We start from the raw sequence: 257,816 nt of genomic DNA, 5'->3' as shown, positions 1-257,816 counted from the left end.
ATTTGCAATGACGTGGATGGAACTGGAGGGTGTTATGCTGAGTGAAAGAAGTCAATCAGAGAAAGACATGTATCATATGACCTCACTGATATGAGGAATTCTTAATCTCAGGAAACAAACTGAGGGTTGCTGGAGTGGTGGGGGGTGGGAGGGATGGGGTGGCTGGGTGATAGACATTGGGGAGGGTATATGCTATAGTGAGTGCTGTGAATTGTGCAAGACTGTTGAATCACAGATCTGTACCTCTGAAACAAATAATGCAACATATGTTAAGAAAAAGAAAAAGAAGAAGATAGCAGGAGGGGAAGAATGAAGGGGATTAAGTGAGAGGGGGAGACGAACCATGAGAGATGATGGACTCTGAAAAACAAACTGAGGGTTCTAGAGGGGAGGAGGGTAGGGGGATGGGTTAGCCTGGTGATGGGTGTTAAAGAGGGCACGTTCTGCGTGGAGCACTGGGTGTTATGCACAAACAATGAATCATGGAACACTACATCAAAAACTAATGATGTAATATATGGTGATTAACATAACAATAAAAAAATTAAAAAAAAGTCTATATAGAGGCCTTAACTATGATCTCAACTCCACCTCACTATCTCAAGTCTAGGTGTTTGGAGCTGCTTCTAGGAGTGGGAAAAGCACGTGTGAGCCTTCCAGGCAAAAGGAGCACCAAGTCTCAAGGTGAGAAACAACCAGGAGTATCTGGTCAGCTTGGCTAAAGTGTAGGGTTGGAGGAAAATCTCAGGAAAAGCCAAGTTTGGAGAGTAAGAGAGGGATGGTCTGATGTGTTTTGGAAATGTCCAGAGTGGTGTGGAAGGCCAATTGGAAGGGGATGAGACTAGAGGTGAGGAGCCTCATTTATCTGGCTCAGAGATGGGGAGGCTTGGATCGTAGCAGTTAGCAGTGGGGGTCTGAGGAGAGGGGTTCTTGTCACTTATCACTTCTGCAGCCTGCCCACCATCCCAGAGGACACTGAGCACTGTCCATCTCTTGGAGCTCTGCCCTGAGGCCTGGGAGGACTTGGTTCTGGTCCGAGCTTGGTCTTCACACAGCCGTGTACCACTGGACACATCACTGAAACTCTGGACCTCAACAGCCTCATTTGCAAAATGTCGAACACGCTAGATGATCTCTGAAGCTTCTTTCAGGTCCTATCTTTGGTCTTCCCAGAGAATGGCATGGTTTCTTTATATCCATTTCAAACTGGATACGGTGATATATCCGGAATAAATTAATACCTCTGGGGTGGAATAGATAATTGAGTAGAAAAGAAACTTAAAAATCATGTAATCTGCAAGTTTTCATATTTCTTATTAGCTGTAGAATATTTCATTCAAATGAAATATTATGCAAAAACTCAATAAACAAAACAGATGGCAGCTGACAACCTCAGGCTGATGTGAAAGTAAGAGAAGGGAAGCCCACCTTGCTAGGTTGACGGCTCCGGGGGCAGGAGGGGTGCGCCCAGGGATTAGGCTGGATTGTTCAGACCCCGGGCAGAGTCAGGCTCAGAGTGGAGCATTGAGTTGTCCAGCTCCAGTCAAGGAATGAGCCAGATCATGACCCCCATGATCACAGAGTTAGTGACAAAGATAGGATCTAAGTCTCTTGGCTTTTTTTTTTTTTTTTTAACTGTTGCATGATGAGGTAAGATCCTCAAACAGACACTTTCTTGAAAAGTGCAATGTCAAACATCTTGTAAAACTTTTTGGAATGTAAGATTTGGCAACAGCACTTTAACGCTTTTCTCACACTAAAGTTATGATAATGTTAGAAAGGCATAAGACATTGGGGCCTCAATTATGCATATATCCTGTTTAGGAGTGAATTATGACTTGTTTTCTGAAGAAAACTTTGACCTTGCCTGGATGGAGGTGGCAGAGATGGTATGTTATTTTTTTTTTTTTTAAGATTTTATTTATTTATTTGGCAGAGAGAGACATAGTGAGAGAGGGAACACAAGCAGGGGGAGTAGGAGAGGGAGAGCAGGCTTCTCCGCGGAGCAGGGAGCCCGGTGTGGGGCTCGATCCCAGGACCCTGGGATCACGACCTGAGCCGAAGGCAGACGCTTAACGACTGAGCCACCCAGGTGCCCCGAGATGGTATGTTCTTTAATGTAGGCACGTGTGCTGTTAATATTCATTACACATCCTCAAAAATATCTTTAAATTTGTTGCTTTTTTTTTTAAAGATTTTATTTACTTACCTGAGAAAGAGTGAGAGAGAGCACAGAGGGAAAGGGAGAAGCAGACTCCCTGCTGGGTGCAGGGCTCCAAAGGGGCTCCACACAGGGCTTGATCCCCTGAAATCATGACCTGAGCTGAGGGCAGATGCTTTAACTGACTGAGCCACCCAGGTGCTCCTAAACTTGTTGCTTCTTAAAGAAGGTAAATGGATCTTTCTTTAAGTAGTAACAGAGAATAATTGGCTCCAAGGTCTTGCCTGTGATAATCAAATTAATCAATCAATCAACTGACTATGCGAACATTAGTGAAACAGCTAGTCGCACTTGACACTGTGCTAGGCGTTGGGAATGTAACAGTGAGCAAAGACAGAGCCAGGAGCTGCCCTTGTGGACTTCCAGTCCAGTGAGTGAGCTAGGCAGGTAAAGACGGCTTTCTGGAAGGTGCATCTTCTAGCTTGAGACATGGAGGAGAAGCCCCAGACTTGGAGGAGAAGCCCCAGACATGGAGGAGAAGCCCCAGACATGGAGGAGAAGCCTCAGACATGGAGGAGAAGCCCCAGACATGGAGGAGAAGCCCCAGACAAAGGCAAGGAGCAAAGGGTGGCAGGCGAGAGCTTACCAGATAGAGGGAAGAGCACAGATCCAGAGGCGAGAGAGAGCCTGACCTTTTCAGCAATGTCAAAGAGCTGGGACAAAGGGAACAGTCAGAGAGTTGAGGCTGGAGATGTGGAGGCGGAACTCTATATTCAGTGATGAGGGGTGTGGAATTCATGTGGAGTCCTTTGGGAGCCTTTGAGGTGTTTGAAAACAGAGCCTTGTTTCAGGGAAAGCAGCCTGGCTGTGGTTTGGAGAATGGATTAGAAGAGGATAGACTATCTACGGGATTTGGTGATATTAACCAGTTTCTCATTCGAGAGATTCAGGATTTACAGACACCTCCTGGAAGGACAGAGAGCCTGTGAGTCTCTCAACTTTAGTTTGGGGTTAGTTAAGAGTTATAAGAGGGTGCAGTGTTTGACGTGTATTATCAATTCGATTTTACTCCATAGTGCTTTCACACTGTGCCATCAGGCTGCATGTTCTTACATCTTCCTGTGGATGTTCTTTAGGCTCTTGTTTAGAACATTACACAGGATCCTTCTTAGGAACATCCTGGAGAACTTACTCTTAGGGTGCACACCAGTAATGATTTCCACTTTTCCTGGCTTTGTTTTGAGCTCTGACCATGAGAAGTAGTTTTAGGGACCACAGGTTCCACTTAGGTTGGTGTCTAGGAAGCTCCAAGCCAAATTACCACTGCTTCTATCAAAATGCATTAGCCCTGGTGGCATTTATTAACCTCATTCTGGCTTCATTTTCTGGTTTCTATTTTTAATTTTACTTTCTTCCCAGTTCCTTACTTGCTTGTTATTATTGTATTAAATCTCAAAATGTAGTATCTTTACAAGCCACTTCAATTCCTTTTTGGAACGAGACTGACTATAATTATAATAACATGAAGAAAACTTCTTACATCTTTGCGCCACAGAACAGTTAGAAAGTTAATATTGCAGGGGCTCCTGGTGGCTCAGTAGGTTAAGTGTCCGCCTCTTGATTTTGGCTCAGTCCATGATCTCTGGGTCATGAGATGAAGCCCCACCCGAGGCTCCTTGGTCAGTGGGGAGTCTGCTTGAGATTCTCCCTCCCCTCTCTGTGTGTGCGTGCATGCTCTCTCTCTCTCTCTCTCTCTCCAAAAAAAAAATAAATAATAAATATATTATTTTTTTTTTTAAAAAAGGAGGCTCCATGCCCAGTGTGGAGCCCAACTTGAGGCTCAAACTCATGACCCTGAGCTCAAGACCTGAACTGAGACCAAGAGTTGGATGCTCAACTGACTGAGCCACCCAGGTGCCCCCGCATATATACTTTTAAATGTTTAATTGTGAATTGAAAATTTAGATTCACGTTTTTGAAAGTCTAAGTGTTTGTCTTGACTTATAAAGCAAAAACATGCATTTCTCCATCTTCTTTCCTCTGGATTATAATTTGAATATCACCAACTTCTTCCTTCTAATTTAAGCTGAATAGTAGCATTTCTGTTTTTGTAAGGAGTCACTTATCTTCACCAGTACTTCTATAATTTTTCGTATGGGAGAATTTCTGAGTATTTGCAAAGATTCATTTAAAAATATAAATGTGGTTATATCGGGTTAGTCTTTTTCTGAGTCACAGAAATAACTCTCTCCTTTCCTTCAACAGTCAGGCTCTGTATTACATACAGAAATATGGATTTAAAAGATTTATTCATGTCCCAAAGAAACTAGGAAACTAGTGGGGGAGAGAAGTTAATCCAATCTTTGCTATACAGTGGGATAAAGGCCTCTACCGGGGGTAAGCACAGTGAATGCTTTAACTTTTCAGGTCCCCACTTTTTGCCTTGGTTGTAGGAAGAGCCCTGCTGTGTCAAACTCCCTGTGCTTCTTTGTTCTGTGTCTGACTGTACCACCGTTATGTTATGCTGACCCAGACTATGGGGGTGTCTGACTTCTGGCTCCCCGTTTTTAAGTCAGAAGGCTTGGCGTTACATGCCATGCAAAAGGCTGCAGTTCCTATTCAGACAAAATCTTATCATCGCAGGTAAACTTTAATTCCAGATTTTGCTTAATGAAGTCAATTCCACATTGCTTTGTTAACGATGAGTGGAAGAATGCTTTGCTGATCTGATCTGGAATCAAGGAATTCTATTAAAGGACACATTCTGCAGAAAGGACATTCTCATCAAGTCTCTAATCAATATGCTTTGCAACACCGGCATTGATTTACATTGGTGGATGTAGTAGAATCCAAAAATGGCCACAGTTGTTTTTTGCAGCAATCCCATCCAGAGGCAAAATCGGTTTCTCCCCCTCTTGAATCTGGGCTAGCCTTATAACTTGCTTTGGCCCACAGAATATGGCAGAAACAATATTGTGCAAGTTCTCAGTTGGGGCCTCTAGAGGCCTTGCAAACTTAACTCTCGCTCTTGGGACTTTACTGCTGTCTTGAGCAAGCCTGGATTAGCCTGTTGGATGATGAGATATGTAGCCCACTCATTCCTGTCTCCCCATTGACCAGACACGTGCGAGAGGCCATCCTAGGCTATTCATTCCTCAGCTGACCCGCCTGCTGACCACAGATGCATAAGTGAGCCCAGCTGAGGTCAGAGAAGCCTGGACAGCTCAGTAGAAATACCCAGCTGACCAATGGGTGGTGAGAAGTAATAAGTTGTTATTTTAAGCCACTAAGGTTTGGGGTTATCTGGTGGGCAGTAAAAGCTAAACAGTAGGAGTGCAATTTTGACATTACTGCAGTGGCATGCATGTGCTAGTGGACTGTAGAGCCAGAGTAGAAGGAAGGAAGGGTGTTAAAGGTAGACGAGTAACATGCACTCAGCACCTTCTGTATGCTCAGCTGATGACTTTTTTTTAACCAAAATCAATGAAGGAACAAGTAAACAAGCCTTCTGAACATTGTAGTAGATTACACATAAAGGAGATTCAAACCTCCTAATTAATTATGATTCCCAAAAGCTTTGTCAAAATGAACCCATGTTATTTATGGCAGTGAATTTTAAAAATATCAACTCCCTAATAAGATAATATATAATCCTATTCATGTCTAAAGACAACACAAACCATTTATCTAACCCCACCCCCAGGACCCCAAAAATGAGGGGTAATATTCTAATTTGACTGGATGGCAAATTGTGTAAGAAACCAGGTACTGATCATACCAGAGATATAATTCACAGAAGACTCTGGAAAATAGACATCTTAGGTTTCAGTTTCATTTAATAGCCCTTGATGGGCATCCCTCTGTCTGCTGAGTCCAGGGTTTAACTAGGGGAGAGAGGCGGAACAAGAGGACGAGTGTATGATCTGACTGGAAGGGTGAGGGGAGGGCGGGGATGGCGGGCGCTGTCATAAAGCCATGAAGGAGAAGGAGGCATTGTGCCGTGTCAAGGAAAGATGATGCACTGAGAACGAGGGCTGTCGCCAACTCACTGGGAGGCTTTGGACCATTGGCTTAGGCTCTCTAGCTTTAGTTTCCTCATTTATAAACTTGGCACTGGTTAAGTTGTTCCATTTCTGGTCTTGAAACAAGTCAACCTTTCCTGAGTGAATGTGTGGGCCTCGCCCTTTCTTCCAGAAAGGTCCTAACGAAAGATTTTCTTGATTACAAATAGATTTTTCAGTCCTGAACATGTTTTGATTGTCTGGTGTGTGCCAGGCACTCTGAGAAGGTCTGGCCACACTGTGATGAACAAAATGGCATCCCTGCCTTTGAGGAACTGAAGTATACAGTGTGGGAAAGACCACACAGTGTGGGAAAAGCTCTGGTGGGGCAAATGCCTGGGCCCTCCAGGAAGGGAAGTGCTCAGAGCAGGCTTTCCAGAGGAGATATATCTGTGGAAACAGCTGAAGGAGCAGCACTGGTCAGATGAGGAAGCATTTGTAAGTACCATCCAAGCATAGATGGTCTTACTCCATGGAACCAAGTGATTGTAAGGCATCACTTAAGCCCAGATAACTGTGTGCCCACAGTACTTTGTTAGCTTAAAAATCTGAAGAGTTTAGGACTGCTTTGAGGTGGTACAAACTTTTCATGTACTCGTTGTCATGGAGCCCTGTTTTATTATTTATGAGAACATGAAGAGCCAGGAGAATTAGAGACCTTTAGTCAGACTTCATCACATTCACCAGAAAGAAGATAATTGTGATTACTGAGGAGATTAATGTGGAGGCAGGTGGCACTCTCCTGCACAGTGCATGTAAAAGCCCAGCAAACACCGCAGAATAGAGCTAGAGAGGGTTTTAGGGTTGGGTGTGTGTGTGTGTGTGTGTGTGTGTATTTAAGAGCAGGAAAGCCATCTATTAGAAAGTTGGGAAAATGAGAAAGTACTCCTTTAAAAAAAAAAAGATTTTATTTATTCATTTGACAGAGAGAGAGAGCGCGCACAAGCAGGGGGAACAGCAGGCAGAGGGAAGAAGCAGACTCCCTGCTCAGCAGAGAGCCCGACGCAGGACTCCATCCCAGGACCCTGGGATCATGACTTAAGCCAAAGGCAGACACTTAACTGACTGAGCCACCCAGGCGTCTTGACAAAATACTCTTAGTTCTATTACTCTAACAATCACTTTTTGAATTTTAAATATCTTAATATTTTTCCTAACGGTATATAAGCATGTTACTGAGCTGACTATCCTTTGGCATCAAGACTGACTGAACTGACTGCTCTATCTTGTGGGCGCGAGGCTGCGGAAGTCCCCACCTCTCTGTGCAGCCCATATGGAGCCGAATGGAGAATTCCGTCACCCAGCTCCTAGCTCCCACTATCACACATCTGCCCCGCGTTGCTTGTGTTCCCTGAACTTGCAGGAGGCACGCAGATTTGCTCCAGGTGGATGCACTTTCATGTCTCAGCATCAACAGGGAAGCCCTGGGGCAGGAGGCGGGAGGTGCTTGGCATCGGCAGGAGGTGGGGAGCTGCCGGGTTGTGTCCATGTGAAGTTGATGGGAATCCACAGAGAGATGGCCACTGCAAAGATGAAGCAAGAGCAAATGAATTGAAGCATGAAAGGTATTTGCTACAACCTTTTAGCTTTTCTCTTGAGAGGTGTACTCTTTCTGGTAATCGAGGGGCTCCTCTGACATCAGCCAGGTAGCCGGAAAAAAAAAAGGCAAATGTCCACTTCAGGACTGATGGTCTGCGTTATCTTGGTGTATTGGAGGAGCAAGCTTTATTGATGGCTATCACTGACACTGAAAATATGGATGAAATAAAACCTTGTGAACATATTGCTTGCAAATGAATAGTTTTGAAGCCAAAGGCAAAGTCATTCCTGAGATTGCTTTTGACAATAGTTACTCAAGATGTGGATGTATTGAATATATAGATATTCTGGACTCTCTTTGCCTTGTTGATAACATTCTAATGAGTTTTAAATGTTCTGGTCTCTGATTTCCCATACCATTCATACTGCTTCTTTCCTACTCTTTTGTCTTCACTATTGTTTATTGGTAATTGTTTCAGAAACTGGTGAACATATAAACATGCACACTATGCTCTTGGAAAACAAAGGATGAAGATTTGAAAATTAAATAGTGTTTTGAGAAGGAATTCAAACTTTTTTTTATTTTAATTTTTTAGTAACTTGACTTTTATGGGTCAAAGTCATCTTGAATGTTTATGGTCACCATGCCAGAGGGAAGAGAGAACTCAGTGATTTGTACTAGCTTGCTGTGGCGGGGTAGGATCACGGTCGTTTCCCTTCACTAGAATCAGTCACGGGGCCCCGTCCAACCACAAGGGGGCAGAAAGCGCAATGCTGTGGTAAGCCTAAAATAAAGGAGAACCAGGGATATTTGACAAACGGTACCAACGACTACCACGGCAGGTCTGACATTTTTAGCAGGTAATGTTACAGAAAAGCCTTGTGAGATAAATAATATGCAGTAGGTTTGAGGCAGTGGCATACCTGGCATTTTTTAGATGTTGGAATTAAAGTCTTATTTATAAAATGAATGTGTAGCAGGTTTGAACGTATAACCATCAACGCATCTGTTTAAAAAGGTTAAGTAAATCTTTGGGTGCCTGGGTGGCTCAGTCAGTTAAACGTCTGCTTTCGGCTCAGGTCATGATCCCGGAGTCCTAGGATCGAGTCCCGCGTAGAGCCTGCTTCTCCATCTGACCCTGTCCCCTCTCATGCTCTCTCTCAAATAAATAAATTTTTTTTTTAAAAAAGGTTAAGTAAATCTTTATTAGCCAATAAGAATAGTGGAAGATGCAGTGTCCGTGTTATTGGGGCTTCCCTGCTGCAGGGTTATGCAGTTGGGGAGATCTTTGGCTAAGTCCAAGCATCGGGGAGACATGCTTGTCTTCAGTCCTCTCGTCTCTGCTGAGATGTACACTAGCCAAGCCCACATTTCATAGCTCTGGGGCTGGCAGCTCTGCTGCCCTTGGTCTAAGCTTGGAGGCACCAGAATCTCTCCTGAGGCTGGGAAGCCCAGGGCTAAAGGCCCAGCCTTCCCTCAGGGAACCACCCTGTGATCTCTCTGAGGCCATTCTGCTTCCTGGGACACGCCATCAAGCAGGACCAGAGTCCCTCCCATACCTGGGACCACCAACCTTTGTGCCATTATCAGCCCTAAGCATATATTCTCTGGGTCCTCCTGCCTTCTCAAAGGACAGGAAGAACTGCTGACCCAGAGCATCTACTTTTTCTGCAAAGCATTTAAATTATGCAGCCCACCTATTCCATTGGTCTGCCAATATGATGCCAAGATCTGCCTCACGTGATTGTTGTCATGGTTGAAGGGATTCAAGGAGACTCCTAACAGCAACTGATATAGATACTCCTAATAATGTGAATGAAATGTTCAATTAACTTTAGTAATAGATAATGGACAGGGCAGGGTAGGGTTAGGAGAAGGACATTGATACTTATTTTGCACCTACTATGTACCATGCCTTTTTTTTTTTTTTTAAGATTTTCTTTCTTTCTTCTCTCTCCCTTTCTTTCTTTCTTTCTTTCTTTCTTTCTTTCTTTCTTTCTTTCTTTCTTTCTTTCTTTTTTCCTTCCTTCCTTCCTTCCTTCCTTCCTTCCTTCCTTCCTTCCTTCCTTCCTTCCTTCCTTCCTTCTCTTCCTTTCTTTCTCTCTCTCTCTTTCCTTATTCATTTATTTAGAGAGAGTGTGAGCAGGGAGGAGCAGAGGGAGAGGGAGAGAATCTGAAGCAGTTTCCACACCAGTGGGGAGCTGGACTTGGGGCTCAAGCCAATGATCCTGAGATCATGACTTGAGCTGAAATCAAGAGTCGGAAGCTTAACTGACTGAGTCACCTGGGCGCCCCCTTGGTAAGATATTTTCATATGTTATCTCACTTACCCTTTACAGCAACGCTATTAAGTAGAGAGTTTGAGCCCATTTTACGGATGAGAAAACTGAAGCTCAGAGTGTTCTACGTGTCCATAAAACAAAATAAAAACAGTAGCTATCATTTATGATGCTTTTATATGCCAACCACTGTTATAAGGTCTTTATGAATATAAAATCATTTAATCTTCACAATAAGTCCACGAGGTAGATATGATTAAAAAACAAAATTCAACTGAGTAAATTTTAAAGACCTAATTGGTTCTATTAAGCAGTGTCTAGCATGTAGAAGGGAGCACCCAAGAGTTCTACAAAATGGGAAGGTTTTTATAGGAAGGAGAGTCAGGCAAGAAGTTATTAGCAAAGGAAAAGAAAGGATTGTTTCAGGCAAGGTTACCTTCCCTTAAGGGGAAGGGCAGGGAGTCTCATTAGGTGGATTACCTCATCTTCCTTTGGGGATGGAGAGGACCCATGTGACAGAATCCTCATTGATGTTGATCAGAAAATTCCTGACTGAAGAAGAGTTACGACTACATTGCTGGGGGAAGTTGAAACTGCAGTTAGATTAGGTATTAAGTCCAGATTTGGTGACTTAGCTTAAGTGACACCATTTTGGCCTGTCGTTTTCTTTTTAACAGCACGATAGTCTTATTTTGCAGATGAGAAAATTGAGTCATAAAGTTTAAGAGACTCACTCAAAGTCACACAGCTAGGAAATGGTGAGACCAGATTTGACCCCTGGCAGTCTGGATTCAAAATCCATGCTCTACACCACTGTACTATACGGCTGAGGGATGAGGTAAGGAAAAAGAGGGAATGAGGAAGGGAGGGAGGGAGGGAGGGAAGGGTGGAGGTAAAGAGAGAGACACACACAAATACACACACGTCATAAACTCTAAAATTTGAATGTATTTGTTGAAATTACTTCAGACCATCTGCAAAGGATTTCAGTGCATTTCCAAGGAATTGAGCTTCAGAAATAGTCCTGTGATGGAGCCTAGTACCAGAGGTCAATGAAGAGTGGACTCTGCCCTGATTTCTTAGACAGATACTGAGTGGTTAAATGCTCAAAACAGCTTTCCTGAAAATGGAATATGAAGACTACATTTTTTTCTTTCCAGATGCTAGTGCTTATCACCTGGTTGGCTAGATGCCAGATGCTTTTAAACATAAACACTGCAAACTACCTGGGGTCAAATCTGTAAATAGTGCTGATGATTATACAAGGCAACATTGGCCCTTGGGTATTAAACACTTAAACATTCTTGGGTCTCCAAACAGCTAAGTTACTCTTAGCTCAAGGAGGTGGGTACACAATAGTGGATTCCCTTCTTTCAGCATCCTTTATTGGTAATTCTGAATAGGTGGTCAGAAAGATGAAGTGACTTGTTCCTGCCACAGGAAGAGGACTAAAATCCAGATTTTCTGGCCTCCAGCTTCAAATCATAGTAAAGAAGACTAGATTCCATGGATTTTATTTTACTAACTCTTCCAAAGTTTAAAGGATGATGTAGGTATTTTAAAATGATTTTATGACAGAATATATCTTTGAATAATTTATGCTCAGTGATCAAACTTAGTTTTTAATGTTATTACTTGGTATACTTATTTTAGCTTTAGACACAAAGTTATAAGTGACTATCACATAAACTATTTTACAAATGATATGGCATTTTTTTTTTTACAACACAAATGGTCAAGTTTTGTATACTCAATCAGTATAAATACCTAATCTGACTTGGTCAGATGATCAAAATAAATATGGTCCAGATATTAAAACTCACTTGGAATCACAGATGCCCTGTGCTAATGCATTAAAAATATTCCTGCACACAAAACAAATTTTTCTAAATTGAGTTATGATCTACCCGGAAAATCAATTTACCATTTAACTTAATAGGGAAATTGGCTATGTAAACTGGCTACTATGAGGAACCATTTTTTGAATCAAACAATTACCTTTAGTCTTCTTATGTTTAATTGTACCTTTCCCCATTTTTTTTCAGAATAGATTTGAGGCACACTGATATTTCACATTTTGTAAATTTGAATTTTTGTATTGGGGTTTATGAAAACTGGTCGGCTGAGCAGGCAAACATATAAAAATGTTTTTAAAAATTCTCTTCCCTTCAAAATAATTTCTATAAAGTTTTAATGATCTGCAAAGTGGCATTTGAAAGGTTAAAAAACTGTTATCATGTGCAACAAAGAGTGCTTATCATTAGCAGAAATTTACTTTTCATTGTTGATCAATTTATAATTGTAAAATTTCAGTTCCATTAAAAAAAGTGTGTCCAAGATGGTGGCATGTGTTTGCATTTACTGTTTTAGTTACCCTATTACAGATGATTACAGAGGCATTTGTAAATGCTCTGCTATTTTAAAAATTAATTTCCAGGTCAGTCTGAGATTTTAAAAATAATGTCTTTTAGGAAACAGACTCTTGTGGGTATAATATTTACATTATTTAAATTTATGCTGAATTTGCTGTTTGTACGAATGATGAGATTCAGTTAAGTACATTTCTAACCACTACTCTGGAAATTTCTGAAAACAAAGCAAAACTAGGAAGAAGGCACCAACTTACACAATAAGTGTAATTTAGAACTTAAATACATTACGGTAAAATAAGTTATAAGCATTAATAGGACAAAACCACTTTTTCTTAAAGTCTGTGCATATTCATATTACATTAGAAGGCTTTTGCTTGAGTAGTTTCTCTTTGAATCATTTATATATTAATATGCTATGCATTATGATGTTATTAAACACATGATGTAATACAGGCAAATTCATTTTATAGAAACTTTAAACAAAGGAATGTCTTAATGTGATCAACCCATTTTACCATGTACAATGCATGCATTTTAATGTTTGCCACAGAAAGAAAAAGAAAAAGAATAAAAGTAACAAAAGTGTGCTGAAGATCACTTTCCAGGTGGGGGTGGGCTGCAGAGTGTAAAGGCATAATCCTTCCATTTTTGCTTTAAATGTTTGGCTCCTCACCACTGCACCAGAGTTGCTTTCTCCTTTAAGTTCATTTTGACCTTTTAGTTCCTTCCATCCTTCCATCTTTCCATGCCCAGAAAGCAGGTGTGGGAGGAAATTGGTTTCTTTATGAACCCTCCTCCCAGCCATAATCACTTCAGATCCACTCCACTCGCAGGATTCTGTGCTAGGCTTTGTGTCTGGATGAAAACCCTTAACACATTGTGAAATTTAATACTGCATTTTCATATGCTTAAATCTCATTCATCTTTTAAAAAGTTTGCAACATTTCTTCCCTCTTAAGGACACAAGTACAATGTGGAAAATGCTTGAAGGTAGAATGCTGTGTGATAGGTTCTTTGGAGTTTCGGGGGCGGGGGCTCTGAAGTCAATTTGCCCCCCCATCTAAGTTTTAGAAATGTGAAATCTGGCAGGGACATCTTCAACTGGGTCTGGGGGGAAGGTGGACCTAATGACCTCTAAGCTGATGAACTGACCCCCGACCCCCATCCTCCCATCCCCCCCCACTCTAGTTTCTGAGATGAAATTTTGAAAATTATTTTTCCGGAGGCTGTGACTACAAACTACGAATGGAAGAGTCATCCCCGAGGCTCACTGATTGTAACCCGGTGAGTATCTTGCCAAAACAGAAGAGTCACACCTGAGGGGAGGGTGTTCACTCTGAACACAGAGCTTCAGGGACGTTCTAGACTCAGGTGGAAAGTCTCTAGACTGTAGCTAAAACTTTTCATCCGTCCAGATATTTACAGTTTGAAGGGCTTCCCCCCTGATGTTTTTGGCAGTAAAGGAGAAAATCATTTCTCCTAAGGGCATTTGAAATTGGCAAAACAAACATGCTGTGCCGCAGCTGAGTCTCCCATACCTTTGATGTTTTCGCTGGGGGCTCAGGGTCGGGACACGGGCCCGTCAGAATCCAGGGCTTCATCTTTTAAAGTCTTTGTGTCCACAATACCTGGACAATCACTTCACATACCACCTGCTGAGGCCTCATTTTTTTTTTCTTTTCATTTTTTAAGAAAAGACTCCCTGTCGTCTAGGCAAGTTTCGGGAACTGATTAACTCCTAGGAACGCTTGCATGTCTGCTGGCCCCAGGTGGTGTAGACGCCAAGCGTGGACCAAGACCCCGCGGCGCCCCCGATGTGTCATCTCCCCAAGCGACAGTGTGCACCTCTCACATTAACACTTGGTTCCGCTTGGGTCTCTTCCATCTCCACCCCTCCTCCCGGAGCCCCTGCCACCATCTCACCTTCTCGTCTCCTCCCACGCCCCTGGACCGAGCATCCCTTCTGGCAGGTGGGGCTGGGGGGGAATGTCAAGTCCTCTGGGAAGGGGTGCAGAAGGGTTAACCAGGAGAGTCTGAGGCCAGGTGGGGCGCCCACACCCGCCCCGGTCGCGGTGGGCGTCGGAGGTGAGGGGGCGCTGTTCGGGCAGCAGTGCGCCGGGCGGCGGGCGGGAGAGCTGCCAGGCTAACGGAGAGGCCGGCCAGAGTGGGGGCCGCTCCACCGCCGCCGCCGCCGCCGCCGCTGTGATGCGGAGCCGGTGCTGCGCCGGGCGGTGGAGTCAGAGCCCGGGCGCGGGAGCACGAGTTGCAGCATCAGCACCGGCGGCGGCTGCACCTGCACCAGCTCCCGGGCCCCGCGCTGCGCTCTCCGCCCCGCCGCGCCCGGGGCCGCTGCCCCGCGCTCTCTATGGATGTCAAGGCGGCCCCCAACGGGGTGGCTACCATCGAGGACCGGATCCTGCGGATCACCGGCTACTATGGCTATTACCCGGGTTACTCCAGCCAGAAAAGTAAGACGCCGCGGGGCTGCCTTGCTCCTGGGCGCCGGAGCGGGTGGGATGCGGGAGGGCGCGCCGTCCGGACACCTGCAGCCCTGCCTGTGCAGCTAACGCTACCCTGCTGGCGGTGGGGCCGCTGGGGCGAAAACTATGTCCGTTGTCCTCGGTGCTGAACCGCGAGACAAAACGGGGGCCCGGGCCATTTGCGCCCAGGAGTTTGTTAACAGGCGCAGCCTCGGGGTCGGTAGCGCAGGGCGGGGGGGGGGGGGGGCCGGGGGGGGTGGGGGCCGGCCGCCGGCGGGCCGCCCGCGGGGTGGGGGGGGGGGTGCCCGGTGAGCGTTCCTGACAGCCGTCGGCCGGCTCACCTCTGGCTTATCTACGACCGGGGAAGGCTGCCATGGCTGTTTACTTAGCGCAAAGTCAGCCCTAGGTGCTGCACTCCACCCCCCAACCCCACCCCAAGCCCCTGCTAGGTGCCCGGCCGCGGGCCGGGGGCGCGGGGCACGCAGGCTGGGTGGGCTCGGAGGTGGGGCCGGCCCGGGGCCGGCGGAGCCAGATGTGGGTCCCGGCGCAGGCCGCCTGGGCTTGTTCACTCGGGCTGTCGAGACGTTGCCAGCGCGGGAATTACTCCTGCTAAAAATGTCTTTGCGAGGTCCTCCACCCTGGGCCGAGAGAGAACCTGCTCAGGTCCTCAGAGACCCGTGCCTACGACTGGGGGTGGGGCGGGTGGAAGGGGGAGGCGCGACAGGGCCAGGCGCCCGCGCTGCCCGCCGCACGTCGCGGCTACTTCTGAGCCCGAGGAGGCTTCTCCGTTCCGCACCGGTTTTCTCCCGGCCAAGCGAGGTCGTGCGGCGCAGATGCTTTCACGTTTCTGGAGCAGTTTTGGGGGGAGGGCGGTGAGGCGCGCTCTATTCTGTCCCCTTCCCCCAACACACAAACCTACTGGCTATCTTTGCTGGAATTAGTTCAGCCAGCGAGCGGAGCGAAGCTCGTTTTTCTCCGAATTGGGGGACGAGTTGCGGCTTAATTCCCATGCAGGTGGGATTTCGCTTTTCCTATATCAATGCATTTCTGTCGCAATAGATGGAGCTTAATTGATATTTTTTGCTGTTATTTTTAACCGGAAACCTTGCAAGAGCCTAGATGCGTTTCTTGATTGGTATTTTTCGATGACATTTTGGGGTCCGAGCAATGTTACAATTTCTCAGAAGCAGACAAACCCTGACACGTAGACGAGAAAACACTTTTTTTCCCCCATGGAACTTTCTCCCCCACTATGCTCCATCTCTATTTAATAATAATCCAAGAGCTTTGTTCTTATAGAGATATTTTCTCATTTAATATTTCATTTGGTTTCAGGAAAGGCCTATCTGATTTGGATGGTTTCTGTCTGTTTTTAGAAGCTTACATTATTCATTTTCCATACAAAAGTAATTATATAGTGTTAGAATTTTCTGGAAAGAAAATAACACACTGTGGAATGCAGTTTGAAGTCTTTGTACTATAGACTCAGAAACTTCTTTTTTTCCCCTATTGGCAAAGGGTTTCTTTTTTAACCCTAGAAACCTCTGTGGAAGCACTAGTATTCCATGTGGAGATTACTTGGATTTCACCTTTGAATATTTTAATTAGGAACGATGGGATTTTTGGTTACTTAGAGAATGGAGAAGCTGTGCAATTACAAGACTCAGGGTAGTTTATTATTGTAATTTTTATAACAATGGAACTTCAGTTAATAAAGAACAAACCAAATGGAATCCTGGAAAAGTGACATTTTAGATAAAATCGTGTTCATATTATCTTTTCGGACTCGGTCAAATAACTGGTCATGTATCATTTGCAGAATAATAGGACAAAAAGAGGGAAGAGTGTTGGCTGAGACAGTAACTGAAGCTAAAAGGGATGGAGATACAGTTGGCATAGTTATTTGTGATGGGCACTTACCTAACTTCAGGTCACAGAGCTCAGTGAAGACAGCATCTCACAAGCACAGAGAATTACATGATCGTCAAAGAACTTTCAGGATGTTCGTGCTTTCAGAGTTGGAAAGAGCTTGCCATTTTGCACAAAGAGAGACTAGGAGAGGAGAGGGCTGGAAGAGAGCCAGGCAGCCGAGCACCATGAAATAATCCTGCCCTTAATGCAGGCTTCAACTAGTAAACAAACACATTGAAGCAAACCAGTACAATATGGTCAATTGATTTAGCTGTTACCAAGAATGAGCAACAGCTTGGGGAAAATCTGGAGGGACATGTTTAGGAAAAGGCTATGGGGAAGAACGTATAATATGTGAAGACAAGGTGACTTTCCCATTTTCTGACTGGTTATGTATGAGGCCTGAAGGATGACCTCTGTGTATCTATGCCATTTACCTTTTTAGAGGTAAGTGGGGACTCACCTCTGAGAAAATGCATCAATGATCAGCCTCCTGTTAATGTATAGTGCTGCCATCCCTGGCAGTCTGGAAGAGGAGTACCTTGCCCAGAAGAAATTCTATTAGCCTGATACAAAAAAAGAAATGTGTGTGTATATATATATTACACATATAATATATAATTTATAATATAGATGATATTATCAGGATAATAATCAAGGTACAGAAATGATTGAAGCATTTGTCTAGCTTCGAGTTACTTACAGCCTGGTAGGGGAAATAGATTCATCCATTCAACAAGTGTTAAGTGAGCACCTCCTGTGTGCCAGGAATACATCCGTGAACAAAACAGACAAAAATGCTTTCCTTTTTAGAGCTGAAGTTTCAGTGGGTGAAGACAGGCAATAATGTGAACAAACAAACAAACAAATAAGTAATGTAGTCTATTTCAAGGTGATCGGTGCTTTTAAAAAATACCACAACAGGGTAAAAAGAATGACAGATTCTGAGGTGGGGGGGTAGAGATTGTGGCAATTTTTACGTCAGCTGAGACTTCATTGAGGAGGTCACAAGCAGGCAAAACCTTTGAGGTATGTGAAGAAGTTAGACATGTGGACATCTGGAAGATGTTCCAGGCAGAAGAAACAGCCAATACAAGGCTCTGAGGTGGTACGTGTCTGGCATGCTAGAGAAAAAGCACAGAGGTCTGCGTGGCTGAAGCGGGGGTGAACAGCTGGGAGAGTGGTTGGAGGCAAGGTCACTGTGGGTGCAGGGCTCAGGTAAAGTAGGGCCTTATAGGCCATCATCAGTCCTTTGGCTGGGGAGCCTTTGTGGGGGTGTTGACAAAGGAGTGATGTGACTTGACTTTCAAAAGGATCAGTTTGGCTGCTCTATTCAGGCGGGGGTGCAAGCAGAGAGACTAGTTAGTATGTTACTGCTCTAACCTGGGTGAGAGAGCATGGTGCCGGGGAACCAGAGCGGTAACACAGGTGGGAAGAGGTGGTCAGATTCTACAGATACCTGAAATTAGAGCTAAGTGGGATTCCTGATGGATTGGATATGGCATCTACGAGAGAGAGGGAGAGAGAGAGGGAGAGAGGAGCAAAAAATGATCCCGTCCTTTCTGGTTTGACCGACTTTGAGTTGCCAACAGCTGAAGTGTGGAAGGCTTCAAGGTAGAGAGGCTTTGGGAGGGCGGGGGGTAAGGATAATATTTTGGAAATGTTACCTGTAATTGGAGATGAAGGGTAAGCCTGGAATTCAGAGGAAATATCTGATTGGAGATATAAATTAGGGATTTTTCAGCATTTGGATGGTATCTGAAGCCCAGGACTGATGAAATCTCCAAGGAATGAATTTATGTAGAGAAGAAAAGAGGAACAAGGACTGAACTGAACCCTGGGGCTCTCAGACATTAAGAGGCTGGGGAGAAGAGAAACCACCATGGAAGACCAAGAAGGGGGGGGGTCAGGGAGGTGTGAGGAAAACCAGGAGCATGTGATACCCTGGAAGCCAGTGAAGAGTTTCAAGGGGAAGGGATCAGCTGAGTCCCATGCTGCTGAAAAGTTAAGTAAAATAAAGACTGGTAACTGACCACTGAATTTGGCAACTGGGGATCTTTGGTGACCTTGACTAGAACCTTGGCAAGAGCAGGTAAGGTAGGATAAAAGTACTCAAATGTGTGTAAGAGAAAATTAGAGAGAGGACTTGGAACTGTGAGTATAGGTAGTTCTTCAAGGGTTTTTTTTGTGTGTGTGTGCAAAGGGGAGCAGAGGAAATGGGCATAGTAGGGTTAAGAAGTTGTTTGTTTTTTTTTAATTGGAAGAGATAACAGCATGTTTGCGTGCACTTGAGAGTGATTCAATAGAGAAAGAACAATGAGTGATGTTGGAGAGATAAGGTGTGGAATCTACTGCACAACACAAAGGACATTTCATGGATGTAGGGCAGAAGATGTGGGTGCAGGTTCTGGAAGGTGGGTAACCAAGATGGTGGGGGTCAGTTGAGGTTCTCTTTTGTAGCTTTAGTTTTCTCCAAAGAGGAAGCGAGGAATCAACTGAGAGTGAGGGTGGGGGAGGGGTGGTAGTGGTTGGAGGAGAGAGAAGGTGTGAATAGTTAAGCAGGGAGAGTGAACAGACTGGGGAAGTGCAGTAAGGTTGTCTGGCTGCCTTACCGGGCCCACTTCAAGCTTCTGGCCACAAATATAAAGTGAGACCAGTCAGTAGGTTGTTGTATTCACTGACACAATGACGACATGGAGCAAGTGAAGAGAAGGTTTTAACCGGAGTTGCACATTGTCCAATGGGTATAGTACAATAATAGGGACAAGAGAGTAGTGAATGCATGCAAGGGAGGCATTACTGTAATGACTGACCATAGCATTTAAAACTGGTAAGGAGAGGAGAGGAAATCAAGGTAAAGGCAGAGAAAAAAGAGGCGGTAAGGATCAGTGGATTGCAATCTCGGTGAGAGCAAAGGGTAGCAGAAGTTAGCTGGAAGACAAGATGTGGTGGTCAGAGAGAGAGAGCTATATGCTGTAAGATGTTATTTCCATTAAGTGAAGTCAATTTATGTTTTACTGTATTCCATAATTGATATTTTTGGGGTGAGCCTTCTCTTTTGTGTTTGCATAAGGAGGCAGTATGTTAATATGTAGTGAATTAAGCCCTAGAGGTTTGGAGATTGATTCTAGTCTTAAACCTGCCAGGAACTGGCTCCACGACCTTCCCTGTGTACATCAGTTTCCTTGTTTGTAAAAAAGAGTATAGAAGTTGCTGCCTCGGGACAGCCATGCAGTAGGTCAGCTTTGACAGCTTTCAAAAAAGTTCCGTCCTCTGTGGAACCGTCTCGCTTGGTAATCGCTACTGTGCTTACTTTGCCTCTCTCTACCTCACCTTCCACCTCAGATGGTGACCAGCTGCCTCTCTTTATTCTATGTCTTTGGCACCTGTTGGCCTTTTGCTTTCCTATGCCCCATTAGTGACCAGGTTCTGTGGTTGGTTACTGTTGGTAGCCGTGATGGTGCAGTCTCTTCCTCTTGCTCTGATCCCAGCCCTGACCACCCCATCCCCAGAGAGAACTCCACCAACCTCTGGGTCTGGCTTTCTGACGTCCCCGACAGCGGCCATAGACTTAGCATGTCTCAGCTGTCTCTTCTCACCCGACTTTCGCTGCGCAAACTCATTCAATCCCACGGCTTCACCATCTCCTATGAGTCCGTATATCTAGGACTTCTTTTCCTCTTTTCTGAGTCCATTTCAGATTTCCTCCTAGAATTCCTACCTGAATGTCCTGTTGGCATGTCACACATAAAACTAAATTCATCAGCCTGTCCTTAAAATATGCCTTTTCCTTCTTATTGTGCTTTTTAGCTTCCAATATCTATCTGACCAATTGCCTGGAAACCTGGAGTTATCCTCAAACCTCTACCTTTTTTTTTTTTTTTAACCCTGTATTCAGTTAAGAAGTCCTACCTGTTCTTCCCCAAATATGTGTTTTCCATCCCTACTGGCACTGCTTTAGTTTTATTCATCACATCTTTCCTCCAGCCTCAAACCCTTCTAATCCAGTATGCACACCTTAACAGCGTTTAATTCCCTAAAATGCAAATCGGTTCATCTCCCATCCTTGATCAAATGCCTGGAATAAATCTTCCTTTTCTGTGGCATAAAGTCCAAACTCCTTAGCATGCCACAATCTGAGCCCAGCTTACATTGTTCTATTTTAGCACACATTTCCCCCACTAATTGCCAAAGTAAAGCATGCTTAATGCAGAAAACCTGGAAGGCAGAGAAGCAAAGAGAGATTAGAACAAAATTACTCATAATTCTATCACCCAGAGGTGATTAGTATTAACATTTTGGTTAACACTATCCTTTCAGGCTTTTTTATATCCATAGACATGTGCAAATTCTTTTTATTTCATACTGAACATTTCTCTCATTGGTCTCTATATTTTTAATAAATGTAATGTATTCACAGTCTTCCATGTATTCAAGCACCTTAATCTACTTAAGTTGTTGGATTTTTAGCCCAGTTTTGTTGTTTGTTTGTTTTTTAATTTCATAGCCGACATGGACTTCACAAACCCTGGGCATAGTCTCATCAAGGAGCTCATTGTTTTGATAACATCATTGTCTCCATGCTCTTCTCCTCAGTGCCTTTTTACACTCTGGCCAGATGGTTCCTCTCCCTGTGTCTCCTTCGTCACTCTTTGGAAAGCTCCTATTTATCTTTAAAGGCTGAGTTTAAACGTCCTGTCTTCTGTAAAGCTTCCTGATTGCTCCAGGCTGGATTAATCCTCCCTCTGTGCACCCCTAATACTGTGTACTCACCTCTGCTCCAGCATTTAGCACACTATTTTCGGCTGTTTACTTTACACCAGGCTGTCTCACCCACAGAGCTTGGGGAGGGCACGGACTGACTTTATTTATTTATTTTCCTCTTAGGTAAAGTGTCTAGTACATTCTGGGTGCTCAATAAAGTTTATTGTACTAGTGAATGAATGATTATAGTATAATTATAGTTTCCTTTGAAGAAATGGGAGAGTTAATTATTTTCACACAGAAAAAGAAAGTGCATGATGGTAGCAATTGGAGGCACAGAAAAAATACACCAGCTATGAATAGATGTGCCTATTCAGAGAATGAAAATACCCCAAATGGTATTTTGTGATCACTTTACCTTTGTGGTTATAACTTCTGCATTTTCATCCTTCTTATTTTCTTCATCTCGTTTTCTGTGCTTGAATGGAGGGAAAGGCTTTTTTTTCTTTTTTAATACACGAGTTACTAGAATTATAAGAGATACAATGTGGTCCTTCCCCCACCCTCTTTTGAAGTGGTTGCCATTGGTCTTCATGGTATAATATATAACATTTCCGCACTCTAACTGATGTAATGTTATAAAATTGTAATGTTACTCCACTCTAATGGAGTAAGTTATAAAATTGTCTCTTATTAGTGAAAGGAACGCAATAAATATTTCTCCCAGTTCGTATTTTGTTTTAGCCTGATAATAAGCTTTATGCTTCTTTGTATGTGATAGGTAGTGTTTTGTAAACAGTTAAAAATAATTACCATTGATATGTAGTATTGAGAAGTCTTTGTAACACAGTTTTTAACTGTAATGTATAAGGGCTATGTTGATACTGAATATCACTGTGTATGTTTACTAATGTTGGATAACATCCAACGTGGTCATTTCTGCAGTGCTTCTTTTGGCATGTATTTTTCATTCAAACTATAAATTTACATGTAAATTGGGTATTTGTATTATAAAATACTACTACTAATAGCTAACACGTGGGTTTAACATCATAAAGTATAAAGTAATTCACAGATATACTTTCTCTGGAAAGTCTATCTAAGGCCTGTTTGGGGCCTTCAGGTCTAATGCAAAGACCAGAGGATCCTGCTCTGCTACTTCTTAGCCTTTAAACTTGTGCAAATAATGGGGCGCATGGGTGTGTCAGTAGGTTGAGGGTTGGACCTTTGGTTTTGGCTTGGTTCATGATCTCGGGGTCTTGGGATGGGGCTCCACACTCCGTGGGGAGTCTGTTTGAAAATTCTCTCCCTCTGCTCCTCCCCCTGCTCTCTGTCTCTTTCTAATAAATAAATAAATAAATATTAAAAAAAATAAACTTGCACAAGTAACTTAACTCTTCAGGTCAACAATTTTGTTCTTGTAAAATGGGAATAATAATAGTTGTTTCACAGGTCATTGGAGAATTATGTAAGATAATGTATCCCGAATGTCTGGCACAATGCCCAGTTCAATATATGGAAGCTGTTAATGATTATGGAGGAAACCGGTAGAATTGGTTTCGTCATCAGAGAGCCTTGCTCAGTTTTTCCTGGGTGAATAAGTGACTTACCACTTTTTTTTTCTTCCATATCAAGTGTTGTATTTTGAATTGTTATTGGAAGTTGCATTCTAGCAATGTTAAAGATAATTTATAGATTATCCGAGTTCATAGTGTATTTTTATTATTGGACATTGCCTTCCATTCCTTATCCATTTCTGGCTTGTTTGATGCTATGATCAAAAGGGGCAGTATGTAACGCTTACCTGGATTGCCCCTAAAAATAGTTTAAAATGGGTTGGAGGTCATTTGTGATAAGGTTATTCCCAGTGGGTTGATCTAAAAGAGAGGAGACAAATCTAGGGCCTATGAGTGACAGGATGGGTCTGCATGTCTGGAGATACAGATATGCAGACCTCAAAGTAGAAGGGAGTACAGAGGGGTGCCAGGGGTGTGGGAGAATAGGGACCAGGGAATGGGGGAGGGGAAGCGTGGAATCCCATTTGAAGATGGGTAGCATGGGATGGGGCTGAGTAGGGTTACAGGATTGGGAGGGCCACCAGGTGAAGAGGAAGTGAAGGCTGAGGATTAATTTGGAACTAGTCTGTTGGAAGTTGCACTGTTTCTTTAATTTGCGGAGTCTTAAAGGGACACTTCCTTTTTGGGCTATTTATGTAGCAGTAAACATAACAGAGTATTTTATGTTCTACTCTAAAAAATGCATCATTATGTTATAAACACATTACATATTTCTACATAATCTTTGGAGTTAATTTTTTTAAGTTATAAAGTGTTTAATTATTTACAGACCCAGAAGGATATAGAGAAAACAGAAAATAACCTCATCACCCTAACCCAACTGCTGTTATTTTGGCTAATTTCCTTTCCTCCTAATGTGTATAGGGCTTCACTTCTTGAATTTTGACAAATATAAACTAGAGTGTAGTCATAATTCTGATATACACACAATTTTGTGCCCTGTTTCTCTTCTGCTTAACATTTTAGGATAAGCATTTTGTAATTTTGTTGCATTTTATCTGCTCTGAGAGGCTGGAATTAGATTCTCCTTTCAGAGAGCTTGCCTTAAAAATTTTGTGCAAGCTGGCTCTCAGTTGTTTGAGACTAAATAAAATGGAGAGACCTGGAGTGTTCATGAGGGCTTGTTTGGTTTCTAGTTACAGGATTCCATTTGAGCTGGCTCTAGAAAAACGGTGATTGAAAGGAGGCCAGGAGTGTCCCCCAGATTTGGGGGGGCAGGGATAAGGTGGGATAAGCTAGCAGCAGGTCCTGGCGTGTGATAGGGAAAACAGGAAGCCCTCTTTCTCTGACTTTCATCTCTTTTTCTGGCACACGTTCTCCATTCTTGTCTCTTCCTGCAGGCTGGCTTTCTCAATTTCCTTGTCCAAATGGTTGAAAATAGCCTCTACCAGCAGTCCCGGTGTTTATGTGTCCTCTATTCAAGAGAGCAGACAGACTGAGCAGAATCTCTTACTTCTAAATCCAGATTCCCGGAGAGAGGGATGCGTTGGCCCAATCTGTGTCAAGTGCACACTCTTGATTCTATTGACTGTGATGGTTTGGGGCAGGGTCAAGTGACGCAATCATGCTGCCAGAAACTCTCTCGTGTAAGTAACCTTTTTGACCGCAGGGGAAAATGTTGTTTCCAGAGAAGAGGGGCAATTGACTGGACAGTCAACTTAATATTATTTGGTTCACAGAGTTTTGCATAAGAAAGGTTTTTTTAATATATCAAATCGTAGGCTTCAATCAAGAGCCAATCTTTTCTTTCTTCTGGTTCTGATTGTTTTTAGAGTATATCTTGATAATATTTATTTATTTATTTATTAAGATTTTATTTATTTATTTGACAGGGAGAGACACAGAGGGAACACAGGCAGGGGGAGGGAGAGAGGGAGAAGCAGGCTCCCCGTGGAGCAGGGAGCCCGATGCAGGGCTCGATCCCAGGATCCTGGGATCATGACCTGAGCCGAAGGCAGACACTTAATGACTGAGCCACCCAGGCGCCCCATCTCGATAATATTTAGTGAGGTCATAGATACTATATTCCTACAAACTAAGGAAATCCAAGTGTCTGTTGAGAGTATAAGTCCCTAGGGACTTCTCTTTTAAAGTACCCAGCCAGTACTGCAGACTACTTATTAAGTTTTATTGAAGTGCAACTGCTTACATCAAGTTTGGAAAACATATTTGATTTTCTAGGTCAGATAGGGCAACACACCAGTTCCTTCAGGCTCAAGGTATAGTAACTGAAGATGATGTTTAACACTGTATATTTTAAACAGGCATTGAAAATTACACTTTTCTGCAGTCTGGAATTTTCTATATTTAGTCCTGGGCTAATGCCAAGATGGCACTAGTGAGGTATCAATAGTGGTTTTGTGGTCTTAAAAACCAGACAGACTAAGAATTCTTTATCTCTTGTGAAAGCTAAGATTCCTAAGGAGGTAAGAGCTGCAGATTTTTGCTGCTGATACCTTGCTAAGCTCTAAGTCATATGACTTTGGTATCTATCTTGTGTTTTTGTTCATATCTATGTTGAATCATAGTCCTTCTGAAGACCCAGATCGAGTGATTTGGGAGCCCTTTGGAACACCATCTTCCCTGCAAGACTTATGGTGGCAGGTTCTAAAGAAGCAATATATACATCTAAGATGACATTATTATTTACCAGGGACTTTTTAGAACAAATATATTTGAAGCTGAGAACTTTTTATTTCTCCTTAATTTTTTTTTTTTAATGTGAGTACTCAAACAGGAGCTTCTTGTCATGGCTCCTTTTTAGTCCACAGCCATCATGATCTTTCAAAAGCATTAATTGGATCATTCCTCTGGTTAAAGTTTTTAGTGGCTTTCCATATCTCTTTGGAAAACCATAAAAACTTAAACCCAGCCTACAAGGAAGTTCCTATGGGGTCCACTTCTTCAGATAGCAACACTCTTCCCTGATAGAATGACCCGATCATGCTTTGTGCACAGTTGCAAGTGCTCCTGGCCCTTCCTTTCCTCCTGGCTGATGAACATGCTCTTCCCCCCTCCTGGTGCTCCTACCTGACTGGCTCCTAGCCATCCCTCCTGTCTCACCTTAACTGCCACTGCATCAGAGAGACCTTTCTAGCTTTGCACCTCTCTCCTCTGTACTTTTCCTTTACAGCACTTACTACAAACTGCAGTTACAATTTATGTTGATTGCTGTGACTGTTTAATGGTCTTCCTGTCCACTAGTCTCTTAGCTCCCTAAGGAAAGGGATGGATCCATTTTGTTCACCATGTACCCAGCACACAGAACAGTGCCTGTGCACTCCATAAATATTTTTTGAATGTGTGATCGAGGCTTGTTAACAATTTCAAGTAGAGTTTTTGCAAAAAAAAAAATCAACTTTTTATTTGATACATTGTTCAATTTACAGAAAAGTTGCTAAGATAATACAAAGAATTCCTGTATGTCCCTCACCCACTTTTGCCATTGTTATCACTTTATATGACCAGTGTAAATTTGTCCAAACTAAGAAACCAATATTGGTACATTATTGTTAATTAAACTCCAGGCTTTATTTGGATTTCACCAGTTTTTCCATTAAGGTTCTCTTTCTGGTCCAGGATCTGGTCTGGCCCATTGCATTCAGTTGTCATGTTTCTTAAGTAGGCTTCTAATGCATCAAACTTGGAAAGATAGTTTCAATTTTATAGGAATTTCCTGGTCAATTTTTTAGGGCTTGGGTCAGATCACATTTGAAAACTTAACAACTAGTTTACAAGGTGATATTGGATTAAATTCATGTTAGAAATGACCTCTAACTTGACATGGTAATTACATAGTATCTTAAAGGACTACTCCATAGCCTAGAATGGTAGTTGTTAGTGTTTCTACTTTTGAACATTTTGGGGGTCGCAGAAATCTTTGAAAATCTAGATAAAGCTATAAATTACCGCCTCTCCCTCCAAATATACGTATGCACAAAACATTTTCATGCAGCTTATTTGATTACACTGGAAATTTATTACTTCACCGGAATAGGCTTTAAGATGATAATTCTGATGAGTTGTATCTGTTTTTCTATTTTATGAGAATGTGTACAAAATTTAATGGTAATGTCTGGAATAATTGAAATAGTTCAAATTTGTTAACTAAAGTAAGAATGGACTTCAGTTTTATTCCAAAAGTGAATTTTAGTGAGAAAGCTCTTGTCACCTGGATTGAATAAGAAGTGGATATTTTGGAGTGGTTTTAGGCATGGGAATCATCATTTAATTTGCACTCAAGTCAATGAGGTCATTTTTGAGGCGAGATCTGTATCATCCATGCTGTCTTTGATAGCAAAGAAAGGATGATGAATTTGTGTTTCAATTTTAAGGTTGTCTAAGCATAATTAGCTTTCAAATACATCCTGCAGTGGATCTAGATACTCCCAGATCCTTTCTCTGCACTGAAATTTTATGACATGTTGTCACTCTGGATCCTTTACTTTCCCGAAGAGCTGTGTTTCCAAAAGAACTTGTGGTTTTCAGCTGCATTCTAATAGTGACTTTAAAGCTTTCAATGAAAAAGTATATCATGTTTATATCTATAAAGTAAGCAAGTGAAAAATGGACTTCTCCTTACTAAAGTGACTATTCTAAGGATGGGCTTTCCTTTTCTCTCAAAGGGGATACAAATGTCTTGCCAAATGTCATTCAAAGATTTCAAGTCACGGTTTCTGGAAAGTCATTAGCTTCCAGGTAGTCAAGAAGAATTCCACATTCTCTTTACTGGTTTTGATGCAGTTGCCTTTTAAGGCACTAGACAAGGTTTCCTGTGGGATCCTTGACAGTATTTTGGATACTACTATATGCTGATATGTAAGACAGCAAGTTATACTAGTAAGCAAACTTCTTTTATCACCAAAGCAGCACAACCTCCTTTTCTCCCCAGGTATAGTTTGTTTGACATTGCAACCTTTCGTGTTTCCTAAAAAGCTTGCAGGATGGGCATTGTCCTTAGATGATATTCATATTCATATAACAGAAAAATCAGGAGTGGGAAGCATTGTGAGACAAATAGTTATTTGCTAGAGGGAAATAGCATAGCTGCTGGTATCTCCAACGTTTGCAGCAAAATTGTGGCAAATAAACAGCTTGGGGAGAAGACTTTATTTGATAAGGGCACTGCTTCCATTTTTATCCCCTGCTACAGACCACAAACCGGTTTATCCTTTTCCAAAGCACACTGGTTCCCAAGGTCTTCCCAGGATGCATTTGGTTGCAAGAAAATTCAACTTATATTGGCTTAAGCAGTAAGGAAATTTATTTTCTTTGAGAGCAGGAAGTTGGGAGGTGGGGCGGCTGACTTAATGGCTTATGTGGTAATGCAGTACCGAGATTCTACTGTATTCCATCTGTTGGTGTGTTGTACTTTGCAGGACATTTTCTTGACTTCATTTTAAAACTCTTTTATTAACTTTTGTTTTTACTTAAAGTTTCATTTAAAGTTGTAATAACTTTATTTTGTTTTCCTAATATTTCTTTTAAAAATATGGCATCTTGTTATTTTATAAATATGATAGCTTCTCTTATTGCCTGAGGATATTACTAATGTGTTTTTTGTTTGTTTTCTTCTTTTCAATGGGCTGCTTTTTCCAGGTTACTTCTTAATAAGTTTTTATTATTGTTAGCCAATACACTTGAAATTTTGTGATTTTTGTTTATCTGCTTATGTTCTGCAATGGAGGGCTCCAAAGCTATTTGGAATCTGTGGGGGTGGTTGAGGAGGGCAAGAACCATGAAGGGTCTTATGCCACTTGCAAGCTAACAAGTCAGTCTGTTGCAATTTTGTGGATGCTAGCAGAAGACCGGAAATTCCTGGGTCAGAGACAAAGGACTTTATTACCCATAGTCCAGCAAGCAGCGGGAGCTTCATGCTTGCCATGGTTCCCCTTGCTCCCCAAGTTCCACAGGGATGAGATGGAGCAAAGCAAGATGGATCCTCACTATTGCAGTAGGTTTGTGTGACAGCTGAAGACTCCTCAGCTTAGGAAATCCCAATGATTTATAATGGCCTGTAAGCGAACCTACCCAAGCTTTGCTTCAGAGGGAGATGTTTGCAAACAAGCCTGCGTTCCGTTCTAGAGGGAGACATTATCTCTACCTTCCAAACTCTTCACTATACAGGGGCTTGAAAAAGTAGTCCAGAAAAAAAAGCTGTCAGGTTCTGCACAAGATCTTCAGAAATGAAAGAAAGACCTGTGGAGACTTGTCTCGGACTGGGGCTTGTCTTTTATGATTTTATTTCAAATAGCTGTGCTGTTTCCTTGGGAACATTCAAAATCATTTTCTTAAAATCTGTTCCTTTGGATCATAGAAGGCTTTTCTAATTTCTTGACTGGCTGCTAATATTTTGGGAATCAAGTAGGAAAGAAGCTTGGGCATCTCAGTGAGGAGTGTGCATACAGTCACTTAATTCCTCCATGATTTTGGTGTGGTAGCCCATTATTCAGCCATGCTTGGTGTCCTCTTAGACTCCTATTTGGGCCTCTCCAGAGAATAAAGCTCTGGCCTTTGGTAGAGTTAAGGGAGGCAGAGTCAAATGCTGTACAGAGTGAGGGGTGGGAATTAAGAAGCCATCAGGCTTAAACAGATTTAACCAAGGCTATTGATTTTAGCCTCACTAGTATCCCTCTAATAGGGGTAGCTCGTAACTTAGGACAGTTCTGTGTTGTAAATGGACTAATATCCACTTTCCTCTACCCTCAGTTTAGGTTTTAGTTTCCTCAGGCCTGTAAAGTCATTTACTACTTTCTAGCTTCTAAAACATTGTTCTTACCTTTGCTCTTGATTCTGCAGATTTATGCCTTTAAGAAATTCACTTATTGTCATTTCAGTGGAATTTCCTGAGTGAACAAAGAAAGACGTGTGTGTTCAACCTGCCATCCTTACGAGGAGTACCATTGTCCTTTCTATTTCTATTCTTTGAAATCTACAAACTTAAACTAGATCTACTGTAAACTAAGATAAATGTCATATTCATAGCAGAGTATATTATCTTGATTTCCCCCCAGTGGGAAGCTATTTTAGATGTCATAACATGGGGGCAAACATCATTGTGCACGATCTGCTTCTTGATCTGAATTTTGGTTTCACAGACGTGTTTACCTTAGGAAAATACCATCAAGCAGCACACTTCAAGCCTGTGTAATTTTCTGTATGGCTGTTATAGTACAATAAAAAGTTTACATTAAAAATTGTGTATAACATGACTAGATACCATAGCATTCCAGTCCGTTTTACTCTTATTTTTAATAAACATTGAATTATAACTTAAAAATATTTTCTAAATTCTCAAAATAACATAAATAAGGTAAATAATTACTTTTGTGTGTCCCTAGCTCATTAACCCCTAAGCATATCCCCTAATCCCTTACCAGTATGAGGAAAGTGGTTCCCAAATACTTTGCAACTGGGAGTTCTAAAGACTATCCCAATGTCAAGGCTGCATTACATTCCAATTAAAGCAGATTCTCTGGGATTAAGACCCAGGCATCAATACTTTTTAATGCTCACCAGGAGAGTCCAGTGGACAAGGCTATGAACATAGGTTTAGAACATGACTTCTCAAATTATCTGCGGTAAAGAACCAGTTTGTATTTTTAAATTTCCAACTCACTATAGATTGAAACTCTTGCAAAATCAATAAAAATGAACTAATAGAAAAAATAATCATGCTGAAAGATCATAGCAATGTCAACTTGCTATAAGGTTTTCTCAATGTTTACTCTCAGTTTCCATATTTACCTGGCCCCAGACTGGTAACAGTTCCCGGCCAATACCAGTCTGCAGAGCGAACACACATGAGGTAGCAGTGACTACTCAGACACTGGAATTCTCTCTCTCTCTCTCTCTCTCTTTTTCTTTCTCTCAGCACAGGCTGAGTATCCATAGCCTCTCCTCTCTGTGGAGTCATTTTGGCGACTGAAGAGGATATGGATTGAGGCCTGTAGTGTGTGCTCCCCCTCACTCTCTATAGCCCCCTGCTACATTGCATCTACTCTGATGCATTTCTGGGCTCTGAAAGCATGGGGTGAAAACCATTGTTAAGAACTCATGGTTTGGTTTGAGGTTTTTCAAATATTCCTTTCCTTTAGCTATGTAAATTCAGGAAAAACTCTTGACTACTAAAATCTTAGCACGTGATCTCGTGTATATTTGTAGTGGGTCTAATCTGTAAGTTGTACGGACAAATGAATTTCAGGGAAAAATCCGCCAAAGACTCTCAGGAACTTTGTTCTCAGTGACTTTGCACCTTAGGCTAGAATGCAGTGAAAACTCTCCTGTTACTTGGGCTGGAATCTTCGAAGGACAGGTGCGGTTTCACTCGGAGGCCTGTGGGGGCTGCCTATAGTGTTTGTAGGACTGAATGAGAGGAAGTGGGCGCTGTAACTTGATACAGCTCCATACAGAATTCGGAAATTTACTCATGTGGAAGGAAGCCCATTAGGTTTATGAAGCATGGGATGGAGAGCAAGGTTTGGAATCTGTGGGACCTTCATCCTGGGGAGGAGTTCAGAATGAGTCAGATGAATCTTCTTATGATGACATCTAATTCCCTTCCCTTTGGGAGATTATTCTGATGGCGATGCAGCTGAATTCGAATTGAAGCAGATCTTCTGATTAACATGCTCCCAGACATGTTTTTTTCCTTTCTAAATACTGGCTCACCTGTTTCAGAGAAGATGACACAATTACGCTTATTAGACAACCAAAGGCCACACCAGATGTTGTTAATTGCATTCTCAGTCCCTTGTGTGGCTTTTAATAAAGCTGTCTTCAATGGCCTTATTACTCATCTTGACTTGTGTTACATTCTTATTATACTTGCTGAGAGTGTAGAATTTCATGGTAGGTCCCCTGGACTTAAGTCTGACTCTCAGAAAGGAAGCAGAAAGGAGGGAGAGGATATGCTTGACTTTGGACTTGGGTACCCTTTCCAATTCAGGTTTGGTAATTTGATAAGGGATGGAAAATGGAGGCAGTGTGTCTAACGTACTTGCTTATGGATTCTATCTTGTTTAAAGCTCGTGCACATAAAACACCAAGCACACCTAACCTCTGACCCATGAAAGCTTGTTAGGGACAAAAAGCAGGAATGGGAATCTCAGCATATGCTATAACTTAAAAGTTATCTTGTGACTTTTAATGGAAAATTATACCCACATATGTACTCTGCACAGCCCTGGTGAATTGTAACAGATGTAAGGCTGCACTTTGTGCAGAGTAATCTTTGAAGACGGAGTAAAGATGAAATGTTTATGAGACTTAAAATGAGCACTTTGGAAGAAATAGCAGGGGCTTTAACTTATCCTAGCACACAAAGGATTCAGGCTATGAATTCTGAATAGTGCTACTACCACTATCTGACAGTCGTGTGGCATTTTAACACTTTACAAGGCAACAGAATATAAGATTTCATGAAAACTCACAGCCTTTCTGTGAAGGGGATGTTATTATCACTATGTTACAGATGCGGAAATGGAGGCTGAGGGGTTACCTCGCTCCAGGGTACAGCTACCAGAAATCAGGGCTAGAGTTTGAGCCCAGACCCCCAGACCTGTCTGCTTCCCAAAGCCATACTCTCTACTAGAGAGAGTAACAAGAAGTCAAAATTGTAAAATTCTTAGCTTCCTATGACTCAGCTCTTCCATCTCCTCCTGAAGTCATGGAAGAAGATAATACACTTCTACTTCATTTTTAGCAGTGCTTGTAACTTGCAATGCACAGCCTTGGTCAAGGGCTTGCTCTTAGGACTGAATCAGGGCCTCTCCCTCTCCTCCAAGTTTGAATTTTACCTCAGATGGATGCGGCACCTGAAGGCTCTTTTTGAAAAGAGGAGGATCTATCAAGATGGCCTTAAGAATCAGGCCGTGTGTGTGTGTGTGTGTGTGTGTGTGTGTGTGTGTGTGTGTGTGTGTGTGTGAGAGAGAGAGAGAGAGAGAGAGAGAGAGGGAGGGAGGGAGGGAGGGAGAGAGGAAGAGAAAGGGAGACCGAGATACTTCTACCAAGGCTCAACTGGTATCTGGAATCTCCTTTTCTAGAGAAAGAGAGAAGAAAGGCAGCGGAGAGACAAGAAGAGTCTGACACCCCCCACCCCCACCTTGAGCCCCACCTGACTTCCTCAAGATTTTACCTGGATATTTGAAAGCCTATGTTTATGGTCACACTGAGGAAAACTTGCTCTCAGAAAGCAGATTTTCCTCTTGAAGATTCTTTATTTCTTGCATCCACAAGTTAAAAAAAAAAAAGAAGCCTTATTAAGGGGATGGAAGGAGAAGACCTTGTCTATTCCTGTGGCGAAGTATAGATGTCTGTATTTTGGGTCATTTGTGCATGGCAGGGTACCTGAGAACAGTATTTGTGGAATTTTGACCATACATCTTAGTTGTCAACGCTTGTTCTAATATCTAATGAGATTTCTCTAGTTATAGCTTAAATCACTGGAACGTTGATACTGGTGTTGCTGTTGTCCTTTTCAGAAAAAAAGTCCAATACTACTTTGATATTGACTCTATTGGTCTATAGTCTCACCCTTTGTTATTTACATTACTGAGTCTTCTGCCAAGATTTGATGCAGATCTCTATCAACGGCCTTGGAAATTCAAGAGTGGTGGGATTTAAGCATCATTAGATTCAGCTCCATTGTAGATAAACCATACTTGGTTTCCAACATTTCTAGATGAATATCTTTAGACAGGCCTTGCTGAGGTTCTCAGCTGTGCATTAATAAGGTCAGTGGGTTTTTAAAAATGTTAAATCAGTGCTATTTATGCTTAATGGGTAACCTATTCTTATCTTCAATAAGAGTTGAACATAAAGTTTCTGACTACTTGATGGAAACCAAAACGAAAAACTGAATTTATGAGAAGCTACCAGGAAGTTTTAATATCCTGCAGAGCTATTGAAATTGTTTTGTAGTTTGGAGTATGTTGTAAGAATATCATATTCTAAGTCTTTTGAGAATCTGGCAAGTGAAGAATACGAATTCAGTTTTTAACTTTTTTTAAACAATTGAGAAAAAACTGAACTTCAAACCCTTTCTACTCCAACCTTTTAGGTCTTTCTCTTGGTAGCTCTATTTTGGGGAATTACTGCTGGCTTAGGTGAGTTGATTATTTGTTCTTCATGATACCCAGAAACCAAAATCTCTCAACTCATTGACCTGATTCAGGGGGAAGGTGAAATTTGGCTCTGCCCTCAGGATGCTTGGTGAAGTAGAAATAACAGACCTCTTTCCCTTGCACCCAGGACTGGAACTTTTTAACACGAACTCAAATAGTATTGCCAGCAGAAGCCACATAACCCCAGCCCCCACTGCCGCCCCCCAGCCCCTGCCGCCAACCCCAGGTCCACTGGAGGGGTGGCTGTGGAATGATGATATTCAGTCTGGGTCCTGGCAGGAAACTGATACACACTCATTTTGGACAATCAGAGGAGGAATGGGTAAGGTGTAGGGAAACTGAAAGCATTAGGAGCCTCAGGGCTGGGGGAGTGGGTTGTGACAGTGCAAGGGCAGGGAGCAGGTCCTGGAACATGGGGAGAGGGGGGTGGCTATGTGAAGAATGCCACGTGACAGCACCAGTGTTGAATGGAAGGGCTCTACGACCTGTAATGACCTTAAGGGAGGGAGCTGGGGTGCACAAATCTTGAAGTCATTCTCCTCCCTCCCATCTCCTGCTGATGGGTGCTCTCCACTGTCTGAACATCACTGGAGCCAAGGAGCACCGGATCCCGCAGTGGTAGAGCACATAGCTCAGTGTCCAGGCCATATAACAGGGTGAAGAGCCAATAGAATATGTCCAGCACTCAGCAAGGAGTGCTCTTTTCAGGTCCTTTCATCTTGCCCCTTTCAGGTTTAGCTGGCTTGACTCTCTGCCCTGTTTCAGAATGCCCTGCTGTGAACCCATATATGTAAAAAGTGAAGGAAACAGATGTTTTGTAATTTTTATTAATGGTCTGGACAAGCCATCAGCCATGTTAGTTGCTCATCATTTTTAGCTTGGCTATTTTTCTACCTTTCCCCACACTCTCCGAATAAGCAGTATATAGCCCAGCATTGCAGAGAGAGGAATGAGAGAACTACTACAGTACATAGAATTACCTATTGTGAAGAATTTGCATTAACCAGAAAATAGAACACTATTATTGCCAAAATCTGATTAGAGCACAACAATAACTTGGTATTCCAAATATCTGCCTTATGTAATTTCTAAATACCAAGATGCTTGACATTCAGTAGACAGACATTTCCAAGTATTTAACCGAATTCATATTCTAGTTTCCAACATTGTTTTTTTCCGTAGAATCACATCTAAGAATTCCAAGATAATGGGAGCTATCTTGTGAGACACAGTTACTACTTGTAATGATGTTTTGGCTTCCAGTCCCTATAGATTTATAATATCCACAGCTGGATTTAGCTATTTGACCCTCACCTATAGATTTGCCCTTTGCCATGGGCCCTGGCACCAGTCCTCTGGCTTTGGGAGACTGGGGACTAGATGGAACTGACAAGCAGTAGGCTGGTGGCTCCCAGGTTCAGTGCCCTGTGAGTCTCATTCTGATCATGGGCCTATTCTAAGTATGGAGTCTTGACTGTTTCCTTTTGACCAAGTCCCTTCCATATCCCAGTGTCAGTGAATGGGTCTGGGTTTCTAAGACTCCACTGCCTCAATCCTTGTTTTGTTTTCTGCCTTGTACTCTAGAGACTGATGCTTTGCCTTAAAACTTGACCCATGTCTTCTTTAGGACTGGAGATCTGCCAGTGAACCTAGTACACTCCTATTCTGTTCTCCACTACCTAGTGCCAGATTTTCCAGACTACACAAACTTCTCACTTTCTTGGGTTGTTTCCCATCAGCTGGGGGTTAAGCTTCCCTTGATCTCCTGCTTTGCCCTGCATTCCAGCTGTTGTCCAGGTATTAGCCATACTTGTACAACTAGTCATTCATGGTTTATGCACTTCTGTTAATTGATAATATGGTTTATTATATATTTTCTTTTTCAAAACTTAGTAATAAGTAAGACTGCTAGATTGTAGATGAGCTCCATTGGGACGAGGAGCATTTCTCTCTTGCTTATCAAACACCCCCAGTGCCAGAAATAGCATTTAATTTTTGAAAAATTGAATAGAAAAAGAACAAATGGAAGAGTTGCTTAGATGAGAGATTCTTAATTTAAAGATATGTGCAGGGACTATGTCTGGTTCTGAAAGTCTTCATAAGGTTCTTTAGATTCTCAGTGGCACTCATGGTCCTCAAAAGATTAACATACCTGCGGGAAAGAATGGGAGGTACAGGAAGGAAAGGAATACATGACTTGCATTTTTGCAAACATTCATTCTTTGAGGGTGTTTGGATATTCCATAGCAGCATATTGAAAAATAATATCAAGTGATGCTCAGGTGGTCTTAATGTGAATAGGGTTTCTCTCTGGGGATTCCTAATGAGGTGATCAGATGGTTAACCTTTAGTTCCTGGGAATGAATGAGGATGAGCAGGACTCAGATTTTGAAAGCCTAAACCTGTGGGAATCAGAGTCAAAGTCCATTAAAGCCTCATTTGTGCTAACCACAGCTTATACTTTATTTTTTCTTCCCCAGGAAAACCCAATTTCCTGGAGAAAGATTGCCTGATAGTGAAATCTTTATCTTGTTAAGTTACTGGGTAACAAAGCTTGTTGTTCATTCTATTTTCAGCTTATTTTGTATAGTCCCAATGACAAATTTTATCCATTGGAGCTTTGAGTAAATATACTGTTACCTAGGAGTGAGGGAGTATTGATTTATGCTGTATGCAATTAAGGACACAATACCTGGCATATAGATGGCGCTTGATCAGATATTCAGTGGATAGATAAATACCATTAGTTTTGGAAAGCAGTGTAGTGAAGTGGCTAAAAGAGCATTTATTTTGGATCAATACATTCTTGGGTGTGAATTCCAGCTCTTCTGTCTAACTTTATGATTTTGGAAATAAGAATATTAAAAGTTTTTTCCCCTTGGGATTTTGTGAGAATTAAGTCAGATAACATGTGTAAAAAAATAACAGTGCCTAGAGGCAGAGTAGGCACTCAGTAAAAGGTAGCTAGTAATGTTATTATCATTAGCACCATTATTAGATCATTCATCTGGATTGTTTGTAAGAGAGTGGAATAAAGTGGGCATGTGTGGATTTCATGTATTTATTATTTATTTTTAGTGTAAATTCAAGTTAGTTAACAGGTAGTGTATTATTAATTTCAGGGGTAGAGTTTAGTGATTCATCAGTTGCATATAATACCCAGTGCTCATTATACCAAGTGCCCTCCTTAATGCCCGTCACCCAATTACCCCATCCCCCCACCCACCTCCCCTCCAGCAACCCTGTTTGGTCCTTAAAGTCAAGAGTCTCTTATGCTTTGCCTCTCTCTCTGTTTTTATCTTATTTTATTTTTCCTTACCCTTCCTCTATGTTCATCAGTTTTGTTTCTTAAATTCCACATCTGAGTGAAATCATATGGTATTTGTCTTTCTCTGACCGACTTATTTGTTTAGCATAATACACTCTAGTTCCATTCATGTCGTATTTATCCAAAGGATACAAAATAGTGATTCAAAGGGGCACATGCACCCCAATGTTAATAGCAGCCATGTTCACAATAGCCAAAATATGGAAGGATCCCAAATGTCCATCGATGGATAAATGGATAAAGAAGATGTGGTATATATTTATACAATGGGTTATTACTCAGCCACCAAAAAGAATAAAACCTTCCCATTTGCAACAATGGGGATTTCATTTAGATCTTAGGTAATAAGTTTTGAGGCATATTTTGAACTATTCAGTATCTATGAACTTCTTAACTCTGGTTGTGATGAGGATCCCCAGTTCAGGTCTTTGGGACTGGGTCCAGGGCATGTGTGTTTTTAAAAAGCCCAACAGGTGATTGTGATGTGCAGGCTGGGTCAAGAATCCCCGCCATCTATCCTACACAAAAACTGAAGCTGAGGTTTTCTAATATTTAACCTAGTTGGGAGATGGACAGGAACAGAGAAGTACTCGAAAGTGATGAATCTGGTCTTGGGAGTTGGGATATAAATTCAGCCCGTCCAATTATGAGCTCTGAAGATGCTAGACTGTAAGCCCTGGAGGTAAGGAGCCACATCTGTCTTTTGCATCTGGATATTTCTGGACTGACCTTGAACAAAATAATTAAGCTAAGCCCCCTGTGTTCTTATCTGGGTATTAATTTAGAGAACTTATGGGTAGCTGTATAATTTATGGGTGATAGGTGCTCAACAAGTAGTTACTGTTCTTTGTGCATGAGCATGTGTGTGTGTGTATTATGCATCCTCAAATGACCCCTTGTAGGAGGAGGTCATTGAGAGGATGTGATCGCTGGTTGACCCTTGAGCTCAATCTAGGCTCTTGGAGGGTCCTCACCCCCTCTCCTGTCTCTGGAATGTAAGTTTTGCCCACCATTCCCAAATGTGGAATTTAAGAAACAAAACAAAAGGGCACAGCCTTGAGATAATAATGTGTTGTGGAGACCCTCTGTACAGTATAAGTGACTGAACCCAGTTAAGACCTCTCTAAGACCACTCTGGCAGGCAGGTGCAGACATCTATTCACCTTTCGCCACCCATGACAAGACTTGGAAGTAAGTTCACTTCCAACTGTTAATCAGTTTTTTTAGTTTTCTTTTTCTAGTTCTTTTACTCATGCTCTTCTCCCACTCAAATTCTCTATTTCAGCCAAACTGATTTATTTACTAATCCCTGAACTCATCCTGTGTGTTTCCACCTCTTACTTAGCACTTCTCTATATACATCTATATCTCTATATAAAGTTTCCCCTGACTCACGCAGTGTGAAGTGATCACTCTTTAAAAAAAATTCTCATGGTTGCATTAATTTTGGCACCTGATCATGTGCTACTTATGTCTTTTTTTTTTTCTATTATTAGACTGAACTGTCAAGGCTTTTATTGTTGTATAAATCTCCTTGCTTTTATAAATATAGTTCCTCAGCTAGACTGCATTTAAACAAGCAGTGGACCTTGAAGGCAGGGGCAGTATTAAATTATATCTCATACAGCAAGTGTTCAATGAAGATGAGTTGAGTTGAAAAATTTTGTTTGACTCCATTTTCTCTGATTCCTTCATTTTCTTTTACTGGTTTTTGATCAAGGCTTCTTGTTGAAACGCTTAGACATAATGCATTGCTGGCCTCAGACTAGAAGAGAATTTGAGCACATAGAATGTTTAGGGAACAAATTAAGTTTGGGGGATCCCAGGAGTCTAAAAGGTAGGAGACATTCCCCTCTTCTTTGTTTGCCTATCTGGTGAATTCCCACTTGCTCATGAAGCCTCACTTCCGTCCTCCCAACCTTCCTGGAACCTACCCAAGGATAGTGAGTTTTTCCTCCCCCCGAACTCACAGAACTTCTTTTATGGAACATTGCTTTGTATTCTTTTGTTTCTTAACCTACTTCTCCCACCGGCCTGTGAGTTGCCAAGGACTTAAATTTTGGCTTAGTCCTCTTGGTATCATTGGCAGTAAGCACAACACTTTACCCATAGAAAGAACTATTGAATCTGTAATAACACAGGGATTCATATTCAAGTTGTAGAAATAGGATATGGCAAAAGACTATAGCTATAAAATAGAAAGGCATGTATTAACTTTCCAATGAGTGATATAAACAATGAGCTGCCTGGATTTGGAAAGAATGTTTGAGGAAACTTGAGGAAGATACCTTGGACAAGATAGAATGTGAAAGAGGGGTTAGTCTTGGCTCTGTGTAGAAGACTGAGGAGCTCATCTTCAGCACAGGAAATGGGCTAAGCTAAGGAACATGGACAGTGCATCAGTAAGGGTCTTGGGGTGCACACAGCAGAACCAACTCTAGCTGATTTCAGTCAAAAGAGAATTTACAAAAGGATTCTGAGAGCTCACATAATCTCTGCACCAGAGAGCAATACTGAAGTATATTGCTGAAATGCATACCCCAATATTAAAGAGTCTGGAAATGTGACTTTTCTGGCCTTTACCTTGGAAAGGTGGGACAAAATAGTGAAGTGATCAGGACGTTGGGTGGTATTAAACTGTGTTGGGTTGACATAAATGATTTTTGTGCCTGGGCGTGTTTGGGTGACAGAGACTAAATCAGGCAACCTAAAGCAGAGGCCTCTGAAAGAATAAAGTTGGAAAGATGAGTGAGAGCCAGATCTGGGAGATCCTTGAATAGTGCAGCAAAGATGTGAACTTTTCTGTGTGAAAGGGGAACCACGGAAGATATTTGAGTGTATGTGTATGGGGGCGGGGGGTGAGAAAAATTCTGGAAAATGTCACATTTTGGCATTTCTTGAAGGCTTGGTGATTTAGTCACAGGAGAGCAGGCTCATGAAGAAAGAGGATCTGGGGCCTGGCACTGAAGCCCCTTCTGGGGAAGATTGGCTTTGGAGAGATAGGGGTTAGCTTGGATGACAGTGAAGGTTCAGGACATGATGGGGTGGGATGTGAGGGCCATCTAGCTGTGACATCCGTCACCTCACTGACTGCCGTGTTTGATCTGGCTGATCTGGTTGGCTAGATAGTGTTTCTTTCCTCCCCCTTCCTGCACATTCATGTACATCCCCTTCCCCTGAAGCTGTGAGATCAGTCAGAGAAAACCTTCCCGATACAGAAGGTTTATTCTTTGGTCAAGGGCATGTGAGTGAGTTTGTGTGTTCCCCTACTAGGGCACTAAGAGACTCCTCTACTCTCCAGCTCTCAAGAAGTATTGGGGTGACTCAGTGAGTTGTAGGACACAGTAAGAGGCTGTCCCTTCCTCCTTTGTAACCCCCTCCTGTTCTTGGTGCTGCTAGAACAGTTTCCCCAAATCATAAATTCCATCAAGCCCAGAATTCTTAGGTGGTTCCTTATTCTCTGTAGCAATGTCTCCCAAAGTATGGGGGCAAAAATTCCTGGTGAAATGCAAGACGATTTAGGTGGTAGGTAAGCATGACATTGAATAATCTTACGTTACATAGTGAGAAATACGTTCCTTTTTTTTTTTTTAAGATTTTTTTATTTATTTGACAGAGACAGGGAGAGAGGGAACACATGCAGGGGGAGTGGGAGAGGGAGAAGCAGACTTCCCGCCGAGCAGGGAGCCTGATGCGGGGCTCGATCCCAGGACCCTGGGATCATGACCTGAGCCGAAGGCAGACGCTTAACGACTGAGCCACGCAGGTGCCCCAAATGTATTCCTTTTGAAATTCCCTTTCTGTCCTCCTACTTTTGACAATGAGAAAGTATAAAACTGGTGTATCTAACACTCCCTAATCTCCATTTTTAATAAGGAGAACAGGCCTCAAGCCAAGGTTCCAAATGCAAGCATATGATGCCGCAATTTTAATATTATTTTCTTCTAAAAATTGATGGCAAATGATTTCAGTTTTTTCTATGGGGCAGTGGTGTCAAATTTTAATGTCCTAGACATTAGATGATAGTGAGGATATTTAACTTTCTTGGATGTGATGATGTTATTGGAGTTATGTTTTACAAAGTCGTATATACATGAAATGATATAATACCTGTGATCTGCTTATCACAGACGAGGTAATTCAGCTATGTGTGACTGGTGGAGGTGGTGTGGTAGGGGGCATATAGAAGAAACAAAATTAGACATTGCTTGATATTTGTTGGGCTAGGTACAAGTAGGTTTATTTTACTATTGTCTCCACTTTTGTGTACATTTGAAAATTTCCATGATAAAATTGTGAAAGTGAAAAGAAAATTTTAATGTTAAATAAGTGGATTAATACAGAAAAATCAATTTACAGAAAAAGCAAATAATATAGGTGGTATGTAGATAAGGCATTAGTCAAATTACTGAAGTCTACAAAATGCTGGCCTCCTGGGAAAAGTTCAGGCCTCTCCTTGGGGGATGGAAGGTTCTTCCTGTCAGAGCCCTTTCTTACCTCCTGTTTTTGCCAATTAGGATGCAGCCATGTCAGATCACCAGGAGTTTCCCCTGCTGGGCTGTGCTCTCACACACCTATGTCTTGGTGCAGACTGTTCGGTCTCTCAGAACGCCTTCCAAACAGGTTTGCTTGGATAATTCCTGCTCATTATTTAACTCTCAGCCCAAACAATGGAAATGAAAAGAAAGGATCGTTCCCAAGAGGCCCTGGAGGGAGAGTTGAAGTCACTTGGGGAGAGCTGTGACCTGATACCGGGATAAGAAGGAGCCACAGCTAACTCCAAGGTTTCAATGGTAGAATGATTCAATGGTGGAATGACTCAGTCGTGGCGGCAGTGGCTAGGGAGGCTGTAAGGGTGACAGGGTAGTTCTCGGATGGTCATTGGGAAACGAGGTGTTAGGCATGTTGAATTTAGGAGGGTCCTCCTTGACTCCAGGATGTCAAGAGAAACAGAAACTGGGCAGGGGCCATTTCTCTTCAACCAGCTCTTGGGTATTCCAGAGATAATTACATGGCCAAAATATTGTAGAGTCTTTGTGCTCCCCTCCTGCTTTCCTGTCAGTCATAGTTTGAGTATTATTCTGTAAGAAGGGAGAGGGTGTGAAATGCAAATCAGTCATTTGCTGTTTTTTAGGGGTGTTGAGAAAAACGTGGAAGAAACTATTGGTTTATGTAAACATTTCCATTATTACTGAATTTTAATGCTATTCCCCATCCATTTCTTTATCTGCCTTTAGATTTTTGAGAGGTAGCTGCAGCTAACATGGCTTCTCCATGGCTTGTGAACTGCAGGGGCTGACTGGAGACAGCCCATGAGACTTACCTGGACTTTGTGGCTGTTTAAGTAACTTGATCTTTAATGAGGAACAGCAGTCTGATGGCAGGATCTGAGGGAGATGGGGTGGGTCACCCCACGGGGGTGGTGAACAACACTGGTTCTGTTTTCAAGTTGCTGCAGCAAAGAGCAGCTTTTGTATTGGTCTGTGAATGCTTCGGCCGTTCTGTTTTGGTTCTTTGAGAGGCAGCTCACTGTACTGACATGCTGGACAAGAAGGATTTGATCTAATTTTAGTCGGAGTAAATATGATGTTGCTTTTCCATTGTACTTGGACTTTCCATTAACAGCACGATGGCTTAATTATGCCACTCTCTGTTCCAGCACCCCTCCCCGGCCCCCCCTTCATCGGTAGCAGAGACCAGGGATCAGCCCTCCTGAGATGTTTTTGCAATTGTCATCATTTTACTTTGTAGGCAAGAAGCATGTTTTTCTGTCTATTTAAACTGAGAAATACATGACTACCACTTCGGGCCTCCTTGTGAGCACAGGGTTTGACACTATTTGCACTCTGTAATTTCTGACGTTTTTGTGGCTCACTGGTAGGGCTGACACAAAGCAGAGGGAATGAGTCTGTAGAGGAAAAGAAAGAGAAAACGTGGGTACACCAATATACTGCCGTTACTCAGTGAAGTGCACAGTTCTTGCACTAGTTCGTTTTGTTTGAAACAGGATTTTACTTTTCAGGAGCCGCTTATTCTTAATTTTTACCCCCTCAGTCCTTTTGGTGTTGTCCTTCTGTACTCTGAAGTTGGAAGATATCATGTTGGTGACTTGTACTCTGGTAAAATGTTTCCTACGATGCCTGCTTGCTCTTGTCTCAGATGAATTTTGGAGTCTGCTTCTGATGTTATTTTAACGTATAAACTTTTAACGATGTGTGTTGTTTCTTGTATGTTTCATTTAATTCATCACATGATTTTGTAAATGGATTCAGGTGTAACATATGAAAATAACAAAAAGATTTTTAGAGTAAAATTAAACACGTTTTCAAATTGATGCTGCTGCTTCGTCTGTGTTCTTGTTTAATGTGCATTTTTATTGTTCAATGTGAAGCCAGTGTTCATAAAAGTGATTTGTGAATATATGAAAAAATAAGAGATGCCTCAGAGTTCTGCCTACAATCTCCATGGGTATACTTAAATACACTCAACAGCCACCCCAAGGAGCAAATTTAGCATTTATCCAAGTTGGAAAGCCAACGAGAGGTTAGCTGTGGGCATGGCTGGAGTCTGTTTGTATTTAAATATTCATTTAACATAGGTTGTTGCTCCATTATATCCCCCTGGTGGTGTGGCCAGATTTGTGCCTGTCAGTTGAAGAGAGCATTTCTCATTTTTCGGTGTGTATGAGAATTGACTTAGGGGAGCTTTTTCACAGTATAGATCTCCCAGGTCTTAAATCCCAGAGCTACCGAGTCCGTTGTTCTGGGACACAGTGAAGGCATCTGTGTTTTGATTCATCAGAGTCACCTGGGGAGGTTTCACCACACACACACATGCCTGGGCTCCATCCCAGAACACTGACTCAGCTCCTCCGGAGGCGCAAGGCCTGGGAAATCTGGACTAATGTGCACAAAAGAATAAGAAAACCAGGCTTGCTTAGCGGGGATGGTAGCTGACAAACACCATTTAATATCCCAGAACATGCAGAGCTAGGGGTAGGGTTGAGGTCATGAAAGATCATGAGAGAGGATGAGAAATCTGTGTCCCCAGCTGTGTGGCCCTGAGATTGACTGCTGCCGCCGCTGGGGACCAGGTGGCTCTGAGTTTTTATGGCTATTATTTCTTCCATGAGCTCTAAGTAAGGAAATGTCCTGTTTATACTTCTTTACGCATCTGTGTTTTTTTCCTGCATAATTAAAATAGTTCAATGGATACCTGTTCTCATGTTCTCAAAATATTTATCATTAACTAAATGAACAAATCCTCCAACAATGATGAGGACTTACAATCAAAATACACTAGGTGTGTCTTGGCACTGCTGACAGAAACCAGCATCTGATATATTTCATGATATTTTCTGAAGGGCAAATTTGCTATGAAATGTGAAATTTCTTTATTAGTGCAATTTTATGGATTAATTTCAGTTTCAGTATGCTACTTTCAATGGCCATAACAGTTTGTTTATTGCTCTCGGAGATGCAGGTAGAATTCGAGTTCCCTTTTCCCTCATTCCATGTAAAGAACTGGACCATGTAGAAATTAGAGTTGGTAAAAGCTTTGGGATAGAATCAGGACTTGAGGTCTAGTATCTTTTCTTTCCGTGTATTAGTTTTGTGACCTTGGACAAGCCACTCGAAGTCTCTGGGTCTCCTTTTCCTCACGTATAAAATGATAACAATTTGTCAGCAAGCAGAAGACAAGACCAGTTAAACTCCTAAGCCCATTCCAGCTACAAGTTCTTGTACCAGGTCTGCAGGGGAGGGAGGAGTGATAAAGGCAAGGTCAAGTCAAGCAGGGTGGGCTGGGAGGGAGTGGGCTTCAGAGCTCAGGAAGGCTGCACGTCCCTCCTAGTGCTGTCCTTCAAACACTGGCCACCTCTCCAGTCTTGTCCCTGGTTGCTATGGTTTTCTACATCTCCTGGTTTGTAGGTTCATGGATTTACTAAATAATGTGTGATAAAGCCTCAGTGGGACTCCAGAGTCATTTGTGAGGGATTAAAGACAATTTTACCGTGTTGTTTGCTGGCTTGGAGAGTTGCAGTGCTAAAAACAACTACTTGTTAGGACACGGATATACATCTATGATGAGGAAGAGTTTTAATGAAACATTCATGACTATTTCCTGCATTTCTCTGGAAAAATAAATTCAATCACAGTAGGGTTCCCCCCCCCACTCGATTGCTTATCAGAATGCATTCCTTTGCCTGGTTGATATAAAGATAAAGGTAATGTTTCTTCTATTTTGCAAAGATGCTTTTGGACCCACAAATATACTCTGGTCTCTTGAGAAGAAAAAAGCTTCCAAATTTTCACTCTGTAAATTACTGAAGTAAAGGGAAATGATTACATTGTAATAGACCCACTTGCTGCTTGAGAATTCCACAGAAAACAGTCATGTTAGATGAACTATTTACCGTGGTGGTTTGTGAAGCAGAGGCTGCGTGTCTCCTACTAGCTGTCTGCACTAGATGGTTTCAGTTTGCCGGCCACCCCCGCCCCCCGGCCACCCCAGCTCCAAGGTCTGACCACGGTCAGGCCTTCCTCTGTGACCTGGGAGGCTGAGCTCTATGACTGTATCTGCCAGTATCTTCGCCTGCTCGGGCTGCTATCACACGATACCATAGATCTTTATTTCTCCCAGTTCTGGAGGGTGGGAAGCCCAAGCTCAGGGTGCTAGCTGATCCTGATTCTGGCGAGGGTCCTTCCTGGCCTGCAGAAGACTGCTTTCTTGCTATCTCTTCACATGATAGAGAGAGACAGTGTGGGTTCTGGTCTCTTCCTCTTCCTATGAGGACACGGATATCAGCATGGGGGCTCCACCCTCATGACCTCATATAAACCTAAGTACCTCCTAATACCAGCTTACTGAAGTTAGGGCTTCAACATGTAGATTTGGGGGGAAGGGGCACGTTCAGTCCATAGTAACCCGGGTCCCTTGTCCTGCCCTCTGGAAGTGAGCTGTGCTCATGTAATGGAAGATACTGGTAGGAAGGCTGGAGAGCCTTGGCTCCCACCTGTGAGCCTGCATCTACCCTTGGGCATCCCCTGCTCTCTCTAGCAATTGGTCCTGTTCCCTCCCCCTCTCCTGTAGGCCTCAGGTGGTGGCAGCTCCTTTAGGCTGTCCTCCTGCCCTCCAGCCAGCCTGGACTCCATCCCACTCTTTTTACACAACTACATGTTAAATGCTGGTCAACTCCTCATTCTGGAGCACAGTCCAGTTCCTGCTGGGATTCTGAGTGATCCACTGTCTGAAGAGTTCATTACAGAAGGTCCCTTAAGAACCTCCTTGCAACATCAGGACTCTGTTCATCGCACTCGGTGCTATTATAATATTCATTTCTGGATTTACTCAGGGGAAATGGCTACTGGAGTGATTTGGCAGAGAGGCCACAAATTTCCTTGACTCCAAAATACATATTCCTTTATGTTCTCGTTTTAAAAATAATAGTCATTGCATGGGGGGGGCGGTGACAAGATGCACATTTTGTATTTTCTGGTGGGATGATAAATTGCTATAAGCTTGATGGAAAGAAATTTGGCAGTTTCTAGTAGGAGCCTTCAAAATATTTAACTTGTTGACCCAGTAATTCTACTGCTAGCAATCCGTCCAAAGGAAATAATTGAAACTGGAATGATATGTGCGCAAATAACCCCCTGGTATTTTTATTTATATTAATTCATGAAAATACAAATAACTAAGTGTTGAACAGTCTGGAAATGATTTCACAAATTAAAGTACCTTTATATAGAATACCACACAGTCATTAAGTTTATAAAGAATGTTATATAATGTGATAAAAAAAATCACATTACAGAATTTTATACACAAGATGAACTCAACTGTTTCATTCTGTTTATATGTATGTGTATATATACATATATATGTCTATATCTGTGTATGTCTATCTGTAGAGAAGAAGTCAGAAAGAAATACCGCACACTGAAAAACTTCTTCAGTAATTATCCTTTGGCAGAGAGATTATGGATGACTTTGAATTCTCTTCTTGTTATTTTCTATATTCTACAAATATACATTCCTTTAAATTAAATATTAGTTTTCTATATTAGTTTTCTACATTACTATAAATGAGAAAGTATTTTTTTTTAGCCTGACACCATCAGAAAAACAATGGATATTTTTAAAGAGTGGCACGATCATGATGCTATTGGGTACCCTTCTTTGGTAACAAAACTAAGGAGCTGAGAGAGTACCATCTCAGGAGCAGGGGCAGGGCTCTAAGCCTGCTGATGTTGTATTCACATCCTATGTACCAAGGGTACATCTTGGGTGGCTGCCTTTCCTAACCTTCTTTCTCTTCTTGCCAGATGGACCTGGTTATATATTGCATTTTCCTGCTTATTTTTAAAGAGGGAAATTTGGTCTGTCCTCACATCTACCTAATGTGTTGGTTTTATTTCTGCAACTCTTTTAGAAATCTTTTTTTTCTCAATCTTTTTTTTTCTTGCAAGCATGAGTTTTTAAAATATTCTTTGAGACCAGGCTATGGGAAATTGATTTCACTGCTCATTTTTCCTCCAACTTAGGCAAAACCTGATCCAATCTTTTAGTTGTCTGTGTCCTTTAGGCTTTCAAACATGGAGTTACAGAGATGGATTTATAGGAGGCAGGGCCGTCCGTAGAGTTTACACACAGCTTGTGTGTCTAGGGGTCTCCTGGTAGGATGAAGCTATCTCAGGTGGGGTGGGGAGGGTAATGCACTGGACAATTTTAGCAGTCAGTCCCTTAGTAGATTAGTCTGTCAGGTAATTAGCTGTTACTCTGGAAAGCAGAGCACAGGGTCCAGAAGGAATGAGACACAGTTGAAGCTGAGATGGAAAAGGACAGGATGCTTGGGATCATACCCCAAGCCTTACTTGAACATGAGGTTCCAGCCCAGGAAGGGAGATCTGGAGAAGAAGCACTTGGAAAGGGGAGTGGTAAGATGTTGAAGACAGATTCTGTCTATTTTTGGTACTGCTTGGAACCAGAAATCATGACCAGTGAGCTACTAGAATTGAGTGCTGACTGGTTCAGTGAAAATGGTACGAAATGGTAACAATCATCGCCATAACTTCCATTTATTGAGTGTTTACTATGTACCAAGCTGTGTCTGAGCATTTACACACATTATATCTTTGAATCCTCTCAAACAATGCTGTGAAGTACATTTTATAACTCCTATTTTATGGATGAGGAAACTGAGGCTCAGAGAAATTAAGGAACTTGTCCAAGCTATAGTTAGTAAGTGATCAAGCTGAACTTTGAACCTGGACCCTGTGTTCTGGCTAACTATGAAATGGGCGTCTCTAGTGGTAGGGGTCCTGACTTGGAGCCCCAGCTCTGATAGGCACAGTGTGACCTTTCACAAGCACTGAACATCTCCAATTATCAGCTTCCTGTACTAGAATTTGTAATTTTCATATAATTTACATTGTATTAGGTGTATTAGAGTTTGCCAAGCGTTTTCTAATAAATCCTCTAATTTTATCCTTACAGCAATTCTGAGCACTAGCAAACATAATACCTGTTCTACAAGCCTGCTTTATTATTAGACCCATAAAATCATCTGAGAGGAGAAACCTCAGTAATCTCTCTACACACAGAGAAATTGATTAGATGACAAGGCCTATAGCTTGCCCTGTTCAGCCTTCTCACAAACCTGGACCCAGAGGAAAAAATACGAGAGACTCTCTCGACTGTTACCAGAGACAGACACCCCATGAAGCTGGAGCTTCAGGCCCCTTCACTTGCATGGACCCCCTCCAAGGCCCCAGGAGTAGCCCTAGAAATGAGTTTGTCCCCTCTCTCACACTTTCTCTCATTCAAGTGGTGTTAGAGTGATTGTTGGAAGTTTGGGGATCCAGTTAAGGAAAAGTTGAGTCGGGGATAAATTTGGTTTGAATTTCAGTACTTCTTTTCTCTCTATATGTTCTGGCTTCCTTGCTTTGCTTAAATTGCTTTTCCCCTGATCATGCCCTTCCCCAAACCCTTTATGTCAAAATTGTCCCTGATAAGCAAGGGTTTGTGTCAATTGCACTTCTGTCAAGAAGCCTTCCCTTACTATCCTGCATGGGTCGTCCTTCCTCCTCTTCATTCCCACAGGGCTTTATCGACATCTGTCCTTTGACTTACTCCACTCATTTGCTACCTACTCATGTGTTTTTTTCTCATGGCCCCAATAGACTGCAAATACCCTCAGCATCCTCTCACTTCTCCTTTTTTAAAATAATTTTTTAAAAGATTTTATTTATTTGAGAGAGATAGTGTGTGTGTGTGTGTGTGTGTGTGTGTGTGTGTGTGTGTGTGAAAGAGAGAAAGAGAGCATGAGAGCAGGGTGAGGGGCAGAGGGAGAAGCAGACTCCCCACTGAGCAGGGAGCCCGATGCGGGGCTCGATCCCAGGACCCTGGGATCATGACCTGAGCCGAAAGCAGACGCTTAACCGACTGAGCCACCCAGGCGCCCCTCACTTCCCCTTTTTAAATCTCTTTACTCAGTGGTTACACATTCTAATATCCCTTCTCTACTCACACTATAAATGCATTGAGAACAGGCATCCAGTCTTTTTCAGCTTTTTATCTTCCTCTAGTACCTTGTTGAATGCCCTGCACATAGGACTCTTTCAGCAAATCTTTGTCATATGCATGAATATTCTTTTTAGCTTTAGCTTTCAAAGAGAAATTAGAAATGGGTAGAAATGTTATTTATGATAACATCAATTTTTTTTCAAAAAAATTATGTGCTCGGCACAGGTGGCCATATTATTTATATATGGCTATGTAATAAATTATCCCCAAACTTAGGATCTTAAGAAAACAACATTTATTATCTCACAGTTTCTGTGGGTCAGAAACACAGATGAGACTTAGCTGGATTTTCTTGCCGTGGGTCTCTTGTAAGGCTACAGTCACCTCAAGACTTACCTGACAAAGATTTCCTTCCTAGGTCATCCATATGGTTGTTGGCAGGATCATTTCCTAGCTGGCTATTGGACTGAGGCTTTGGGTCCTCACGAGTTGTTGGCCAGAGGCTTCCTTTGGTCCCTTGCCGCTTGGGCTTCTTCATAGAGCATCTTGCAACATGGCTGCTTGCTTCATCAGACCAAGCAAGAGAGAAGGCCAAAGAAAGAAAAAGTTGAGAGTCACAGTCTTTTATAACCCAATATTGAAAGTGAATTCCATAGGTTTTCTGTGTTCTCTTTATTAGAGGCAAGTTACTAGGTCCAGCCCTACTCAGAGGGGAGGGGACAACACAAGGGTGTGACTACCGGAGGCTGGGATCATTGGGGCCATTTTGGAAGGCTGCATATTGAGTAAATAATTGTATTTTGTATGTTGCAACACTTTTAGATATATAATTAGGTTATTGTTAGCTGTCCCATCAGGAATGGCTCCCAGAAGTGGGAATACAGCCAAACAATGGAAGAAAGGGTAGACAGAATAGTTTGAGGATGGATCATCTGGATTTTGAATGTCAAGCTAAGGAATTCATATTTTACTATAAAGGTAATAGGTGTCACAAAGATATTTGAGCACAGGGATGGTCCAGTTAGAGATGTGCTTGTAAAAGTTCAAATGGATGGGAGGGAAGGGAGACTGGGAATAGGAAGACTCGTTTTCCTGCAATTGCAGTCATTTGGATGAGAGGAAATGAACAGGGTTGTTAACAGAGTAGATGAAAGGAGGAAAAGATATTAGAGATACTGTGGAAGAAGAGTAGCAGAACTTGGTATCTATAAGTACAGAGATCAGAATTGGTATTTTGAAAAAATAAATACAATCAATCAATAAACTCTTAACTAGACTAAGAAAAAAAGAGAAGACTCAACTAAACTCAGAAATGAAAGAGGAGCCATTACAACGGATGTCTCAGAAACAAAAAGATTCCTAAGGGACTGTTACGAACAGTTACATGTGAACAAACTGGATAATCTAGCAGAAATGGATAAATTCTTGAAACATACGATCTACTAAGACTGAATCAAGAAGAGATAGAAAGCCTGAACACACCAATAACAAATAAGGAGATAGATGTAGTAAAAAACCTTCCCCTACCAACAAAGAAAAGCTCAGGACCAAATGGCTTCATGACTGAATTCCACCAAATATTCAAAAAAGAACTGATAGCAATTCTTCTTAATCACTTCCAAAAAATAGAAGTAGAAGGAATACTTTCAAATTCATTTTATGGGGCCAGTATCACCCTCATACCAAAGCCAGACAAAGACACCACAAGAAAACTACAGGCTAATATCTCTGATGAACATAGATGCAGAAATACTCAACAAAAGACTAGCAGACCAAATCCAACAATGCATAAAAAAGATTATATATCATGATTAAGTGGGATCTATCCCTGGAATACAAGTTTAATTTAATATACATAAATCAATCAATGTGATACACCACATTAAGAGGATAAAAGATGAACAGCACATGATCATCTCAATAGATGCACAAATACCTTTGACAAAGTTCAATATCCATTCAAGATAAAAACTCTCAACAAAATAGGTATAAAAAGAAATTTTCTCAACACAATAAAGGCCATTTATGAAAACCCCACAGATAACATCATAATCAATGGGAAAAACTAAAAACACTTTCTCTAAGTTCTGGTGTGGAAAAAATGCCCACTCTTACCACTTCCATTCAACAAAGTGATGAAAGTACTAGCAAGATCAATTAGACAAGAAGAAACAAATAAAAGGAATCTAAATTGGAACGGAAGAACTAAACTTATTTCTGTTTGCATAGGACATGATTCTATATGTAGAAACCCTGAAGACTCCACAAAAAAATTGTTGGAATTAATAAATTCAGTAAAGGATATAAAATAATCATACCAAAATTGGGGCACCTGGGTGGCTCAGTTGGTCAAGGGTCTGCCTTCAGCTCAGGTCATGGTCCCAGTGCCCTGGGATTGAGCCCCCCCATCGAGCCCCATGTTGAGACCCAGGTCAGGCTCTCTACTCAGCGGGGAGTCTCCTTCTCCCTCCCCACCACCGACTCGTGTTCTCTTTCTCAAATAAATAAATAAAATCTTCAAAAATCAGTTGCATTTCTTTTACACCAACCATGATCTATCTGAAAAGGAAATCAAGAGAGTAATTCCATTTATGATAGCATCGAAAAGAATGAAATATTTAGAAATAAATTTAACCAAGGAGGAGAGAGATCTATACACTGAAAACTGTAAAACACTGATGAAAGAAGTGAAGATGACACAAATAAATGGAAAGATATCTTGTGTTTGTGGATCAGAATTGGTATTGTTAAAATGTCCATACTACCCCAGGTGATACACAGATTCAACACAATCCCTATCAAAGTTCCAATGGCATTTTTTACAGAAATAGAAAAAGCAATTCCAAAATTTGTATGGAGCCACAAAAGACTGCAAATAGCCAAAGCAATCTTGAAAAAGTAGAACAGAGTTGGAGGCATCACACTTCCTGATTCTGAATCACATAGCTTTGTAGCTATATTAATCAAAATAATATGGTACTGGCATAAAAGCAGACACATAGAGCAATGGAACAGAATAGAGAGCCCAGAAATAAACCAAAACATATACAGTCAATTATTTTCAAGAAGAATGCCAAAAATACGCAATGGGGGAAGGATAGTCCCTTCAATAAATGATGTCAGGGAAACTAGATAACCCCATGCAAAAGAATGAAATTGAATCCTTACTTACATCGTACAAAAAAATCAATTTAAAAATGGATTAAAGAGTTAAACATAAGATTTGAAACATTAAAACTCCTAGAAGAAAATGTAGAGAAACATTTCTTTTACATTGGCCTTGGCAGTGACTTTTTGGATATGACATCAGAAGCTCAGGCAACAAAAGCAAAAAGTAAACAAGTGGGACTACATCAAATTAAGAAGCTTCTGCTAAGCAAAGGAAACAGTCAACAGAATGAAATTGCCACCTATGGACTGGAAGAAAATATTTGCAAATTATACTTCTACTAAGGGCTTACTATCCAAAATATACAAGGAATTCGTATAGCTCAATAGCAAAAAACAATCTGATAAAACAGAGAAGGACCCAATTAGATATTTTTCCAAAGAAGACTTTCAAATGGCCAACAGGTATATGAAAAGGTGTTCAACATCAGTAATTATCAGGAAAATGCGAACCAAAACCAAAATGAGATCACCTCATATCTGTTAGGATGGTTATTATCAAAAAATAGGTTGCCGAGGATGTGAAGAAAAAGCATCCCTGTACGCTGTTGGTGGGAACATAAATTGGTACACCCATTATGGAAAACAGTTTGCAGGTTCCTCAAAAAATTAAAAATAAAACTACCATCAGGTCCAGCAATCCCTCTTCTGGGTAAATAACCCAAAGGAAATGAAATCAGTACCTTGAAGAGATAGCTGCACTTTCACATTCATTGCAGCATTACTCACAGTAGACAAGACATGAAAACAACCTGAGTGTCTGTTGATGGATGAATGGATTAAGAAATTGTGGTGTATATATATATATATACAACAGAATATTACTTAGCCTTAAAAAGAAAGAGATCCCGCCATTTGCTACAACATGGATGAACATGGAGGACATTATGCTAAGTGAAATAAGCCAATCACAGAAAGAAAACAACTTCACAATCTCACTAATACATGGAATCTGAGAAAAAGTTAAAAACAGAAAATCAGAGAGTAGAATGGGGGTGTCCAGGGGCAGGGAAGTTGGGGGAATGTGGAGATGTTGGTCAAAGGGTACAAAGTTGCAGTTCTATTGGATGACTATGTCTAGAGACTTAATGTACAACATGATGACTACAGTTATAATATTGTATCGAATACTGGAAATTTGCTGAGAGTACAGTTCAGGTGCTCTCATCACACACAGAAAAGGTAAGTATGTGAGGAGATGATATGTCAAATACCTGACTGAGGTAATCGTTTCTACTATGTGTATATATATTAAATCATTACATTGTACCTCTTAAACACATACAATTTTTAATTAAAAAAAAAAGTAAGGACAGGAATGGGAGAAATTGAAACTGTCCCAGCTATAGCCTGAGTGACTGGTTTGTGGTAATGGTGTGCTAACTGAAACTGGAATCCAGTGAGGGGAAGAGAAATTCGGACGGAACGAGTGTGCCATTTCCCAGCAGCAGTGAGAGAGCAGGGATGTGTTTTGTGCCCCCGGCGCCTAGAATAAGTGGCTAATGCTCTCTACACCAACGCCACTGCACTTACCTCCCGGGTAGTTTGTGCACAAATGAGCACCGTCTTCAGTGTGGGGTGAATCTCTGACAAAGCAGCCCTGGGTTTTCAGTTTCGGAGTTACACGGGAGGGCTAGAAGGAGTGTGTGATTCTCTGTCCTGCAACACCACGGGCCACTGTCTGCTTCAGGAACCTGTGTTCTGATGGCCCCTCTCCTCATGGGTACTGTTGCTGTTTTACAAAGTGTGGCTGGCAGGTGCCATTTTCCCGTTGAAGAAGGTGGTGAGTGAGGTCTGGGCAGAGCCAACAAGCGCTCCTTCCATATGAGGTTTGAATTTGTTGGCTTCTTAAATGAGTTTTGAGTCACTCAACTCAAGCTTTCAATCTTTCTCACGCTAGACTGCAGGTTTTCCTAGAGATATCTTTTAGGATTTCCATGGCATACTAACATAAAACTGGATTGTAACCCTCATATTTGGGGCATGCTGGAAGTCCTGTAGAAGGCCCGTAAGAAATGTGTTTCTTGCCCAGAGTTAAGAGGTCCAAACAAAAAGCTGCTGTATATATAAGGAAGAGGAGGTTTGCATACCTTCTTTCATGCAATCCTCACAAAGACCCCATGGGGTGGCAGAGAGCCATATTGTCTCCATTTCCCAGATCAGGAAACCAAGGTTTACAGAGATTGAGCGATGTGACCAAAACCACATGGCTGAAATGTGATGAGGTTGGAATAAATGGAAAATATGTAAAGGGGAAATATGACTCTGTTAGCACTTTCTTTGGGGGCAATATTTACTGTTTTTCCTTCTATCACTTTTTTTTTTCCTAGGTAGAAGACAAGAAATTTTGTTGAGAAGTAGAAAGTTACATATTCTTTTCCTACTTTTGAAAATTAATAAGTTAGGGGAATTGAAATCACTTTGCCTGTGCTTGTATACTCTCTCCACCTTCCATTCTAATTTGCATTGAATGGCAAGATGATTCTTCCCGCCATGTCCTTTCCATAAAGTCACTCTCCTGGGACCAACCATCAGTGATTCCCCAGTGCATACAGGACATGGTCCAACTTGCTTAGTCTGGAGATCCTCGACTTTTTCTTCTTGTTTTATATTCACAGTATTCTCTGAAATATTTGAATCATTTACTGCATGCTTGAAGGGATGAAAAGACTCAAAATCACAGAAAACTTGTCAGCAATCACTGCAACACCAGCCCCATCACAGTAGCAAGTTGTCTCGTGGCACCCACAAAGGCAGCGACAGGAAGCATGGCGTCCCGTTCTCTTGGCCACTCTTTGGTGCTGCGTTGTAGGTTGAGCCCAGTGCCAGGGCCACGCTTTCCTACCTTAGAAGAAATATTCCCTCGGCTTCCAGAGTCACGCCATCTTCCTTGCTTGAGCACTCGGTCTGCCCTCTTCGTGGCAGCAAGCTTTAGAGCTGCTCTCCACTGCTTTGCACAACTCTCCCGGCTTGTAACCTCTCATAAAGACACGTGGCTTTAACCGTGGCGGTCCTCAGTGGTTGCACAAATATATTATTTGCATGAACAAAACATCGTGGCTGGTGACGGCAACACACTTGCTGAGAGTCACCTGTGTGTTTGTGTCTGCCTCCCATAGGTGCTCTGTGCTTCCGCCGCAGTGCTTTGCTCGGGATCATCCCCCCCTTGTTCTCCTCCCCTTCTCCATCTCCTTCTCCTCCTCCTTTTTAGAGATTTTATCTGTTTATTTGAGAGAGAGGGCACACAAGCAAGGAGAGAGGCAGAGAGAGAGGGGACCCACGCAGGGGGAGTGGGAGAGGGAGAAGCAGGCTTCCCGCAAAACAGGGAGCCCGATGCGCGGCTCGATCCCAGAACCCTGGGACCGTGACCTGAGCTGCTGAAGGCTGACACTTACTGACTGAGCCACCCAGGCGCCCCTCTTCTCCTTCTTCTGAAAGCTAACTACACTTCATGCTCTGGTCTAATTTTCATTTCCACCCTGGCGCTTTCCTAATGACTCCAGCCCCTGGTGGTCTCGTCCTCTGAACTCCGCTGCCATCTTTTCTCTGCGCAGCTCATTCGGGGCTGCCCATCAGCTCCTGTGTGTGTGCGTCCCTGCTTCAACAACACTGCGATTGCCTTGAGGGCCGGGCCCATGTATCACCCCCTGCAACTGACATACTGATTTTGTGCATACTAGGTGCCCAGAAGTCTAAGTCCGAGGGCAGTTTAAACCCATTTAAGGGGGTGTCTGGGTGGCTCAGTTGGTTGAGTGTCTGCCTTCAGCTCAGGCTCATGATCCCGGGGTCCTGGGACCGATCCCATAGTCAGGCTCTTCCTGCCCAGTGGGGAGTCTGATTCTCCCTCTCCCTCTGCCCTCTCCCCCTGCTTGTGCTCTCTCTCTCTCAAATAAATAAATAAATAAAATCTTTAAAAAAAATAAACCCATTTGAGTGTTTCCCTATATGAGGCATTACCAGGATGGCTGTTTAAAAACAACCAGCTATGTTATCCAGCTAAAAACTATCCTGTGGGTGTGCTTGGGCTGTGGGGAAATTGTTACTGTTGCTGTTGCATAACCTTATATTCTTTTCAAGATGCTCTTGTGGAGCTCTGTTCACCTTTTCCTAAGATGGAGTTGCTGAATTCCCATCCTGTGGCACACTTCATGCTACCTTGAGAACTTCTGCTGTTTTATGGAAGAATCATTCCTTCCAACTCGTCCCCAGTTTTCTGGATTTGCTAGCGACATGGGGACGAAGCGGGCTGCCCAGTCGAGGAGTGGATCTGGGCAACATTCTGTGACACGATGGATTCCTTGTACATATTTAAGAATTTGGCAGGGAGCACAGTCTCCTTGTATGGGCTTTAAAAGAAAATTGGGTTGAAAGGATGGTGGGGGGATGTGTGGGAAGTGTCTTGATGACTGCTATGGAAAGGTAATCTTTTTAGATTTTAAGCATGCCCATTACCTGCATTTTCTAACCACCCCCCACTCCACCCCTGCCACCCGAATTTTCTTATCACATGAGAATTTGGCCCTGTGTGTCTATTGGATTACCAAGTATTATTATTTAGAATATACTCTTTCTGTTGGTGTTGAAATTCCTTACAGAACAGGCTGTGCTCACAGCTTTTTCTAGTGTGGTGGTTTCAGTCCTGGGTGTGCATTATAATCATGGAGGAACTTTAAAAAAAATCCTCACCCCTTCCGAGACCAATTAAATCAAAATCTCCAGCATTGGGGCTGGGGCTGGGTACTTTTTCAAAAGGCTCTCACAAGATTCAAATGCACCTCTCAGGCTGAGAACCTCTGATGTAGCGGGCTCCCTGTGATCTCAGCTGCGGCTGGTTGGGAAGGCCTGCTTGGTGGTGAGCGGCAGTATTGACTTTTGCCTGGCTCAGTAATTACTTCTGTATTTCCTTTTTATAGAAATTATATGAGAAGAAACTTGGGAGAAGAGATAATCAGAGGGGCTTGAGATTCATCATAGAGCTCCTTCCTGACCAAAGCAAATGTAGATGCAGTTTATTAGTCAAAAGTCTTCTAATGTCTTACACTGAGGTTCATGCTTTGTAAAAAATTGTCCATGCATTTAAGAATGATAGTTAGTAGGTCCAGATGTCTGTTAAGCAAGTTGTTTATTTGCTATTTTCTCAAAAAAGTAAGGAGTGGGCACAGGGACTAACTTATAGTTTTATATTAGACAAGATAGTTAACAAAAAAAATTGCTAGGGTGGCTCAGTCAGTTGGTTAAGCATCTGCCTTCAGCTTAGGTCATGATCCCAGGGTCCTGGGATGGAGTCCCATCAGGCTCCCGGCTCAGTGGGGAATCTGCCTCTCCCTCTGCCCCTTCTCCACTTGTTTTCTCTCTCTCTCTCAAATAAATAAATAAAATCTTAAAAAAATTGTCAACCTATGGGCTTCTGCTGAGCTTCATTTAGGGGATCTCACATAAGACTGTGAACTTTTCCCTCAACCATTGGCAGAGGACAACTGGACACCACTTGCTGCAGAATTCTGTGTCCTGCCTTTCATTTTTATAGACATCTGGAGAAACATTTGATGAACATAGAAAATAACTCCCTTGGGAGAAAAATCAGTAATTACTTTCTTGTTATTGAACATGCTGTTGAGCTTGTAGAATTTTATTTTATTGCTTGGTGAATTGATCCTTTCTAAGAAGCGATTCTACGGGGGTAAATGGGGAATGTCAGATTCCTCTGACACCTGCTGAGAGACCTTTTTTTTTGACTCTTAATTAAAAGAACCACATCTAATATCAGAACAGACCCAAATTTACCTATTTATTAATTGTACCAGCACTTAACCTCCCCACTTATTTTCATTTATTATTCACTCTGCTCCCTGCTTTCTCCTTTTAAATATAGCCAATTATTTCATACACTTTGTTAATTTTTTTTTTTTTTTTGGCTTGGGTGGTCCTAATATTCTCCTGAAACCTTCTATTCCAATGGTCTTAAACTTCTTTGTAAATGGCAACTCCCTCCCTCCGATTGCTCCGGCCTAAGACTTTGGGGATAACCTTGATCATCTCACCTGCAAGTTCTCCTCAAGGATTGTCAGCTCTACCTTCAGAGTCTATCTTGAATTTTGCCACCTGCCCTGCTGCACCCCGGTCCAGGTCATCCTTCTCTGTCTTGATATTGCTCACCCTCCTGACTATTCCTCCCTCTGCCCTTCACCCGCAATCTGTTCCTAGCATAGCAGACAGGGATCCTTTTACGTATTAAGTAAGGTGGCATCGTTCTTAACCCAAGTCCTCCAATAGCTTTCTGCTCCACTTAGTGTAAAAGCCATAATCCTTACAGGGCCTGAGGCTCTGAATAATCTGGCACTGCTGTGGCCATATCTTCTACGGCTTTCTCCCTTGGCCACTCAACTCCCGCCACACTGACTTTGTACTCTTTCTAGAACCAGCCAGACTCTCTCCTACCTCTGGACATGCACAATGGGTGTTTCCTCCACCTGGAACACTCCTCCTCCAGATATCCCCATGCCTGGCTCCTTCACCTCCTTCAAGTCTCAGTGAGGCCTTTTCTTTCTTTCTTTTATTTCCTTGTAATTTTTATTTAAATTTTAGTTAGTTAACATACAGTACAATATTGGTTTCAGGAGTAGAATTCAGGGATTCAGCACTTAAATACAACAGCTAGCGTTCATCAGAACAAGTGCCCTCTGTACTCCCCGTCACCCACCCCCATCCACCTCCCTCCATCAAACCTTAGTTTGTTCTCTTTCGTTAAGAGACTCTTATGATTTATTTCCCTCTCTCCTTTTTCCCCCTTCCCGTATGTAAAGATGTTTTGTTTCTTAAATTCTACATCTGAGTGAAATCATACAGAATTTGTCTTTCTCTGACTGATTTATTTCGCTTAGCACAATACACTCTAGCTCCAACCATGTCATTGCAAATGGCAAGATTATATTTTTTTGATGGCTGAGTAATATTCCACTGTATGTATATACCCCATCTTCTTTATGCATTCATCAGTCAATGGACGTTTGGGCTCTCTCCGTAGTTTGGCTATTGTTGACAATGTGCTATAAACCTCAGAGTGCATGTACCCCTTCGAATCTGTATTTTTGTTTCTTTTGGGTAAATACCTAATAGTGGAAGGGCTGGATTATAGGGTAGTTCGATTTTTAACTTTTTGAGGAAACTCCATACTGTTTTTCAGAGTGGCTGCACCAGTTTGCATTCCCACCGACAATGCAAGAAGGTTCCCCTTTCTCAGTGAGGCCTTTTCTGGTAACCCTAATAACAAATGAAAATTGCAACCCTTGTATCATCCTTCCCTGCCATGTTTTTCTCCAAAACACTTCCCATCATTAAATATATTACATATGTTATCTATCTATCTACCATCTCTCTATTGTCCTTCAGCTAGACCAAGCTCTTGAGAAATAGGGATTTTGGTCACTGCTTTGTTGCTGGAGTCTAAAACATTGCCCAACACTGTAGATGTTTAGTAAACATTTGATGATTAAACATTAAATGAATGAGTAATGTATGCTAATTTTTACCTTTAATGATTCAGGCTTCTGACCTAGTTAACAAATTTTTATGATACATGCAAACAGCATTCTAGATTTTAAGGGTAATGTTTTGTTGATTAACTGCTTACAGATCTTTCAGGTGATATAATTTATTCTAGTAGGCTAGTAAGGATCATCTGAAAGCATCAAAATGGTCCTCCAGGCTTCCTCAAATTATTGCCAGTTGTTAGAATATTGTTCTTATTTTCCCTGATCCTGGGAAATGTAATATAAAATCAGCTGAAATTCCAGGGGTATCAGTCAGTTAAGTGTCTGACTCTTGTTTTTGGCTCAGATCTCAAAGTTGTAGAGATTGAGACCTGCGTTGGGCTCCACGCTGGGCATGGAGCTCGCTTAAGATTCTCTCTCTCTGGGGCACCTGGGTGGCTCCGTCGGTTAAGCGTCTGCCTTCGGCTCAGGTCGTGATCCCGGGGTCCTGCGATCGAGCCCCGCATCGGGCTCCCTGCTCCGCGGGGAACCTGCTTCTCCTGCTGCCTGCCACTCTCCCTGCTTGTGCGTGCTCTCTGTCTCTCTCTGACAAATAAATAAATAAAATCTTAAAAAAAAAAAAGATTCCCTCCCTATCCTTCTCTCTGTCCCCACTGTCTCTAAAAAGATTTTTTTTCAAAAATTAAATAAAATCAGCTGAAATTCCATACTGAAAGATGTCTACAGGGTAGAGAAAATTTTCAAAAAGTACAGGGAAACAAAATAGCAAAGGATGCAACATTTAGGACGTTATCCCTCTGAAAGGTGAGATTATGAGTGACTTTTATTTTCTTATTTTTTTATGTTTGTGAGTTACAATTTTTGTACAAGGAATCTAAATAATATTTGAAATGATTAAAAAACAATTTTTAAAAATAAAATAGGAAAAGATGTTACCTACCACGCTTTTAACAATATGTTTTTGGTTTCTGTGTATAAATATATGCAAGGAGGGCAGAATAGATGTAGTTGCCAGACTGCATGCTGCCCAAAGCTCCCAAGCCTTTGTAAATGATAGGCTCAGAGTCATTAGTTCATTCATTCATTCACTGAAAAATATTAGTTCACACCTCCTCGGTACCGGGTACTATGTCAAGTCCTGGGGCTATAGCAACAACAAGATGGCAGGGTCCTCCAGAGCCTTTGCATTGCTTAAAGTTCTTCCGCTCCCCTGGAGCATGGTGCAAATATGCTGTGCAATAATACTAACCCTGAATGCATGGGATGGATTTTTGAGAAGGAAATACTGACAATGACGAATAATAGATGAGCTAATTACAGATTTTGCTAAGAGTTATTTGAGTGGGTGAAGGTGGTCACAAGACTGACAAGTTGTCTTTTAAGCTGGGGCCAGAGCGTGAGGTCAAGGCAACTCAACAAGAGTGTTCCAGGCAGAGGGAAAGGAAAGGAGACCGGGAAGTTTGGACCATAGTGAGCAAGGGGCAGAATCCAACAAAATGACGCCAGAAAGGTAGTGGGAGGTGGGAGCCCAATCATGCAGGGCTTGGGGCTGTGGTAAGGAGCATGGATGGCGTTCTAAGCGCAGCAAGGCTATGAGTGGTTTTAGAAAGGGGGGTGGAGTGGGTGGGTCACAATCTAATTCTGTTTTAAGGTCTCTCTGGCCACTGAATGGAGATGATGTAAAGGGATAAAAGTTGAAAGAAAATAACCTGTTGGAAGGTTTTTGCTGCAGACTAGGCAGGAGGTGGTCTAAATCCTAAATAGCTGGATTTAGGACACATTTTGGAGGTAATGCTACGACAGCTTGCTGATAGATTAGATGTGGTGGGTGACAGAGGTTTGGAGGTCGAGAGGGTGAGGGGGGCTGGAGACTGAAGGAAAAGGGTTAGCCTAAGGATGACTCCTAAATCTTTGATTGAGCAACTGGGTGCATATGAAAGCCTGGGGAGAAATAGTATTTGAGGGGATGAAAAGAATTTTGTTTTGGTCTTAAGTTGGAAATGCCTATTTCCATCCAAGTGGAAGTGCCGAATAGCAAGAAACATGAACGTGGAGTTCACAAACAAAGTCTAGATTGGAGATTCAAACTTGGAAAACATCCATATATGGACTTTCTGATGCATGGGAACACTTAGGAGATGAACCTGTAGATACAAAAGAGACTAAGCCCTGGACAAAGCCCTGAAGTGCCCTGGTCTTTAGAGATTTTAGAAGGAGGAGGTAGCAAAAGTGATGGAGAAGAAAAATGGACCTTGAAGTAGGAGGAAAATCAGGGTAGGTTATCATGGGAACCAAGAGACAATAATGTTTAAAGAATGAGGGACTGCTGAACTGTGTCCAGTCCTACTCAAAAGTCAAGGAAGATAACAACAGAAATGTGACCATTGGACGTGGTACCTTGGTCAGGGGTCTCAGTGAAGTGGTGGACAAAGCACTCTGAGCAGCCTTAATGTTCTTAGCTCTGACCCACAGAGCCCAGGGCTTAGCTGAGTTCTAGGTGTTTTGCTGATGCCACTCAGGTAGTCCAGGTGTGTACCTTCTCTGATTCTCCTAGCAACTGGTCTGGCCTTCCCTCTCTGCTTTCATGGAGCTGAGAGGTCATTATGGTTACGCTCGATCCAAAAAGAGAACATAAAATGTGCTCTGTGGAGGCTGGACATCTCTGGCACTGCTCGAGTGTGCTATAACTTCCTAAATGGCAAATACGTAGGCGTGATGGAATGAAGAGGGCCAAAAGCCTGTTGACATTCCTCCCATCAAGAGGTGGGGTCTGTTATCCTTCCCTTGAAACTACATGGGCTCCATGGCTACATTGACAGAATATAATAGAAGTGTAAGAAAGATGTTGGGCCAGTGTCCAGTCCTGGCCTTAAGAGATTGGCACCTTCTACTTCCTGTCTCTTGGAATGCTAGCTAACATCTGGAGCTCTGAGACACCAGGTAAGCACCCGGCTAACCTGCTGGAGAAATGACACGGAGAGATCCTGAGACTGCTTGGAGGACAGGGGAGCCCCGCTGAGCCAAGCCTTCTAGGCATGTGAATGAGACTGTCTTACAGCCTTCAGACCAGCCCAACTGTGTATCATCAGATGGCCCTGTTTGATGTTTGGGGGACAGAATTGCTAACCTAAGATATAGTAACATGTTTACTGTTTTGAGCCACAGGATTGTAGGGTAGGTCATTGTAATATATAATTAGTACTAGATAATTAGAACCCTGGGAGTCCCTTGGACATTCAAGCCAGCTCTCCTTAGGTAGAAAGCCCACTGCCCTTCGCACAGAAACAAGTATGTTTCTTTGGTAATTTGAATTACCAATTTTTATTTGAAGCCAATAACATGTTGACTTTTTTTAGCTTGTAAGAGTCAAAAAAAAAGAAAAGAAAAAACTTAAGGAACTGCCAAATAGCTACTAAACCGAAATTTTCAGTGAACGTAGAGAATAACCTAGTTTGCCTAGCTTTCTTCCCATAGGGCTGCTATTATCTGCTCCTCAACACCTGCAGTACGATTGCTGATGTTCATAATGCTGACCCTGATTTTCTCTACTTTGATTTTGAATCTTATTTTAGTGTTAAGTGTTGCATAGGTGATACCACGGGACAGTGATGTAATTGATGGAAAAGTGCCAAGAGACACAGTTAAAGGATGTAAAAATTATTTAATTGCAAAGGAAACAGAAATTTACCTCGAGGCAGGTAACCATGCAAATCAGACAATGCAGCATGCTCCCAGACAGTGGTTCAAGCTTTCCAGATCCCCAAGTTTCCCATGAGGACCTTGGCGGTTAGAGAAGGATCAGCATAGCCTGAGGACATCTCTGGTCTACACTCGGGCTAGGACTAGGGTGAAGGAAATGAAGTGACCGGGGCACAAAATTTAAGGAGGTGCTTGCTCTCAGGGGTGTACAAAAGCCCAGTCAGTGCTTAAGTGTGAACACCTTATATTTGCAATGGGTGGGGGAGGGGGCAGTCACTTCCCTCACCCTCGTCCAGGCCCTGGTCCCAGTCTCTCCCAACTGTTCTGGATTTCCTGTATGCCGGCCTCCTCACCAGGTCCACATCGTAACTGCTGTAGAACAACTCTTATGGAGTCTGGCCAATCTGCTTACCAGGTGACCGGATATTATCCCTGGGTCCTCAGCACAGCTGTGACCCCAAATCACCAGGCCCCTTGCCAGGCCCACCTGTAGGGTGCATCTTCTTGGCGGTGTGTAAAGACCCAGTGTAGGAGGGCTGGGCTGAGGATGTGGACCTCTCGATGAACTTGGCCATGAACGTTGGCAAGGCCTGGGGCTTCTTCAAGAGGGGAGTTGTGGTCATTGTGCTGAGCTAGGGGTGCCCTGGCTCTGGTTTCACCCACACCATGCATGTAATCACTCCAGGGCTCCTCCTTCAGCTCCTATGCTGTGCCCCGGGCCATCTGTTAGGCCAGCAACACTTGCAGTGTTCACTCTGGGCTGTCTTGTGGCATCGGTGGGCGGAATATCAGGGAAGAAGATGAACACCTCTGTGAAATGTGGCTGTTTTTACGATCCCACCTGGCCCCAACCCTGCAAGCCTGCTTTGTCTTCGTCCAGTGCCCACCCTGCATACCCCACACGGTTGCCTCTAGCTTGTCCCCTTAGAAACAAGCAGTGGCCTGTCTCTTTCATCCAAGATGCCCTTCTCCATCCACATCCCCCACTGGTGGTCACTGTACAGTTTTGTATTCACGACTTTGGGTTCCTCCCCACTCCAGTCTTCAAGTTGGGATTAGGAATTTACTTGTCTGGTTTCTTGGAGGTAGCTCTGCATGTTTGTCCACAGGTGGTCTTTTGGTTGTCTTTCAGAAAATGGTTCTTTTATATGATTTGCCATGGAATGTGTTCTAAGAAATCGTTCTTCTATCACATGGCAACAACAACATTTTTTTTTTTTTTTTTTGCTAAGAATAAGCTATTGCTGAGTGATAATTTCAGCACCTGGTAAAATGGAGGTCAGTTTCCCAGGCCTCTCTGGATATTGAACCGGGCTTTAGGCTTGCTGGAAATCTATTTCTGCAAATTTATTTTTTTAATATTGTAGTTGACCAGAATATTTGATTTAACCAGTCTTCCCCAACCATGGGGGAAGACAAAGAATTGATAATATTTGAGATGCTGGTGGTTGTCCATAGATCAACTTTACTCAAATGGAAAAGTTAATAAGTGAACTTCCCTGCTGAGTTTGTTTCTCCAGGCCCCTTAATGTTTTGCTTTAGTTTTGCCCTTCTAGTAATGCCCTTATTACCTGCTGGTGCAGTTAATGTGGTGCATGAACACACCTTTCATCTTGCCATAAAAACCTATTGGTTACTTAAAATTTACTTTTGTCTGATGGAAGACTGAGCTGTGAAGTGAATTTTTACACTAAATTGTAATTGTTATTTGCTAAAAGAGCCAACCTTAGAGTCTGGATTCTAGCATAATTTGGTGTGCTATCCCAAAAATCTGAAGTCTAGGAAGACGTTGCCTGTGCGACTTTGAAATTGTGGCTGAAATGACATTTTTTTTTTTTTTAAGATTTTATTCATTTGACAGAGAGAGAGCGAGAGAAGGAACACATGCAGGGGGAGTGGGAGAGGGAGAAGCAGGCTTCCCGCCGAGCAGGGAGCCCGATGTGGGGCTCGATCTCAGGACCCTGGGATCATGACCTGAGCCGAAGGCAGATGCTTAATGACTGAACCACCCTGGCACCCCGAAATGACATTGTTTTAGCTTTTGACTTGTTTTTATAAGGAACAAACCAGATATATAACAGATGGGGCAACAATGGCAATCATGAGTGAATTGAATCTTAAAAATATGAAATGGGAACTATACAAAAAATGGAATAGGCCTAATAACTCATATAGTAAATTAAGCTGAAAAAATTACATCACATTAAAGCACAGGTGTTTTATAAAATTTATGGGATAGCAAGCTTTCTCTTTTTGTTAACACACATTTTTAAGGTGTTGGCTATATGATTAGAAATCTCAGTCCTTTCTCTACTTTAGATTTACATTTTTGCCAAGTATTTTTTATTACTTCAATCAATTTAAATTTGTGAGATTGATGATCCTTGTAGAAGCCAGTGCCTTGTCATGAGATCAGACACTAAAAATACCATTCTCAGAGGCTTACTCATTTCATAATCTAAAACTCAGGAAGTTTTATGTTACCAAAAAGGAAGTTTTCTCTCCTTTCTAGTCACACTCACTTGACAAATACTTTCAAAAGGGAAAACATATGGAGTCATTTAGGCTGCTGTGTTAGAGATACTCTGAAGAGAACAATTAATTGAATAAAACATTAATTACTGAGCTATTTGTAGCTATTGTCACCTCTAATTATTGGTGACAGACATACCTTGCACTGGCTTATTATTTGTCTCTCTTATGGTTTGCTTTCTGTGCTATGAAGAATTCCAGATCCTACATAAAGTATACCATTTTCCTCTTACTTACTCAGTGTCACATTTTGCCCTCAACCACTGCCCTAAAAACTCTTCAGCCTGCTCTTGATTTTCCTAATTTCCTTAGAACAAAGTGGCACAGATGATGTGAAGATGCATGTAGTCAATTAATAATAATAAGCACATACTGAAAGATGTCTACATTATAGGCGGAACACTGTGCTAGTCTCTTTTCCTGTTATGATTTGTGTGAGTGTGTGTGTGTGTGTGTGTGTGTGTGTGATCTTTTTCTAGAAATCTTTTCCTAGGGAAAAGGTCATAAAAATTCCGTATTTTCTTCTAAAAATTTTAGATTTTGTTTTATCATCTGTGTCTTTAATATACCTGGAATTAATTTTGTTTATGATATCATATAGACATTCCAATGTACTATTTTCCCCATGTGGGTGGGGAACCAGTTGTCCCAGCATTGCTGAAGTATTCATCCATGTATTCTACCAATATTTTGCAGTTTTGCGCATCCTGGGTGTCAGGTTTTCACATAGGCCGGGGTCTATTTCTAAGGTCTCTATTCTGTTTGACAATTTGCTAATCCCCTTACCAATACCACATAGTCTTAATTTCTATTTGTTTGTAAGAAGCAATATTATTTGGTAGGATTGGTCCCTCCTATCGCATTGTTCAGAATCATCTATGCTATTGTTAGCTTTTTGCTTTTCCATGTAAATTATGTAATCAACTTATCAAATTTCATGAATAACTTTCTTGACATTTCCATTGGAATTACATTTGATTTATGGATTAGTTGGGAGATTCTCCTCATCCTCGAATGTTATCTTTTTACTTATTCATGTATTTTAAATTTTCTCATAACCGTTTCTGTGATTTTCTCCGCATCACATATCTTCACATCCTTCACTGTGAATGAAATCTTCTTTAAATTATGTCTTCTAATTCAATATTATGGGTTTAAAGAAATGTTATTAATTGTAGAATGTAGATCAGATCTTGTATTTCACAAGTTGGCCAATCTTTTTATCAGTTCTAGTAATTTATTTTCTATATTATATATGAAATTTCTAATTTCACAGATTTTCTATATTGACAGTCTTATCACACACAATAAAGGGCAATTTTATCTCTTTCTTTCCAGCTTTTCTACCTCTCAATTTTTTTTCTTGATTTAATGTATTGGCTAGGATGTCTGCAGGATATTAACTAGCAGTCTTAGCCTGAATCCTTATCTCGACACTGAATTGAAGAGAAATATTTCTAAAGTTTTACCATTACATGTGATGCTTGCCATTGATTTTTGGTAAAAATGGTATCAGGTTATCAACAAAATTGCTGCAATCCTAGGGTTATGGCAACAAGCTATAGTCTTCAATTGTTCTTGAAGCTATAATTAATATTCATCATCATACTTTTTTATAACCATTCTGGAATTCATTCGTGCTTAGACAATATTTAAGCAGGTCTAAGTTGCTTGCCTGGTCAGTGATCTAGATCTTCATCCCTCTGAGGTCTGAGCCTTTGCCTATTATTATTTTTATTTTTATTTTTAACACCTGTTGGATCATGGTTGCTGAGATTTCCAATTAATATGATTGCAGGGTACATGAAATACCACGGTGCATTCTCTAGTTCCCAGACACTCTCTTTTCTGCTTCTATTATATAGCAGCAATCCTAAGTCTTCATTTACTGTAATCAGGGTCAATAACTCCACTGTGACAAAGTGATCCTTTCTTTGGCTACTAGTCTACTGGAATGAGAAGCCCACATGATAACCTGGACTCATAGCTTCAGGTTCACCCTGTGTTCTCTGGTAGAAGTTTCCGCTTCTCTGGCAATTCTCTCCAGGCAAATCTGGTTCTTAAACAAATGCTAAGGTTGTAGAGAGAAGAAGCACACATTCAGCAAGGGGGCCACACACCTGAGAGCAGTGGTGACAGGGCCTAATCCTACTTCCATCTGTTGGTTCCACACTCATCTAGTTATTAGGGATGAAGCCTCCTGACTGCCACTCCAGGCTTGATGCCATGAAGGTAATTATTTCCACTCTGTCTCTGATGATTAAGTGCCACTCTTTGGCCTCTGCCATCTCCACATACCATCAACACCACAACATATTGATGTTGAAGTCAGGAGCCCAGTTCTACAACAGTATCTCCCATGGTCAGGTTTAACTTGCAGAGGACAGCCACTGCCTAGCTTCTCAGCGAGTCTCCCCTGTTCTTCCTGCCTCTGGGCCTTTCTGGAATGTAAATTCAAGGGCTGAGTTCTCTAACCTTAAATTCATTCCAATATTCTCACCTCTTGGAGTCTTCTGACTCCTACCTCAGTATTGTTCTAGGACAAGTCCATGATCTCTACCTCATTTACTGTGGGCCATTGTCATGCTCAGTCTTCAAAGGGCCACTCTAGGCATCTTTTTGGATCAGTCTCAGGTGATCCTGCCAGAATATCAACTTCTCAAATCATGGGAGAAATTCTTCCCTATCCCACCTATATTTTGTCTTCTAGTCCAAAACCTCAAAGATCTATTCTCATATGTATTCTCCGTTCCTCAGGTTCCTATATGCACACGCTATCAGGTCCTGAACTTCTCTGAGCGTGTATCCTCCTTCCTACCAGGGCAGGGACTGTGTTCCTTCCCTGGGCTGTGGTGCATCCTCGTATGGAGGCAGGAACAGGAAGTGGAGTAGCTCCTGAGGTAGACGTGCCTTATCACACGCAGCACCTCCCTCAGATGAGGTCTTTGCACATCCCCATGTAAGAGGCGGCTGTTCTCTAGAAAGAGAGAGGGTGCTGCTTAATCTAGGGCGGTGGAATTCAAAGGATTCTAGGGGCATAAGATTCTCAGGGCTTTCTACATCCAGGTCTCAGGGGCACACTCTTACCAAGGCTGCTGCTATACTTTAGACATAGGAGACACACCAAAGACCTCTTGTAGCTCTACATCTTTGCTAATAAATCCTGAACCTAATTTTCAACACAATGTGCCCCGTGGTTGCAGTTAACTAAACCCCTAATCCTTATAATTCCCATTCCCTCTATCCTGTTCAAGTGCAGAAACCAGTTGTTCACTTTTCACCAAAACCTCACTTCCATTTGCTATAGGTAAGTGTGATGATAGTGATCCCGGTCCCTGGTGAGTCACTAGTTCCAGAATCCCATTCTGAGCACCTGCTTCCTACGGCAAATCCTACACCAGTTCTCGTGGGTTGGGTTTTCTCAGAAAGCGGAGCCTCTGATATAGTCTTGCATTTAGGAAATGATAGTTGGGAGGTGATTCCATGGAGTTGGGGTGAGAATTTCAAAAGAATGAAATAGAAGAGGAGGGAAATGCAAATGTAAATATTTATTATCAAGTGGTCACTGCTTGGGCAACTGAACACAATCATAATATCCTCCTGCATGGCCTATAGAATGCAACTCAAGTCGTATACTTGAGGGACGGAAAGGTGAAGCATTTATCCATAACCTCCCATCCCCCACTGCTCAGAGATTGCTGACTCTGTACTTACATGACCTGAAAGTGAGTGCCTCCTTAAATTTGTGCCCTAGACATCTTACTGAAGGCTTTATCCTTATTCCAGCTCTGCCTCCCAGCCTATGAATATATAGGGTTCAATGTCTATAGGGCAGACCCTACTGTATTTTTTATTATTAATAAAATCAGAGCAAGAAATGAACATCACCTAAATGTTAGATGCTATTACATGTTTTCTGCTTTTGAGGTAGTAAACAGATGCTTTGTTCAGGTGTCGGAATGATGGATCCCAAATCAGGCGGGGCCCTGAGCTAGGTTTCTGACGAGTAGAAATGTGAGTCAGGGAGACTGATTTTCTGCATGGCTAGTTGGGGTGGACCCTGAGCTGGTGTCTTGAGTTTGGGGACTTGATTTGGTTTTGCTCAATAACTATCAGTAGATAATAGCCTCTTCTGCGGTGTAGCCATTTGGTTCCATTTAATGAGAGGTAAAACAAAGACATTACAATGCACTCTGAAGTTTGTGAAAATGGGATTCTACATGCATGGGGCTTAATAACTATTAAGAGAGAGAGATCCACCACTGTCATCGGGATTCTCCCTGGAGTGCAAGGACGTGAAGCGCAAGCTCAGGCACATCCTTTCTGAGAATATAAGATGTACCTTGAAAGAACAAGGTCAGTGGGCAAAACTAAAATGTCCTGCATTCCCGGTACTGTCAAATTTTTACTTCTCTTTTGACAGCCTGGCTTGTTATCGTTTCTTTATGGATAAGGTTTTACCTTTGGGGTAGTCCTGCATGTGTCTTTCTTCTTTTCCTACTACCTGGGCCTTTACCACATGTTAACGTCTCACCACGCTTTTTTTTTTTTTTAACTTCTTAAATTTTCCTCTTTCATTATTTGTGCTCATGAGGAGGAGTGTAAGAAAAATAAGTAATTATGGGAAAGAATGAGAACACTGCTGTTCTCTGCTAGCTAGTCAAGCATCCCGGGAGACGTAGTCATACTTAGGGGGAATTCGAGGTGAGGGAAGAAAAAGGTGTACTAAGTGGGGTCTAGGGGCTTCTACTTCTTCACACATCATTAGGCAAATGCTGCCCGACCAGAGAGCTGTTAGGGGGTGGCCAAGCTAACAAGGCAAGACAAGTGAAACACTCACATATGGAAGGAAATGCAATAAGAACCATGTATTTGACTTTGTGCACATGAGTGAGATGCCAACTGTCAATATAAAGGGCAGGACCTATATCTTCTACTCCCTTGTTATCACCTTATGGCAAAGCTTATGCCTTTTTGAGAGGCATCGTGTTGATGATTCAAGGAGTAAGCTATATAGATGCTTAAAAAAACTTAGTGACCCTAATTACATTCAGATGTCTTAGGAGGCTGGGCTCTGGATTGGTGAAATGAATTCTGGTATCATTCCGAATTGTCATGAGATATTGGTGTCTGTGACCATAGGTGTTATTCTAAATCAGGGGTTGGCACACTTTTTCTGTAGGGGACAGAGAGTAAATATTTTTGGCTTTGCAGGCCATTCAGCCTCTTTTGAGAGTAGTCCATTCTACACTTACAGTGTGACAAAGCAGTGATAGACAATACAGAAATGAATGAGTGTGGCTGTGTTCAATGAAATTTTACTTATGCAAACAGGAGATGGGCTAGATTTGGCTCATGAGCTCTAGTTTGTTGACCCGTGTTCTAAACTGTCACTGAGAAATTGGTATCTGGCAAAGCACTGCTAAACTGCATTTATTTTGTAGAACAGGGATTTTCAATTTCCATGACACCATCTCTGGGGGTTCCATGAGAGAAAGTGCAGTCTCATTTAATTTATGTTCACTCCATCACATTTTGGCCCTAGTCTAGCCCTGCACCAGGAGTCCAGACCTTGGGACATGGCAACCAGTCCTCCAAGCTGACCTAAAGCCCCCTTTATACATTTGAAAACAACTGACTTAAAGAGTTATGACGCCAACTGCAGCGACTTTTCTTCCCTGAGTCATAGCAACAAATAACATTGGATTTCATTTAGAATTGGTAAAGTGTTAGCAAAAATCCTAGTAATAATAATAAGGATGAAAACTGCTGTTTGCCATGAATTTTTTTACTTAGGGAAAACAACAAGATTGAGTTTGCCAAGAGCATATAGACAGACAGACAGACAGACAGATAGATAGATAGATAGATAGATAGATAGATAGATAGATAGATATGCTGTTCTCTGCAGAGGAAGGACCTGCCTTAGTGTTTAAAGAGAATCTTGTATAGAGTTGGTGTGTGATAAACATGCTCAGAGTTTGGTCTGGGTCTTCAGTTTTGCCTTTAGGAGTTTTCTTGTTCTTAAACTTAGAGCAGAGAAGTTGGTTTATGCCATTGCCTCTGCCAAGAAAATTGTGAAGTTGAAAGTCATTGTTTTAAGGGCTAGCTCTAGGTAGTAAATCTTTATTAAATATATTTAATTAACTTCATTACACATTTATTGATGGCCTACTATGTGAAAAAAGGCCTCTGGCCACTGGTGGGGACTATCAAAATGCAAGAGACACAGTGTCTGCCTTTCAGGAACTTACAATTTATAATCAGCAAGATGAACATTTAAAGTTCAAGAGCTGCTTCCAGCTGTGCCCTGGGCTTCCTCAGGCAGGCCGACTGGGGGGTAACTGCAACAGTAATGCCGACATGCTCCAATTCCCCACACCAATGCTTGGCCTCCAGCCCCCACCAGCGTGTCCCACAAGGATTGACCAGAGAGTACCACAACCCCAGCAGCCGGGGGATCTGGAATTACAACGCAAGCAGCAGCTTCTCCTCCTGATCCCTTGAGTTGGGTAACTCTCCCTACTTCCCACCAGAAGTGGGCACTGCAGTCTGGAAAGGGGAGGGAGAGTGGGGTGGCCCGGGCAAAGATTTCAGGGTGGGTTCACTTTCAATTCACCACCATGGGGAATTCACTGGTTCCGTCCTCCCTTTCCCTTCCTGGTGGGGCAGGTGGCCCCTGCTGGGCCAGCTGTGACTGTCTCTCTGTGATTCCTGCCATAGCCGGCTGCACCACGGCCCTCATCCTGGACTGTCCTGCTCTGTCAAACCACTGGTGCTGCGGATCTCACTGGGCATCTGCACACTTGACTGAGCTGCTCCGTAAATAACTAATGTTTAGCAGACGCCTGATGCCAGGTCTGGTGAAAAGGGCTGTACTTCAGTGCTGCCACGTCTGGCTTGGAGCTGGGCCACGGTAGCAGGAGGTGTGTTGCCTCGTGGTGGAAGGCAAGATTCTGGATCTAACTGCCTGGGTTGGACCCGGTCCCGTCACTCACAGGCCCTGTAATCTCAGGCACATTACTTAGCTTCTCCATGCCTCATTTGTGAAGTCAGGATTCTAATAATATTTTCATTTCATAAGATTGTTGTGAGAACCAAATGAATGACTCAGTGGAGAACACTTAGCACAACACATGGTTCATAGGAAGCACCATGCGGGTGCTATCACCTTTGTTATTGCTATCCCTTCAGTCCTCAGGAGATGGGTCTGCAAGGGCCTGTGGTCTGAGGACCTCAAATGCTGTTACTTTCTGGGACGAAGCAGTTTCATTATGTCACAAGATTATAACACATGTGTTATTTTCTGTAATGACCTTGTAGACACTGTTTTTACATGGGTCTTGTTGAAGCCTCAGAAGGACTCTTAAGAGATGCTTGCGTTTTTGTGTCCATTTTACAGATGATGAAACTGAGGTTACCGAACTTGCCCTACCTCATACACTTGGAAAATGGCAGACCCTGGATTCAAACCCAAGTCCATTGGGCTAGCACACTTGACCACTGGGTGAAATGCCACACTAGTGACATGGGGACAGCTCCTTTTCTCCACTCTTTGCTTCACTTTGTCATATGCCCCCAAAGTTCTGCTGCCCACTGTGGTCAGTGTCTCTCAGATATTTGTGAGTATAGTTTGTGGCTATTTCTCCAAGCTAAGTCCCTTCCCAAGGACTTAGTCAAAGGCTCGAGGGGCCAAGTTGATGCGCCAGGCTGGTGGGGCACTGATGCTTTCTTCCTAACCCATCTCTATCTAACTCGCCTCCATCTTGGAAAATGCCCAGTGGCTCCATGTAGGTAGACCCCTAAAGGGAGAAGGAGGGAGGAAGGGCACAGTTTGGGCTCCAGCTGGGCCCCAACTCTATCTGTACTGCAGATCTGTACTTGCTTTGGATCTTGACGTGTGAAAGGGTCCACAAACACCACAGAGGCTATATTTAGGAGGTTTTAATAGGGTAGCATGGTTCAGTCCTATCCTTTAGGGTCCTATCAGGGAATACACATCGGTGATTAGTACAGCCAAGGCCACTATGACTCCGCTTGCAGGCGATTGGAATAGCAAGACTTCTTTCTTCTCAGAAATTAATTTCTGGGTCAAATTCACAACAAACTCAGATGCTTGACTTAGTATTATTTTAATTGGAGCATTTACTGCAGACTTAACTCGCTGTCAGTTGACCTTCATCTGCCTTGTGAGAGCCTCTGACAGTCACATGGGCACACGTCTCTATGTCCCATGGAGCTGTAGGCTTTCGTTTCTGTTTTGCAATGTCCCCTGCTTCTTCCATTGTTCCTTCTTTGTGTATTTCTCTTCTTCACATCTTCCTTTTCTCTTTTTTTTCTAGAAAAGCGAAGTAAGTAAACAGCTGTGAAGATGCTTTAAAAGTTAAGGCACTTTAGGGGCGCCTGGGTGGCTCAGTAGGTTAAGTGGCTGGCTTTGGCTCAGGTCACGATCTCAGGGTCCTGAGATCGAGCCCCACGTAGGGCTCCCTGCTCAGTGGGAATCTGCTTCTCCCTCTCCCTTTGCTTCTCCCCCTGCTTGTGCTCTGTTGCTTGCGCTCACTCTCTCTCAAATAAATAAATAAAATATTCAAAAAAATAAAGGCATCAGAAACTAAAGAGTATCTTAAAAAAAAAAAGTTAAGGTGCTTTACAAGCGTGAAGGGTCTGCGGAATATCATGTGTCACCCATGCCTGTGGTCGTCCTGAAGGGGGAGGGGTGATTTGTTCAGTACCTGTTAAATGCTGGCATCACTTTAAGCCTCCTGCTATATATTTTATTTAATTCTCATAAGGACTTCACAAGACTGTTATTCTTGTCCTAACTCTAAAGATGAGACAGTTCAGGCTCAGAGATTATGTAACTTGCCCCGAGTCACAAAGCTTGTAGTAAGTAGAGAATCTGAAAGTGAACCCACCCTGAAATCTTTCCCCGGGCCACCCTACTCTCCCTCCCCTTTCCAGACTGCAGTGCCCACTTCTGGTGGGAAGTAGGGAGAATTACCCAACTCAAGGGATCAGGAGGAGAAGCTGCTGCTTGCGTTGTAATTCCAGATCCCCCGGGCGCCTGCACTGAGTCCTCTCTCCAGCTCAGCTCCCCCAGGGCCTCTGCTCCCCACCTTGCCCTCTGCTTCCCACTCAGGAGGTTTCTGGGAAATAGGTCTGTTTTGTTTATTGCCTCCCAAACTGGGATTTGGGACAGAAGTGTCTCTTAATAAGTCAGTTTTTCACCTGACAGTATTAGAATCGCCCAATACTATGCAAATTTATGCAAAACACCCATCTGCTTTAGAGAAGTTAAAAAGCAAGATGGGGCCACACCTTCCAGGTGTGTAGTCTGAACAGTCGCTTTCACTGCTGTATGGGCCGAGTCTTTTCCTTTGAGCCTTGCTGAAACTTGTGCCATTTAGAGTCCTCCACCCCAAGCTAAGGTCTGGCCCTTTTGCACCGTGTCCTCTGAAATCCTTCCTAGACCATGAGCAGACTCTGACAAAGGACACTTAGAGCTGTCAGTACTTGGAGACTTTGTTGCAGGAAGGATGGGCTCATGTGAAGCCGAGTGAAAGACATCAGATGTTGATGCCAAGAAAGATGAGAGCAGAGGCTAAAATTGGGGACAGTCAGTGGCGGTGGCAAGGGACAATTCTGAAGGGCTCCTTGCCCCATGATCTCCATCAGTCTCCCTAAAATACCGTAAATAACAAATGGCCATGTAAAAAGTAAAATTCATCCAATAAATATTTTTCTACCTGGCTACTCAGTGTGTGGTTGTCTGCAGACCATCATTCTCACGTGGGAGTGTGTTAGAAAAGCAGCCTCCTCGGCCTACCCCAGGCCGGCTGATTAAAGTTAACTATTATTTCATCAAAGAACATTTGATTTAGTATCATGCCCAGGTGATTTGGGGGCCCTGAAGTTTGGGAGGCACTAGTTTAGGGCAGCTTCTCTGTCAAAGTCATTGGCACTGGGGAGAGTCTGGCCGATGGGGAAATTCTGCTATCATGGGATGGGCGTGTTAGTGGGGTGGGGTGCGGTGAGGAGTGGTGGGAAGAGGAACAGACAATAAGCAAGTAAACAGAGAACTGAGCAAGATAACTTAGAGGTGGGCAGTGAAACATCCTCATCTGTGTTGAGTGTGAAGAAAAGCATCCTTAGAACATTTTGATGTTTTCATCAATCTCCAACATATAATCTGAGTAAAAATGAAGCAACCACTTCAAGAATTGGTCTTTAGCCTTCACTTCCAACTGGAATGCTACCCTATGAATATGGAAAAAATAGAAACTTAGACTGACGAAGTCCCCAGCAGAGGTGGTGGGAAGAAAATGAAATTGTATGCTTAAAGAAATGGCAGCAGAATAGCTGTTGACCCACCAAATCGAGCAATTGCTACATGCAGGGAATACTAGGTAAGCAGCACGAAGGTGTAGACGTGTTACACAGGACACCTAGAGCCCGGAAGTATGCATTAACTGGAATGTGTTATCACAAGGAAGACCTCGATTTAACTAGGAGAACAGGATTGTGAAGTTCTGGCGGAGGCACCAAGAAAAATAGAAGGTCCACTCCAAAAAGAAATGTTAAACCATAAGCAGAATTTAGAGAGGGCAGACTGAGAACCACTTATATGATTCATGAAGCCCCTCACCTATGCCAAAGATAAGTGAATTTATATTCAAAATTAAAACAGAGTTGTGAGGAGGGTTTCTCAGGGGAAAGCTGTACTGTGATTCTGCCTAAACTAAGCAAGAGAAGTAGGGATGTGCTTAGCCCCTCACCAAAAATCTGAGGAGGGGACTCTCACCTGGCTACCCAGAGAGCTTCACATGGGACCCTTGTGGGTAGAATGGCTTGGCCAGCTGGTGTCTCATTTCCCCCAGCCTCACTGGGAAATCAAAGGAGCCAGAGAGATGGGGACAGTGAGTGCTCTGGCCAGGGGAAGAGACCCGTGTCTAACTCCTCTGCCCTGTGATAGGATGTGAATCCTAGGGACCAGCTATTGAACCAATGGCCTGGAATAATTCTAACAGGATTGCCCCAGGGTAAGGAGACCACAGCTGTAAAAGGCTGTGAGGTGTACATTGGTCATAGAGCTGACAGGTTAGTGACGTGGGGGTGGAGAGTGGAACAGACAATAAGCAAGTAAAGAAATTAGCAAGATAAATATGGGGGTGAGGGGATAGGAGACAGAGTGATTAACATAACATAATAAAAATAAAAAAAAGAATCACTCCTGGTAAGTACATTGAAGAATGTGGTGGGGAAAAATGCCATTAGATAAACTAAAAGTGATTCAGGTCTATTCAACCTCTATGGATTTCTGCTCAAGACATAGCAAAAGAGGAGGAAAAACGAATTAAAACACTCTTTTCCCTTCAAGGCATCTTACTCTAATCTTAAAATGAAGCTACTCAAAATGAAGTTTTTATTATTGACTTATCAACAGTTATTTCTTGCATGAGAAAAATAGAATTTTCCAGAGTGGAATTTCCAAACAAATCGATTGTTTGTTATTCTTTGTATTTCATTTTTATTTTTAAATTTAAAATTTTATTATCAAATGATCATTAACAGTTATCTCTTGTGCAAGAAAAATAAGATTTACAGGTGTGAATTTTTGTTACCAATTGTTATTAGTTGCATTCCATTTTTATTTTTATACAGTGAGAACATCGATTTTCTTTTCGCTGCCTTTGTCTTTAGGGTGACTTTCTATATTTGGGGTCTGTCAGAGCTGACTTTAGAGCCAGGACACCTGATACGGGACACGTGGGGGGAGATCACAGTCTGCCCCTCATTAGCTGCTTGGCTTTGAGCAGATGTCCTGATCTGTCCATCCCTCAGTTTTCTCATCTCTAAATGACAGCATTGATAGTACCTACCTCATAGGATTGTTGTGAGAAGTCAAAGAGTTAATGTTTGTAAAGCACTTCTAATGGTGCCTGGCATATGGTAAGTGCTATGTACATTTTTGGTGTTAATCCTTGACAAGTGATACTCATTTTCCTTTCATAGTGGTAACGTAGTTTCCCTTTGGCATAATAATTTACAGTAAAAAAAAAAGAGCCTTTAAAAAGAGCAATATTAATAAATAATAGCGCAAGTCCATAATGTGCTGTGGCCAGAATTGTGATGTTGGTAAACAGATTATTCAAGTGTGGGCTCACTGTCTCTGGTGATGATTGATGGCTTCCTTATAAATCAGGCAGTGGATTTGACTTGGAGTTTTTGCAAATCATTCGGCAGTGAGTGAAAGTCCTTTCCTGAGAACAAGTGTAGTGATTTGCTATGGCATCATCAGAACAAGACCACCCTAAAACTGATACCCAGAGAGGCTTAGTTTCTGAAAAAGTTCAGCTATACAACAGCAGAAAGACAAGGACCAGCTATCTCCTGTTTACCGCCAGAAGCCAGAAGGAAGGCGATGACTTTGGCTGTGCTGGCCACATGGGTCACTAACAGCTGAAGTCCTGAGTTAGGTAGAACTGCCCTACCGACCCAGGGGCCACCTGGCTGGGGCAGAATTCCCAAGAAGGAGGACCCCTGCCCAGGAGAGACTCTGGCACAGAGGAGCAGAGAGAACTCGTATTTCGTGTGAACAGGTGCACTCTCAGGAGGAAGAAAAGTACAGCAGATCAGAGCATTTGCCCCAAATTTACCAACCCCATTTGTCACTCCTCTTCCTCAAGGGCAGAGGGCATGTTTAGGAAAACTTCCTTTTCATGGAGGCAAATTGTTTCTAATTACCCCCCCCCCCCGTTAGGGTGCTCTATTGTTTGGTCTCCTTTGTAATCTTATGACTTAAAAGTGTCTGCACTGCTCTTTCTAGTATCAATTAACCACACGTGACATCATTCACTGGAATCTCCTCCACAAGTTGGTCATTCTTCCATTAATCCTGGCGAGGCTTCTGTTTCTCCACCACAGCCACCTGGGAGCAAGCGGAAGTATTTTCTCTTTATGAGGACAAAAAAAAAAATCAATTAGCAGATGATCTTAGTTGCTTTGACATAACTAGTGTGTGTGTGTGCGTGTGTTGGGATAGGAGGTAATTTTTGCTGTTTCTTGGCCCTTACAAATCATAAGAGAATTTGCACAGTAAGCAAACTCCCACAATTGTTCCTGAGCCTTCCTAAAAACTTAGGTAAATCTTTGAAGTGTGACATAGTAGTCTTTCCTTGTTGATTTTTCCAAGTGCCAATACTCTGCCTTCCATATCTTTTAAAGATATGCTTATATTATTTATGATACAAGACTATTAATTTTTAATGAGTGTTTCTAGATTTTAAGTCCACAAAATCATCAACTAGTAAAAGCATGTGTAATTTTCTGAAGCTGAAAAACAATGGCATAGAGCTATTTATTTATGCTTTGTTCTGCTGAGCTTATTATCAGGCAATGAAATAGCATGTCATATTTTTGCAAACTGTTTAACAATAGTTATTAGTAGCAATTTCCCACAAAGCCAAGTGGGAGGTAGTTTTATTTTTTTTTTTATGTTTGCTTTGGAAATGAAAACACTAAATATTGTCTTATATGAAATTACTTTTGCAACATGGGAATTTTGATTTAGAAAAACATTTCTTATGTATAGCTCAGTGGTAACATATATTTTCAAGATTCTAATGACACACTCAGGAAAGATTCATAAGTCAGGAAGTATTGCATGGTCATATTTTACTCTGTGTGGCCTTATGAAAATTACTTCACATTTCTATTTTTTACTTGTCTTTGAAGAAATAGAGATCATGATATTCTATTAAATAAAATCTTTGAAACTCTCTGGGATGAAGAATAAGCTAATTATTTATTCTTTTGAGATTAAAGTATTTATAACTTATTTAAATATAACTTTTGAGTCAGGCCAGTCCATTCTGTTGAAATAACTACAAATTTGAAGACATGATTGCTGTGTTTTGGGGACATGATATATTCATGTCCTGTGTAATGTCAAAATTTCCCTGGCCTTGCAGTAATGAGATGGCATCTTCATTTTTAATGACCATGCTGTAAGGCACTGTCAACTCTTCTGTAGAGATCATATTATTTCATTGTTCTGGTTAACATTTGGCTTAAAAAAAATGCACCTGAAATTTTAGCTGTGGGACCAAACATTTGTGCTGTTGGTAATCAACAAAACTTTTGAGGATCAGATATAAATACATAAACTCTATTTCAAGGTTAATTTGCATTTCCCCTTTTTTGGTAAGGATGTGGAAGAAGACTGAACAGAGTATACCAAAAAGGAAGACTACATTTTGAAAGAGTAAAGTTGTAATTTAGGAAAAGTAATTTCAAAAGATATTTTGAATAATGCATATTCAATTTGGAAAATACAGATAATGCAGAAAAATAGAAAAAAATATAATCACTCAAATGCTCTATCACTCAAAGACAATGCATTAACAATTTTGAGAACATTACAAATCTGATTTTCTGGTGCACTTTTTTTACATTGTTGTGATCCTACTTTTGATACTATTATGTATGCTGCTTTTTTTCATTTAAAATTACACCACAATTAATTTATAGATTATCACAATTTTTTCACAAACCTTGTTTTCAACGGCTGCATAATCTACTACCAAGTGGTTAAAATAACATTTACTTCATTCTTATTACTGTGACTGGTGCTCTGAAATTGAGTTTTGGAAGTTTATCCTCTCTGACTAGTTTATTCTCTGGTCCTCTCTGCTGAGGCTATTAAACAAAACGAAGACTTTGGTGCGTTTACTATAGAAACCATAAGATTGCTTGAGCAGGATTTCTGGCTCCAATAGACAGAACAGCATAAAAATCAGATGCAACATAGTAATTATATTATTTAATTATGAGACAGATATGTACACATTTCTCTAGAAAGTTGATTTGTCCAAATTCAGTAGCTTCTAGATCCTAGGAAAAATTCAAACATTGTCTCTTAAGAAAGTATGTGCTTCATGCAACAAAAACTAAAATAAACAAGTGGGACTCCATTAAACTAAAAAGCTTCTGCCCAGCAAAGGAAACAACCAATAAATTGAAAAGGCAACCTATTGAATGGGAGAAAATATTTGCAAACCATATATCTGATAAAAGGTTAATATGTAAAGAACTCATACAACTCGATAGAAAAAAGCAAATAATCTGATTTGTTTTTAAAGGTTTTTATTATTAAAAAAAATTTAATTCCAGTATAGTTAACATACAGTGTTATGTTACTTTAAGGTGTACAATATAGTGATTCAACAACTGCATACATTAGTCAGTGCTAATCGTGGTAAGTGTACTATTATTCCCCTTCACCTATTTCACCCATCCCCCCACTCACCTCTCCTCTGGTATCCATCAGATATTTATTGTTCTCCATAGTTAAGAGTCTGTTTTTTGATTTGTCTCTTTTTTTTCCTTGTTTTTTTTTGTTTTGTTTCTTAAATTTCACATATGAATGAAACCATATGGTATTTGTCTATCTCTGATTGACTTATTTCTCTTAGCATTATGCCTCCTTGCTCCATCCATGTTGTTGTAAATGTCAAGATTTCATTCTTTTTAATGGCTGAGTAATATTCCAGTGTGTGTGTGTGTGTGTGTGTGTGTGTGTGTGTGTGTGTGTGTGTACATCTTCTTTATTCATCTATCAATGGACTCTTGGGTTGCTTTTATAATTTGGCTATTGTAAATAATGCTGCCATAAACATAGGGGTGCATATATCTTTTTGAATTAGTGTTTTCATATTCTTTGGATAAATACCCAGTAGTGGAATTCCTGGATTATATGGTAATTCTATTAAAATTTTTGAGGAACCTCCATACCTTTTTTCACAGTGGCTGCAGAAGTTTGCATTCCCGCCACCAGTGCATAGTGTTCCTTTTTCTCCACATCCTCACCAACACTTGTTATTTCTTGTGTTTTTTATTTTAGCCATGTGTGGTGTGAGGTGATATCTCATTGTGGTTTTGATTTTCATTTCCCTCATGATTAGCAATGTTGAGCATCTTTTCATGTGTCTGTTGGTCATCTGTATGTTTTCTTCGGAGAAATGTCTGTTCATGTCTTCTGCCCATTTTAATTAGATTATTATTATTATTATTATTTTGGTGATGAGTTGTGTAAGTTCTTTATATATCTTGGATACTAACCCTTTATTGGATATGTCATTTGCAAATATCTTCTCCCATTCAGTAGGTTGTCTTTTAGTTTTATTGTTTCTTTTGCTGCACAGAAGCTTTTTATTTTGATGTAGTCCCGATAGTTTATTTTTGCTTTTTTCCCCTTGCCTCAGGAGACATATCTAGGAAAATGTTGCTACAAGCCAATGTCAGAGAAATTACTACATATGCTCTCTTCTAGGATTTTTATGGTTTCAGGTCTCACATTTAAGTCTTTAATCTGTTTTGTGTTTATTTTTGTGTATGGCGTGAGAAAGTGGTCCAGTTTCATTCTTTTGCCTGTAGCTGTCCAGTTTTCCCAACACCATTTGTTGAAGAGACTGTCTTTTCCATTGGATATTCCTGCTTTCTTTGTTGAAGATTAATTGACCACATAATTATGGGCTTATTTCTGGGATCCCTAGTCTGTTCTGTTGATCTATGTGTCTATTTTTGTGCCAGTACCATACTGTTTTGATTACTATAGATTTGTAGTGTATCTTTTTTATTTATTTTTACTTATTTATTTTTTATTATGTTCAATTAGCCAGCATATAGTACACCATTAGTTTTTGATGTAGTGTTCAGTGATTCGTTAGTTGCTCTCCTTAATAATATGTAGGATTACGATACCTCCAGTTTTGTTCTTCCTTTTCAAGATTGCTTTGGCTATTTGAGGTCTTTTGTGGTTCCATACACATTTTAGGATTGTTTATTCTAGTTCTGTGAAAAGTGCTGTTGTTATTTTGAAAGAGATTGCATTAAATCTCATAGATTGCTTTGGGTGGTATGACATTTTAGCAATATTTCTTCTTCCAATCCATGACCACAGAGTATCTTTTCATTTGCTTGTGTCATCTTCAATTTCTTTCATTAATGTTATATAGTTTTCAGAGTAGGTCTTTCACCTCCTTGGTTAGGTTTATTCCTATATATTTTACTATTTTTGATTAAATGAAATTGTAAATGGCATTGTTTTCTTAATTTCTTTTTCTTTTTTGCTACATCATTATTAGTGTATAAAAATGAAACACAATTCTGTACATTGATTTTGTATCCTATGACATTGCTGAATTCATCTATCAGTTCTAGTAGTATTTTGGTGGATTCTTTAGGGTTTTCTACATAGAATATCATGTCATCTACAAGTTGTGAAAGTTTTACTTCTTTCATACCAATTTGGATACCTTTTATGTCTTTTCCTTGTCTGATTGCTGTGGCTAGGACTTCCAATATTATGTTGCATGAAAGTGGTGAGAGTGAACATCCTTGTCTTGTTCCTGATCTTAGAGGAAAAGCTCTCAGTTTTTTCACCACAGATAAATCCAATTTAAAATTGGGAAAATGACCTGCATAGACATTTTCCCAAAGAAGAACAAATGGCCAACATGTTCATGGAAAGATTCCCAATAGAGCCAATCATCAGGGAAATGCAAATCAAAACCACAATGAGATACCATCTCACATCTGTTAGAACAGGCATTATCAAAAAGTCAAGAAATAATTAATGCTGGTAAGGACGTGGAAAAAGGGAACTCTTGTGAATTGTTGGTGGAAACGTAAAATGGAAATAGGAAAGGAAGATAGAAAGTAACCCTTATAGAAAACAGTATGGGGGCTTCTTAAAAATTAAAAATAGAACTATCATATGATCCAGCAATCCTACTCTAGACATATTTCTGAGGGAATTAAAACTAGTATCTTGAAGAGATATCTCCACAATCATATTCATTACAGAATTATTTACAATAGCTAAGATGTGGAAACAACCTAAGTGTCTGTCAATGGATGAGTGGGTAAAGAAGGTGTGAGATATATATATATATATATATGAATGAATATAATTTAACCATGAGAAAGAAGGAATCCTACCATTTGTACCAACATAGATGGATCTTGAGGGCATTATGCTAAGTGAGATAAGTCAGAGAAAGACAAATAGTGTGAGATATCACTTATATGTGGAATCCAAAATAAGCCATAGTTCTGAAAACAGAGTAGGATGGTGGTTATCAGAGGCTGGAGGTGGTGGTGGTGGTGGTGAGGAAACTGGGGATGTGTCAGTCAAAGGGTACAAACTTGCAACTAGAAGATGAGTAAGGTCTGGACACCTAAATGCACAGCATAGTGACTATAGTCAACAATACTATATTATAAACTTCCAAGTTGCTCAGAGACTAGATCTTAATTGTTCTCACCACAAAAAAGAAATGATAATTATGTAACATGATAGAAATGTTAGCTAATGCTTAGGTGGTAATTATATTGCAATATATAAATGTGCCAATCCAAAATGTATACTTTGAACTTACAGGATGTTATATGTCAGTTATATCTGAATTTTTAAAAATTAAAAAATGAAAGTCTGTTTGCAAAGGAAAAAAAAAAGGTGTGTGGCTTAGGGTGGCCAACATCTGCAGCATCCCCAGGCTGCATGCAATGTAAAAAGAGTATGTGGTAGTTTGTGAAAGCCAATATTCAAATGAAGTTTCAGGAAGTTTCAGATTTTTCCATAATTTTACCACTTTCCCAATAAAGATCTAATTCTGTTTTCAAGCGAAACATTTGTGGCTATTATGTTTTTTTTAAATCGAGCATAGAAGAATTAGTGTTTTCATATTCTTTGGATAATTTCTGTGCGGTTTTCAAGTTGACATCACTGTCATCTTGACACACTTGTGACCATGTTGGGTACACGTCATTGTAGGTTCTGTGATATAGAATTTTGACAGATATTTATATAGAACCCCTATAGGTAGGTGTTTATCTTCTCATGTTCTCTAGGCATTTTCTTCATACTCCCTATTGTTATTTCCTTGCAGGGCTTATCAGTCAGCTTTTTTTGGAATTATGCTATGTAATGACCTCAAAATCTCAGTGGTTTACAACAAAAGTACTTTTTTCCTTGGCTATGGGTCTGTGAAATTCACTTGGACTCCGCTGGCTCCAGGCTGTAGGCCTGATTTAGGATTGTTGCCATGAGTCTGTTCTGGGGTTCAGACTGAATGGACAGTGACTCTCATGATATGTTTTCCCTGTGGCAATGGTAGATGCTCAGGAGGGCAACCCCAATGCACAGGCACATTTTAAGTCTCTGTATTACTTTCACTAATATCCCATTGAAAAAAGTGAGTCACATGGCCAAGTCCAAGGTCAAGGGGTAGAGAAGTACATTCCATACACTATCAGGATATTGCAAGGAGGTATGCTAGACTATAGGAGAGTGGCCAATAATTCTATCTACCACACAGTTGTCTAATAAGTTATATTTGGGGCTCAGATTTTTTTCCTCTATTGGTTTCCATTTTTAGAAGGCAATTGGTCTTTTCTGTGAATTTTAAATGCCTTTTCATCATAGACTCTTCTTCCCAGATAGCTTTACATAAATTTTATGGGCTTGGAATGCTTCACAGCTACTTGTCATGGAGTATTTGAATTGGAAGGTGCCTGAAAGTTGCAGTTCTATCATCTTGCAGAATAGAAAACTAAGTCCAAAGAGGTTAAGTGAGTTGCATGAGAACACACAGCTAGTCAGCAACAATATATTTTAATGTGTGAGGTGAGGAGCAGAACATTCCAAAATTCCTTTTTCCTCTTGACACATGCCATTCTCAATGCCATTTCCTGGGAGGAGTTCAGCTGACCTGCCTACATTAGAAATACTAAAAACAGTACGTTTCCTGGGGCAGAGGGAGCAAGAAGGAGTCCCACCAGCAAGTTGCCCAGCAGGGAGTGAGGGTCTGTCCTCCCCTAGCAGGCATGACAATGCATGGGACTTCTGGGCTCCGCACAAGAGTCACAGATCTGTATGCCAGGTTGACAACCTCTCAGGACACCTTTTAAAAGTGGTTTCATGAATCCTGGCATTCTGTGGGAGTTATAGCAAAGCATGTGGTGTGGAAATTTGGGTGTAGTTCTGAAAGCTGTCTGTGCAAGAAGAAGTCATGAAATTAGGAAGTTTGAGATGATTTGTGTGTGCCAGTGCCCATTAATGTACTTCATATTTTAATTGAGCAGCAAGAACACATCCACCCTGTCAGTGTTTATACAGTTCATAATTTCATTTGTGCCACCTATCATCTGGGCTTCCCAGTGGAACTGAGTACTTCATCAACATTAGATGATATTTATTAAGAGTCTGTGTGTGTGCGCGCGCACGCGCGCTCACGCACACACATACAAGTCCTTCAGCTTGATGCTTAACTGCTTTATTGGTTTCCTTCCATCTGCTATGGCCAGAAGCCAGCTGTGTCTACTTGTTTCATTCTGCACATATGGTGCTTTAGAATGACACTATTTACATGAAAATTAAAAAAAAAATATTTTGGAGGAAGAACCAAAATTCAGTTGGTTGTTTCATGCTCCCTGAGAAGTTCTATCCGTTACGTATTCTGTTCTTAGTGCTTTTGTTGATATGATTTTGATGTTTCATGGATGTCAATATGAAATAAGTTGCCTAGATAGAAATGCATTATCTTCATCTTAATAATACTTCTAATCATTTCTAATTTTGACTGAAAAAAGTTACATAAAAAGTAAAATTCACAGATGAGAATTAGCAACAGTTTATTCTGCAGGTGAGGTGAGCAAAAAAGGTTCGTGAACCATGTGAAAATAACAAAAGATGGCCGTTTACCAGAAATGAAGACCTGCATTATAAAGGTGGAGAATCCCTACTCTGTAGAAATTAAAAGTTAAAGATTTTTATTATTAATTTTATAGTTATTTCATATGTCCACAGCAGAGATATTTTTATACTATAATTGATGTATCACTTTCATTCATTAATTCTGTTTAGAAATCAACCTCATATTTCCGTGTGTTCCTTTTTCAAAGGGATGAGATTTGGTCTTTTTCATCTAGTGGCTTCTAGTCCACTGGATTTCTGAGTGACTTTCCTGTAGCTGATACTTCTGATGGAATCTATAATGCTGTATCATGGCCGATTTAAGGTTTTTTATTATATTGAATTGCCACATGGTCACATTTGTTAAATGACTCGAATGTGCAAAGTTAGTCAGAAATTCTGATGCCTTTGCTGTGGTCAGTTTGGTCATTGGCAGTAAACATGGAGGCAAGCTCTTGAATCTTTTTTTTCTTTCTTTATGTACCACTGGGGACTCAGTGAATGCTTCCTAAATGAATCAGGTCTTTGGGGTTTCTTTTAGATTATCTAAGAGAAACATGAGGGCTGAACAGACACATGAAAACCATAGACAAAACATCAAAGTTTGTTTGCTGAGATTTTTCCATTGATCTGAATCTGGCAAATATTCTTTTCTTTTTTGGGGGGGCAAATATTCTCAGTTGTATCTACATGTACAAACTGCCTGGGGAAGGATATGATTACATTTAATGAAAATATTAGCAACTAACGTTTATTGAGCACTTATAAAATGCCAAGATCTGTGATAAGCATACATCATCTCATTTAAATTCTCATAACGACCCTATGAGGCAAGGAGCCCATTTTATCTCTAATTTACAGGTGAGAAGAGTTTGGTTTCCAAAAATAATGTATCTTGTTCAAGGTTATCCAGCTAATAAGTGGTGAAACAGGAATTCAAAACCTAGTCCTCTGAATTCTACCAACATCTGCAAGATTCCTAGTCTTTTCATTAGTCTTTGATGCCAATATGTATGATAGTTAAGTCCTTAAAAGGTCATTTTTTTTTCAGAAGTGTGTTTTCCCTGTGCGACTGAAGCACATAATCTTGAGTAGTTTTATTTATGTATTGTTTGAAGGGTACTACAGTCATAACCTAGCCAGAACCTACCCAAAGAGGCTTTTTGTCCCAGGTCCAGTGGCCAGAATGCTGAAGGACATTGGAAATCTAAATGAATCCAGGCCCAAAGGGTGAGTTAAAATGAACCAGTGGGCCCACAGATGTGCTGATGTAGTCATTAAGAAATGAGCATAGAAAAAGAAGAGCAGATGTGATTTTTCTCAGGTACACCCCTCTCACCATTATTAATTGATTTATATTCTGTTAATCAGAGGTCCCTGAGCATGGTCACAGGATTTAGGAAGTTATACAGTAAGGTGAGGTCAGGCCTTTTCTCTCTGGGGAGTTCCCTTTCCTGCTTTCCAGACACCAGGGTTTTTGGTTGTTTTGGTTTTCTTGGGTGCTTTAAAAAACAGCAATTTTTCGACTATGGCCTCATTTCATTGTCAGGGCAAGCAGGCCGCGGAGCTGTGTGTTCAAGCTGCCGGATCCTCTGGTGTCAGGGGAGGAGCGCGGTGCCCTTGGCCAGGAGTCAGTGTGGCCTTGGCTATCATCTAGGTTAAATTGTGGTGTCTGGCGTCATCACAGAGATATTTGATGTAGCTTAATACTTCAGGTAACTGAGGTCTACTGGTTTTTTTTAAAGGTTTGTTTGTTTGTTTGTTTGTTTATTTATTTATTTATTTATTTATTTATTTATTTGAGGAGGGGAGGGTCAGTGGGAGAGGGAGAAAGAGTCCCCAACATGGGGCTCAATCTCACGACTGTGAGATCACGACCTGAGCTGAAACCAAGAGTCAGATGCTTAACCGACTGCGCCACCCAGGCGCCCCTTTAATCATCAAAATATTTAAACTGCTTGCAATCATTTGGGTAAATGTGATCGATCGCATAAATTAATCATTGATTATATTTTTTGAAAATGTTTTAATAGTTACTCTGCTGGTGATGGGTATACTGAAACTGTCCTTGGTAACTGAGGGTAGTTATAGTTATGGTGAACGTGTGTCACTTGTATTACTCTCTGATACGTGGGTGGCCTCTCACAGGTTACCAAGGTATATCGGTCTTCCTTGGATTGCTTTGCCTTTTGAACTCTGTTGTACTTTTTATGATTTTCCTCCTTTAAACCTTAGAAAGATGAATTCTGGGAGATGTATTTACTGGTGGTATGAAATCTAACACATGGCTTCTATGATTAATGCATACCACCTTCTCAGGGCCTGGAGTTAGTACCGGCCTCTGAGAAAGTCCATTAGACATCCTGGGGACAGCAGAGCAGTGATTATATGAAATCGGCTTACATGTTATCCTGAATTAAGTGGCAATGGTCACAACCAATTAAGAAATTGTTCATTAGTTTCATGTTTTGGGTCATGTTAGAGGGATTGGTTCCCTAGAACTACTGTTGTTATAATTTCTATTAAAAAAAGAAAGACTACTCTTTACACAGGGTGTTTTTTTAAAGTTGAATAATCAGCATCTGTGGTGGAAAAGTTATAGCCAAATACACTAGGCTGGCTTTCCTTGTAGAAGATGCCCCTTAACTGCAGCAGAGAGGAAAAGCACAAACCTTGATGGCAGACAGACCCGGGTCTGAACTCTGGCTTTGTTTCATACAAACTGTGATTTTATAGCTTACTGGCTTTGTCTGGTACTAACTGTAGGCTTCAGCAGGATGATGCCTGTTGCCTCATCCATCAAATGGGTCCAATAATAACTTCCTCGTAGGGTTGGTGAGCTATTAATGGTGTATGTGGATAATGCATATGCCCAGCACATAGTAAGTGCTCAATAAAACCTAGTTGATATTATTTAACATGTATAATTGTCTTCAAGGAAGACAGTTTTCTTTTCTTTTTTTTTTAAAGATTTTATTTATTTATTTTTGACAGAGAGAGACACAGCGAGAGAGGGAACACAAGCAGGGGGAGTGGGAGAGGGAGAAGCAGTCTTCCCGCTGAACAGGGAGCCTAATGAGGGGCTCGATCTCAGGACACTGGGATCCCAATCCGAGCCAAGGCAGACGCTCAACGACTGAACCACCCAGGCACCCCAGAAAGACAGTTTTCTTGAGGGAAGCAGCAAAGAGTCTGGTTTCACAGATTTCACTGTTTGTTTGTTTTTTTTTTTATTCAGGGAAGTATTCCCTGGGTTTGACTTTGAATATTACCTTTATTTCCATGATCTGCAAGAGCTAAGTTGAGAAAAATGTCGCCCCTCCTGCAAAATTCACTGTTGATGGCATTTTGCTTGCTGATGGTGAAAAAGTGGCTAAGAGCATCTGTAGTAGAGCATATTACATGAACCTCAAGTGCATTTTTTGAGTGTTGCTTCACAGATAGGTTTTCCTATTTCTATGTGTAATTGTTCAGGGAGACACAGGGATAGATAGGGATTAGAAAGGAAATATAAAGCAAAAGATAACACATGCTATGCAAAGTGAAATTATGAGAACATACTATGAAGCACAGATACATCTAGAAAAACATAATTACACAATTTAAAAAATATTGGACTGTTTTATAAAGTGACAACTGTAACTTCAGAAAAACAATGGGTAGCAGATTTTACGTATACAGAATTCATGTTTTACCTTCCATCCTGTGTTGACAGGAAATCCTGCCCTACTAGCTTCCTCACACATGTTCCTGCAGCATTTGAGATTCCACTACAGCTTCATAGCACCTCTGGTCTGAAATGACTCCTAAGCTAGGGAGCATATTTTCAGCCCCACTTATGGAAGGGATTTGAACCTCCTCCACATTAGAAATTAATGTGGGGGCCCCTGGGTGGCTCAGTTGGTTAAGCATCTGCCTTTGGCTCAGGTCATGATCCCAGGGCTCTGGGATCAAGCCCCGCGTTGGGGGGTCCCTGCTCAGAGGGGAGTCTGCTTCTCCCTCTCCCTCTGCCCCTCCCCTGCACTTGTGCGAGAGCACGCTCTCTCTCTCTCTCTCTCTTGCTCAAATAAATAAATAAAATCTTAAAAAAAAAGAAATTAGTTTGCAGAGTTATTAAATGGACCTACAGGGTCTGAAGATGATCTATAGGAGATGAAGCAGGTGTGCTGAGATTTGTAGTCAGGTAAGTTTACAGGTACTAAGTGCAGAGCGAGGGGAGAAATTTGACTTAGACTTAAGGGAACTAACCTAGGAGAAAAGCTGATAGAAGAATATGAGGTGGGATTCCACTCTCCAGAAAACTCCATCTATGCCAGGAAAGCAGTCAGGGGCCCTGAAATAACACTGGAATTTTTTATGAGATGTGGCATGACTTGTGGGGAACCCATGTGGGAAAAAGCCTGATTGGAAATTTAGAATTAACCAGTGACATTTTGAGCTTGTGAAGTATTAGTGCCTCTGTTTTCCACAGTAAGAAATTTGAAGAAACCCCATGCCCTGAGCATGCAGGACAAATCGAAGAGTTTTGGGTCTCAGTCCTTACCATGGTTTTCAACACACCAAGAGAGATGCAGCAACCAGATTTTACTATCCTATACTGCGGCGTACAGGGTAATAAGTTGCCCTGAAAGTTCCTAGCATTTACTGGATTAAAAAATGTACCAGGACCCATATTCATTTGCTGACCGTGGAGAAAGGCATCTATGGGATTTGACATGGCCATGCTTGCAAGTTGCATATATGCACACCCTCTTCTCACTAACCCCACCTGGTGCCAGAGATTCCCTCATTTAACATCTTGGGGTGCTTGCAGAGCTCACAAGGAAGACGCTGGCCAGGAACGTAGAAAAATAACCCAAGAGCTTAAGCCCTGCCTTGGTCTTTTCCCCCACCCCTCAGAATGTTTGATTTTTATGCTTCGTTTTTCTGGGAATTTTGATTGCCAGTTATGAGATGACCCTGACCTCACTGATATTTCTGGCTTCTTCATTGTAAGAGCAAAGCAAGGCATGCTCAACACCACCCACCTTTACCTCCACTGCCCCCAAACAACCCCTGAATGCTGTAAGTTGGCCAACGACCACACTGCATGGTAATCAGACAGACCGATGTCCTGTCATTTAGCACTTGGCACTGCCACCACTTGTCAGACAGGAAGAGCCTCGTGACCCTGGTGCCCTTCCCTTTGAATTGCCCTCTGAAGTGCACTTCTGTGCCACTGATGAGAGGCATTTTAATAGACGGTGCACTCCGTAGTGCTGGCTTTCATTTCATTGTTCTCAATGGATCACCTGGGACCCCATTCCACTGTCTGTAGAACTTATTGCTGGGTTAGAGTTTTTTTGAGATTAATTTTTGTTTCTGTGGGTTCTTTGGTTGTACTTTCTCTTCTAAATTGAGAACTGGGGCCCTCCACAAAGGAGGCAGATGGTGTTTCTAAATGATTAATGCAACACATCAGTAAAATATTGAAAATATGGCTGCTCTTTTTCAAAAAAGACTTGCCCTTCGGCTATGGGAAATTGTAGTCAAAATCCACTTAAAACTTATATTACATCAGGTCTTATAAAGAAAGGGGCAGAAAATTCATTTTCATTTCTTTCAAAACGTGACTTGAAGCACTGTTACAGAATCTGTAAGCATCCAGGCCACATTATATTGAGGATCCTTTGTCCACTTTTCCATACTTTTCATAGGGGCCATGTAGTGGGTGATGACATGACCCTTCCATCACTGGTTTCATTTTTCTGGTTGAATGCCTGCCTTTGTGGTTCTGTGTGGCCTTTGTTCAGAAATGATGTTTCTTACTAGAAGCCATGAAGTCACCATCCAACATGAAAAAGGCAGGTTTCCATACACTAAATGTTAAAAGAAATAGGTAACATGATGGATGTGGGACACTGAAGTGATGCACTTATTTTATGAAGTTTGGGCTGATTGCATCGGCACAGATTCAGAACCCAATCTTGTATTTCTGTGAAAGTATGTTTAGTGTTCCAGTATGGATTTTTCAAGAGAATAAATGCACCTGGCTTGCATGGAGATAGTTTCAAGGAAAACATGCCCATTAGGTCCAATGGCTGAGCTTAAAGAGATTATGTTATGAAAAGGATGGCCCCTGGCCCCATGGGTGAGTTGGGCCCATGGCTGTTCTTGCTAATGGAAGCTCAGCAGGAGTGCTAGAGTCTGTCAACAAGGTACTGATGCAGAGCAGCAAAATGGCTTTATCAGGAAAGGCTGTGGGTTGTTCTTACCAAGGTTGCTCTTAAGTATTGGGGCTGATGCCAATATTCTTGGGATAGTTTAGTTGCTCTGCTCTCTGAACTCAGAAGCAATGCTTTCTGGAAATTCCTCACAAACAGGATTCTTTAGAGTAACTGAAAAAATGAGAACCAAAGTTGACGCTTCTATAAGTGTACTCCAAAGTTGAGGTATTTGTTTCTTTTTTTCCTCTGTCACTTTATGTAGAATTTATGGTAATTACAAGTCCAAGGAAATGGAGAAAATTTGTGATTTGCCATTGATCTTGAGGGTTTCCTTTAGGAAGATTTTTTTTTTTTTTTGAGAATTTAGACTTGAAGGAGGGACTCATGGGGATTGGTTAGTGAATCCATGAACAGTGCTGACCAAAAATAAGAAATTAATTTTGTGAATTTCCTTCCCCAGTATATTTTACTGCTTACTGTGCTGTGGACCTTGCTGTTCACAGGACAGGTTTGGAGAACATCATTGCATCCTTTTAAACCAAAAATTGAATCCCCACTTTCTCTTAGAAATAGTTTCCTTTGAAGAGTAGGACTCGGAGTCTAAGGTGGGAAGACAAATTTGATTTTTAAAATATATCCCTATCTCTTATTGGATAAGCTGAAAAAAGCATTTTGGTGTAGTAAAGCCAACAGAAAGTCCTAATTTTGGTAGTTTGTAGTTTTAAAGAAGCTGCTAAGTTGTTGAACCCGTGTGTATAAAGCTTTTTGTAGTATTCCCTGTTTATCCTTTTAATGGTGGTAGGATCTGTAGTGGTATTCTCTGTTGTATACCTGATATTGTTGACTTGTGTCCCTTCTATTTTTATTTTTGCAAGTCTTCCTAGAGACTTATCAATTTTGTTAATTTTTTTGTCAAAGAATCAGCTTTTGTTTCATTGATTTTCCCTACTGTTTACCTATTTTCAGTTTCATTTACTTATTTCTTTTATTATTTCTGTCCTGTTTGCTCTGGATTTATTTTGCTTTTCTTTTTCTAGTTTGTTGATCCATTTGAGACCTTTCTGCATTTCTAATGTAAACAATTTAGTACAATAAATTATCCTCTCTGTAATGCTTTAGCTGCATCCTACATATTTTCATATGTTGTATTATCATTTCAATTCTAAGTATTTTTAAAATTTCCTTTGAAACTTCCTCTTTGACCCATGCATTATGTAAAAATGTGTTGTTTAGGGAGCCTGGGTGGCTCAGTTGGTTAGTGACTGCCTTCGGCTCGGGTCATGATCCTGGAGTCCCAGGATCGAGTCCCACGTCGGGCTCCCTGCTCAGCAGGGGGTCTGCTTCTCCCTCTGACCCTCTTCCCTCTCATGCTCTCTCTCAAATAAATAACTAAAATCTTAAAAAAAAAAGTGTGTTGTTTAATGTTCACATGTTTAGAGATTGTCTTGTTTTCTTTCTGTTATTGATTTCTAGTTTGATTCCCTTATAGTCAGAAAATGCACATTATGGTCAGATTTCAACTCTTTTAAGTTTGTTAGGTTTGCCTTATGGCCATGGATATGGACTATCTTCATGAACTTTCCATGGATGATTTTTAAAAATGTATTTTGCTGTTGTTGACTGTCATGTTCTTTAATGTCAATTAGATCACGTCAGTTGATTGAGTTTTTCAGATCTTCTATGTCTTTGCTGATTGTCTGTCTAGTAGTTCTATCAGTTGGTTAGAGGGAGATGTCCCCAACTAGAACTGCAGATTTGCCTATTTCTCCTTTCAGCTCTGTCAGTTTTTGTTTTGTGTCTTTAAGGCTCTGTTGTTCAAAGAGCACAGAATGATCTGTCTTCCTGGTGCATGGATCCTTCGATCATTATGTAATGTCTTTCTTTGCCTCTCATAATTTTCTTTTCTCGGGAGTCTACTTCATTGGATATTAATATAGTAACTCCTCTTCAAAATTAACATTTGCATGGTATATCTTTTCTCTCATCCATTTATGACATCTGACCTACATGTTACTGACTTTGAAATGAATTTCTCATAAATAGCATATAAATGAGCTGTGTTTTATTACCCACCGCTAATCTGTGCCTTTTGATTGGTGTAGTTAGGCTATTTACATACAAATTAATTATTAATATGCTAGAGATGAAGTTAGGAAAGCAACTTCTATTTTTTTTTACCAAACCCTCTCTTACTCTGCTTGAATTTTTTGTTAGAATAGAGCCTCTGTGAAGGAAAGAAGCCGAGTACCTTAGCTTCACTCACCTGTGACTACAAAATAAACTTGGACTTAATTTTAAGTACCCAATCACTTGATTATCCACCAGTTATTTCTAAGGGCTCTGTGGCATGCTGTCTCATGCTCGGGATAGGCTTCTGTGCTCCCAGGCTCTGGTTCAACCTGCCTTGGCTGCCAGTGACTCTCACCCCATCCCCACTCTGCTGTACACAACTATCTTCAGTTACACCATTCTGACCTAAGGCAAGAGACTCTTGCTTTTCTTTTTGTTACAAGAGTGGGGCATGTCCTTCCCCTCGGTTTCCTACAGCAAAGCAGTAATGAGGCCAAAACTTTCCATGAACACATGACTAAGATTTCAATACTATGGGAGGGAAGGAGAGCCACAGAGTAGGCAACAATTACTCTACTGAGTCTAACATTTGCACAGAGTATTATCATGGCTACTCCAAATGCCTGTGTATGTCATGTCCTGAATAAGGGCATCTAGCCCAGGAGATACATAGGTGCTGAAATCTAATCCACTCCTAGCTCATCAAGTTCTGTGCTCTGGCTGGGACTATATCTACTTGGAAGGGTCACCTTTTTTTTTTTTTAAATTACATGAAGGTACTGTATGGGTTTATTGTGGCCCTTTTGGCCCCTTGCTAATAACCATCCCTACTTAACTGGCCTGCTTCAGTATAGTTAGGAAAGCACTTATCCCTCACTGTCCAGAGGGCTCTGGGCAACCAGCCTTCATTCAGCATTTAAGACCTTGTTGTCTATAAGTTGTCTATAATGTTGTGTCAAACATTTAGAGACGGTACTCCACTTCCTATCAAACACATTGATACAAGCCCACATCTCACATTAGTTCCATATTAACTGTATGAAAGAAATTTTATGAGCTTCCTTTGGAAATTATTTGGCAACTCATTTAATTTATGATTGGCAATGATTTCTTGGCAATCGTACATGTCTGAGAATTCTTACAAAATGACATCATCTGGCCAATTAACTATTTCCAAATGTAATGACATTTTAATGAATACTAATTTTAACAATTAGTGCTATTGACACAAAGTTACATTTTGTAGCCATCTAAACATATATTAATAGTGATTTAAAAGTTTTATTATTTTGGAGTCAGTAGTTTTCCCCCCAATTTTCAAACATTTTTCTAGGTTCTTAAAATGCTTGTCTGTAGTTCCCAATGCAGAATGGGAATTTGTGGACAACTGCCTCACAGTCCAGATCTGACTGACAGGAACCTGGAGAGAGGTTCTCTTTAACTCAGCTGTAGGGCCTGCTTTCTGAATCCCCATTTCCTGACACCTGGTTTAACTTTTTTCCAGGACAATTGGCAATATGAAAATTGACTTCTTTACAGAGCGTATCCATCCCTTATCCACCCCTTATCCAAGACACGGGTCTTGCCAGTTAACCTTCCAAAGACATCAGATTACAATAGTGCAGCATTAGCACATTTCCCTATATCTGGATTTTTCTGTCTTGAACCATACCATGTATTTCTGTCTTGAATAATACCATGTTATTTTCTAATAGGTGGCCTGGTCCACTTATAATCATAGTTCCATCAGATTATAAATTCGCTGAGGTCAGGGATATAGTCTGTTGCCAATGTTAGAACAATATCTGGCATACAGTAGCATTCGATCCATATTTGTTTTATGTTTGTACATATTTAAGTAATTTTATAATAAAAATAATTTAAAACAGGGCTGAGGATTTCCACTACTTTTTTATTTTAAAAGTGGTTTTAAGAATCACTGCTTCAAAGGTAGTATTATCTACAAAGCTGTAATTCTGCTCACTCGTGAGACCAATCTTTACACTACTGTGCAGAACACCAAGTTCCTTTGAGCAGCAACCTCACACCTCCCTGGTTTTTAGAAAGAGGTCTTTGCAATACTTTTGCATAATGGAAGGCCCATTGGCTTTCCTCGCTCTAAACCATGGGTTCATCTGGCACAAAGAAAAATCAAAGGTTTACACTTTCCTGAAGTGGCTTAAAACTATTTGCAGTTGTTAAATGGTATATTTTCCAGTTTTTACCCATGAAGGGTTTTTAAAAATCTTGGAACTCAGGAGCATACAGGGTCACTTTGACAAAAAGGAAATTTAGAATTCCTGAAGAGAGGGGAGAGCTTAAGAAGCACCTGAAAGACTTCCCATGAGTGTCAAATATTTATGCTGAAAATGACTATTCCCTAAATGACCTCTGAACGGGTAGCCTCCCTGGAGCCTGTTCTAGGGGACTAATGGTTTGAAGCAGCTAGAATTTTGTTTTTACTTTTGCTTGGAGCATAATGCTTCAGATGTATAAACTAATAGGTGAAGTAACCAAGATGTCTTGTTCTCAGAACCACATGGCAGGGAGATCAAGAGGGTGTGTGTTTTAATTGTCCATGGTTGCTTGGCAAACCATCCCTAAGCCTAGTGGCTGAAAATAAGGATTTATTATTATCTCTTATGGTTCTGTGGGTTGACTGGGTTCAGCTGGGAGATTCTTGCTTGGGATCTGATCTGCAGTTTCGGTCAAATAGGAGCTGGGTGGAGCCAGAGTCCCTTGAAGGCTCACTTGGAGTAGACATCCAAAATGACTCAATTATATGGCTGACAGTTGATGTTGGCAATTGGCTGGGAACTCAACCAATGAAATCCACTAGAATACCCACATGTAACCCCTCTGTGTGGCTTGGGCTTCTCAGAGCATGGTGGGTGGGTTCCAAAAGGGAACATTCCAATAGCAAGTGTTCCAAGGTTTGTTATGACCTAACTCCAGAAATCACAGAATGTCACTTTTGCCATATTCTATTGGTCAAGCAAGTCACTAAGCCCAGTCTGGGTTCAATGGTACAGTAATTAGGTACTAACTCTTGATAAAAGTCTGCTGAGATTACATTCTACAGTAGTAAATGAGATAAGAAATAGCATTGTGTCTACTGGGGTGTTCCTTTTGGAAAATACAAGCTACCACATGTAGAATGGCAAATTTGATGTGTGTTTGGAAAGTGGTATCATTGACCATTAAAGGCTTATACACCTGTATTTTGTAAGCCTATAATACAAACATTAGTAGTATTCACATACTTGTTAACTATACTTGTTAATAATATAATAACAATAATGTAGCTATACTTGTATAGCACTTTCCATGTTTCAGGCACTAATCTAAGCTTTTTGTAGGTACCAAGTCATTTAATTCTCCTAACAACCCAGTAGATATTATCATAGATTGATAGAAGATGAAGCTGTGCAAAGAAACATTGCCCAGAGGGGCAAGTGGGTGGCGCAGTGGGTTAAGCGTCCAGCTCTTGGTTTCGGCTCAGGTTGTGATCTCAGGGTCATGAGATTGAGCCCCATGTCGAGCCCTATGTTGGGCTCTGTGCTCAGCACAGAGTCTGCTTGGGACTCTCCCTCTCTGTCCCTCTCCTGTGTGTGCTTTCTCTCTCTCTCTCTCAAATAAACAAATAAATCTTTAAAAAAGAAAGAAAGAAAGAAAGAAACATTGCCCAGAGTTACAGAGCCAGTAAAACAGCTATTCAGGCTCTAGAGTTCACCCTCTTAATCACAATACTATCCTGCCTCTGAACATTTGATATTCTTTCTATCTTTGATTTTTTTTTAAGTTAAAAAATATTCTCTAGTAGGCCTTAGTTGTATTAAGGAGAACAGATACTTTTCTCTGCATATTTGTTTTCCACAAATGAGTGAGAGAAAGTAGGGGCAGGATATTTCTTGAAACTGGATATTTTGATATTGGCAGAAAGCATTATCAAAGTCTGTATTCTAAAGTTAAAAACGGGACTTCAGTATAAAATGAACACATTTCAAAAGCTTATTAATGATGGGACTAGCAAGATGGGAAAGTTGGTTCAAAGAGAACTGGAAAAACTGAAGTGTTTATATTCACTGAAAGAAAGGATATTTGAATGAGATTGATCATTTAGATTTTTTTTAAACTCCTGGGCTGTTGGAGGCACCCTTGGTCAGGGCCTGGCTGGCTCAGCCTCCGATAGAAGCCGTGTGTGGGCCGCTGCCACATCAGACACTGCTGGGGACTCTGGCAGTACAAGGAACCCCAGGGCAGATGCAGGGTGGGTTCGAGGGTTGCTGAACTGAGGTCCTTCCAGTTGGCCCCTGGAGGCCAAGGTTCTAATCCACAGGGCCCGGGAGCCAAATTGACCAGGAGAGTTAAGTAAGCATCAAGGCTCCCCCTGCCTTGCCACACTATACCACCAAGTTTATCCTGCTGGGTCAGCCTACTTTGGTGAGGGGCAGATTGGGTCTCTCACCAGATTTGTCTGGCTCCTCTATGCTGCTTACCCCTCCTTCCCTCCTCTCAGAGAAGGGGAGTCAAGGGGGAAATCAAGACACAGGGCTCACCACTTTGTTTCCCTACATCCCCCACCTGCTGCTTTCCTCCTACAAGTCTTACCAGAAACTGTTGACTTTTCTCCTTTTTTCTTCCACTGCTTCTTATCTTCCTTTCACCTGGAGTCCCTGAGGCCTGCGAGGGGGGGATATGCTAATGGAAGCAGGATGGCTGCGTAATTCACACAGCCCAGTGCAAGATGAAAATGCAGGGCCCCTTCTCCAAAGCTCATTAGGAATTTCAGGATGGCAACCGCAGAACACTGAGCAACAAGAATGGGACTCCGTGCTACTACGTTGGTCATACGCCTGGGAAGCTGGCCCTGGATATGAGAGAGGCATTCCATGAATCTGATTCCTTAGCAAAGCCTGGAGTCTTGTTAAAGAAGTCCGAAGTGTGAGCCTTCTTCCCTCGGGTGGTTAACCCAGGAAGAAAGATGCAAATTAGGGACAATGGAAATGCGCTGGTTTAATAAGTGCAAAGGATCTTCTCTCTATGTTAATGATGTTTAGAGAGACTTTTCCTGTTGTCCTGGTAATTTCACCAAACCTGAAAGGGAAGGGAAATCTTCACTGTACATGTTCTAAATCCATTGAGCTGCCCTAGAGCTGACCCCATTTGGGACAGACAGCTTCCTGCCAAGACCCTCCAGACACACTGGTTACCCTGGAACTGTCACGGGCACCTCCCACTCCAGATAATATAAGGGCCTCATGGAGGGAGTCTAACCTGGGGGAAGGGAGGGAGGCCTGTGTTCATAGAAAATGAAAGCTGTCCTCTGGCCTCCACCTAAGTGAGAGGGATAGCAGAAAAATCACCAGAGGTTGGGTAGCCTGGGAGCAGGACCGCTGGCTGGGTGTTCACTGAATTGAACATCTCAGCCCCTTTCTGGTATTGTCCTCATGGTGATATATGTGAGAGAATTCTTTGGGAGGAAGTTTAACATAGTTTCCCTAAAATTCGAGGGCCTATGGAGAACAGAGCAGTGGGTACCTGCCTCTGGTCTAGAGCTGTCTGAAGGCCCAGTGGAGCACCCCACGCCAACAGGGTTTGAAAAGACCATGGCATGAAATATCTGGGAAAAAGAAGGAAGCAATCTCAATCCCATATTTATCTTCTCAGCCCTCAGAGGATAGAAGAATACCTCTGGAGCACCTATGGTTCCTTGTAAAGGTTCATGGAAGTTGGAAGAGAGTCAAGAAGCATGGGGATGCCCAGGTGCTATTGGGCCAAGTGTTGGAGAAACCCAACCCGAAGGAGCATACGGCCGCTCCAGTAGGGGTGTCCTCGGTGATAGCAGGAGCTTGTGTGCAGTTGAACGCTGCCCCAAGAAGATTGCATGTACCACCTTGCAGAGACCACCTCTTTGTTAGAGGCTGCCACTATTCATCAGAAACAGTCCAGATCCTGAGACCACAGGCACCGCCACACCACGAACATGTGGCTCTGTCACATGAGCAAAATCTCTTTTCTCTCCTGTCCTGTCGTCAGTGCTAATGCAGAGCCCTGAGGGCCCCAAAGTCTGAAGGGAGAAGTGAGGACATTGATCGTCGCAGTGTACAAGTACTCTTTCTAGAGTTATTTTCTAGGGATTGCATTGAGTACCTTGGTTGATCAGAGAAATGGAAATGATGGGAGGGGAGAAATGAACTGTTGTAGGGGCATGGAATAGGAAGGCCTAGTTAGCAATCTTTCTTTCCCTACCCAAGTATCTGGGAAAAAATAATGGATTGCCTGGTTGTGAGGAAAACAAAATACACACACACGCACACACACACACACACGCGCACACACACACGCACACACAATGCTTTTTAAGGGCTTATTTTTAGAATCTCAGTGTTTGGATTCAGTGTTCCATATTGAGTTATTAAAAATTTAATGAAGGCCAGATTATGTGCCTCAAAAAACTGCCAATGTCCACATAAATGCTATGTGATACTTTCATTGTAAGCCTAGAATTTTTAATATATCTACCATCATATTTGAGAACTAACATCGTTCTATTTTTATCCTATTCCTTGTAATGTAGTTCAGTTTCTTTCTTTGTATACAACCTCATTTTGCCTTCATCTACAAGGAGGCTAAATTAAATATTAAACCAAAATAATAACATAGTCCAGAAGCTCTGGGCATTTATAACTTTAAGTGAAATGATTTTTTGCTGTTGCCTTTTCTGAGATATTCAGCTCAGGTAAATCTCCATATATACAGTATAAGTAACGACTTTAAAACAGCAGAGTGGGACATTTGTGGATAGCAGTAGCAAAAGGAAAAACACAATCTCTAAGAAAGCAGAAGTCTGAAGTCATCATTCTGAGTCACGAGAACTTAATTGTCTTGTTGCCAGGCATCTGACTCTTTCTGCACCTCAGTTTTCTCATCTGTAAAATGGAGATATTTACTACTAACTGCGTGCAATATTAATAATGTTGAATATTTATTTATCTAAAGTGGTTAAGGACAGAGGATTTGAAATTAGATCTTTGCCCTGCCTCTTATTAGCCATGTTACTCAGAGAGATAACTTAACCTTCTTAAGCTTTGGTTCCTTCTTATGAAAAATAGAGATCATTCGGTGTGTTTAGGTAGTTTTTATGAGTTGGATGAGATAACTTATATAAAGCCCTTCTGCCATGTTTGACCCATGATTTTAGTCTATTATGGCTGTTTTAATGATGCTACTGATGCCCTAAATCATGTATGTTAGGTAAAAGGAGTCTGAAGAGTGCTGGCGGGTAACATGAGGGTTGCCAAATTCCAAATCAAAATGTCCCTGGACTGATCCCGAAAGTGGTGAATAGACGGAGCGATAATAGCAACAGAAGAAACTGCCCATAAATTATCATCGTTGCTCCACTCCAGGTGCCACTGCAAGTCTTGTGTGAGGGACCAGGGAGGGACTTCTGTGCCTCGATTCCTCCTCTCCTGGTTCCCAACTAAACATGCTGGGCATGGACACTGTGTGAGAAATATGTTGGGGGCAGTAGTTGGGGTTACAGGGATGGCGGACCAAGGAGGCATTGGTGGTTCACCAGAGGAGAGAGGTGTGGGTCCGATGAGGCTCAGGCCACCTCGGAGAAGCTGGTCAGCTTATGGCCACCCTGCGAGATGGGCAAACAGGAAGCAAAGTGCATCTCTTACATCTTTAATGTTTTCAAATGCAAAACCCAGTACTTTTCAAACGATCTGTAGGGAAGGACCACTTCTTTGTTCTCTGTCACAAAGAAGTACATGGTCCTCCATATAGGACCAGCCTGGGGCTTGAGCCATACAGGATGCATCATGTGAGTTTGGCATTCTGGCCTATATTGTCTGCGAGAAGGTAAATCCACTGATGATTCAGTTGATGTCACAGCCATGTCAAATCGCTATGAACATTTCTAAATGCTTACTCTCAGTTTCTGTACTTTGTCACAATCTGGTAACAGATATTTTGCGTGGTGCTGCTCAGTCCTATCATAATCCTACTTCCAAACAAAAATGGTAACAACAGCAGCAGAAAATTTAGTGAAGATACAACGTCAATCAAAAAATAGGAAATTTAGAGATTGTTCATATAAACCTAACTCGATGGCCTCTTTTTTTTTTTGAGATTTTATTTATTTATTTGGTAGAGAGAGAGAGACAGCAGGAGAGGGAACACAAGCAGGGGGAGTGGAAGCGGGAGAAGCAGGCTCCCCGCTGAGCAGGGAGCCCGATGCAGGGCTAGATCCCAGGACCCTGGGATCATGACCTGAGCTGAAGGCAGCCGCTTAACAACTGAGCCACCCAGGCGCCCTGGCCTCTGTTTTGTATCTAAATCCTTCTGACATTGTAGAAAGGGTGTGAATATTGATTCCAGACATACCTGTATTTTAATCCCTGCTTAGCTGCTTATTAGCTGTGTATCGGATGGACAGGTTATTTCTCTGAGCCTCTGCTTGTTCATCTGTAAAATGTGGACCTTTAGACCCACAGCACAGAACTACAGTGAGCACTGAATATCTTGTATTGGTAAAGTACCAGACACAGTACCCAGGAACTAGCAAGGAGGATTGTTTTATATTGTATATTTGGGGATTTACAGTCTACACTTTGCAATTTTCGTTGACTCTAGATGCAACCACGTAAACTATACACATTGCATTTCTCTCCAAAATCCAAAATAGCCTTTCCATTTGAGCTTGGACTAGATTCATTATATTTAGATGCAACAATTCTGATTGCACCTTAATTTAAAAGTTCTAAATTTCTTCAGTCCTAGTTTTTGGTGAAATAAATACTAAAGCCAGAATACTGAAATATAACAAAGGTTCTCAAAACCTAGTATAAATAAAAATTCCTTGGGCAGCTTGTAAAGATGCAAATTCCTAGACCCAGGCTGCAGCACCTCTGACTCAGCTGTTCCTAGTGAGGCCCTGGAATTTATTAGCAACACCTACCTCCTTCCCTCCCCTCACCCCCCAGCCCCCATTGATTTTATGCAGGTGGTTTGTGAATCATACTTTTTTTAAAAAAGGGTAGTATGAGGGATCATTGTAGTGGAATTGTACTGTATCTTGACTGTGATGGTGGTCACACAAATCTGTACATGGGATAAAATTGCATAAAACTCTCTCTCCTCCCCTCCGCACACACAAACACACACATGATCTTGACTGCTCATATACTATAGAAGCAACCTCAGCATTCAGATGTATTTTGTATTTTGGGCTTTCAGAGTTTATAGTCCTGTTTTTTTTTTTAACATAGCAGTGAAAAACCTTAGATAGTTTTTCCTTAATAAACCAACAAATTAGCCAACTGCTGGCTTGGTCAAGCTGGCTTCATTAGCTTTCTATGATGTTTTCTTGGTCAGATATAGAATTCTACAACTTGAGCCTAAAAATAACATGCTTTCAATTTTCCATGTGCAGACACTCCATCACTTTGAGTTAAGTGGATGGGTTAAATGTACTGTTGAAGTTCACTGGGAAAAGCAAATGCTCCTAAAAGTGGATCATTTTCTTTGCCAAAACAGACTTTTGTTCTTGAAGTTTATGCTAGACACTCTTCATTATCAATAATTTAATTCTAACGAAGCCTGTTCAGAGATGTTGTGTCTCTCCCTACGGCCACTGTCATTTTCATGTGACTACATCGACTTGTGGGTGATTATGCAAAAGGTAGTTGGACATTTCATGTCATCAAAGAATCACTGTAAATGTTTTTCAGTAGTACAATAGTATTGTGGTTGGGTATAAAAATAGAATTCTACTCTCTTAAAGACATATGCTGAAATATTTATGGACGGAATGATATAATGAAGTGAGATTTGTTTGGAAATATCCAGGGCCAGGGGAAGTAGCTAGGGGTATACATGGTGCAAGGTCAGCCATGGGTTGCTAATTGTTGAAGCTGAGTGATGGTACCTAAGGGTTCATTATACCATTTTCTTGCTTTTGTATCCTATTTGAAATATTTCTTATGAAAATGTTGAAGAAGAAGATAGTCAAAATAAAAGCAGCCTCAGTGTTGTATGCAAGACAAAGCCCAATCTTTTGGGTTGTTTATATTGTAAATGTGGGCTAAATGAGTAGGACCCTCACATTTTCCTCCATGGGTGTAAAAACACTCCTGTGTGTCTCACTGAGGATGAATGCCCCAACTAACTCTCTGTGGGATATCTCTGATGCCATGGTGTCCCACACTGCCCAGTGCGGTAAGCATTTGCTCTCTAATATTCTTGGCTTGATGTCTAAAGACTTTGTATTTTAGTGTATCCTAACAGCAAACCTTTGTTCTGAGATAACCTTCAAAAGAGCAAGGTAAATATTTTAGGGCATGTTCCTGCTCACGTGTTTATTTCCTTTTTGTTATATTTTACTCCCCAGGACTCTGAATATCCTGATAGAATGGATAATATCTTTTTTAAAAACTCAGTTATTTAGTAAAATGGATTAGCTCAAAAGCTTCCACACTTAGGATTTCTTTCAGGTTCCTTTCCCCATGTGGGGCAGGAGATCAGGAGATGGCAAGTGGGTGGCCACACCACCCCATCCTGAGGTGTTACAGAGCCCTTAGAAACCAGCTTCAACTCAGACATGGCCCACACACTCCAGACTGTACTCTTCACCCCTTCGTAATAACCCTCCTGTATTTTTAAAAAGCACATTTTCTCTATCCTTGCATTTCCGGATAATAAATGGTGCTTGCATAATATCTATCCCTTGAGTCATTTTGGAATGCCACAAAGCTTTAGGAGACAAACCCCCCTCCACATACGCACATACAACCCACAAAACAAACAAAACACTAGAATCACTAAACCTTATCATTCTTCCAGCAAGCATTCCTCGCGGACCTCCTGTGGATAGAGTTTAGGCAGCTTAAGGGTATCAGCATATTTGGAGACAAAATATGCGTGCTATTGGAAAACTAGAAAAACAACAATTAAGTAACTCATCCACAGTCCTGAAATAAATGGCCCAAATTCTGTCAGTAAATACTTGGAAAATGCAATATATGACTAGTAATCGTAGTTTTTCTTAATCTCTTAAAAATAGAGTTCTGTGGCTTTTAATAAATTGTCCCAAATAGCTATGGTATCTCACAGGAGTTGGGTTATCATTATCTTACATTTTAAATGAAAAAATAACAATAGCTCCTGTTTACTGGGAGTGTACTCTGTGCTAGGTGCCCTGCATCGATTATTTTCTTCTCACACCGAACCTGTCAGGTAGGAATTATTACCTCTGATTTATAGATGAGGAAATTCAGTGAAGTTGAGGAATGTATAATAAATGGCATAGGCAGCTTCCAGCCCAGGTCTAGCCTGAGACCCCACACTGCTCTCACTAAATCTCATTCCTCAACCATCCCCTGTGGGACCCATTCTGCAGCACAACCCACAGGGGGCAGTGTGAGCCAGGAAGGGTCACAGGATCTTTGGATTCTGGCTTTTCGCTTGGGGCATTTGATATTACCCATTCTGGGGTGCAGAGCCCAAAGCTGCTTGCAGAAACCATGGGCTTCCTAGTTAGACCTAGGAATCGTGTGGTTAAGAACAAATAATTCCCCAAACCAAAGCTGAAGCTGCATTGTTTTACTCTCACTACACAAAGAAACCTTCCAACCTTCCAAACCTTCCAAGAAAGTCCAAAGAAGGGAGAGGAAGTCATTAGCATAGTGCTAGATCTTGTTGTGCTGGGGGGTCCTTCTGCTCCTGGGTCCCTTAGAGCCCTGTTATGGAGATTTTCAAACGTGGGCTCCTCTGGTGGATGGTGGTGGGGTATCTCATGGAGATTTAGAACTCTAAGTGATTGTATCACACCTGGAGGCAGGCACCCTGAGAGCCCTCTGTCCCAAGAAGTCTGTTCCCCGATCCTATTCTCAGAAGCTTCACCTCCCAGCCGAGTGCATAAGCCAGGAGCGTTCCCAGGACAGTTTTTGTAGGAAGAGATAGGCTGTCACGTAACAAAGCCTGGCCACCATCAGTGACGTGATGACAAAGAAACTTGAACTGTTTGATTTTTACAAGTTGCGAAGTCAGAAGTTGTTTCTTTGTTTCTGGTCTGGAGGAAAGCAGTCCAGAACCCAACTAGGAGGTCTGTCCCCAATTACAGCGTTGACGGCAGCTTAAAAAAAATACGAAAATTCAAACATTTATGAAACAAAGCCTGTAATGAATTTGGAATGGTAAATCTAGTGGAATTAGGCAGACTTCCAATGATTTTGAGAAATAAACAAAACAAAAGTTAATTTGGTTGAAAAGCAGGTTAATTAAATCTGCCTGTTCATTTCCCCACCCCTTCAACATCTTTGCATGCAATAATCGACACCAGAACATGGGCAGCTGTGAGAATTACATGGCAGGGCCCAGCTAGGGAGGCAGCAAGCCCTGGGACTGACCAGAGCCCACATACGACAGGGAGGTAGAATCAAAGGGAGGAAGAAGTGGATGGAGGCCGAGGTCGAGGTAGTCAGGGTACAGGAAATCCGTGAAAATAGAGGTGGATGGAGATCCAGGTGGACTTGTTTGGAGGAAAGTCTGTCTTAGCAGTGGTAGAATTGACAACTTCTCTTCCTAGGACAGAGGCCATTTTGCTCCCTGAGATACTGAAATGGATGTGGACCATATAAATAGGAAGTCAACCAAATTTTGTGAAATCAGTAAGTGAGTGCAGGTGAGGTGGTACCTAGCCCTCAGGAGTCAAATAGACCCTCATATACTCCAAGGTAGGGATGTACCAGCATTGCTGGAGTGGGAAATTAACTTCATAGATTACTGAGCCTTCATCTGTAGACATAATTAGGGCACTTCTCAGAATGTTTTAAGCGGAAATTACTTACATATTATTTTCTCCATCAAAGTTTCAGCATGTATAAATCTTTGCCCTAATATAATTTCGTTTTTTCCAGCTACGCCTAGTACTTGCTGATCCCTCCTCACTTATGAATACTGTAATCTAATAAGCCTTATCTCTATTTACTTTGGAGTTGAAGATCCAATTAGTTGCATTTGGAAAAGATTAATTCAACTGCTCTGGCCTTAGAGGCACTGGGTGCCAAGCTTCTGCTCCTCTGTGTTTTTTTTTTCCTCATTGTTCTGCTACATTCTGTTGGCTGTTAGTATTTCATCATTCTTTGAGAAAGCCCAATGTAGCATGGCTTACAGTCATAAAATGTGCATTATGGGACTAGAGGAGAGTCTAGAGGGAGGATGATATATGTCAGAATCTGAGGTTTAAACCTGAGTATTTTAAAACTAGAAGTCTTCGGCAAGGACTGCTGTCCACAGCTGATGCATTTAACCTCTGGCAGCTACTTGGGTCATTTTACCCTTTGCCGCAACCTTGCCATTAACTCCTTTCCAGTTACGTGTTCACTGTTTGGGACATTGGTACATTCTTTAAGTGCTATAATTCACAGTCTAGAGTCAAAAGATGATGACAGAGCTTGTATTCTTTCAAAGTAATAAAATATCTATCATCAGTTAACTTTAGAAAGGGAGGAAGGAAATAAACTGAGGAATCTGAGCAGGTGCAGAATAGGGAGTAAGTTGAAGGAAACAAGATCTATAGCTGTGATATATCATTCCAGGTATTCTTATCACGGACACTAACCAATCTGGAAGATCGGCAAACAGTTAAGAGAAGCACATATTGCTTTGGACATTAGGTGGAATTGTCCCTTTAGGGGCACCTGATGTAGCAGAAATGAATGAGATCTCTGTGTGTGTTCCTTTCTGTGTTTGCCTGTCTGTCCGTCTCGCTCTCTCTCTTTCTCTCTCTCTCTCTCTCACACACACACAGATGTCATTTTCCTGTATCTTCTACTAGAGCAAACTCTGCATCTAATTCACAAACTAGCAAAAACACAAAGTAATATATTCCATAAAATGACTAAAAATATATTCCATAAAATCTTTTAAGAAGGAGGACACTAATCATTGATTTATAGGAAAAAAAGTGCTCACTCTAGTTTACTCTGATGACTGTGGAACTAAATTTTGGCTCTCAAAGCTCTGTAATAACTTGATGATTATATTTTTTTTCAAATGAAATATTTTAAAATTTAGAGCAAGTTCCTGTTTGCACTCCAGTCTCTTTAAATGTCCCACTGATTAGCAGTAGCCAGAATTTGGGGGAAAATTGTACTCAGATATTTTTCCATTTTTATCTCCTCAGAGATATCTAAACTGCTTTCTGCATATCCCGTGGGCAATTGCAGTGATACCATGCAGAGAGAGAGAGAGAGAGACAGAGAGGAGAGAGAGAGAGAGACAAGAGTCAGGTTCAGGGTCAGACAAAAACTAGCAATTAGAGGGATTAGAGCTCCGGGTTTCTGAGTACTAGTCCAGGCATGATCCACACCCACTTGTTGCCAAGAACAAAGCTTCTTGGCTTTTGTTGGGGCACATTGAACGTGGAGAAGCTGCTCTGTCCTCGCAGCCAAATCATGGGGGTGTGCTCATGGCCACTGTTCCATCTCCATTAAGTTCTCCACCTGAGGATCTCAAAAATTTTGCTGCATGTTCTCTCCAAGCATGGCATTTGCTTGTGTTGTAAGTAGCTGAACTTTTTTTTTTTTTTCTACCTTGTTCTTCCCATTGGGAACAAAACATTGTGACTGTGAAAACACAAAAAACCAAAAAACCTTTTTCTTCCTCAGCCTTCTCCTTGCAGGTGGGGACAAAAGGATTATGAATGCAGCCAGAACCCCAAGAGATGTGTTGCAATTCTAAGCCAAGGCTTAGATTCTGACTCCTAGGAAATCACAGCCAGAGGCATTGTGCTATGCTTGAGTGTTAGAGAGGACAAGCTTCGTTCTGAGAAAGGCAATACACTTAATTTGATACCACTGCTTAGAACCCTCTGTAGCTGATTGTTTTCAAAGATGACATTTCCTCCCCAACTTTTCTGCAGTGTGACTTTGCCACATCTGCCATTAGGAGGTGAGGTGTATTCCTTCCTCCCTTTCTATTGATCTGATCAATAAAATGCAATGACAATAGTGTCATATTGCACTTTCTGCTTTAGACAATTTAGGACAAAGACACTGCCCTGAGATAGTCATGTAGGAAAGGCAGTCTGGCCTCCTGGAGGATGAGAGGCTAAGTGGAGGAGAACTGAGGCCCCCTGGACTGCAGCCAGCATCAACTGCTAGACATAAGTGAGCCCATCTTGAACCTTCTGGCCCTGCCAACTCTCCAGCTGAATGCAGCTGCATGGAATGAGCTCAGGCGAAACCAACAGAGGGACCGCTCGGCTAAACTGCAGTATCATGAGACAAAATAAAGCATCGTTGTTGTAAGCTGACAAGTTTTGTGTTGATTTGTTATGCATCATAGGCTAACTGAAACACTCTCAATAAATAATTTTAATATTTAGCTTTAAAAATAGAGTCATCTTTACTTTGATGGCTGTAGGATACCTGTGAAAAGGACAGCAGAGCACAATATTCAAGAAGAAAAATGTCTGCAATGATGTCACCAAAGCCCTGTGCACCATATAAGAGAAATCAAATCCAGAGAGATTCTCGGATGCTCCTGCATGTTGTAGTGCCTATGTCAAAAATGTCAGTCCTTGTCACATGGCAGGTATTTCTAGGAAAGAGTCTTAAAAACAAATTGGTTCCATATGGAATAATAATGATATCTTATTGTAGCTGGTTAGAAATTTTCCACATTGGGAGTGAGTACTGGAAGTCACTCCTCAGAGAGATGCTGATTCTGGGCACAAGGCTACATGGGGACTTATTTTAGACTGAAGGTTCATAGGCAATGAAACCACCTAGGAGTCAGTAATTTGAAATACTATACCATTGGAGCTGGGTATTAAGATAGTGAGAAAAACGGTAATTAAGAATTTATCTGCTTTGAGATTTTTTTTTTCATTCCCTCTTAATACGGTTCTCTTCCTTTCTATTAAAGCTTTTCTTTTTCCAAATCAGATATTTTCTCTATAGCATAAGAATGTGACTGAAGAAAAAAAAAACTAATTTAGCTTTTATTGCTATAAATCTCTGGAGTGATTTGCCCTGTGTTTTTCCAGGTTAATAAAGCACTCTGTTCTCCATATACTTTTTACATGTGGATTTTCTCAGGAAAAGTCCAGCCCTGAGAGAAACTCTATCAATTTAATATTTCAGTTACTGTTACCCCATAATAAAACAGTATGTTTACATACATGTATGTGACTTCATTTAGTAAAATGCTTTTATATGTTTGCATGTTTTCTCTGTCGTTAGGTGTAACTGATTTGGGGAGTAAAGGGAGATGAAAGAAAGAGATGTCTATTGAGTATCTCCTGTGTGCTAGGCATGTTTATTTCTGTTACCTCATTGGATTCTCATAGCAACCCTGTGATGGAGGGATTCAAGCTCAGATGGGGAGCCACAACTGCCAACTGGCCAAGTTAAGATTCAAACTCAGATTTGTTTCCCAAGCACACACGCTTACTGTATACCACGATATTAGGTCTTGGCTTAAGGCTGTATCTCAACCTTTCCAGGGATGGGATATCCATGGCCTCACAAGGCAGCTTTCCTGGATTAAATGATTCTCTTTGTTTCTAGAAAGACTTTCCTTACACTGTATGAGGATCTTGGGTCCGGGGGTCTTGAATTGAGTGGGAATATGGTTGATTAGATAATGATCTCTAAGTTTCCTTCAGCTTGGTTTTTGATTTTGCAAAAAACTATCTAGTTTTAAAAATATAGACGATAGGCAGACAGTCTCTCCTTTGCTGTCCTACCTGACCTCCCTTGTGGTGTATTCAGTAAACTTCTATCTCCTTTGTTCTGTGTTGGGTGAATCCTTTCACTGCCCAGCCCACTGGCTTCCACCCAGTTGGTGCCCCACATTTGCAGGCCCCCATCCAGTTGGGAGAGGCCCCACATTTGGTGGCCCTGCACGGGGAGACTTTGTGGCCTTCCCACAAAGGGAGAACACCACATGAGGAGTCCTTGCCTGTCCGGGCTCTCCTCAGATTCTTTGGGAATTTCTCAGGACTTTCCCTCGATAGACCAGCTCTAGTACTCCATGGGGAACTGATGATCTCCGGTAGGTGGCGGTTACTCCTCAGTGAGGATCTGAAGCCCCAGGAGGAACCAGCTGGATCACTGTTGCCCAGAAAGACTCAGCTGGGTTGGGACCTTTTCCTGACACTGGTTGACTCTCAGCCTCCTCCCCTCTTTTGGCCTCCACCCTTTTCCTTTGTTCCTGTGGATCCAGCTGCCATCTTGATCTGCAGGCAAACATGCTCCTACCCATCTGAGTGAATCCAACAATTCTCTGTAGGAATGATGGTTCAACGGGGATTCCAGCCCATACCATTGGAGGGTCCACTGCCCCAAATCCCATGGACCTGGCCACCAAGGAATTTTACTCAAATCGCCTGTCAGCACTTTAATATAATACCGTGCTCTGGTCTACCATGGACTGAGAAATTTAGGTAGGGACATCTCTACACCCCTCATTCAGGAAGAAGAAGCTATTGAAGATAAGACTTCCTGCCCAAATGTCAAAGATTTGTCATTGCTGATCCGTCGGGTGGAGAGGGGGAACAAAGAGGCCACTTTTGGGCAGTAGGCTTGCACAATGGAATGTAGAAAGGGCCCCCAGTGATCCCCTGGCTGAACACAGACAGGCCCATCAGGTGACCCACCTGGAAATATCCGTAGGCTCTAACTAATCAATGGGCTACTTACAACTAGACATAGTTACCAAAAAAGGGAAAATTCCGTAGGTCCCCATGGATGGGGACCTCCTCGCCTTCCTGATTTAAATACAGTCCCCACCCACTGCCTCGTTGCAGTCTTTCCTTTGCTGTCCTGCCTGTCACTCCCTTGTGGTGTATTCAGTAAATTTCTATCTCCTTTAAAAAAAAAATAAATAAAAGTATACTAAAAAAGAAAATACAGATGATAGCCATGGAAAAGAGTGAAGCAAATAGTTCTTTCAGAAAATAAATTAAAAGTATGTCTTTTGTAACATATTGAGATTGTTTTCCATAGCCTGGGCGATATCATGCCTAGGCCATGAATTGATAATCACTGAAGCTGGCTGAAAGGTACTTGAAAGTCCATTATATGATCCTCTCTACTTTTGTATACATTTGAAATTTTCCATAATTATAAAGCTAAAAATGTTTCAAATTCAGTGTTTGTATTATAATGTGAAAATTTCCCCCTTAATGTTATTATACATCAATGGAAAAAGTGTTCCAGGATTTTATACACATCACTCTGGAAAGTGTAAGATGTTTGTTTTTTCAACATATTATCTCTTAGTTCAGTCTCATTTTCTTTGTATCTGCTGGACTGCTAAAAAAAAAAAAGTTTTCCTGGATATTTCTAAATTTATTTATTGGTTGACTTTATCTCTACTTATCTTTGGATAGATGAGCAGATATTAGTGGTGATGACCATTTTTTTTTTAAAGTGACACTCTCTTGTAGCAGAAATGTATTTTAAAAATCCATAGTCAGATTTCTGTCTTGACTTATGAATATTTTCAAAGTGTATACATTCCAAATCTGTAGACTGAAGAGCAAGGCTTTCTGACATCATCCCCACAAACCTATAATATGGCCGTTGGACCAAGGCCCAAGCTAAACAGTAGCAAAGCCAAAGCAGTGCAGCTCTTGATGTTAGCAATTTCTGGTGATAAATTATCTATGTTCTAGGAATCTGGAAGCTGGGTTTTTTTTTTTTTCGTATTTTCATATTTATACATGAATCAGTGCCCTTCCTGTCACCTTTGGTTCTGAAACTAACATCATATCCTTTTCTTCAAAAATTTAGCACCTTTCCTACAAACAACAGATGGCTTGTTTTCAAAAGGCAATGTGAATTTTGAAATAAGTTTTTTTATTTTCCATGCAGTCTGTGAAAATGGTTTTTATGTGTTAGAAATTCATGTTGGCTTTTCTCTGCTTGCATGAATGTTCTGATGTATGATATTCTGGGTGATTCTTTTTGTGGATAGATTTCCCTTACAACTAAGATAAAAGGATTCCTTATTGCATTCCCATAACCCAATTTAGCTCAGTTTGGGTTTTCTTTATTCCAACTTGTAAAACCTGTTTCTCTGACAGAAGCTCTTTAACTCTATTTGTAGTGCCATCTGCCTGGTTACTACAACTGGAGGGCTCAACTTCTAGTTTCCCAAGAGCTGTTGGCTCAACATATTGATTTATAAGTCTTAGGATGAAGAACATGACACACAGAGCAATATGATTGAACGTTTAGCTTATCTTAATTACCATCAACCAGAATTTTTCACTCCCACACCACTTTGACACTGAAAAGCTTTCCTATCATATGAAATAAGATGTTTCTAATTTACATATAAATCATGACTCTACTGCCTTTGTTTTTTATGTTAGGTTATAAGGCCAGTCTTTCATGGGACTATCATCAGAGAAATGGAGCCTGCAATTAAAGTATACCACCACAAGGAGGCGATCATGCTTCAATCATGGCCATAGTAAGGTCCAAGCATAAAGGTGATCTTTTTTTTTGCCTAAGGTAGATTTTTTTTCTTCCTCACTTTACCATTTTGTCCACTCTAGGTTATTTTTCAAAAACTAAAGCTCAACACAGGAAAATTTAATATTACAAAACTTCTAAAATCTGAGTTTAAATAAATATAGAGAAAGATTTAAAAATAAACATCTAGCTATAGATAAAGTTTTCCACACTGATCTTACTCTTATCTCTTAAATTTTATTTTATTTTTTTTAAGATTTTATTTATTTATTTGACAGAGAGAGAGAGAGAGAGAGCACAAGTAGGCAGAGTGGCAGGCAGAGGGAGAGGGAGAAGGAGAAGCAGGCTCTACGCTGAGCAGGGAGCCGGATGCGGGGCTCGATCCCAGGACCCCAGGATCATGACCTAAGCCGAAGGCAGACGCTTAACTGACTGAGCCACCCAGGCGCCCCTGTTATCTCTTAAATTTTAATCTAATTCTTGTCTCAGTCTCAGACTTGTGTGTGTTGCTTCTTTAGAACTCATCTTAAGTTTTACCTTGGAGGGACGCCAGGGTGGCTCAGTCGGTTAAGCGTCTGCCTTTGGCTCAGGTCATGGTCCCAGGGTCCTGGGATTGAGTCCCGCATCAGACTCCTTGCTCAGCAGAGAGTCTGCTTCTCCCTCTGCCTACCACTCCCCCTGCCTGTGCTCTCTCTCTCTCTGACAAATAAGTAAAATCTTTAAAAAAATTTTTTTCCTTGGAATCAAAACTTTCTCTATTCTTCTAAAAGGCTCTAGGTTCAATGAGTTTAACTCCAAGATAATGCCAGCATGACATCAAAACTTCATCAGCTATTAATACCGAAATCTCAGCAGACTTGTAGCTTTTCTCTGTTTTGCCACAAGTAGGAATGTTTAACTAAAGAAATGCCTTCTATGTATGTATCTAGTCTCAGAATTAGTTAGGATCTCTCTACCCCTCAGACTTTTGCATTCTTTTCCTCTGAGAAGCTTTGGGTTGTAAGTAATAGAAGTCAACTCTGACTCTAAAAATAATGAGATTTTGTTGCAGAAATATAGGAAAAACCCTGGACTGAAGGAAATGCTCAAAACACAGACTTAGGAAATGTAGGTATTAAGTCTCAGGAGCAGGAACTGACTGCCTGACAGTCTTGGCTGGGTCAGCTGCTAGAGTCATTGGACCCAGCTCTATGTCTGCCCCTGGCTGCTGTAGGGTGGGAGAAAGATGCTCCGGCAAAAGAGATTCCAGAGTCGGTTTTAGCTTGCACAACGGAGGGGCAGGTGCTGGGTTGGACCCTCCCTTCAGGACCTCTCCCAGTAGGAGGCAGGTAATTCCACAAAAGGAATTCTAAAGTACAGTACTTTAGGAAATGGTGCTTGGTGGTCAAAACTGACAGCTGTTCATGATAGCCATAGGGTGTTTAGTGGAAATCCCTGCTGTGTTTTCTGCAAACATGAAGGCGTGGCTTGGTCCCCATGGATTGAAGAAGACCACTGTGCTAGGTAGAGCACTGACCCCTCCCCTGGCGATTCCGGTTTCTGGTGCTCACCTGGGCCCCTTTGAACAGATCTAACCCTCTGGTTGTCATTCTTTCCTCAGTAAAATGAAGAGGTGACACTAAATGACCCCTTCCCTTCTTTGCATTTGCTCCTTTACTTTCAATATGATACTTTCCCTTAGCAACTCCACTTGTAACTGTTGCCGCTGGCCATACCACAAGCTGCCTCCTGAAAAGCTTTGTATCTGTCTCCATGTGATATGACACTTTGATCTGAAGTTCAAAGTCCTTTTAAAAGGGGGTTGCTCTCTTATTTGTACCTGTTGGATAAACTCACAGGTGCAGCTGCAGTGTTTTCTGACAGACTTAGGAGATAAATATAGATGCCTACCATTGCAGAAGCGTGTGGATCTAACTAATGAAACAGGGAGAAATAAAATAATGCATACCTGTATTGCTACCATTTTTCAGAGGTGTCCCTAGCTAAGACAGTGATATTTTTATTAAGTTTATTCACACACAGGAGTTCCTCGTAAGAACAAGCCAAAATAAAAGTCACCTCTCATATTTCTATACAATTGGTGACCTCAGTTACAATCTTCCCATAATCTTGTTTGCTATTTAAGCTGGGCTTGACCCAAAGAAAAATCGTGAAAGCATAGTAGACAGCTAATGAGATGAGCCTCTGGACTCCTCGGCCTGAGAACCACTATCCTAATTGGCACTTGAAAAGATGGAAATACTTAGGTTACTACTGGATGCGCAGGACATTTTTAGTCAAGAGACTTTCGCCATGTGCTCAAGGACATGTGTCTCAGGACTCCCGGTAGCTGGGACAGCGGTAGTATGCAGGGAGGCCAGGACCTGTTTCACTGGACTAAGTTTTGGGATGAACCTTTCTCCAATTCCTTTGACGGGCTCCCCCTCCCCCATGCATCAGTAGGTCAAGAACTCTCTTATTATTCACTCTCCACCCTGCCCCAAACTATGATTTAAGGACAGCAGAACCCAGACATTTTCCAACTGTTCTGAAAATGTTGAATTTGATGAAATTCTTCTGGTTGAATTAAAACATTTTGAGTTTTAGCTTCTCTGGTGATAATAATTTAATTTAAAGTTTTGAAAGATAGATCTTTAGGGAGTATTTAGTATGTCGTACATTTTCAGGGACTCCAGAACGACTTGTACACAGTTGTTTATTGAGATCTGCCTCTCTGTGCCACAGAGACAGGAAGAGACACGTTGGGACAAGCTACAGTTCTCTCTCCAAAGTCTGAAGAAAAGATACATATATGGCAAGTGGAAATGATTTATTTATAAGTATCAGTCATTTTTTTCTAGTAATTATTAAGTAGTAACAGAAGGTAACATAACTAAGTAACGCTTTAGCCCGTGAAAGGTTAAGCAGTGAATTATCTTTGTTCCATTGTACCAGCCCTCCAAGGTATAGGTTAGGATTATACAAGGTGAGAGAAATAATACCTGAGAAATTAGCTGCTACCCTTAAACTTCCTGTGCAGGTTGGAATTTGGTTTCTGTACCTTTTTTTGACCCGATAGGATTCACTTACACTGAGACAGGACCCATGGCCTCTCCCCTAACGGGACCTTTGCTGCACCTGCAGGCTGCGTGGGAGCTGCACAGTGGTGCCCACATTCCCCTCTCCTGGGGACAGCACTTCTTCTGTAGCTCACACTGTAGAGTCCCCTTATTCTCCCATACCCCACAAACTACTGGCTTGCCCCCTGACGGCTCTCCGATCATTATTTTTCCTCCCTCTCTTAAGGATTTATTATTTATTTATTTGAGAGAGAGAGCGCATGCATGAGCTGGTAGGGGGAGGGGCAGAGGGAGAGAATCTTCAAGCAGACTCCCTGCTGAGCAAGAAGCCCAGTGCGGGGCTGGATCCCCCAACCGACGAGATCACGACCTGAGCCAAAATCAAGCGTAGGACGTTCAACTGACTGAGCCACTCGGGTGCCCCTCTTTCCTTCCTCTTTTAAAGGTACATTTTTATATTGCATCCCGGACACGTATCTATGCCCTCTTGCACCCTCCTTCACTTCTGTCCCCCCTCTCCTGGCCAGCCCCCTACTGTCTGTCGCACTGGGGCCTGATTCATCGTCTCCCTTCCCACTCCACCTCTTGCCATATCCCCAAACATGTACTGAATATCTCCTAAGTGCCCAAAGCTGATCTCTGTGGCCTTGAGAATAACCCATCCAACCATTTAATGTCATATTTCTGGGTCTACCTTAACCCTAAAGACTGTCATCTCTGTGTCATCTCAGCCACTCCCTCCCAGGATCACACAGTTTATCTTCTAACTATCAGGAAGCCCTCCCTTCTGAAATCATAACCCCTTCATTCCACTCTTTGGCCACCCTATCCCTTTGACCTCCCAGAAACCCATTCTCTTATTATTTCTCCATATAATATAAGGGACTGTATAATATATTGCCCAACAGAGATTCTTTGGCAGGCTGGTCCTGGGCAAACAGGAACATATGATCACACACCAGTCATCATACACTGCTGAGCCATCTTTTTTATCCTATGCCATCTGTGGGTTGGCCATCTGAACCAGTTGCTTTCCAACCCCCCCCCCACCAATTCTTGCATTCTTCTGCCGTATGGGTCTACAGAACCCCAACCTGACCAGTGCTGCCCTTTGCCCTTTCTGGTTTATCTACAGATTCAGCCCCCTCACTGAGCCTTCAGAGCCACCCTTCAATTGCTTTCTTATCTGTAGTACCTGTTTGCCTATTCCTCTCAGAAATTCCACACTTCCTCTTAGAAGAGATGCCCCTACTCAATGCTCGACTACACTTCCCTAGGAAATGAGCTAGACTCCTCCACTATTGAAGGACTGAGGTTAGTAGCTATAAACTCCCTCATCTGCCCATTCCTCACATCTCTGTGGACTTTCTTCTAACATGCCTATTCTGGGTCCCTGAAGTCTCAAAGGTACGTGTCTGTTCTGTTCAGCCACTTGTGGCTTAGATACTCCTCTTCTGGGCTTACACCAAAACTTGTGCATGTCTCTGTCACTAACCTTCCACATGGTTTTACAATTACCTGATTAGGTATCATATCCCCACTAAGCTGGGAGCCTCTTGAAGGAGAGGACTGTGGATTATTCATCTCAGTAGCCCCAGGGCCGAGCAAGGGCTTCTCATAGATGTTTGCTGAATGAGTGAATGCATTCAGGCAGGCAATATCTTTTGTATTTTTTCTTGGTCATCTAATTTATAAAGAGCAAGAAAAACAAACACTTCAGGGTAATTTATATCCTTGGTTAATTGAACTAAACAGAGGCTGTATACTTTCTCTTGTAGGCAAAGCGAACACGTAAAATGGCTTCATTCTGGAAAGAGACTGGATTCAGAGTTCCTAAGTTTAAAGTTTATTTTTAAGACTCTCAATGGGGAAACACATTTTAGCTACTCTGGCTGAACATCTTAAAAGAGTGAATAATGAAATTAAAACATTACTCAGCCCCTGGGATTTTTATTTTTTTATTGTGTTTTGATGCAAAACCTTTTAAATTTCTTTAACTTGCAGATACATTATGGTCAGGTCTATGACATGAACAATTTGGGGCAAACCCCTTCTTTTGGGATGAGTCAAAGGATAATAATATTTTTAAAAATAATGTATTTTTAGTATAAAGAAAGATAGTTAAATTGCTTCTAGACTCTGAGTAGGCATTTCTCTTCTTGAAGGCTAAGTTAATATGCATAAATGTCATGTCTTATATATAAAGATGCTGCTATCATCGCTCCGTTAAATGTGTTGTGTGAAATTTTTTCTCTCCAGGTGGTATGTTGTGACTAGTCATCATTTGTAGAAATATGGGTATGATTGGGAGTCAGAGATTATCTGTGGCTCTTGAGCAGAGAGAAGCAGATCCCCTGGGGTAGGAGAAGTGGGGCTATAAAAATTCAATGAAGACTGGACAACGTTTTACAATTTACGTATTTGAAGGGATTTTCTATAAAATCTTATAGCAAAATAATGTTCATTAATTTAATTTTTAAGACATTAAGCAGATGCCACTTAACACCTCCTCCATCCATTCATAGTGCACATGACACAGGTCAGACACCATGCTAGGCAGAATGAATAAGAAAACTCCTTGACCTTCTTGTGTTCTACAGAGGAAGGCAGACACAGAAACAGAATTACTGTATAGTGCAATAAATGCAAAAATAGAGATATCTATCCAGTTTGGTTCTGGCACAAAAGAGGAAAATCTTAATTTGGCAGGGGAGATTCCTATTTAAAGAGAATAAATGTATGATGGTATAAAGGTGTGAACCTATAATGCATATTCAAGAGCCTTCAAGTAGTTGATCATGTCTGGTGCCTAGAGGGGGTACGAGATGGGGAAAAGGGCATAAAGCTGGAAAGGGAGGAAAGAGCCATGAGACAGATGGCCTTGCGTGTCATGCTAAGGGCATTGAACTTCATTCTGTAGGCAAGGGAGAGCCAGTGAAGGGTTGTCATGGGAAGGAAGTGACCAGATCTGTGGGTTTAGAAAGGTCCTGCTGTATATGCTGTGGATTGCTTGAACGGCAGAAATGGTTGAAAGCAGGGAACAGAGTGGGGAGCTCTGGCAGTTGTCCAAGTGATTGATTATGAGGCTTAACCCAAAGTCGCAGCTTTGAAGATGGAGCAAAGCAGAGAGAGACTTTCCAGGGAGAATGAACAGAATTTGGTGACTTGATTGAATCTGGGAAGAGGATTGGATGAAGGAAAAGAAGGAAGTCAGGATATTTTTTGGGGGTTCTGGCTTAATTTATACGAGGATGTATCTGTGCCATCCCTGAGAAGGTGGAGGTGGTAGGAAACATAAAATCAAACACAAAACAGCACAGTATTGAAAATCCCCAGAGGTGGGGAAGTACTGCTCTAACCAACTGCAACCAACTAGCTGCAGATATGTCTGTAAAGGTTTTTAAAATCACCCAATAGGTGGATTAAAATAGCATCCTCTCTTTGACAGGCATTTAGAAGCTCTTTAAAAATTATGACATAAATATGTAATTGTTTCCTTAAGAAATGAATACGTGTCCTAGAAATTAAAAATATTCCTTTTCTACTTAAAAAATATCCATGTATTTGTTAGAGCAGTTCAGAAATAAAATAAGCAAAGAAGGTAATTAAATATGGGGCATTCCCCTCCTTTCTCCCAGGGCTGGGGGGAGTGAGGAAAACAGCCAGGTACCTTTACAAGCCTGGTAATGAGACGTCACAGGGAAAATACGGTGTGTGAGAAATCAACATGTTAATATCAATACCTCGAAAAACTCTAGGCTATTATTAACTTAAGCTAGCAGCTAATGTATTAGATTTGAGTCTTTTAATTGTGCAGTTTTACCTCTAACTAGCAGCATATTTCTCTGGACCTTATTTAATGACGAGTAATATACTAACACTAGACGGAAGCAAAGGGATGTGAATCCCTAGTTTGAAGTGACCTTCAGGATACAGCTGTGCTCAGTGAAAGCAATCTCCTATCGTGCGGACAACTGATGCTGTCCCCTGTTATATTGGTGATTTCTCTTCAAGATCAATAGGCTCAGAACCTTGGAACTCAGTGGCAGAGGACACAGCCTGAGAAGGAGGCAGATTCCTCTTAGAAAGTGCAGTGAGAAATGGTAGACCCTGGTTGCTTTACGGGACTTTTGCGCTCGAGATTGGAAAGAAGAGCTGCAGCCTTCTACTCTGCAATGGGAGCCAATTGGCAGGATCCAAGATCTAGGATGGAACCCTCCATATGCTGTGCTGTTACCTGTTTCTCTAAGTGAATGCCAGAGTGGGAAACCTGGATTCTTGTTTAAAATTAGAAACAAACATGGTACATGTCTGGCCTGTTTTCCCTGGTATTATGGTGAATAAATGCAAACCAGTTTTTAAACTCTGACTTCTCTACAGGCTGTAAGTTAATTGGATAAGTGTTTTCCAATAGTCCCAGAATAGCTCTGGGGTACATTGGATTTATTTGATCTTATAGTAGTGCTGCATACAGCTTAATTTTCTTCACTTGTGTTTGATGAATCTGTGCCTCTTCATACCCTGATTCAGGCCTCCTGGTGTATGTGTGTGCGTGTACCTCCGTGTCCTCTCTCTGTGGCTTCTTCTTGATTATGGTTATAATCATAGTTCATAGCCCTGACCTAGTCTGGCAGGGAAACTCATAGTGCACCATAATTAAACAGTGCTTCCTTAAACATTGTGTTAGTCCCAGAAGAGAGGCTTTTGTACCAGTGTCAAATTAAATTTCCATTTTTGTGCATCAAAACCATCCAGTATTGACAATTTCATATGATTCAGCCCTGAGTTTAACTCAGTAGTTCTTATCCATTTTTTCTTTGTCTCACCCAATAGCTGATGTTCTCATGGCCCAGGCCTGTCTTAATCTTGCGCTCCCCTGTCTCAGGAAGTGGCACCATCATCCATCCAACTGGGAGTTTTCAGAACTCTGCTTTCTCCTTCATTCTCCACATTCCACCAATTTCCAAGCCTTATGATTCTTTTTCTCAGTACCTTTGAATCCAACTACTTCTCCCCATCATCACCAATTTCTTTCTCCAAACAGTTGTCATCCTTGGCCTGGACAAAATGCACCAACCTCCAAACCAGTCTCCCCATATCTGTTCCTACCCTCATTGATCCAGATAGATCTTTTCAAACTCTGGTAGTGACTCTCCCCTTCTTAGAGCCCTTCAATAACTTTCCATTGGCCCTAACATAAAATCCACTAGAAAAGACTAGAAGTTAAGCTAGGATAGTGATATTTTTGACAAAGCTTGAATCCTTCCTTAATTTTTTATGTAGATAGCCATAGAGGAGTGCCTGGGTGGCTCAGTCAGCTAAGCATCTGATTCTTGATCTCAGCTCAGGTCCCAGTCTCACAGTCATGAGTTCAAGCCCCGCATTGGGCTTCATGCTGGGTATGGAGACTACTTAAAAAATATCTATAGCTATATCCTGATATAGATAGATAAATAGCCATAGATATACTATCTATAACATGTACATATAGTTTTTATCAGTAACCAGTTATTGTGGTAGAACTCACAGTAGATTTAGCACTGTGTTGAGGATGACTTTGCAGTTGAAAACAGTTGGTGTAATCTATCTAGAACAGCTCGGCTATGAAGCATAAAGACTCATTGCAACGGGCACATCAAGTTTTAGAGATGATTTCCTTAGTTAAAGGTGACTTCACTGGGGGAAATGTGGAATTGAATGGAGTACTAGGCATGTCAGCCATATTTGTGTGGCCCCAGCACATTGCTCTTTGTGTTTGAGGTAGGAGATGCGGAGTGAGGTGGAAGAGATGAAGCATGAAGAAGTTGAAGGCAACTCTGCTAACTTGTAGTTGGGGAGAAAAGACTGACTCCAAGGAAACATCTAGATAAGAACATAAGACAGTGTTTTAGTTAGTGTTAGCGTAGGAAACAGATACCACAGTCAAAAGGATTTAACTAAAGTTAAAGGATTTAAGTAAAGTTAAGTGTAATAGACTATTTTCAAAGGTGTTGGACAGTGTAAGGGGGACAAGCGAGGGATAATGAAATATCCAGAGTCTGGTCTGTTGGCTTGATGAGGCAAGAGGAGGGAATGGCGTTATCCAAACCCTGAGAGAGCTGGGGCCGCGGGAGTGGCCCACGCAAGCAGGACTGGTGGCCGTGGAGGAGCACGACCGTTTCCATCTCTTGCTGGCGCCTCTCATTGTCCAGACCAGTCAGGTTGCAGGGAAGGACGGGTCCCAGGTGATAGAGGTCAGCTCTCTAGGATCTTCAGTAGAGTGGAGAAAGGCAGAGAATGGGTCTGGGTGGGGTGGGGGTCAAACAGAAACAGCACAGGTAGTATATAAGGGGTGCTGGATTTTATAATGACTGTGTATGCATTACAATTAGTATTTCCTTTGGGGCTGAATAAATGATTTAAGGATTTACCGTATCTTCTAGTTCCTGGTCTCTTTATCCAATGATTGAGTAAAAGAAAAATTTTTTTATCCCATATGTATTCCCTATGTACTATTGGGTTGAATTCCAGTAGTTTTTTTTTTTTCTTTGTAAATTAGTTTTTGGTACTAATAGCTAACATTTATCCACCCTATCTCACTGCCAGGCACGGTTCAAAGTCCTTCATGTACATCAGTTCATTTAATTGTCAGAACAATTTTATGAGCTAGCTATAATATTGCCTAATTATTAGTAGGCAATGGAGAACTATATCTTATTCTTTATTCTTATTCCTGTTGCTGCTGAGGTACTGCTAGGACCTTCTATTGTTGCTACAGAGGCCACTGCTGCCGCCCACCCTTACTGGGAGGAGGCATTGGCTGGCTTCTCCCTTCTACTCCGCTGCAAGAAGTCCTGCTGAGCAATTTGTATGCATAGTGAGCTTCTGCTGGAGTATTCCTGGGTAGGGAGTGACTGCAGGGCAGGCTCTCCCTCTCACGCATATAGCATCAATAGTAAAGGACATTTTGGCAAACTTCCTATGTACATGCACACAAAGTCGCAGAGTGAGCCTTTGCCCTGCACAGAGGCTGAAGTTCATATGTAACGGGAGTCTATCTAGCTACTGATCTAGTCATCACATCTCACCTTGGCCTTCCCAAGCTTCTTTCTCCTTCATCCATTCTTCCTCGTCCCCTGCAACTAGAGCAACAAGAGCCAGTGGAGATACCCCTTCTTGTCTGGGGAGCGAATCGTATTGTATCTTGTTAGGGTATGAGGACAATAGCCATAGGGTCCTCGAGGAGGGAGGCCCATCCAGCCCTGCAGGCCAGGGCACCTCCTGATTTTCTTGCCAATCTTTGTGACTTTGATCATTTTTCTGGGGTGATAATCCCCAGCTTTCAGCAGAATCACTGATCTTGCCATTGACTCTTATTGTATAAATGGGAGAGGCTGAAGCCACAGAAGTCAAGGTCACACATAAATGTTATCAGAACTAAAACTATAACCAGGCTTTCGGAGGTGTGCTTACACTGGCCTGTCTTTCCACATAGGAAGCCACGGAGTGCTGGTTGAGATGCCAAACTCGCTGCCAACGTCACTGTAGTTAGAATACATGTTAAGGACGTGCAATGAAATTTTGGATCTCTGTATTTCTTCCCATCAAAAAAGAAGAATTGTTTTGAACTCTGCAGTTCTAAGTCCTATGTGCTAGAGAAAAGGTGAGGAGAAATGTTTCAGGATCGGGGTCCTATTGTTTAGACCTTGGATGGCGGCAATGGAAAGTTCCAGCAGGGAACCCCAAGAATCTTTGGGAGTCTGGGGTTCACTGCATCACACTCATGGTCCATTTTCCAGAGAACAAGACACAGCCTGTCCTTTGGAAGAAAGAAGTGAGCCCTTTGAGGCACTTGTTTAAAAAAAAAAAAAGAATATGAAAGTGATTTGAAAAGGTATCTTGATATTTTCAGCTTCTTAGAGCAATTCTCTTTAAAATAGATGGCAAAGAGTTTCCTGAGTAGTTTTTGATTCTAATGCTTGTAAGTAAAGGAATACAAGAGTGGCTCGCCTATGCTAAGTTTAACATCCATGGGAAAGGGAAATGTTTAAAGAAGGCATCATGCACTGATTCAATCCCTAATAGTATGGGGAGTAATTATCTGGCATTGGGTTCATCCTGTCCGTGATGGCTTACCTCTCCCACTGCGCACCTGTTGGCAACTGCCACCACCATTAGCCTTTGGGACAGAGTAAGTAATGAGAGGGACAAAGGAATTACCCCCACCTGCCTGGCCACTTGTGAGCAGTTTATCTGAGGATTGCTGTCCTCTGACTTAGTTGTACCCTGTGCTGCTTGCTGTTTGTGCTTGCCACCTTGCAAATTGTCCCTTGTTCAGGGTTAAGTAGTCAAGGACACTGATTTAACTTAATTTGCCACCTACAGTATTTCTGAATGAGATGGGGAAGGAGGAAGGGAACAGATAGTCCAGCATTTACTTCGTACCAATGACTAGGCTTGCATTTGCTGTTATTACTTCTCTGTGAAGATGATGCCATCAGCCCCATTTTACAGATGAGGAGAATGACACTCAGAGAGGGTTATGTAGCTAGTTGGTGGCAAAGCCAAGGTTAAAATTGGTCTACTTCATTACAAAGTTCTAGTTTCCTTTTCCTCTGCTGTGCCATCTGCCTCAACAGAGCAGCTGATGGTTCATTTTAGATCTGTGTGTGCAAGGTCAATACAAACTGCAGCTTGATATAGAGAATGTGCGTGTATGTGTGAATGTATTTTTAAAAAAATAAAGGCAATGTATCCTAACAATCTACAGAAAAGCTAGGACTAGAACTCAGAAAATCACCATCCTCGTGGGTTGTAGGCACTGTCCTCGGCCTTCGTTTTATAGCCCACAGCAGCTTACTGTTGTCTCAGGCCTGATGTACTCATCCATAAAATGGGGATTAGACCGAACCAGCTCCTGGAACATCGTGCAGATAAAGTGATTAATAATAAAAAAGCATTTTGAAAAGAGAGTGTTCTGGTGCTGTATTTTGCTGGTCTAGAACAAATTAGTTTTGAAATCTCTTTTAGTCTTAAGATGTTTAAGTTGGGTGAAGTGTTGACATTACGGTTTTTACTGTTTCTGCTAATGCACACTCTTAGGAAAGAGGAACAGAGCAAACATTTTGATAAACTGTCATAACTAACTTGTAGAATGAGATCTTTTATTCAACTAAATTAAAGATGGCCAAAAGTTATATGAATTTTTCACAAAGACCTGTCATATGGGAGGATACACCCAGTCATAACTGCTAACAGAATATTATTTAAAGTAGAAGGAAGTAAAGTGAATAGAACAGTCTCTGGTTGGATACCAGTTATCTTTTAAGCATCCTGTTTTCCAGGATAAAAACTGAATTATCTTCTAATTAATCCCACGAACACAGATTTGTCTCTCTTGAGGTCGCTGTTGCCTATTTGGTGTCCTTCACATTCCTGGAATATTGAAGATATAGTAAATTATTCTGTGTAATGGAAACCTTAATTTTATATAAAAATCCCACATTACCTGGACTCAAAGAAAGGTTAAGCTTGGGGTATAGATTATATTTTAGAAGAATTTGTAATTCTTTTTAAAAAGAGCTTTCTTAGTGAATAAAACTCAGTGAACCTGTTTTCTGGTTCGCTGGGTCTATTTGTCCTTAAAGTTGATCAGCTTGTTCTCCATCAGTCGGTTGGAGAAAAGAGAATTTTTTTCAATTCTTTCCCCCAAATGGGGCTGCCTTTTTGTTCTGCTATAGTTTTCTTGAGGGAAGGTGGCTTCCCTGGAGTGATCTCTCTCTTAGTACAATGAAGTTTATCCTATGGCAAGTCTTGATTTGTGAGAAGAATGGCTCACGCTGTTTACCTTTAAGGCTTGGTAAAATATGTGAGAATGCCTACACTGGGTTCCATGAGTCACACTTTTCTAGCTGAGATTAAGAGATCCTTGGGTTTGGTTTTATATTTATTTGTGGACCAGAATTTTCTTGAACATTTGCTATTCATGTTGGGAAATGGGGTTTAATGTGGAAAAGTGTTTGGATAAAATTTTGAGGACTTCTTCCTGCCACTTTCTGTACCTCCCTAAACACTGCCATTTAGGATTTCAGTGCTAAAAAAAAGAAAGAAATTCTCCCTAAATCCTCCATTTTTTGTTCTTTGAATCAATGGAACTTTTTCATCAGAAAGCTAAGCATTCATGGCTAGAAACAACATCCCTATTTTTTTTAATTTTTATTGTTATGTTAATCACCATACATTACATCATTAGTGTTTGATGTAGTGTTCCATGATTCATTGTTTGTGCATAACACCCAGTGCTCCACGCAGAACGTGCCCTCTTTAATACCCATCACCGGGCTAACCCATCCCCCTACCCTCCTCCCCTCTAGAACCCTCAGTTTGTTTTTCAGAGTCCATCATCTCTCATGGTTCGTCTCCCCATCCCACTTACTCCCCTTCATTCTTCCCCTCCTGCTATCTTCTTCTTTTTCTTTTTTCTTAACATATGTTGCATTATTTGTTTCAGAAGTACAGATCTGTGATTCAACAGTCTTGCATAATTCACAGCGCTCACCGTAGCACATACCCTTCCCAATGTCTATCGCCCAGCCACCCCATCCCTCCCACCCCCCACCACTCCAGCAACACTCAGTTTGTTTCCTGAGATTAAGAATTCCTCATATCAGTGAGGTCATATGATACATGTCTTTCTCTGATTGACTTCTTTCACTCAGCATAACACCCTTCAGTTCCATCCACGTCGTTGCAAATGGCAAGATCTCATTCCTTTTGATGGCTGCATAATATTCCATTGTGTATATATACCACATCTTCTTTATCCATTCATCTGTCGATGGACATCTTGGCTCTTTCCACAGTTTGGCTATTGTGGACAATGTCCCTATTTTTACACATTTATATATGTACAGAAAAGAAGGGAGCACTTTCCAATTCATTATAGATATAAAATAGAGAGGGGAAACAGAGAAATTTATATTTCTAGGCACTCTATATGCCATTAAACATTTTCCTTAAAAAAAGGTCTTTGTGATCTATATCCTCAGAAGATGGAGTTATATCTTAAGAGCAATAAATGTCTGAAGGACAACTTTCCTTAATCAATTCATTGATTTTCCAGCTTTAATTAATACAGTTTTAAAAACTGTTCAGTGCACAGTCTCCTTTGTATTTTTGGTCGGCATCTGTTGTCATCCTTCTGGGATTCATTTGTAGAAGTAACATGGTCATGCGCTGAGGTCCTGGAACGAAATCCTTTCTCTGAGTAGCTCTCTGAAACTCAATCCATGAAGGTGTCTTCTAATACTATTATCTCCTCAAACCTCAAAAAAATTCTCTTGGAAGATTTTGGAATAATTTCTGACCCATTTGTGTGCTTTGTTACATAATGTTGGGTTGTTAAATGAGTTGAACAAAACCCCAAACTTCTCTGGGACTTGTGCAAAAGCATCAGAAACTTTTTAAAGATATGCCCATTCTTCAAAATGCAATTGCACTTCTGTAAATTCATCCTAAGAAAGGAAATAATCATCCAAATGCCTGTTACCAGGGTATGAGCTAAATAAACTGTGGTGCATCCTTCCACCGGAACCATGGCAGGGGAAAACAATGAGAGAAAATAGCAAGCACTTATGTAATGCTAACAAGGTGCCAGGTGCTGTTCTAAGTAGTTTGTTTATATTAATGCAAATAATTCTTTTCATTCCTATGAGGTAAATGCTATTATCATTACCCCCATTTTACATGTAAAGAACTGAGGCACAGAGAATTTAAGGACCTTGCCAAAGGTCACATAGCAAGTAAATGGTGAAACCTGGATTTGGACCCAACCAGTGTGGCTTAAGAGCTCACATCTCAACCACTGATTATGCTGCTTTACATAGATAAAGTAGATTACCAAGTATCTGTATGGCATGATTATACATTTGTAAATGTGTGTGTTTATATATACACACATACACACGTGTATATATACATATATGTGTGTATATACATATAAGAGTATAATGAAAGAAATTGAAAAATACATATTGAACTGTTAACTTTCTCTGGGCAATAGTTTTTTTTTTTTTTCAATGTTGCTTTTGCTTAGAGGAATTTTCTAAATGTTCTATATTGGCCATATTCAGGACATTAAAGAAACCTTAACAAATTTTTAAAAAATTGAAATCATGCTAAATATATTCTTTGAACATAAATGAATTAAACTTGAAATTAACAGAAATGTATTTGAAAATTCCTAAATATTTGGAATTAAACAACACACTTCTAAATGTTAGATGGGTCAAGGAAAAAGTCACGGGGGAAATTAGAAATATTGAATTAAATGAAAATAAAAATAATGTATAAAAATTTGTGGGATGGGGCGCCTGGGGGTGCCAGGGTCCTGGAATTGGATCAGAGCCCCATGTGGGCCTCCTTGCTCAGTGGAGAGTCTGGTTCTCCCTCTGCCCCTCCCCCCATGCTCTCTCTCTCTCTCACGTGTGCACATGCTCTCTCTCTCTCAAATAAATAGTCTTTAAAAAATTGTGGGATGAGACGAACCATGAGAGACGATGGACTCTGAAAAACAAACTGAGGGTTCTAGAGGGGAGGAGGGTAGGGGGATGGGTTAACCTGGTGATGGGTATTAAAGAGGGCACATTCTGCATGGAGCACTGGGTGTTATGCACAAACAATGAATCATGGAACACTACATCAAAAACTAATGATGTAATATATGGTGATTAACGTAACAATAAAAAAATTTAAAAAAATTGTGGGATGAATCTATAACTACACTTAGAGGGGAATTTATGTTATTACTTATATTAGAAAATAATAAAGGTCTCAAATCAATTATCTAAATTTCCACCTTAAGAAACCTAAAAAAAAAAAAAGAGAGAGCAAATTAAACCCAAAGCAACTATTAAAAGGTAATAATAAAAATAAGAAATGAAATTGAAAACAGTAAAACAGTAGAGGAAATCAATGAAACCAAAGATTGGTTCTCTGAAAGCATCAATAAAACTGATAAACCTCTGGCCAGACTGACCAAGAAAAGAGAAGACACAAATTTTCAATATCAGGAATGGAAAAGGAGACATTGCTTTAGATCCTTGAGACATTAAACAGATAATAAGAGAATATCACAAACTGGTTTATGCCCATAAATTTGATTAGATGAAATGGACAAATTCCTGGAAAGACATAAACTATCAGAGCTCACAGAGGAAAAATAGAAAATGTGAATTGTTTTTTTATATATATTAAAGGAATTCATAGTTGAAAACTTTCTAGGCCCAGATGGCTTCACTGGTGAAATCTACCAGTTATTTAATGAATAAATAATACCAATTCTACACACTTTTTTGCCAGAAAATAAAAGAGGAAGGAACACTTTCCAATTCATTCTGTAAAGCCAGCATTATTCTGACATTAAAAGAAAACTACAAACCAACATCATTAGCCATTAGGGAAATATAAATTAAAATGACATTGAGATGCCACTATGTACCTATTTACAATAGCTAAAATAAGAAAAAAAAAAACCCACACACAACTGATAATACCAAATGCTGATGAGGATGTGGAGCAACTGGAATTCTCATATGTTGCTGATAAGAACACAAAATGATGCAGTCAAGTTTGAAAATAGTTTGGCAGCTATCTCACCCCTCTAAATTTACCCCCAAAATGTGAAAACTTACGTTCATTCCAAATCTTGTACATGAATGTTTATGGCAGCTTTATTCAGAATTGCAAAAAACTGGAAACATCCCATGTCTTTTAACTGGTAAATGGAAAAACAAATGGTAGTAATTATACAGTGAAATGCTACTTAGCAATAAAAATAAAAATAAATAGTAACTCATGCAACAACATGCATGAGTTTCATATACTTTATGCTAAGTGAAAGAAGCCAGATTCAAATGGCTAAATATTATATGAGTTCATTTTTATGACTTTTGAGAAAGATAAAAAATTATAGGGACAGAAAGCAAATCAGTGGTTTCCAGGAACTAAGGGTCAGAGGTGGGAGTTTACTACAAAATGGGCACAAAAAATTTTAGAAGGTCATGAAATTGTTCTATATTTAAAAATATGTGTCAGATTGGTATAGAGTTTTATACTTTAACCTTGTAACCAGAAACTTTGCTGAATTCTCATTAATTTTAATTGTTTGTGGATTCTTAGGGATATTCTGTGACACTCACAAATAAGGACATTTTGTTTCTTCCTTTCCAATTCTTATTCTTCTCATTAATTTTCCTTATTTCTTTGAATAGGACCAACCGTATAGTGTTAAAGAGTAAGAGTGATAGACACTATCCTTCATTCCTGACTTTAATGGAAATGTTTTGAAAGTTTCACGATTAAGCTGGTAATTGGTAGTTTTCCATATATACCCTTATAGAGTTAAGGAAGTTCCTTTTGTTCTTTGTTGGCTAAGAACTTTTAAAAATTATTACAAATGAGTAATTAATTTTAATAATTTTGTGTCTATTGAGATCATTGTATTTTACATATATATAATCTTATATATTATATGTAAGTATATATTAACTTCTTTGATTAAATTTTCTAGATAAATTTAAAAATTTTACATGCACCTTTTAAAATAATAATTGGATGGGGAAAAAAATAAAGTGATAATTGGGTGAGATAAAGAGGAAAGAACCAAAGCAAATCAGTACAAGAACTCATAAAATGAGAAAGGAAGACAGCAAGAGAGGAAGAGAGGAACAAAATACCTGCAAAACAGAAAATAATAAAGTAGCAATAGGTAAGTCTTCACCTATCAATAATTACTTTAAGTGTAAATGGGTTAAACTCCCCAATCAAAAGGCATAGAGTGGCTGAATGGAGAAGTAAACAAGATTCAGTGATATATTGTCTATAAATGATTTATTTTAAATTTAAGGACACAGGCTGAAAGTGAAGGGATGGAAAAAGATATTCCATGAAAATGATAACCCAAAAAAACCAGGGGTGTCTATACTTATATCAGACAAAATAGACTTTATGTAAGAAAAAATGTCATTATGTAATGATAAAAGAGTCAATTCAACAGGGAGATATAAGAATTATAAATAGATACACACCAAATATCAGAATTACCTAAATACATAAAACAAATATTGAAAGATCTAAGGGAAGAAATAGAGAGCAGTACAATAATGGCAGGAGACTTCAGTACTCCACTTTTAATAATGGGTAGACCATCTGCACAGAAAATCAATGAAGAAACATCAGACCTGAACAACCCTATAGAATAAATGAACCTAACAGACATATACAGAACTTTGAACCCAACAGGAGGAGAATACACATTCTTCTCAAGTGTACATGAGACATTCTCTGAGATACGCCACATATTAGTTCATAAAACAAATCTTAACAAATTTAATAAGATAGAAATAATTCCAAGTATCTTTTTTGACCACAGTGAAATCAAACTAGAAATCAATAGCAGTGAGAAAATGAGAAAATTCACAAATATGTGGGAACTAAACAACACACTCTTGAACAATCATTGAATGAAAGAGGAAATCAAAAGGGAATTTAAAAACTATTTCAAGACAAATGAAAACAAGAACACATCATTACCAAAACTTATGGGATGCAGCAAAAGAGGGAAGTTTATAGCAATAAATGTCTACATTAAAAAATAAATATCTTTAAAAAATAAAAAAGACCTGAAATCTATTTTATACCTCAAGGAATGAGAAAAATAAAACAAACTAAGTGCAAAGTTAGCAGAAGGAGGGAAATAATAAAAATTAGAGCAGAAATAAATTAAATCAAGAAAACTTGGGGTGGCTGGGTGGCTCAGTCAGTTAAGCATCCAACTCCTGATTTTGGCTCAGTCTGCTTGGGATTCCGCCCCCCACCCCTCCCACCATAAGAAAAAAAGGAGAGAAAACTAAGAGTTGGATGTTCTACAAAGATAAACAAAATCAACAAATTCTTTACCAGACTAAGAATAAAATTGAGAATACTAAAATAAATAAAATCAGAAATGAAAGAGGAGACATTATAATGAATGCCTTAAAAATTAAAAAATATACGAGACTATTATGGACAACTATGTGTCAACAAATTATGTGTCAACAATTTGGATAACCTAGAAGAAATGGACAAATTCCTAGAAAAACACAACTTAACACAATGGAATAAGAAGAACTAGAAAGCCTGAATAGACCAATAATAAATAAGGAGATAGACCAGTAATCAAAAACCTGTCAACAAAGAAAGCCCAGGACCAGAAGGCTTCATGGGGGAATTCTACCAAACATTTAAAGAATAATACAAATTCTTAGACTCTTTCAAAAAATATAAGAAGGAACACTTCCAAACTTATTTCATGAAGCCAGCATCACCCTTGATACCAAAGCCAAAGACACCACAAGAAAACTATAGGCCAATATCCCTAATATACTAGCAAACTACATTCAATAGCACTATCGTTAACAATACCATACTGTATACTGAAAGCTGCTAAGAAGCTGTTTAAAATATTCTCACCACACACAAAAAAGGTAACTCTGTGAAGTGATGGATATGTTAATTAGCTTGATTTTGGTGATCATTTCACAATGTATACATATATCAAAATATCAAGTTGTATGCTTTAAATATATACAATTTTGATTCATCAGTTATACTTCAATAAAGCTGGAAAAAGCAAATAGAAGTGCTATTGGGATATACTTTTCTCACATTGTTGATTAGTTTACACAAATTATCCTTGATTGGGGCACCTGGGTGGCTCAGTTGGTTAAGCATCTGCCTAGGGCTCAGGTCAACAGGAGAGGATGATGGGATATCAAAAATAAGTTATTCTTGATTAGCTGCACAATTCTCATAAAATGTTAGGTTATCCATTTTAGAGATTCATTTATTTATTTGAGAGAGAGAGAGAGCTCATAAGCAGGGGGAGCGCAGAGGGAGAGGGAGAGAAATCCTCAAATAGACTCCCCACTGAGCACAGAGCCGGGTGGTTGCGGGCTTGATCCTAGGACTAAAGGATCCTTTTTTATTTTTTTAGAGAGAGCGAGCTCGCACACTTGCCCATGAGGGGGTGGGGCAGAAGGAGAGGGAGAGAGAGAATCCTAAGCAGGCTCCACACTCAGTGTAGAACCTGATGCTGGGCTTGATTTCACGACCGTGAGATCATGACCTGAATGGAAATCAGGAGCCAGATGCTTAATTTTAAAGGTTTGGTAAAGCTCATCAATAAAACTTTCAAGGTTTTACATTTTTTGCAAATACAGAAGTAGTTAGAGAAGTCTTTTGACTATCAATTTAGTTTATTTGATAAAATTCAATATCCATTCATGATTTTATTTTTAAAAAATATTTTGTTTATTTATTTGGCAGAGAGAAAGCACAAGCAGGGGGAGCAGCAGGTAGTGGGAAAGAGCCCGATGCGGGGCTTGATCCCAGGACCCTGGGATCACAACCTGAGCCGAAGGCAGATGCTTACCTGACTGAACCACTCAGGCACCCTACCATTCATGATTTTAAAAAAACCAACTACTTCTGAAAATAGGAAAATAAAGTTTTATAATCTGCTAAATATTGTACACAAAATACCTACAACAGATATCATAGAAATAATAAAATGCTTGAAGTTTTCTCTCTACCCTGATAATTGAGAACCAGAAAGGATGTCTCTATTACCACTTCTATTCAGCTTCTTACTGGAGATCCTAGCCAGTACAATGAGAAAAGAAAAAGCAATAAAGATATAAAGATTGGAAAGGAAGAAATAAAATCTTTATCATTATTTCCACGTGATAAATTAATATGAGGGTTTATCAGTGCCACCATATTACAAATATACAATTAATTGCAATTCTACTTGTTAGCAATAAGCAGAAAATAAAAAAAATACCTCACAATAGTTTAAAAAATCAAATATCTAAGAATAAATGTATCTTCTCCATAGAAAACTGTAAAATATGATTGAATAAAATATAGAAATTAAATGAAACTTTAATAAAAAATATACTATGTTTATAGATTGGAAGACTCCTAGTGTAAAGATGTCAACTTTTGCCAAAATGACTGATAGATTCTATGCGATTCCTATCAAACTCCCAACATTATTTGTAATAGTTCCAAATGAGAAAAAAAACTAAATGTTTATTAACACTAAAATGGATAATTGCTGTGGTAAACTCATACAATGGACTACTGTGGTGAAAATGAATGCACTGCAGCTTCACGAAATACATGAATCCCACAAACATCACACAGAATGAAAGAAGAAAGGAACATAAAAATGCTATATTATGTTTATATAAAGTTCAAAAAACAATGAGGCAAAACTAAACAATAGAATTTAGAGATGCACACTTAGGCAGCCAAACTATGAAGAAAACCAAGAATGTGGTTCTCTCTGGAGGGAGAACATAGTGCTGGGATAGGATGTGAAGGGGCTTCTCGGATGTTCCCAGTGTTCTATCTCTTGACCTCGGAAGTGATTATATGGTGTTTACTTTGTTATATGTTATTGAGTTTTGCATCTTTAGTTTGTTGTGCTTTTCTAAATCTATGTTATGGTCTACAATTTTTTTTTAAAAAGTTTAAAAAAAAGAAGCAATTGTGCTGGATAAAATTCTTTTATTTCTGAAGTTTAACTCTGGATCAAAGTGTTATAAATACATCAGGTTTAAAGATCTTAGGAAAAGGCATTTATCTGGTCCATGCTCAGATCCTGACTGGGATTCTAACCAACTCTATAGAGCGGGCACAGAGCCTTCTCATATTGAGAAAAAAAATGTTGCAGAACAAACAATACTGTATTGTTGAAAAACACTTCCCTTACATAGATCTGGTCTAAATGCCCAACTCATTGGGTAATTTTAGCTCTTTGCAGAGAAGTATACATATTTTTAAATAGAATTGAATACAAAAAGAAAGCACTGTGGAACTGCCTCCCTTTATTATTTTCTCTGATTGGTCTGCTCTTTAAGAATTAAAACCAGCTCCCACATTGATTGCTAAAAAAATTTAAATTAATAAAATAGCCTTTGGCATAATGACACATGTAGTATTTTCTTATTTTTGTCATGTTTGGAGTACTCCAACAGGTAGTTACCAAAAACTGTGTGATACAGTTGCACAGATGATGGGTCTTTCTGGAAGCATTTATCTCAGTGGAGATGTGTCTGCATTTCCCAGGACTTCCTAGAACACTGGCTCCACCTGGAGGTGGAGATATGCACCCAGACAATAAGGAAAAAGCAACTGCTGTCTACTACAGGCCAGTTACTCGGCCTTTTGTTTTATAAGCGAAGGTTTTACAGTTAGATTGTGTCTCCTTGCAGGTGTTCAAGTATGAACAAAGAGAAACTCTGATCCCTCTCTACAGGAAGAGTCCAGGGAATCTCTTGAATAGGAAGTGAATGTACTTTAACAGCTCAGAACAGGGAAATTGGTCAGAGTAAGTGGAAAACCAAAATGGATTATTGACAGACAAACCTTATTTTCCAAACATAAGTGAGAAGCTGTCTCAAAATCTTTTTTGGAAGGTAAAGTGGTTATAAATTAAAAATTGATAAGCAACCAAATATAAGCAATTAATATATGAGAATTTTAAAGTGGTTCTACCATCCCGTATGTAGCACAAATCTACAATTTGATATTGAGTCTAAATGGCTAGATGGCAGTTATTTAGTGAAAAATAAATGGATTTACTATATATGAGCTTCCCCTTAAGAATCCTTCCATGTTGGAACTTTCTTGTACCAGGGGCTTTCATTGGGAATAAGAAAACCTATTGGACACAATATAGAGAATTCCAGTTGGACCTTTTCTGGAAATTGATAAGGAAGTGGACAAAATATAAACATTCACTTGGCCATCATGACCTCATCTCAGTCCACTCTTCCAGTCTTTCCTCCAAATTTACATCTTTCCGTATTTTACTTTTCTGTCAGACTGTACTCTTGTTTTCCTGGACATACACCATAGTGTCCCACATCTGAACTTTTTCGCTCTAGAATATCCTTTTTTCCAACCATCTTCTTTTTTATTTAAAATTTATTTTTATTTTTCCAGCTTTATTGAGATATAATTGACATGTAACATGTAATTGTTTGAGGTGTACACATGGTGATTTGATACTGGTATATGTTGCAATATGATTATCACAATAAGGTTCATTAACACATCCATCACCTCACATAGTTACCATTTGTGTTTGATGAGAACATTTAAGATCACCTCTTTTAGCATCTTCTAAGTATACAATACAGTATTGTTAACTATAGTCACCGTACTGTAGGTTAGATCTGCAGAACTTACTCATCTTGCATAAATGAAATTTTATACCTTTTGACCAACGTCTGCTCACTTCTCCCACCCTCCCAATCCCTGGAAATTATGATTTTACTCTGTGCCTCTATAGTTCAACTATTTTAGATTCTACATATAAGTGAGATCATGTAGGATTTGTGTTTCTGTGTTTGCCTCAGGGAAATTTAAAAATTCACACAAATGACTACAATTGATATTACATTTACATAGCCAACATAAGCTTCAGTTTCTTTGTTGATTATTCATACCCCAGTATTATAGCATGTCACTAGCATGTCGTAGTCAGTTCTGGATCTGACTCCGCAACATCTATAAGATCTTTTACTATCCTTGAACTCCCATCCTGGCTGTGGACTGCAGTTCCCTTTGACCTTCAACAAATGAAAAAAAGTCAGGTTATCAGTCCATCATATTTAAAGTATATGATCTGCTACCTTTAGCATTTTGTCTTTCTGCTTTCTGTCTGGTATGATACCCAAAAGCTGTTGTGTCAGAAATTGAATATGAGGTTTCATCTTTTTATTCTCTTCCTTCTTTGCTTTCTTCATTTGTTCTTTCTTTTTTAAATCCAGCATTTATTGATTGCTTACTACAAGCCAGACATTGTGCTGTGCCCTCATTTACATCAATAAATAAGATGTCATTGCTCTTTTGTGGGTCACTGTGTAGAGGACAAGAAGACATGGAAACAAATAAAAACCCCAAAGTGTGTTAACTCCACTTTCTCATTCCTATTCTCTCCTCAGTCTGTCCCAGTTGGATTTCTGTCCCTTCATCACTCTAGATACTGCTCTTTTTGTTTATTTATGATCTGTCTTTCCCCACTAGAATATTAGTTACATGAGAACATGGACCTTACCTTTCTTATTTGCTACTGTGGTCCAAGCATCTAGCACAGTAGGTGCTCAATAGTTATTACCCAATGACCAACTTACAATGAGGATGACAGAAAGGAGCAACCAACTCATTCCAAAAGATGCTGGCTTGGCCAGGTTTTAACATTTGATTTTCGGCTTCAAAGTTGAGGTAGAAAGGAAATTTAGGACTATAGAGAGGGAGGGCTAAAGGATATTCTAGAGAGAGGGAGTATACAAAGATCTAGAAGTGAAAGAGAGCTTGGCTTCTTTGAGAAGTAAATGGAATCACCCAGTGTGGGCAGGGTTGAGTGGTTAGAATGCTAAGAAATCTGAGCCATACCTTTAAAAGCATCAAAAGGTCTTATGTGATGGAATAATATATACAACTTTTATTTTCAAAAGGTACCTCTGGAAACGTTATGGAAATGGCTTAGGGAATGGGGGCAGGGAAGTGAGACCAGGCACAGCGAGTTTTGTTGTTGTTGTTATTATTGTATTTGTTGTTGTTTTAATAATGGCCTCATTCCTAAAAGTATTTGATGTGGCTTAGCATTCCATTAGGAGATACACGCAGTTCTCCAGGGCAGTCATGATCTAGACCTGAAGTAAGCTAGTGGCCTGAAGAATGATGGGGATGGACTCCAGAAAAATTAGGAAGTAGAACTGGCTGGATGGAGAAGTGAATTGGGGATGAGAGAGAAAGAGAGTGATAGTGAGCTGTTGATCATGATATGGAGGCTTCTAATTGGATTGGAGGATGATGTTAATTGGGGTCAAGGATTTGGAAGTGTGAAGATACTAGAGAGAGGGGAAATTAGTTCATCTTGAAGCATGGTGAATTTGAAACACTTATAAGCTATTCAGATGAAGAAGGAGGAGACACAAAAAAACAATGGTTATCTTATGCTGTGTTTTCATTTAATATCTTTATGAAGATATTCTTTATTGCAGTTGACTAACAGATAATGTCTACAGTAACTTTGGTATTATCTCAGCTGACTTCCCTATGTTTGGTTATTTTCCCTGGCACTAAACATCATATTCCCACAGCACTATTTTAATCAGGGTTTTCTGGTTTTCTCTTAGATTCAAAAATGAATAAAATTAAATTAGTGTACAATGGTGAATAGTGAGGAGTCCTTTGTAATAACTCATCATCCTGCTTGAATTTTCAAGTATTTGTTACTTGAGGACCTCAACAAGATCAACAAATGAATATTACCCAGGAGGAAGAACAGCAGGGATAACAAGGTTGCAGGTAGATAGCAGACCATTGGTTACAACTAGATGGGATCTTGCTCACCTTCACAACTAAATATGGTTGCTCAGATTAAGGGGTGTTGCTAAACTCATTATAAAGAAGACACACCTCGGAGATGCAATCATCGTTAATTCCATCCCGGTCGTCTTTACGGGCTTTTCAAATAGAAACTACAAACACACATGGTTGTATTCTGTTATTATCCCTGTCTGAGTAAGCAATATAAAGAACCCATAATCTCATCAAAATAACCCAATGTACCCTGTAATTTATAAAGCTGTCTCAGGGTGATGCCACAGTTAAAGTAACATCCATTCTGCCCTGCAACAATTTGAGTTGTTTTTCTAAGGTCTTAATATGATGCTCTTAGCTGCAATCAAACCTAATTTATTCCACATTTTGCTTGCAAAGGAAACACTGGGTCCTGCATAGTAGTTAGGAACAAAAAATAAACCAATGCCTGTTTTCCCCTCCATCTTTCAGTCTCTTATATCTCTGTCTCTCAGTTTTTCTCTCTCTCTCTTTCCCTCATTAATAACCTCTCCTTCAAATTCCTGATATATTTTTGAAATACCAATCAATAGGCCCAGTTCACTCAGGATCTCTGTCAATGAGATCTATCAAAAATTTTTAAACATTCCTCAGGAAACTCATCTGAAGTTGAGAACCACCCCTATGTAGGAGCAGGTTCATATGGATGATTCCACAGACTTGCAGTGTGACAATTAATCTTCTGTCTCTACAATTTTAATAATGCACAGCTGCTTCAGTCTAAATAAATTGCTGGAAATTTTTTTTTTCTCAAACTGGTGTTCTCTTGTTTACGTTCTTCAGAAATTACATTTTAGCATGTTGATGAATTTTTTTCTTTTTACAAGTAAAGAAGGACTCTATCACTAATAGCTGATTAACTCCTGGTGACTAAGTGAAGGCCAGGAAAGGAGATAACACACAAGGTATTGAAAAGTAGCACCTGCCTATGTGTGTGTCTTACAGGACAGTCTCCCATCTTGGCTGGAGAAGAAAGGGATCCGAGGCAATGGTGAGAGAGAGAGGCTAGTTAGCTGATACTGCGGAGGGAGAGGGTTAGCTTAGCTGACACACAGACCCTAGAGGAGGAGTGAAGGACATGGAACCTGGAATTCAGAAGAGCTATTTGGAAGATGGGAAAAGTGTTCAGAGTGAGGAAGATGTTTCATGTTGGGAATAGGACAAAGAACAGATGTTCTTGTTCAAAGAGTTTTGTGGGAATAGATCACGAGTGGTTCCAAATTCTACATATAACTGATATCTAAAAAGGGCCAGTTATAATAGCAAAACAACAACAACAACAACAACAAAAAAACAATCCAATTAAAAAATGGGCAGAAGAACAGAATAGATATTTTTCCAAAGAAGACATGCAGATGACCAATAATGAAATGCTCAAATGAAAAAATGCCCAGCATCACTAATAGTCAGGGAAAGGCAAATGAAAACCACAATGAGATATCACCTCACACCTGTTAGAATGGTTATTATTAAAAAGAGACAAGAAAAAAACAAACAAACAAAAAAAAAGAGACAAGAAATGACAAGTGTTGTTGAGAATGTAGAGAAAAGGGAACCCTTGTGCACTACTGGTGGAAATGTAAATTGGTGCAGTCACTATGGAAAACAGTATGGAGGTTCCTCAAAAAATTAAAGATAGAACTCCCATATGATCGAGCAGTTCTACTTCTGGGTGTTTATTGGAAGAAAACAAAAACATTAATTCAAAGAGATATCTGCACCTCCATGTTCATTGCACCATTATTTACAAAAGCCAAAATATGGAACAAAGTATGGAAACAGTCTAGGTTGGGGAGATAGGTGAAATGAGTGAAGGTAGTCAAAAAGCACAAACTTCCAGCTATAAAATAAAGTCCTGGGGCTGTAATATACAGTAGGTGACTACAGTTAATAATACTGTATTGCATATTTGAAAATTACTAAGAAAGTAGATTTTAAAAAGTTCTCATCACAGATGAGAACTGGGTGTTGTATATAAGTGATGAATCATTGACTTCTCCAGAAACCAATATTACACTGCATGTTAACCAACTAAAATTAAAACAAAGAAAAAAGATGGACTGTAACAAGTTTGGTGAGGATGTGGAGAAATTGGAACCCTCATACACTATTGGTAGAAATGTCACATGATACAGCTGCTTTCAAAAACAGCCCAGAAGCCCAGAAAACAGCCTCAAAAGGTTAAACATAGTCACCTTACAACCTAGCAACTCCAGTCCTAGGTATATACCTAAGAGAAATGAAAAGGTATATTCACAAAAAATCATGTAGCTTGTAGCAGCACTGTCCCTAACAGTAAAACAAACAGACAAACAAAAACAATACAAATGTCCATCAACTCATGGATAATCAAAATATGATCGATCTACACGAGGAAATATTCAGCTATGAAAAGGAATGAAGTAATGATATATGCTACAATATGGATAAAAAAATGTTCTCATCATAGAAACAAAATATTTTTGTAACTATGTGTGGTGATGATGTTAACTAGACTTACTGTGATGATCATTTCACTATATTTACTAAAATATATATATATACACACACACAAATATAGAATAACTGTCTTGTACACCTGAAGGTAATGTTATATCAATTATATCTAAAAAAAAAAAATAAACAGGTCCAGTTCAAACAAAAGTTACTCTTAAATTATAACTCAAATACTGTCCTTAGTACTATAGCTGCCATGTGTGATTATGAATTTTCTTATACCTCTTTTGTTTATGATGTGGAGTTTTAGCCACTGAAACCTTGGATTAGTTTGTTAGGACTACCCTAACAAACAGTGGGTGGCTTAAACAACAGAAATTTACTTTCTCAAAGTTCTGAAGGCTGAAAATCCAAGATCGGCATGTCGACAGGGCTGGTTCCTTCTGAGGTGTCTGTCCTTGACTTGTAAATGGAAGTCTTCTCCTTGTGTCTTCACATAGTCCTCCTTCTGTGTCTGTTTGTCCTCATCTCTTCTTATAATAACACCGGTCATATTGGATTAAGGCCCACCCTAATAAGCTCATTTTAACTTCATTACCCTTTTGAAGACCCTACCTTTAAATAGTCACATTCTGTGGTATTGGGGGTTAGGACTTCAACATATGAATTTTGGGGAGGACATAATTCAATCCATAACAAAGCTGGACAGAAAGCAAGTCTTTTTTTTTTTTTTAAGATTTTATTTATTTATTTGACAGAGAGAGAGATAGCGAGAGAGGGAACACAAGCAGGGGGAGTGGGAGAGGGAGAAGCAGGCTTCCCTCGGAGCAGGGAGCCTGATGCGGGGCTCGATCCCAGGACCCTGGGATCATAACCTGAGCCGAAGGCAGATGCTTAACGACAGAGCCACCCAGGTGCCCCAGAAAACAATTCTTAATAAACCTGAAAATATAGCTGATAAAAACTTTAGTGATCATTTTTTTTTATTATCTTGGGAACCACATTTTAACATTGATATGAGGTTATCAAAAGCCTTGAAAAATAAGTGAATATCCTTGACATGGGTCAGAGTAGAGGGACTTGTGCCAAGATGGAACTCTCCTTTTGACTTTTGGAGCTGAGATCAGCATTGTCATGTAACTTTGATTCTGGATGAGCTTCTGACTGCATGTTTGCCTGCCTGCAGCCTGTGCCAAAAGCAATTCAGAAAAAAGGCTCACACACTGAACATCCCTGGTTCTGAGGCAGGAAGAGTGCAGGAGGGTAGGGAGCTGTTAAAAAGGCAACTGGAGTCTTCTAATGGCTTTTGGTAATCGACCCAGCTGTACTAATTTGATTTTTTGAACTGAAAACCCCAGGATACTGCCCTGAACAACTGAGCTCATGCTGGAAATAGCATCCTTTAAAGTGTGGCTCCAGGAACAGCCTGCATAGTATAAATAGCTTTAGGAATTAATTTCAAGATATGGGCCAAGTTAGTAAGTAACTGACTCCTTGGTAACATTAAAGCATTTTCAAAAATGCAGTGACTATTTTCATTTCTTGATAGATTTTTTAATTGACATAATGACCCAGTGATATGAGAATTAATGCCTCCTGATAATGCCTCATTTAGAAATGATGATTCAACATTACTTATTTGGAACTCAAATAAGCTATCTGGTAACCTCACCCATCTGAACATAAAAGAACAAAGAACTAACCACAAATGGTTCCTGAGCAGCAAACCTTGATGTCACATGCAGTGAAGATAATGCTCTTTGTTTTCTTGAGACCTGCTCAGAACCATTCTTGAACCTAATTTACTCTTGATTTTCATGCGGTTCAAATGAACTTGGTTATCTAGTTTCCAAACCCAAAGACCAGGAGCATCAGATTATAAGAACTTCGAATGGACTGTATGTGGCAGGGAGAAGGGCCATTTGAGTGATTGTAAGGAAAATTTCAGAAAAGTCTCTAACAAACCAATAATTTAAAAAGCAGTGAATTTGGGGATTGTTCAGTATATGGGGCAGAGAGTCAGCTCACATCATTGGCTTTTGAGTATGTTATTGTATTATATCCTAGAACACCAACTGGGATTTGTAACAATGACTTTGAATAGTTAAGGAGAGTGTGATCAATATACTGTGTTTAGGAACATAAAGAAGTATATGAATGCTTTGGACGGATATAGTCCAAGTAAAATAAAAAATCAGGGGCACCTGGCTGGCTCAGTCAGTAGAACATGTGACTTTTGATCTTGGAGTCATGAGTTTGAGTCTAAGTTGGGGATAGAGTTTACTTAAAAAAAATTTTTTTTAAATCCAATGGTCTTTAGTACTGAAAAAAGTAATACTTGAGAAAAATCACCCATTTCCCAATGATGCCCCAAGCCAAAGATTTCTATAATTTCTATAATTGTTTCTATAATTTTATAATTTCTATAATTGTTTCTAACTAAAGGGCATTTTCTGCTCTCTTCTTCCAATCCCATTAGTCACCAAAATCAATTTGGATGTAATCTCTGGTGGTCAGGTCAAGTGAAGGCCCTAACCTTTCTCTAAGGCCATACACACCTGTACTTGATTTCCCATACGACTCTGGCTTTCTAATCAGCTGGATAGGACAAATCCAGCAATGGATGCCACCAGAGACCCCCGAGGGGCCTAAAGATCTGTCCAATGTCTTTATCTTTGCTCAGAGTTAATAATAATATTACTTACCCTTACATGCAATAAAGATAGAATTAACCCACCTCTTTCATAGCATTTTGAAAATCTGCTTCTTCTTACATAGATAATGCATGTTGATTCATTTATAATTTTTAATCCACATTTCTGGGAGAAATACACATGCACATGTATGGTGTAAGAAAGTGGTCCAGAGAAAGACAAATACCATATAATTTCACTCATATGTGGAATTTAAGAAACAAAAGAGATGAGCACAGGGGAAAAAAGAGAGAAAGAGAGAGCAAGGCTAACCAAGAAATAGACTCTTGACTATAGAGAACTGATGGTGACCAGAGGGAAGGAGGATGGGGTGGATGGGTAAAATAGGTGATGGGGATTAAGGAGGGCACTTGTGATGAGCCTTGACAACGCACGTAAGCGTTGAATCACTAAATTGTATGCCTGAAACTAATATTACACTGTATGTTACCTAACTGGAATTTAAATAAAACTTAAAGAGGAAATATACATGTACATGTAATATCAAGTGGGAATTTTTGCATTGTCCTGATTTACAGTTGAGTCTTAAAGCTCACAATAAAAGTTGTTAAGTATCCCATGAGCCACCCGCCACTGGGGCCGGACATCTTCCCCTTCTCTAACCCTCTCCTCCACAGCTAACTAAGGAGCTGCGGAATCTGTCCACAAACCCTCTAACCCTGAAGAGACTCCTGTGAGAGAGGACAGAGGGAATGTTCTCTTTTCCATGTGGTTTCATACTCAACCCACATCCATCTTAGTGTCTCCACAGGACAGAGGCTGGGAAGAGCTGTCCAGGTGCCACTGAGGACCAGGAGGGCTGGGGGTGCGAGCGTGAGCCCAGCGGCCCGCACCGCTCTAGAGAGGCCCACAGAACAGCCTGCCCACACAGCAGTGTGGGGTGTAGGAAGGAGACAGGGCCAACCACCCCCATCCCTGCAGCTCTCCAAGGCTCTGGGAGCTGTGGAAGGGAGATGCTATGATTCCCATGGCTCCCGCAGGAGTACCAGAAATAATGGAGAGAAAGAGCTATAGGGAGACGCGGGTGCCTCTCTGATGCAGCGACCTAGAGGGAAAATGAACACCCTCTCCCCAAGGAAATCGCCCCCATCCAAACCCAGCTCCAGCTGGGGTTGGGGTAGGCGGTGAACAGATGGGGTAAAAATCTCACAGAGAGGGGGTGCCTGGGGGTGCTCAGTCAGTTGAACCTCCAACTCTTGATTTTGACTCAGGTCATGATCTCAGGTCTGTGAGATCAAGCCCCACCTTAGGCTCCGTGCTGGGCATGGATCTGCTTGGGATTCTCTCTCCCTCTCTCTGAGGGAAAAAAAAAAAAAATCTCAGAGGGGTGACTGGTTGATGGTGGGAATTGGCTCTCGTCTCTGTTCTGGTTCACGTGGGTACCATCAGATGCTGGTGGGTGGGAGAGGAGGAATCTTTGAGGCAGGCATGGCCCTCTAGCCTCTGCATGAAGGCCTGTCTCGTCCAGTCCATGACAGGGGAGGGGGCTGAAGGTATTAGACTGATATTTTTAAACTGAAGTGGACTAGTTTTAAAAGTCAAGTGACAGAAAATTAGGTCACTAAGGTGTAGAAAAAAGGGCAAGTGTAGTTGAATGCAGCCCAGACATTTGTCAGGGAAGAGAGATGTCTGTGTGTCTAACTGGGAGCTGCTGCTTGGGTTCCCCAGGCAGGTCTGTGTCCAGCCCTGAGACAGGGAGGCAGAAATGGCCTCCCAGACCCAGGCACTGACAATGCTCAGAGTCTCTGTGGTGACAGGGCAGGAGGTGATCCTGGCAATGGCCCCAGGTCTGAGATGTTACTAACATTTAAAAAATCCAGGTTTTATAAGTGTCTTTTCCTTCTATTTTACTGTATTTTCTTAACTTGCCACCATGATGGAAAAGTCTGCGGAAATAATTTTGATGATTTTTGTTCTGTCTTGTTTGTGAAAGGAAAAAATTCAAATGTGACTTTGTGAAGGTTTCTTTAAGATGCGCATGACCTTCTGCTGGCTTAAGTATATGTTTTACCCCAGGGAAAAATATTAATGCAACAGTTTTACATTTAAGCTCCTCAAAAAATGAGGTAGCCATATATTTATTTGAAATATACTTGAGGTTTTTTTTTTTTTTCGTCATAGAACAGAGTCTCTCTCATGGTGATTGAGTTCATGATTTGGATCCTGTGAGTTCTGTGCTCTGACCGTCCCCAAAATCTACATACTGAGTTTTGTTTGTTTTGTTTTGGGTTGGTTTTTCTTTTGGACTATTGCCATATTCTTATGCCCAGATACACTGTTGAAATGTAGTATATTAACTTAATAGATAATACTATTTTCCCCTTATTATAGATGAGGACACGGAGACACAGAAAGCTTAGGTACCCAGCCCAGGGTCATTCAGCTTGTTAAGCGGAGGAGTTGAGAGTCAAGCTGGCCAGTTAATCAGCCTCCATATCCACACCAACATAGGGTATGGTCATTTAAAAATTCTTTGCCAATCAAATAGGCAAAAAACGGCATCTTATTGATGTTTTAGTTTGCATCTCTGATTACTAATAATGCTGCACACTTTGTTTAACTTTTGCATTCAGTTTTTCTGAGTTGCCTGTTCATGACCCTTGCTTATTTTCCTATTGGTATTAGTCTTTTTTTTTCTTTTTGACATGTGAGAACTCTTCGTTTTCACCACTTAACTATGTATGTGTGTGGGGGGGTGGGGTGCATTTAGCCTATGTGTGAATTTAAGAAATTATAGTGTAGTCATCTCTATTAATTTCAATTTTTCCTGTTATGGTTTTTCTTTGTTGTTTAATTTAGAAAGGCCATCTCCTCATGGTTATCCATGTTTTCTTTTTATTTTATTAGACTTTCATTTTTTCTTCAACATTTTAATTTTAAATGTTTTCAAACAAACAGTACAGTTGAAAGCATTTTACAGCAAACATCTGTAAGAGCACCAGCTGGGTTCCCCATTAACATTGTACTGTACTTTATGCATAGCTTTCCATCTATTCATCTCTTTATTGATCTGTTCACCTAGCTTATTTTTAGGGTTTTACAGAGTAAATTGCAGATAGTATGTATCCCCTGCAAGCACCTTGGTACGCATATCATGAATTGAAGTTCAGTATTTGTTTGCAGTTTTTTTCTTTTGATATAAAATTTATCTCCAGTGAAACACACAAATCTTAAGAGTGTTTTCACTGAGTTTTGACAAATGCATACACCTACAGAACCAAAAGCCCTGTCAAGATATAGAGCATAACCACTACCCAGAAAGTTCTCTGCGTGACCCACACCCACCTCCAAACCACCAGAGAAAAACAGTTTTAATTTTTTTCTGCCATAAATGACTTGCCTCCTATAGAATTTCCTGTAAGTTGTATTATACAGTGTTGGGATACAGCTCTATTCATAGATGGCTCACATGTCTGCACACCTTGCTACCAGAAGCACTGACGGTCTTTGTCCTGGACTCTTTTCAAGGATATTTGTTTAGCAGGTGGCTTTGGAATGCAAAGATCATGTCTGCCTCATGAGCAAAGAGCAGTCATACTCATTGCCCACTATAAAGGATGCAGCTTCACCAAGCTCAGGGTCTCCACTGTGTGTGCAGCTCTCCCCTGGCTCCTCATGTCACCCCATAGGAACTGGGTTTGGGAACCTTTGCAGGAAAATGCTGATGCTCTGGCTGTTGCTATAGATTTGTCACTGACCCAGGAGCCCTGTGTCTTCTACTGGCATCCGTGAAAAGGTGGCAGGCTAACGGGTTGGCTCCCTAATAGGGTAAAGTCTCTAACCCTTCACAGTTCTTAACATACAGTGTGTGGTCAAGCTTCTTTGTCTCGGCATGTTTTTGAACTTTGCCTACATTGTTGCATTTATCAGTAATTCTTTTCCTTTTATTTCTGAGTAGTATTCCATTGTTCCATGGTTTATTTCTCCATTCTCCTGGACTATGCCCAGGTTCTTCAGCTATAATGAATAAAAGTGATATGAAAATTCTTGAACAAGTCTTTTTATGAATATATGTTTTCATTTTGGTATATACCATAGAGTAAAATTGTTAGGCCATAAGAGAGGCATATATTTAGTTTTATTTTGAAAACTGCCAAACCTTTTTCCAAAAGGACTGTGCCATTTTATATCATCCCAATATGTATGAGGTTCAGTTTCTGTATTACTGTTAACATTCGGGGTTGTCAATCTTTTTCATTTTAGTTATTCTGGTGGCTGTTTTGGTGGTATCTTACTGTGGTTTTAATTTGCGTTTCTCTGATTACTAATGATGGTGACTACATGTGTGTGGGTTAGTTGGCCATGTATTGATCTTCTTTTATAAAGTGTCCCAATTTTTTGCCCATTTTAGGGGGTGGTTTACTGAGCCATTTACTACTTCACTGATGTCAATCATTTGTGGGATATGTTTCTCCTAGCCTATGGTTTGCCTACTAATGTTCTTGATGGTATCCTTTAACGAGCAGAAGTTCTTAATTTTGATGAAGTTTAATATCTAATTTTTTATTTATGGTTATTGTTTTCTGTGACCTCTTTAAGAACTCTTTGACTACTCTAAGCCATGGAGATATTCTCCTATGTTTTCCTCAAAAAGTGTTTCTAACGCTCCCCCCAACCCTGCCCAGCCTTCCTTCCTTACTTTGGACCCTCTTCATAGTAGACATTTCTTTGAGAAGTACCTAGCCCTTCAACTATTCCTCTTGAAAAATGAGGGTGGAGTAGGGAGGGCAGACTTACCAGACCAGTCTGCCTTCCTCAGATATCCTGGAATCCTGGTCAATAATATTTCTCCATCTTGTTACATACACATATCACCTTTAATCCACAGCCTGACCCCATGAAAGGTATTATTAGCCCCAGGTTACAGATCCAGAAAATGAGGCTCACTGAGGTGAGGTAACTCACTCGAAGTCACTCAGCTCCACAGCTGGACATAAAACTTGCAACTTCCCGATTCCATAAACCGTGCTCATCACCACTCCTAACGCTGGGAGTACACTGTTCGCTATGTATGCTCTGCATCATTACAGACACACTGAGCCTCACTCCTGTTTTATTTGGCTGTCACTGTAATCCTCTGAAACTTCCCAGTTCTGTTGTTCACGTTTCTTAAGTGGTTTGTCTTACAAAACAAAGTGATATATTGAAAGTAATATATGAAGATTAAACAGCGTTCAGGGAATAAATTGCTGACTCAAATTTGAAATACTTTGTTGCCTTTCCCTTTTTTTTTTTTTTTGAAAGATTTTATTTATTTATTTGACAGAGAGAGACAGCGAGAGAGGCAACACAAGCAGGGGGAGTGGGAGAGGGAGAAGCAGGCTTCCCGCGGAGCAGGGAGCCCGATGCGGGGCTCGATCCCAGGACCCCGGGATCATGACCTGAGCGGAAGGCGGACACTTAATGACTGAGCCACCCAAGAGCCCTCTTTGTTGCCTTTCCTTAAAGGATTGTTTTAGGGAAATTTTAATTTCTGTTTTCCTTAAAGAAAATTTTAAAATAGCTCTGTGAAATTGTGAAAACGACTTCGTGGGAGGGGACGGTGTGGTTAAAAGACTCTGTTTCGTATGAAGGGATCCAGCTTTTGTCGGTGGCCTACTTTTCTGTCCTAACACAACTATGTTGTTTCAAATCTAAGTGAAAAGAGTAAAACTTACCTTCTAGATACTCTTTACCATGCTGTATAAGGATCCAAGTAAGGACATATGTTATTCATTTATTTTTTTCTCTTTGGTTTCCAACTCTAAAAAGCCATATGGCAAGTTCTCTTAAGTATTTTAAGCATAAATGAAAGCAATATATGATATAGGGAAGGGTTTCACTTTTTAGGAGAGGTATTTTACAATTATATATTCATAGGGTTAATATTGTCTTGATTTTACATGTTTCACAGGGGCCAATAGCATATCTTTGTGTACTTAGTAGGGAAAAATTCCAGGGACCTGAATTTTTCTTCCATAATAAACCCTTAGAGAGAGTATAGGTCATAGTGTATGTTGTCATGGCACAAGTTTTGGGTTAGAGAGCTAAGGTCACTGTTCCTATTATAGTTCTTCTTGAGATCACTTATAATTCTTGATTTTTCACCTTTTTAAAAAAATATTTTCGCTTTTAAATGTGGGTTTTAGACTCGGCCACATTGTCCCTTGTCCAGGTCAAGTAGATCGTTTGCAGCATCTTTGTCCATAGTGGCTTGGCTGAGCTTGGCAGCAGCTGCAAGGTGGTAACAAAAAGTGTTGGATCTTAGGATTGGGCATCAGATAATGGAGCACTTAGGAAGAAGTGTGTTACCTTGGTGGATGGGCATGATGCTGTGACTTACCCCTTTCCAGAGAATGTTCTAGATATATTCTCTGGGCAAATTAGATCAATGAGCTACAAAATGCAGCCAAACACCACATGTCTAGAGCCATGGGATGTTTCTATTTCTCTTAATTTGTGTTCTCCTTGAGGCAGGTCCTGAGCTAAGGATTTGAGTGTAAGAGATTTATTAGGGAAATGCTCTGAGGAGGAGCATCCCAGCAAGGGGAGCAGGCTAGGGAATGGAGAAGAAACCAAGAAAGGATGTGTTTTTTTGTTTGTTTGTTTGTTTGTTTGTTTGTTTAGAGCCGAAAAGTCTCACATTTATTACTGAACCAACCTACTGGTGCAGAGACATAGTCACAGAGAAAAATCATTTCCATGATAAGACAAGTCTATGGCCAGGTAGGAAGGATGTTTACAGAATGATAGAACACATGATCTTCATGCAGCTTAATTAAATATGTGTGCCAATTAAGTGTGTCATCTCATGATGTGTGTATGCCTTACAGACCCAGCTTGGTTCCTCTCCAGTGCCTCCTCTTGGAGTTGTACCTGATCTTATTACCAGTTTTCACCCGAATCCACTGGGGAATGGGACAATTCTGCTTTTGTTTCTTGGCCAGGAATCACTTGATTCTGAAAGTCTTGTGATAAAGACATGGCGAGAAGCAGTCAGCCACGCAGAGCAGGATGGCGGCGAAAAAGAGAGAAAGGATGTGGTTTTAAGTGATGTCTGATTCTCTTGGGAGCTCTGGAGTATTAACTATTCTAGGGTTTGTCCTGCTTCATGGGAAAGAAACTGGGCTGTTGTACTTCCACACTGGTCTATCATATTATTGGCTGCCAGCTGGGAGCACTGGGGTAGAAGTGACCGTAGGCCTCCCAGGTACTCCTAGCTCTCTGCATGGATGAGGTGGTTCCAGTGCTCAAGGGCAAACCTCAGAAGTCACAGGTGCTGCAGGCTGGAAGCACAGAGTCAATAAGAGGAATGAGTGGGTTACCAGCAGTAGCCAGTGTCCACTACACCTTCTGTAGCTTTTTGATCTTTCTGGGATTAGAAAATATTGAATATAAATCAGTAGACGTTAAAGAAGGCTTCATAGAGTATCCCTACATCTGCTTGTTCTTCTTTACCAAGGAAAAGCAGAACTAGGCCTGTTTACTTCCCCAGCTTCACAATAAACTGCTTTGTAAGGTGCTCTCAATCCTCTTCCTGGAAGGTCTAAATCCGAAGTTACCACTACCTGATGCTCTTGCCCAGCCTTCCTCCTATAGCTAAGGTTCTAGCCCCAGAGCTCTCCAAGCACCCTGCTCTTCTAGAATTTTATGTACCACAATTCCTTGTTTGGAGTCTCTGACAGTGTTGGGCACATCTTTGAATCCTCTAGGAAGCCCCACCTCCACTAAGCTGAGTGCTACACACATACTAGATCCTCCAGAATGAAGCACTTAAAAACTGCTTTGATAGCTTTCTTTTTTTCTGCTTCTGGTTTCTCTAAGTGACTGCTATCAGTTGAAAAAAAGTTAGACATGCATTTTTGGGGGGACCATCATCCCTGTTTTATTGTTTGTCAGGTATTTTTATTGCTGTGTAACAAATTACTACAAATTCAATGGCTACTATAAGATACATTTACCATCTCACAGTTTTTGCGGGTCAGGAGTGTGGGCATGGCTTAACTGGGTCCTCTGCTCAGTGCCTACCAACACTGCAATCAAGGTGTCGACCAAATGGCATTCCCAGCTCATTCAGGTTGCTGTCAGAATTCCTTCCCTTGTTGGTTGTGGGACTGAGGCCCCCAACTCTTTGTTGTCGAGAGTCTGGAGGCTGCCCTCATGCCCTGGAAGCCCAAACATCATTGATTTATAATCTTACCTAGAGTGAAGCTTGCATGATATTGTGCTGAATGAGGAAAACAAAACTGAGGCAGAATTTGCTTATTTAGAACCCTGGGAATACCCCAGTTCAAGTTCTGGGTCTCTCTTCATATCTACTCATGCAGAGACTATGATGTTGAGGAAATTGTTAACATCTTTGTGCCTCCCTTTTGGTCTGTACAGCAATAAAGGACGTTTCCATGACAATATCTGAGGAAACCAGTTTAGTATATTCAGTGTAATATATCTGCTCAGATTCTGGGATCAGAGAAATCAATTTTGAATCCTGGCTGTGCCACTTACTATTGGGATGACCTTGAACATTCCCGAGCTTCAGTTTCCTCAGCCTTAAAATTGAGATAGAATGGTGCTTGCCTTATAGGTTTGTCAAGAGAATGAAAAGAAGAGGTCTAACAGACACATGTAAAGATGCTCAACATCACTCATCTTCAGGGAAATACAGATCAAAACTACAATGAGATATCACACTTGTCAGAATGGCTAAAATTAACAATAGAGGAAATAGCAGGTGTTGGCGAGGATGCAGAGAAAGGGGAACCCTCCTACACTGTTGGTGGGAATGCAAACTTGTGCAGCCACTCTGGAAAACAGTATGGAGGTTCCTCACAAAGCTAAAAATTGAACTACCCTATGATCTAGCCCTTGCACTACGAGGTATTTACACAAAGGATTCAAAAACACTGATTCGAAGGGGCACCTGCACCCTGATGTTTATATCAGCATTATCTACAATAGCCAAATTATGGAAAGAGCCCAAATGTCCACTGACTGATGAATGGATAAAGAAGATGTGGTATATATACACAATGGAATATTGCTCAGCCATCAAAAGAATGAAATCTTGCCATTTGCAAGGACATGGATGGAGCTAGAGAAGTACTATGCTAAGCAAAATAAGTCAATCTGAGAAAGACAAATACCATATGATTTCACTCATATGTGGAATTTAAGAAACAAAACAGATGAACATAGGGGAAAAAGAGAGAGAGAGGCAAACTAAGAAACAGACTCTTAACTATACGGAACAAACAGGGTTGCTGGAGGGGAGGTGGGCAGGGGGATGGTTAAAGAGGTGATGGAGATTAAAGAGGGCACTTGTTGGGATGAGCACTGGGTATCACGTATAAGTGATGAATCACTACGGTGTACACCTGAAACTAATATTACACTGTTAACTAACTAGAATTTAAATGAAAACTTGAAACTAAAAGAAAAAGAAGGAGGAGGAGGAGGAAGAGGAAGAAGAAGAGTTCTAAATAAAGTGATATATACCTACCCGGCCCATAATTACATGCTTGGTGCAGTAAATGTTAGCTATTATTATTATTTAAAATTTGAATTGTGGTGCATGTTAACCAGAGTTCAGGAAGAGTCTGGGTGGGCTGATTGGAAGACCTGAGTTGAGGAATAGAATGTTTTCCATTCTGGCAAGTATCTTTTTCTCTGTAAACCTCTTTTGTTCTCCATCTGTATGGTGGTGATGGAGGTGGTGTGTGGTGTGTGTGTGTGTGTGTGTGTGTGTGTGTGTGTGTGTGTGTGTGTGTTTGAAAGTGTGAGGATGATGAAGGGGAGAGAAGGAGAAGATGAAAGAAAGTCTCTAGAATGGTTTGGCCCCACAATGAAGTGGAAACATGTCATTAAGTTAGTCCATGGCGGAAAGCGGGGCACATTGTCCCTGCCTGCTCACCTTCTCGGCAAGCCCAGGGAAGCCAATGTCACTTCTTACTCTCACTACTGCTTGGCTCTGTTTTCAAACCCAGAGCCTTATCTGTCACTGTGGCCTAGTGTCTTCTAGTCAATGAGACAGGCGTGAGAGTCAAAAAGCCTGGTTTTCACAGAAGAACCTTCCCAGTAGCTGATACATTTATTGCCACACATCGGGGGGTGGGCGGAGCATGGTTTTCATTCTGAGTTTGGTGTGACCAAACTGTGACCTGAGCTGGACTGGCCAGCTTCCCACCCCGTGCTACCTGTTAAATGGATGTCTCCCACCATTCCAGTGACAAAAGAGAAGATAATGCCCTTGGACACAGTCGTTCCTTAGCAATCATGAAGTCACGAGCAATGTGTTCGCCGAGACTTAGGCTGATCTAAATGTGTGTTCTCTCTACATCTTTATCTAGTGGCTGTTTTGCCATCAACAGAAACTTGATTATTAGTGTCTCTTTAGGTGTTGGGCCCCATAGAAACTTTCTCATTCTCTTATTGGTTTATGGCCATTAATATTTCAAGGTTTATCAAGTATTTTCTATGTACAGCGTCAGACTGCTACAAGAAAATTTTTTTCAGTAAAAGCTGAAAGCCATTTATATGAAATCCTCCAAATATTACCTGGTGGCAACCAAATGTACAAAAGGAAAACACTGTCTGGGCTGGGTAACATGCCTGCGGATTGTGCCGTGTCTGCAAGCCGCCTATCTGCCATCTCTTGCTTATGGCTTTTCCTCATGGCCCAGGCTGGTTTGTGTCGTCATGTCACGGACTAAGAAGTGATCCTGATCTGTCACTCCTAACAAGGCCCTGGCAGCCTGATTTCACCGGCTGACCAATAGACGGAGATCATCAAGTTCGGTTTTTAGTTACTTGTGGTATTTTCCATTGCCAGAACCCCGCAGACCTAAAGGGTTGATGCTTGTCCCAAATGTGTCACAGAGTGGAGAAATGTGAACAGTCGTGTTGCGATGTTAGGTGTGTGCAACCGTGTCCTGGCTCTGGGGTCCCTGCGTGGCAACAGACAGTCTCTTTGTCAGGGGCTCCCACCACTGCTTTCAGAGGCTGTCGAGCCTCAAGGCCCATGATAACGATAAAAACCCTGAAGTTTCGGCAGCAGGATCCCTCTGTGTAAAGCTGATTTTGTGCTTATCTGGTCTTCCCCTGAACAACCTGAACCTGGGCTCCAGAAGTAGAATCCTGATTGGTACTTGAAAAAAAAAAATGAATTCCATAATTGGGCAGCATTTAGTGCTTGATTTTACCAAAGGACAAATGATCACTGTTCTGCTGTTTGCTTTGTGGCTGCTAGATTGTCTTACGTAATTTTGATACTAATGAGGAATATTCCACATCTTGTCCAGTAAAACTGAATCAGGCAGGGTCTAGGTGGGGAATACATGACACTCACAAGGGGTGAGCGATTGGAATACAGTGAAGGGACTAGTTACAAAGGTTTGGTCAGGGCTGAGGGAGACCAGCAAGGACTGGGGAAGCAGGGAGCTATTTGCATCCTTAGACATGATGCAACCAGGGAAAGGAGAGCGTTCCCAGAAATAGCTGTAATTCTAGGAGAGGGCCACCTAATAAGAGTTGTGGTCTTAGAAGAGCAGCACCACTGACAATCATGGCCCAGGGTGGGTGACTTCTCCCTCTTCCTGCCTCCAGTCTTTCTCTTGTGAGTGCTTCGCATTGGCCATTCCAGCCAGGAACTGGAAGGCAAGGAAGCCCCGTTCCGTCAGTCCCCAGCGGTAAGCCTCTGGGAGCACAGCAAGGTGGGAGAGGATGGAGAGTGAGTCTGGAGGGGAAGATGCACAGTATGCAGCACACCTTGCTGATTCTTAGAAGATGCTCTAATCACAACATGTCCCAGGTGACAACGTCAGCTCATTGCCAGTGGGCATGACTTAGTATGGTGCCATGACTATGAATGATCTATAACTTCTCTGACAAAGGACTAGGGAAAAAAGAAGCTCAATCCAAGTTATAGAACTCTGATCATGGTATGAATTTCTATGGTTTTTGAAAAGCATACGTTTCGAGGTGTTGGAGTGAACAGTGGCAAGTAAACAGCTGAGCCAGGGTCCCAGATGTCAGCCTTCCTGCACTGTGATTACGGTAATGCTTTTGGTTTGAGTGGCTGTTATTTCATGAAATCTTTGCAGCCCACCACAGGCCTCGCCATTCCCTGATGTTACACCCAGTTCTTTATGTTCCTGTCTGGCTGTTGAACAGCCCTGAGTTTGTAACCCTCACTCTAAACTTCAGGGGAGTGGTTCTCAAAGTGTGGCCAGTATTCCCTGGGAATTTGTTAAAATGCAGATTAACAGACTCTATTCCAGACATACTAAGTCGGGAGCTTTGAGAACAGGGCCAAGCGAATTGTTTTAACAAGGCTTCCTGGACATTCTGATGCTCACTGAAGTCGGAGACCCCCTGTCTTAGAGGATAGGGCCCTTATTATCTTCCACCGAGAGCACATTCACCTCTGGATCCAGAGCCCTCATTTTCCTTCACACAGTAGCTACTAGTGTGATGTCCTAATTCAAGTCCTTTAGGAAACTGACCTCCACTATCAATAGTATTGGATTGTTCTTCCTGATTTATTATCACTCTAGTTATTTACTGGCTTAAAAATCATTGCATTGACAAGATCATATTAAAAAGTCCATAAAAGGTGGGAGTAGAACCAAAAAGTCGGTCATGTTGGGTCATATGTCTGTCTCCTCTAGGTTGGGCTGGTAAAATAACGTAATAAAATAGATCAGGAAAACTCTAAAGCTTGACAGCATGACCCAGTAGGCAGGAGGAATACACAGGAATGGTGCCTGGTGAACCTCTGAAGGTGCGAGTGTACTGTTTCCTCATGTGCCTGGGAGATCACTCTCCGCTTTCTTGCTCATGAGCACAAGCCCTAGAAGTGTAGAAGTGAGCTGATTTATTAATTAGAAAAATATAGCGAGTGTTTCCTGTGTGCTGGGCACCCTTCTAGGGTTTGTTTGCCTGTCTGCTTCGCGTTTGGGGCTGGGGTAGCAGGGCAGTCCGTATTTATGAGCCTTGCCTATTCATGACCCTTAGCATTTCTCCAAACAACCTTGGCCACCAGAGCTGTATCTGACTTTAAACTGGATCTCGGTTTGGGGAGTGGCATTCAGATTAAGAATCAGTGATTTGCCCTTAAACTAAAAAAGAAATAAAAAGAACAAAAATATCAGGAAGTCCCTTGGAACCTGACGGGTAATGGTTCCTCTTTCCCTATCTGCTGTTTTATTTTTACTAAAGGAACTTCTTCCCTCTCTAATTAATTGTTGAGCATCTCAAATAGATGCAAACATGCAAAGAAATGTATTGTAGCCCTGACGAATACCACTGTCAGTCTGATAAGCGCTGAATCAAAGTTGTTTCAACACAGATGTTTCCATTTGATAAAGAGGCACTTAAAGTAATGAATGGGAACATTTAGAAAGCTTACATAAGTGGTGTCAGTTTTATTAATAAAGTATTAGGAGAACAAGTTTCATATTAAATCACAACTAACTGCTTCTCTGAAAAATAGTATAAATTTCTCCCTTCATAGAGAGGCTTTCATCCGAGACTCTCAGTGCATTTTTAATGGGTATTAAGTTATAAAACACTCTTATCAGATGACACTAAAAGATAACTATGATCTCTGTTTGATCAGAGAGAGGAATAGAGTCACCAAGGAGAAAAGCAACTTGCCTGAGTTTTCATAATCATAATGGCTACTTCTCCTTGAGCACTTACCATGTGTCAGGCACACTACTAACATGTTTTATATATACTCTTGTTTGATTCTCAAAAAAGCTTTGTGAATAGATACAGTGATTGAGACCCACAGAGGTTGAGTAACATCCTCAGTGACATGGTAATTTACCGGAGTTCATACTTAATGTGCTGTATATAGGAATATTAGTGGCAAACACACTTGAAACCTTTCTTTTTTTGGTACTGCTCTCACTTAAGGTTTCTTTATTGACTTAGGATGCTTAAAAACCTCAAATTCCCCAGAATAATGAATTATCCACCAGTATTATTATGCTGACTAAATCATAGTCAGGGCCTGATTTCTGAGTCGGGGTGACAGGTGTAGAGAAGAACTATCCAGCCCCCATTGGTCATGGGAAATTTCTGCAGCTGCACAGACTCTCACATGAAATGCTCTTTGTGGTACAGTGGAGAAAAGCAAGGACCAGCACAAAACTTGTAGTTTTGGGGAAATGATGCATGCATGACATTGGGATAGCCTTTCTAGCAACCATTAACCCGAGGTGGTAAGGTAAAATATCACACCAAACCCCCCCGCCAAAATCACAAATGGCAATGTGTTGTTAATATAGAAAGCTCATGAAAGGACAAACAGACCCATAGCATGAGAGCACCTCGGTTCCTACTTAAAGCCTACACTGATGTATCGGAAGGATCAGTGGTGGAAAGTTGTGCTCAGTGCTTCCTAACAGAGATGATGTCCTATTATGAATGATCAAATCCCAGGAAAGGACTAAGAAGCTGTGGTGGAAATCTCTTGCCCCTCCTTCTCCATCCCCCAAAAGCAGAAAGATAAGGCGAAAAATACACACTTCGAAACTAATTCCTATGGAAAAGACTTGGGCAGAGAGGAAATCAAGGAGAGAAGAAGAAAAAAAAGCCATTTGAGTCAAAGACCCAGAGGATGCTTAAATGAGTGCTTCCTGATTCATTGGCAGCTTTGGTGTCTAGTGGAGATTGCATCTTGACTAAGCACCTGCCATGTGTAAGTCTCTGTGCTCGGTGCTTTGAGGAAACAGGCATGTATATCCCCTACAGAGCATAGTATCTAATAGCCAAGACAAATTGCAGAATTATAAGTGAAGTCACAACGGAATGTGATAATGGTGCTAAATCATTTATACTAACAATGTCATGGAAGCACAGAACGGGGAAAGGATAGATTCTTATTGGGGGAATTGGGTAGGATTTGGCGTTATGACTGGGGCAAGGAATATCAAGCAGAACAGTGAAAATGAAGGCACAGCAATGGGAAGTAAAATAAATGTTGAAATGAAACCAGCAGTCCAATTTGGCTAGAATGCAGGATGTGAAGGGAGAGTAGTAGAAGATGAGGCTGGGAATGCAGGCAGTGAAAAGACGGAGCAAATCGTGGGACCACCTGTGCTAACACATGTAGCATTCATTCTGGGCACAAGGAAAACTCTTGAAGACTCTCAAATGGGAGAGTGACAGGATCAACCCTGAGCCTTAGGAAGATGATCCTGGCAGCGATGTGGAGCATGCCCTCCTCCTTTCTTCCTCCGGGATTATGGGATTAGGTGATTACATGCGTTAGGATATAAATGAGCGGGAGGAGTGACACTAAGGGATAACCACACTAATCTAAGAAATAATTGTTTCTAAACGTTGGCAGTTTATAATGGGTGATAAAGGAGGCATGACGCTGTTGAGAACTGGTTGTGTGTGACATTCAAGCATGAGGTGAGAGTTGGTGTAGAGTACCAGTCTATAGGTGTTGGCAGCGAGACCAAGAAAGGGTCATGGAAGCCTGTGATGTGGGCACTGGCGGGAATACAGCAGTCCCTTTCCATTCAGGCTGCCATTACAAAACACCAGAGACTGGGGTGCTCATAACCAGAAATGTATTTCTCATAGGTCTGGAGGCTGGGGAGTCCAAGATCAAGGCACTAGCAGATTTGGTGTCTGGTGGGAGCCCACATCCAAGTACATAGATGGCTGCATCCTCCCTGTGTCCTCACATGGTGGAAGGGGCAAGGGAGTAATCTGGGATCTTTTTCATGAGGGCACTAATCTCATTCACGAGGGCTCCACCCTCATGACCTAATCACCTACCAAAGGCCCCATCTTCAAGTACCATCACACTGGGGATTAGATTTCAGCACATGAATTTAGGGGCAATATTCAGTCTATAGTGATGTCTATAGCATTTATTCCATAGCAACAGCTTTGGATGGGGTGGAATCACAAGGCTGAGAAAGTGAAGAGAAGATGGTAAGCGTAAAGCCATAGTGCATGGTGGTGCATGGTACAAGCTATTTGTAGGTACCATCTGTGAATTGCAATCCCTAGAGTGATGTCACATACACTCTGCCACAGCCCTCAACACCCACCCCTCCTCACCACTGGGGGTTTCAAAATAGTCCTGGATTGTGAAGCCCTAATTTAGGTCCTTAGATCACTTGGATATAAAAAAATATATATATCCTGTATATATCCATATAAAAAATACACTCTGATGTGTTATTGCTTTATTTTTCAGCAGTCTGGTCTACAGTAGTCTTGATCAAGAGAGACGCCTGTCCGTCTTCTGTTCCTCCACAGCTCTTGGCACAGTGCCCCCCTCCTCTTTTAAACAGAGCGGGCATTCAACTATTGTTGAGTAACATGCAATTCTAGAAAGAGATTATTAATAATTTATTTGTCATTTTCTTAAAGGAAGAAGGGAAGGGTGGTAGTTCAGTGTCAACTCTTCCTTTCTGATACACACTAAGGAACACGCTGAATTGACAAGATGACTCTAGCCAGTGGAGAGAGACATGTCCCGAATGGCTCCACCTAAGCTCTGAAGAATCATAGCTGCCATTGATTTAGCAGTAGGGGCCACCATGGAGTGTAGAATCAAGAGCTGTAACTAGAGCTCCAGAAATCCTCTGGTTTAGAGGCATTGTGACATCATCAACAGACCTTAAAATAAGCTGGAATGCTGGGAGCTCAGAAGTCTTCCTTTCTTTCCAGCTTCTGTTATAGGTTGAACTATATCCCCCAACTATTCTTATGTTGAAATCCTAATCCCCAGTTCCTCAGAATGTGACCATATTTGGAAGTAAGTTTATTGTGGATATAATTAGTTAAGATGAGGCCATCCTGGAGTAGGGTGGGCCCCTAATCCATTATGACTGGTGTCCTTATGAAAAGGGGAAATTTGGACACAGACACACACACAGGGAGAATGCTCTGTGAAGATGAGGGCAGAGATAGGGTGGCATTTCTACCAGCCAAAGAATGTCAAAAATTGCCAGCAAACCACCAGAAGCTAGGGGAGAAGTATGGAATAGATTCTTCCTCACTGCCCTCAGGAGGAACCAATTCTGTTGACTTCTTGATTTCAGACTTCTAGCCTCCAGAACTGTAAGACAATAAGTTTCAATTGTTGAAGCCACTCAGTTTGTGATGCTTTGTCACAGCAGTGCTTGTAAACTAATACACCAGCCCAAGGCACACCCAGACCTGATAAGGTGGCTATCCCTTGAGGGGCCTCTCTTCTGCACATGGCAGCAAGCACCATCTGCTCCCTGGCATATATTACTCCAGTGCCACATTTTCAGAATATAACTATGGTCTTGATTAGAAAGCAGACAGGAAGCAAAATACATTTGTGTTTCCAGAATTGTCTTTGGTATCTATATTTGTGGGGCTGGAAAGTGAATCAAAGGCCCAGAGCTGATGGGGGCGCCTGGATGGCTCAGTCAGTTAAGCGTCTCTTGATTTCAGCTCAGGTCATGATCTCAGGGTCTTGAGATGGAGCCCCATGTCACACTCTCTGCTGGGCATGGAGCCTGCTTAAGATTCTCTCTCTCCCTCTTCCCCTCCTCCCTCCATTAGCACGTGTGCACATTTTCTCTCTCTCTCTCTCTCTCTCTCTCAAAACAACAACAACAACAACAAAAATCCGAAGGTCCAGAGCTGAACTACTATCACTCTAAGGTTGGACACTGAGCCAACAGCTTGAGGGATGGTCCCTGGGAGCCTCCCCTCCTGCCCACCAGTGATTCTTTCCACATTAACCTCAGGTGTAAGTGAGTGATGCTGAAGCCCCAGCTGCCTTCCATTTGCTCGGTTCTTTAGCAGAGGGAATAGACTTGGTTTCACTAGGTCCTCTCTTTGAAATAGTTTCCCTTGTGAATTTCTCCCCCAGTGAGACCTGACTCTTCTCGTCACACTGAAGTCCTCTTTCATGCCTTATTTTATTGGGCCTCGCAGGGCATTGCAAGCACTCCAGGGCAGGGATTCTGCTTTTATCTCTTCTCTAAAGCTCCAGTACACTGAACATATAATTTATTTAATAGTAACCATAAAAGGCCTTTGAAAGTAATCCTTGTAAATGGCCTTGTGACTTTTGTGATATTGAACTTCCAAAGGATATGTACTTGAGGTTTTTTAATATATTGAGGAAAAATGCTTCCAACAGTCTGAAGGGGTTGCCTGACATCTAAAGCAGTTACTCAATAGAGGGGAAAATGCTTGGAGAAAACACTTGGGCAGAATCATCCATGAGGTGGCATCAGCACTAAATAAAAAAGGAAATTAGTGCTTGGTTAAACTGCTCTAGATTAGAATTGTTTGCAAGATGAACTGTCAGCTTTGGTTCAGTATCACAAATCATTTCCCCTCTTCTCATAATTACAGAGCCACAGCAGAGAAGAGATGTGAGCACATTTTAGCGTAAATCAGGACTCTCACATTCAGCACTTAAAATTCTGACATTTTGTGCAGATTTTGTTAATATAGAAGGTTCATGATAATTAGGATAAAATTCTCTGTTGTGGAGGGCTACTGTCCTGTGCGTTGTAGGATGTCTAGCAGCACCCCAGCCTCTACCCACTAGGTGCCAATAGCAACCTGTCCCCCAAGTCGTGACAACCAAAACATCTCGAAACTTGATGAAATGTCCTGACAGGCAAAATCATCCCTGTTGAGAACCACTGATCTAAATGAGGGAAAAAATGTGCCTCAAACATGTTGATTTTTGGATTCCTCCTGGGAAGGAATGAGGACACACCATGGTTCGTTTTTTAGTTACCACGAGCAAGGTACCTCGCTGAAGGATTTCTGAGGAAACAAGAAGGACAGAGCACCCCAATGCCTCTCCATGATTTCTTATCATTATTTCTTGTCTCTGGTTCACTGTCATTAAAATACTAGCCCTGTGGAATTCATAAGCCCACAAAATCTTCTGGAAAATTCTAGCTTCATCCAAACTAAACATTTACCCACTTGGGAAATGAAGTTAGGTCACATCCCATTTGTGTTAAAGATTTGTGTTAGAGACTCAGAGACCCCATCCTGCTTGTGGCCTGAATGTCTTCTTTGCTCTTGGAGCTTCCTTCCTGAGGGTCCTCTCGGAACCTAGGAGGCTTACACAGTCTGGTGCTTTGATCTGGTTTATTAATTCCTCCGGGAGAAGAAACGTGGTCTCTGGCTATTGTTGCTATTCAGTCCCTGCCTCCTGCTCTGCCTGACTAGGGTCCCACTTGACAGCACTTCTTGACACAGGAGGAGGATGAACCTCTCTCTGGTCCCTCTAGCCCCCCTGGACCTGGTATCTCAGAACGACAAAACTTTAGGTAAATAGGGCTCTAGCTCACACTCATGTACAGAGACATTTCCCAAGACACTGCCATGGCGCTTAAATGGCTGGTCTGGCCACAGCGGGTGCCTGCACCACGTCCCTCCCTTTGACTGTGAGGAGGAACTCTGCTCTCCGCATGCTCCAAGGGCCATCCTGGTTCCTCTTAGTGCCTGTGTGGTGCAGCTGGTACTCAGAGGTACTCCTTTGGAGACAGCACTTTTAGTATCCGTAGTTGTTGCTGTCCCTCATCTGTCACAGCACTGTAAAGAAAGAGGGTACCCTCAGATAACAGTGCTGGCTGGGGTGCACTGGCTGGGCTTCATGAGGCTGCAGGCAGTTCACCACCCTCACCATTGCTGTTCATCCCCAGGATGACTCATTTCTCAGAATGCCCCACTATTTGTTCATTTATTAAGTCTGTCTGCTGACATTTTTTGAGCACCTACTTTGTGTTATGTCCTGATCTAGTTGTGAATATGACCGACAAGAGCTTATACTCCAATGGGAGGGATAAGTAAACACATAAATGAAGAAGATGATTTCGGAGTGTGATACGTGCCTGAAGGAAATTGACAAGGTAATGGATGGTGTGCGACGAGGAAGGTAGCTACTTTAGATACAGCTTTAGAGAATCACCTCTAAGGAGGTGATATTTGGTTTGAGACCTGAGGGAGGGTGAGTTCCCAGCCATGCAAGGAGCTGGGGAAGAGTTCCAGATACAGGGAACAGCATAGGCTATGGCACTGACACACAAATAAGCTTGGCCAGTTTGAGAACATTACAGGGACAAGTGAGTGAGAGGAGGTGCCGTGAGATGGGGCTGGAGGGCAGGCAGGGGTCTGGTCTTGAAGGGCTTTGAAAGCCAAAAAAACAAGTCTGCATTTAAGTTCAGGGAAGCTATTGGAGGGATTTAAGCAAGGATTGGCATGGTCTGACTGACATTTTTAAAAGACCAAACTCTGGCTACTGTGGGGAGAGCATAGTATCGGAGGAAGGAAGGGCTGGAAACAGGGAGATTGTTGGCAGATTACTATGGACCAGGCTAGAGATACTGGAAGTATGGATTAGGGTGATGGGCACAGAAATGGAAGGAAGTGGATGTGTGTGAAGTACACTTTGGGCAGAATCAACAGAGCCTGCTAATGAATTAGATGTTGCAAGAAGAGCATTAAGTGGTTGGATGTTGATGCTCTTTGTTGTGAGGTGGACTCTGAGGGGAGAATTGTATTTGGGAGTGACAGGAATAAAATATTCTGTTTGGGACATTCTAAGTTGGTATAATATTAGACATCAGGTAAGAATACCAAGTAGGGAGCAGGACCTGTGATCTTGGAGCCATCCACAGATAGCTAACTTAGAGCCACAGGCCTGGCTGAGATCACCTAGTGGACTGAGCATGGTCAGAGATGAGAAACGAGCCTGCACCGAGGCCTCAGGCACTCCAACATGAATGGTCAGGTGGAGAAGTCATACCAGGAAGGCAAACTAGGAAGGAACTGTTGGAGAAGAAGGAGGAAATCCAGGAGACTATGGGGTCCTGGAAGCTAAGAGGTTAAGTGTTTAAAGATGGAAAGAAAAGTCAAATGCATCTGGTGCTTCTGAGAGGGAAGGAGAGATGAAGGAAGGCATAGAATCATTGGGTACAGGGGTGCCTGTGTGGCTTAGTCAGTTAAGCGTCCAACTCTTGATCTCAGCTCGGGTCTTGATTTCAGGGTTCTGAGTTCAAGTCCTGCGTTGGGCTCCACGGTGGGTATGGAGCCTACTTAAAAAATTGTGTGCACATCTGAGGCTGCCATGGCACATGCAGGATTTCCTACCTGCCTGCCTCCCTTTGGAAGGAGCATACCTCTGAATTAAGTATTCAGATTAGTCAGTCTTAGTTGGTGAACTGTGTAGGAATTTTGCTATTTGCTTCAAAGTAGGGAAACATAAAAAGATATATTCATTTATTTCACTGACATCCATCTAGTGCCCATTACATGCCAGCCCCCAGAGATAATAGTGGGAAAAAATAGATGTGGTCCGTTTTCACAGTCTGTGGGGTGCTGTGTAGGAAGGATAATGACCCCTCAAAGATGGTCACGTTCTAATCCCCGAATCTGTGACTGTGTCTCCTCACATGGCAAAAGAGACTTTGCAGATGTGCATAAATTAAAGATCTTGGCACAGAAAGAGTATCCTAGATTATCTGGGTGGACCCAATCTAACCACAGTGTTCCTTCTAAGAGGGAGGCAGGAGGGTCAGAGGCAGAGAAGGAAATGTGAGGACGGAAGCCAGAGTGATATGGGGCCATGAGCCAGAGAATGCAGGCAGCTTCTAGAAGCTAGGAAACACGAGGAAATGATTCTCCCCTAGAGCCTCCAGAAGGAATGCAGCCCTACCAGACAATTTTAGACTTTTGACCAGCAGAACTGCACGATAATAAATTTTTGGTTTTTTAAGCCACTGAGGTTTGGTAATTTATTGCAGCAAGAGGGAACTAATACAGATGCTAATCATATTAGCACAGAGATAAATCAAGTAATTACAAATTACACAAGCACTATGAAGGAAAGAAAAAGGTGTTGACGAGAAGTTTCAACAGAGGAAACGATTTTGATTAAGGAATCAGAGAGTAGTTTGTGAGGAGTGAACCTTGAGCTGAGAGCGGAAGGATGAGGAGGGGCTAGGCAGATGGTGAGGGGGCATGTGTGGAACTCTGAGGAGCTTGGGGGTTGGGGCAGAGACAGGGTGATGAGGGTGGAAAGACGAGGGCAGTGAGTGATGGGCAGGGGTGCCAGGCTTCACAAATAAAATAACAGAACACCCAATTAAGTTTGAATTTCAGCTAAATGGTATATGATTTTTAGTATACGTATATCCTATCTGTATTTTATCTGACAGCTAGTGTGAGGGAGATGAGATGCAGATGGCAGATCGTGCAGGGCATTGCTGAAGAGCTTGAATAAAGCTCGATTTTATTTTTCAGGGAAAAAAATGCTTTGTACGCACTTTTTGAAAGCTCAGTTTGCCCCCACCTTTTTTTTTTAAGATTTTATTTATTTATTTGACAGAGAGAGACGGTGAGAGAGGGAACACAAGCAGGGGGAGTGGGAGAGGGAGAAATAGGCTTCCCGTTGAGCAGGGAGCCCAACGCCCAGGACCCTGGGATCATGACCTGAGCCGAAGGCAGACGCTTAACGACTGAGCCACCCAGGTGCCCTTACCCCCACCTTTTAAAGAAAGTTGCATAAACCATCCATATTTATATTTTTAAGTTGAAAAATTAAGAAAGGGAGGACTATTGGTTTTGAGGAAAGGCTGAACTGGAAGAAAAATGGCGGGACCCCAGCTTTCATTGCAGACATCTCTGATCGCTCCCCTCTTCACTGAGCCCAGCTGTGGTCTCAGAGTCCCTCTCAGATTTGTTCCTTGTGCAGCCACCACTCATTCAATGCATGTGGCATCCAAGCTGAAACCCATGGTATATCATGGAACCTATGATTTTTAAGATGCACCAATATTTGATATAGCTCTCAGAAAATAATGGTAATGAAATCATGACACGTTACTTTCTTATTGTTTTGGGCTAATTTAGACATAAAACATTAGCATCTATCTCTCTTTTGAACGTATGAAAAGTTAAATGCCTGAATTGTCCAAATCACTCTTCTATTCTGTCTTTGAAGTCTATGTTTTCCATGTTGTGCCATCAAGAGTGATGGGGATCTATCATTTCTTCACTCCATTATTGTCTCCAACATTTTCTTCCAAGCTGTTGACACCCATAGTGCAAGATATGATGTTGGCATTTTTAAGATTTTGCCAGAAGGTACCAATGGAAGGTTTTCAAACAACAGCCAGGATTCCTTTTCCTCCTCAGATAGTCTTTAAATGGTTTATTGACTGAAACATGAAGAGGTTGGTGTTGTTCTGTCATGCCACTAGGAATTACAACGGAGTTCACACATTCAAAGACAATGTCAACTACACCACAGCTACCACTGGCTAACAGTGATTGTAAGATGTCATTAGCTCTAAGACAAATCTGATTTCAGAGGTGTTAGACCTGAGAAATCTATATCTTACAAAATATGGTAATCATCATTACTAGGCTGATCTTTAATATTCCAAACACCTGTAATCTTCTGGAAAGATGAAATTATCAGCTAAGCATGAGTTAATTGGTTGTTTATATGAAATTATCCTCTAAGGAGATGTTTTTTTCCTTAGTACCCAGTCACTAATGCAGACACCTTTATCAACCACAGTGGTCACTGAGCATGGAAAGAAATGCAACCAAGGTTAATTAGGAGTTCATCTAGATAAGGTTAGAAATCACCTCTTCATTTCACCTTAGAAAGTGGCGGTATTGCTATTTCACTTACTAATGGGCAAGTGTGGGATAAACTAATAAAACAAAGTAAGGCAATTAAACTCTAATGATGCTCTAAGGTCAAGCATCCCAGATATGCAGACATTCCAGCAATAGAAACTGTATTTGTGTTAACACAATGATTATTTGTGTTTATAGATTAGAATTGATTATGTAATTCTCAATGTCATGTTCAAACAAAATAATCTATAATAATTTCCAAAAAATGACTTTTGGTAAAACGGGCTCATAAACTTAGACATTACATATACCCACCACTTTTAAGACTGCAGTGTTCCTCAGTTAATCTAGACAGATGAGAATTGCCTGTCTTCATAAAGATGTCCATGTCCTTCATAAAAAAATCTAGAGTCCATAAATTGTTATGTATTAATTTGTAGTATTTTGCTCTATGTGATAGCTATAGTATTAAAATTTTGTAGGTGATCTTTTCTTTTTTAGAAATCAAAAAATATCTTTTTTAATTGTACTGCAGAATGCTGACATTTAAAAGAACAGTGGCGGGTGCCTGGGTGGCTCAGTGGGTTGAACATCCAACTCTTGATTTTGGCTCAGGTCATGGTGTCAGGGTCCTGGGATTAAACCATGTGCCAGGACTCCCTGCTCAGTGGGGAGTCTGCTTCTCCCTCTGCCCCTCCCCCCAATAAATAAATCTTTTAAAAAATAAAAGAATGTGGGATGAATAATTTCCTTATAATTTTTAGTTCATTCATTTTATGAGTTTTGAGGCCTAAGTATTAATTTTCTTGAAATAGGTAACACTACAACTGGCTAATTACAAATCTTCAGCTAGAAAGTGTATCTACATTTCCTCCTATGGTATTTTGGAGGATGTTTTTGTTTATTTTTGATTTTTGCTGTCTGTTGCCATCCAGTCCAGTACACTCATCCACAAGATGAGGAAACTGAAGCCCAGAGATATTAGGTTCACCTAGGGGTTCAGGTCCCTGGCATCTTATTCCAGGGCCATCTCTGTTGACTTTGGTAAAATGTTCAGTGAAACTGAGAGGCAGTATTGTTTATCAACACCTTACTTTAAAAACCATCTCTATTTTTTTTTTTAAATCCACCAGGGTTTTTTTTTTTTTTTTAAAGATTTTATTTATTTGAAAGAGAGAGACACAGTGAGAGAGGGAACACAAGCAGGGGAAGTGGGAGAGGGAGAAGCAGGCCTCCCGCGGAGCCGAGAGCCCGATGTGGGGCTCGATCCCAGGACCCTGGGATCATGACCTGAGCCAAAGGCAGATGCTTAACGACTGAGCCACCCAGGCACCCCAGAACCATCTCTACTTTTAAACTTAGCATGTCCATGATCATCTTTCCTCTGAGTAAATTATTAAGATGCAACAGGTGTTTCTGATATTGAACAGAAAAAGGCTTAGATTGTATAATTACCTCTGCTTCCTCTCTTAGTTAGGATTTTGTTCACAGAACATCTGTTTCCTTATAACACTTGTATTGATTTTCACTTTTGTAATAATGCCTTCGAGCAAGAAAAATGAATATTTAAAAAGACTGGAAAGCCATTATATTGGTGTGCAGAGTCAGACCCATTAACCAATTAATTCGTGGCTCATGTAAACTTCTATTTTCTCTTACTTCAGAAATCCCATAGGATATCAACTGTCTGGCTTTAGTCAAGTCTATGAGTTCTATTTTTATATTAATATCATTTGTAAACCTCACCTGATTCCTTTTGAGTCTCAAGTGGTTCTTTTTACAGACTGAACACAAAAATATTTATCTTTTCTAGGTAATATTTTGATAGAGATAATCTATGTGAACAAACTTATGAGAAATACATTATCCAAGATAATATATCAGGGCTCCATGTGATTCTTCTTGCTATATAACCTTGGTCATTTTACTGAACTTCAGTTTTTTCATCCATAAAAGAAGGATAATGCTTCCCTGAATAAGGAGCAAATCAAATATCATTTTAACGCTCTGAAATAGTACTTGGCAGAGGTCAAAAGAGGGACTAGTACCCAAATAAAACAAGAGAGTTACTGAGAGTTACAATTTTAGAGGCAGAAAATGCTTACGTCTGCAGCTGGTTCAAGCCCTGTGTGTTCATGTGTTCTCTTGGCTTGAAGCTTTCTGGCCTTTCCCACCACCCCCCTTTTTAAGGTCTGGGGGTATTTTGTATTTCTTTTGTGCTTGATACTTTTTGTGAATAGGGTTTAGATGGGCAGGGATGGATTCTTTATTGTTCCTCTATTTGTTCAGTGGGATTCATGGAATTTGAGTTGCCAAGGTGTTGGGAACACCATGAAGTTAAGATGTTGGAAACACATGAATCCATCTGGAACATTTACAGTGCATCTCAGAAGATAAGGAAACCAGAGGGGACCCTTGGAAAGGTTTAATTTTCCCTTCGCACTTGTGCCTACCTTTCTGGATTAGGAACTCAATGATTCATTATGAGATGTGTGTTGTTATAGTTAAAGGAAGGGGTTGTGTTGAATGGAGAAGTGAAGATTTTTAACATAGAAAAAAGGGCTGGACTTTGTCAGCTTTGAGGAAAAGTTTGCTTTTTCAAGCCATACTTAAGATGATACCTCACATATTCATGATGTTGATGGGCACCATGAGCTGAAAAGGGTTCCTTAAGGTTCTTCTGGATAGATTAGCCTATGTCTTCCCTTCATTACTCCAGAACATCTGGGAGGCCAAGTTTTCTAAGGCAGGAGGTTTGCTGGTAGAAATAGGAGTAGTCGCATGTACTTGTAGATTCAAGCGGAGTAGGCCTAGTAGACTAGTAGATTTCAACCATTATCATTTATGCAATAAATTGGAATCAGTACCTTGTCCTCTGCCACATCTCCTAATAAATTACCAGGCTTGCTCTCTTGGTGAGAGCACCAAGAAGGCAGTAATGTTGCTGGAATTATTTTAATATAAAATTATGAGATCCTCAATATGAGATCATATTTCAAAGTTTTATCTGACGTTGATGAAACAAATGAACATGTCCTTTACTTGACTTATGTTTTGTTGAATAGTAAACTGAGCATAATCATGAACCAATATGAAATTTTATAGATCCAAGCTGATCTCAAGCAGAAGATACTGTATTAACAAGGGGGTGGGGAGGTGGAGGTTGACTCTTCTGTGTTTTTAATTTATACACATAGGTAAAAGAGGATGAGAAAATGGTTTCACAAGAGAAAAATGAGAAGTGAGATAGTTTGTCATTAATGAGGCAGGATACATTTAGGGCAAGAAAAGGCAATATCGTCATTTGGAGGCATCTCTCATTCTCTCCTGTCAAGTCAAATGCTGTGTAATTCATTTAATCTGCAATGTTGCTAAAGAAGTTGTTTTTTCACATTGCTTTCTTTTTTTTTTTAATTTTATTTATTTGACAGGGAGAGACACAGCGAGAGCAGGAACACAAGGAGGGGGAGTGGGAGAGGGAGAAGCAGGCTTCCCGTCGAGCAGGGAGTCTGATTTGGGACTCGATCCCAGGACCCTGGGACCATGACCTGAGCCGAAGGCAGGTGCTTAACAACTGAGCCACCCAGGCGCCCCATCATATTGCTTTCTGAGGACGGGCAATGGCCCGTTAGGTCAACTGTTAACTTCCCTTGCCTAGGGCCATGGAGACTGGGCCTGACTCCTTCCTTCATTTGCAAGTGACAGATCCCTAACTCAAACTGGGTTCAGAAAACAAAAACAAAACAAAACAGAATGGAATTTATTGTCTCATGAAACTGGAAAGTACAGGGGATGTATTGAGTTCAGGTGAGGCCTGATACGAGTGCCAAAACAGTGATGACCCTGTCTCTCTCTATTTTCTTTTGAAGCAAAGGTGACCCCAATAACTCTAGGCTCACATTTTACCAATATAAGTGATCTCAACAATTACAGAGCCTTCCATAAGGTTCTGGCAAAAGTCCTGGAGTTGGCCCTCACTGCTTTGAGTCTTATAAAGCTGAGTTATGGAATAGAATGATTGGCCAACACAGGTTTACGTGTCCATCCTTGACTCAGGGGCCTGGGGTGGGGTGTCCAGCTTCACCTAAACAGTATTGACCTAAAGCGTAATAGGCGTGGTTCCTCATGGGAAAAGCAGAGGCTCTTATCATGAAGAAGTGGTGGGGGGCAGACAAGAGTAGTATGTGTTCCCTCCAGCCTTTCTTTGCAGTAGCCTTTCTCGTAACAGAAAGGCTGGCTCTTGTTTTAGTCCAATTTGACTGTAAAGCACCAAACCAGCTAGTTCCATGCCTTAGTCTCCTTAGGAAATGTTTGTAATAATGTTCATATTAAATTCTATTAAAGCAGTAATTTAGAATATGTAAAATGGTAGAGTCTAATGGTGATAATTCCTTTTAGAGGTGACTTTTAGCACCTCCATCAATTAGCTTGAAAGATTGAGCTGCTTTTAGTACAGTAGTCCTGGCTGGAAGCTTCCTCTGGAGGATCTCATTTTATATATTCATACATTTGCATGTTTCCATGTAATATGCATAGACTGCAGGCTTTTTTATAAATTAAAATTTTTATTATACCAGTTAGGGTCAGAATTTTTAGATTTCTTGTCTCTTCACTTCTTGCCACCTACCTACTCTCTGTGACTGAATATCAGAAGCTCACAGCTAGAGAATGCACATGAGGTTCAATATTTCTACTGCACATTTTGCTTTGTTTTGTCTTTCATCATTTCTGCTATTTGTCTAATGATCTCCAGAGGCTTTGGGAGAGTGGATGGGGATTATGGCCTGAGTGTTCCACAACTTAAAGTAAATATATTTATCACATCTCCTTCCTTAGCGTGTGGTAGTATAAAATCAAGAAAAGGAAAAGTTAATTTCTTTCTTTATGACAATATCAATAGTTTCTGAGAGCTTTCCCTCATATCCTATTGACTTAGCTGACTATAACCACAGGACAACAATAAGGTTGTTTGAGGATTAAATAAAATAAGGACTTAATAGAATCAGTAGAGCTTACAAGCCTATCTCGGTTTACATTCCAGCTTCATCACTTGTATGACCTTGGGCCGGTTAATTCACCTGCATATGTGCTTGAGTTTCCTTCTCCGTCAAATGGGATAATAATAGTACTTATTTCATATGAATGTGATGAAAAGTAAGAGTTAATGTATATTGGGGTGCCTGGGTGGCTCTGTTGGTTAAGACTCTCAGTTTTGGCTCAGGTCATGATCTCAGGGTCATGAGGTCGGGCTCTGCACTGGGCATGGAGTCTGCCTGAGATTCTCTCTCTCCCTCTTCGTCTGCCCCTCCCCTCACTCAGGCGTGCGTGTGCACGTGCACGCGCGCGCGCGCACACACACACACACACACACACACTAAATAAATAAATAAAATCTTAAAAAAAAAGTGTATATTAAACAATTCAAAGAGTTCCAAGGAATTCCCTCCCCGACACAAACTGGCTGATTATGATGTCCCCATCTCTCAGTTCCTGGGGTTCCCAAGCCCCATTCTGTTGGGGTCATGTCACTTCTCTTGGGAGTCATCTTGGGTAGGATCCCTTTTAAGGCCACCAAGCCAGCTCCCTTGCTGGTCCCCAGCATAGGACATATCATTTTGCCTAGTCGTTGAAAGAAGGGCTATTTGCTCCTTGTGCTGCTCTTTATACTCTGTTGTTTTACAGGGACATCTCCAGCTGTCAAATCCCACTGGGGAGACTCAGGCTGCAAAGCCTATGAACCCCAGACCCTAGTGGACACGTGCCAAGTTGCCCCTCCACCCAAAGTGAGAAGAAACCCTCCCCCTCCACCACTTCAGGGGGAGGGGTGCGAAGGGGCCATGGCACAGCACATCAACAACTCTCTTCAGAGTGGTCTCTTATAGGTGGGCTGAGGTTATGTGCCCTGCCTTTAGGGGCAGGGGGATATTTGACAACTTTTAAATTTTTCTCTGTCTTTGTGGCCTCATCCAAAACTGAAGGCAGAAGATTCAATTTTAGGATTCTACTTTAGTGGTTATTGTCATCAGCCTCCAGAATCCTATAGAAAAAGAAGCACTTGAGCTAAAGAGTCGTTGACTGGTTTCAGAGTGCCGTGACCTAACTATTCACTCAAAGCAAGTCACGTGGCTTCTCTAAGCCTTGGTTTTCTCATCTATAAATCGGGATCAATATCACTTGATCTGCGTAAGAGCCAGTGAGATAATGTATGCAAAATGCTTTGCAAACTAAAAAGTACTTTAATATATAATAAAGAGATGAAATTTTTCTCAGCTAGAGCCTTATTATTTGTTGTCTAATTATGCTGTAGTCAATAAACATCAGTCTGTGTTTTGTATTTTGTTGGCAGGTGGAATTTTTCTGGAAAATATAACATTTCAAATCACTGTTTAATATAAAAATAATAAGGAGGTCTCTGTTGGCCTAGGTGGTTCATAAAATGTTTCTAATGACTTGTGAGGTTGCTAGATTTTGCACATAAAAATACAAGTATGCCCAGTTAAATGTGAATCCGATAAACAAGAAATAAGTTTTAATGTAAGTCCATCCCACATATTATACAGGATTTTATCTAGTAACCCCACTAATAAATCAGTGGACTGTGAGCAGAAATCTAATTTCTACCTAACTTTTTTTTATATTTCCAGATTCTAGCACAATGCCTGACCCCCAACAAGTGCTTCATACATAATTCTGGAATAAAACAATATTAGAATGTGTATTTGGAAAACTCCCGGCCATGTGACAAATCACATTTAGCAACCCTTGCAAATTTTGGTGTCCTCGTCAGTTAAGCAAAAGTAATAGTTAAGTGCCTCACAGATGAATGGAAGGGTAACATGAAATGGGGTATTTCAGTAGTCTTTATAAATTGTGAAAGCCATCTACAACGCGTTATAAACAGCGCAAGGAGTGGACTGCTGAGAGTGGTATTTGCAGTGTAGCCTCTGCCATAAAGAGTAGAAAGTAAGTTTTCAAAATGTTTCAGTAAGATCTACATGTTCGTAAGTAAATCCAGTGTACAGAAAATAGCTTCTCTCGGGCTATCTCCATCCCCTACCCCTATGCCCCAGAAGAGGCTTTGCCCAGCATTTAAGCTTGAATGGGTTTCTGCAAGGAATTAAACTGTACCCAAGGGCTTCTGTTCCCCTAAACCCCTGTATGCCCATCCCTGCTCCCTTCATGTCTTGGGCTGTCTAATTTGGTGATTGTGAAACAATCATGAAGGTTTGCTGTGGAAGTTCCTGGTAATTTTCTTGAAGCATCTGTTAACAGCATGCAAAACCTACTTCAACAAATCAACAATAAAATCCCAAACAGGAGTAAAAGCTGCTTGACTTCACCTGGCAGAGCCAGGAAGCTCTGAGTTAAGGCTCAATTCTCCCTTGCTGTGCTAACATTTTCACATGCCGTTGAAGGAGTGAGTGGTTTCTAAGTGCCATATGTGTTGGCGTAATTACATACCCTGGCATAAATTGTTTGATGGAATTTCTCAAACGTACTTAAATTTGTTCTCAGAAATCAAAACAGTTCATTAGCTTCCAAGAATACATTTGTAATTCCTGGAAAATAATTTCTTTTGGCATCTTGAATGTGGCATATTAAGCTATCATCCTGGAGGCCTTTCTGAATTTCATTTTCGCAGATGCTTCGTTATTAAGCATCTGTCTCCTTTACTGGCTCCCTTTCAACCTCATCTCTAAGTGTTAGAGGTCTTGGAGCTCAGCACTGTTTCCTCTTATGGCTCTCTTCATTTGTTAGTTGACCTTCCTCAAACTTGTAGCAATTTAAAAAAAAAAATCTCCCCATTGACGATTCTCCTATTTGTCCAGCTCAGTGTTATCTGTTGAGCAACAGACTGCAGCCCACCAGGCTTTATGATGTCCCCACTTGGATGACTCATAGACTTCTCAAACTTAACACAGCTAAAATGGATCACTTAATCTTCCATCCCCCTCCCCCCACCATCTCCCGTATTTGTTCTTTCTCCGTTTTTCAGTAATATCCATCCAGTTGCAAAGGCCAGATATTTGGAACTTATTTGTAATGCTTTCCCTCCCTCATCTTCTGCGTTCTATGACCCTCTTCTGGCTTGGGTTGGATAATCTGTCACCAAGTCTTGTCAGGCCTGTCTCCAAAATTGTGTTGACTTTGGCTCCTTATCTTCACTCCACCATTCTAGCCAAAGCCACCACGGTTCACCTGAACTCTCCACTCCATTAGAGTCTACTCTCCAATTACCCCACTGACCCTTTTAAACTATAAATAAGGCCAGCTTACTTCCCTGTTGAAGACCAGTCATAGGTTTAAATTACACTTGGGAAAAAATAAATCCCCAAGGCTGGGCTTTTCTACTTTATCTCATATCCATATATTTCTCACTCACTACATTACAGCCACATGGACATTTTCTGTTTCTCCAATGAACTGTATGGCACCCTGCCATAGGACCTTTGCATATGCTTTCTTTGCTGGGGAATAACTACCCCCCCCACTTTATTACTTCTTATCATCCAGATCTTCCAGCTCAAACATCACTTCCACAGCATAGAATCTAAGCAGCATAAGGATAGGAACTTTGTCCATATTGTTTACTAATATGTCGCCATAATCTTGCACAGAGCTAGCACACACTAGGCACTCAATAAATCTTGCACAATGAATGAAAAAATACAAGAAGAAAAGAAGAAATGAATGAACTCTAGATTAGGTCTGGTCCCTCTGTTATACATACTTGTAACATCATTCCTTTTCTTTTATCTATACTTATTCAAATTTATATTTTATTGGTAAAGTTATTTGTTTGGTTTCATCTTTCCATTTAGACTCATGAGAACAGGGACCATGTCTGTTTGTGCTTCCCATTTTATTTTCAGAGCCTAGCTCCTTCCTAGCATGTGGCAGTTGCTCACTATCTTACTGGTTGTGGTTGTCTTGCTAAATTTTCAGTCCTTATCTCACGCGGCAGCCTTTGACACAGCTGAGTCCACTGTCCTTGAAGCTCACCTCCCCTTCTCTGCTTCTGGACTCTGGCTCTCTTGCTTTCCCTTCTCTGGTCTCCTTTTCCTCACTTTCATATGTGGGCTTCTTGTTTCAGTCCTTTAAAAATCAGTGTTCCAGGGACACCTGGATGGTTCATTTGGTTAAGCATCTGACTTTGGCTGGTCATGATCTCAGGGTCCTGTGTTGTCAGGCTCCCTGCTCAGCAGGGAGTCTGCTTTTCCCTCGGCCTTCCCCTCTGTCCCTCCCTCTGCTCCTCCCCTCTTTCTTAAAAAAATAAATAAAATCTTTAAAAAAAGAAAAGAAGTTAGTGTTCCAACTGGGACAGATGTACACTCATATCATGGCGTACTACTCAGCAAGAATAAGGAACAAACTGTTGATACACACAACAATATTGGATCTCCAGGGCATTCTGCAAGAGGTTTTTGGGGGTGATGAAGCTGTAGTGTATCCGACTGTAGTGGTTAGACAAATCTATGCATGTAGTAAAATGCTTGGTGAAGGGTTCACGGGATGTCACTACAATTTTTGCAACTTCTATGTAAGTTTAAAATTATTTCAAAATAAAAAAGTTTTTTTAAGGAAGTATTTCTCTGGGCTCCACCTGAGGCCTGTTTTTCTTTACTTCCTGCAGGCTTTCCCTGAGAGCTCTCAGCTCCTCCCCTGACTGTAGTCTTTGCGCTGATGCGCTTGGCTCCCTCCCTCTTTCCAGGGCTCCGGTCTTGGGCACTCAAGTACATAGCAACCAGACCAGTCTCTCAGGATCTATCCGTGCTGGTCCTGAGTAAATTGATGCAGATGTAGTGGTAATGTCTGTGATCATGAAATGAGAAAATTTTGTTTCTTTTCTACTTATGGAAGCATTTCACTCTTGGAGATTCTATACAAATGAATCGCCTTTCGTCAAAGTCAGAATGTTTACCCTGGCATCATAGTCTTTCCATGTGATTTGCCCCAATGAACTCAATGCTTTTCCAAAGATTTTGTTGCATTTGTTTCCTTGTGGTTGCACCCTGAAAATATTGTGCTTCAGTATTTCATATATATATATAATATATATAAATATATATAAATATAATAAATATGTATATATAATGACATTATCAGTTTACCACTCTGGAACTTAAAAATCTTTTTTTTAAAGATTATTTATCTATTTGAGACAGAGAGAGCGAGCATGAGTTGGGGGGCAGAGGCAGAGGGAGAGAGAGAAGCAGACTCCCCGCTGAGCGGGAAGCCCGATGTGGGGCTCAGTCCCAGGATGCTGAGATCATGACCTGAGCCGAAGGCAGACACTTAACCAACTAAACCACCCAGGTGCCCCATGGAGCTTAAAAATCTTAATATATCTTATGCACCACACACACACACACACACACACACACACACACACATCTTTAGAAAGGTAATGCTTTATTAGTTCAGCAACCGTGCTGTACTTTTTAGTAGAAAGCAATCTTGATTTTCCCTTTCATTTTTCATAGTTTTACACTTTGCCTAACAGTTGATTAAGAGAAACATTTTAGTGCAGGCCAAACATTGCTTGAACATGTGACAGATGGTTTCCCAGGGAGACAGCACATTAGTGCTTGTAGCCTCCAGAGGCATTTCCAGAACAGCACCCAGACACCAGCCACAGCAGAGTGTTTGCTATAAAACTGGAGACTCAAACCATCTCGAAAAAAGCACTGTGAACAAGGCGAACCATTTCAAGAGATAAAGAAACATTCTTCAAGAGTGGTGCCCTTAGCATCCTACAGTGTTTCTGCAGGAAACTCACCTCTCTCAGACGGTAAATGCTGTTTTACTGGGCATTTGTCCTTCTCCACATGACTGGTCTTATGCTCCTATCCTCATTATTTTCACTGTGTTTATTCTCTGTAGAAATCCTTGAAATGCAGCTTAAATTACCTGTTGCCTACATTCAGGTTTTACTTGCAGAATTGGCAGTTTGGAGATGAAAATTATTGTAGAGAAAAATTTGTTAGATTTCCCAAAAGACAAAACTTTTAAAAGTTGCTTAGATTTGACTTATTCAGGTATCAGTTTATTTGGAACCTGAATTCTCTGTCTTTGACTTCTCTAATATTTCAGTTACACTTAGTTGCTGTTTCTCTTAACAACGTACATAAGGCAAGTATATAAAGTCAGACTTCTGTGTTAGAGTCTAGCATTTGAAAAAATAAAGGTATACTAAAAGAACTGAATAAAATGTATGTTTTCCTACATAATTGAATTGAGATCCTTGTCAGCCTAACTGACATTTCATGTGAGCTTGGGTTGAGTCTAACTCTAAAGAATGAAGGGAAAAATAACATTAATTGTTTAAGGGGAAATTATCAGTCTTTTTGACTCTTCAACGTTGACTAATATTGAATCTTATGACTCATATATTGAATGCTGGTTTGTTTGTTTAAGAAAAAGAATAAAATTCTCTCTTTACCAATCCTACATGTATTAGTTTAGACATCAAATTTTTAAGTGCTGGATTGGTAAAGTGATAATGTCTTTATTTAATTAAGGAATATTTTACAATTACTTTTACTGAGAACGGCTCCATAAGTATTGTATTCAAGAATGAATAATATGGTAATTTGCATTATATTATTCCTTGGGTTCATCGAGAGACTGTGTATTTCATTGATATTTCTGTGATGAATAACAATAAACATCAAACTAATTAGGTAAAAAGCTCAGCTAAGCTGTAATAAAGTTTTAACTAAAAAATGTTTCTTTTTAAAAAAGCAGTTGGATTATTTCAAGTAGATACAATTCCATAAACAATTAGCTAACAAAATTTTGCTTAGACCTGATCTGAGGAATAAATGCTACTGCTTGCTAGATAGCATATTAACTGTTGATATTTTAAAAAATTAAAAAAAATTGATATTTGATATGCAGATGAAAGCTTGCAGAGGGTTTTGGCAAATTAAATGTCCTTCCTTAGTCTTATTTCTCTACTCTAAATGTATTCACTAGACCCTTTTTTGAGACTACAAAACTAAACTCCAATCTGGCTTCTGTTCAATTGATCACAAAATGTAAAATACTTAAATCCCAAACAGTGGACCTTTATGTCCATAAAACAAGTTCATCTTTTCATGTGTGAGTTCAGATATGAGTTGCAAAGAATTAAGACATTACTGATGCTTTATGCATGACTGGATTCCTTAAATCAAATATACAAAGTTTTCCAACATTTTATTTTAAAATCTTGCTCATGTCATCCATTTGTTTTACCCATGTACTAATAATAAATTCTAAATGTTAGATTGAAACACTTAAGGCTAGTTTTAAATCTTTTCTTAAATCCCACCTGATATGATTTTATTACTGAAATGCAAAAAGAAAATAAATCTCATCATGAGACAGCATCATTATTTACCCCAAGGACAAGCAGACTCCACTGTATTTAGATGGCATCTTTAAAGTCCTTTCTGTTGCCTACACATCAGTTAAGAGTTTGTTTTACTTTTTGGATAAGAGAAACATTTAATTTTTGAAAAATAAATGAAATTATCATGATCTGTAAATGGCGTGTGGTGTATTCCAAATTTCCTACAGTGGTGCTTGGCTAACTTCTTCTCTTGGGCTCCTGCTTAATATCACTTCTTCAGGAAGACTTGTCTGAGCCCCATGCCTGGTTAGGTGCCCCTGTCCTGGCTCACGCAGACCTGCTTGACCTCTCCTATCACCGTGCTTATCTGCACTGTTGCAATTGCCCGTTTGGGGTCTACATTTCCCTAAAGACTTTGAATTCTATGAGGGCAGCAGCTTTTCTCATTCACAGTTATTTTCCCAGCACCTAAGATGGTGCCTAGCACATGCAGGGTATTGAGTAAATGTTTGGTGGGAGAATGGATGAACAAATGCATAATGCATTCTACATACTGATGGCTCTGCCATTTTTTAAAAGAATACGTGCAGTTAAAATGAAGCAGATTTTCTTTTTTTTTTAGTTTTTTAATTTTATTATGTTAATCACCATACATTACATCATTAGTTTTTGATGTAGTGTTCCATGATTCATTGTTTGGGTATAACACTCAGTGCTCCATTCAATACGTGCCCCCTTTAATACCCATCACCAGGCTAACCCATCCCCCTACCGCCCTCCCCTCTAGAACCTCAGTTTGTTTCTCAGAGTCCATAGTCACACATGGTTCGTCTCCCCCTCTGATTTCCCCCCCTTCATTTTTCTCTTCCTACTTTTTTTTAAACATATAATATATTATTTGTTTCAGAGGTACAGGTCTGTGATTCATCAGTCTTACCCAATTCACAGTGCTCACCATAGCACATACCCTCCCCAATGTCTATCATCCAGTCACTCCATCTCTCCCACCCCCCACCACTCCAGCAACCCTCAGTATGTTTCCTGAGATTAAGAATTCCTCATCAGTGAGATCACATGATACATGTCTTTCTCTGATTGACTTATTTCGCTTAGCATAATACCCTCTAGTTCCATCCATGTCTTTGCAAATGGCAAGATTTCGGGGGGGGTTTTGGTGGCTACATAATATTCCATTGTATATATATACCACATCTTTATCCATTCATCTGTTGATGGACATCTTGGCTCTTTCCATAGTTTAGCTATTGTGGACATTGCTGCTATAAACATTGGGGTGGGTGCATGTACCCCTTCAGATCACCACATTTGTATCTTTGGGGTAAAAATCCAGTAGTGCAATTGCTGGGTCGTGCAGTAGCTCTATTTTCAACCTTTTGAGGAACCTCCATACTGTTTTCCAGAGTGGTTGCACCAGCTTGCATTCCCACCAGCAGTGTAGGAGGGTTCCCCTTTCTCCGCATCCCCGCCAACATCTGTCATTTCCTGACTTGTTAATTTTAGCCATTCTGACTGGTGTGAGGTGGGATCTCATTGAGGTTTTGATTTGGATTTCCCTGATGCCGAGCGATGTTGAGCACTTTTTCATGTGTCTGTTGGCCATTTGGGTGTCTTCTTTGGAAAAATGTCTGTTCATCTCTTCTGCCCATTTCTTGATTGGATTATTTGTTCTTTGGGTGTTGAGTTTGATAAGTTCTTTATAGATTTTGGATACTAGCCCTTTATCTGATATGTCATTTGCAAATATCTTCTCCCATTCTGTCGGTTGTCTTTTGGTTTTGTTGACTGTTTCTTCTGCTGTACAGAAGCTTTTTATCTTGATGAAGTCCCAATAGTTCATTTTTGCCCTGGCTTCCCTTGCCTTTGGCAATGTTTCTAGGAAGAAGTTGCTGCGGCTGAGGTGGAAGAGGTTGCTGCCTGTGTTCTCCTCTAGGATTTTGATGGACTCCTGTCTCACATTCAGGTCTTTCAACCATTTTGAGTCTATTTTTGTGTGTGGTGTAAGGAAGTGGTCCAGTTTCATTCTTCTGCATATGGCTGTCCAATTTTCCCAACACCATTTATGAACCAGATTTTCAATATGGGATTTCTCTGCATGGAAGTCTGACCTATAAATCAGCATCAGACAGCTGAGGCTCAAATTATCTGATTCAGTATTATGTTGTTGTTGTTTTTAATTTAATTTTATTTTATGTTAGTCACCATTCATTACATCATTAGTTTTTAATGTGGTGATCCATGATTCATTGTTTGTGTATAACACCCAGTGCTCCAGGCAATACGTGCCCTCCTTAATACCCATCACTGGGCTAACCCATCCTTCCACCCCCCTCCCCTCTAAAACCCTCTGTCTGTTTCTCAGAGTCCATAGTCTCTCATGGTTCGTCTCCGCCTCTGATTTGCCCCCCTTCTCAATATTATGTTGTTTTTATGAAACATAGAAAACCACGTTTCCAATGGCTGTGGCTCTGGTTGTGAGTGAGAGAGAGGGTAAAGGGAAGAGAGAAAAAGGGCTAAGAGTTAGCCAACTATGGCCAGGAGGGGAGTGGAGGAGGCTGACCTACAATGGCATAGGATTAAGCAAAAGGGAACCTCGTCCATATCCAAGATGAGGGTGGAGCTGTGGATGAGGGGTAGGAAGACCTGGGACATATGGGCAAGGTGAGGCAGGGAAGCAAGGATGGTTCAAAGCAGTGAGTAAAAGGAACTGGATTCAAAATGAACAGCAAATAATGGAGAGTAGACAGGTAAGCACTGGAGCTCGGGAAATCCCCGGATGGAATGATGCTCCTAGAGTCTCTTCTGCACAGACACAGCCAGCCCACCTGATTCGTCTACTTCTTTGGAAGGCTGATCTTCCAGAATGCTTAACTCTGTTAGTCTTCTCTGGCAATTCTTGGTGTTTTTCACCAAAAGGGACAAGATTCCTCTTGGTGTCCTTTTCACAGGGAGAGTATATACATCAGTGATCAAATGTTTGAGTTCAAACTTTTGAGAGTAACCCAAATGGGCTTTTAATCGTCAGAACTTGATACATAAACTTCATAGCAGATTTGACATCAGACTGGCATATCTGCAGTTTTCAATTTTCCCTTCTTAATTCTGTAAAATTATTTTTACACAGCCACACTAAGGGGGTACATGGTATAAGAAATCTGTTGGTTGGTGCTCTGAGTGGATTAAGAGAAATATTATTAAAATAAGAGAATGCGGGGGGCGCCTGAGTGGCTCAGTCGTTAGGCATCTGCCTTGGGCTCAGGTCGTGGTCCCGGGGTCCTGGGATCGAGCCCCACATTGGGCTCTCTGCTCAGCGGGGAACCTGCTTCTCCCTCTCCCTCTCCCACTCCCCCTGCTTGTGTTCCCTCTCTCGCTGTGTCACTCTCTGTCAAATAAATAAATAAAATCTTTAAAAATATAAAATAAAATAAGAATAGGTACAGAGTTACAGTTTGGGGAGATGTAAAATTTGGAAATGAATGGTAGTGATGGTTGAGCAACAATATCAATATACTTAATGCCACTAAACATTACCCTTAAAAAGGGTATAATGGTAAATTCTATGCTATACCACAATAAAAATATAAGAGAATAGCAGTGAGTTTGATATAAAGAATGGCAGTTATTTTCCAGCTTCATATATAGAAAATCAAGAGACAGAATGACAAAAGAAACATCCAGGATCAGATGCTTAGTCAAGAGTTAAACTGACCAATAAGCCCTGGGAATCCTAGTTTCTGGTACAATGTTCTTTTCAGGCAAAACTACAGATTCAACCCTATCCCTTTGGTACGCATAACTGAGATTCTGGAAGCCTCATAACATTGTTTTATAAAAATGATCAGTTTCACAGTGCACACAGTGGAATTTTAAAACCATGTCCTTTCGTAAAACATGAGTGTAATGAATTTGTCATACATCTTATTCATTTTTTTCTTGAAAATACACTCTCTACAGTAGCATTTAACATATTGCAAAATATGAGCCTTCTTTATATTTTAAAGGAAAATCAGTTTCTGGTTTTTATTCTTTCAGGGATCCTTCCTTAGATCTTTTACTCTAGGGAAAGTTCCAAATGCAGTGCTATTTCCTGAAAAATATCCTGCCCTGTGTCTAGGTATAAGTCTGATAATCCCTTCCTTAGAAGAAACACAGGTTATTTCTCAGTTGTCATGGTGATGCTTAGGGAAGATAACTTTTTAAGGAGGTGAGGGGGAAGGACCATATTGGGTTGCATAAGCAAAGTCTATGATTTTAATTGGTACCTAACTGGAAACAGTGCTAGTTGGTATTAAGTCATAAATTTTTCATAAAATTTAAAATTTTTTACACTAAAATTTTCCAGAGTGTCTAGTCCCACTTTCTCATTTTATAAATGAGAACACTCCAATCTAAGAAGGTTAAGTGACTTCCCAAGGTCACCCAGCCTTCTCCCTTCATGTTGCTTTACAAACTTTTCTTATGCACTTGTTTAGAACAGAAAGCAAGTCCTCTAATGGCTGATATACCACAGAGAAGCCATAACAGGGAACTTTCTTTCTGACATTGACCACCACTCCCATTTTCACCCTCCAAAAGAGAACGCCTATGACATTTCCCTCTGCTTTTTCCTCACTTTTTCATTAAGATGATTGCCTGAGGTAGAATTGTCACACACATACACACATACACACACACACACTCCCCTATTTTTAACTCCGTTTACTTTCCATTTTTTTCAACTTGTTCTTAGAGTTATAAAAATCTCTATTGTTTGTTCAGTTTCTCTCTCATGCATCCTGTTTTCCCCCTCCAGTTTCCTATTGCTTGGGGAAATAAAACTGTATTCTTGAAACCCCACCATTTGTGAGCTAAAAGAAATGTTTGTTACATTGATAAGCAAGGAATTGATGCTAATGGGATACCTGTATCAAAGAAGAAGTCCTAAGGTTTGATGGGAAATTAAACAGAATAAAGATGCAGGGCATCAACAGGGAGAGTCTTTGGGAAATACACAGTAGTTTCCCTCAGGATCCCCTCCAATAATTATTTACAACTTCTTCCTCTTCCTTAAATTAAATCTACTTTTCCTCAACCACAAACATTCAAGGTAAATATAAAACTGTTTTTAGTCAATGTTGTCTTGTTTTGCTTAATGACTGTGCTTCCCCACTGCAAATGTATAGTATTTTAGCAACGCTGTGTACCAAATGGGACTTGAGTACCAATCCGTGGTCAAACCACAATTTATAACTTTGTTTATATGGGGAAATACGTTTAGAATTGGGAAAAACTCCCATTTATAAGTCAGATTTTGCCTATGGTATATGCCTTGCACTAAAATAAAATTCAATCAGGAAATCGTTTTTGAGCCTTCGGGGTGAAAGGCACCATTCCAGGTGCTATAATGTTCTGCAAATAAAATAACAGCAAAGTACATTATCTCCTCTAATCCTTACAACAACCCTGCTAGGTAGATAACCACTCTCCTTCTTGCCAATGAAGATGCGCAGGCTCAGAAAGGAAAGATTGCTTGCTCAAGAGCACAATATGGTGAGAAGCAGAGCTGACATTCCAACCTTGGTCATCTGACTTCCAAGTCTGGGCTCTTTAACTGTGCTGTAGTGCAAAAATTAGGCTCTAAGGAGTCTCTGCCAGAAGCTATGCTGGACCTTAGAAAATCCTTGGAAGCTACGCTGTCAGCAGCTTCCAGAAAAAGAATTCATGTTAAATCTCAGATGGGACAAAGTTTCCTCTGACTGTTGCTGTATAGAAATGCCTCTTTGTGAATGCTATTCCAAGTTACTGGGAGATCAGAAAGTGTCACTGGAACAACGGAGACTCTGAGAGTACAGAGAGACCACAGAGCTTGTGACTGTGAGCATCCCACTGGCGAGGAGAGAAGGGGATGCAGGGGGAGGCACAGCCTGTCATCTTCCCTGGGGCGTGTATGGCAGACTCTCTTTTTGTCCCTCAACAAGACTTTGTAGATCTCAAGCCTCATGTATTTCACTTTGATCTAAACCCCTGATGGAGCCACATACATGATAAATTTTATAATTACTCTATTAAGATTTGCCAGAAATCCTGGAAAGCTGATTCTTTTCTGTGCACCTGTTCATCAGGCCAACTCAGCAGGTGTGTTAGTGGCCTCCATCCAGGAGACAGAAACACAGACACAAAGACCATCCTGTTCTCACTGCCCAGATCTTAGATGTGATAGCCCCTTGGAGTCAACGGCATCTGGCATTCATGAGATCTAAAAGCAATTAATTGCCAGTGCAGTTTCCGTTTCCTGCTCACATTTCAAAGATGCAAATATGAGAAAATCCCTTTTGATGGGCGTGGGGGGGGGGTGCTCAGAACCAGCTGAGGCTTTATTTTGGAAAAGACACCTGAATTGGTTTTTTTAGTTGGGGGCATGGGCCAGATGGGGTCCTTAGGAGAGTAGACTCCCCCCGAGGGTAGGCTGAGGCCTGGGGCTGAGCCTTGCGTGGGCCTCCTGTTCCACACGCTCCCCTGCACAGCTCCTTTCCTCAAAGGCTCTAGGGCAGCTACAGGAGGGGGGCGGCTGGGAGGGACCTCAGTGGCTGTTCCCTCGGAGAAGACCTGCCCAGGGCCAGCCTGACATTCCTGAGCTCCTGCTACTCGCACAGCCACTGCGCCAAGTCCTGCTCAACTTGCTGTGTCCTTACTGTGCGCCCCCCCCCCCCACCCCGGCTGCCCGGCAATCAGCCTCCACCCAAGCCCTCTAGCCTTTGATGGCCTGGACCTCAGCGGGGAGTCGGCTGATGTTGCAGTTCACCTCGGAAATCTCCCTCTTGGTGCGTCAGAGGTCATCCGCGTGCTTCCCAGCGAGTTCTGCAGCTCCTACTACTTGATCTGGGACAGCCCTCAGTCTCTGCCCAGCTGCAGCTGACCATCTCCTGGTACTGGACCTTGAGCTCTCGATGATGCCCTCTAGTCCAGGGAGCGGCTGTTGTCCACGGAGAGGCCCGCGGAGGTGTCGGAGATCTGTGGCTGACTCCGGCTCTGCCTCGTTCGCATGAGCTTCACCCACAGCCTTCTTGATGGTGACAGATGCATTCTCCATCTCTGCACACTCTTCGGTGTCTTCCTCGTATTCATTCTGAAGTCCCCTGCCAGCTCCTGCATATTGCCCAGTGCCACCTGCAGCTTTGGGGTCTCCTGGACCACGGTGTCCACCTGCCGACAAAGCTTGTTGAGGTAGCTCTGGAGCATGTTGTCCTTGTTGCTCTGAGCTGTTTCCTGCTGCTGTGGGAGGCTCTACCTGGTCTCCAGAATCTCATTCTGCTGCTCCAGGTTCCACACCTTGTCGCTAAAGGAGGCAAACTTGCTGCTGAGGGAGGGTCTTGACCTGCTCCTTCTTCTGGGTGCACTCGGTCTGGATGTTGGGGTTTGCCTCCACCTTAAGAGGACTCAGCAGGCTCTGGTCCACCAAGACAGCTGTGATGCTCCCCACACCCCCAAACCCACCGTAGCCACGACCATACTCATGCTGGTATCCAGGCCATCTTGCAAGCTGCTGCAGCGGCCCACCAGGGAACGACTGGGGGACAGATGCGGGCAGCAGGCCCATGTGTGTGAGCAGCTGCTGAAGGCCTGGGGGCCAGAGGAGGACACCTCGTAGGACTTCTGGGTCACTCTGATGGATGTGATGGAGGCTGGAGCAGAGGTGAGTAGCTGGGCCAGAGAATTCAAAAGGAGCTGAGAAGCTGCTTCTAGGTGGGGGTGAGGGAATCTTGATGTGTCTGGAGTTTACTGACTTTCCTGCTAATCAACCAGTTTCACAAGGATTTATTGAATAGTGAGTGTGTGCCTAACATCCTTTCCTAAAGGACTAAGAGACTCAAAACAAGTAAGAATTAGTTCTTAAACTTAATTAGGGCATTTCTAATCTTGTCAATTTATTCATTTAGTCATTAAACATGTTTCTTGAGCATGTGTTAAGTGATAAAACATAGACGCATTAAAGTTACTGAACATAAAGAGCATGATTAGGTGCTACACTTAGTTTCTCCTCAAGGGCCAGGCAACTCCACAAATGCTCATGAAAAGCTACTGAGTGCCGGGACTGGGGACACAAAAATGACCAAGACAGAGCCCATACTATTAAAAAGCTAAAAGCCAGGGAGAAAAATAAATGTATAAATAAAAATACTGAAGGGATAGAACAGTATGGTATGGGGCAGGGACAGTAGGGAAGTGGGGCATGCACAGAGGAAAGCAGGTGGTCAAGGAATGCCCTCGAGGGCAGGCAACATTGACCTGAGTCCTGAAGCTCACATACGAGTTCACAGAATATGGGCCCAGGGGTTGGATGGGGGGAAGTGGTCAGTGGCATGGCTAGAGAAACAGGAGAGCTTGGACTTGCTTGTGATAGTGTCGGGAGTCATGAGTCCATCCTCTCTAACCGGCCCATGAATTCCAGTGGCCCCAAACTTCGATCGCTGCCTCCTCTCCTCAGTGGTGCCTCACGGCTCTGCTCGGACTCACCTTTCTGCTCCACAGGGAGGACACTGTCTCTAAGCAGAAGCTGGAGATCAAGGGGCTCACCTTGTGACCTTTCTTAGAGATTGCAGTCTCATGCCACCTGTTGGCTAATGCCTGGAAACAGTTGCCTCTATGGTTTGTCCAGTTTTATTTTGTTTGCAGTGGGAGGGAGCACTAATCCTGTACAGGTTACTTCATCATAGCTGGAACTTTCCCCTATATCTTGAATAACACTTCACTCGACCCTGACGCTAAATCCTTCCAATTTCTCAAACCTCTGCCTCCATGCCTCTTCCTTCCACTTCCTTCACCTCCTCTCTACTGAAACTGCTTCGTAAGTCGCCTGTGACATCCTTATTGCCATAATTAATGGGTGTTTCTTCCACCTTCAGTCTCCATGACCTCCTGGTAGCATTTGACATGCTTAACTGGTATCTCCTTTTTAAAATTCTCTTCACTTGAATTCTTACTTCTATGACTCTACTTTTGCCTTGGACCTACCTTCGTTTTGTTTGCTGGCCTCAATTTCTCCACCACCTAATGTCCCCCAGGACTGTTCCCCAGAGTTTTCGTGCGTTCATAGCCCTAGATGGTTAATTTCTTATCCTGCCTTCCTCTGTCTCTTTTATGTTAATGCTTCTACTCTGTGTGACCAGTCTTGTCTTCTTCATCTGAAGTGGTTGCCCTATAAGTATTGTTCCTCCTTCTGGAGTCATGCAGTTTCTCCTACCCTCCAGGCTCAGGTTCCTCAAGATCCTGATTTTAATTAAGTCCAAGATTTGTCAGTATTATCAGCGATTTCCATGTTGGGTTATAATTTGTCTGTTTTCCAGTCTCTTTGCCCCAATATACTCTGAACCATGGCAGAGAGACTTGGTCTTCACCCTCTTTATAGCTCAGATAACCTAGTTTAGTGTCTGGCACACAGGAGACCCCTCAGTAAGTGTTTATGAATGAATGAATGAATGAATGAATGCGAGTTGCCAAATCTCCTCTAGCCAAAACAAATGGTAGCCAGGAAAATTAGTCTCTGGGCCGTAGAGTGTGTGGGTCAAGGTTAACCCGGAGTTTTCTCTCTAATAGCAGATAGCTTCCATCCTCATGTGGCAGCAACCCTGTGCAATCCTGGGGGCTGGAAGCTCATGGCAGTCAATTATTCAAGAAAAAGCCAAAGGAGGAGGGCATCATCTGGGGAATTGGAGGGGTAAGGATGGCAAGAGGAAATAGATTCAAGGAATGTTTAGAAGGCGATGCCAGCAGGACCCTTTACATTATTCCAGGGCTCCTGCAGTAAATTCAAGTCATCTTCCAGACAGTGTGAACATCTGAAGTATCTTCCACTCCATTAGATTAATTTAGGATTGCAAGAGGACAGCATGCCTACCAGACTGCAAGAGCTACCTCTGCAAGAGAATTTTTAAATCTATTATGCTCAGCTGTCAGTACCCGCTCAGTACGCATTCCAACACTTGCCTAGCTGCTGTGATTTGCCTCACGTGGGCGAATACAGTACTCCCAGGGGATAATTTACTCCCATAAAACAAACACTTTAATAATATTTATCCCTCATCTCTGGCCAAGAAATGGCCTTGATAGTGAGGATTTCGATTGAACATTTGAAATGACCCTTGGGGCAGGGAGGTGATTAACATGACAAATCAGTTCCCTCGGATTCTGGGTAGGAAGATTTCAGGAAGCTTAAAGAAAATTTCACATCTTCTCCTATTAAATTACAGCACCATGCATGATTTTTATGAATCTTTTGCACTGTGAATAAGAGATTATCTTTCTTGTAACAAGACTATCCTTGGGTGCCTGAGTGGTGCAATCAGTTAAGCTTCCAACTCTTAGTTTTGGGTCGGGTTTTGATCTCAGGGTTGTGAGATCGAGCCCCACAAGGAGCCCAGAGTCACACTCTGCACTCAGCAAGGAGTCTGCTTGAGATTCTCTCTCTCCCCCTCTTTCTGCCCCTCCCCCTCATGCACTCTCTCTCTCAAATAAATAAATAAATCTTAAAAAAAAAATAAAGTACACTGAATGACCTGGTTCTGCCATCTTTCTTCCATCCTGCAGCTCCTCATTTCCATGAAGCCCAGGATTTGTCACTATATCAGGGCTTTCCATGTTGGGATAGAATTCACCTGTTTTCTGGTTTCTTTGCCCCAAGTGTACCGTACACCAAGGCAGAGAGACTTGGTCTTCTCCCTGCATCCATTCATCTGCATAGGTGTCCGTCCCCACCCCCTACATAACAGATTTGGGATGATTTGTCTACTCCTTAAAATAATATGATTTCTGTATTTCCAAAATCTGTATAGAAACTATGTCCTTTCTCTTTGCATTTGCTGCTGTCAACGCTTCCTGCTTGTGCTTTCTCACCTTCCATGCGTTTCTCTGTAAACGCTGATCCCTTTGCCCCTGCTACTCCACCAACAGTATTCTTTCCACAGCTGACAATGACCAAAGCCAAACTCTGCACCATGGCCGCCTTCTCCTACCCCCTTTCTCTGGCTTCTATATTGTTGCATCCCCCTGTTTCTCCCCCTCACTTTTTGGCTGCCTTTTTTTTTTTTTTTAAATAGGTTCATATCCCTTTAATTAATAGTTTTCTTGAGTCTCAGCCCTAGTTACCTGCATTTCTCAGCATTCTCTCTCTGGATGATCTCATTCCCTCCAGTATGAGTTTACAAGGGTTGTCATAGCAAAGTACCACACATGTGGTGGCTTGTAACAGAAATGTATTGTCTCATAGTTCTGGAGGCTAGAAATCTGAGATCGAGGTGTCAGCAGGGTTTCTTCCTGCCCGCGCCAGTGAGAGGGAATCTATTCTATGCTTCTTACCTAGCTCCTGGTGATCTGTTGACAGCCTTTGGCGTTCTTTGAGTTACAGAAGCAACACCTCAGTATCTGCCTTCATCTTACATGGTATTTACCCTACTTGTGTGTCTGTATCCAAATTTCCCCTTTTTATAAGACACCAGGCCTATGGGATTAGGGCCCACCCTAAAGACCTCATGTTAATTTGATTACCACTATAAAGATCCTATCTCCAAGTAAGGTCTCATTCTGACATACTGGGGATTAGGACTTCAACATGTGTTGAGAAAGGGTGGGACATATTCAACCCATAACCTCTCCTATAGCTTCAATGACTTGTCCATATACTGATGACTCTCCAATCTGTGTCTCCATCCCAAACCTGTCTTCTGGACTTTGGACCTCTGTGTCCAACTGCCCACCGTCCATCTCTCTTGGATGACTTTCATGTACCTTAAACTCAACATGTCTAAGAATGGTGCCTTATCAATTCACTTGTCCTGGGCAGAAACTGATACTTATTCTTGACTACTCCTTCACCCTCATTTCTACAACCACACCCAATCATTTACCAAATTATGTCAGTTCTATCTCTGCAATGGCTCTCAACTCAACCCCTCTTTGACCTCACTGCTACCACCTCTGCAAGACCACTAGTATCTCTCCCCCAGACCACTCCAGTGGTTTCCTAACAAGTCATTCTATCTCTGATTTTACTCCCTCTCAAGCCATTCTCCACATTGCAGAGCACTCTTCTAAAAACCCAGACCTAGTCATTCCATTTCCCTGCTTAAGCCATTCAGTGGCAGTGAGTGCCCTTGGAAGTGGACATCAGACCCAGACAGCTGATGTGAGGCCTTCAGCAGGACATTGAAGGGACAGTGGAATCTATGTGAGTGGGGAAAAGGCTTGTGTGAATGTGGACCTTGGCCTAAACCTTGTGGGTTTAGATTCAAGCGCCATGTCAGTCCACGACAATTGTGAAAATGACCTGATGCTGATCATGTAGGTTTCCCCATATCCCTCAAGGCAGAAACTTGTGAATAGTTGTCTTTAGATGTGGCCTGAATCACAGTGGGCTGCCCAAGCAGCTGCCTCTGCCAGTTCCTGCCTTGCACTCCTCCCTGGTGACAGATGTAGATGCCAACAACATTAGCTATAACCCTGGCATGCCCTTCTACCCATTTATTTTTTTCTGCTCATGCATAAGGCATAAATATTTTGTGAACTCTTCCATAAGCTTATGGTTTAAAAGCTAATTCCCAAACGAGAAGATACTGGTGGACCATTGGCAGTTGCAAAGGGCTGAGCAGTCAGTTGGCTGCCAGATTAAAAGGTGGTTTGTCCACCCATTCAGCCTTTAGTGCTGTTTGTGGAAATTCCTGTGTAATTGGCTTTTCCCCTTTTAGACCATAAGAAAATGAAGGTAGGTATCATGCCTTCTTGACTTCCTTGCACTAAGCAGAGGGCCAGACACATAGTAGGCTTCGGTAACTTTTTTTTTTTTTTAAGATTTTATTTATTTGTCAGAGAGAGAGAGGGGGAGAGCACAAGCAGGGGGAGCGGCAGGCAGAGGGAGAAGCAGGCTCCCCTCTGAGCAAGAAGCCTGACATGGGACTCGATCCCAGGACCCTGGGATCATGACCTGAGCCGAAGGCAGACACTTAACCTCCTGAGCCACCCAGGCGTCCCAGCATCAGTAACTTCTTAATTAATGTGTTATCGCACAATTAGGCCAATAGCCACAGGTCTTTTGGGTTATCCTGAATTGGTTTTTGACTACAGTGAATTATGACGCCGCCTTGTGAATGCTTTGTCTACTCTATCAATCAAGAAATTCACCAGGGCCATTTGAAAGAAAATGTATTCCAGAAGAGCCTACCAGGAAGGAATTTTTAAGTAAAGGGTTTCTACAGTCAGCAGGGTGTATTTTCCAAGATTTTCAGGGCAATAATGATATCGCTGGAGGGTGGTAGTGATGCTGCAAGGTACATAGGGATCTTAGTCCCCTTCATGTGCACCTGCATGTGGGTAAATACTTCGTTCAAATCACAAAGAAATCAAGGCTTTAGGAGCAGAAGAGACAAAGGCTCAACTAGAAGACAATGTGAAGGCTTAATGAAAAGCAAACAGGATCATTCAAGGAAACAAGCTCAACATATGAAAACCCAAGATTAGAAAACAAATAAGAATCAGTTACTTATTTTAACAAGAAGTTATTACTTCAAGCATAAACAGTCCCACTCCATCTAAAATATGATTAATGTAAAATTAGTCAATTCATGTAAAATATGATTAATACCATTACATTATTTATATGTGTTTTAAGAATAGTGTATATGGTATTATAAAAAGCGAAATAGTTGTGTAGTCTTAATGCCAGTATCTTACCAACTGAGACACAGGGGTATATGTTCAAAGGTACAATTTCCAGAACTGCACTTAATACTCCAGGAGTAGCCAAGTATAGATTTATAGACCAGAGTAGCACTTTTACTTTTATTTTCTTCATATGGCACAGCATTTTCTTATCTATCTTGCTTCAATTTATTGAACTGATCTCTTTGGGAAATGTTCTAAAGTCGATCCTAAATTTCTTTTGGTTTTCCTGAGTTAAGGTGAGTATCTCAGAGCCATCAGGACAGGCCATTTTACTGTATGGCCAGTAAATCTCCACCTGCTGTTGGCATCAGTGCCTGGAGCGACACAGGAGAGCAGTGGGGCTGGTGCATCACTGAAGTCCTCCCATTCCACCTTCACCTAGGAGTCAGCCAGCCCCCTTCCAGGGGTGGGGGGAATAGTTGCTTCCCGGTGTTCAGCAAAGGTAATGGACAGCTACACCCCCTTAAGAATGTCTGCCATTGGGTTCTCATAGGGCAGCTGGCAAGAATTCCAGAAAATCTTCCTAAATCTTCCAATGAACCCTCCCTGAGAACAGAAAATGTCACTCATAGAGAAGGTGACAAGACAAGGGAAGTAGTGGGTGAGGACATCAGAGAGAAGGAGGAACGGACAGGAGAGGAGGGTACTGTGGGGTTGGGTGTGCCTGAAGATCCCAGAGAGTCCGTCTCTGATGGGGCTCTCAGCTTGGAGCCTCTGAAGTTGTTATGGCTGGTTAGCAAAAGAGAAATTTACTGGGTGGACTGGGGTGGAGAGACTCACAGAACCTTGGAAAATGTGCAGGAACTGAGGGGCTTCACAGTTGAGCAGCCGGGACAGGCCCCCAGGATGCTGCTATTGCCATCACTTATCTACCCCCGGGCTGCCACTGTTGCTCATGGAACTTGAACCATCCTGGTTTCTGGAAATTTAAAGTTCTGGATAGGAGGGTCTGATGGGGTGAAATCCAGTCATGCCTGCCCCCTATTGTTGGGGGCAGGGAGAGGTGTAGACCTCTTAGAGCCTCATTTGGCTTCTACTGTGGCATATGGGGCACTTTCCCAACAAGACTTATGTAATTGGCAGGGGGAGGGTCCCCTTAAATGAGAAGGGAGTTGAGTGTTGGGCAGTTAAAAGTAGGACAGAGGCCCAAGGTATTCACATTAAAAAACATTCAGGGAATTGTTAATGGAGCTTAGAGATTTTTTAAAAAATTGTTATTTGTTCTTTTACAATGAAAGATACTTTCTATCATCTGGGAAATTACTTAAGACCGAGGCTATCACCAAAGAAAAAAAATGTTAAAGGCAATTTTATAGTTTTCTGCTGATTCATATCTAGGATAAGCCAAATAGATTTAAAATTCTTTCTTAGGTACCTTGGGAATACTTAAAAATCCATTCCAGATCTATGAGTGTTCAGCAAAAATCATCAAGGTTAACCTATAATCTAACTCTCCAGATGATGAAGGTGTAAGGAATCACAGGCTGCGTAGTCAGAGACTGAGGATGGGCAAGATAAGAGTTAGCTGGAAGTAGGAAAACTGTAGACTTAATAAAACACGGGCGTGGTTGGAGCCATAGTTGAGGGAGGGGTGACATCTTTGAGCAGCGCTGAGGCAGTAAATGCTTGATACTGGATGGAGATGTAGGTCCAGAAATGATCTAAACAAGCAGCTCTTAAGGATGATATTTTGTTTGGGAGAAGGAAGCCAGAAGAAATGTAAGATGGGTGGGGGCTGGGGGCTGGGGCAGAGCAGAGAGAGAGAGAATCTTAAGCAGTCTCTACACCCAGCACAAAGCCTGACACTGAGCTGGATCTCACGACCTTGAGATCATGACCCGAGCCGAAATCAAGAGTTGGATGCTTAACTGACTGAGCTACTCAGGGGCCCCACCAACCTCTTCTTTAGAGTATAAATCCAGAACATGCACGTGACAAATATATGGGTTGCCCAAGTAAGAATGAAGTCCCTCTAGGCCCTGGGGTAAAGGGTGCTCTGGCTGTATCACAAATGGGTGAGATCATGACCAGGAAGAATAAGTATGACCAGTTTATAAGCACAAGATACTGTTATTATTGGTGTTCTTTTGACTTTTATCATGTGAATGCTTGGATCTTAGCAGGGAAAAAAGGGTCCCACTGCCATACATGTTTCTACAGGGGAAGTCCTGTCTCTCTTTAAGGAACATGTTTTGCTTCCAAATAGATGTCTTCCTTCCAGGTTCTATCTGTTCTGTGCATCCTGCCTTCTCCTGCCAGTTTTGCCTTCAAGAGACTCTGCTTCCAACTCATCATCCCTCTTCAAAATACCTCTTTTGCTCCTAGCAACTAAAAGGGCAAAATCCCCACTTTCTCTTTGTTGGAAGCTGTTCTAGGCTCTCTTCCTATCCAAACCCTGCCCTGTGCTAGCATCTGCTGGAATCCATCATCCTCTGCTAAGTATTCTGTAATTGTCCAGGCTGAAATTAATCTTGCCGCTCTCTGAACAATAATTGTCCTTATTTTCTGTACCACAGAACTATTTCCCCTTCATACAGAAAGAGCTCAACAATGCTGATTGGCTGAAATGGGAAGGGCAACAAATTATACTGGAAAGAATATGGGCTTTGGAACTGGACCTGCCTTGACTTTTGAAAATACTTATTTGGGCTGTTGAAGGTCCATTTTCCTCATCTATAAAATGGGAATAGTAAAATCCACACCACAGTATTGTGTTGTCAGGAGATCATATATGTAAAGCTCTTGGCACATGGTAAGTGTTAAATAAGTGCTAGACATTTTGTTTTTACATTGTAAAAATAGGGAGCAGCGACATACTTTTTAGTTTTAAAGGTAGTTATTGGTAGGGAAAATAAATCACATTCCATATAGAGTAAATTAATATTGTTTTAGGGACAAGGTGTGCATAGCAGAAATAGAACAATTTTTAGTCCTTTCTTCCAATTATAGGTTTTAGGTGAATAAAAATTAATTAGGCTTTAAAGGATTTTAAAAAGGTCACTTTAGTACACATGTGTAGGTACCCAAACATTTCACATTTACATCTTGAAAATCTAACTTTTAGTTAATGGACATTTGATTATCATTTGCAATAAGATAATTAGCAAGTCTTAAAAATTTTTTTGATACAAAAAATGTGGATAATAATATAATCAACAGCCAGTTTATTTTAAAAGATATTTCTCTAGGAAATGAATCAGGAGTGTTCAGGGGTGCCTGAGTGGCTCAGTTGGTTAAGCGTCTGCCTTCCGCTCAGGTCATGATCTCAGGGTCCTGGGATGGAGCACTGCGTTGGGCTCCCTGCTCAGTGGGGAGTCTACTTCTCCTTCATCCTCTCTCTTTGCCCCTCCCCCTGCTTGAACTCTCTCTGTCTCTCACAAATAAGTAAAATCTTTTTTAAAAAAGTGTTCAGAGCTACACAGAGTGAATAGTATGTGATAAGTAAGGCAGTGCTGTGCTGGGAGGGTTTGGGCTTTAAAGAATAAGGTGGTACAGATTGAAATGGAAAGTTGGTGTATTGCTTGTAAAAACATCCACCGTGCTGACCCCTTTCAATAATTCTAGGACTAAGTGTTTACCTAATAAATAGCTTTTTTTGCAAATTTCATATGGACTTCAATGAAAACCCAACCAATACGACAGTAAATATTCCCTCACTACAAGGAATATTTGCTGCCATTGTAATGTGATGAAATATTAATTTAAAAATAAGCTGAAATACAGCTTTTCACATAATCTTTTGTTGAATTGCTAATACCTTATCTCTTTTTATAAGATAAAATGTCAAAGTAATAATCGTGGCTTCCAACCAACTCCACGTCAAAATTCAAGACATTTCTGTCTTCGATGTTTCTTCAGTGATTGTAACATCTTCACAGAAAAGATCACGGATATTTAAAAGAAACACACTTATAAAACATTATTTGAAAATTGTCAAAGTTAGTTTTATGCTTAAAGTATGATTTTCAAGAGATTGGTTGGAAGAGTCATCAAAGAAGAATCATCAATCAAAGAAGCTTAAAGCTAGAAGATCATGTGGCCTAGCCCCTCATTTTGTGATTATAATATTGTTATTGTAGAAACATGGTAGATCAGATGCCTCTGCCCTTTCAAATTCTCTTTCCACCTGCCCCATAATCTCTCTCTACTTGCCCTTCTTTGTGGTGGTTGAACTAAAAGGACTGCAGAAAACAGGCTCTCTCACCCTCCCTGACTTTGGCTTACTAATCAATGGGGAGTCCCTAAGAGATATCAAAGGAAAGGAGTATTTTCAGGAAGCCCTAGCTGGGTGCCTACCTTAATGAAAAGTCATAACTCATATCAGGCAAGCCCCTCCTTCCAGATTTTTCTAATCACTCCCTTTCCTTGTCCCTTCAGGCGTAAGTGTAGTAAGAACTGTTGCTACACCTGGATATTACCCTCCCTCCTGTGGTGTCACACGTAGTGGTTCTCAAACTTTTCACTTGCATTGGAATCACCTGGAGAGCTTCTTAAACCATAGGTTACCCCCACTGCAGTTTCTAATTCAATACGTCTGAGGTGGCTGCTGAGAATTTGCATTTCTAACAAGCTCACAGGTGATGCTACAGTGGCAGGCTTAGGGCACTGTATGGCCCCATAGCCCTGTACCTTGACCACCTTTTAAATAAAGTATCCTAATTTGAGTTTGCTCTCTCTTGCTTCTGGAACCTTGACTAATATAAATGACTATAAAAAATTAGTTGAAAATAGACAAAGTTTGTTTTATGGTTAAACATGATTTGCTTGTTTGAAAAAGATGTGGTATGTATATATGTATACACACAATGGAATATTACTCAGCCATCAAAAAGAATGAAATCTTGCCATTTGCAATGAGGGTATTATGCTAAGCAAAATAAGTCAGAGAAAGACAAATACCATATGATTTCACTCATATGTGGAATTTAAGAAACAAGACAGATGAACATGGGGAGGGAAGGAAAAATAAAATAAGACGAAAACAGGGAGGCAAACCATAAGAGACTCTTAACTATAGGAAACAAACTGAGGTTGCTGGAGGGAGGTGGGTGGGGTAACTGGGTGATGGGCATTAAGAAGGGCACTTGAAGTAATGAGCACTGGGTGTTGTAAGCAACTGATGACTCACTGAATTCTACCTCTGAAACTAATAATACAGTATATGTTAATTAAATTGAATTTAAATTAAAAAAATTTAAAAATCCTTAATGGAGAGAAAGCTGTAGGGATTTAGGAAACCATTTTGTTCAATCATTAAATTTCAGAGTATAAAGAATACAGACAAAGAGAGGTCCAGTGATTTCCCTGAGGGGACATAGCCAGTTGGTATCTTGCCTTTCACGGAAGTCTTTCCAGGATACTATGCTGCCTCTGGTCATACAGCTCCTACCTCTCCAACCCCACTTTCCTTTCCCCCCCCCCCCCCCCACCATCCCCTGGATTGTGTAATTGCCTTCTGTATTTTCATTATCTCTGCCTTTAGGTTTGGGCATCAGGGCTACCTGTGGTCTTTCAGGTAGGTATGCACCATAGCTTGGGGCAAGTGAGGATAAGATCTCCATCTCACTGTTCAGGATAATGCTTAGTAGAACCAAATGTGTCATTGACCTTTTGTGTTCATGAGAGATAAGAGTCAATGTCAGGGCTCTTCTTAGAATGATATCTTAGAGTCTGGTTTACTATCTTCCAAGTCTTCTTGCACTTGCTCACACAGAGCCTTACCTGACACTTTGCTTCTCATCTACTTTCCAAAGAGCTTTTCCTAGTTACTCTTTATTGCTTGGCTTTTCAAGTTGTTTTCTGAGAACCCTACACTTTACACTCTGGGTAGGCAGTTGCTTTACTTTTTTACTTTTTGCTTTGACGTTGCTAAGGAGTTGCCCAAGGCCCTGTCTGCCCAGCCCCCCCCGCCCCTTCCCGTTTTGTCACAGTGTTCTCTGGCCACAGAAGCTGGACCAGGCGTCAGTATAACACACAACAAGATCCTTCCTCAAGATTTTTGACTCTGGGAAACTGGATTTCTAGCTGTAAGACTGGAAACCTGGGAGCTTCAAACAACCAAATGTTCTGCAGAGAAAAGCAGATGACAGCCAAGTGAGAAGACATGCGGCCGGTACCTGCAGTGAGAGATGGGGGACTATTTGCCTACACCAAGCCCCAGGCCCAGGTGTTCCTGAGGTTTAGGGACATTCCTGGCTGTCCTGTCCCTTGGTTGCTAAGCTAAAAATTCTACATTTTTGCTTAAACCAGGTCAAGTTTGGATTTCTTTTATATGAAGTCAGATATTCTAACTGATAAAGTACTGCTAATAGTCATTTTTGTTTACCTGTTTATTTTTTGTTATAATAGTCTGCATGTATTGAGCACGTTCCGTGGAACATTTAATCTGAGCAACACTGCTCAAAGGATTTTCAAGGCTTGTTTGCACTCAGAATTCAGCATTTTAGAATTGCTCATCTTATTGTCTCATAGCACACTCTTTACCCCTCTGAGTATTTGCCTCTGTGGTTGCCTCAGACTCTATTGCGTATTCCTCAGTGTAGAACTCTGCCCGGCAAAGTCCTGCTCATCCTTCAAAGCCAACTTTGATGTAGCCACTCCTAGAGACTTCCCTGCTCCTGGCAGAATGAATCACTCCCTTTCTTCTTGCCCTCCAATTCACATTAAATTATGCTTAATTGGTTACAAGTCTGACTCCAATACTATGTTGAGAGCCCCGTGCGGGCACGGACTGTGTATTCTTCATTTGTCTAACACCTGTTCCAGGGACAATACCTGCCCTAGAATAGGTGTTTAATAACTACTTGTTGAGTTACATCAATTTGGGGAACCTGCAGAGCCTAACCAGTGCAAATGAAGAAATTATATTCTTGTGCCTGGACAAATATGAAAAATGGCACAAGATAGACCTACTGTTATGGCTCAAGTGAGCAGATGTCTTTACAGGGGTCGGGGGGGACCGTCTGGTGTGACTAATGAGAGACTTCCAACCTATCACTTCTAATACACTTTACTCTCAATATCTATTAAAGTCTGAACACTGTTCACTAACTGAATTTGCAATGCCCAGGCACTCACTGTGGCATAGAAAATTGAAAATAGACGTGATTTATTTATGATCCTTGACTGCACCCCAGGTGACGTTCTGAATATTATTTTTGTCAGAGGTGGCTTTATAGTAATTGAAGGGTACACGACCATGTAGCATGGGGCAGTGTTTTTGTTTTCCAGGATTAGAGGTGACGGTTTCATGGCCCAAGCCCTGAACATTGCCTCTGGGCTTGGCTCTGAAGTTTAAAGTTTGCCTTTTTAGGACAATGATTTAAATGTCTGCAGTGTCTCCAGTGGGTCAACTGCCCTCGGATCTCTTTCATAAATCAACCGGTGTGAGGCAACTGGCAGCAGGAAAGGGTGTTGAGCCTTATTGCATACAGACCAGGAGGTACAGAAGCCAGAATGTAACAACACTTCAGTGAAAATGAGGAAGCAAGAGAAATCGCTAGTTTGGCTTACAAATCCAACACTCCTAGCTGCACATGATTTACCAACTTTTTAACTATGGCCAATGTTTTATCTCAGTCCTTGCTCAACTAACTTCCCAACCTATTTTGGAATTTCCTCTTTCCCACCTATAATTCCACCTCTTATCCACCTATAATGATCATTGCCGAATGATCACAAAATGAAACATGATATTCACATAAGAAAACACGAGAAGGCACAACTCATGTAAAATAAATTATGAAAAATACTTGAAAGATAAATTAAAAATGACTCTTGGAGTATCAACCCCTCTTAAAGAGCATAAATAAATGAGAGTTCACTGAATTTTAGACAGACTCTCTTCTCAGGGAATTTGAAATATTCAATTAGAAACATAGTTGTGAAAGGCATAGGAAACATCTTGGATATGTAAAATAAGAACCTTATGTATTTTTGACACTTTTATAATAACAGCATTAACATAGCATTGATTTAAGCATAATAATCAATATGTAATTCTTCTGTTGCTTATTTGAGTAGCTATACATTTTTTATTCCTTTGAATCCAAGATTAAATAATACATCTTAATTAGATCAACTTAAGACACTTAATAATAGATGGTACAGCTAATTCCATTTTATATATCTCTCCTTGTTTTTCCCAATACTGAGAAAAAAAGAAAAGGGAAGAACAGAAAACAAGAAACACTTTGTCATAGATGAGGAGTCCCGGACTACAGAACTAACACTCACAGCCAAGTTACTCTGCTGTCCTGCTAGGTTCTTGTTGGAGACCATGGTCCAGGAACTCAAGCTTTCTTTTTCTGGATATCCCTGTTTCTCAAGGTTCTGATTTGATTGCTTCAAGTGATAACTCAGTCAGTACGTGACATGATTATTCAAAGCCAAACTAAAGCCAAGATGCCATTGCTGTTTCAAGATTTTGCTCTTCATTTGATGGTTTCTACCATCTCAGAAGCACCGCAACAAGACATAGCCTCCACGACCACAGAGGATGATAGCCTCTGTTCTTCCCTTTGTAGCCATGGAAATAGAGAAACTCATAACTTTCAAGGAAAAATAAATGTACTCTGTGAACAAACATAGGCAGCCAAGGAGACACGATGACTGAATGCAATGTGGTGTCCTGGGTGGGGTCCTGGAACAGGAAAAGGCCATTAGTAACAAAGCTAGGGAAATCCAAACAAGGTTTGGAGCGTGGTTAATAACAATAGCCAATGTTAATCTCTTAATTTTGACAAATGCATAGCGGGGAGAGTGATGCAAGATGTTACCATTAGAGGAAACTGGGTAAAGAGCATATGGGAACCCAACTGTCTTTTCAATTTTTCTGTAAATATAAAATTATTTCAAAATTAAAAGTTTACTGAGAGAAAGAGAGAGAGAATGCAGTCTCCGGCATCAGGCAGCTTCTGCAGATGGGGAGAGTGAAAGCATTCACACAAGAGAAAGTCAGGCCTTGGGACAGCTAGTGCAAGACTACTGTCAAATGAGCTCAGACAGTAAAAGTTCAAAGAAAGTATAGGTGCATGTGATTTCACAGCAAAGACTGCATGAACCATTCAGGATTTGATTGTAGTATTTAAAGATTTGGGTAGATTCGGAGTATTCCAGGTAGAGGAACAACCCAGTTAAAGGCTTAAAGCTTGTCAGTAGTGAGAGGAAGGTGTCAGAACACAGCCAGAACTAGTTGGAATGGAGTGTTCAGCTTGGAGCAAGGCTAGCTGTGTAATTAGAGGGCCCAGGGCAAAGTGAAAATGTAGAGCCCCTTTTCCAAAAAGCAGAAAATGGCTTTTTCCTTTCTTATGTTCTCTCTCTTTCTCTTTCTCCATTTTTTATTTGCTATTTAACATCTGTTCCCTTGGACACAGGGATACTTGTTGGGTGAGTGCAGGCCCCCACAGACACTGGTGGTCTCACCCTGAGATCCCAACACTCTCCACACCAGGACTCAAGTCCCTGTAGGATTGCAAAGCAAAGACATGGGAGTGGTGGCTGAAAACCCACTCCAAGAGGTGGGGAGGCAACAGGAGGCAAGACCACGCCTGAGCTGAGGCTCTGAGCCCAAGCCCCCTGCATGTGCTCCATTATCCCACTGGAAATCACTTACAGAAAATAAGTTCAAAGATAAAAGAAATCTACACATTCAAAGGAATCCCTATCAAAATGCCATCAACATTTTTCACAGAGCTGGAACAAGCAATCCTAAAATTTGTATGGAACCAGAAAAGACCCCGAATAGCCAGGGGAATGTTGAAAAAGAAAACCAAAGCTGGGGGCATCACAATGCCTGACTTCAAGCTGTATTACAAAGCCATAATCATCAGGACAGCATGGTATTGGCACAAAAACAGATACATAGATCAATGGAACAGAATAGAGACCCCAGAAATGGACCTTCAACATTATGGTAAACTAATCTTCGACAAAGCAGGAAAGAATATCCAGTGGAAAAAAGACAGTCTCTTCAATAAATGGTGCTAGGAAAATTGGACAGCCACATACAGAAGAATGAAACTGGACCGAACTTACACCATACGCAAAGATAAACTCAAAATGGATGAAAGACCTCAATGGGAGACAGGAATCCATCAAAATCCTAAAGGTGAACGCAGGCAGCAACCTCTTCGACCACAGCAACTTCTTGCAAGACACGTCTCTAAAGGCAAGGGAAACAAAAGCAAAAATGAACTATTGGGACTTCATCAAGATAAAAAGCTTCTGCACAGCAAAGGAAACAGTCAACAAAACTAAAAGGCAACCTATGAAATGGGAGAAGATATTTGCAAATGACATATCAGATAAAGGGCTGGTATCCAATATCTATAAATAACTTATCAAACTCAACACCCAAAAAACAAATAATCTGGTCAAGAAATGGGCAGAAGACATGAACAGACACTTCTCCAAAGAAGACATACAAATGGCCAACAGACACATGAAAAAATGTTCTACATCACTTGTCATCAGGGAAATCCAAATCAAAACCACAATACCACCAGTTAGAATGGCTAAAATTAATAACAGGAAACAACAAATGTTGGTGAGGCTGTGGAAAAAAGGAGAACCCTCTTACACTCTTGGTGGGAATGCAAGCTGGTGCAGCCACTCTGGAAAACAGTATGGAGGTTCCTCAAGAAGTTAAAAATAGAGCTACCCTACAACCCAGTAATTGCACTACAGAGTATTTACCCCAAAGATACAGACGTAGTGAAAGGGGCACCTGCACCCCAATGTTCATAGCAGCAATGTCCACAATAGCCAAACTGTGGAAGGACATGAGATGCCCTTCAACAGATGAATGGATAAAGAAGATGTGGTTCATATATACAATGGAATATTACTCAGCCATCAGAAAAGATGAATACCTACCATTTACGTGGATGGAATTGGAGGGTATTATGCTAAGTGAAATAAGTCAAGCAGAGAAAGACAATTATATGATTTCACTCATGTGGAATATAAGAAATAGTGCAGATGATCATAGGGGAAGGGAGAGAAAACTCAATGGGAAGAAATCAGAGAGGGAGACAAATCATGAGACTCTGGACTCTGGGACACAAACTGGGTTACAGAAGGGAGGGGATTGGGGGGAGGGGGTAACTGGGTGATGGACATTAATAAGGGCACGGGATGTGATGAGCACTGGGTGTTATATGCAACTAATGAATCATTGAACACTACATCAAAAACTGATGATGTACTATAGGTTGACTAATTGAATTTAAATTAAAAAAAGAAAGATAAAAGCACTTCCACATGGCAACTATGCACTGTTGTGGGGGAGGCATGTGAGGTCCTTCTGAGCCTGGTGTGGCTGCACCGGTTGCAGGCCCATAAAGCTGGCCCACCCTGGGCAGGGGTGCTTAGAAGATTAATCAGGATCAGGTGGGGCTTAGCCTGTGGAGGATTCTGAAGGCTGGATTTTTCCTCTGTAAGAGTGGAGAGAGGCCAGAGGTGATTGAGGAGACACAACCAAGTCGGATTTTTGTGACCAATCCAGTGGAAAAGTGTAGAGTGGGCTTCATAGGAGACACCTCTGGCAGTTTCACCAGTCAAGAATTCAACAGTCAATCTTAGGAGGAGAAGGGAAGAAGCAAGCGTGACAGGACAGTTTCCTTCCCTTGAGGTAAACTATTTGACTGTGTTAACAGTTCTAATTCAGAACAGATGTATCAACCCAAACACCATTTTCTGAAGTTCATTTTTGGTTGACAGATTTATCTAAAAAGACCCTTTATCTTAGGGACACAGACCTTGCCAATATAGAATTTTCTTTTTAGGAGCCCCTCTTATAAAATTAGAATTGAGCTCAATGAATGTCCCTGATATCAGGACTGTGACTGCTGCTGCCATGTATTTTACTGCCAAGGCATTTAAAATCTGTTTCTAGTTTGGGGGTGCCTGGGTGGCTCAGTCTGTTAAGCATCTGCCTTTAGTTCGGGTCACGATCCCGGGGTCCTGAGGTTGGGCTCCCTGCTCAGAGGGAAGTCTGCTTATCCCTCTCCCCACCCCTCGCCCCTGCTCGTTCTCTCTCTGCCTCTCTCCTAAATAAATAAAGTTTAAAAAATCTTTTTTTTTTCTTCTGTTTCCAGTTTTTCCTCTGGAAAGTTCTCAAACTGCTTTGAACTCTTTTTTCCCAGGTACCTCCAGATCCTCAGTTACTCGATGTAAACCAGGAGCCAACTGCCCCAGTTCCCACAGTGGTATCAGTAGACAACTCTCCCCTCTTTCTGTCACCGAAGATTCTTCTGCTCCTATTTTTGAACTTCAGAGCCGAGGATCCTCTGGAGTTTGTGGACACAGAGTCGAAAGGCAGAACAGATCAGGTACTCTGGTGGCCTCCTCTTAAATAACAGTACATCTAGCTAACCTTCTAACCAGCCATGAAAGATGGTACCATTGGCCCAGAATGTAGAGACGTTACATGGACTGTCGGGTGGGAGTGGGGAAGGTTTATCAAGTGGAAGAAGGAAGAAGGGAAATGTGTAGCTAGGATCTGTTAGTGGCGTACAGTATAGCAGAGAAAGCAAATACCAAAGACAGTCGTTGAAGTGCTTAACACAGGATTAAGCAGTGACACCCAATTACATTTATAAGGTAACTAGTTTTCTCATCTTGAAGATGTCAACGCCAGCATCTTTGATCTCAACCCTGGGATAGTAATAGCCTACTCCCTCTCTGAGAATAAAAACAGCAGTAAAATCACGGACTCTGCTTTTGTGCCTGTCAGGACTGGCGGTCCTTGGAACCCTTTTAGTTTTCCCAGTTTTACACCTTCTTCGGGACACTGCACTGCCTCCCTGATCAGCATTTACTGGTCAGTCAAGACCTCTAGACTTTCCTCACATCCGCTTGACCACACTCACCAACTTCCAGGTTACTCAGGTTACTGGAATTGCTAGATGAATCTCATAACTAGATCCAGGGATTTCCCACCAAACTTACCATTTTCCGATGCAGCTGAGTCCACTAGGCTGCTGACCATACTGGCCTTTTTGGCGGTGGATATCTTACTGCCTTCCCTAGAGAATGTGCTCAAGTTCCCAGTGCATACTCACTTCCTCTTGTCACATGACTGCACTTCCATTTTTTAAAAGAGCGAAACAATCAACAGTCATATGCTAACAGACACTTTCCTCTGTGCCCCGATGTCTCTGTTCTTTTGTTTGCCAATTACCGTATTTTGGCGCTGCCTTTAACGTGCGTGTTTCTACCTTTCCAATGTCAACTCCTTTTGCTATGTCCATGACCACCTCCTCTCCCTCTCTGCCACCTGCATTTTCAGTCTCTTCTTCCACTCATTCCTTCAGCTGGGTCAGTAACATATTAAATCTCTTGCTTCCTTAAAAACAATAATAAAACAGCAAAAACAACAAAAGACTCCATCCAAAATAAATGGTTAGTTGAAAATAAAACAGACCTTTGAGAAAACTGGCTTAAAAAAATAAACAGAAGAAAATGAAATTCAGGACACTTAGTATGGATGGGGGGCGGTAACAAAGGTATACAGGAAATAGAAAAGCCTCTTCTAGGGCTCCCCTAATTTGAGAAGAAGGGTTTTTTTTATATAAGAAAAGATATTTTTCAAAAAGTGACAATATTTTAAAATAGTATCTCAGCAACTATTGACCCCAAGGCTGAGGTTCTTTTTTAAAAATGAAGAAAATGACATCTTAAATCATCAGAAAGTTTTAATTGGCTCTAATAAGTTGCAGTAATATTCCTATTATCCCAGTTATCTGCAGAAGAGAATGTTCCAGTTAATTAAATACACTGGTTAATAAAGACTTGCCCTATCTATCATATGCAGACTACAAATTTTAAAGGCTATACCATTAAAGGTCGCATGGGACATAATTTACTTTCTGTGATGGTTCAGAAGGCACTTGGGGGATATTCCAGGGCACCAAAGAGAAAAGGGGAAGAATCTGAAGAGCAGCTCACCATACTTTCGTGAATGTTATAGACTTAACTTCAAAACGAATCCCATGAGACAAGTGTTATCACTGTTTGACGGATAAAAAAGCTGAGACTGGAATCAAACATGAGCTCAGGGCCATACAATGGTTGCACTCATGTTTCCAAATTCCAGGGGCCTCTACCATTAATAAATCTGATCAAGTTTCATGGTAATGGATGGAATTCCTGGTATATCAGTTGTAATGATATATACAAAACTATACATCTAAGCAGGACTGTAGAGAATTTAAAATGACCAGAAAAACAAAAGAGCTCTGGAGACCCAGTCTTTCTATGACATTGGTAGATGGTAAAAGTAAAGAATTGGCAACAATTAAATCTAGCTAGCAGAAGAAGAATGGGTCGATGCTCTGCAGGGACCTAGGTGACTACTGGTGTCATCAAGAGTACTGTCCATGGTATGAGGGTGGCACCGAGCAGTCTTCAAAGAAGGTGACAGTGAAGGCAGACATCACCTTAACGGGATACTGAGAACCTTTGTAGAATCACTCCTCCTTTATGAGATGGTCCCTGAGAATAATGTAATCTGAAGAGTACACCTTTCTCTTAGGCATCACTCCTCTTAAGCCTCATGCCAGACTACCATTCCTGTCAGGAACAGAAATTTTTCTCCAGACCGCTTCTGAAACTTCCAGTGCTTGAATGAAGAGCTCAAGCCTGAAACCTAGATAGAACAAATATCCAGAATAAAAGATTTGGACGGTAGAGTCATACCAACTTGGGTTCAACCTTGGACAACTTTTAACACAAATCTCAGTTTTTTTCATCTGTAAAATGGGAGTGATAATACCTCCTTCACCCAGTAGGTTACCGTTTCCTTCCCAGCCTCCCAAGACAAGAGTTTCTTAATCTACCCTCTCACTCATTTTATATTTTTCCCCTCTACTCTCTGCATAAGCCACGTGGTTATAGAGAGGATTTGCAGAACTGTTATCAAGAGCAGGAATTGTCTATACATAGTAAAGGGAGCTAGCTGGCTCACACTTCCAGACTCATGTCAATGTTACTACATCATGGAAGTTTCTAGTGATCATTTCCCACCCTGTCCCTTAACCAGTGCTTCTCTTCTGCCTCCACATGGCCTTGTATCTGCCATAGTTGGCCCTATCACACTATTTTGGATGTTTTCTGGCTTAACACTGGGCCATGAGCTCAGGTCTTTCATCTTTGAACCCTTAGGACCCAAAGAGCTAACTAGCTCCTGGTAATCTCTATAAGATTTTGTTGAATACAGGAAAAAAAGAAGACCAGTTTTCATCTTCTAGAGGCCTGGGCCCTGACATTCCAGTACTGTTTAGAAGACTTGGAAGTCATACAGTAATTACTGTGTTTGTCATTACTTGGTTTATAGTCCCCAATTCAGAATTCACCTTCAAGTCTTGCTACCTCCCTCCCCAAATAATTATATCAGAAAGCCTTGGCTGGGTGAAAGTTTTTACCCCAGGGGGGCAGTCACGCCTGGCTCATTAAACAATAGGACCAACATTCAGCGAGAGAAAGACAGCAGGTTCTGGAGAGAGAAAATGAGAAACCCATCCACTACCACTTACAATCCGCAGACTACACCCCTCTCTTAACCCCTAGGACAAACCCTGTGCTCAAAGGAGGTGCCTGGAGGCAGGAGAGAACTTGTAGACAATTCTGCCTCCCTTCCCTCAGGATTCTAACACCTGGGATCTCAGCTTGGGGACTCAGGGTGACCTCAGCTTTCTTTTAACCTCCTGACAGGTGCATAAATTCATTGTGTTGAACTTGTTCCCTCTATCAAGAGAGCAGGCCTTTATGATTGTCACTTTCAGAGAGTTTTGATTACTTTAATGTAAAAAAAATGCTACTAAATTTTCTTAGTAAATGTAAAAACACAAAGCAGAACTCATTGTGCTCCCAGAAATACATTAAATTGTAATTTGTTCTGATGTATGAAATGACTTTGTGTAGTCGGGATTTGCCCTGTTCTTGGGACACATTGCTTTTCAATTTAATAGTCAGCTTTGCTGCAGTTTCAGGGGAAAAAAAAAACAAACACCTTAGTGGAGTAGAACAACAAATACTTATTTCTCACTTGCTTTTCATGTCAGCAGATACAGGGCCGTTTTGGCTGGGCTCTGCTCATTCTCCCACAGAGACGGAAAGGGCAGCTCCTATTTGGCATATTCCATTCTAGTGACAGAGAAGAAGAGCAGGAGAGTTTAGTGGGACCTTGTGATGCCTCTTTAAGCTTCTTCTGGGAGGTGGCCTACCTCACATCTCTCTATTCATGTTTGATTAGACCAAGCAGGTCATGGGGCCAAGGCCAAAGTCTTTGGGGCTGAAATATGTAATGCTTTTATGAGGAAATGGTTAGGGTTCATGGAAGGACAGCATAGCATCCACCAAGTTCATGAGCATTGTCATGGCCTTGACAATGGATGGTGGTCAAGATCCATACTGTACCTTACAGAGCAAAGATTCAGGAGACGAAGTGAGCCAGAGTTAGGAATCTCTTTAAATGATGGTAAAAAAGCAAAACACTGGTGATTCTACTGTCTGCCTCTTTGGTTGCTGTCCTATAACCTGAATTCCACACATTAGTGTTTCTCTCCTGTTTTCAGGGGAGGATGGAACACAGACTCTTCCTGAGAACAGCAGTCAAGAAAACAGAAGCAAGGCTCGCTGCCGGTCCTGCACGTCCATGGTCCTGAAGGCCATCTGGGGACTCTTGATCATCTTGTCAGTGTCATCGTCTTGGGTTGGAACCACACAGATTGTAAAAATTACTTACAAGAACTTCTACTGTCCATTTTTCATGACTTGGTTTTCAACAAACTGGAACATTATGTTTTTCCCAGTCTATTATTCTGGTCATCTGGCCACTGCTCAAGAAAAGCAATCTCCGATGAAAAAATTCAGGTACGTTTCATGTTAAATGGCCAATACACGATGTTTTAAAATAATTTCATGAAAATCTGCATAATTTCATCTCTGTGGTATATGAACTGAGTTGACTTGGGGAGTGTGGAGAGCCAGGATCTAAGGTTGGTAATGAATACACGAGAACTAGGAAACAGAATCAGCAACCCCCCCAGCAAAAAATTATTGAATGTCTGCCACATGCCAGGCACTGTGTTGGTGCTTTTGTAGATCTTATCTTAATTAATCATCATTGGTGGTAACACGTACCTTTTAAGGTGGTGTTATTCCCATTTTAACACAAGCGGAAACAAGTTTAGAAAGGTTGAATGACTTATCCAAGGTCACACAGGTCTAAATAACAGGATCCAGATTTAAATCCAGAATTATCTCTGAAAGTCATGTTTTAAAAGAACACCCCAATGTCTCAAGCCCCCCCCCAAAAAACGTGTACTAATAAGATTAATTGTTACAAAAACATTTGCTTAATATTCTGGACACTGTGGTGCCTAAGCAGATAAAATGATCTGGTTTCATAAAGAAGGTAGTTTGGCCCTGATGGTTTAAAGATTATTTATTTATTTGATGGGGGTGGGGACAGGAACTGAGGGAGAGAGAATTCCAAGCAGACCCCCTACTGAGTGGGAAGCTGACACAGGGCTCAATCTATGACCTGAGCCCATGACCTGAGCCAAAACCAAGAGTTGATGCTCCACGGACTGAGCTACCCAGGCAGGCCAGCCCTGAGGTTTAGAAGATGCTGTTCTTTGCTGGCTGGGAGCACATGGGGCCTTCACTGTTGGTTCACCAGCTATGAACTTGGTAGTGCCATGGTTCTAGTAGTTGCTCTGTGCTAAACTTGGCCTCTGCAGCCCCATCTTGGAGAGCTCAGGAAGCTGGCAGGACCAGTCCTGCACAGCATTCAATGAAGGCAAAAAGCAGCATTTGGGTCAAAGTATCTTTGCTAACAGACAGATTCTTGAAGAGGAAAGGCCCAGAGGGAAGGAACAGCTTCCAGGACAGTCACTCTAATCATGGAGACAAAACAGTAGTCAAGACCTCAGTGGATGGCAGTGGGAGAGGGACAGTTCTTTACACCAGCTTATTGTTCCTGGGCAGAATGACAACAAACTCATCTTTCAGAAGCCAAAATCACCTTTCTTTCTTGCCCCTTTCACGAGAAGAAGTGCATTATCAGACTATTCTTAAAAACTTAACAAACTGCAAAGTGTGTATCTTCAACTTCCATTTTCTATCACCAGCTTGGAAGTGCCTGAGAATATTAAAGTCACACTGTGAGCCGATTTCCCATGGTGTCTGTGATTACTCAATTAAAATTAAACAAAACCTATATAAAAATAATAAATGTCTTCTGGTTTGGAGGAGAGAAATAAAACTGACACCTGTTTGTGATTGCTGAAGATACTTTGTATTTGATTCCCATCAAAATAGATATGATGTTGGGGCATAAGGTCTTTCCTCATAACAATATTTCATAAGCGATTGCAGGGGACATGATGATCAGACTAAAATTCTCCCTGTTTGAAAATAGTTTATCCATAGCATGTATGTTCTACTCCAATGCCCCTATGGTTTAGACACACATGCTGATAAAAACAAGAGTTTAGTATGGGATGTAGTACCTTAGAACACCTCAAAGCAAGCCGATTTGGTTTTATTTAAGATAACACATTTACAAGAGGCTGCTGCTGACAGAAATGTTGTTTTGGGAATCAACTTCATCTCCACCACCTCTCTCATGTCTGACTAATGCCGAATTTAGCAAAACCTGTGATTTGACAAGACACCTCCACCTGTTAGTGCAAGTATGGTAAAGTTGACCATTTCTGAAACTGAATCAAAGGGCTGTTATTGTCAAGGAGAAAGCATTGTCTTTGACAGGACTATTCTCCAGAGCTGCCCCCCCACCCCAGGAGAGGTAAACATTGCCAGAAGATTCTGAGATCCTTGATCTTGTTTTCCTTGTAGACTTATTAACACCGTCTGCCAAGAAGGCACTTCCTGCAGCTCTCATGGCAGAATGAGGGGAAAATAGAGTTAGTGTAGAAGGCTGGAAACAGAATGTGTCCCATAGCATCAGACCCTCTGACTAGTTTCTTCTTTTCCCTTGAATGGTGTGAAAGCATTTTCAGTTTTTTTCTTATCGCTAACATCAAAAGAATTCTCAATAATGTATCAAATTTAGATCGTAGGGGTTATTCATTTGGAAATCGTTTCTGATATTACAATCAAGAGCATTTAATTGCATCATATGAATTTGAAATTTAATAGGAAAAAATTTATAAGCCATAGTTTTGACAAGGATGTTTTCTTAAGGAAAAAAATCTCTAGAAAGCAGGAAACTAGAGCCAAAGATATACTCATCTATGTCAGCACCTATGAAATGTACTTAAGATGTCATCTGACATATAGAAGGGGTTCAGTAACTAGTAGGTGCTGTAACAGTGTTGAGCATAATTAAAGATTTATGTATTTATTTTAGAGAGAGCCTGTGAGTGGGGGGAGGGGCAGAGGGAGAGATGGGGAGAGGGAGAGAATCTCAAGCAGACTCCCGGCTGAGTGTGGAGCCTGATACGGGGCTCAATCCCACGACCCTGAGATCATGACCTGAGCGGAAATCAAGAATCAGATGCTTAAATGATGGAGCCACCCAGGCACCCCAATGTTGAGCATAATTAATTTATTAGTGTCCCCCAGCTTCTAAGCTTCAGTCCAAGCTTTGCCACCTATCAGTGCCTCTTGCCCAGAAATTCTGATCTCATCATCCCAAGGAGAGCCCCACTGTTACTTGTTTATCTAAAGTAATCCTTTCTTTTTCTGAATTGTCACATTTCTGAGAGCTTAATGCTTAAACAGCATAAGGTCCTACACCAGTGACCTGGTGTTTGAATGGAGAGCATTTTTAAGTTCTGCTATAGCAGTGACAAACCAGGAGAAGGCTGACAGGAAGAGAAGGGAAGAAGAGCGGACTGATAAGGAAGCCAACACCAGGGGGCCAGGCGGGGCTGGGTGAAAAGAACAGTCTCTGCCCCCCTGGGGGAGGGGGCTCTCCCTGTCGCTGTGCCTCCCCGCAGGGTCAGAATGTGTGCTCTCCTGCATTCAAAGTCTTTGCTTGAGGGCTCTCCACCCAGCATGATGGTGGGCTCTGGGAAGGAAGAACCATCAGTGGCCAGGGCCAGCGATGTGAAAAGAAATTCTTTCTTCAGAAATGCCTTTGTTGTGGTTCTTCATCAATGTGTATTTCACAAGTCATTTAGTACTTGTAGATGTCAAGATGAGCCCACGGCTCTCAGCTCCAGCTCTCCCTGGAGACTTTCTCACAGAGCAGATCCCTTTGTGAGGACAGACAGATAGGATGTCCTGCGCCAACTGTGGCTCTGATTCCGCGTATCTCCCTGGCTGCGGGGCTCGAGAGATGCCCTCCATTTCCCTGGGTGTGTGAGCAGGTGCAATTTCTGTTTACTTTACAAAAGACTTTATTTGTAGGTTATTTTGCCCCTTTCTTGAGGCTTTGTCTCTTTCAAGTTAGAATTTCCCTTTGGGAAATCACATTTTTATTTTACAAAAATCCTTCCGTTTTAGTTGTCTCCCACATAAAAACTAAAACTATTACACAGGTTTCTGTGCAATATGCATTTTTAACCTCTTGGGATTCGCTGGCCTACAATTCCCAGCATTCTCAGCTGCCTGGAAGCAGTGTTTACCGTGAGACTTGACATTGAAGGCCATACTCCTGTGCTTAGAGCCTCACCACTTTGTCACTCCCTCCCTCCATGTGGCCCTCCCATGGGGTAAGTTGCTTCATATGTGTGGGGCAAACATTGGTTCGAGACGACTTTGGTTTGCAATACTTTGAGGCACAATTGTTTCTTTTCAGAAAAAGCTAGAAGAGAAATCAGTGGCAGAGAAACCATGTAGATTTCATTATAACCATGCAAACATCAGTAACTTGTTGCTTTGAACAAGATATAGAACAAGATATTTATATGACTCTTGAGAATACACTGCCTGGCCCATGATAGTTGCCCAGTAAATGCTTGGATGTTCATGAACAACTGAGTGGAAAAAATAAAGCTGAGTTATCCCGACGGCGAGCCTGTTTTCAGTTCATAGTCAGACAAACACTGTTATTCTATCACATCATTACTGCCTGTCTGTATCGCTAGTTTGAACATTTTGATTAAAATGGCCCCTTGGGTTAAATAATCAATTTAGTCAGAAATCAAACAAAGCAAACATTTAACTGAAGTGATTATTTTTATACAATAAATTCAGATAATTCCTCCAAAACAGCCAAATGTGTGTATGTAAATACAACCTGAGTTTGATTTTTTGTTTAGTTAGTTTACCAGTTTGGGGTCATCACAGAAGCTTTCGTCATTTTTTTCTGTCTTAAAAATGCCAGAGGAAAAACAAATTAGTCAACTGGGCAGATACATTAGAAAGAGGCCTTGTCCCTCAGGAAAAATAACATCCCACACTGTGTGGCTTTCCATGGCGGCAAGTCATCTCTACCTGTTCACATATTCACAGCCCTCTTGGTCCTTTGTATTCGCCCCTTGGGAAAGAATCTTCTCTCTCATCTAATAGCTGGTAATCCTAGAAAATATTCATTTCTGTATTTCTCCAGGCTTCTCTGAGAATGTTCAGCAGCAGCAGACTGGCTGCCCCAGCCATCTCGAGAGAATATCTAGGTAGGAAAGGGCCTAGCTCTGCGCCTGGGGAGATGTGGGTTCTTGTCCATGGAACCCTTTGCCCCCATCGTGGCTCGTAGGTGGGAGCCCTGGGTTCAGTAAGTTCCACAGATGAACAAAGGGTGTTGAGTGTTTATGTTCTTGCCAGAAAATGGCTGTCAAGAGTTAGACAACCCAAAATGTGTCACAATCAGTGCCTGACAATGAATCTCTTTTTCTTTCCTAGGGAATGCAGTCGGATTTTTGGTGAAGATGGTCTGACATTGAAGCTCTTTCTTAAAAGAACTGCTCCCTTTTCTATTCTATGGACTTTGACTAATTACCTGTATTTACTGGCTTTAAAGAAGCTGACAGCCACGGATGTCTCTGCTCTGTTCTGTTGTAACAAAGCCTTTGTCTTCTTGCTGTCGTGGATCGTGCTGAAAGACAGGTTCATGGGAGTGAGGGTAATGGCACACTTGATTCACTGTGTGAGGACACCCGTAATCGTAAATCCTTGGCATCAGGAGAGCTCCTCTGTTTCATGGAATTTCTGTCAAACTTTCCCCATTGGTTCTGAGTACAAATTGGAATTTGAAGATGCATTAGGACACCCAGGCAATTACCATATCATGAAAGGATAAAGAGATGGTCTCCCTTGGGCAGTCCGCTGATTTCAACAGGAGGCCTGAAAACAGGGAAAAATAACTTCTTTTTTAAGAATTAGTGGTGTGATCAACTCCTTCTGTCCTCAGGAAAGAAGGGTCTGAGAAAATTAGCCACAGTAAATATTATGATTTTTTTTTCAATCAACATATGTTAGGACGACTCCCTCATGCTTTCCCTCCCCCTGGCCCCGAGATGGATTTAATTAATGTTGGTGTAAGTAGATAAGGTTACCAAACAGTAATTAAAGTCACTGGTAATGGCACAATGCTGTTAAAAGTGGCTATGTATCTAGTGTGACTAATCTAGAAATGGAACGAAAAGCAGCAATTTGTACTTTGGGGTACAAATCCTTAATTGAACTGTATTAAACTCCCACCAGCCACTTCAGTTCTGAGTTTATTCCTTTCAGAAGTAATATGGATTTGAAAAAAAATTCTTTTGTATGCTTGCTCTAGATTAGATTGATTGAAAGCCATGCAGATTTAAGGAGCCAGATCTCATTCATGTAATCTGGCATGCCACCATGATGAAAATATTGAGAACATAATTCTTTAGAAAGAAGTACAAATGAAAAGCCTTTTCCCAGAAGATAAACATCACACACTTATCATTCTCTAAAAGAGATGTCCAAGACTGGATTTGAAGCATATTTTTCTGTCAAAATATTGTCCTTGTTGCAATGACTTCAGGGTCCCTGGCCCCCTAAATGCTGAAATTAATACTAGAGAGAGAATTGATGATGGCCATTAACCCTTAAAACTTTTTTAATAGAAAATTCCAATTGTAACTTGGGAGATGCTGCTCAAAAATTCAGAACTGAAGCTTGACATGAACAAGAAGTAGAAAGCTATGATAGAAAACAAGTTGAGAAACTCTGAACCAGTCCATGATACATTAGAATATACCCAGATGTGTACCACACTCTCCACCAGCTAACTTAGATTTGCCATCCAAAGGTCTTAACAATATGTTTTTATATGTGGAACACTGGTGCTGGCTGTTTACCCTCAAGTACCCTGACAAATCCTTGAGAGCAGGGACCCTCCCTATATTGCTCACTGTTCCATTCAGGATTAGCTACATAATCTGTGGGGCCCAGTGCAAAATGAAAACACAGGTACTACTCTTTTTTTTTTTTTTTAATTTTTAAAGCAGCTTTATTTTCCCCCCAAGTTTTTATCTGAATTTAAGTTGGTCAGACACTAATGATTTATATGTTGGCTAATTGAATTTAAATTAAAAAATAAATAAATTCAAGTTAGTTAACATAGAGTATAGTTTTGGTTTCAGGAGTAGAATTCAGTGGTTCATCATTACATATAACACCCAGTGCTCAGCACAAGTGTCCTCCTTAATGCCCATCCCCCATCTAGCCCATCCCCCTGCCCCTCTCCCCTCTAGCAACCCTTCGTTTGTTCCCTATAGTTAAGAGTCTCTTATGGTTTGCTCCCTCTCTGTTTTTATCTTATTTTATTTTTCCTTCCCTTCCCCTATATTGATCTGTTTTGTTTCTTAAATAACACAGGGACCACTCAAAAAAAAATCTGTCCATAATTTCAATGCAGCAACAGCAGAGCATGAAACCAAGGGCAAGGCCCTTCTAATCATGGGACCCTATGCATCTGCAAAGGTCATAGGCCCATGAAGCCAGCTCTGCCTCTCTCTCTGGCACCTAGAATAAGGCAGGGGACAAAATAGGGCTCAGTAGATCTTTGAGGATATAGTCAATAAATTCATGGTTATGAGTTCTTTCTCTTTTCTATCTGCCAGCACCATGGGATTACCCATGAGGATTTGGAGGGTCTTCTCAGAAGAAAGGGGAAAAGAGGAGATTTAGGGGCTTTTCTGCCCTTTCAACTGCATCTGAATACCAAAAGGGAATCAATATCTTCACTATTAGATTTACCAGTGAGACAATCAGTTGTATTGGAGTGAATAAATGCATTTAACCAGGGAACTTACTGATGCAAGGTATCCTATCAAAAGAGGTTCAGTGTTTATTTGAGATTTAAAAAAAAAAAAACAAGAAAAAACTCAGCTGTGTAACTTCTATTTAAATCACACATTTAGGAAATCTGCCTAGAGGCTACAGACCATCACCCTTCGAAAATTGGCATCTATAGTGGGTTAAATGGTGGTCTCCAATAAGGTGTCCACATCCTCATTCCCAGACCCTGTGAATCTGACCTTATGTGGAAAAATCGTCTTTGCAGACATAATTAACATAAGGATCATGCAAGGAGGAGGTCATCCTGATTGTTTAGGTGGCCCTAATTCCAATAACATATATCCTTATAAGAGACACACACAGGAGAGACAGAAGAGGAGAAGGCAATGTGACCACAGAGACAGAGGTTGGAGTGACGTGGCCACAAGCCCAGGAAAGCAGGGGCGACCCCCAGAACCTGGAAGAGTCAAGGAATGTATTCTCTCCCAGAGCTGCCATTAGGAGCATGGCTCTGCTGGATTTGAACTTCTGGCCTCCAGAACTGTGAGAGAAAAAATTTCTGTTGTTTTCAGTCACCAAGTTTGTGGTAATTGGTGACAGCAGCCTCAGGAAACTACTACAGCATCCATAAGTAATAAGACCCGGTAGAAAAAAAACCATTATGTAGCCAATGAGTTGTATATACTTGTTAATAAGGACATACATAAATTAAGACATTATAGATGGCAAAATGGTAAACATGGACATCAAGCATGGTAGAAGTCAGATAGTTTTCTTTTTACATACCAGGAAATGCTTTGCTCCTCACTGGGAAATATGAGGAAATGTTTAATGCCACGTTCCAGAAGAATGTCAAGGTGTAATTTTAATGACACCTGTAATCAGGCCGTGGGATATGAAAAGAACCAAAACAGCTTCAGTGTTTTGCCTTTTGACAGTCTCAGCAATTCTGTTTTTTCCTGATACATATTGAGAACATGTATAATTGGGTCATTTGAGAAATTAAAGGAGAGCAAACAGAACACTGACAATGTAAATGCGGTTTTCATTGCCTACATCCAGACAGGATCAAAGCACAGCCCGTGCAGGCCTCCCCACTTGGACTACTCTCTCTCTTTTTTTTAATAGTTAAATAGTTAAAGTGCTGCTTTCGGTCATCAGATTACCATTTGTATTTTTGACTCGCTCTAAGGTTTCAGTAGTTTACAGATAGACTGTTTTTGGATTGTAATTTTCATTTGTTTGACCCGAAGATTGCTCACATTTAAGATGATCACATTTCCTACTTCTATTTTTCACATCCAAATGACACCCTAGACAGAATGAAGGATGCTTTAAGTTATAAAATCTGTAAATATGGGTTTCTCCGGAGCATCAGTTGGCCAGAAGTAGCAATGCTCATGGAAAAACAAGTTCTGTTTTATGAATAACTTGTTAATATTTTGTTTCCTTAGAATATTAGATTGCATTACAGATGGAAAGGTAATTTGTTGTACATTTAGTTTTCCAGCACAAAATCATTTCAGCCAAATTGCTGGTAAACATCGCTGTGTTAAAAACTCTTTCATGAGGACTTGCTTACAGCTGATATATGATCATCCCATGGAAATTAGTAAACTTTTTTAAAAGATTTTTTTTTAATTGCACAAATGTTGGTGAGAATCCAGCTCTTGCAGCTTTGAAGAAGGGTGTTTTCCTATCTTCAAGATCCTGTCTTGTTTAGCTAGAGTTCTTAAATTCATGAAAAGCAGAGAAACCACCTTAATAAAAAAAAAAAAGGTTCTCCTCAAAGAAAATGAACCACTGGCTGGGGGTTTTCTTCTCCATCACGGGTTATCAGTTGCACTCCAATTTGAAAAGTAAATGTCAGACTAGGAAGTTGAAACTCTTCTTTCAGCTCTTGTCCCCCCCTTATCTTTTATATTGTTAATTGAAAATTTTCTTTCATTTTTAAATTTCCTTGAATGGAGGAAGAAAATTGGTGGGTGGTGAATGGTTCAGCAGACCCCAAACTTCCTTAGCAGATTTAGGAAATGAATTTGTGTCTCTTTGACTTGACACCCACATATTTTTCTAGCTGGGTCCCTATGCAGTTAACTTTCCAAATTGTGGCTCCTTTGGATCCTTTCCAAGATCCACCATGGACCGACTACAGTATGTCAGTTAAACGGAGTCTTTCACTGCTTAACCTGCACTTCTCTGAATTCAAATTGGGCTCCAGAGTGCCCTAAATCAGGACACTGGAGCTGAGCTGTTACTGATTTGTGCCAATAGGACACATCTAGAGAAGAGTCGAGATAACCTTTTGTTTCCATCTTGCCTTTGGTTGACATTTATGCCCTACCTGCTCATTTGTGTGCAGTGCAGAATCCTCTATCCAGAACCCTCATGCTTCCTGGAGGAAGCAGCAGAGGATGGGTAGTGGGACTCATCCTTATCATCCCCCTCTTGGCAGGAAAAAAATTCGTGAATCCTGGGAGGAGAAAGCTGAAGTAGAATGCTCCATCCTCCATGCACACCCTTTAGTCTTTCCATCTGGCTGTTCTTTCCCACTTTTCCAATCCTGGTCTCTCTTGGAGACTGTTTTCAGATGGATTTTGTTCATATAAAAATAGCTGTGTGTTGGGGGATGGGGGTGGGAATCTTGGTTTGGAGCTCCGCACAACTTGGTTTGACCTGTCCCCAGGCACCCTCTGCCCCCGCCACACACGCACACAATCTGTACAGCTAAACACTGCCCACCTCTTTCATTTCTCACACTTCAACTCTTGTCCAATTTCACTGGATCTGAGTAAAACAGATGGTTCACCTTCATGGAACCTTAAATGTAGCATGTGGACAAGCTTAAGGATTCTGCATAGCCTTGGTTTTCCTTGAAAATGGATTCTATTTAAATAACTCAAAGAGAACAAGGATGATCATCAGTGCAGGTCTCACCGGCCAAGCTATTAATGTGTATCCCACCTTCAGCTGCGGACCTATAGTCTTGGGCTTGAGTACCACCCTGCCAGCAGTGTACCTTTGAGGCTCTCCATTCTAGAGGCTGCTGTAGGCTTGGGGTTCAGGGGTCCGTTGTGAGCCACGGAAGCCCCTCCATGCTCACTCAGATTTAGAAACACTGTTAACCACAAGGCAAATTAAGGAAAATTATTTCAGTTGCAATTAGAAAGAGAAGCGATTAAAGGTTCACTTCAATACCCTGAACCCTGGAAGAGCTGGTATTGTTACACAAATAATAATTCTGGACGCCATTTTGTCAGTGGGGGAAACAGTAACTGTAATGAGGCTGGTGAACCCTCACAGAGATCAAGAGAAGGGCCAGACCATTTGGTTTGGAAGGCCTGAGACAAAAAAAAAGAAAAGAGAAAAGAAAAGAAAAGAAAAGAAAAGAAAAATGATGATACAAGAAAACAGCCAAAAGCCAGATGTTCCTCTAGCTTTTATGAGTACAGATGAATTCTTTGAGAGGTGACAGAAGCCTAGCTTTCATGCAGGGTCACGTATGGTAAATAGCACAGTGAGATTATCAAATGTTTACCTCCAAAGCCATCCTTGGGCTTTAGGAACACACTCAGACAGCCTCATGGTCTCCCTCTGATTAGCCCTGAAAGTTGACAGGAGGCTCTCAGAGGGGGCTGAGCCTGCAGAGGAAGGTAGCTGGCTCAGGAGGAAATGTCCCTTAAGAGGTATGCTGAGCAAATGGGCTAAATAAATCCTCTTCCTCGGGGTACTCCCCCCAGGTGGGCACACCATGGCGTGAGAGGTCTGAGAGGTTTCCAAAGTTAAAAATGAGGCATTGGGAGTGTTATGGTCATTATGGTTACAAACACTCTCACCCGAACCAGATTCATGGAATGGTAGTGGTGAGTGTTCTGTCTTATTTAGACACTCCGGTTGGTTATAGGGCTGGAACTGGAGTAGGGTGTGAGGAGTGCCATGTCTTTCTGGAGCCAGACGGGACACCAGGAAATGGTGTCTTTTCAGCAGAAGCATCCCTCATCTGGATGCTAATGTGCTCAAAGGCATTTTTGGGGTTGTCCCAGTGTAGATGTGCATATAGGAGCACTTCTGACCCAGGATTTAAGGCATGGGCTTCCTGCAGGCACATGTCCAGTGTCCCGAGCCCAAGAAGAGTCATTTGTGTTTGTTCAAGAGAACAGACTATGAATCCTTCCTTAACTTACCAATTCTGAAAAACCTGTGACTCAGATCTGTGTTTATGCTATTTGTTCTCTGGAAATATGAAAAGTATCTACTCTGCAGTTAACCAGTGGTGCCAAAGAGAGCCACATCTGGGATCCGAATGACCACTCCACTGAGCCTTCCCCCCCATATTTCCTTGCATTTCCTAGATTAGCTGAGCTCTCTTCCCTGAGTTCCAGCTGTGTAGATAAGAAGCACATTGCAAGTATCTTAAAACACAGCCACAGAAATTTTGTTCTGTTAGATAGTTGTGAACTTTAAATTAAAAATGTGGAAAATAATTTAACTTATCTTTTCCTCCCAGGAAACTTATATAACCTATAAGTTACTGTTCATACCATAGAGAAGAATTTTTCTAACATCTCAAATATTCAGATTTTCATGCTTTTAGAACTTAACTAACCACATTGTCTGGCCCCCCGACATGAAAAATGCTCCGCTCCATGAAAGCAATTGAAAGAGACACTGGTGTAATTGATATGTCAACTTAAGTGGTCCAGCTAATACTTCTACAAGCAGTTGAATATAAAATGTAATGGAGATCTTTAAAAGGCTCATCACAGTTATAATTTTGAATTGCTATAAAATTTATAATCTTTGTCCATACTCAATTCCTATCTTGGGAAAATTTATAATAGACATATTGTGCATATATATTTTTACTAGAGGCTGACTCAGAAAAGGAAGTGCTTCTAACTGAAGCCATATCCTGGGGTAATAGTATTAAATGTTCATGCTTTCTAGACAGTGTTCTTATTTTTGCTTTTTTTTGGATAAGCTGTTTGTTTTCATAGTTCCCTAGACCCAAAATCCTTACTACACACAATTGCCTAAACCCAGATATTATGTATTATACAATAATTTTAATAATTTTAAATATGAAACAGTACATCATGTTAAAGTTCATTACGATTGATACTGTATTCTAATAACCCTGTCTTGATCTGAACAAGAAAACATAACTGATGCTTGGCTGAAAGAAAACAAATATTGGTTCAAATTTATTGTCCTACAAGCTCAGTCTTATGAGGGAAATTGACTTGTGCACCTGAACGCTTTGACCCATGAACATTATTTAAACACGAAAACAAATCAGAAAATGCCAGTGTCTAATGTGCCTTTTCATTTCTCTGAAATCAGACTGCCAAAAGGATCGTTGCAAGTCCTGGGCTGAACTATAAATCCCCAAATCAAAGAAAATGATAGCCCTCACAGAATTGCCAGGTCGAGATAACCCCCTCCCCATGTTTATTTATGAGTCTATTACCTCTTGTTTGGAAAATTTCCTTGACACCTCATGGTGTGTGTATTAGATTCTATTCCCTCTAGTGAGAGGCAAAGCCTAACTAGAACACATGCCTGGGAGCTTTAGAGAATATGATATTCTCTCAGCAAGAGGAATGCCTCCCATCAAGCAGCCTCCTGGAAAAACGCTTTATGAAGACGGTTTTTCACTGCTGCATGTCAGCGTCTGTTCTCAAGTACTCCTGCTGTTTTTCATAAAAGATGCTTCAGTGTGGAGCTAGGTCTGAAACCAACAGTGCACTTGCTTTTGGTGGTCATTAACAAAAGAATTGCTTTAGCAGCATCTAAATTATATGTGTCATCGCTATCATACTCTGCACTGGCCTGGAGCGAGTCTACAGTCACATGACGAAGGGCTACATTTTGTTGTAATAAATAATTCACTAATAATATTCGGAGGGGCCAACAAAAGTCACATATACGGAAAAGCTATCTCGGAGGAATTGATTTACTTGGGAATACTCAGAACTGAACCTTAACAAAATTAACCACCAGGTGCCTATACATTTCTCGCAAAGCTGCATCTGGGTTTAAAAGTCAGCGAGACTATATCACAGGGAAATCACATATCGTTCCCTATTCTGGGGCCATCATTGAACCATTTACCATAGCTTTGAAATGTTTTCTACTGGAGTCAGGTCAAGATAATTTCAGAAACAGATGCAAATCAACGTTTCACTAAGGGAGTAGACCCGTTTTGAATAGATCCAGGATCATATCAATTTATAGTAAACCATTATGATTTTAATCAAATGATGAATACTTCATTTTATGCAGTTAATGCTCTAGAATATATCTTTTTGAGGTTAATTTGCACGTAAACCAAAGGAAGAACTAGTTTGACATGCCGAGTGCCAGTGCAAACTCAGCTCCTTCCTTAGAAATCACTGGGAGAGGTGACAGGCTTTCCTTTTTGTCTCTTGGCCTAAATTTTGCCTCTTAGCTGCATCAGTGTTGTGTCTCCCTAATCAAGTCCCGGTGATGGGTCAATCTTCAAAATCATGCATTGGTCTGAGGGGCAGATTAAAATGTATGCTGAATTGTTTGAAGAAAAAGAATACAGTCTAGATGAAAATGCTCTGGAGTGATTTCCTATTAAATTTACTTCACCAACATGGATATTAATCTCTAAGAAGTTGAGCTAAAAGATTAAACTGCAATTACTAGCCCTTAATTAGAATGTGAGCAGCTTTTATAGTCTCTGTCTGGATGTCTCACGAGCATACTGATTTCTTGTTAATACTGACCCTTCCTAACTTGAAACTGCGATGTATGAGAGGTAATTGGGTTTGAGGAAGCATTTAGCAACTCTCATGAAGTCTTCAATTGCTTGCCCTGAGATATGGAGGCATCAAATTTTTAAAAAAATTTCTTTGCGTTCTACTTGACAGATAGTTGCTGCAATCATGGCCATTACCGGTATCGTCATGATGGCATATGCAGATAATTTCCACACAGATTCTATCATAGGAGTGGCATTTGCAGTGGGCTCAGCCTCTACATCTGCATTATATAAGGTATGTTGTGCCTTTCTTTTATGTCGTTAGCTGTCATCTGTAACTTAGATGCAAGTGATAAAGGAAGCCAGGACAACTAAAGTCTTGGCTAGAGGAAAAAAAAAGATGGTTCAAATAAGACTAAGTACCGTTTACTGGGTACTTGCTACATGCTGGGCACTTGCCAGAAATTTTCACCCGTGTTAACTCAACTTTCTGAGGCACAGGCACTGATCCCCACTTTCCAGATGAGGAAACTGAAGCTTCAAAGATTAAGTAACTTGCCCAAGGGCACACAGCCAGGCAGCGATAGAAAGCTTTAAATTCTGACTGGCCACGTCCAAAGCCCATGCTCCACGCCTCGGCCCCTCCACAATCATCAACCAGTTGCAGCAGGGGCGGATAGACTCCTCTTCTCTTTAAGTTTCTTTATGTTAACTATCTACAGTCATTATCTTAACTCCAATGAGGTGTTAGAAATAACAAGCAAGCTGTCACTTGCGAGTTGACTGCTACGTATTAACCCGAAGCCACAGGAACTCCTGTTATTAGTGAAACGAAGGGCCTCCTTTCCTCTCTGATGGATACTCTGAATCTGCACTATGTACTTACCACTCATTCTCTGCTGGAGCTGCCTGTCATCAGTGGAAAATCTATTCAGTCGTTGCCCCTGACTTCAGAGGCAAGGACTAAGAGAGCAGATCTAAAAGGTTATCCCCAAAGCTCCACTTTTCAGAGCCAGCTTTTGGGATGTAGCTAAGGCACTGTTCCACTTTCCCCTCTCTTAGTGTTTCAGTGAGAAAATTCTCTGTGAAAAGCAGGAAAGGCCCTTTGCATCCCTCCTGGATGCCTGTTCTGATTATTCACCAACACTGCGGCTCCGAGGGCACTGAGTCTATTTCCATATTGACATTTCCTGGCCCACTGATTCTGTGACAAGCTTGACAAGTTTTCACTCAATTGCCATTAGTGTCTAACTGGCCCCCAACTGAGACTCCACTGAGGTGTCTGATGGGACCAAAGAACAGCACCTGGTCAAGTTCTCTTGATTAACTCTCTCAAGAAGAAAAAAATAATAAGTTCAGTTAAAATCAAAAGCAACACCTGGAATTGCTCTGTGACTGGGATGGCTGTCCTATTGAGGTATTCTCCTGACCATGTTACAGATGTATTCATCCTGGGAGCAGTAACATTTGCAGACATGAATAAAATCAAATGTGCACCGTCAGGAAGATCTGCTCCATTCTACACTGTTTGAGGATTAATATAGGAAGCAGAAGGGTTAGAAAGCCAAGAAGTATCAACTAGACACCTGGGTCCTCCTTAGCCCAACGTGGCTTTATGTTGACCATTCACACCTCCCTGCTATCTTCCTCTGTACACAGATTTATATCCAGGAAAAAAAATTTTTTTTCAATCTGGAGAATAAACAGTATTTGTGAAAATATGTTAAGCTCAGACAGAAAAGTGCTTATAAATCCAAGGCATCATTATTATGTCTCTCAACAACATAATGATCATCTCTAATTTAGTTTTTGTTATCTGTCAGATTACGGGTAAAATGAATCCCATGCTTGAGGGGAAGAATTGATGGCATCTCAACCCTAGATTGTCCTGGGTTTATCTGCACTCATAGTTATCATTCACCCTATACCCATCCCCGATGGTGGTATTTAACACAATGCCTTCAGCAGTTTGCAGCATCATAAGGAATTCATTTTATGGCATTTGCTGTTTCATATGAAGACTACAGGGCATTTTACTTCCTTATCTCAATGGCCCATTTAGTGCCATGGAGTTGGTGGGGTAAGAAGAAATAGAGGATAAACTCTGGAATGGTCAGTTCACTGTGTAGAACGTGCCTTTCTGCTCTAGCAAAGTTTTTAACTGTGTGGCTAAGGAATTTCTTTCCCAATCCAAGGTTTTGTTCAAGATGTTTCTTGGAAGTGCCAACTTCGGTGAAGCAGCACACTTTGTCTCCACATTGGGTTTCTTCAATTTGATCTTCATCTCTTTCACCCCGATCATCCTGTATTTCACCAAGGTGGAGCACTGGTCCTCATTTGCAGCTCTGCCATGGGGCTATCTCTGTGGGATGGCCGGGCTGTGGCTGGGTAAGTGGCCCTGGGTTTTGCCTTCCATTCCCTATGTCACTTGAACTTTCCTTGGATAGATAAATGATCATAGTAGGGTTATTCCCTTGGGAAACTTCGTCCTCTATTTCCCAAACTTACCTAAGGTTGGCTAATGGTTAGAAGGTTCTTTGCAGGCTATTGCTTCATTAGATCAGAGATGTTCAACTGGTATCCTCCCATGGGTTAAGGTGTGAGCTGGAGGCCCAGGCCACTCTGATCACCACCAGTCTTCAAGAAGCCTTGTCCATTCTTCATGATGTACTGTATGATGTCACTGTGTTCCAGGTGTAGCATGGTGCATCAAGCAGAGGGAGAGAGGAGATGGTGCATTCAAGGAACTCAAGGTGGATCAAAATGGATGGAGCACCAAGTGCAGGAGGAATAGGGAGGAAGCAAGGAGATGACATTCTGGAAAGAAACAGGCCATGGAGGGCCTGGAAACCCATTAAGGGAGTGGACTTAAAATCCACTGAAAAATCTTTAAGCAGAGACGACAGGTTCACATCTGCATTTTAGTCAGCCCACTCTGGGTCTGTGTATGGAGAAGGAATTTGAGATAGGAAGCCCTCAGCAAGCAGGAGAAGAAGGCAGAACTGGACTTGGTTGCCCTTCTAAGTAGGCTGTGCCTAGTCAATGACCACGAAAAGGTCACCCAGAGTCTTTTTAATGTTGTCTCTCCAAACTCCCCAAACTCAAGGCATTCTGCTTCACCTGAGCAACCAGAGGGCTCCCACTTTCCAGCTATGCTGCTTCTGTCACTCACTGTAAAAGGAACCTGAAAAATAACAAGCCCACTCTTGTCTCCCCAAGCAGGTGAACAACAGCAACCACGACATGATTCAATGTCCCTTTACTCAGAGCCAAATCACTTTCATTCTGCTCCTCTGTCCTCACCCTTCCTAAGGACAGCCCCCTCTGCCTGGTCCCCATTTACCCACCACACTTGACCTGCAGGACATCTGCCAACCCTCAGCTGACCTTCTTTATCAAGGTGACATAATCTGAAGCAGCTTTGCAATTCCTGGGAGAAAAACATGCCCGGTTTTCATTCCCACATAAGCACTGGGTCATCTTTTCTCTACTTTGGCCCAGGCCCCTAAGGAGAGGTCTGAGACAAGAGAATGATCAAATGTTAATTGTTGGTCCTTTGAATTTTACTTTTGAAGTCCAAAAATATGTAGTTATGACCTTTCATAACCTCTGCTAAATTGAGTGGAATTCCATAGCACTGTTTCCATAAGACCCGAACATTCTAATTAAAAGTGCCTAGATAATTTCCTGGCCAAAAACAATCTAGCTGGGAGCAGTCGTAACCCAAATTTCACTGACTCTTGGACTCAGCTGTGTATACATGATCTCCAGCTTTCTGCAAAGTAGCCCTTCACCAATATATATCCTTTGGCCAGCCTAATACATGCTCCTCTACCAGCCCTGCTCAGGTTGGTTGTCACCCAGGCTAGTGGGATACTAGTTCTCCATCAAGCAGCATGGTCTCCACACTCCACTGGGTATAGCGCTGCCCAGGACCAGAGGGGCTCCACCCAGCCCGTCCCCAGCCCCCAGCAGTCCTCATGGGGCCAAAGCTGCTCTGTGACAAAACGAGGGGACAGCCTCTCTCCTGACTGTGTTACACACCCCAGGGTTTATACAGTCTTCACTGCTCCTGCTCTTGAGTTTTTATTTCCATCCCTTTCTTCTCCATTGTAACCCGCTATGATCTGGCTAGAGCTGGGCTGGACAAACAGCAGGTGGTCCTCTGGCCTGCCCACATTGTCTGTAACTACAGCTTTTATCTGCTTAGGCTCACCTTGCCTCATTCCTTCTCGAAGGTTGGGCTATCTGCCAGGGAGTGCATAAGCCCAAATGCAGGTTGGCCTGGTGCATTCACACCTGACATGTCTGAAGCCCATTTCAACTTGGGCTGGGCCCCATACTACAGATAACATATTGAATTATATATTCTTGTCCTTAGGTTGTCAGAAAAATGAGTAAGTGTTCTACCTAAAGAACTAATTAAAAACAGACAACACATTTCGGTGAAGCCACCTGTTTCTTGCTGAGTGGGAAGGGCTCAGTTCTCACCCAAACATCAATACTTTCAATCCACTGAAATACCCAGTTCAGCTAATAAAATAGCCATGCAGGAGTTTAGCAGAGTCTGTGTGGGACTGAGAAATTTCCTGACTTGCTAGAATGTGCCATAGTTGATTCCCTGAGTCTGGGGAGAGAGTTGAGGGGCAGGAACAGTCATTTTCATTGTAGATCTGCCATGAAGGAGAAAGCGTTATTAACTTAGGAAGGTCCTCTGCCTTAACTGCCACTACTATTATGTGATAATTATGAAGGAGCCCAAGTTTTATGAAAGTCAAACCCACTGTCTCTAACCACAAGTGACTCCAGATAACTAGGTTAGTGGGCTTAATTAAAGCAAGAATTGTAGATAGCAATAGAAGAATAAACACTGTCCTGAATGGAGTAGTTCTAGAACCATCTTTGGCTCTATAGAGATATAGGCAACATGGTTGAGTCATTTACAAAGAGATCTCTCTGAATTGAGGACCATTCATAGTTGTTAATACTCATCTAAACAACCCCTAAAACAAACACTGGATTGAAATCCATTAAAATAATGCTATGTAGGGGCACCTGGGTGGCTCAGTGGGTTAAGTGTCAGACTCTTGATCTCAGCTCAGGTCTTGATCTCCTAAGATCCAAACATCCTAATTAAAAGTGCCTAGATAATTTCCTGGCCAAAAACAATCTAGCTGGGAATAGTCATAACCCAAATTCCCAGCGTGGAGCCTACATAAGATAAACAAACAAACAAACAAACAAACAAACAAATAAATAAAATAAAACAATGCTGTGTAGCTTATCATTGTTTTTCTTTTTTTTATAATTGTTTTTCTTTTGAAAACATGTATTTTTTATCATTTTTGTAGGAGGTAGATGATTGTTTTATATTTTACTAAAAATATCCAAAGATATTAATTAGAAGATATCTAGTTACAACTTCCTTTGGTTCTATGGACCTGCCCTTGGGTAATCTGTGCACAAGTCAGGATGCGGAAAAGGTCCCTGGGGTTCAGTGCATTACACTGAACACAATTTTGTTTGCCTGTATGATGCTCACCATGAGGGAAAGGAAATGAAAGCGCATAGGCCATCCTTGGATAGAGCTTCGTTTTAGCAGTAACATGAGAGCCTTTTAGTTATCAGGAATATGTCATAATATAACAAAGTAACAAAGGGAAAAAGCCCAAACTTCAGTCGTTGTCTGCTTTCAACCTCTGGCTGGCCCCAGCCTACCTTTATAGTGCTAATAAGCAGAGTCGTGAATTGATTGTTTCACTGCTATGCATTTGCTCAATATGCCCCTTGCCAGCCAGGTGGCAAGAGATCAGGCAGTCAAGGTGGCAGAGGAGAAAGAATAGACTACTTCAGTCGAGAAACGTGCATCCGGCTCCCAAATTAGAGAATTAATTGACCAAAGGTGCAGACAATGTAGAAGGCAGGTTTAGCAAAAACACTGGTTCTATTATGTTAAGAAGGAAAGAGCCCAGCAGATCAGTTTCCCTTCATCATCTATATCCTTTATTTTAACAGCCTTCAATATCCTGGTGAATGTCGGTGTGGTGCTGACATACCCAATCCTGATCTCCATTGGGACAGTGCTCAGCGTTCCTGGCAATGCAGGTACTTGTAGGATTTGACATGTGCGCAGTCTCTTGCTTGTGTTCCTTTTACACCTTGTGTTGTTTCTTCGAGCAATTGTGAATTATGTCCCTTGCCTGGGAAGATGTTTTTAAATATCGGGAAGGTGGCAGACAACAGAATAACTATGCAGCAGATTTAAAATTTGCAGCTATAAACACTGTTTTTACTCGGTCGTGCTTTTAGAATTAAATACCACATGTATCATTTGGATTTCATGTAATCTCCCTGACAACCTAATTTTGCAGTATTTTTAGAGGAAGTCCTGTGGAAACAAAAGGCATCCCAGCCGAGGACTCTCAAGTAAACGTCACTAATAAAAGTGTAGGAAATGTTCAGGGTGTTGGCTCCCCATCAGACTATCCGTGGGGAGTGGCAGAAGCTTCTCCTGGGGGCAGAGCAGATGGCCCTCTGGAATAGATACAGGAAAAAGCAATTGGACTCACTTCAGGGACAAGAAGAGAAGCTATTTTTCCAGGATAATCTTCCTAATGCAACCTGTCAATGGAACAAGTAATGAAAGTGAGTGATTTGGAACACCGTACAGTCCTTCTAACTGTAAAATTCTATTTTTCCAAGTCTCGGGTACCCACCTTTCTCTGCCCCAGGACAATCAGCAAGTGTTCATTGAGCACTTACTGTGTGCAGAACTGTAGAAGAAACAGGGGGCGGGGGGGAAGGATATTATTGTTCCCATAAGAAACTTTCACCAAATTTAGAAAACAAGCCCAACATATATGAAATAACTTACAACCCCACAGTGTGATTTATTAGCAAATGCCAAATCGTGTGAGACAGACTCCTAGGACTATAAGATATCCAGAGGAAAGAAATATCAGAGAGGAGAGGAGTTGTCAAGGAAGTTCATTCATTCACCCAGGGATCCGGTCATTCAACACATCATTTCTGAGCACTTAGGATGTGCCAGGAACAGTGCTAACGCTGGTGAGGGGTCCTGAGTGAGACACAGTTCCTGTTCTCTGGACCGTGCAGTACACAGAGGGAGACAAGAGGACTTGAGTAGTTACAATGTAGAAACAGAATTGTCTTGATAGAGGTATGTAATGAATGCTCTGAGAGCACACAGGAGTGGCATCCAGGGAGGCTTCCTGTAAGAAGCCAAAAGAGAGAACTAACAAAGGGATTAGCTGGATGGTGTGGATATGAGAAGGAACAGGCATTCCGTGTAAAAAGAACAGCCTATGCATGACCAAGAATTCCACTACTAGGTACATATGCTGAAAAATGGAAAACAGGGACTCAAAAATATACTTGTACATGAATATTCATTGCAGCCCTATTCACAATGGCCAAAAGGTGGAAACACCCAAATGTCCATCAACAGATGAACTAATAACCAAGTTGTGGTACAATGGGATATCATTCAGCCATAAAAAGGCAGGGAGTGTGGAGACATGCTACCCCACGGTTGAACCTCGAAAACGTCATGCTAAGTGAAAGAAGCCACACACAAAAAAGTCACATGTGGTATGATTCCATTTATGTGAAATCTCCAGAATAGGTTAACTCATGGAAACCAACAGCAGATCCCCACACAGGAACTGGGAGGTCGGGGAGGGAGCTGGGGAGTAGCTCCTTCATGGGTAAGGGGTTATACTTTGAAGTGATGGAGATGTTTTGGAACCAGACGGAGGTGGTGGTTGTACAACATTGTGAACATACAAAACGCCACTAAATTCATTTGAACAGAGTTTATTTTAATTTATAGGAATTTCACCTCAATTAAAAATGTTTTTTTTTTAAGATTTTATTTATTTTGACAGAGAGAGAAAGAGACAGAGAGAGAGGGAACACAAGCAGGGGGAGTGGGAGAGGGAGAAGCAGGCCCCCTGCTGAGCAGGGAGCCCGATGCGGGGCTCGATCCCAGGATCCTGGGACCATGACCTGAGCCGAAGGCAGACGCTTAACGACTGAGCCACCCAGGCGCCCCTAAAAATGTTTTTAAAAAGAACAGCATGTGCCAAGATGTAGGCATTAACAAGCTTGGCTCATTTGAAAAATCATCAGCGGCCCAATGAAACTGGAAAAGTGTGAAGGGACGCAGAGGAGAAGTTTCAAGAAATAAAACTTGCAGAGGCAATTAAATGAGATGACACGAGCCTTGAAGGATAAGCCTGAGACTTAGAGAGAAGGAACAGAAAGCAAACAAAGGGAACGATAGAATAATATGGAGAAAGGAAAGATGAGCTTGAAAGAACAAGGGAGACCTTAGAAACCTCTAGATGTAGCACTGAGTTTGGTCATTTGTTCTCAGAGAGGCCTAGAAACAGTCATAGCCTATGACAGACCTGATTTTTCTCCCCTAGCTGTGGATCTCCTGAAGCAGGAGGTGATATTCAATGTCGTCCGCCTGGCCGCTACCATCATCATCTGCATTGGGTTTCTGCTGATGCTGTTGCCAGAGGAGTGGGATGAAATTACCCTGAGATTCATCAACAGCCTGAAGGAAAAGAAGAGCGAGGAGCATGTGGAGGACATCACTGACTCCAGTATACACCTGCGGACCAGAAGCCGGGCCAATGGGACTGTGTCTATACCACTGGCTTAACGCGGGACACATTTTGGATGCACGTGTATGTATATTCTGTGAATATAATAAAATTTTCTCACTACCTGTACACTCAAATGACGGTATTAACTCTGAATTTGGATAAGTCATACGTGAAATAATGCCAATGATAAAAGTTTACATTTATATGCTTATCAAGGAACTGGTGTAAATAATCATAATAAAATTTTTTTATTAAAACATATTCATCTTTGTTCTATTTCTTCTGTTTTGGAGGGAATTACCCCCCCACCCCCAATTTGCAAAGTTTCCTGAAAACATGAGATTCTGCTAAGTTATGGGTTTATCATGACCTTACCCTCCCTGGGAACTGAGACGTTTTCATTCCATCAGAGAAAGTTGCATTAAGAGGAAAACACATGTAAAGGATACACACTTTATATATATTTAAGTCCAATAAGAGCCTTAAGTTTGAAGGCTGGAAAGTAATTAAACAACTATCAAAAGAGTATCTTCTATATGCAACACTGACACGAGGAAAAATGAAGGTGTGACGATATAGAAGAACCCGTCTGTACTCGCGATGTGCTTAGAGTAGTACAGAGCGTACGAGTGGTTACAAATATCTCTAATATGAGGTAGACATTTAAAAATGACACAGGGGTTACAGAGAGGACATCCCTAAAGCGCTTGACGTGATGACCACTCCTTTTTCCCAAAATATCCTCTTTACCTGGCTCCCATATAGTTTCTGCCTCTCTGGCTGCTTCTCTGGGCTCCTCTTTCACGGCTGGTCTCATCATCATCAGCCTTCAGTGCTTAGCATCTCATGCCACACTCTCTCCCCCAGGGATTTCATCTACTCCAATGGCTTCAAATGTCACCCATGTGGTGATGGCTTAAAAATCTTTATCTCCAGGGGCGCCTGGGTGGCTCAGTCATTGTCTGCCTTCGGCTCAGGTCATGATCCCAGGGTCCTGGGATCGAGCCCCTCATCGGGCTCCCTGCTCAGCGGGAAGTCTGCTTCTCCCTCTCCCACTCCCCCTGCTTGTGTTCCCTCTCTCGCTGTGTCTCTCTCTGTCGAATAAATAAATAAAATCTTAAAAAAAAAAAGAGAGACAAATTCTTTAAGAAAAAAAATCTTTATCTCCAGCCCAGATTTGTACCCCAAGCTTCAGGTCTGACTATCCAAATGCCTTTCTGTAAGCTCACTTGGACGCCTCATTGTTGACTTCAAATTCAAGAACGAAGTTGAATTTATCATCTCTCTTCTCCAGATCTATTCCTTCCTCTCCCTTTTTCCCTCTCTAGGCTAAGGGTGCCATCATTCACTAGCTGCCCAAGCAGGGATCAACCTTAACTTCTGCCTTCCTTGCCCTCCACACCTAAACTTTAAGTCATGTTGATTAGCTCTCTCAATAGTTCTTGAATCCATACACTTCTCTACTATGATACCTGTTCTAGGCCCTCATCGTCTCTTTCTTGAATGAATGAAAAGCTCTCTGAGCTGGTCTCTCTAACTTCCAGTCTTGCCTCTCTCTAATTCCTTCCATGTCCTGCAGAGTGGCTTTTCTAATATATAAATGTGATCATACTCCTCTCCTGAATAAAACACTTCAGTGGCATCTTATTGTCCTCAGAATAAGGTCCAAGTACCTTTGCATGTCATTCAAAGGTTACCGCTGGCTGGCCCCTGCCTGCCTCTAGAGAAGCACCATCCAATGGAATTTCTGTGGTGAGGAGAGTGTTGCAGATCTGCACGGGGGCACCACAGTAGCCCCAAGTGCCTAGTGAGCTCTTTAAGTGGGGCTAGTGCAACTGAGGGGCTGCATTTCTAATTTTATTTACTTTTAATTAATTTGTAATTAAATTTAAATGGCTACAGGTGACTATTGGCTACCATATTGGACAGCACAGCTCCAGAGCCTCATGCCAGCATTCCATCCACTGGGGCCTCTGGAATCTGGGCTTTCGTGACACTATGACTTCCCATAATTCTTCTATCAACACCTGCTCTCTTTTTTGTACTCTCTTTGCCTCTCTCATCACCTAACCATTACCTCGGCTTCATGACATGATTTGTTCCTTTTTTCCCAGAAAGCCTTTTCTTATCCCCCGTTCCTCAGAAGCCTCTGCTCACCCCCATTATAGCGCTGGTCACCCCCTGTGGTAATTACCAGTCTACTCACCTGAGGTCCCAGGAGACCAAGAGCTCCTTGAGAGCAGAAACTGTGTACCATTCGTCATTGTGTTCCTAGCACTTGTCTGGCATTTGCAGACATTCAGTAAGTGAATAAATGGGTTGCTTTACCCTGGAGATATGCCCCTCCCTTGAACTGTATGAGATCAGTCTTAGTTAAGGACAGGTTTTGGTACAGATGAGACTGGTTAAAGTAAGGAACATCAGGGGTTAAATGGGCCACAGCCTTTGCTGTCTTTCCACAAAATACCAATTTGCTGAATTGCTAAAAAGCACTTCTCCCCAAAGGGGCTGGTTAAGGCATAGAACAATATAAGATAAGCTGCACTTTCTGGGGAGCTTAGTGCAATAAACCAAGCCTTTCTGTTGTCTATTTTACTCATCTTTATTCACGTGTCCCCCAAAATATAGGTGAGACAATCACAGGACCAGAAAAGGGGACTCAGGATATCATTCCCACTGGGCATCATCATCATCAAAACCTTATTTTTTTTTCATTTCTCTGTCATTTTTTGAAAAGGCAATGCCAGTCTTCTGGCATAGATAGATGACATCATATTAGCTAAAATAATAACCATGACTCACTTTAAACTTCATGAAAAATGGTACAAAATAAATGAAATGCATTATTAATATGAATTCATTATCTAACTGGAGTTGGTTTTGACTATTTCAATGCCATATTGGTACAAACATCGCTCTTGCCTTATTTCTGAATTACTGTTAAATAGCAGTAATCACTGACTAGCCCACGCCAGCATCTTGCCATTACTTAGCATGACATTTAAAATTGCACTTTGACATCTTTAAGAAATGAGTTGTTCTGCTCTTTTTGATGATTCATTTTGAAAAATGAAGTCAGCTACTCTGGAAAGCTCTAATTCAACCTATGACTGATCACCGTAATTAGCTTAGTCTATATTAAGAAAATAGTTCCATTGCGGTATTCATTCATTTATTCATTCAAAAATTATTAAGTTCTACCTCTGGTTCTGAAGTAGGGTATTATGTTAGGTCATCACCAACTAGCTTCTGCCTGCCTCTGGAGTAGCACTGTCCGACAGAACGTTCTGTGACCATAGCAATGTACTCTGCACTGTGGGGGGAAGGGATACAAGATGTACAGGAGGTAGTCCCTGCTTCTGGGACCTTCAAATCTTTCTAGGTTAAGTTGTCCATGTGACAATTTAAAATGACTTGGAAATTTATTTGAATCACTTTGGGAATATGAGATATTCCTTTAAATTCAGGGAAAGTCATCATAAAAAAAAGATAATAATACCTTTCCTGGCTGCCTCTCATTGTGAAAATCAGATGGGATAATGTAGTGTAGTCACTAAACAAATATGGTTGTGCTTCCTATGTGCCGAGGATGAAGCAGGTTCCGTTGCGCTTGGAGGATACTTCCCAAGTCCCTGCCCTCGGAGGTAGAAGTGCCTTGTTGAGGTTACTGTTAGCTTGCCTCTTTATCCCAACATGGTTCCTCCCCAAAGTCCAAAAGGCCATGGCTTCTGTGTGGCCGAATGGGCAGTGCAGTCCAGGGATTAAAAGCACCCATGTTGCAGCCATGACTCTGCACTACGGTTAATTACCGACCTCCCTCTGCCCCTTGATTTCATCATCAGTATAATGAAGGTATTAATACCTGTCATTTGATGTTGTCGAGTGCATGAAATGAATCTAAGAGCCTAACACCCTGCCAGAAGTAGTAACACATGGTGAAGAGCCTAACACCCTGCCAGAAGTAGTAACTACTGTTAGGGTTTCCTCTGCTGACCTCCTTCTGGGTCCTTATCCAGAGCACTTATCCACAGCATGATGCCCAGCAAAGTCACAGAGCCTGGTGCTCAGCAGATTTCACCTCAAATAAACCAGAGAGACAAAAGAAGCCTGGCATGAGGAACACACAGAGGAAGCAAAAAGAGAGGCTATACTGCCTCTGCTTGCCCGGTTCCCCTTGGCTCCTGTATCACAGCATTCTTGCCCAGCTAGCGGAACTAATTGCCTGACAAAAAGACAGACTGGTGACTTGGGCTCCAAAATTAAAATCACTTCAACCACGTCCTGATCACTTCACAAACAAATTATAGGCAAATCAATTTGGCTCATCCAGGTTTTGCATGCAGGCACTTTGTCAAGATCCACCAGAGGACAAATAATTTGGAGAAGGACGATGCAAACGATGAAAGGGTGGACAGTATAACCGGCTAAGCATTGGAATGTTCTTGATATTTAAGTACAAATCCTCTTTCTTACTTATCCATAAGCCCCTGTCACGAGTACAAAGAATATCTACTACAGGTGATCCTGGTTTCCCTGGTAGGCTAGAACAAGAAGTCTCTATTACTTTTAATTCCTTTCATTTCTTTTCCTGCCACCCCCCACTGCCCCCCCCACACACACACCTGTAGCAACTGAGAGTGAAGTAAGAACGGAAGAGTACAGGATGTGATGGAATTGGGATGCTAGCACCCAAAACCCAGAGGCAGAAAGAACATAAGACCCACATTTTAAAGTTCTGATTGGCCAGCGTGCCCATCCCTCCCTCGCCCATGTATGCCACAAAAGCAAGGGCTGCTTTGTCACTATTTGCTGGAGACCCGAACACCAGATCCTTTGGGAGCTTGAGGAATGTTAAGAGCAAGAATTTTAACCTGGGATTACAAACCCCATCCAGGGATGGGCTTCAGACAAAACTCCTGACAGAGTTTGAACTTAGTTGCTTTATTCTGGAGGAATAAATTCAGAGAATCCAGGGCGCCTGGGTGGCTCAGTCGTTAAGCGTCTGCCTTCAGCTCAGGTCATGATCCCAGGGTCCCTGGATCGAGCCCCGCATCGGGCTCCCTGCTCCGCAGGAGGCCTGCTTCTCCCTCTCCCACTCCCCCTGCTTGTGTTCCCTCTCTCGCTGTCTCTCTCTCTGTCAAATAAATAAATAAAATCTTAATAAATTCAGAGAATCCAGAGGCTCTAAAACCACTGTTCAACATGGTAGCCACTAGCCATGTGTGGCTGTTGACATACAGCTGGTCCAGATTAAGATGTGCTGTGTCAAATGCTCCAGATTTTGAAGACTTAATATGAAAGAAAGAATGTAGCCTATTTCATTAATAGCTTTTATTTATACTCATTACATATTGAAATGAGACTATTTTGGATATGTTGGGTTAAATAAGATATATTATAAAATTTATTGCACCCGTTTCTTACTTTTTTAATATAGCTACCAGACATTCCAAAATATATTTGAGGCTTGTATTTGTGGTTCACATGATATTTCTATTGGGCACAAATTCTCTAAAAGTTTAAGAGTGACTTGCTTAGAGAATAAGAGGGAACAGTGAGGGAAATTGAGGAGGTAACAGCTTTGGAAAGAAGCAATTATGTGGTCAGATCCTGTCAGTCAAGACAAAATAGTATACTGAGTTTTTATGTCGTGCAACTTCAAACTGTCAGCACTGGGCAGAGGGAAGAAACAGAGTAGAAGAGAGTAGTTTGCAACTGCAACCAACTGGAAAGCTTTGTGAAGAACTGGAAGAATGGATGGTTGAAAACCATCATCTAATACCAGCTTTTACTGATGCAGAAGTGATAGAAACTGCGTTGAGTTAATTCTAGAGAGCCAAAAGACACTGATGCAGATTACAGTGGAAAATTATCTTGGAAAAGACCACTCTGACTTCTAGATATTATAATCAACTTGCAGAAAAGAAGCTAAACTGTATTCTGTAGAAGGCAATAGTAGAATTGTCTGATCTTATGACATTAGTAAATAACAAGTAATCCAAGTGAAAATCAGGAATTTACTAATGTGAACAGTTTCTGATATAAATCATAAGATCAGGACAGATTTGACCTATAGGTAATAACTTAGCCTGATCAATAATTAAAAGATGCTTTCCGAGATAGAGTAGTCTTCAGGGATGGGATAGTTAGCTAGCCATCAAGAAACTTCCTAAGATGGCATCTATGTAGATGTCACCACTGTTTGGGGTCTGGTCCTCTGCACTGGGGGCTCAGAAACTAAGTCATGTCAATGCCCTAAAAACTAGCCCAGTGATTCTCAACTTGTGATGCTGATGTAGCAGCATAATCAGCACCTGAGAACTTTGTAGAAAGGAAGGTCTTCTTTTAAGATTTTATTTATTTATTTGATGGAGAGATAGCACACAAGTAGGCAGAGTGGAGGCAGAGGGAGAGGGAGAAGCAGGCTCCCCACTGAGCAGGGAGCCCGACATGGGGCTTGATCCCAGGACCCTGGGATGATGACCTGAGCCAAAGGCTTAACAGCCTGAGCCACCCAGGCGCCCCAGAAAGCAAGTTCTTGAGCCTTATCCCAGATCTAGTGAAGCAGAATCTCTGGGGGTGGGGACCAGCAACCTACTCTTAATGAGCCCTGCTTGAAATTAACCAAGCACATGCTCAGGGGATGCAGGTGATTCCAACGTATGGTCAAGTTTAAGAACCGTAAGACTAATGACCACTGAATCGGAAGAACCGACTGGTACAATTGCTCCCGTTCCAATCCAATCACACAGTCCAGTAGCAGAGTGTGTTCTACCAAATCCCACACCAACGTTCCTTCCCATTAATATAAACAAGTAAACATCATAGATTTGCCAACACTTGATTTATATACACTGGTTATGACTAAAACAGTCAATACAGGTACACATGGTACCCAGAAGTGTTCAGCTGATAGACCATCTTCTTTATGGGCTTATTCTTTGCTACACAGATCCCTTCTAACCATCTTTTCCCTCAAGGGAAAAGCTAACAAGTTGATCTTTCCTTAATTACTTCCCTTACATATGGATTTTATTTTTAGAATATAATTAGGGGTTCCATTTAACTAGGTAGCTAAAAGTGATGCACTGAAATTCAGTCTTTGTCAAGATCTCTATCTCCGTCAGCATCCTTGACTTATTCCACTCTTAAAGTCCCTAGAAGGCAGAAACAAGGTACTTTCCATGTTCTGTATCTTACTGGTTATGTGATTTATCTGGGCACATTTGGCCAAAATTTCTCTCTTATATTTTTATTTGCATTAACTCGTCTTAATGTTAAAATATTTCCACTTTTCATTCTCTTTCATAAAGCCTTCTATCAAATCCAACTTTGAATTCTACTTTTCAAATTTTACCTATGTTTTCATTTTCAGTAATTCTCCGTCAGCTAACACCTGTCCAATGCCCTCCTTTTGTATAAAAGTTTCCCCTTTCCTTCAGTAACCCCTACACACAATCCCTTATCCCTGACCAGTGCTGAGCGGACACTGAGATGTTTTGTGTTTCGTGTTGATCACCTACTTTTGGTTGATGGGTTTCTTCTCTTGGAAATGGTAACATCATCGATTACATTCCAGCTCTTCCTATTCCTGGCCTTGAAAGAGTACTATCTTTAGATGCCATTGCTATTACTTAATCTCAACACTGGTGTTAACTTTTATCACTTGACTCTGTTTTCCAAGAGCCTCTCTGGCACAACCGTATCTCCTCTTCATTCTTATTTTTTCTCTTTACATCTACAATAATATAAAAGTCCACATTCATAATGTTGCTTCTGTGGTTCTATATGTTCTAAAGTATCTTCTGAATCATCAAGAAAAACTGCTGTTCAATATGGTTTTGCAGTTGGTATATTTGAATACACTATGATTTAGAAAATTGGCAGTCCAGCTCTTCTAAATAAGAACAATATATCAAAAGGAATATTTATTTAATGAAAGCAATCCATTCCTGAACCATAAAAATGACCACTTATGTGGTGATTATAAGACATATCACGTGATACCAAAATTCAATCATCTATTTATTTTGTCAAATAGTCATATCATTTCTGATATCTGTTATAAATAATCAAAACTTTATGGAACTAGGTAGTACACAAAAGCATTTGGGAGCTTTTGAAAACAGACTCTGTCCTGATCTCTCTGCTTGCCCTGCAATAGCTCACAAGAGGAACTCGGTGGGAGGAAGGAAGAAGGAATCTCAGTCCTGCCAAGATAAAGATTTGTTCATTTATTAAACAAGTACTTATTGACATTTTTTTAGTACTTAGAATTCCATCTTTCATTGTGTGGTCAAGACTCGGTATCACTGAGAGGGAGGGAGAGAGATTAAGGACCCTGGCTTAAAAAAATAAAATTAGTCAATAGTCTTATGAATATTCTGTTTTTCCTAAAATGTACAACTGAGGAGTGGCCCCAGGCTGACATGGAGCAAAGAGGTGTCCTGGATTTCTTTGCAGAAACACACTTGGTTTTGTACTAGAACCAGGGGGCTGTGAACCAGCCCAGAACATAGACAAATTTCTGTTTCAGTTAGGATATTTTGTTTAGCTACTTCAGTAAGAGTTCTGGCTAGAAGCATGAAAAGATGAGGAACGGAAAAAAAAATTCACTTGGATAATGGCCAAGAGGTCTGGGCCATCATAATTCAGATCAACGTCCAGAATCATGAAATCTCAGTTGGAAAGTTCCTCATGGAACTTTCATTCCAGTCCTTCCTAATGCCCAAATCTCTTCTAACCCATCCCAGAGGAGTGGACACCACCAGGGTGAGTACCCCAGGGGAAATATGTTTGAACTGTTTTAAGTAACCCATCCTTTCCAAACCCTTGTTATGGTTATAGAGTTCCTCCCTATAATGAGCTGGCATTTGCCTTTTTGAAAGTTCCACCTGATGATGCAAACTGTTACTTAGAGCCACACAAGTCAAATCTCTCTTACACAGAGGTATGTCATATTCCTTTTGGATTTTTCCTTTAAGCTAAATCATATCCTTATGGGCATACCATCCCATGTTGATCTATAAAAATTCTTTTTTGAGTTAATGAACACATCCATCATTGCACATATTTACCTTTTTTGGGGGGGTGAGAACATTTAAGTTCTACTCTCATAGCAAATTTCAGTGATACAATATAGTGTTATCAACTATAGTCACATGTTATACATTAGATCCTCAGGACTTACTCATCTTATAACTGAAAATTTGTCCTTTTACCAGCCTCTCCCTAAGCCTCCCCATCCTACACCTGGAAACCACTTTTCTGTTTCTGTGAGTTTGACTTTTTTTTTTTTTTTTAAGATTTCGCATATAAATGATACCACGCAGTATTTATCTTTCTCTGTCTGGCCCATCTTACACCATACACAAAAATCAACTTGAAGTGGATTAAAATCCCTGAATGTAAAAACTGAAACTATAAAACTCCTAGAAGAAACCACAGGGGTTAAGCTCCTTGACAGTGGTCTTGGAAATGATTTTTTGAATGTGACACTGAAAGCAAAATAAACAAGTGGGACTATATCAAATTAAAGGGCTTCTGCCCAGCAAAGGAAACACAAATAAAATGAAAAGGCAATTTAGGTAACAGGAGAAAATACTGGCAAACCAAATATCTAATAATAGGTTAATATTAAAAATACATAGGGAACTCATACAACTCAATAACAAAAAAACATATGACCCAATTAAAAAATAGGCAAGTGGCTCAAATTGACATTTTTCCAAAGAAGACATGCAAATGGCCAACAGGTATGTAAAAAGGTGCTCAAATCACTAATTGCCAGGGAAATGCAAATCAAAACTATAATGAGATATCTCCTCACATCTCTTAGGATGGCTGTTACCAAAAAGACAAGAGATAACAAATTCTGGCAAGGATGTAGAGGGGAAAAAAAACAACCCTTGTACACCATTGATGGGAATGTAAACTGGTTACAGCTACTATGGAAGTTTCTTTAGATATTAAAAATAGAACTACCAGAGCACCCAGCAAACCCACTTCTCGGTATGTAGTCAAAGGAAATGAAACCATAATCTCAAAGAGACATCTGAACTCCCATGTTCATGTAGCATTATTCATAATAGCCAAGGTATGGAAACGACCTGTCAGTCAATGGATAAACGGGTGAGGAAAATGTAGTGTACATATACCCCAGTCCAACGCAGTAATATTCCATTGTGCGTGGTATGTGTGCTTTTGTGTGTGTGTGTGTGTGTGTGTATCCTTATGTACATATACAGCCTTAAAAAATAAGGAAATCCTGTCATTTGCAACAACATGGATGAACCTGGATGATGTTACACTAAGTGATACAAAAATCCTTTTTAATGTGAGGCGCTCTAGCTGGAACTCAATACCCATTTTGTAGTTTTAACCAGCTCACGGTGTGGAGAGAGTATCACTTCCCTTGTCAATACCACTGTATCTCCACTACTCTTTCATCTCATGTGTATGGCTTACCTCCTGCATTATTACCATCCTGCATTATTTGCCCTCTCCATGTCTCCATTTCCACATTTGTACAATATAATACTGACCCTCAAGGAATTGCCATGAGCATTAGCACATAATTCTAAGCAGGTAGGAAGTGCTCAATACAAGTAAGCTCTTATCATTAGTCATTAAACATTTAGGGCAAAGAAAGGATGATTTTCCCATCTAACACTGTCCCCAGCCTTCTAATAAACCCAACTCGAAGATGGAGAATGAAATATCAGCAATGGTAAGGCGAGAAGTTTGATAAGTTAGAAGGTGAAGCCTTTGATGAGTATATTAGTTAGCTAATGATGCATAAGAAATTACTCCAAAATTAGCATCTTAAGACAACAGACATTAATCAGAGTTTTTTGGCTTAAGAAATCCAGGTGCAGCTTAGAGGATCTGCTACAAGTTCGCTCACATAGTTGTTGGAAGGACTCAGTCCTTGCTGGTTGTTGGACAGAGCCATCGGATCCTTGTCATACCGGAGCCTCTCCCGGGGCAGCTCATGACATGGCAGCTGGCTTTTCTTGGAGCAAGCGGACAGGACCGAAGCCACAGTCTTTTTGTAATCCAATCCCAGAACGGTCACTTCCACTGTTTTCTTTTCATTGGAAATGAATCAGTAAGTCTCACTGGCACCCATTGCAGGGGTTGGAAGGACTACACAAAGGCATGAATTGCAGAGGCAAGGACCACCAGGGGCCATCGTAGAGGCCACCTACCACAGTGAGGTTATGCCATCGTGTCAAGAAGAGGCTGGGGGAGGAAAGCGCTCACCCATGCGTGCACGTGCGTGTGCACACCTGTGTGTGTGTGCGTGCGTACCAGACACACACTAGCTGCCTGTTCCCAGATTCCCAGATTTGAGTGTTGAGAAAGGTGGGAACCGTCACTGCTCAAGTACTATAAAACGTCAGAGTGGGAAAGGATCTTAGACCTCATTCTGGAAAACCAAAATCCAGAGGAGTGAAGTGACCTGAGCCCAGGCTGACTTCTGGTCATTACTGTTTTCTTTAGAGTTAACTTTCCATCTCTTCCTGGGTGAAAGCATTAGTTTTCACAAAAGTAGTAGCATTTGTTCTCTCTTCCCAAATTAGTGAAACCCATTTGCCATTGAATTTCAAGGCCAGCGCCTATAAAAATGGCAAATTGATAAGCAGATGTCCTCGGTTGTTTCCCGATTGTTCTTTAACCATCTTTGTTCTTACTTGGATGAGAAAGTAGAACAAGCTTCTGCTATTACAGATAAACCAGGAAAGTTTCATGCCCAGCCATGTAAAGAAAGCACCATTTCCCTAAAACAGCACAGAAAGAGTGTAAAATTAAGCTGGAACCCAGAGCATCATTTTAAAAGAACCCATTTTCACCCAATTTGTGAAGGTCTTGCAGTTTGTGAAAGGAATATTTTCCTTCAGTGTGAATGCCTCGATTCATGAAATTCAACTTAATTTCACCATCAACTGTCTTTTAACCCAGATGCATGGTTCACTGAGGGGTCAATTGATCAAATAATAACCAACGGGCCCAAAAGTCACTCTTAGGTTTGGCTACTGGAAAATGAACTGCTGCACTCTTTCCTCTGTGTGGTAAGTACAACACAAATTATTCATGATACTCTGCTGGAAGGTGCAGTGAGTTAATAAATCATAAGAATGGTTCAATGCTCTTTGCTCAGATCCATGAAATCTGACTTGCTGCAGCTGATGGTGAGGGTAGAAAGAATCAAGAGGCCTTAATATTAGAAGCAGTGTGATTAAATCAGAATCTTCCAGGTCTAGGGCTGTTTTTGCTCTGACACGTGATGTTTCTTTTTCCACCGTAACCCTGCCTACTGTCGTAAAGGGAGAGGTCGTTAAACCTAAAACGAGATGGTCTTACTGTCAGCCAGTCAAGCACACACACACAGTCCTAAAGAATGTTCAGCCAGTCCCGTGGCTTCTCATCCCCTGAAAAATTCCTAACCACGTCAAGTCCATGGGTGACATTTCTAGCCAGTTCTGTATGTCTTCAAGCGTCACTCCTTGGTACTGGATCTTGTCTTTCCTTCAGTGAGTCATGTGACTTACTAAGTCATTCTGTGTCTTCTCTGGTGCCCCCTAGTGGATCGAATGTGGAGGGGTCAATTCATAGCCTCACTACAGAAAGGAGTGTGAAGCCCTCAGGTCAAGTGTCTTAAAAGACAACTAGCACTTTTCAGCTATAATGACTAAACCCCAGCCAGCACCTCTCCTACAACGTATTTTGCTAAGAATATCTGTCGCCTTTCTCGCACTGTGTTACATTCGAAGGGCTCACTTGTTTCCATGGCCTCTGTAAGTGACAGTCTCCCTTTGGGTATAAACAGAAGGGATAAAAATCTCTCTGAGACTTAAGGCTGCTGAGTCACTTAGACTTTGATGAGCCTCATTCAGCATGAGAGGGAACTAGGCAGAGTCTAAGATCCAGGTGGGGAGAAAGGGGGAAAGGAATAGAAGCAGCTCCCCTCCCGAACTCCAGTCTTAATCCTCCCTCCCCTGCCATTGCCTTTACAAGCAAAGAGGAAAATAAAGAAAATTAGAGTAAAGTCTTCTCAAAGCCTGAAATGGAATAAAAATTGACCTCCTCACTAAGAATAAAATAATCTCAAGTTCTTCAAATAACCAGAGTACGGCCTTCTCTCATTCCCAGTTTTGAGGGGAATGGGCACTAGGAACAAGGGGAAGATTATACTCACTGTAGAAAATAATCTGTGCATATCTGAGGGTAATGAGTAAATTCTGGATGAAGAGGGAATTGTATGACAAGAAAGAGGTGGACCCTGGCAAACGAGGACAGCTTTCTCCAAGGAAACCTTTGAAGTGGTCTTTAAGGATAAATGGAAAATTATCTCTTCGGAGACTCTGGACATAAAGAACATGGAATATACTAAGGATGTATTGTAATTTTCCTTAAACTACACCTAGGGCCATTCCTAGTCAATATGGTAAGTTAAACTGATGAGGGAAATCTCTCTATTCTTCACATACGGCCTTACAGTAAGATCGAAACCAAGAAAGAGAACCCATCCCACGTCAGAAATAAAGAATGAGCTAGAAGTTAGAGGTTTGAAAGTAAGCCTGATCCAAACAGCTCACTGCCTTACCAGATTAGCCCATAATGTCTTCGGGTGGGATTCTAGCACCCGGAGAGGGGGATTCCAGCGCCAGGTTCTACGTCTGCTTGGATCTAGAACTGAGCTACCTGAACAAAGAGGAGGGTCACAGCATTAATGCCCATTCAGGAAGTTCAAATAAAAATATTCTATCCACTGACTGAAAGATGATGGAAGGACTCTTCCCATCTCCTTGGGACCATGTGAATGGGAAAAGAGTCAACATCGGTGTTGGAAGCTAGGTTTGTGCCCTATGCAGGTGAGGGATCTGAATTCATATTACCTGCAAGGTGCAGGTACTCAAGGGCAGTAAATTAGCATGAAACAGTCTGGAGCTGGTGACAGTCATTGGGTCCCTGGTGGAACTTCACTACAGAGACAACTCAACAGAAGGATACTTCCCCAACCCAAATCACACAGATCTCCATAGAGAAAAACCACTGCTGAAGTAAAGTACATACTCAAAAGTTACACACCACAGGAAAAAAGAGGCATCACTGCAGCAAATGAGAGAATTTGCAGTCAAGAACTCCTAATAACAGAACTGTTTTTGAAAGACTCCTAAACAGGGGCACTTGGGTAGCTCAGTAGGTTAGGCGTCTGCCTTCGGCTTGGGTCATGGTCCCAGGGTCCTGGGATCGAAACCTATGTTGGGCTCCCGGCTCAGTGGGGAATCTGTTTTTCCCCTTGCTCATGCTCTCTCTCTCTCTCTCACTGGCTCACTCCCTCTCTCTTAAATAAATAAAATCTTAAAAAAAAAAGACTCCTAAATAAAAATTTTCAAAATGTTTAAAGAGATCAATCAAGAAATAGAACAAAACAGTAAGGCAGGAAAAGAACAGTCTGAAAAGTGCACTTTGAACTCAGGGACAAGTTAAACAGGAAGATTTAACCAGAGAAATAGAAGCAATAGGAGATGGTGTTTTAAGAGATTTATTGCAAGGAATTGGTGTTTGCAAACGTAGGGACTGACTAAGCAAGTTCACAATCCATAAGAAAGGCAGTAAGGATGGGAAGATGGAGAGCAGCCTGGAACCAAAAGGCATGGGATGAAGCCATTGTCCACAAGTAGAATTCTCTCTCTCTCTCTCTCTCTCTCCCTTCCTCCTTCTTCCTCCTCTGCCTCCCTCTATTTCCCCACCTCCTCCCTCTGAAACCTGAGACCCGTTTTTTTAAAGTAGTCTCTATGCCCAACGTGGGGCTTGAACTCAATACCTTGAGACCTAGAGTCGCATGCTGTACTGACTGAGCCAGCCAGGTGCCCCTCAGCCCCACTTTTAAGGCTTTCCAACGTGATATTCCTTTCTACCTTAATCACACACTCTTATTATCCATTCCCACACACATTCTCCAGATTTCTGTCTATATAAATTGGGAAAATCATGCAATTCCTTGTGTGTACTGCACCTCCTCTTGGGAGGAGAATAGAAATAATAACTTCACACTTAAATATGTACTAAAATGTTAGAGCATATAAGTGAGTTTCTCTAAAGCTCAGCTTCATTAGCATCATAGAAAATCTACCTCTAACTCTCAGGAAAAAATAACAAGATTGTAACAGTGGCTGCCTCTTTGGAGTGAGACTGGGAATCAGATTTAAGGAGACTTACATTTTCTTATACCTGGGGGAAAGCAGAAGTAAGGGCAACCACTAAAAGAATATGAAAAGTATGCATAACTTTCAAAGCAGGAGAGAGGAAAAAAGAGAAAGAAGGGAAAAAAAAAAACTCAGTGAAGAATGAATCAGCATAGATCATTCATTGATTCATACATTTGCTCACTCAGCAGAGTTTCATTGAGTATTAGTTAGATGCCAGACACTATGTCCCTGTTTACATTCATAGTGGAATATTCAGGAAGTGCCTATCTTCCTAATACAGGAAAACTTAAAAATAATTACCTCCTAGTTTGTAAGTTTCTCAGTCTATCTTGTAATCTATTAAATGTACAATATTTTTAATAGTTGAAACCCATAGGCTATTCTGGCTCTCTCCTTCCCAAGACTCTCATTTGTTCCAGGATTTGGTTGTGTAAAATAAAAATGAGCCACAGGGACTCACACCCAATAGCTACCATGAGGCAATGCATTTCTTCAACTCAAGCGTAACCTCCCGAGCTTGTCTCTCAATCACTGATTGCTTCTTTTAGTAGGAGGGTTTAAATTCCAAAATTCAAAAAATAAGAAACTGATACTGAAACTTAGAAAATATTTGACTGAAGTATTTTTTCCCATTTCCTGAAACAATATAATATGAAAGAATTATGGGATTTTGAACCTGGAACAAACACAAGCGATTGCTTTCTCTAACCTCATTTTAGAGATGAGAAAGTGAGGCTCAGGGAGGTTTGCATAAGGTTTCAGAAGAGGCCAGCCTGGTTACCAGGTCTCTAACTACTAATCCAAGGAGACAGCAAAGAGGTCTCACTTAAAGAACCCCCAAAAATCCACTCCTGCTTTCAACTATTCATTGAATACCTACTATTTTCTACTCATTGTTACAGATGCTGAGCAAATGAATGAATGCTCCCTATTCTCTAGGAGTCTACAATGCAGGTGAAAGATGTATGCTGCAGTGTTTGCACAAAGTAATATGCTCACTTGAGTTTCACATTTCCTTTTATTATTTGCTTTAAGATTGCAAGTGAAGTGATTCATGGAGATCTCTAATCAGCATCACTTGCTCAGGGTTTTTCAAAGACACCAAATGAAGTATGCTCTATACTTAGGGGCTGAGCTTAGGGAGAGTCCAAATGATCCCAGAGAATCCCAGGAAAATGCTGGCTTAACCTGAGGAACAGCAAATATTTTTCCTTCCTTATGCTCCAAGCCAACACTGCATACCCTATTGAAAAGTATTTTGGAAAAGAAACCAAGACACCCAGGCTGTGGGCCTTTTTTTAACCCCCAAAATACTAATTTCCCATCTGTGTACTTTAGCACTGGGTTGTTGAAAGGGTGAAAAGAGACTATAAGTGAGAAAGCAGAGGTTGGATGGTTTTTTGTTTTGTTTGGAGAAGTCAATCTACCTCATCCTGTTTCCCTTGCCTGTAAATTGCGGGTGTTGGACTAGATGAAGGAGGCAAATATAAACGCCCTCAGGACAATGACAGGTGATAGAAATGAGCAAAAAGGGGGCAGCCTTGGTGTAAAACAAGAGAGTTTGTTGGAGTCCATGGCCAAATTGGGGAATGCAAGCCCATAAAAAGAACACAAGTCAAACAAAACAAAACAACACCCTGGGGCAGCCAAACTGTGGTCTCCAGATGACACACTCTGTAACAATCCATTAAAAATACACCCTTGAACACGGACAGGCACAGTTATTCAAGCTGCAGATGAAGAAGACTCTCCACCAGACACCCTCGCCTTCGACTCCCAGGAAAATCAAGTAGCTCAAGTACAAAAGTCTGGAGACGCAATAGGAGTGGGGTGGGGGTAAGAGGTAGGGAAATGGTGCAGGGAGGAGCCTGAGGTGGAGAGAAGGATCTTGTGGGGTGATGGCTTAAAGCAGACAACTGGTCATAGATAATCCATTCAACCAACGCACCGCCAGAAGCCCATGGCTTTCTGGGGAATCAAAGTGTTAAGGAGATCTCTGAGAGACAGAGCACACCCAAGGATCCCGAGTCTTCTGGCCTTACCCGATTTTCCTGTATCACCAGTTCTTTCATGGAGAGTTTCCTTCTCCTTTTGCAGAATGTTTCTGAAGATGGTATGCTGTGTACGCGTTCGCAAAGGCACTCTGCCACTACTCCCATCAAGTGGTGGAGGAGTCAATTTCCCCTCCTTTTGAATCTGAGGTGGCCCTGACTTCCTTTGACTAATTGAGCACCTGTGACTTCTAGGCTGAGGCCCAAAGAGGCTTTGCAACTTGCATTTTCACCCTCTTCAAAGCCCAAATTTGCCACAAAAAAAAGTCAGGGCTATCCCGCTGGAAGGACAGGTGAGGGAGAGCTGACATCTCCAGCCAACAGCCAGAACCTTGGCCCCCGTGTGTGAATGGGGCCACCTTGGACATTCCAGCCCCACCTAAACCCCCAGCTACATTTCGCCACATAAATGACCCCAGAGGGAGCAGAAGACCTACCCAGCTAAGCCCAGCCAACATAGCCCTACATAACCAAAACAGGGGCACAAAGTTATGGCCATTCAGCTACCAGTGCTCTTAGGTCAAATCTTTGACTTTCCAGAAGTCAAGCCCTTGATGGGACATTCTGAACAGGAGCTTGTATTTCAGAGAATTTGTCTTCAGGGGCTCCCGCATGGTTTTCCCCAACTGGATGGAGTTTACTTGAGAATTTGAGCTCTGTAAAACAGTACAAATATCATCAAGTTTGAGCCCCTTGTTGAATATAATTTAAGACCAGAGGGGTTAACAAGCTGGTTCAGTGTCCTACAGCTATCTAGTGGCTAAGCTGGGACTCGAATTCAAGGCTCATGAGTTTTAATCTACCACTCTTTACAATAAAGCATGCTGCCTCCTATTGGTCCACAGAAAGATTTTCATCACATCAGAATTACAAATAAACTCCCAGGCAAAACAATAGTCTCAGAAAGAATGGTTGCAAATATTTTACAGTCTAATAGGCAAAATGTTGTGCACTGTGGTATATTGAAAGCACAGGCTTTGGGGTCAGAATGTCTTGGTCAAAGTCCTGAGCCTTCCACATATTTCCTGTGTGACCTCTTTGAGCCTATTTCTCATCTGGGAAACATCCCAGGGCTGTATACATGGAAGTGCTTTATAACTGATAAAAGCAGTATACAGATATTAATAAGAACTATTAATAGGAAAGCAGCCTGTACTTAGGACTTTACACTGTTTCCTTAGACTCCCAGGAGAATTTTCTGAGCGTTGACTTTGGAGTTGAAATTTGCCTCCACTGTGAAAATCAGACTAGAAATTATTCAAAGGAAAGCTTAAGCTTGCCCCTCCCTTGCCTGGAAACCTTTTCCTAGACTCCCACAGGAGGTGATAGGACCACTCTGAGGGCTGACTTGCGGATGGGGAGAACAATCGAGGAGTCAGCTCCACACCAGCTCCACACCCCACCACTCCCTGATGTGCTCTTGAGGCAGTGTTGACCGCTAATCGCCCTGAGTAATGGTGTTAGATGAGAACCAAAGCATGACTCCAGGTTGTAGGGCACAGTTTCCAGGTCTTCACCCTGCGTGTTGCCTCCAGTCCTAACAAGCACACAGGGGTACCTCTCACTCCCTTGGGCCCGTAGATGTAAGGAAGTGCGGTTTCTAAGCCCTGTGTCCCAAAAACGGGACTAAGCTCGCCCTTGCCCTAGGCACTGGGAAACATCAAGTCTGCCCAGGAAAGAGCACTGGACCTGTGCCTTGGCAATCACCAGGGCAGAGTACCATTCCCATCCCATTGGGGGGGGTGCGGGGGAGGGGGGAGGGATGACACCTGCTCATGTCTCCAGGGGAAAATCAGCCTCCTGCCCCACCTCAGTCTATTTTCTGCAGCCATTCTCATGTATATTTCTCAACTGTGCGTGTTCTCTGTGCTCTGGCAACCTGACAACGGTTTTTGTGAAGTGAGATATTGCTTCACTTCACTCACCCTGCTCGAGATTCAGCCCATGGAAAATAGAAACTTGCAAATCAGGATCAGAAGCAGTGACTGTACCATTGATGCTGTGTGCGTGTGAGAGAGGCGGGAGAGATCTGGTGGCAGAAGGAGACGTGCTGGGAATACATGAGGCTGAAAACTTAGCCTGAGAAGGCATCACAGCCTGGAATCAAAAAGGGAAGCCTCGGTAGGCACTGGGAGTGGCTCCCCCCAGGAATGCTGCAGAGGCGGGGATGCTTGATTTTAGGAAAGACAAGGCTTGTTAAAAGAGCAGGGAGAAAGGACACAGAATGGTGGGGTTAGTGTTGGAGAGCAGCGAAAGACAAGGCATGCCAGGCAAGGCTGGGGAAGACTGAGCGAGACCAACAAGGCCAAGCGCAATTTGGGGGATTTCCGTAGCAGGCTTGTCCGTCTCCCTCTCAATAGCCCCCGTCCTTCATCTTCCAACCTACATAACTACATTGCCTAGTTTATCGTCTTATGAGAATGCAAGCTCTGTAGGGCATGGATTTTTTTTTTTTCCCTATTTCTTTCAGTAATGTATCTCCAGCTCCTAGATTAGTAGGTGCCTAAGAAATAATTTGTTGAATGAATGAATGGATTCAATGACATGTAATAGGTTGAAAGAGAAAAAAGAAGACGGTGAGCTTTTAGCTCATTGATAAGAGTCTGCAGCTTTGCTTTGGAAACAAAGCGAAGGAGGACAAAACACAATTTCCTCTAGGGGCTGGGCTTGGAGTGCAAGAATGTCTGTGGCCAATGGGTACAAGTTGCTGTAAAAACTGGAAAGGCTGAAGAGACGATACTACTTCTAGATCTTCACCTCTGTATCTCCCCCCATAATTGTGTAAAGTCTAATTCCTACAATAAATCCCTCATCCCGTCATTCTCATAGGGACCCGGTTCTCCTGCCTAAGCCTTCATTGAAAAAGTTACTGATACCAGAAGTAGTCCAGGAGAACAGAAGGTGAGGATGGGAATCTGGCATTGGTTCTCTGAGTGGTTAGCTTTAAAGGCATTGACGGCTGTGTTTCCCCTGGTCAAAGGTACACAGTATGGCCCAGAGTGACAAACATGTCACCTAAAGTACTGTCTGTAGTCACCTGGAGTCAAATCCCTACAGTACGTAAAGGCTTTGGATGACCAAGTAGTTGCTGCTATAGAACATTTTAGTAGAAATATAGTCCTTAAATACACAGTCAGTATACTATAAGGTTGGTTGCTTCTAAGTGAGCTGGAGAGCTTGGAGAAGAAACTGATGAGCTTAGGGCTTTGCATTTCCAACCAAAGGTCTGCATAAGTTATCAGAAAGGCTCAGTGACTGCTCTGAAAGAAACCATATCTCCATAGCCGCAGGGTTGAGATTTCTAAAAGCCAAGCCTAGTATCTAATTCTGCAGGTGGGGTGCCTTCCTACAAGATAAAGGATCTGCAGTAAATCAGAAGCAAATATACAGGTGCCACCACCTCATAGCCAGCATGCTTGTGTCTAAGAAGCAAGGGGTAAAAGCGGGAGCAGCTCTTCTCACTATTAGATATAATAGCCCAGGTAGGGAGTTTTGGCTCTTTATATTGATGCTGCAACATTGAATTTAATAGTTCTGTGAAGCATCCTGCCTGAGGGAGAAGTGACTCCACCAGTAAACACAGTCAGTGTTCCATTAAATTGCAAGCTGGGATTTCCCGCTAGTCAGTTTGGGTTTTCTGTGCTGATGAACCAACAGTCAGTTCTGAGAGGCTGATTTTTGTTGACTCTGTCAGCTGGTCTTCCTTACCACCTGGTTTCCAGTTGACTTTGACCAATGGGAGGCGCTGGCTGAAGATTCACAGGGTGGGAGGAGAGAGAGATTGAAGTATTCATTCACCTGACTCCCTCACTGCTGGGCCATGGGTTGACCGACAGTGGCTGTATTCCTCTACCAAAGACCACAGTCCCATCGGATGGACCTCTTGTATAAGCTATAAACCTCTCTGGGTTCCAGAATTCGACACTTCAGGCCCAGGCTTCCTGCCGTTGTTAGATGCTGAGTGCTTAACCCTAGCCCCGGCTGCGTCAATAGTTCATTGAGTCACCCCTTTGAAATATGTGGGCCACCCTGCCAGTTCCCTGACTAAAGCCAGGAAGTGGTGATCTCAGTCTCATTTTGGTCACCTTATTTAATTTTCTTATTAGCTTTCATAATTATTAACTTGATTGCCTTGGTCTTTTTTTTTTTTTTTAAGATTTATTTATTTATTCCAGAGAGAGAGAGAGAGAGAGAGAGAGAGAAAGTGCAGGGGGAGGGGAAGAGGGGGAGGAAGAGAGAGAAGCAGACTCCCTGCTGAACGCAGAGCCCAACATGGTGATTTCAGGATCCATGAGATCACGACCTGAGCTGAAACCAAGAGTTGGACGCTTAACCAAATGAGCCACCCAGATGCCCCTGGGTCTTTCTAAGAACAAAGTTGTACCATCTCTGAATAATTCATTTTGATCATTAGAAGAAAAGTTTTTTAAAAAGTGGCAGAACAGTTAGGCAAACATTTTTCAGAATACAAAAAGCAAAAAACCATAAACAGATTTGAAAGATTAGAATTCATCAAAGTTTAAAAACTGTTGCTTTTCAAAAGATACTCTTAAGAAAATGTAAAGGTAAGCCCACACTGGGAGAAAATATTTTAAAGGTGTATATTTGATAAAACAAAACAAAACTTGTATTCAGAACACATAAAGAGCACTTAGAACTCAAGAATAAGAAGACCAAAAAATCTTAATGGGCAACAATAAAGATTTTAAATGGACAAAAAATTTGAACAGATATTTCACCAAAGAAGATAGATGGATGTAAAGTAAGCAAATGGAAATCCAAATTAAAATTACAATGAGATAGCACCACACACCCACTAGAATGACTACAATTTAAATGGCTGAAAATACCACATGTTGGCAAGGACGTAGAACAGCTAGAACTCTCATATATTGTTGGTGTAAATATAAAATAGTAAAACCACTTTGAAAGCCCGGTTGGCAGTTTCTTAAAAAGTTAAATATACACTCAACATATGACTCAGCAATTCTCCTTTTACACATTTACCCAAGAGAAATGAACCTGGGCCCACATGAAGACCTGTACGTAAATGTTCATAGCAGCTCTAGTCATCATAGACAATGATTGGAAACAACTCAAAACAATGCCATCAACAGGCAAATGGATAAATAAAGTGTTGTATAGTCATACAACAGAATACGACTTCACATCAAAAAGGAATAAATTGCATGTG

At 41.3% G+C, this 257,816-nt stretch overlaps 1 protein-coding gene across 1 annotated transcript; it reads left to right on the top strand.

Moving 5' to 3' along the window:
• The first annotated feature begins 14,778 nt into the window (after nucleotides 1-14,778).
• Nucleotides 14,779-235,531, top strand: SLC35F4 (solute carrier family 35 member F4). The gene is made up of 8 exons (XM_025869964.2): nucleotides 14,779-14,881; nucleotides 207,948-208,133; nucleotides 212,379-212,676; nucleotides 217,618-217,837; nucleotides 226,887-227,012; nucleotides 228,913-229,105; nucleotides 232,733-232,822; nucleotides 235,168-235,531. The coding sequence occupies exons 1-8, from the start codon at nucleotides 14,779-14,781 to the stop codon at nucleotides 235,407-235,409; spliced, it is 1,458 nt and encodes a 485-aa protein (XP_025725749.1). The 3' UTR covers nucleotides 235,410-235,531.
• The last annotated feature ends 22,285 nt before the right edge of the window (nucleotides 235,532-257,816 follow it).

Source organism: Callorhinus ursinus, unplaced genomic scaffold (genome assembly GCF_003265705.2).
Source record: "Callorhinus ursinus isolate GAN/ISIS: 27379988/994484 unplaced genomic scaffold, GSC_fseal_2.0 scaffold8, whole genome shotgun sequence".
NCBI classification, from domain to species: domain Eukaryota; kingdom Metazoa; phylum Chordata; class Mammalia; order Carnivora; family Otariidae; genus Callorhinus; species Callorhinus ursinus.
This window is presented reverse-complemented; position numbering and strand designations above follow the sequence as displayed.

Coding starts and splice junctions, on each gene's coding strand:
- SLC35F4 (XM_025869964.2), top strand. CDS start 14,779: ATGGATGTCAAGGCGGCCCCCAACGGGGTGGCTACCATCGAGGACCGG. Junction 217,838..226,886: donor ACAGGTTCATGGGAGTGAGG/GTAATGGCACAC, acceptor TCTACTTGACAG/ATAGTTGCTGCAATCATGGC. Junction 227,013..228,912: donor CTACATCTGCATTATATAAG/GTATGTTGTGCC, acceptor TCCCAATCCAAG/GTTTTGTTCAAGATGTTTCT.